General features: G+C 32.0%; 4 protein-coding genes across 6 annotated transcripts; 2 read left to right on the forward strand and 2 right to left on the reverse strand.

The window, feature by feature from the left end:
* Positions 1-4,534: 4,534 nt before the first annotated feature.
* On the reverse strand, positions 4,535-144,820 carry LOC126886299 (transcriptional regulator ATRX homolog). 2 transcript variants are annotated; one of them, XM_050653173.1, is made up of 20 exons: positions 144,493-144,820; positions 137,225-137,591; positions 133,017-134,742; positions 111,950-112,598; positions 107,801-108,069; positions 97,761-97,925; positions 83,087-83,177; positions 82,938-83,030; positions 76,192-76,437; positions 74,171-74,492; positions 64,858-65,125; positions 58,442-58,746; positions 46,955-47,113; positions 28,497-28,772; positions 25,590-25,834; positions 25,147-25,350; positions 24,563-24,758; positions 24,037-24,197; positions 19,605-19,771; positions 4,535-7,176 (listed from the first exon to the last, which is right to left on the reverse strand). In XM_050653173.1, exons 2-20 carry the CDS (start codon positions 137,568-137,570, stop codon positions 7,035-7,037), a joined length of 6,030 nt encoding a protein of 2,009 aa, XP_050509130.1. In that variant the 5' UTR covers positions 137,571-137,591; positions 144,493-144,820; the 3' UTR covers positions 4,535-7,034. The 2 variants fall into 2 exon arrangements, with proteins under 2 accessions (XP_050509130.1, XP_050509138.1); XM_050653181.1 differs by lacking the exon at positions 137,225-137,591 and having other exon boundaries at positions 144,493-144,659.
* A 6,070-nt stretch (positions 144,821-150,890) lies between these two features.
* On the forward strand, positions 150,891-177,765 carry LOC126886314 (AMMECR1-like protein). The gene is made up of 3 exons (XM_050653191.1): positions 150,891-151,181; positions 162,300-162,616; positions 163,020-177,765. Exons 1-3 carry the CDS (start codon positions 150,967-150,969, stop codon positions 163,184-163,186), a joined length of 699 nt encoding a protein of 232 aa, XP_050509148.1. The 5' UTR covers positions 150,891-150,966; the 3' UTR covers positions 163,187-177,765.
* Positions 177,766-181,722: 3,957 nt separating this feature from the next.
* Positions 181,723-202,412, forward strand: LOC126886324 (testicular acid phosphatase homolog). The gene is made up of 3 exons (XM_050653200.1): positions 181,723-181,890; positions 199,184-199,282; positions 201,406-202,412. The coding sequence occupies exons 1-3, from the start codon at positions 181,792-181,794 to the stop codon at positions 202,315-202,317; spliced, it is 1,110 nt and encodes a 369-aa protein (XP_050509157.1). The 5' UTR covers positions 181,723-181,791; the 3' UTR covers positions 202,318-202,412.
* A 10,151-nt stretch (positions 202,413-212,563) lies between these two features.
* LOC126886333 (uncharacterized) lies at positions 212,564-237,402 on the reverse strand. Of its 2 annotated transcripts, XM_050653214.1 has the most exons (4): positions 237,187-237,402; positions 219,792-220,606; positions 214,431-214,951; positions 212,564-213,203 (listed from the first exon to the last, which is right to left on the reverse strand). In XM_050653214.1, the coding sequence occupies exons 1-3, from the start codon at positions 237,315-237,317 to the stop codon at positions 214,452-214,454; spliced, it is 1,446 nt and encodes a 481-aa protein (XP_050509171.1). In that variant the 5' UTR covers positions 237,318-237,402; the 3' UTR covers positions 212,564-213,203; positions 214,431-214,451. The 2 variants fall into 2 exon arrangements, with proteins under 2 accessions (XP_050509171.1, XP_050509164.1); XM_050653207.1 differs by lacking the exon at positions 212,564-213,203 and having other exon boundaries at positions 214,395-214,951.
* Positions 237,403-242,809: the final 5,407 nt, after the last annotated feature.

A 242,809-nucleotide genomic window follows, 5' to 3' on the forward strand; every position in this document is an offset into this window, starting at 1 on the left:
TTCCTAACCTACGTTTGATTCGTTGATATTTAGAATGCGCGTTTTTTCTAGCCAATCAAATACTCTTATTACGAACATTTGACGAAAAGTTCGTCCATTTTGGCCATTTTTTAGAAGTGTCAAAGAGTCAAATGACGGTTATTATTCAGGTCAGTATTTTGTGTACCTGTCATTTTGAAATTCGAATTCGACTTCCCTTGTGTTTCACAACGTTTTTGTGCATTATTTTGTGTTTTGGTCTAGAATTTAGTTCGTTAAAAGTTAGTCATTGGCGTGAGGAGACTAGAGACATTCGAGATGTACCGAAGAGTGCTAAAAATCTCATGAGTAGATAGAATAGCCAACGTGGAGGTAATGAGACTTACGCATAGGGAACGAGAAGAACTAACAAATAAGAAGAAAACTGAGATATATGGGACATGTGATGAGAGATGTATATCTAATACTCCAGGTCATTATGCAAGAAAAAGATCCATAGTAAGGAGACGTAACTCGTGGCTGAAGAACCTTAGGAACTGGTTTGGATGTAATAACAATGAATTATTTAGAGCCGCGGTTTCAGAAATAAAGATCTCTCTGATGTTTGCCAACTTTTGAAGCGGAGACAGCACCTAGAGAAGAAGATAAAAACACAGTTTATGGATAGTTTTGTGTCATTTTTTAATGTTTCCATATTTATAAATTTAATTAACAATATTGTTTACTTTTTTAACTTTATTCCCCTTTATAAAAAGTACCTACATGTTAACAGATTTTGTGTAAAAATCAAATATACTAAATTACTAATTAGTTTAATTCCACCAGCTTCTCACCTATGGCTAAGTACGATTCTGGCATCTGTCAGATTCGTCAATAATTACATGAAATAAGTCTCGACACACCCAATACAGTATATGATGTCATAATTAATGACGCACTGAAAAATGATCATGAGAACAAGAATGCTTACAATCATAAAATGCATAAAAAAATAAAAACTTGCATCGGGTATCGAACCCGTGAATTTCGGGACGCTTTGATTCGTAATCGAAGCCTAGACTCACTCGTCCAATTCCACATTATTTGTCATGTGGAAAAATAGGGTAACTGAACGTTTTACTGTTCGACAGTTGTTTTGAATATAATTAAATTATGTAGTTTAAATTTTGTGAAAGAAAATATTAAAATATAACAAAACAGTAAGAAAACAATATATTAGATGAAGATTGGTAGAACTTTTGTTGGTAATCAAATTAAGTATGTAAATCAAAGCATTACATACCTACTAGATAAATAAATCTAAGCCGAAAAATCATAATTTAAAAATAAAAATCGGACCTAATTTGGGATTTCTCTCTAAAATCCCCATTCTTGAGAAAATAAATGTACAGTAGAGCGTCGATTATCCGAACGTCGATCAACCGAACGACCGCTTATTCGAACTATCGACTCCCGCGTCCCGCACTCGAATACCTAGCAAGCGTTAGTAATTGACGCTTAAAATATCTTCAATTTTCTTCAATATTGTATCCAAAAATAATTATGTTGTTGCAAAGACTGCACTTTTTTGTTTAGTTGCTAGTTGTCATTATCAAGATATAAATAAATATGTAGGTATATAAATATGGCTTTTATTCACTTGTGGATAAATATGTATGACTATAAATATGTATCAATATATTGTAGTTCGATTATCCGAACAAATCGGTTTTCCGAACACCTATGTCCCCCAATTAGTTCGGATAATCGACGCTCTACTGTATTTCAACCTAATCCAAATGTATAATTACAATATGATTATAATAAAAACTACTTGCCAAATTAGCATGAGTTTTCCTTGTCCAAAATAGTCCAAAAGTCCAAAAATATAGGTATATGAAAACTATTTAAAAAGGCAGTATAACTATTAACTAACTTTTGTTTGTTGTTTCTTTTCACACAAATTTTAAAACGCAACAACCATAAATAATCTAACTACAGCTGTGCCACAGCCGCCATATTGAATAATTTTTGACATGTCATTTGAACATCCAATCAGAACAAAGTTATAATGCGCATGCGCCGGGATAATAGGTTTTAACATATAAAAATTTACCCTCATATCGCCGGTAAAGAAGTATAACTTCAAAAATAGTACGCCACTGAGATATTTCAAATTAAAAATTATTTTTGTATTCCACGTTTAATTTATGATCCAAAAACCTTTCTTGTCTTTTTTTCATATGGTGCACCGTTTTTATGCAAAAAAATAAAACATCTTCGCGCGTATTTTTCATTTCGTAATACATTATCAAGAACTCTCCAATATAATAAAACCAAACTAGAAAAATAACGGAAAATATTTCTAAAAAGATTTTAACTATGTGCAAAGCTACAACAAATGTTGAAAATTACCTCCTTTAAAGGTGACAGAGTAATTTTATATTCACCATTGGCGCGCGTACGGGTAATGGCCCGAATTTTTTAAAGAAAAAAATAGTACGCCATTGAGATATGTCAAATTAAAAATCATTTTTGAATTGCTCTTTTAATTTACGACAAAAAATTGTTTTTGTCTTTTTTTCATGAGGCGCCGTTTTTATGTAAAAAAATAAAATATCTTAACGTTTACAAAGTATTTGAAATAAGTTTCTAGTATGTATATGGAATCTACCTCGAATAATTTGTAAGCGTTAAAATGTTTTATTTTTTTGTATAAAAACGGCGCCGCATATGAAAAAAAGACAAGAATTATTTTTTGTCGTAAATTGAACGAGGAATTAAAAAATTATTTAATTTGACGTTTCTCAGTGGCGTACTATTTTTTTTTCTTTAAAAAATTCAGACCATTACATTACATAGACATAGAGACAGTGAATATAAAATTATTCTGTCACCTATAAAGGAGGTAATTTTGAACATTTGTTGTAGCTTTGCACCTAGTTAAAATCTTTTTAGTAATATTTTCTGTTATTGTTCTACTTTGGTATTATTATATTGGAGAGTTCTTGATAATGTATTAAGAAATGAAAAATACGCTCGAAGATGTTTTACTTTTTCGCATAAAAACGGTGCACCATAGGAAAAAAACAAAAAAGGTTATTTTTCATAAATTAAACGTGAAATACAAAAATAATTTTTAATTTGAAATATCTCAGTGGCGTACCATTTTTTTCTTTAAAAAAATTCAGATCTTTACCCGTAGGCGCGCCAATGATGAATATAAAATTGTTATTATATGCTTGAAACCCACCAAATGTAATTTTCATATCTCAACCGGTCTTAGAGCAATAAAAAATTGGCAGTTTGAAATAAAACTTTCAACACCCTGTATCTCGGAAACAAAGCATATACGGATATACGTTTATAGAGCAAACTGCCATTATTTTTTCATGTAAAATTATCCCTTAAAGTTTTTCATACTTATTTACTAACACCCTGTATATCTTTTCCTACAACAAACACGTAATTTATAAAATTGCTGCCATTTAAATAAATTGTTTGTTTGTGTTAACGTTACCTCGGCAGATGTTTATTTGCCAGCTGTACGCCATAATGTTCTTGTTTTATGATGTGAAAATCTTGTATTTTCCCTTTTTCATTCGTGTCATTTTTTTCCGGGCTTTCAGTAATGTTTGTTTTATGATATAACTGATTTCGTCAATACCTAAACTGGGTAGTAACTTAAAATTGTTGGTATTTTAAAAGTTTCCGACACCTTTTTACCTTTCTGATGTTTATAAATCCATATTGCACTTTTTTTTAATTACTGTCATTCTTTCAACCAGAAGCAAAATAGGGAACTTGCATAAAATTTTAAATTCGAAAAAAATGTTATAAATCACAACAGAACATAATTTAAAACATGTATCAAAGATAAAAAAGTTGTTTTTGTGTTCCGTTTGGCCCCTAAAGACGATTCTAAATTCTAATTAAAGCAACTAGCCCAAAACGCGTAGTGACGTCATCAAACAAAATTGTATATAATTTTAAATTAGACATTATAAACGTCAGTAGAAAATACAGTTATGTGACGTCACAAGTGTTTTTGATCGTTTTAACTATTCATAGAAAACTTGTACTTTTACAAAATGGTTTTATTTTCCATAGTAAACCTTCGTTCCTTTCCTCCAAAAACTGTATCAAACTCCAATCTCAACAAACTGGTATATATTATTACAGTGACATACGATAAATGTCATATAAATATTTTTCCCTTTTTCTGTGATGATGAGCTGGCCAAATACCCAAGTACGTGGAGGCCAATAAACTAAAGAAGGAGAAGAATATACCTAAATATAACCATATAGCTAAACTATGTGACGTCACGGGTCGTTCGAAATATTTGACTATCCCAAAAGATTTTAAATTTGTATTTCTTCTAAGTTATTATGAGTTTTTGAAGCGTGAAATTTTGGAAATCTCATTTTTAAACAAAACTGAAAACATTATTATGTAATAAAAAAAATGTGCAAGTTCCCTATTAGTGGTTTTTTTTTCAAAATAGAATCTAAGTTACTTCCATAAGTTTTTCTACTCCAGCTCTTCGGTTAGTGAGAAAAAGAAATAATTTGCCTAGGCAATAAATATTTAATGTAATTTAGAAACATATATCAAGTAAAAATATATTTACAAACATAAATTGCAGGATGGGTTACCCATAAACGTAAATTCTAATAAAAGGGTCCAGATCAAATCGTACAAAAAACGGAAGTTTACATTAAAAACTATATTATATACAGATAAAATTGATGAATTTTTCTAAAGGTGTATTTCTTCTTATAGATGCCAACAGTTCTTAATCAATTTTGTTTCGACTTCGTTATTTTAATATACAGCGATGAATGCGCTAATAACCGGCAAAATAACGGAAAATACGGAAAACATAATACGTCATGAAATAGAAGGAGATGCGAAGAGGTGGGAAATTATCAATATAAACCTATAAATTTACATTATATTGATAGTTCCCACCTTTAGCCGTATCGGAGTCAAATTTTATAAAATTCTCCTGTGACAGTGGTAGCTGTCAAACTCCTCCGATACGTCTAAAGGTGGGAAACTCTTACTATAACGTAAATTTAACGTTTCCATTGATTATTTCATTCATAGAGATTCTGGCCAATAGAAAGCTACAGAAATAAAAATTACAGCGATAATTATTTTTGATAATTTCCTGTCGTCAACTATTTTACGTGAGATGCTGTAGCATTTTTATGCTACGGACCATTTAAAATTAATTACACTGATTTTCGATTAATTCAATTAAAATTAATAAATAAAATTAACAAGTACTATCCCTCCAGAAATTTCTTTTCGTGCCGCCAGTGATAAAATTAGAAAGTATTTTTATCATCAGAGGGCTTGCGTGCCGCGTTCGATTTCCGATATCGAGCGAAATACCGGCAGTTCTGGTCAGAAACTCATGAAGTGCGTATAGTGTGTGCAGCAAAATTTCTCTTTTTTTAAGCGGCGAAGATCTAGAATCCATCAAATATACGCTATTTAAATGGAATAAAAGCATCATAAATACTATTTATCCAAAAATCCAACGTTTAAATCAACAGTAACCAAAGATATACCAATTTAAGTGTTAAAACCACACCGTAATGGCGATGGCGACCAATTATTAACAACCGTAAGCTGCACACAGATTCTAGGTAAGCCTTCGATTATTATTTCTTATTGAAAACAGCCTAAATTCATAATTTATATCGTAACTTTGGGATCTAGTTCGCGAGGAACAGGAGAATTTCATGTAGTTTTTATGTAAAGCTTCCATTTTAAAATCATTTCTTGTCCATTTACTTATCAGTTTTTTTTGATGATTGAATAAAAAGATACCAATGATTTCGAAGTTTTATCGCGCAGATGCATGTGAACGCGCATGCTTCTTTAAATGCTTGGACTGACAACCACTCAGTTCGTCACAGATTTAGACATAACCTAATGTTTTGTTTGGGAGGAATCAGTAATGTTTTGTTTGGTCTGGTACGGAAAATCTGACCTGTTACGGTTACTCATGGAAACTTTTAAATATTCATTATGTTACTTTGTAGGCTTCGCCGGATCCCATAGTCCATCCATTAGTTTCGTCTCTTTTTATTTCACAACGTATTATGTTTCCATCTTGTTTATTTTTCCAATTATTAGCGCACTTATCACTGTAAATAATGTAGCTTAAAAATCAATACTAGTAAATTAATTAAATTAACTTCTTTAATTTAAGTAAAGTGATATTTTTTACTGACTTCACTAAATACACTCTCATAAGAACAATGGAGACATTAAACCCAAAAATAGGCCAATCTAGGCGAAAAAAGGCTAAGTTTTCTACAGAATATCACGAACTCAATAATTGTAAATCGGGTGAAATAAGTGAAACAATTATTAATAGTTTGTATTATAACACAGTTTAATAAAAAAATTGTGCATTTTAGCCCCACTGGCCCCTAATTACCTTTTTCCTATCATTATATGATATTTAAAACTGTTCAACAGGTTTAAACATTTTGTTTGCGCATCAATACAAACGTAACTTATTAATACCGCTTTCTTGTTGCTTACAAAACTGCTTACAAAAAATGTATAAAATTATTTATTAAAAAATTAAGACTATTACATAGAGCAATAAGTAGTGGTGATGAAATTATTAAAAGTTCAGTTGTATGTACCATATTACTAGGTAAGTCCCGGGCTTAACATATAGATGGCACCACTGAAGCTACTATGATTTCGGACGTGCTAACATTCAAATGTCATCTGTCAAAATTTGGGCTCAATGGAAATAAGTTTACAAGTAACCATGTTTCTAATGAATGACGCAACTTTTGCAATTTTAAAATGTTGTTTTTGCGTGTCTTGAGAGATAAAATATTGCGTTCCGATGGGAAAAATATAGTTTAAGCAAATTAATGGTTTAATAAATGTTTGTTACGGTCATACAGATCATTTACTGTTAACTTTGTTCACATAAAAGATCATAAAGAAGTATAGATCATAATTTCCGGTGGTTTCCATAAGAAACCTTTAGAAAAATCCATCTAATTTATATCACATTTAAATTACTCCACGTGTCAGTCATTCAACTCTATAACATCTTGTGGACGCCTCCTTTGGTTCGAAGAAGTGCTGGGTATGTTTATTGTTTGTTGGTATTGGTTGTTGCCCGCAAAGTAGTTCATTTGATTCATTGGGTTCATAGGGGCGCCGTAGAGACTAAAATAAAAAAACATCGATTAATTATAGTAAAATTACACTTGCGAGCAAAAAAATCGACTCAAAGGTAAAATAAGTTATATTTTTTGACTAGGTACGCTGTTGGGCAAGTGTCCATCCACATATTGGAACCGTGAAAGTTCGGCAAAGCGACAACTATTTCTACGCTCTGCAACTTTATTCGCACTTTTAATGATATTTGCCAATTATATTAGTCTTGGTTACTGGATAATTGTCAAGGCCATATTCCAAAAAAATAATAAGAAGAAAAAATAAGATTCAGGTTATAATAATAATAATAATAATAATAAAGACTTTTTATTCATTTGGTATGTAAAACAAATAAGCATATAGTTACAGCACATTGAAGAATATAGAACAAAAGCAAAAAAGTTAAACCCTATTGGGATAACATCTGGCGAAGTCTAGCTAAAGCTACTCCTACTTAACCAAATGTTAATCCCCGACGCTTCTAATTAATCTAAAAATAAACCTAGACTAACTAATTAAAAAGGAACCTAACTTACAAAAAAAGGTGGGGAAAAAAACTAAATATTAACCAAGTACTCAAAAAAAATATTTTTTTTTCAAACTCATCATTGGGAAAAAAATTCTTTCAAAACAGCCCAACCAAAAATATGTCCATGAAGCTCAATGCACAACACAATTGTTAAGCAATGTTATTGTTTATCAAAAAGATATAAACGAAATTTATACTTGAATTGATTAATTGAATATAGTTTAATATTATGAGGAATTGAATTATACAGCTTTACTGCGTTGTAGGTAAAACTCCTTTGGAACCAGGCTGATCTGTGTTGTGGCATTGTGAAAGTGTCTTTCAATCTCACGTCTCGCATATGGATTTCCTTTCTTCGGACGAGCTTTTGTTTAAGGATAGTGGAGGTGTTTGGCATCAGAAGTAACTTGTGAATAAAGTTACCCAGATGATATGTGCTTCTATTTTTCATATTAAGCCAACCGCATTCTTTTATTTTATGTGAAATGTGGTCATATTTTCTAATCCCGTAAATCAGTCTACAACAGGAGTTTTGCATTTTCTGTATCCTATTCTTCTCCGCCTCCAGTAGACATGGCATAAAAATAAAATCACCATAAGAGTAATGAGACAGGACAAGGCTCTCACAAAGAAGCTTTTTGTCTTTACTTAAAATGTGACGATTCATAAAAATGAGTTTCAATGATGAAAAAGCTTTTTTGTTAATGTTTTTGACATGTTCCTGAAATCTTAGATTTTCGTCAAATATAATTCCAAGGTTTCTAGCTGAGGCTGTGAATGGTAAACTAACATGATCGATTTTTATGCTTGAATTGTTTTTTACAAGTTGACGTTGGACTTCATTTGCGATACATAATAGTTTTGATTTGGTGGAATTAAGTTTTAAGTTGTGTTCGTCAGAGAGTTCTTTTATTATTTCAAGATCAGAATTAATTTTATCCAAAGCATTAAATAAATCTTCTTTATCGAAACTAAGGTACAATTGAGTGTCGTCAGCGTAAGCAACTATGCTGCAGTATTCGCGGGGTGCAAGTACTTGGAAGGGAAACGAGAAACGATCGTGCGCGAGTCGCGGAGAAATATTGAAACTATCTTAAATAATTCATATTGTCAATTGAAATTGTCAAATTGACGTATATTTCATACCGTCTGTCATTGAAGCAAAAGAATTATATATTGCTCCACAATATTGATATGATATGCAATTATTATATCAAGGTAAATTTAATTAATTGTATTTTAAGTGCAGTACTGCATTTTAATAACTAATTTTATTTACTACATACAATTGTTCACGTTTTCATAACATAACCTGAATCTTATTTTTTCTTCTTACTATTTTTTTGGACTATGGCCTTGACAATTATCCAATAACCAGGACTAATATAATTGGCCAATATAATTAAAATGCGAATAAAAGTACAGAGCGTAGAAATAGGGGTCGCTTTGCCGAACTTGCACGGTCCCAATTGTACAGAGTTAATAATATCAGTAGTGTAAATTAAAAACAATAATGGAGAAAGAATTGACCCTTGGGGTACACCTGAAAGAATATTTATTGGGGTAGATTGTTTGTTATCTACAGATATTTTTTGTGTTTTATTTAATAAAAAAGATTGTATTAGGTTTACAGACTCTGCCTCAAACCCATAGTATCGCAATTTTGAACATAACAACTCATGGTCTACGGTATCGAACGCTTTGGAGAAATCTAAAAGAACGAGCAGACTTATTTGACCTTTATCAGATGCTCTTAGGATCTCATCCATAACCGTTACCAAAGCAGTAGCTGTGCTATAGTTTTTCCGGAATCCACATTGTTTATCAGACAGTATTTTATTGTTTGTAAAGTAAAGATATATTTGATCATATAGAATCCTTTCCAATACCTTGGAAAGGGCTGGAAGTATACTTATAATTCGTAAATCAGAGAAAGTCTGAGGATTGTTGTTTTTGGCTAATGGTTTACCAATAGCCATTTTCCATAAATAGGGAAAATATGTTTTTTCTATACAAGAGTTTACTATATGGAGAATATAAATATCTATGAAGGGGCTACAAAGTTGAAGCATTTTCGCTGATATGTTATCTACTCCGCAAGAGTTTGTTGTTTTAATGGAATGCAATGCCAAGTTGATGCTATTCAGTGAGGAAAAAGCGAAATTTAGATTATTATTAAATTTGTTACTATTGTAAAATTGTACTTTATTTTTACCCTTATTAGAAACATTGGACAAATATTGTTCAAAATACTTATTAATAGCTTCGGGGTCAGCTAATTTAGGAGGAAGATCGTAGTTTTTATTAGTTCGAACATTTAAATTTTTTATTGCATTCCAAGTTTTATTTGAATTTTTTTCATAACATATATTTTCTAAGTAGGTCTCTTTGGCAGTTCTAGTTAAGTTTACAACTCTATTTCTTAGTAGTTTATAATTATCTCTATCTTCCTGATCCTTACTTTTTTTAAATTTTTGCAACGCCTTTGATCTCTGCTTCTGCAAAAGTCTAATATCATCCGTCAACCAAGGTGCTTTATTTTTTGTTACTCGACATCTTTTATAAGGGGCATGAACACCAAAAAGTTCAATTAATAGTGTGTTAAAGTATTCGATCTTTTTGTCAATATTTGATATTCTAAAAATGTTATTCCAGTTAAGTTCGATTAAATCATTATAAAATTGTTGATAATTAAGATTTTTGAAGCAGCGATATTCTATAAATTTAGGTGGTGGTTTATGTGATTTAAGATTAAGCGTTAGATACACAAGATTGTGATCAGAAATATTATCTGTAGGAAGAGTACCTTGGTTAACAACAACGTCCTGACAATTTACAAAAACAGGATCAATAAGTGTGCTCGTTGTCCTTGTTATGCGGGTGGGTTCATTAAGAATTTGCAGTAGACCATAAGACTCAAAACAGTTTAAAATAGGAGAGTTTAAATTGAAAAAATTTATGTTTAAATCTCCCAGAATAACGATTTGATCAAAGATAGGACAAATATATGAAAAAATATTATCAAAATCAGATATAAAAGAGTTAGAATTTGAGTTAGGCGGTCTATAGAACGCACCAACCACAATTTGTTTCATATTAAGTGAAATTTGAAGAAACAAGTACTCCAAAATTGGATTTATTTGAAAGCTGAAATTTATAACTTGCGTTTGTAATGTATTTCTTATGTAAGCACCTACACCACCCCCTCTAGTTTGCCTATCCGCTCTAAAAAAATTATAACCATCAATTTTTACAGTGTTACTATCGATGTTAGAAGAAAGCCAAGTTTCTGTTATTAGTACTACATCATAATCTTGACTACGAATTAAATTTGAAAGCTGATTGAAGCTTGGGAGTAATGACCTAATATTAATATGTGCAAATTTCATAATATAATTTTACTAATCAACTCAAGAATAACAAAAAGGAGAAATCATGATAAGCTAATGTTCTGTTCTGTTTTGTACATCTTGCTGCACGGAGAAACGTTAAGTAGGTAAAACTTTATTGTTGCAAGGTGTAAGAAACTCGATAAACATAAACTACAATCAACACTGCTGCGCAATTCAGCCACACAAAATACACAATTCGGATGGGCTTAGCTCCAAAAGAATTAAGAAGAACTAAAGAGTACTTGGTTTTAAGTGTGTTTACGTCTTAAAAGAATAAAAAAACTGCAATATAAAAAAGAAATATAAAACAACAGATCGATCGCACTGTCCCTTATAGCACAATTAGCGGTGTTCCAAAATAGTATATAATAATAAATAAACCCAACATAAGTAATACAGACCAATATAAATATACTAAAAACAGGCAATTATGTTACGAATTATTTTGCAGATCGAACAAATGAGTTTTAATAATGTAGTGATGCAAAAAAATGTTATTTATAAATATTCACGTACAGACCTTGATGGTATTATAATCCAAACTTATACTTTATGGCACATCACTCGCGTACACCAATTTACGCACACAAATATTTAGCCACCATTGTTGTTTATATTGTTTTAGTTGCGATAAACATCAAGTTCTGGAAATTTGCGAATTAGTTTTTTCGATCCGACAGAATCTGAAATATATACCAGTCCATTATACGACCATGCCGAATTTTTAAATAATTCCCTAGCACTTTTATAGATTTCTAAATTTTCTTTTGTGAGTAGCTCCGTAATTAACATTTTGGAACCTTTCAGGCGCCTTTTGTTTTGAAATACCATGTCTTTAGTGTGTCGTGACACAAACTGAACACATATTGGATCGTGTTTGTCCACCTGGGCGGTTTTTTTTGAGAATCGATAGCAGTAATTTAAATCAGATTTAGATAAATTTATATTTATATTTTTAAATACATTTAAAACTGTAGAATAAATATCTTTGGACTTATCTTTAGGCACTCCGTGAAGAACAAGGGAATTCAGGTTTTGTTTTCTTTCAGCTTCTGCCATGTAGTCTACAGTGGATGACAGTTTACTCTTGACCTCATTTAATTCTTTTACCAGGTTGTCCAAGGATGATTTCATGCTATCTTGGAATGCATTTAAGCGGGCTAAGAAATTATCGCTATTTTCTTGATCGGAGGTTTGTAAATTCTGAGGATCACTTTTGAATTGTACAAATTCTTGTCGTAATAGTTCAAGTCCGCCATTTAATTCTGATGACAGATTGTCAACACGAGCACTGAGATCTTTCATCGTCAAATTCTTGTTTGCCATACTCTTTACCAGTTTAACTGCAGTTACTCTTGCACTAGACACCAACTATAGCACTTAATATTACCACTTTTTTGATTAAAACGGGCTTTAACTTTGAAAAATAGTAGTTTTTTGAAACACCGAACAGAATGATGCCTACTCAGTATACAGCGCCATCTTCTTCTCTATGTTATGTTATTAAAACATAAACAATTGTATGCAGTAAATAAAATTAGTTATTAAAATGCAGTACTGCAAGCAAAACACAATTAATTAAATTTACCTTTATATAATAATTGCATATCATATCAATATTGTGGAGCAACATTAGATCTGAAATGTACGTCAATTCCCCCTTCGCGACCACTATTATTGAACACAAGCTCTGTTTTTCCTTATAAAGATATACCAGCCCAAACCATACACGAACCACCTACATAGCCTACTATTTATTTATTTATTGATTGCATGTAGTGAATAACCTATAATAATAAAAAAATAGCCTACTGTTTTGACACTGCAGCACTTGGCAAATAGTTCTCCGGGTCTTCGATAGACGCGTCGTCTTCTGTCATTGCTTTAACAGCACATTCGATTCTCATCAGAGAATAAAACTCTGCTCCACTGGCGAAGGTCCCAATTGACGTGTTCTCAGGAAAACTGAAGTCGAGTTCTGACGTGCGTTCAATGTAGGCCCTATGCTAGCTTGTCTGGGAGTCAAAGAAGCAGCCTTAAGTCTTCTCATAACTATCCACTGAGCTACGGTGACACCTCGAACATTCCTCAAGGATTGTTGAAGCTCAATTTTTGTCACGTGCCGATTTCGCAAGTCATTCAGGACAATGGATCGATCATCCCTCTCTGCCATTACAAGTCGCCGACCCGAACCTGGTCGTCAACTGTACCTTCTGGTATCGAGGGTAAGCCCTTGAGACTGCAGACTGCGTCATAAGGAGGCGACGGGCGACAGTCCTCTGACTATATCCTTCTCTGGGAGAACCCGATAGTCAAGGACCTTAAGACGGGAGTTAGAGATGGGTAACCATAAGCAAAAAACAGGAACGAATGGAGAACAATTGTAGAAGATGTTAACTCACTCAACCAATTGTAAAACCAAAATGTTAATACGGACTGATTCCCCGTGACAAACGAATCGGAAGAGAAAGTGATTGCCGTCCAAAGAGGACGGCAATCACTCCGCTAGGAGAGTAGATGCCATAATGATTTTATTCTGGGAATCAGGACAATTTGCTTGTCTTAACGGGGGTACACCTTTTGAAAAATACGGATAGATACTAAATCTGATTGAAAATCACTAAATTCTTTTCCAAATGGGGACGTTTCCCTCTTGACGAAATTTGCTATCGCTTTAAACTTTTGTGTATCCAATGTTCGGAATTTTGAAGAAAAATATAAATCAAATAAGGTTATATTTTATTAAATTGTATCAAACAAAACAATCTCAATTCCGTATTATAATTAATCTTAAGTAATTAAAAACAAACAAAACATTGAAGATACAGTCAATCCATCAGTTATTCATTTTATGAGTACGCCTTCTACCAACATAATTTTCATCGCTTCGATTATAGACAGATTTTAAGTTTTCACATTTATACAGATCTAACGGAACATACAGGCTATTAAATCTACAGTATTCTACAGATCTTTGGATTATCTCGCTCCCTTCTAATGTCATTTGTTCAACTTGGTATCTCTAGAATAATGAATTAGTAGCGTGAAAATAAGAAATATTAGGCAATTGTCACATACATGAGACATATGCACACATTATACAACCAATCTTCCAACTTTATCATTAAAGGAGATGGAGGTCCAATTCTGGATCAAATAAAAACAAAAACTGCCTCTTCCTTTCCTTTATCATTAATATTCATAATACCGTTGTTAACTTTTAAATTGGATATAGGAGTACACTCAATACATGACAACACTGCTGCCCCGTTTCTCATACCCGAGTTGCGCCAATTTATTCATAGACCAGTAAGGATCTGTGAAAAAACGTCTATTTTTGGATGTGAAAAGTGGCATTCGGATGTTTGCAGATAAAGTTAGGTGACACCTTCAGTAATAATAATTGACTTATGCTCCTTTTCAAAAATGCCCGGAACATAAATAAAAAAATTAAAATATTTAAAAATTTCGAAAAACGTCGATTTTTTTTCTGCTTTCTTTGCTTATAACTTTAAAACGATTCGTTTTGGAACAAAGTCGTAGAGAAATAAAATAAAGATAATTGAATTTTGTGTGATATAGGACTGGTCAAAAATGTCTTAACGTATTACCTTTTCTGCAATATAGCAATAAATACAAAATAAGGGGGCAAAATACGCCTGTTGTTATTCAATGTTTTTAACCACTTTAGTGGCACTTAGAACCTTAGTAATTCGCTTAGGAAATTATTTGTAACATACTTAAACCGTGTACCAAATTTCATTAAAATCGACCTAATAGATTTTGCATAATAAATTTGCAATCTAAATGTTTTTAAAAAAGTTCAATTTTTTTAAAATCTTTCTTAACAGAAAGTAGACCATTTAGAAGTTGTCGTAATTTTTTTACGTATAAAGAGGTGCTCTACCTATCTAATACACTTTACAGAATTAAAATCGGATTATTTAAGGGGCATCAGCAATGTTTTAAACTTATAAACAATTTTTATGTCAGCAGAATTGCTATTTTATTTTTTAATCAAAAGTTATTCGCATTCAAAAATTGCAATTTTTCGAATTTTTGAAAGTGCCACTGCGTTTATCTCGAAAACTGTGCATCATACGAAAAAACTTGTAAGAACATATTTTGCTTAGAATTACCCAAGAAAAACAAAAACATGTTTTATTTTGCGAAAAATCGATGTTATGTAGTTCCTCAAGTTCTTTGTTTATAACAATCTTATCGACATCCGGATCAACTGTTACCCAAAAAAATCGTGTTGTCCGGGTAAAAAAATACATAAAAATCTTGGGTAAGTCCATCTAAATAAAGGAGCCCGTAGCACCCCCTCCTGGCCACAGGACTAATTTGTTTATAAGCCAAAAAAATGTTTATAACTTTAAAACATTGCTGAGGATGCTTAAACAATCCGATTTCAATTCTGTAAAGTGCATTAGATAGGTGGAGTGCTTCTTTATATGTAAAAAAATTGACAAATCTTTGTATGTTCTAGTTTTTGTTGTGCAAGATTTTAAAAAATTTTAATTTTTTAAAAAAAGTTTAGATTGCAAAATTATTATTCAAAATCTAGTAAGTCAATTTTAATGAAATTTGGTGTACGGTTTTAGCACATTAGAAAAATTTTCTAAGCGAACTAGGAAGGTTCCAAGTGTAACCTAAGTGATGGAAAATCATTGAATAAGGACTGGCTTGTTTTGCCCCCTTATTTTATATTTATTGCTATTTTGCAGCAAGGGTGATAAATTAAGACATCTTTAACCAATCGCATCTGATAGAAAATTTAATTTTCTTTGTTTTATTCCTATACGACTTTGTTCCAAAATGAATCGTTTTAAGTTATAAGCAAAAAAAGTAGAAAAAAAAAAGAAATTTTTTGAAATTTTTCAATATTTTATTTTTTTATTAATGTTCCGGGCATATTTGAGTAGGAGCATAAATCAATTATTATTAACGAAGTTATCACCTAACTTTATCCGCAAAAATCTGAATGCCACCTCTTACATCCACCTAAAAACAGATCCTTACTGGTCTATCAGTCATTCGTCGATTTTACAGTGGCAACGTAACTCATCATAAGCAATGTTGCCGATTTTAGCGCATCCTTCAGTCACCTATCTCTAATCGAAAACTAAACGTATGGTATCAACATAACAATAACCCGTGACGACACAATGTGTGCTAATTTGAAGCCCAAACGATTCAAAAGAATAAACCATAGTAACTCTGAGGTTCACAATATCAATCAAATCCAGGACTATGTAAGTGAAATTTCAAAATGTATATATCCGCGCTGGGAGCCATCAAGTGTTATCATGTTTTAGCATGAACCGTCACCCATAGGTATTGCCGGTGTAGGGAACAACATTGTCTTGAAGAATATCCGTAATGTAAGGATCCGCTGTCAAATCCCCTCCGCGACCACCGCCGGTCACGAACACAAGCTCTGTATTTTCTCTATATAAAGTACCCCAAATAGGCCAGGGTAATAAGACAAAAATATACCCGGTTCGTGACACTTCAACAGCCAGGGTACTGAAGCGTTTTTTCGACAGGTAATACCTATAAGAACAAATTGTAACTATTTCCTGCGTAGGATCTGGCGGCCATTTTTATTTATAAACAATTTAGTGCCAAAAAACGGCCCTTTTCCATTTTTTTTTTCAAATTAATGGAAAACAGAAAGACTTATGGTTTTCTTAGTACAGACATCTTCAAGAGAGTGGAAAAAGCTTTAAAATTGCGTATTACAAAGTTTAATACACACATTTATTGTTAATATAATCGCGAAAAAAGGTCGAAATTTCAAAAAAATTAATTTCGCAATATTGTAAAAATAAGTACAGAGCTTTGAAATTTTTGTCAAATGAAGGTTCTTTGGTGCTTAATATCTGAGAAAAAATCCAAAGCGATTCACTCAATTGTTTAAATTTTATTCAAATTGTTTATCCCAGAGAGTTTTTTTTTGCAATAACGTAGGTCAGAAAAAAATAATGTTAGAACCATTCTACAGGTGTCAAATGAAAGAGCATGAACTAAACTTTCAAATTTTTTTAAAAAAGTGAATAAAAATGCATTTATTAGTAATAAATAATTACGCAAAAGTATCGTCAATTTTTCTTTTTTTGAATCCTTTAAACTTTTTGAATAACTTTTTCAAAAAAAATCTATTTTTTACCGTTTTTTAGGTGCATAACTACCAAGTAATGTTATTTATATGATAATTGATGAAAAATTGTAATAAATATATATAATTTGTTATAAAAAAAAAATAAAAAGTTTATATGGAAGAATTGAACATACTTTTGGGATTTTATTTATTACTAATAAATGCATTTTTTATTAACTTTTTTTAAACCAATTTGAAAGTTTAGTTCACGCTCTTTTATTTGACACCTGTAGAATGGTTCTAACATTATTTTTTTCTGTCTTATCTTATTGCAAAAAAGCTCTCTGGGATAAACAATTTGAATAAAATTTAAACAATTGAATGAATCGCTTTGAAATTTTTGTCACATATTAAGCACCAAAGAACCCCCATTTGACAAAAATTTCAAAGCTCTGTACTTATTTTTACAATAGTTATTGCGAAATTATTTTTTTTTAATTTCGACCTTTTTTAGCAATTGAATCGCTTATTTGAGAAACAAGATAAGTCCGAAAATGCAAATTTTCAGGAAGCTTAAAAAACTGTTTATTTCCCTTACTACAAAAACCATGACCTTTGTTGCTTGCAGTATTTCCCTAATTTATTACTTCTAAAAGTATTATACAATTTTTTTGTAAATATTTCAACTCAAAGTTGTTAAAATGTATTATTTATAAAATGGACTTATATTGTTTCTCAAATTTACGATATATTTTTATGTGTGTATAATATCGTATATATGACCAATACTTATCTTGTTTCTAAATAAAACGATGAGTTAAGGTGGTTGGATTGAATTTATATCGAAATGTCAAAAATGTCAAATTGTGACTTATCTTCTCAAATAAGTGATTCAATTATATTAACAATAAATGAGTGTTTGTACAAAGAGTGTTTTATTCTCTCGAAGATGTTTGTACAAAGAAAACCATAAGTCTTACTGTTTTTCCATTAATTTGCAAAAAAAGGAAAAAGACCGTTTTTTGACACTAAATTGTTTATAAATAAAAATGGCCGTCAGATCCTACGCAGCAAATAGTTACAATTTGTTCTTACAGGTATCACCTGTCGAAAAAACGCTTCAGTAGCCTGGCTGTTGAAGTGTCATGGAAAAAACCTTATTATCCTGGACTAAAAATATACACGAACGATATAAGAATATACACGAACCACCTCCATTGAGACTGCAGACTGCGTCATAAGGAGAGGACGGGCGACAGTCCTCTGACTATAACCTGTAATGATATGATGCCACAGCTGGCGATGGGCCGGTCGGCCGTATATGATCGAAGGAGTATCCGTGTTGGCGCATTCCCTCTACATACTTCACTAGACGAAACCGAAGGAGAAGTGGTAGCGAGAGCGTCTTTAAGACGAGGAGGAGAATCATAGGATAATAGCATCAGTTGTTCCTAACGTGTTGAATTAGTAATAGCTCTATGGCAGAGGTGCACCGGGTTGAGGTGGTGCTTTGCCTAGATAGGCGCCGCAGTCCTGACGTGGCGTTCCACCTGAACGGTTACCGCAGTAAGTGGTAGTAACGATGGACGAGTGACTGTGTGTCGCTGTTTAATGTTATCGCATTGAAGTGAAATACGATGGCTCCGAGTCTAAATGTGTAGATGGGTTGATTGCGTGTAGCGAGAGTGCTATTGTATATATTCTGTTGTGTATTGTATCGTTTTAATATTTCTATTATGTTCGGATGACAGTAATAATTATAATGTTATTTTCCCTTTGCAGAAGATAGAATTATATTTGATTTTGTTTATTTTGAACTATATATAAATATCTTAAATATATTTACTTTGTTTTTAACCTGTGTTTTACTGAGTCTGTCGTCCTGAAAGAGCTACCCGTTACAAACCCTCTCGTAATTATACAATTACCTGGGCCGCCGTCACTGGTGCAGTATCCATTTGTAAAATATGTATTCACTTACTCCACTTCGAAGTGCACATACAGATCAACGTTTGAAAAGTGATTAAGACGACCACTGGCAAACTCACAGAGGTATACATTGCGTAGAACATTCCCGCTACAATGTTTGCTGCATTCTCTAACCCACACACAAGTAGACAAAAGAACACGTTGCCAATTTGTACAAAACAATTATTTTTTGGAACATTATTTGTTTTAAATCAGAGAACACAACATGAAATTACTAAGCAAAATTACTACTTCATTGAATGAGTCATTTTTTTGCTCGCAAGTGTAGATGTAAAAAATTGCGAATTAGTATTTGCAAATGAGTACATCCGAATCTTCAAAAAAAGACCAACGTGTGTTATTAAAGTGAACTATTGCAAAAAACCTAACCTAATCTAACCTCAAAAATATGACGAAGTATGTATGTGGTATATTAACTTACCTTTGAAGTTGTTGCGGGTTAAGCTTCATGTTTCCTAATACTGCTTGTTGTTGCTTCTGGAAAAGATACTGCTGTTGATACAGCTTCATCATTTGTTGTTGGTACATAGATTCTTTCAATCTAGCTTGTTGCATCAAGTTGATTTCTTGAACAACACGCTGGTACATCTGGAAATCAAACAAACTTTTTAATAGATATTTCAAAAAAACTTTGGTCCTTTTTTTTTTTCAAAAAAGTCGTTAAATAATCTTAAAAGATGCTCCGAGACACTCTTTATTATGAAACATTTATACGAAGGCGGTTCGATAATTCGTGACTTTTTGAATTTCCCGCCTCAAATGGCAACACTGCTCCTGCCAACTCATTTAGTTTGTGTTTGGCAGCCGTTGAAAGCAGACTACCGAGTTTTGAGAAGAAAATGGAAAATGGGTTTATTGTGCTCATTAAGCACATTATTTTTGGAGGAAAAAAACCATCACTCAAACACAGTGGTATAATGGATTTCGATGTGGACGTCCATGGTGTTATGTAACAGAGACCTAAAATTGGCATTGAGGATTCGCCTACCTCGCTGCTACGTGTTCTCGGTCTTACTTTATTTATGGTGTCGAGTCCTGGACTGTGAATAAAATCGACCTAAAGCGCCTTTAGGCTTTCGAATTGTGGCGCTATAGAAGAATTTTAAAAGTTTCCTGGGTGGAGAAGATTCGAAACTCCACAATACTAGAACTATCAGCAGACTACTGAGATTAAAAAAAGCATCAAGCAGAGAAATCTGGAGTATTTCGGACATGTAATGAGAGGTCTCAAATATAGATTGCTGCAAAATATTAAGCAAGGAAACATAGCAGGTAAACGCAGTCCAGGACGAAGAAGAACCTCATGGTTAAAGAACTTGCGAGATTCGTATGGTGTTGATACAAGCATGCTATTTATGGTGGCAGTGAATAAAATTAAGATAGCTATGATGGTAACCAACGTTCTGAAAGGATATGGTACAAGAAGAAGATGTGGACGTACAAGCACATCGGAGATTGAAAGTGAGAGAGAAGCCATAGGAATCTCACATGGCTCAGTGGTTTCAATTTTGAATGATCACGTGGGCATGAGACAGCTTTCTGCAAGATTGGTGCCAAGTTAGTCCAGAGAAATAAGATTTTTCTCGTGACACATCCCCCTCCAGGCCGAAACCAAATTTTTTGAGTAGTATGGACATCTATATTATTAACCTATATGTTTCCTGCAGCCGATTTTGATGATATACATAGTTATAAACAAATGAAGATCAAAAAATGCTAAATTTTCGCTTTTTTCGTCTATTACCAAAAAGTTAAGTACTTTAAACAAATTTGAGAGTAAGAAACTCATAAATCGTATAAAAAACTTCAATATGGCGTTCGCTGAATATGTTTATCCTTATTGGTTGCTTAGAAAATTGCAAAATAAATCATAAATTTTGAGTTTTTAAAAATATTCATAACTTATGTAAAAATTAACTTAGAACCTTCTTATTACACGGAATGCTGATACTTCTTGTACTTAAATTATATTTTAAATTTCAAAGGAATTGGTCAAATAGTTTCAAAGTTATTTAATTTGTTTATCCCAAATTCATTTTCTTTGCAACCCTACAAGTCAGAAAATTATGAGGCTACAATCATACTTCGGACAGTTTATGAAAGAAGAACATTTATACTATTACCATTATTAAAAATAAATGACAAAAAATAATTTTAAACAGTGTAAAATTATTTTGAAAAAACATGTCGATTTTTTGCTTACTTATAAACAATTAGAATAACTTTTTAACCGTTACCTGTAGAAAAATTATTTTTTCATATTTAGAAAGACTGAATTTTTATACACATTTAGAAAGAAAAACAACTGTCCTAGGACAATTAGGGACAAAGTTAGCCCCCCCATTTATTTAATTCACCTGTTTTTGCAAAATAATTTTGCAATATTTATAATTATTTTTTGTAATTTTTTTTAATTAAATTAATACTGTAAATTTCCTTCTTCCATAAACTATCCAAAGCATTACTGTAGCTTCATTTTCTGACTTACAGTGTTACAAAAAAAATAAATTTGGGATAAACAAATTAAATAACTTTGAAACTATTTGACCAATTTCTTCGAAATTTAGGGTATGAACTAAGCACCATAAGTCTCAGCATTCCGTGTAATAAGAAGGTTCTAAGTTAATTTTTACATAAGTTATAAATATTTATAAAAACTCAAAATTTATGATTTATTTTGCAATTTTCTAAGCAACCATTAAGGATAGACATATTAAGCAAACGCCATATTGAAGTTTTTTATACCGTTTATGAGTTTCTTACTCTCAAATTTGTTTAAAATGCTTAACGATTTGGTAATAGACGAAAAAAGCGAAAATTTACCGTTTTTTGATCTTCATTTGTTTATAACTATGTATATCATCAAAATCGGCTGCAGGAAATATATAGGTTATTATTATAAATGTCCATATTACTCAAAAAATTTGGTTTCGGCCTGGAGGGGGTTGTGTCACCAACAGGCTATTTTTTTCCTTATTTCTCTGAACTAAGTTTGATCGCAATCGAAAACAAACGCAACCGTGTGACAATTTTGCAGGAATGTTTGGCATTGTTCAGCAACAATAAGGACGAGTTTCTGAGCTGTTTCGTAACCGTGGAAGAAACGTGGATCCACTACAACACATCGGAGACCAAACAGCAGTCAAAACTGGGTTTCTCGGGGTGAATCGGCGCCAACGAAGTCAAAAGGGGAAAACAATCAATGTACGGTACATTCCATGTCAAATCACTCAGGCAAAAAATTTTGGATCTCCGATTTGTCTGAAAATTGGTATATAGCTTCTGCGGGACGTAAAAATAAGATATTAAAGGTCAAAAAATCTTCTTCTTCTTTTTTTCTCAAAATGTTATTTTATGCGATTTTACAGTGATTTGGTGTTTATTTAAACAAATTTGCATTTTCTGTCGTAAAGTATCAATGAAAAACATAATATTTTAATAGAAAGGACTCAAAAATATCATTATATGGCATTATAACAAGTTGTTTTGAATCAAAACAAGTTTTTGATCAAATTTTATGTGTAAAAAACGTTAAAATACCGTTTTTTACATTTTCCTTCATTCCCAAAATACATCATTATCGATTTAGCTGAAAATTTGCCCACAGATAGCCAAAAGATAGGACTTTAAGTGGTTAGAAGGATCTGAATTATATTACAATACCAAAAAAGTTACATGCAGTAATATCAGACTCAAAAGTATATATTAGTGCAGTCCGGATAGCATTTGACTTTGAATGCCGAGCTGCCCAAAATTTTATTTTTCTGATCTTTAGGGGAGTCAATAGTAGCCTAAATTTAAAATCACGAATGAATTCCTCCGTTACGTTAGCCGCCATCTTGATTTTAAAGGAGAACTTGTTTTGCTCAATATCTCCGCCATTTTTAACTTTTCGATAAAAATGGTAGGAACTGAAATTGTTCCAAATAAATCGTATTTACGATTATTACAATTTCTTTTTAACAATTTTTGTCGTGAGGTCGATATTTTCGAGTTAATTGTACTTACAGTAGACGCCTATATTTTTGACTATAATATTGCATGTAACTTTTTTGGGTATTGTAATATAATTCAAATCCTTCTCACCACTTAAAGTCCTATATTTTGTTTATCTGTGGGCAAATTTTCAGCCAAATCGATTATGATGTATTTTGGGAATGGAGAAAAATGTAAAAAAGGTATTTTAACGTTTTCTACACTATAAAATTTGATCAAAAGCTTGTTTTGAATCAAAGTAACTTGTTATAATGCCAGATAATGACATTTTTGAGTCCATTCTATTAAAATATTATGTTTTCCATTGATACTTTACGATAGCAAAATGCAAATTTGTATAAATAAACACCAAATCACTGTAAAATCGCATAAAATAACATTTTGAGAAAAAAGAAGAAGATTTTTTGACCTTAAATATCTTATTTTTACGTCCCGCAGAAGCTATATACCAATTTTCAGACAAATCGGAGGTCCAAAATTTTTTTTGCTCCAAAATTGAGTGATTTGAAATGGAATGACCCGTACCAATTTATAGGGTCGATCTAATGAGCAATTAAAAAAAAAAGACCGCATTTGGGCAAGAAAAAAGTTCACTTCCACCAGGATCATGATAGGGTGCACACTGTATACATGTGCAGTTTCCATGTCAAAAATCTATGAATTAGGCTACGAATTGCTCCATCATCCACCCTATTATCCAGATTTAGCTCCGAGTGACTATTTCTTGTCCCCAAACTTAAAGAAATGGTTCGGCGGAAAGATATTTGACTCGAACGATGAAAAAATGCTTTTTTTTATATAAAAACCTGTGTTTCATTCAAAAATTCACGGACTTAAATACTAAAGGGAATACTCACCGACATATCCTGTTCTTCGATTTGAACTTGTAGCTGCTTGACAAGAGCAGGAATGATACCTTTAATCTGGTGCTCCGACCATGTGGGGTTGTCCCTTCGAACAATGTTCATCAACGCTGAATTGATAGCTTGCGCACTCATTCCTTGGATGCCGGCGACACCTTTGAATATAAGAAACAATTTCAGAATAAACAATCTCCGAATAAAAAAGAAGATCCAGTAATACAGAATTTGTTACTATGTACTAATTTCCAGGAATCTTTTTGTTTGTAAGCCACACAACTGTATTTTTTGTCGTTCTATTTTTACTAAATTTGTGTTACATGTTTTAAAAGTCATATTTACACACTCTCTCGGTTAGGTTAGGATAGTACTTGTCACTTACTATTTATAAAACTATTTCTAAAAAAAATCATGAAACAATGTTAACATTGCTTAGCGAGTCACGCTACTGCGCTCATTTGTGACGTTGCCAAGCAATAGAGAACGTCCTCGAAATCAATAAGTAAACAATTCGTGTACATACCTGGTATAGCTTGTCCAAGGTAGGTTGTAGCTGAAGTTTTTCTGAGCACTTTCTCGTTTTCGAATTCCTCCCAGGCGGCTTTTCTCTCCTCCTCATTAAGACCTTCGGCCTCTTTGTTCTCGAGAAGCGATTGATGCAAGTGATACTTGAATATGATGTTTTCGTATTTCTGTAGCATCTCACCCAGTAAGACATCCTAAAAAGAAGGGTAAATATTATTCTGAAACTATTTTCTTGTGGCTTTTCTGAATTTAAAACAAGCCTTAATTATGTTCCATGGAATAGAAGGAGAGGAACACCAGCATTACAATGGAGAGAAGGAATCAGAGGAATCATGAGAGATAGGGCTATAAGTGAGGAGGAATAAATGGTAATTTTATGAACGATTTTTTTCATTGGACGAATGGACTAACCCTGGGGCCTGTCTGGGTTCAAACAAAAAGTCCAAACTTAATTTGCTGCAATCATCAAAAAATTTACGGACAAATTCCGAACTGAAAACTAAGTTGCAACTAATAAGCATAAAGTTAAGATTTTTTAAACTAACACGGGCTTAAAACTAAAATAAAGTAGTTTATATTTACCTTTGGTACCATAGGTAGTGGTCTATCGGTCGGTTCCAAATCACCGTTGTACAATTCTTGCAAGTCATTCTGGTTGTAATGCCTGTCGATCTGTTGTTCGTCGATGACTCTCTTCGAGATGGCTTGTTTTGTCACTTGTCTTTCGTAGATCTTCATTTCCATGGCGCCGTATGTTACAAACCGATAAATGTAGGAGGGTTTAATCTGAAAATAGGTATATTTGATTTAAAAACATGGTCCCATTACCGATCCAGATTAAGTTGATCGCAGATCTCTTAAATTAGCGAAAATTTAAATATTATAACAGTATTCCCAGAAAATAAAAATCAAGTAGTGCAAAATCTGCTGAGCGAGGATTCCGTTGTATACTTGCGTAATACCAAAGCGAATATTTCGATCTGTAGGAATAATGTGTGATGCCTATTTAACATATAGATACTCACCTGTCCAAATCTATACACTCTATATATACTTTGCACATCGTGGGATGGATTCCATGAAACGTCGAATATTATTACCCGATTAGCTGACACCAAGTTAATACCGAGCCCGCCAGCTTTGGTGGAGATTAGAAAGAGACGAGCCCTGGTGTTTTCGGGATTGTTGAATGATTCGCACCAGTACGCCCTGTTATCACAACTGGAAGATCCATCTAACCTAAAATAGTCTAATCCTAAGGACCAGCTACCTGTACAAACAAAAAAAATATGTTAAAAAAACGGATGATGTTAGATCTAGACCAATTGATGATTTCCAATGTCCCTTAAAAGCAGCACTATAACAGGAACAGACCTTATAGACCCAGCAAATTACTCTGGGCTAATTAGCAAAATACAAGGAAAAGTTATTTACCAGCAATTTTTTTGCTGGAATCGAATCTTATGATTGTATATATTAATAATATAGGTATGCAAAGTCCGCAGATAGTGTGCTACTTTTTTATAAACAAACTGGCGCCCGAATATCGTGTTTTTTTTTCAATTTTTGTTCTATAATTCTAAAGATTTTAACTTTACACCAAAAACGTCCAAATAAAAATTCACCGTAATTAAATTCTGCATAGAGACGTGTTTTCCCGATTTACTTCGACGAAAATTTTCCCCGGAAATTGCGGGTTTTTTCAACAAAATCTTTAATTTTCAACTAAAATTTTAGATAAGTAATTGTTTATCAATAATTAAATAACTTGGTAACATCAAAGCTCTTTTCGTATAGATAATAATTCCAGAAGCTGATGGAAATTGAATGAACAGTTTAGCAACAATTGAATTGTTAATTAAAAATTTACGGTCGCTATAATAACCACAATAATTATGATACATAAGAATAACTATGATTTTTGTATAAAAAGACAAAGTACCTATCTAATGTACTTTACAGAATTAAAATTGGACTATTTAAGGCGCCCCAGGAATATTTTAAAATTATAAACAATTTTTTTGGCTTATAAACAATTAGAATATCTCGGGAAATATTCAATTAAATTAAATCATGAAAACGGTATTGGAAAAAAGCGGCAGGACGCTTCTTTTGAAAGAAAAAACGTTTAATTGTGATAAGCGGTTCCTGAGATACAACCGGTCAAAGTTGACCGGCATTTACGGCAAAGATATAAACAATAGGATCATAATTTTCGAACCGTCACCTTTTTAGTTTTGTCCTCTTTCTTCACATCAATTTTCATATCTTTAAAATAGTCATAACATATTATTATAATAAAACTATCGATATTATGAGTGAAAATTGCCAAAAATAGCAAAATTTCAATCAAAAATTAGGTTGGAGAAAATGTAATCTCAAAGTTCAAAATCGGTATACGTTAACAAAAATGCCTTTTCTCGGCTTCCCATGGAGCAATTTTCTTCATTCTTTTTTTGGTCCCAAGTAACTCGAGTAGAGCCATCTAACTAACGCATTATTAAATGTCAAACTTGCTTTTGTTTTGTTATAATAGACTTTATTTATTTATAAGAAAAGAAAACTACATATTTTTTCCAGTTGCAGACTTTTTTCAGGTAAACTTACTACAAGTGTACCTTTTACCGTTAAAAACACAAATATTCTCATTTGAAAGCTGTATAATTATTTAAACAGTTTTTATTTAAACAAATTAAAAATTTTTGTTATAATCAATAAATTAATTTATTATAACAAAACAAAAGCAAGTTTGACATTTAATAATGCGTTAGTTATATAGCTCTACTCGAGTTACTTGGGAACAAAAAAAGAATGAAGAAAATTGCCCCATGGAAAGCCGAGAACATGCATTTTTTTAACGTATACCGATTTTGAACTTTGAGATTACATGTTCTCCAACCTAATTTTTGATTGAAATTTTGCTATTTTTGGCAATTTTCACTAGTAATATCGATAGTTTTGTATTGTAATAATATATGCTATGAGTAATTTAAAGATATGAAAATTGGTCCGGAGAAAGAGAACAAAAATAAAAAGGTGATGGTTCGAAAATTATGATCCTAGTGTACGTATATCTTTGCCGTAAATGCCGGTCAACCAGTTGTATCTCAGGAACCACTCATCACAATTAAACGTTTTTTCTTTTAAAAGAATCGTCCTGTCGCTTTTTTCCAATACCATTTTTATGATTTAATTTAATTTAATATTTCACGAGATATTCTATCTGCGGCCGCTTAAATAGTTCAATTTCAATTCTGTAAAGTACATTAGATAGGTATAGTGTCTTTTTATACAAAAATCATAGTTCTTCTTATGTATCATAATTATTGTGGGTATTATAGCGACCGTAAATTGTTAATTAACAATTCAATTGTTGCTAAACTGTTCATTCAGTTTCCATGGGCTTCTGGAATTTTAATCTATACGAAAAGAGCTTTTATATTACCAAGTTATTTAATTATTGATGAACAATTACTTATCTAAAATTTTTGTTGAAAATTAAAGATTTTGTTGGAAAAACCCGCATTTTTCGGGGAAAATTTTCGTCGAAGTAAATCGGGAAAAACACGTCTCTATGCAGAATTTAATTACGGTGAATTTTTATTTGGGTGTTTTTGGTGTAAAGTTAAAAGGTGGAGTTATAGAGCAAAAATTGAAAAAACACCATTTTCGGGCGCCATTTTGTTTATAAAAAAAGTAGCACACTATCTACGGACTTTGCATACCTATATTATTAATATATACAATCATAAGATTCGATTCCAGCAATAAAATTGCTGGTAAATAACTTTTCCCTGTATTTTGCTAATTAGCCCAGAGTATTACAGGAAATTGGAAATCATCAATTGGTCTAGATTACTCTAGAGACTCTAGATCAAATAATTTTATCAAATATTTCATAGAAATTACTATAGGTGTGTGCAACCACTAACCTTTATATCCTCCTACTTTTTCCGTCTCGTTTTGTTCCGTAGCTTCGTCGACCTTAGCGAGGAAATATTCTATACAGTTCAACGCGTACAAAGATTGAGAAAACACTAACACTTTATCACCGATTTCCTCGCACTCTTTCAGAATTTCGAAAAGCAGCGTCAGTTTACCGCTATTTTTAATATTGTCCATTTCCTCTCCGTCACAGAACTCCTGGAACCACTCTTTCTTTTCTTCTATCACTTCTGGTTCGCTGTCTTCTTCGCCATTTTCTTTCTCTGAAATTAAACAATAATGAAAATTTGGTGTAAATAAATATACAAAATATACATATGTATATAATCCAGTCAATGAGTGCAAAAATGGGATGTTACCTCCAGATTTCTATGAAATTTTGGGAATACGCTCTACTTAGTGTATCCATTTAAGAAACCATTTTAAAGAAAATTCGAAAGACTATAAAATTAAATTGATCACATCAATTCTAAATCTTTAGTTTTTAAAAGAAAAAGAGATACAAACATATTTTGGCATAAGGTAGATTTTGTTTCTTAAACTATTCCATAATTGCAGTAAAATATCAAGTACATTGATACATTAGGACGGAATTGAGAGCCAAACGCCCTCATTGACTGCACTAATATTGTAACACTGCAACCTTATTGTATTATTCGTTATTTGAAGAAGGCTACTGCTGAGTTGTTTAATGACTTTTGTGACGATAATATGATTTTATCGTCTAGAGTACGCCAATGGATTAAATAAAACGTGTTTTTGTACAGTCTTGGACGATATAAAAGTCGGATCGAAAAGCCTATAGTCCAACCATTTTTAATTGAAGGCGACTCATCTACAAATTGAGCTGAGAACTATCGGCAACAATGTTAAATTTTAAAACTAAATTTATACCGGGGGCATTTTTATTGGGTATGCCTTGAAAATGTGCATAAGGGAAAAAGAAAGATGATTTCATAAAATTTGCCCCGGTAACAATATACCTCCGGTCTATGGGTCATATTTACGAGCGACTAAGTTGAACAAATTCCTTGAACACTGTGAATCATTGGTAACCTTATCAATACTTCGCTGGTCTATATATTTACGTCCAAGGAAGGGTGAGAATCCAAGAAATATTTTACTCGTCAACAGGTGTCCTTATCTGCATGGACGTATACGTGGGGTGTTTTTTTCTTGTGACATGGGATCAAGCCACAATTTAAGTTTTAAATCAAACGTATTTGACGTTTCAATTTCCAACTTGGAAATCACTATCAAAATACAAAACTTTAATAATTTAATCAAATTTTGTTTTTGATGCTTGGTAAAAAAATCTTCTCTAATAATTTAATTTTATCTCACTCATTAATACTGACAATTCAGACATAATATATTATATGTATGTACATTTTAAAGTAGATTTATTTAGTAAATCTTAATCTTCGATTCATTGTCTTCACTCTTGTTCGTATTCTCGTTTTTTCTTTCGTTTACTTGATTAAAAAAAAACTCCACAATGTTTTTATTTTTAATAGGCGTGTAAATTGGAAATACCGGGTGTCCACTTATATTTTCCCCCATTTTAACTGCCTATAACTTCTAAACGGCTCAAGATAAAAATATGCGGTTTTCGCTGAAATGTTTTATTTTAGTAAAAGTTTTGTCTGAATGGATTGAATTTTTTATATCGCTTTCAAATACGAAAACAAAAATGGCGGATTTTTGAAAAAAACGTTGTTGCCTTTTTTTAAATGGAACACCCAGTATATTTTTTTGCATATTGAAAGAAAGGTCATTCACCTATCCAGCGATATAAAGTCTTTCAAAATCGGTTGTCAAATCACTGAGTAATTAATTTTTAAAATGAGAGGTGCAACGTGGATATCACATACCTAAATACCATACTAAGCAAATTGATATTATGTTATGTGATTTCCACATTTGACAACCGATTTTAAAAAAATTTATATCTCTGGATAGGAAAATGACCATTTTTTCAAGTTACAAAAAAATATACTGAGTGTTTTACTAAAAAAAATCAACAAAGTTTTTTTTCAAAAATCCGCCATTTTTTATTTAAAATCGATATAAAAATGGTCATTTACCTAAAAACTTGAAAAAACGGTCATTTACCTATCCAGCGATATAAAAATTTTTAAAATCGGTTGTCAAATGACTGAGCAATTAATTTTTAAAATGAGAGATGCAATGTGGAAATCACATAACATAATATCAATTTGCTTAGTTATGTTATTTAGGTATGTGATATCCATGTTGCACCTCTCATTTTAAAAATTAATTACTCAGTGATTTGACAACCCATTTTAAAAAACTTTATATCGCTGGATAGGTAAATGACCTTTCTTTCAATTTACAAAAAAATATACTGGGTCTTCCATTAAAAAAAGTCAACACCGTTTTTTTCAAAAATCCGCCATTTTTGTTTTCGTATTTGAAAGCGATATAAACAATTCAATCCATTCAGACAAAACTTTTACTAAAATAATACATTTCAGCGAAAACCGCATATTTCTATCTTGAGCCGTTTAGAAGTTATAGGTAGTTAAAATGGGGGAAAATATAAGTGGACACCCGGTATTTTCTGATCTTTTTAAAACTTTGGAGCAAAAATTGCAGCGAGTTTGTTCTTAGTTAATTAAAATGAAACCAAACATTGCTTTTTGTTGGTGCCATTTGCCATTATTCTTTCACGTTTTAATATCTGCAAAATAATATTCACGCGGTTCCCAAAGATCAAGGATAGTAAATGAAACTCAATACTTATTATAAACACACATCATAATGATAATTTGAAGTGAAAACTGACCTTGAAATAATGTATAGATAGGTAAATACTCTCTATTAATAAAATTTTACTATATTTACTATTTTACTTCGAAAATAAGCCGCACTTTAAGTTGAAAATTCAATTTATTTGACGTTTTGACTTCCACTTCAGAAATCGTTATCAAAATACAAAATATTAATAGGTACGTATCACTTTCAGAAGTGGAAGTCGAAACGTCAAATGAATTGTTTTTTCAACTTATATTGTGGCTTATTTTCCAAGTAAAATAGTGTATAATCATTAATATAACTAATATTGGATACAGTATGGTGCAAATGATTGGAATAAATTCGTTCTTTCGTAAACCAGCGACATTCAAGATAAATCCTGAGACAGGCCGACTTTTATTTTTGAATTATGATTTATATCATACTAATGACGTCATCGATTTGAGCGTGATGACGTAATCGGCGAATTTTTTAAATGAGAATGGGAGTCGTGTACTAGTTCATTTGAAGGGTTATTTATTCAATTATCTATTCAGTAATATAAACATTGATATAATTACTCATACAGTGTGTCTAAGAAAAATTATTTTTAATAAATTAATCGACGCAAAAAGAAGAATGTGTGTAATTTGTTTAATTCAAAAAACATTCTAATGCTTTCAGAAAATAGAAAAAATGTTGTTTATTTCACAAATAAACATTGTTTTTCGCTTAAATTAAATAATGTTTAAACTGTCAAGGGGCAGATGGGTGGCAGCTCGAACATTAAAATTAAGCGAAAAGCAATGTTTATTTATCAAAAACCATTTTTTTTTTCTGTCTTCTGACAGCATTAGAATGTATTTTAAATTAAATAAATTTCATGCATTCTTCTTTTTTGAGCCAATTTAATTCAAAAAAAAATTTCTTGAACACCCTGTATAAATAATTATGTTAATGTTTATATTGCTGAATAGAGAATTGAATAACCTTTCAAGTAACTACCACACGACCCCTATTGTCATTTAAAAAAATGATCGATCATGTCATCACGCCCAAATGGATGACGTCACTAGTACGATATATGTCTCAAAAATCATAATTTAAAAGTAAAAATCGACCTGTTTCAGGACTTTTCCTTAAAGTCGGTGGCTTACGAAATAACGAATTTATTCCAAACATGCATCATACTGTACGTAATTGCATAAGATGCCACAAAGAAGTAGATTCAGAAGAATATTTACTTTATTTTGTTAGAAAACTAGAAAATACCTGTCAAAACATACATGATAATTTAATAATTACATAGATCTTAGATTTAACTTTTACGTAATTACTTACCTACCTTTTTATATAAATAATAAATAATTAAAATATTATTTTGGTACGCCACTGCAAAGCTGACAAGTGAACTATTGGTGATTCGTTTTAAGTGCGATGTTGCCAATGAAACACCTTCAATTAAAAATAGTTGAAGTATAGTTGATTATCATGATTCTTGGAGCGTCGATCGAAGAATAATAAACAACAGCGAGGTATAAGAGGTGAGTTTATGTAGGTAGTATTTCCCGACCATTTTCCGCTTTCGTTTTGGCGAGCTGAGCGAATCCGACAGTTTTCCTCTTACCTATCCTTATACGAGCGGTGATCGTATATCCCTAATATGTCTTTTCATCTGGCGAGCTGAGAGAGATTCCCTTTTTTACCTTTCCTTATACATTCATGTCGTATTAATAAAAGTAATTCCTATTTCACGCGATCGTCAAAATCATTCATTCATGTACAAAATATCGTCACATCGGCCCGAAAAGAAAGCTCGATGCGTAGATTATAAATATATTTGATTAACGAAATTAACGAGTAATTAAGGCTAACTATATTATCTTTTATATTTTTTGATTCCAAATAAAAATGTCTTAAAAAACGAACTCTTTTCTTCGACTGATTTAGTTACCTGGAGCAACAACGCAACGACCTCGTTACATTGGCGCTCGAGAATTTATTTTAACAGGGTTTAAGACATTTAAACAAATATATTATAAATATGGCGAAATCAGAAGGTACGTTAGGCTTAGAAATAGCGGATGAGACGGTAGGCTGGGTATATAAATTAAAGAAAGAGGAATTAAGCAATGTTATGGCAGAATTTAACTTAGATACGACAGGTAAATTAGACGATCTTCGATCAAGAATGGTCTTACACTTACGCTGTAACGAGGTCGTTGCGTTGTTGCTCCAAGTAACTAAATCAGTCGAAGAAAAGAGTTCGTTTTTTAAGACATTTTTATTTGGAATCAAAAAATATAAAAGATAAGATAATTAGCCTTATACTCCAGGGAAATAAGGTTTTTGTCGGGACACTTGAGCAGCCAGGTTGCAAATGGATTTTTTGGGTAGTATATACCTAATACATTATAAATACAAAAATGCCCGTCACAGTTCGGACGAGAAACTTAGTTATTAACAAATAAGTGTCAAAAATGGCAGTTTTTTCGTTTAAATCGCTGCAGATAAAAATAGGGTAATTATGTATATTATTTAGAGTAATCGTATTTTAGTATATGACCCAATGTTTAAAACGGCAGTTTTTTAATTTTGGTCCGATCATTTTTTGCTTCGGAAATTGCAATATATATATAGTGACTGTACACCCCGATATGGGGCTAAGTCGCGTAAGCTTTCTAGATCCTATTTCTTAGGGAGGATCAGTCCCTTTTGCTTATGTTATCTTCTCAACGATTTCTCTCCATTTTTTCCTATCTCTAGTTTTTCCCCGCCATTCTCTGACTCCTGCGTTTTTTAAGTCTTCTTCAACTTCTTGCAACCACTTTGATCTTGGTCTTCCTCTTTTCTTTCTTCCTCCTGGATTCCATTCTGTCATAGCATATGTCACTGCTTCATCTCCTGCCCGCCAGATGTGACCTAACCATCTAACTCTGCATTGCTTTATTTTGGTCACGATATCTTCTTTTAGTACTTTCTTAATCTCTGCATTTGTTCGGCTTCGATATTCATTTTGCTCTGTTCTGATTGGTCCCAGTATGGTTCTCATGATCTTTCTCTCCACTATTCTTAAGTTTTCTTCATTTTTTTTAGTCATCGTCATTGTTTCTGCTGCGTATAATAATATTGGTCTAATTATGGTGTTATACATTCTCATCTTGGTTTTAATAGACAGTATTTTGCTTTTAAGTAGTGTTTTATTTGCAAAATAAGCTTTATTCGCTGCCAATATTTTTTCTTTTATTTCTGGTATTCTTTCACCCGTTTTGCTTATTGTCACTCCTAGGTATTTGAAATGTTCTACATCTTCAAACTCTGAATTTCCTATTTTGGTTTTTCCTTTTATTGCTGGTTTCCCTAGTCTTAATATTTTCGTCTTTTCTTCATTTAATGTGAGTCCCATTGTCTCCCCTTTCTCTTTTATTTCTTCTAGCATTTCTTTCATTATGTTTCTATTTTTTGCAATAATAACAATGTCGTCTGCATATGCAATTATTTGTCCACCTCTTGTTCTTAGGTTTCCTTTGTTTATATTTCGTAGTACATATTCTAAAGCTAGATTAAACAGTGTCGTGGATAAGGCATCCCCTTGTTTCACTCCTTTATTTATAATGAATTCATCTGTCTCGCCTCTTTGCGTCTTTATGCTAATTTTGGTAGTTCTCATTGTCATATTTATTAATTTTCTGAGTTTATGTGGGATTTTTAATTTTTCCAGGGCAATCATTAGTTGTTTTCTCTTAATCGAATCAAATGCCTGTTTGAAATCGATGAATAGCATTTCTAATTGCAGTTTGTATTCATTTGCTTTTTCCATTATTTGTTTTATTGTGTGTATAGCATCTATTGTTGATCTTCCTTCTGTGAATCCACATTGGTACTGTCCCACTCTCTTCTTCGTGATCTTTGACAATCTTTTTCTTATTATCGAAGTCAATATTTTATATGTTGTGCTTATAGTCCTGTCGCCAGGGGGGGTACAACGGCCTCGTTAATTCAGATGGACTTACCCAAGTTTTTTTTATGTATTTTGACCCGTAGAACACGAATTTTTTGGGTAACAGTTGATCCGGATGTCGATAAGATTGTTATAGACCAAGAACTTGAGGAATCAAATAACAGCGATTTTTGGCAAAACAAAACAATATTTTGTATTTTTTGGGTCATTTTAAGCAAAAAATATTTCTACAAGTTTTTTAGTAGGATGCACAGTTTTCGAGATAAACGCGGTTGAACTTTCAAAAAATCGAAAAACTGCAATTTTTAAACCCGAATAACTTTTGATTAAAAAATAAAATAGCAATTCTGCTTAGCGCCTTTGAAACTTCAAGTCAAATTATGTCGGTTTTGATTATTTGCATTGCTAAAAATTTATTGTGTTATTGTTAAACAAAGCTACAAACAACTAGTGCGTGAGTGATGTTTCTATGATTTCTCATTTAAAATCGAACGAGTAGGTAGAATAGGTACTAGTGCAATCAAGACTATTTCTACGTTACATGCGTTAAAACGCATGTAAAAGCACGGGAAACCCTACGCGTTTATAGCTTTGTTAAACAATAAAAAAATAAATTTTTACCAATGCAAATAATCAAAACCGATATAATTTGACTTAAACTTTCAAATGCGGTAAGCAGACTTGCTATTTTATTTTTTAATCAAAAGTTATTCGGGTTCAAAAATTGCAATTTTTCGATTTTTTTAAAGTTCAACCGCGTTTATCTCGAAAACTGTGCATCCTACGAAAAAACTTGTAGAAATATTTTTTACTTAAAATGGCCCAAAAAATACAAAATATTGTTTTGTTTTGCCAAAAATCGCTGTTATTTGATTCCTCAAGTTCTTGGTCTATAACAATCTTATCGACATCCGGATCAACTGTTACCCAAAAAATTCGTGTTCTACGGGTCAAAATACATAAAAAAAACTTGAGTAAGTCCATCTGAATTAACGAGGCCGTTGTACCCCCCCTGGCGACAGGACTATTAGTAGTGTTATTCCTCTATAATTTTCACAAATTTGTTGGTCTCCCTTTTTATGTATTGTTATTACCTGCCCTATCTCCCAGTCCTCTGGCATCTTCTCTTCCTTCCATATATTTTTCAATAGTGATAGTATTTTTTCCTTCAGTTCCTTTCCTCCATATTTTATAAGTTCCATGTTAATTTCGTCTTTTCCTGGAGCTTTTCCATTTTTGCTCTTCTGTATTATTTCCTCGAGTTCATCTATTGTTGGCTCTTTTTGAGACTGCAATGTGTATTTCGTCTGCTTCTTCGTCCACCGTTTTTTCTTCTTCGTACATTTCTTCTCCAGTGTATTCCTCCGTCAAGAGTTCTCTGTAGTGATCTGCCCATACCTGCCTATATTCATTGTCTTCTACAATGACTATTCCCTCTTTATTTTTTACTCCGTTTGTTTTACCTTTGTATTTTTTGGTTTGTTCTTTAATATTTTTATAGAAATGTTTCGTGTTTCTATTTGTTCTTTCCTGTTCTATTTCTTGCATCTTTTCATCTGCCCATCTTCTTTTATTTTGTCTTATAATTTTCTTAGCGTCCTTTCTTAATTTTTCATAACTTTCTCTGTCTTCCTCTTTATCCGTTCTCAGCCATTTAATTCTTGCTTGCACCTTTTGTGCTGTTAGTTCTTTACATTCGTTGTTATACCATTCGTTTTTTGTTTTCTTCTGGTGTTTGCCTACCTGCTTTTTTGCAGCTTCTTCTATTGACTTTTTGATCATGTCCCATTCTGATTTGATGTCCTCTGCTTTATATTTCTCTCTTATTTGCACTGTTACTTCTTCTTCATATTTTTTTCTAATATCTGCATTCTGCAATTTATTGACATTCCATTTTTCCTGTTGATTTTTCTGTTTAGTTTGGATTTTAACTTTTTGTCTTATGGTGGCTGCGACCATATAGTGGTCTGAATCCGCACACGCACCTCTGAAAGTTCTCACGTCCTTCATTGAAGATTGTTTTCTTTTGTTTAATAGTATGTGATCAATTTGGCTATACGTTTTCTGATCAGGTGACCTCCATGTTACTTTATGCATTTTAGGGTGTTCAAATTTTGTTGAGCTTATTATCATGTTTGTTCTTGTTGCTAGGTTACATAGTCTTAGACCATTATCATTAGTGTTTTTGTGTACGGTGTGTTTTCCTGCAATTTGCTGTAAAAAATCTTCTTTTCCAATCTGGGCATTGAGGTCTCCTAGTATAATTATAACATCTTCTTTGGGTATTTTTTCCATCTCTTCTTCTATCTTATCATAAAAATTGTCTTTATCGTCTGTGTTGCTTGTTTCTGTAGGTGCGTATAGGTTTAATAGTGATATATTGAATGGTTTATTATTTATTCTTACATACGCAATTCTTTCACATATCGGTTTAAAGTTTATGACTTTTTCTCTTAGCTGTCCTAGAATCATGAATCCCACTCCTTTTTGTCCTTGCTTCTTTCCTCCTGAGTATAATAGTGTAAAGTCTTGTTTATCAATCTGTCCTTGTCCCTCCCACCGTATCTCTTGCAGTGCTGCAATATCTATTTTATACTTTGCTAGTTCTTTGCTTATTTCTAGCATTTTTCCTGGTGCCAACATCGTTCTTATATTCCATGTGCTTATTTTCAGTTCTTTATGTTTTTTATTTTTTTGTTTTCGTCTTGTATTTTTGTTTCCTTGTCTGCTCTTATTTATTTCTTTTTTGTGATACATCAATTTATCTGCACTCATTTCCTTTTTATTTGCCTCGTCCGTCGCCAAATAAGTATTGTCTTGTATTCTCTCATCAGTTGCTAGTTTTTTGAAACGTTTTGAAAAACCTCATCCAACTGATTCTTGTTCTTATTCCATTTCCTCTCCCGTCCATCTATTATCAATTTGTTGTGCTTAATTTGGACGCGTTTTCCTTTCTTTATTTCATCATTTGCTATTTTGACTATTTCTTTTTGTATTTGTAATTCCTCTTTCGTTAAATCATTGTTTATATATATTCTTTCTTCTTTTACTTCTTTAAGTTTTCTTTTATTTTCCATTACTTTTATTTTTTCCTCTTTGTTTGGCAATCTGACTAAACATGTTTTGTTTCCTAATTTCACAGCTTCTTCTATCTTTATATTAATATCTAGTTCTTTTTTCATAAAGTTCTCCATTGTTTCTTTTAGTAATCTTCTATCTCTCGTATCTATTGTCATTCCCTGTACTATAACATTATTTTCTTTTCTTGCTCTATCGAGTCTTTCAAGGCGCACTTTTACATCTTCCAGTTCCTTTTTCATATGTTCATTTTCTCTTCGCACTTCACCATTCTCTTGTCTTAATTCTTCTAATTCAACTCGGAGTTCCCTCATTTCTTCTCTGTATTGCCTTTGCTCCTCTTTAATTTCTTTTACGTGAATTTTCAGATCTTGTGTCTCTTTCGTTAAGTTTGCCATCATATTTAATATTTGGTCTAGTTTGTCTTCCTCTGTGTTCCTTTTATCTGGGGTTCTTGATACTTTTTTGCTTTTCGAAAAAGACTGCTCTTCATTTTCTCTATATCTTTTCCGATTATCGTCGGATGTGTAATCGTCGGGGTTCATTTTCTTACCGAAATTGCTCGCGATAAAATCACCCTCCCCACCTATCGCGCCGGAGGAAGATGATTTTCTCAAGCAATATGTTTCTCTTTCGAATGTGTTACCCCTAAATTGAATTAAATTAAATTAAATTATTTTACGTTATTTTGGAGCAGTTCGATTCAACAGTTCCCACCTTTAACTTTCAAAATTCCAGTTTCTGGAGCTTGTAATCAACGTTCTAATGATCTACTTTTTTGGCTTGATGTTGAATTAAATTGTATTTGTTGTTTTAAGTTTATGTATTGTATTTAATATTATTGTACTTACAGTCTGTTTCAAAAGTTTATTTCTATAACTTCACTTAACACTAATCGTCTTTGACACACTGTAACTAAAATCACTTTAGAAACTATTTCTTATTCGCCAAAAAATTGAATTTTTAGAGAGCCTGATTTTTCACGTGTTGATCTGCCCACACTAGAGATCGGAAATTGCAATATAAATCTAAAATTTCAAAAATAAAAAATGTGCTATAACTTTTGCGAAAATGGCCCTAAGACTTTCATATTGCAAGAAAAGTTGAGCCAAACATTCTACATAACGCACAAAAATTTTTAAGACGATTAGTCAATTAGTTTAAATTTTATTCAATTTGTTTATCGCAAAGAGCTTTTTTTCGCAATGTTATTGTTCAGAAAATAATAAAGACATAGCAATTCTGTGTAAACCAGATGCAAGAAGAATAGTTATATTTTCAATGTCTTGAAAAAAATCATTAAAAAATCGTTTTTATCACTCCGAAAAAAGTTTAGTAATATATAGTCATTTTTGGCTTATAAACAATTTGAATAGCTTTGTTAATATTGACTATAGAGTAAATTTACTCTAGGATTTTAAAAGCTGGCATTTTTACACGAATTTTCAGAAATAAACTTTTTACCTAGGTTAATTAGGCTCAAAGTTAGCCACCTTTATTATTTAATTCGCAGTTACTTCTATATACATCAAATTCTCCTTTAACAGTGTTAGTTACCATACTACTCCGAAACGGCTTGGCCGATTTTTATGAAATTTCACACGTATATCCTATAGGACGAAGAAGAGGTTCTAATCTATTTTTTATACCCATAAGTTATAAGGGGGTTGCCCCCTGACATTTTTTTTTATTTTTTCAAACAAAATTATCTATGTACCTTAATTTTATATGATGTAGAATTAAAAAAGACATAAAACCCTTAATTTTCACTCTTTTATCACCAACCCCTATTTGTTAACAGCCATCTATATATTTACATCTATAAAATTCTCCTGTCATAGTGTTACTCTCCATACTCCTCCGAGACCGCTTGACCGATTTTTATGAAATTATATATATTCGGTAGGTGTTAAAATCGGTCGTAATCTATTTCATATCTCTGAGTGATAAGAGGAGTTCCCCCCAACATTTGGTAATGTTAGGTGGGGATGTGTGTACATAACGCACTCTATAAGACTACGAGTACATACAAATTAAAAAAATTATGATCAAAATCCATCAACAAGCTCCGGCGATATTATTCGCAGTATATGTTTGCAGAATCCGTTTCATTTTTTCAGTGCACGGATTTTAATAATTCCCCTCCACCGGCCACGAATTAATTCCGTTCGGATGCCATTTTTAAGACTTTATTAACCACTGTGTTGAGGTTCAAAGTTTACTCAAACTTTTGCACATAAACTATATATCTTCAACTTCAAAATAGCTCTAGTTAGGTTGCTTAATTGTTTTAAACAAAGTAGCCGCCAATTAAATAAAAAAAGTGGCTAACTCTGAGCATAATTAACCTAGGCGAAAAGTTTTTCTTTGAAAATTCGTACAAAAATACCAGTTTTTCAAATTCCATTGTAGTTTTAGCCTACAGTCAATATTAACAAAGTTACAGTAATCCCTCTTCAACCGCGGGGGTTACGTTCCGAAGAGAAAGGTGCGGTTGGTGAAACCGTGGTTGGCGAGGGATCCACGATACAAAGAAGAATATGACATAATATATAATCTCAATTTGGATAGGTATATTAGTACAGAGAAAGAAATATGATGAAAGTATGTACATTACGTACAAAATATGTAATTGCATATCTGTGAAATAGTATTATCATATCAACAGGAATAAAGACGCTGAGATCGTCTACATTCGCCGGTATTTTAAACCTTCCAAACTATAAACTAATATTAGTAGTATTACTACTAAGAACAAGCGCCAGTGGCGTATCATGAGTAATTTAACGCGACTGGACAAATTATAAAAAATATATAAAAATAATAAAATATTCTCATTAAAGATTCAACGGATATCGCAACCGCGGATAAGTGAAACCGCGGTTGATGAGTCCGTGGATAACGAGGGATTACTGTATTCAAATTGTTTATAAGCCAAAAATCGCTCTATTTTAGTAAAATGTTTTCTGAGTGATAAAAATGACTTTTTAATGATTGTTTTAAATACTTTGAAAATATGACTATTCTACTTTCACGTAGTTTTCACAGAATTGCTATATCGTTATTATTTTCTGAACAATAATATTGCGAAGAAAAAGCTCTTTGCGATAAACAAATTGAATAAAATTTAAACTAATTGACTAATCGTTTTAAAAATTTTTGTGCATTGTGTGGACTGTTTGACTCAACTATTCTTGCAATATGAAAGTCTTAAATTCATTTTCGCAAAAGTTATAGCAAATTTTTTATTTTCGAAATTTTAGTTTTATTTTGTAATTTCCGAAGCAACAAATGATCGTACCAAAATTCAAAAAGCGCTATTTTAAACCTTGGCTCATCTACTAAAAGAAAAATATTATAAATAAGATATTTAAACACCCTATTTTTACCTGTAGCGATTTAAACGAAAAAACTCTCATTTTTGACCCTTATTTGTTAATAACTAAATTTCTCGTCCAAACTATGACGGGCATTTTTATATTTATAATGTATTAGGTATATAGTACCCAAAAAACCCATTTGCAGCCTGGCTGCTCAAGTGTCCCGAACATGGTATATTTTTGCCTTATTTCCCTGGTGTATTAATTACTCGTTAATTTCGTTAATAAAAATATTTATAATCTACGCATCGAGCTTTCGATGCATCGAGCATGTGACGATATTTTGTACATGAATGAATGCTTTTGACGATCGCGTGAAATAGGAATTGCTTTTATTAATACGACATAAATGTATAAGGATAGGGAAGAAAGGGAATCTCGTTCAGCTCTCCTAATCAAAAGACATATTAGGGATAGACGATCACCGCTCGTATAAGGATAGGTAAGAGGAAAACTGTCGGATTCGCTCAGCTCGCCAAAACGACAGCGGAAAATGGTCGGGAAATAGTACAGTGGAACCCCGATAAGTCGGCCCCCGATAACCCGGAAGTCCGGCTAACCCGGACCGATTTTCATCAGATAAACATTTTGATTTTCAATATTTTGTATTTTTCAATTTAATTGTGGCTTATTTCCAATCAAAATAGTTAATTATCAGACAATCCTTTCAACAATAAAAGTGTATGTAATATAATATTTGAGAGATAATGTGTCTAGACTCTCTGTGTCGTGTACTTATGTGTGTAATTTGAACACGAGATTAAAAATTACTCATAGTACACGCCGCAGAAACAACAGCCAGCTGTCTGCAGTATCTATTCCTTTTTATTTCAAACTGTCAGCATTGTTTAGGAAAGACTATTTAAAAAATTCTTTTATAAACAATGGTCTTTAGTATTGTGTGTCTTGTATTGTTTGGGTTTGGTTTTTTTTTAGAATTGTAATGAGTAGGTAATATGTACTGTGCATATTTATAAAAATATTTCATGTTATTTCAATTCTAACGGAGTTTATCTGTAAGTATACCGTATTTTATTAATTTTTACCATATTCTCCGGCTATCTCGGATTTTCGATAACCCGGATCGGTCGTGGTCCCGATTAATCCGAGTTATCGAGGTTCCACTGTACCTACAGTAGGAAAAATGAAAGAATACCCATGAACGAACATATAAAACACGCTCTATTTTCCTGTCACCGTGTCACACAAAAAATTGGCCAGCGCAAGTACATGTAATAATTATTTTTACATGTATTTGCACTGGACAATTTTCTTTGTGACACGGTGACAGGAAAATACAGCGTGTTTTATATGTTCGTTCATGGGTTTTCTTTCATTTTTCCGACTGTACATAAACTCACCTCTTATACCGCGCTGTTGTTTATTATTCTTCGATCAACGCTCCAAGAATACTAATCAACTAGGCTTTTCGATCCGACTTTTATATCGTCCAAGACGGTACAAAAACATGTTTTACTTAATCCATTGGCGTACTCTAGACTCTAGACGATAAAATTATATTATCGTCACACTTTGAATGAGCTTACACTTGAAGGAAACATGAACATACTTGCATTTAAGGGTTAACAATATTCTTCTTTAAATTTTAGGCGTGGATAGCTTCCATGACAATTTGCCGATATCGTTCTCGATCTTGTGCAGCATGAAATGATTGATCTGCTGATAAGTCAGTCCACTGACGAAGGTTTAGGATCCATGAATATTTCTTCCTACCAATTCCTCTTTATCCGTAGATCTTTCCGTTGAGTATTAACTGCAGCATCCTATATCTGCTACATCTCATTATAGTCTGGGCTGATCATCGGAGAATAGGCCATTTTTGGGAAAAGTTATTTACCAGCAATTTTATTGCTGGAATCGAAGCTTATGATTATATATATTAATAATATAGGTATGCAAAGTCCGCAGATAGTGTGCTACTTTTTTATTAACAAAATGGCGCCCCCAAATCGTGTTTTTTAAATTTTTGCTCCATAACTCCAAACATTTGAACTTTACACCAAAAACACCCTAATAAAAATTCACCGAAATTAAATTCTGCATAAAGACATGTTTTTTCCGATCTGCTCCGACGAAAATTTTCCTCGGAAAATGCGGGTTTTCCCAACAAAATCTTTAAATTTCAAATAAAGTTTTAGATAAGTAATTATCTACCAATAATTAAATAACTCGGTGACATAAAAGCTTTCTTGGTTTAGATTATAGCTCCAGAAGCCGGTGAAAATTAAACGAATATTTTAGCAACAATTCAATTGTTAATTAATAATTTACGGTCGCAATAATAACCAAAATAATTATGATACACTGATCAAACTTTGAAATCTTATAAAGATGAGATGCCTATTTAATATTTAGTCGACAAAATATAAATTTTCAATTTTTTTGAATAATTTTTAAATTATAAAAAAAAAGTTATAAACAAATTAACGTTTCTCAGAAAGTTTTTATTATATTCTAATTTTAAAAACTAGGTAAAATGCGTATTTCAAAGATCTTGAAAATGAATGCTTTAAAACTTTTTTTCAACTATTTGCAAAAAAGTTATGAAACAGCAAAGTTAACATACGATTCCTACGTTGTTTATAATGTTTTTTAATTCTTTCAAAGCGTAAGTTTAAAGTACAAGCTAATTACTTACAAAAAAATATCGATTATTAGTTTAATATTTATATTTTAATTAAAGATAATAAATATTTTTTGTTGTAATTTACACGCGCGAAAGTAGACTAATACAGTACCGTAGCTAAAATTTTCACTCGAGACGACGACCGTCGCGCGACGTGCACTAGTTAATAAATAAAATTATCTATTATAACCTGTCCACGGCTCTGTATCAAGCCTACTTTCGCGCTAAAAGTTACAAAAAAAAACATTTTTAATCTTTGATTAAAATATAACCATTGAACTAATGTTTGGTATTTTTTGAGAGTAATTAGATTGTACCATAAACTCACTTTTAATCTTTGAAACAATTAAAACAAATTTTAAACAACGAAGTAATCGTATGTTTACTTCGCTGTTTCATAACTTTTTTGCAAATGGTTGGAAACATTTTTTAAAGCATTCATTTTCAAGACCTTTGAAATACGCATATTAAGTATTTTTTAAAATTATAATAAAATAAACAATTTCTAAGAAATGTTAATTTGTTTATAACTATTTTTTTTAAACATTTAAAGATTATGCAAAAAAATGAAAAATTTATATTTTGTCGACAAAATATTAAACAGGCATCACATTTTTATAATCTTTCTAAGTTTGATCAATGTCTCATGATTATTTTGGTTGTTATTGCGACTGTAAATTGTTAATTAACAATTGAATTGTTGCTAAAATATTGGTTTAATTTTCACCGGCTTCTGCAGTTATAATCTATGCCAAGAAAGCTTTTATTTCACCAAGTTATTTAATTATTGATAAATAATTACTTGCCCAAAAAATTTATTTGAAAATTCGAGATTTTGTTGGGAAAACCCACATTTTCCGAGGAAAATTTTCGTAGGAGGAAATCGGGAAAAACATGAGGCATGTTTGTATGTAGAATTAAATTGGGGTAAATTTTTATTTGAGTGTTTTTGGTGTAAAGTTAAAATCTTCGGATTTATAGACCAATAATTGAAAAAACCCGATTTGGGGGCGCCATTTTGTTAATAAAAAAAGTAGCACACTATCTGCGAACTTTGCATACCGATATTATTAATCTATAGGATCATAATATTAGATTCCAGCAATAAAATTGCTGGTAAACTTTCTTTGTACTTTACTAATTAGACCAGCGTATTATAACTATTTTTTTTTTCAAAATTTAAAGATTATGCAAAAAAACGAAAAATTTATATTTTGTCGATAAAATATTAAATAAGCATCTCATATTTATAATCTTAATAAGTTTGATCAATGTATCATGATTATTTTGGTTATTATTGCGATCGTAAATTGTTAATTAACAATTGAGTTGTTGCTAAAATATTCGTTTAATTTTCACCGGCTTCTGGAATTACAATCTATACCAAGAAAGCTTTGATGTCACTAAGTTATTTAATTATTGATCAATAATTACTTACCTAAAACTTTATTTGAAAATTAGAGATTTTGTTGGGAAAACCCGCATTTTCCGAGGAAAATTTTCGTCGGAGCAAATCGGGAAAAACAAATTTCTATGTAGAATTTAATTGCGGTGAATTTTTATTTGGGTGTTTTTGTTGTAAAGTTAAAATCTTCGGAGTTATAGAGCAATAATTTAAAAAAATACCATTTGTCGGCGCCATTTTGTTTATAAAAAAAGTAGCACACTATCTGCGGACTTTGCATACCTATATTATTAATATATAGGATCTTATAATTCGATTACAGCAATAAAATTGCTGGTAAATAACTTTTCCATGAATTTTGCTAATTGGCCCAGAGTATTATAATATGCCCGAGATATTCAAGTTTTCTCTTTTTTATCATCTTGATTAAGTCAACTTCGCCTTGACCTACTCTGTTTAAGACTTCTCTGTTTGAAATGCGTTGAACCCAAGATATTCTGAGCATTCTATGATATGACTACATCTCGAAGGTTTCTAATTTGTTCATCATGTTAACCTTCATGATCCAGGTTTCACATCCATATAGTAATACAGGATATACATAACATTTTAGGAACTTGATTCTTAGTTTTAAATTCAGCTGAGAGTTGCTCAGAATAGATCTAAGTTTCATAAATGCTCCTCTTGCAATTTCTATACGAGTTTTAATTTCTTCATCCGGATTTAGTGTCTCGTTTATCCAACATAGGTATTTAAAATGGTTAACTTTTGTTATCGGTTCATTACTGACAATTAGTTGCATAGGGCCAACCGCGACGTCTTGATTGCTAAGCACAAATAACTTTGTCTTTGTTGTATTTATGTTAAGTCCATTATTGGAGCATTCTCTAGTGACTCCCCCGTTTCTTGTTAATAGTTTCTCCCCCGATTCGAACTCCACATTGCCCTTCCAAGGCTTCGTTAAAAATTATTTCTGAGTATATGTTAAACAAAGTTGGGGATAACAAACAACCCTGTTTGACACTTCTTTGAACGCAAATTGTGTCTGTCTCTTTACCATCTACCAGAATAGAAGCTTCTTGATTCCAATACAGATGTTGTAAAAGTCTCAGATCTTTAACACAATTACATCGCAATAATTTACCAAATATTCCTTTTGTCATTAACTTCTAATAGCCGGCATTAACTTTGAATCACCTTCTAGAGTATGTACTTACTTTGTGCTGCTCTGGCTCTAGTCAGTCTCGTCCTGGTAGGTCTCTTCTTTTCATTCCCACTTCCCGATCCGTCACTCTCATTACCGGATTCTGAACCAGATGAAGTACTTTTCGCACTGGAACTCTGGTCTCCGTCGTCGATGAAGTCTTTCAAAGAACCTAACAACAAGAAGAGAAAATAAGTTTGCGACATTACATTTTCTTGGAGTTTAAATTTCTATAACCTTTTTATATAAAAAAAAGCGTTACAGAGGTAGATATGTGCTTTCTATATGTCACAAACAACTACAATGTTGTAAAAATGTTTATTCGTACGTTATGGGGCCGGTTCCTATAAAATAATGATAATTTGGGAATAATTTATGAATCTACAATTGAAAAATGCTACACTTTTGTGAAATTTTTTTAAAGGGGTTTTAGTATTATATTATTAACAGATAATACTAATACACCTTAAAAATTATAAAAAGAAATTGTTAAGATATTTGACCGTTCCACTACTTTTGGGACACCCTGTATAATAAACGTATGAAGTTTGTAGACCCAGTAGAAACAGAGTTGTAGTTCAGGAAGAGTAGGTTCTTATTCGTCAAATTCCAAATCGAATATTTAAACATGGAATAATTAAAAAATTAAGCACTTTTGGAGAAAACTCTGTATCTTTTTTAAAGTGTTTAAAAAAAGCTTTATTTTTGTTTCTTTTTTAAGTTACTAGCATCAAAAGTAAGTAAGTTACGCTCAGAATAAAATGATTCCTTTTTTTTTTTGTAAAAAAAGATCGTAAAAATTAAAAAATTAAGCACTTTTGGAGAAAACTCTGTATGTTTTTGAAAGTGTTTAAAAAAAGCTTTATTTTTGTTTCTTTTTTAAGTTACTAGCATCAAAAGTAAGTAAGTTACGCTCAGAATAAAATGATTCCTTTTTTTTTTGTAAAAAAAGATCGTAAAAATTAAAAAATTAAGCACTTTTGGAGAAAACTCTGTATGTTTTTGAAAGTGTTTAAAAAAAGCTTTATTTTTGTTTCTTTTTTAAGTTACTAGCATCAAAAGTAAGTAAGTTACGCTCAGAATAAAATGGTTCCTTTTTTTTGTAAAAAAAGATCGTAAAATCACCCCCTAATTAGCGTCTAAAATTAAATTAATCGTCACCGCTTGATAAATTACTTTACTTATGTAGTGTTTATATTATATGATCTGTAAGTTTTAGAAAATTTTTAACAGCCATATTTTAACCTATTTTTGTCTTAAAAAAAAAAACAAAAAATATAAAATATTCAGAAAAGCAAAACCCCCTTTATAGTCTAAAAAATGCTTTTTTCAGAAGTTCAAAAAATTGTTTTTTTACTTTAAAACCAATTTTTTCAAAAATAGGCGCTTTGAATAGATGGAACTTACAGACCATATAAAAAACACACAAGTTAAGTAAATTTCGATAAATACACAAGTTAAGGCCGTTTCGATTCATTTAATTTCGGATGCTAATTAGGGGGTGATTTTTACGACTTTTGTACCAAAAATAAAAATAGGGGCCAAATTTATTTTGACCATGTCTTGCTTACTTCGATGCTAAAAACTTAAAAAAAAAATAAAGATAAACTTTTTTTTTAACACTAAAAAAGTTGTAGTTTTACCCGAAAAGTTCTTCATTTTTTGGTTATTTCACGTTAAAATATTCGATTTGGAATTTGAGAAATAAGGACCCACTTTTCATTACCTACTACTCTGTTTCTGCTGGATCTACAGACTTCATACGTATACCACTTTTTTACTTTTTCAGAAACTATAGGCATTTCTGCTACATATACCTTTTTTTCGATTAAATACTTACTTATTGAGTAATTTGCGAAAATCGTATTTACCCGAAAATAACTCGAAAAGTATTGACTTATTGAAAAAGCTCTATGGACCAAAAGTTGTTAGTATTAATCAGTTTATCCAATTCTGGACTTATCTTGAACGTATATTTTTTCACTCCCGAGAAGGAGTGATACTTAACCCCAGTGCAAAAGCACACAGCGGCACAATATCACTTCTTTCTTTGATATTTTAGCTATGTGTATACCAAATTTCATGCCAATCCAATGGATTCTTTAAAATTCGGAGGTTTTGCAATATTTTACCTTGAGTGAATGGGTTAGATCTGGAAAGAAATTCTGTATATCAACTTCAAATATTTTATTTCGCATTAGTTCTGAAAATTAATTTTTTTACAAATTGCAAAAAATAATTTACATATGAATTATCACTGCTAATTTTATTATGTATTTTCTATTTTGTTGTTTTTTTGTAGTGTATTAATAATTAAATAATTTTTAGGATACCTCTTCACTATTTTAAAACCTTTTTATACAGGGTGCGCCAAACCTCTGGTCTTCTTTGATTACGGCTAAACTATGAGATATACAAAAAAATGTTTATAACAAAACTAATGTGTATCAAAGAGGTCTATAATTTAAAATTATTTTCAGTTATACAGGATGAGTCAGAATGACGGTATGAACCAAAGTTGTATTTTTTTAAATGGAACACCCTGTATATTAAATCGTTTTTGAATATATTATTTAAAAATATAAAAAATCATTATAAGGTCTTATAGGCATAAAGTTAATAATTTTCGAAATATTTACATTTTTATTGAGAAAAATGGTAATATTTATAGGGTTGTGGATTATGTTTCCAAGGAAATAAAAATTTAGGTGATAGGTCAAAGTTTTTAAAATATAGTGTTATTTTTAAATAATTTAATATTTTTTACTTTTAGCCATAAAATATACAGTGTGATCACTATTTGCAAATACAAAATTTTCTCATTTTTTTTAAATGGGACACCCTGTATATTAGTTTTGCGTTTGGTAGTAAATATTACAACCTTTCTTTTGGTATAAGGTTGTATGTACCTAGCATGTTTCGTTTTGTAGATATTTTAAAAAGACTATAGATTTTACGTTTTTGCGGATTTTTTATTTAAAAATTTTTTTGCAAAAAAAATAATTATAATCTGGTTTTAGAAACATACACTAAAATATAAAATATGAAAATAAAAACGTAATTAAAGATTAAAATAAATCGTATGCTAGTACAATTCAATTGAATTTAATAACTTTAAATTATTTTACAAAAAATATTTTACCATATTAATGAATACATGAATTAGTTACTAAATTAAATAAACAACCAAATTTTAAATCAATCGTAGTAATTCTTCTATCGCAGCAACTTTCCTATACCAAATTAATTGTTAGTTATATTGTATTTACCAGTAAGGTCAGTTAATAACTTTTTAATTTGCCTACATCTTGAGAACGTATAAAGTATGCTTTGAAACAAATGAACGTTATGGAAGTATATTAAGAAGTAAATAGTATCTATGTACCTACTCGTGTCACAAAAGCTGGTAATAATTTCTAATGGTTTCGCCCAAAACAAATGTCATATCCAAAAATGTTTCGGTTAAAAAATTAAAATTTAAAATAAAAAAAATTGTTACAAAAATTTAAACTACAAAAGTATTCCCAGTTTTTGTGACACCAGTAAATACTATTTATATTAATAAATAATTTGGATGATACATTTAACCTTCATTTGTTTCAAAGCATACTTTATAATAATTTTTATATTCTCAAGATGTATGTAAGTAAATTTAAAAGGTAAATTAAATTTTAACTAAATACAATTTAACTAACAATTAATTTGGTACAGGAAAGTTGCTGTAGTAGAAAAATTACTACGGTTGATTTAAAATTTGGTTGTTTATTTAATTTAGTAATTAATTTATGCATTCATTAATATGGTAAAATATTTTTTGTAAAATAATTTAAAGTTATTAAATTCAATTGAATTGTACTAGCATACGATTTATTTTAATCTTTAATTACGTTTTTATCTTCATATTTTATATTTTAGTGTATGTTTCTAAAACCAGATTATAATTATTTTTTTTGCAAAAAAATTTTTAAATAAAAAATCCGCAAACACGTAAAATCTATAGTTTTTTTTTAATATCTACAAAACGAAACATGCTAGGTACATACAACCTTATACCAAAAGAAAGGTTGTAATATTTACTACAAAACGCAAAAGTAATATACAGGGTGTCCCATTTAAAAACAATGAGAAAATTTTGTATTTGCAAATAGTGATCACACTGTATATTTTATGGCTAAAAGTAAAAAATATTAAATTATTTAAAAATAACACTATATTTTAAAAACTTTGACCTACCACCCAAATTTTTATTTCCTTGGAAACATAATCCACAACCCTATAAATATTACCATTTTTCTCAATAAAAATGTAAATATTTCGAAAATTATTAACTTTACACCTATAAGACCTTATACAAATTTTTCATATTTTTAAATAATATATTCAAAAATGATTTAATATACAGGGTGTTCCATTTAAAAAAATAAAACTTTGGTTCATACCGTCGTTCTGACTCACCCTGTATAATTGAAAATAATTTTAAATTATAGACCTCTTTGATACACATTAGTTTTGTTATAAACATTTTTTTGTATATCTCATAGTTTAGCCGTAATCAAAGAAGACCAGAGGTTTGGCGCACCCTGTATACTTGGGTTGGTTGGTGTCACGGACTCCGCAAATTTTGTAATCCATTTTAAAAATAGTTCTAGGCTACCTAGACACCTGAAATTTTCAGGATATCTTAGAACTAGCTAACAATGCAATATTTTACTGCTATTATACAGGGTGATTAATAACTAGTGGGGTGAAGCTCCGTAGATCCGTTATAGTAACGTATAGCGATAAAACTTAATAACAAAAATTGTAGCGAACTTTGAGCTTCACATTACAAAATTAGTTAGAATGTTACAGGGTGTTCGATAACATAGTGGCAGACCAAACTTATGTTTTTTTTTAATAGAACACCCCGTATTTTATTTTCTATTTGAAATCTTCGTAACTTTTCGATTACAAAAATATAAAGGTTAGGTATGTTATACGGGGTATTTACAAATTTATAACCAATTTTATAAGAAAATCGTAACAAGTTTAACTACCTGTATAAATAAAAGCAAGCACAAGGTCAATGGTTTATTGACGTCATATTTTTTTATTTATTGCCAAAATTTTCGTAAATGGTTGTTTTGCTAATTTTCTTTATATTGAATACAGGGTGAGTCAAAACGCAAGTACATTATTTTCTCAGTAATTTTAAATAGAACTAGGGAAGCTCAGGATAGAAGCCAATGGAAAGAGATAGTTGCTCGTATTATAGGGAATCACTACACTCAGCAATGAGGAAACGACTGAGGAGGAGGAGGAGGAGGAGTATTTTATATCATTATCGAAAAGTACCATTACCATACTATAATATTTGTATAACATTCCCTAGGTGTAAATTTATTAGTTTTCGAGATATTTTCATTTTTCAGAGCAAAATTATTAACAATTACGGGTCTAAATCTTTCCAAATTTTAAGTAAGCCATGAGTGAATAATTGTCTAAAACTTACAATTTACGATTACTGATTATCAATCGGTAATCAAAGTTGGCTACAATGTTTGTTATTAACTTTTATTACTATCTATTACTTATAACGGATCTACAAAGCTTTACTGACCAATCACGCTGTATGTATAAATCGATTTTTGAAGTTATACTTCTTTACGGGCGTAATGACGGTGAAATTTTATATGGGAAAACCTAGCGACCGGGCGCATGCGCATTATAACTTTGTTCTGATTGGATGTTCAAATGACATGACAAAAATTATCCAATATGGCAGCTGTGGCACAGCTGTGGGACTGTGTTTGGTTATAATGTATGCTTGTTGCGTTTTAAAATTTGTAGGAAGAGAAACAACAAACAAAAAGTTAGTTAATGGTTATACTGCCTTTTTAAATAGTTTTCATATTATATTTTTGGACTTATTTACATAGAAGAGATGATTGTTGCATGCCAATGTGAAAGCTCATCAAACTGTGACTAGTATGAGTGCCGCAGATCTCGCTTATTCAAAGCTAAAGAATCTTTCACTGGTAAGTGTTTTATAAATAGTTGATCAAATTTTATTATGATATTTGAGCATAGCCACTTTGCACGACGCAAGTGATTGCGAAATTTATTAGTCGTTATACGGGCTCCGATACCTACCTTGAACCTACCAAAATACATAAGTAGTATGTAATACTTTTATTTACATAATTTGATTCTTCTTACTCTATGTTTTGTTGTATTTTTTCAATTCTAAATCATTTCAATTCAAAATCAAAATAATTTGATTTACATAAGTTAAAAATGTCAAAAGGTTAATCTGTTTAGTCAGACGATCTTCGCACGTAATGACAAGCTGTCTCTGTGGCGAAGTTTTAATGCGAGTGAAAACGCAAATACCAGCCGCGTGGTAAGTTGGTTCGAATCCCAATAGAAACTTTTATTTTTTTATTTTTATTTATACATTTTATGATTGTAAGTATATTTATTATATAATTTTATTTTCAGAAAATACGTATTTAGTTAAAACATTTTCCGACAATTAATGTTCAGAAATCATTTGTGGCATTTTTAATGTGTTTGTGTGTGTTTTATTTTTTTATTATTTTAATTTTTGGCACTGTTTTAATAAAAATGTTTGAGAAGTAGTAAGTATAAATTAATTTAGTATTTAAATAAAATATAAATAAAAAGTATATTAATTTCGTTTATAATCATATAATCATATAATAGAAGTATAACTTCTTACGTGCGTACAAAGTACACACACATTCTTTTTTTTTTTTTTTTTAATTTCATACTATTTTAAAAATGTGACTAATGCAATGATATTTTAAAGAACGTTAATAAATCGATATCTACAAATTGATGGTGCCTCAGTGGCATTAGACTGCAGATCGAGACGTCCCCAGTTGGAACCCGGCTGTTGCGTATCTTTTTTAAATTGTTTTAATAAATAATTAAAAGTTTATATACTTAAAATTATACATACCATTTTAAACAACCGTGGTATTATACGTAGTATTATAAAAAATACTATTTTATACAGCGTAATTTTTGGAATCATAATTATAAATAACAGTTAATACATCTAATAAAAATTCATATTTTATAAGTTAATTATTCTTTCCAAACATGTTGTGTCCTATATGTACAATAACAAAACCGTGATATTATAAAAAGTAATTTTTTATTAGAGTGTAATTTTTGGAATTTTAAGCATGTTATCGTTAAATCGTTTATCGTTAAATTATTTTATATTCTTTCCTATAAATAATAAAAAGGTTTTATTATAAAAAAGTTCTTTTTTATAAAAGTGTAATTATTTATTTATCAATTTTTAGCGTTGTATCTGAAGTAAAATCGGAACTCCAAAATAGAGATTACAAGCTCGTTAAAATTATTTGTGAAAATGCTGAATACTACCGTTATATCCTTGTCTATTACGCCAGCCAAGCAACTCAAATTTATTTTTCAATCTTGGCAAAAAGTTCAATAAATGTCGCCACCGTCCAGTCAGGTAGTACTCAGACTTGAGGGACAAAGAGGTGTAAGTGGGCGGAGTTTAACACTGAATTCGGTTTTACCTTAAGGTGAGGTATCTATGTGTAGGTAGTTATTAATCAATGCTTGAGGTTTAACGTCGCGTTATAAAGTGACAGTTGATATATCAGATAACTCAAGAACTGTCAAGAAATAACGCAAGTAGTTAAGTTAAATATGATACATCACACCAATTCGAGGATTATAACTTAACTACAGGATAACTTTACGTTAAAGATAACTTCGGTCATCCATCACAGGGCTGATTATCCCTAGATGTCCCACGACCCACCTTCTCCAACAAAAAACCCGAGAGCCGTTCGCATTGGAACGATTGTTTGCTTGCTCTTCCATTAAGCCCCCTAACGACCCTCAACCCCTTCTTTTGAGTAAGCATTCCAATTATTACACAACAAATGAGGCCTGAGAATCAAAACCGAGGAGACCAAAAAAACATTAAAAATGTAAATTTCCCAAAAAGTATCTTTCTTCTTCTTAAAGTTCCCTCTCCTATCGGAGGGTGAATATTATAATGGCTATGGTCACTTTGTTGGCTGTTGCTCGGAATAGTTGTAATGAACTACAGTTAAACCATTCTCTAAGGTTCCTCAGCCAGGAGATGCGTCTTCTTCCTTGCATAATAATTCTCAGCAACTCATATTTTTTTCCTCTGGTAATGTGACCCAAATATTTCAGTTTTCTAGTTTTTATAATGTTCATAATTTCTAACTCCTTATTTAAACGTCGTAGCACTTCAACATTGGTAATCCTTTGAACCCACTGAATTTTCAATATTCTTCTGTAACACATTTCGAACGCTTCTATTTTTCTTATGTGTTGTCTCTTCAATGTCCAAGCTTCCATTCCGTATAGTAATATAGAAAATATGTAGCATCTTAGAGCCCTCAATCTGAGATGCAACTGAAGGTCTTTATTTGTAAGCAGTGTCTTCATTTTTATAAATGCTTGCCTTGCAGTTTCAATTCGGATTTTAATTTCTTTGCTTTGGTCATTTTTGTCATCAACCCAGCTTCCCAGATATTTGTGTGTCTTTACTTTTTCTAGTTGGGTTTGCTATATCAGTAACCTTTCATTTCCCGGTATCCGGTTAAAAAGTATCCGGCATTTATTAATCAAAGTGGCATCAATAAGTGTCATAAAATGGCACACTAATTTGGTATACAGTCATTTTTCTGCATGCCCCTTACATCTTTAGAATTGATTCTAAACCTACATAAATATTGTTCATTTTCAACTGCTTTTAGGGGCAAATAATGCACTAAAAGTAGTAGTCCAGGGCGCATCTGTTTTGAGATGGACGTTGAGAGGTGACTCAAATTTTTTTGCAGAAATTGCTTGAAAATAAATCCAATAATAATATTTGAGTTATCCTCCCTCTCAAAAAGGTCCGGAACATTGTTTAAATAATCAAAATGGCAAAAAATGAAGGAAAAATTCGATTTTATTTTTCGTTTTTTGATTATAACTTTAAAAGTATTCATTTTCGAGAAAAGTTGTACTAACATAAAAGTTGCGTAATTAAATTTTCTACAATATAGAGTTGGTTAAAAATTTAAAAAATAGTCACCCTAGTTGCAAAATAGCAATAATTGCGAAAAAAACATACAAAATCAAGTATTGGCATTTTACCGTTTTTCAACCATTTATGCTACACTTAGGACCTTCATATTTCACCCAGAAAAACTTTATGATACATTAAAACAATACTGTAAATTTCATTAAGATCGGTGCAATAGATTTTGCAAAATAAATTTCGCAATCCAGCTTTCGCAAAAAAATTCATTTTTTCAAAATGTTACAGGACCGAAAATAAAGCAGATGGCAAGTTGAATTTTTTTTTGCTTATATAAAAGTGTACTGTACCTTTCATTTGCAATTTGCAAAATTAAAATAGATTAATTACCACGGCGTCAGGAAATTTTTTAAATAACATTAATTTTTGGTGCTACGCGCAGGACAGCGGTGTTCGATTCACACAAGTTGATTTCCACCAAGATTTGTTCCAATCTTTATCTAATATATTATTTTCTTACTCTATATTTTGTTGTATTTTAATATTTTAATTCCACAAAAATCAAACTAATTTTATTATTGTTTATGAAACAATTGCATATATTTAAAAATAATAAACTTTTATTCTCTAAGTTAAAATATATGAACAAAGAAAGTTTTTGCTAATAAGTGTTATTTCAAAGGATAGAGTATGTGTTTTTATTTTGCAATAAACAAATTTATTTATTTACATCGAAATGTAATAAAAATTAAAATGTATCAATCATTATCAAAGGTCATTGGAATGACCAATCAGAGCAAACTATCCGCTGTCCTGCGCGTAACACCAATAATTAATGTTTATTTCAAAAAATTCCAGACGCCGTGGTGTTAATCGATTTTAATTCTGCAAAAATGCAAACGAAAGGTACAGTACACTTTTATAAGCAAAAAAAATTCAACTTGCCATCTGCTTTATTTTCGGTCCTGTAACATTTTGAAAAAATGAATTTTTTTTGCGAAAGCTGGATTGCGAAATTTATTTTGCAAAATCTATTGAACCGATCTTAATGAAATTTACCGTATTATTTTACTGTATCATAAAGTGTTTCTGGGTGAAATATGAAGGTCCTAAGTGTAGTACAAATGGTTAATGTTGTTCTGAAGCTATTTTCTTGTGGCATTTTTACAATTTTAACTATTTAGAATGGGAAATAAGCCACAATATTATTAAAAAATGATTTTTATTAACGTTTCGACGCCCAAATCGGGTGCCGTTGTTTGTTGTCAAATCAAATGCCGTTGTCAAAATACAAAATACTATATAGTATTTTGTATTTTGACAACGGCACCCGATTTGGGCGTCGAAACGTTAATAAAAATCATTTTTTAATAATATTGTGGCTTATTTCCCATTCTAAATAGTTAAAACAAATGGTTAAAAAACGTAAAATGCGAATACTTGTATTTGTATGGTTTTTTCGCAATCATTGCTATCTTGTAACAAGGGTGACTATTTTTTAAATTTTTAACCAATTCTATATTGTAGGAAATTTGTATACGCAACTTTTATGTCAGTACAACTTTTCTCGGAAATGAATACTTTTAAAGTTATAATCAAAAAACGAAGAAAATAATCGAATTTTTCCTTAATTTTTTGACATTTTGATTATTTAAACAATGTTCCGGACCTTTTTGAGAGGGAGGATAACTCAAATATTATTATTTGATTTATTTTCAAGCAATTTCTGCAAAAAAATTTGAGTCACCTCTCAACGTCCAAATGTACTAATATTTTTACAGATGCGCCCTGGTCTATAGGTATTGAACCATTTTGATAGAAAAACATACAAGAAAAAGAAGTATTTTATTGTTCATAAAACTATGGACATAGCAGGGTTTGATTTTACGTTAACGTTTCAGTGGTATTTTGAAGAGGATTTGGAAGGTTTTGAGCCGAAACCTTATGCCTGTAGATTAATGGATACTTGAACTTTAAAATTGTATAAAAAAAGGGAAAACGAAAAATTTAGGATTTAGCAGGTTTTGATTCCTTATTAATACTTTTGAAAGAAAGATTTTAAGTAGAATAATGGGACCCATTTGTGACAATGGTATATGGAGAATACGGTTCAACCACGTGCTATACCAATATTACAGAGAACCCTCTATAACAAATTATGCAAAAATACAAAGATTGCGCTGGGCAGGTCACCTTATAAGAATGGATAACGACAGAACACCTTAGCGGAACTATGATGGGACGTCGGCCAGTAGGAAGGCCAAGGAAGAGGTGGATAGACGAAGCGAGAACCGATGCTAAAGAGATATTGAGGGTGGACAACTGGAGGAGAGCAGCCAGAGACAGAGATACTTGGAGGCGGATGCTAGGGGAGGCCAGGGCCTGACTTGGACTGTAGCGCCATAGGAGATAGAGAGGTTTTGATTCTGATGGGCTCAAATTTGTACTTACCTTCAGACTCTTCATCGTCCGTCAATTTCTCTTTCTTCTCGATGGACTTATCCAAGAGAACCCTCGGATGCGTGCATATCCTCTGCAATTGTTGAAAATCGTTGAATAAAAATGACGTTCGGTTCGATCCTTCGTTCTTGCGCGCGTATTTTTCCATGTAAGTTTTGTATATTTTAACCTGGACATCGGATAGCTTCAGGAAGATGACGTATTCGTGTTTTGGCGGTAAATACGGCTCTAGAACGGAATAATCTCGACGCTGGACGACGCCGTCCAGGAGTTTGTGAAGCACGTGAGATCTTTTCCTACAATAAAAACAATATTCAGAAACCAATCTTAAGGTACTGTTCTTACGATGTCAGTTGGACCAGTATTAAAAACAAAATTCGACACCGATTGTCGGCACCGTTTGTAAAACATAGGCGGCGCAATAGAAATTAATGAGTAAACTTTTATTTTTAAATTATGGTTCAATATTTGTTAAACAGTAATAATGTTGTTAATTGTTCACATTTCTTTATGAAATTGACACCAAAGATAATTAAAAATACATAATACAAATGAAATTTAACGTGCTTATTAATTTGAGAACTAAAGAAATAAGACTACACTTTGAATGTACACATAAAATACATGAAAACGAACAATTCGTCTTCCAGTCGAATTGTTTTAATTCATGACTAATGGAGAGATCACTTTTACTACTGTATAGTATTTTTACTACAAAAGCGATATTACCTAGGTCAGAATTTTTGACGTAAGAGAACTGTCAAAACATTAGAATGTGACTCTTCATTATATCCATATTTATAATAAACATGGCAATAATGAAAATTCACATTCTAATGTTTTGACAGTTCTCTTACGTCAAAAATTTTGACCTACGTAATATCGCTTTTGTAGTAAAAATACTATACATGGGACATATTTTTGACAAGTTGAAATATATCACTATCCGTGTGTTCAGAACTTGATTCGACACTTGTTGTGTTTATAACTACCACACCAATATTGGAAAAGAAGTGAAAGGCGCAATTTACACAACAGTTACCAGACCAATAATGACATAAATACGCGGCAGAAACACGACTTGATACAGAAAGGACAGAAAGAATGCTAGAAACAGCAGAGATGAAAATACTTTGAAAAATCGATGGGATATGGGAAGAGCTAGAAGTGCAGATATACGACAGATATGCAAGGTGGACAACATTAATAACTGGGTAAAAAGCAGAAGAGTATAATGGAACAACTACATGAGCCAAATGACAAAAAACAAAGTAGTAAGGACGGCGAGAGACGGTTCCCCAATAGGAAGACGATCAGTTAGGTCTGTATCCCGCGTATGAAAAAAAAAGTTGATTAATAGTAAGCTGAAAATTTGTTAATAGCTTAAACGGTGTCTAGTCGGATAAACTGTGATATATGAGAACACTGTAACAGTGGCAGTTTTAATTGTGGAACAGGTTAAAAATTTGGAACGGTCAGACTTAAACTCTCCGAACAGAGATTAAACTCTCATGCAAAAATCAGACTGCTATTTATCACCTGTCATAATTCCTGTCATTTGACATATTCTACATGTTCCACTCATTAAAACGCCCATTTGGTGATAAATAGTAGGCTGATTTTTGCATGAGAGTTTAATCTCTGTTCGGAGAGTTTAAGTCTGTTCTGTCGGACAAAATACATGTGCCGTTTTCGTGGTCTAGCCGTTCCAAATTTTTAACCTGTTCCAGTGTTCCCATATATCAAAGTTTCTCCAACTAGACACCCTTAAGCTATTAAAAAATTTTCAGCTTGCTATTAATCAACTTTTTTTTCATACGCGGGATCCAAAACTAAGTGGGAAGACCACGAAAACGATGGAATGACAACTTACTGGAGGCACATTGAAAAACAGACAGTCATGTCTACACAAGAAGAAGAAGAAGGAAAAGAAGAAGACATTAATATTGGTGACAAAGCAAGATAATATTTTTATTTTACTTGAACATGAGCTACACAATTTTTCTAAATGTCACTTTTGACTTGTAAGTATATATATTGTATTAAAACAGAAAATAGTGAAGAATTACAAAGAATGATGGAAGCACTAGATAGTGAATCGACAAAGATGGGACTGAACATCGCTTACAGTAAAACAAAAGCCATGACCAATCAACAAAGAGAACCAATAATTACAGTGGCACAAACAAGAATAAAGCAAGTAAAAGAAATATTCTAGGACAAATCACTAAATTAAATAAAAAAAATCAGACCGAAGAAATAAAAAAAAATAATAAGATTGGCCTGGACATCACTCGGAAAACTGTCTTTTATTCTAAAGAAAAAAAAAATACCCCCAATACCTAAAATCAAGAGTCTTCAATCACATACAAAGGAAAATATGGAAAAAATAAAAATATGAAACATGAAAAATTCCATTAATTACATTATCCAATCAGCGGACTGAGCAAATTGACATCATTAAATCTCGCATAATATATGGGACATCCTGTATAAACAATACAGTTATTAAAATTTAAAATTGATCATTAAAAGTATAATATAATACTTACAAATGCAATTTAATGTGCTTATTCATTTTTTAAGTACTAAAGAAATGAGACAAAAAATGTATTATAAAAATAAAATAATTGTAAGTTATGACGACGACACTGTTTATTTAGTGTTTACTAGCTGACCCGGCAGACTTCGTACTGCCTCAATAGATAAGAACAAACTTTTGAAAACAATAAACTTAAAATAAACAAAAGGAATTCGTAATTAATAAACAAAAAATTCTCGATGTGAATGAGTTTTTTTTATTATTTTTAATGAATTACACATAATGTTTGAAGTAATAAAGTTTAGTTAGAAAAAGTTTGCAGTGCAACAGTTGCAATCTTAAATTTGTTTTTCTTATAATGAATATAACAGCTTTATTTTACTTACATTCAAAAAAACCCTGTATTTATAATTGGGTTCGGGGTTGTCCAACTATATAGGTGTTGAAAAATAAAATAAAATTAAAATTAAATATCATTAAATAAAATGAAACAAAAGTCAATAAAAATAAATAAAACTGAATAAACTTAAATAAAAATAATAAATAAATTTAAAAAAATAATAAAATTAATAAAAAAATAAATAGAATCTAATAAAAATAATTAAAATAAAATAAAATGAAACAAAATTAATTAAAATTAAATAAAATTTTATAATTTGCTGCTTGTTCTTTTCGTTTGCTCAGAACTTTTCTTCTACTTGCCGTTCGTCAGAAAAGTTCGGTAGAGATATTTTTTGAAAGTTTCGAAAAATTAAGAAATTCATATTTTGCCCAAATTAAGTCCAAAAGTTAAACAGTTGCACTTTTCTTCGATGAAATTTGTTGCTCGTTCTTCTTCTGTCTTAATATTTCTAAGGCTTAAGATATTGTATTTTGGACACCGATTGAGCTAGAAAAAAAAATTAGTAAGGTTCTGTTCGGAATTCAGCAAGGAGTACACCGAATTAATTTCGTATTTTTCACGTCACTATTGTGAGGGTTATGACGTCACACGCAACCCCCTTATGACGTAGAGGTATAAAATATCGACATAAACCTACTCCCCGTCCGGTCGAACATAGCTGCCAAATTTCATAAAAATAGGTCAAGTCGTTTCGGAGGAGTATGGCAACAAACACTGTAAAAAGAGCATTTTATACATATAGCTGTAAAAATTTTGGTGGCTACTAAAATGACAATATAAAACCGTATAAACCTTCCCTGAACTTCCACAAATAATTCAACATCAAAATTAGCCAAATCGGTCCACACATTCTCGAGTTTTAGCGAGACTAACGCACAGCAATAGATTTTTATATATAAGATATTGCTTGCCGCCTTTGAAACATAAGAAGGTATTTTGACCAGATAACGATATTATTTGAGCCTAAGCACTTCCGAACAATTTGACCAATTACTCTTCAGTATTGCCCAATAAGAAACGTTAGAAAGTAATAAGCCACACCCGCGTCCATGTGGACTTATACAAGGAGTGATCAATTTTGAAGCAAGCAAATGTTTATATGGTTTATCTTTATTTCTATGCTCTTCGTAGAATTACTGACCGGACCCCAAAAATGCTTCTGGTCCAACTGACATCGTAAGAACAGTACTATAGTTTATTTTTTAACCAGGAGGAGTAAACTAAAAAGACAGATTCACACCCAAGAAAGTCACTAGAATAATAAGAAAATACATCTTCTTTTTTGGTTGATCAAGTCGGCCCTCAACGGTAATCCATAAATATTATATTAAATTAATACGTCGCTAAAGAGTTCCAAAACCAACTGCTTTTTATATAAAAGCAGACTAACAATCTAAAAATTAAAGGAATAACACAGAAAACACACAAATTGCCGATATAATTTAATTAACCTATGAAATGTCACTAGTGTCAAAATTTGATAACTGTCATTACTGTCAAAATTTTATAACAGTGGAGTAAACTTGCCTGCGGTTGGATCAATTACAAACAAGCAATACAGCGCGGTAAATTTGAATCACTCCTCTTGGTTAAAAAACAAACCATAGTACACTTTAAAAGACCAAAAATAAGCATTTTTTCAAGATTTTTTTTTCAGAACCTTTATTAAGAATGAACATAAAACTGTTTACATATTAACATCTACCTCTTGGAGAATACAAAAAATATATATTTTTTCATTTATGCACGTACACTAGTATGGTGGTACTCCACCCTCAGGATGTTGGTTGGGGTAGTTACCCCCTATGATAGAGGTTGATGAAGTAGACACTATTTGCCGAATACTTATTTATTTATAATACTCTAAATACCACAGTAACTAGTTGGTGCGTTTGGAAAGCTGACTGTCTAATAATGTATCTGAATCCCGAATGATAATTGATAATGGAATGATTCGCGATGTTATTTCGTAACTATAAATAAGATAGAAAGTGTTAATGTTTTTAATGCTGACTCGGCTTGGCCGTGAAATAAGAATAATATTGATTAGCTGACAAAGCGTTATTGAAACTAGTGCACTCGTGTTGAGCAATCGGTGTCACCTCATTATTTAACAACAAACGTGATGTTTATTTTGTAAGACATTTAAAAATTAAATGAATATGTGTTGCTCTTATTTTGGATGCTGATAATCCTGTACACTAGTATTGTAGAGGGCGCCAAACTCGAGGCCTCGAAAAAAAGTAGTACTGATGGCGGACAGTTAATCTCAGGATTGGGATCTCTGAAACAACAAAAATCGTACATTTGAAAAAGGAAGGTTTCTTACGTGACAATTTACCACCGTTAGCGAAAAATTCCGAAAAAAAAACGAGTTTACGAAAATTTGAAAAAATTTTGTGAAAAAGTCACCCGTTTTTCTTCAGTTTTTCATGGTTAAAAAACATTTATTTTTTATTTTTTGTTTAAATTGTGGTAAATTGTCACGTAAGAAACCTTCCTTTTTCAAATGCAGTACGATTTTTTTATTTCAGTTCAGATATCCCAACCCTGAGATTAACTGCCCGCCATCATTTTTCGAGGCATCGACATTTGCGCCCTCTACAATATTACTGTAAGTGCATAAATGAAAAAAGATGTGTTTTTGTACTCTCTAAGAGTTAGATATTAATATGTAAAACATTTTATGTTCATCTATAATAAAGGTTCTGAGAAAAAAATTCGTAAAAAAAATGATTATTTTTGGTCTTCTAAGTGTACTAGTACCTTAAGGGACAACAAAATGAACTTTCACAAAAGTTTATGGATCAAAATGATAATACTACAACATTGTATTTCCCCTTATACGCGGTTTTACTTTTACAGATTTTTTGATGTGTGTTTTTAGGTTTCTTAGAACTGTATGGTATTATAATATCACCCTGTACAAAAGATGTGTTATTCAAAGAAAAACATATATCATTCATCGTTCGCCCTTGACCAAGGCCGAGCGTGAGGTTGCGAGAGTTCATCATGTATATAAGTGAACGCCCGATGATACGGATCATCGTTATCGTTATAATTATTTATAGTAGTTAGTAATTGAGCAATGTGACGGTAGGTCGTTACTGTGATATGTAAACCCATTGTTATGGTTAATCGTAGACGGAGTTAAAAGTAAATAATATAATGTATTTGAACTAAGAAGAGAGTTTTAATTAATTACGACCTAGAAGGCAGTAACAACACATCTATTTAATACAACTGGAACTGACAACTTTCATTAGCAACAGGACTTGCTAATTTCAAAAATTCACTGTATCGCAAATGAAATTCTGGTTTTATGTCAACAAAAGATTGAGGTTACAGTTGTGTCGGAAGGTTTTATTGGTGACGCCCTCTAAGCGGCTATATGCAAAACTACAAGACAAACCTCGAATTGTTTATAAGTGATGTCATTAAATCTTAAAAAAATATACTAACCTCATAAGTTGAATGTCATGGTAGGTGGAATCCGTATACTGGCCGTTGGTGATTGGATTGACGAACCGATTCATATACTCCTTGTAGGTACCCAACAGATTCGGTTTAATGAATTGCACCATGCACCAATACTCCTTCAAGTTGTTCTGCAACGGAGTGCCGGTCAGGACTATCCTCTTGGACGTTTTGATTCTGTTCATGGCGATGCTCAAGTTAGTTTTTTCGTTTTTGAGTAAGTGACCCTCGTCGCAGATGACTAGATCGGGACCTAGAAAAAGGAAGTGAATGCAGTCGATTGTAATAACGGTTTAATTTAAATTTACATAAAAATTTATTTGGTGGTGGGGCGGCAATAGCCGCCGAAAGATGTTTTATGTAGAATGTTAAATTTATTTTAAGTTATCTAAATCATACTTATGAAAAATTAAATATTTAGTTACAATTCGTAAAAGTGAAGTAGGTACCTTAGTATTGGTTTTTGTGGAAATACAAATAACCTACAATTTATCAACTGAAACGTCGCAGCCGAACGTTCCTCTCTTGCCCTTAGCCCCTCTTGAAGCACCAATATCAGGTGCTACGGTAATTACAGGGTCTAATTTCTCCAGTAATGTTAAAGCACGAACCTTCTCCTCTTTTGTGAGTCTCTTTCGACCCATATTTGTCAGTTAAATTTAGAATTTGACGATCTCAAACTTTAAACGGTAAATGAAAAGAAGTTTAACACTAACTACCCACACAAAGCCAACTGTTTACAGTGCAAACGCGCAGAATACCCTAAATAAGCCAAGCGGTCCGTAAACTACAGATAATTGCCGTCGCAAGTACCCTACCCCCCTCCTCTTCCCTCCCCTCCAAGCGCAGACAGAACGCATGCAAATTGTCTTAAAATTTGGTAATTAATTTGGAAATGTAAAGATTTTTGCCGGCACTGTATTATATTATAGTTCTATGTCGTATTCATAAGCTATTTCTTGTATTGTTCTTAGTATGAATATTGTTGTGATCTTGATTATTGATATGAGATAATATTTTTATATGTCATTTAATTTAATCAATGCATTAATAATAATCTAATTAATTTACCAGATCACATATCAATATGTTTTCAATCTCAGGGCTTTTTATAAAATTAATTACTTACATACGTGGCTTCTAAGTATTTCTTAATGGTTCCTAATCGGGATAGGAAAGAAAAGAGTAAAATAATAACACATATGGGTTACAATTGTAATCAAAATATTGTTTATTTTATTTAAATGGCAATCACTGCTTAATATTTGCTATATCTTATTATTCTTAAACATAACATTTACACATGGGAATCTTATTTCCTTTTGATTTCCAATTGAAAGTTTTTATTAACATTTAACTATTATGATTTATCAGCAACAATTCTATTTAAGTTTGATGAAGCTTTTCTGATATTATTGATTATGTTTCTTCAATTTTAAATGTGGTATTTACTACGAAAAACCCATACATTCATGTCCAAACAAATGAGACTGACCTTTTTCTGGTGCACTGAGAATGTCTTCTCACAAGACCCGTTTCCTGCTATCCTTGGCTGCAATCAAAACCTCGTCCTGGCTTCCAGTAATGTTCTCCTCTGAAACTAGCTCGTATAGCTCTCGTTTCCTGCTTCTGTCGTGATGCTGTGTTCTACCTTTTTCGAAACTGCAATCAGCTACCGGGAACTCTTGGCTCAAGGAGGTTCTTTTACTCTCAACCTGGCCTATCTCTCGTTCTACGATAGATACTCCACACTCACGGAACTACACCGGCTTTCTCACTCTCCGTACACTACCGTCTACTACTCGACTTCACTTCTCGACAGCTCAAAACATTCTGATCTCTATTTGTCATTCATTCCCCTACTTTCTAAATATCCCTTCCAGATTCACAAATCAAACTTCCACCACCAACTCTCATTCGCAGTATTCCTCAAAACCAATTTTTAAACTTTCTAAATATGCTTAATGGATTTCAAAGAAAATAGTTAATTCCCCTTCTAAAATTACTTTCTACTATATACAAATTTTAATGACCTATTCTCTATTTCCACTTAGTCTTATTTAGCATCGGCTAATGACCGATCCTTCCGCGAACAAACGATAATGACCTATTAACGATTTCACTTGAGTCTTATTTAATCACTTCTTAAAATTAAATATAACAATTTGTTGTATACAGGTTGTTCTAAATTTATATGCCCGTGGTTGAGAAAATTGAAAATATTTTATATTAAATTGAATTTTGTCTATAATTATCAAATTTTAATTTTCATATCAAATAGAAATATAACAATATATTATCTGTAGTGGCTCAATTTGGTCTATCAAGTTTGATAATTACCAATTATATTTTCGAAGTACTCCAACAGTCTATCGTAGATTATACCAGAAAGAAGAATATTTCGTATATTACATTTAGCAATTTAATTGGCCTATACAGGGTGAGGCAAATAAAGGGCCTATTAGAAATATCTCGAGAACTAAAGGCAACAGAATCATGAAAATTGGAATGATCTTCATTGGAATTGGAATTGGTTTTGAAGGATGATCTATTAAATGAACATATTTTCATCTCTTTGCAACTTCCGGTTATACCGGAAGTTGCTTATAACTTCGTTTTTTTAAATGGGACACCCTGCATATTTTTACATTTTTGGATTCTCTTCGATGTCTTCTTTCTTAAAATATCAGGTTTTGTAATATTATACAGGGTATTTTAAAAGATAATTAAGTTTTTTTATTAATTTCGTAGCAAAATTAACACCCTGTAGAATTGTAGTAGTTTGACATCTAAAACTCTACTTACATTCAAATAATTTTTAATATACTCTACTATTGTAAAAAATCATTAGTATAGCTAAATTTTTAATTTTAGTATACAGGGTTGGTCGAAACTCGGAATGAGTATTTTCTGAGGTTTCTTAAATGGAACACCCTGTATTTTAGTATTGTAATGACATGATATTTTATGGTACTTTTTTATTTCTTAAGCATTCCCTATAAATACCTAACTGCTTTAATTTGTGCTTAATTGTTAATCGCACCAACAATCTTAACTACGTAGGTATTTTGATAGCTAAACCATTATTGGTAATATTAAGGGCCAGTCTGGATTAATATGTATTTATTTCTGAAAAATTATTTGGAATTGAGTATTTTTACGGCCAACCTAATAAAATTTTACGTATTTTTTGTTGCAATTAATGTTTAGCTTGAATCACCAATAACTCACAAATTAAAGCAGTTAGGGATAGGGAATGCTTAAGAAATAAAAAAGTACCATAAAATATCAATTCATTACAATACAAAAATAAAGGGTGTTCCATTTAAGAAAACTCAGAAAATACTCATTCCGAGTTTCGACCAACCCTGTATACTAAAATTAAAAATTTAGCTATACTAATGATTCTTAACAATAGTAGAGTATATTAGAAATCATTTGAATGTAAGTAGAGTTTTAGATGTCAAACTACTACAATTCTACAGGGTGTGAATGTTGCTACGAAATTAATAAAAAAACGTAATTATCTTTTAAAATACCCTGTATAATATTACAAAACCTCATATTTTAAAAAAGAAGACATTGAAGAGAATCCAAAAATGTAAAAATATACAGGGTGTCCCATTAAAAAAAACGAAGTTATAAGCAACTTCCGGTATAACCGGAAGTTGCAAAGAGATGAAAATATTTTCATTTAATAGATCATCCTTCAAAACCCCTTCATTCCAATTTTCATGATTCTGTTGCCTTTAGTTCTCGAGATATTTCTAATAGGCCAGTTATCTGCCTCACCCTATATAGGGGAGTGCATATAGATTTTCACTTCGGAAAAAATCAAACAGGATAGAACTTTTTGTAATTTCATTAAGGGCCGGTTGTTCGAACGCTAATCAACAATGATCATTATCAAATATTTAATTACTGTCACCAACTGTCAATGTCAACTTTGTTTGGGTTGCTGAAAACATAATTAATTATAATTATGAAATTACTTAATCAATTATGTTAATAATTGTTATGTTAATTGATTAACTAATCTCATAATTATAATCAATTATGTTTTCAGCAACCCAATAAAAGTTGACATTGACAGTTTTGGTGACAGTAATTAAATATTTGATAGTGATCATTGTTGATTAGCGTTCGAACAACCGGCCCTTAGAGATGTTTAATAAACAACATATCAAAAAGTTCTACTCGAGAAGTGGTGCTTCATTTTTTATTAAACAAATGACCTACGAAATTAGATGTTTTTTTAAATAACTCCGAAAATATAAATTTTAGAAAAAAAACTAACTTGACCATTGAAAAACTCAGAAAATTTTACAAAAAAAACCTTATATAAAGAATTTTCTAAAATTAAATCTGTATCTTCTATAATTTTTGAAGTTATACTTCTTTACCGGCGATAGAGGGTAAATTTTTATATGGGAAAACCTAGCGACCGGGCGCATGCGCATTATAACTTTGTTCTGATTGGATGTTCAAATGACATGTCAAAAATTATTCAATATGGCGGCTGTGGCACAGCTGTAGTTAGAGTATTTATGGTTGTTGCGTTTTAAAATTTGTGTGAAAAGAAACAACAAACAAAAGTTAGTTAATACTTAGTTATACTGCCTTTTTAAATAGTTTTCATATACCTATATTTTTGGACTTTTGGACTATTTTGGACAAGAAAAACTCATTCTAATTTGGTAAGTAGTTTTTATTATAATCATATTGTAATTATACATTTGGATTAGGTTGAAATACATACATTTATTTTCTCAAGAATGCGGATTTTAGAGAGAAATCCCAAATTAGGTTCGATTTTTATTTTTAAATTATGATTTTTTGGCGTAGATTTATTTATCTAGTAGATATGTAATGCTTTGATTTACATACTTAATTTGATTACCAACAAAAGTTCTACCAATCTTCATCTAATATATTGTTTTCTTACTGTTTTGTTATATTTTTATATTTTCTTCCACAAAAAACTACATAATTTAATTTTCAAAACAACTGTCAAACAGTAAAACGTTAAGTTACCGTATTTTTCCACATGATAAATAATGTGGGATTGGACGAGTGAGTCTACGCTTCGGTTACGAGTCAAAGCGGCACGAAATTTATTTTTTTATGCATGTTATGATTGTAAGTATATGTTATATAATTTTTTTTTCAGAAAATGCGTATTTAAAATTTTGGCCAACAATTATTATCGTTCAGAAATCATTTTTTCTTTGTGGCATTTTTCAATGTGTTTGTGTGCGTTTTATTCTTTTATTTTTTTAAATTTTTGGTATTGTCTTAAAAATCACATAATATGTAGTAGAAGTATAACTTCTTACGTGCGTACAAAGTACACACACATTCTTGTTTTATTTATAACGCCAAAGTCACTCTTCTCACAAACATTGGCGCACTGTAAACTAGCGTACGGCGAAGTGCACGGTTGAGTTATTTTAATGTAATTCTTTAACTAACGGGTCAAATGAAATTTTACAAATTGAATATGAAAGAAGAATAATTAAACTATCTTATGGTCATAATAGAAAGAAATAAAATGTATGGTCATAAGTACGCTGTGGGCGAAAAATGAGCCTTACATGAATTTTGTTTAAAAATGATTTAAAAATGTGTAACTAATACAATTTTTCTTATAAAACTCTCAAGTTTACACAACTTACCTTTCAAGCATCTTACTAAATGATGTTTCATTAAAAAAAATGTCAAAAATTTAACTCAAATGATATGACGTCTCAAAAAATGTAATTTTTGAAATCTCCGTAAGTTTTATAGAATTACCACCACTTTCAAGATGGTATTACTCAAGTTTGAACAGATCTATTACAGTTTTGTAAGTGCCTTTTTAAAGCTTAGAATATAATCTTTAAAATGCACTAAATTATTTTACTTCAGAAATAAAATAAACAATTTCTTTTTGATAAAATTAAGAAAGATAACAAAAATGTAATACAAAAACCGAAAATTACCAGCTAAAAAAATGTTTATAAAAGTGATCAAAACTTTTTTCTGTAAAACTTACCCAAAATACATTTAATCATAAGCTTCAACAATAATAAATGTTCAGCAAACAAATTTTTTTTAGCTCTTATACAGTATGTCTGCGTAACTTGAAATCTATTGATAAATTTTTTATTATCAGTTTTACGAAAAAAACTTATTCTTTATAAAATACTCTGCATCGTATATAATCTAAGATGCAATCAAATATCAAATTTAATTAATTTTATACGAGGTATGTCAAAAAATATGAATTTCACTCAAGAATAAAGTACCTTTACATTTCACAATATCGAAAATTGTTATTAAGAAAAGTTGTTTGGAATTAAAAATTTGTTTTAGTGTTCAATTACATCCTTCTAATTAAAATATTGTGAATAATAAAGGCACTTAACTCTTAAGAAAAATTTATATTTTTTAAATACCTCGTATAACATTAAAAAAGTTTGATATCTGATGATTATAAAAGTTTGATATCTTAGATTTTAGAGCAGGTAGAGCATTTTATGAAGAATAACTTTTTTCGTAAAAGTGATAATAAAATAAACTCCTGGACAAAATTAACGCACCACTACTATTTTTCTCAATAATATTTATTTATTGATAATTTACTGTACGATAAGTTGCCTATGGACCTTGTTTGACAGTGACAGTTGTTATGTAAGCTAATAATAGTCTTGTTTTAACAATAATTTGTATTAAACTTCGTTTTAGACCAAAAGTGAGTTAAACTTTTCATAAAAAGTGCCGATTAAAGCAAAGTGCTAGTGAGAAACAAGCTTTTTATTGCGATATTTTTCATCACATGCATGTTTGGAAGTTCATTTGCATAAAAATCAAATAAAAAAATGAACTGCCAAAGAAATTTGTCAATGGAGGAGGCAGTGCGAGCATCGACTCTCCTAGATTAAGGATATTCAATGTGATACGTTGCAGGTTTATTAGGAAGACATCATTCCAGCATCAGTCGCAAGGTGAGGCGATATAATGAAACAGGGTCGTACCATCGAAGACCAGGGCAAAGGCGAAAACGTTGTACTAATCAAATTGATGATCGTTTTTTGAGACAACGTGCTCTCACAGAGAGGAGAGTCACCAGCAATTTGCTAAAAACTGAACTAGCAGATGTTCGAAATGTCGCGATATCGTCTCGAACAGTTAGAAGACGTTAACATTAAGCAGAATTGAGCAACAGGAAACCGGCCAAAAAACCCTTGCTTACCAGAGAACACAGGGTTCAGAGGTTAAATTTTGCAAGATTGCATCAAAATTGGACCATCGATGATTTGAAACGAGTTCTTTTTTCCGATGAGACTAGAGTAAGCCTAAAAGCTCCAGAGGGTCGTGATCATGTCTGGCGAAGGCGAGGAGAAAGGTTTGCCAGCTGAAATATCTCTCCTAAAATACCTTTTAGTGGTGGCTCTGAAATGTTTTGGAGGGGAATTTGTTTTGAAGCTCGTACGGAGTTGGTCCCCATACGTACGAGGTATATGAATGCCCATTATTACTTAGACAACATTATTGTCGAACATGTAATGCCTTTTGCTCCGTTTCTTGGACCTAATTTTTTATTCATGCAAGACAACGCTCGTCCTCATGTGGCTCGACAGGTTATTGTCTACCTAAATGATGTTGATATTCCATTATTAGAGTGGCCACCTAACATTACGGACATGAATCCTATAGAGCATCTATGGGACTATCTAAAAAAAAAAGATTCGAAGTCGTAGACCCCTTATTGCCAATCACAACCAACTCATTGAGGCCGTTATTAAAGAATGGGAGCATATTCCGCAAGCTTTTGTTGAACATTTGATATCAAGCATGCCTTGACGCATAAATGCAGTCATAAGAAGTAGAGGAGGGCCTATACCGTATTAGTGTTGACCAAGATGCATTTTATTGTGTTACTTTACTGATTTTCTTCTTTTTGCAATTTGGAGTTATGCTAGCTTATTTACGCATTTCTGGCAGAAACAATTTTTTAAAGAAACAATAAGGCAAATTAAAGTCATGATAAAGTCATGTTGGACTTATCTGTAGGTGTTTATTATTATTTCAATGTAACTTAGTTTTATTTTGTGTTCATGTTGTAAATATTTAGATTAATTAAAGTGGTGCGTTAATTTTGTCCAGGAGTTTAGTTATCATAATTGTAATAAAATGATGATGAGTATCCGTAACTTGAGAAAATATTGAAAATTTTTTTTTTCGATTAGAATGAAGTAATTGTATATTTAAACATAGTTTTTAATTTCAAACAACTTTTCATAATATCATTTTTTGATATTCTGGAATATAAAGGTACTTTAGTCTTTAACGAAATTCATATTTTTGACGTAACTCGTATAAAATTGATAAAATTTGATATCTGAAGGTTGAGTTTTTAAATTTTTGACTATCCAGAGCAGCATTTTATGAAAAATAACTTTTTTTCGTAAAATTGATAATAAAAAAGGTTTCCATGTGGTTCCTAGCTAAGCAGACACACTGTGTAAGAGCTTCTGTATAAGAATTTTCAAATTGCAATGCCATATTCGGATTCAGCATAATCAAAAACAAAATAGAAACATATTTGATCAAAGTAAAATGATGAATTTAACGATATTTTTAAAATTAATTATACAAAACAATTATTATTGTTTAAACAATTAATAAACAATTAGCGGCCAAATCTGCGAGTAGAACTTTTTACTTTAACAAGTATATAAACTAACAAAAAAAGTTTTCGAAAAATATAAGCTTGTTTGAATTTTTCCGAAACAATACATGTCATGTTTTCGTTCTAATTGCACTCCCCTAATAATTTTTTTTGTTTCTCATTATATAAATAAAAATTTGTGTAATTTTTGAAAAAAGGCTAACTTCGTTCCAAAATTTAAATCAAATTGAAACTACGTGCCAGTAAAAGAGTTATTCAAATTAGTTTTTAGCTTAAAAATACTGTTCAATAATAATTAACTTTAAAATTGTCCAAAATAATTTTAGGTTATTTTCACGATTCTGTTTGATAGAACAATCCTTGTTTCATGTAAACATCGTGGAAACACCATTGCAGCAAATTGTTAATTTTCGATAATTTGAGATAAACAAATTAATGTAAATGTAACTAACGTAAGATCCGAAAGTCCGAGATTCAATTGTTTATAAATATCTTGAAAAAAGCGTGTCTGCAACATCTAACAAGAAACCCCTCTAGCCCGCGATAAGAAAGTTATGGTTCCAAAAAGTGAAAAGAGTTATGATTATTAACTTATTAACTATAAAACTACTACATTGTACTAACCTGGATCTACAAGTCCCTCTTGAAACTTCTCCCTCATCTTCTTACTGAGTTTTTTGTTGGCAGGATTACTCAACAGTCTGAAGAGATTGTATCCGATAATTAGAACACCTCCGTCTTGATGCCACGTTTCTATGGTGTACGCTCTTTCGTAGTTCTTTTTCGACGTTGCCAATTCGTACACTTCGACTGCCGAATTACTAGGCATCCACTTTTTGTATTCGGCCTTCCAGTTTAGGACGGTATTGATGGGAGCTACCACCATAACCTTATCGACCTTCGTCTTTTTGCTGTGGTTTAGAAGCGTATGTGTCAGTGATATAACCTAAAATGAGAAAACTAGAGATAACACTGGTTCAAATAGATTTCGTTTTCTGGTTTGTAATTATGAATACCATAGGCGGGTGGCTTTTCTAAGAAAAGGTCGATTTCACACCCACAAAAAAATATAATCCGACGAAAAACGAAAGGAGCCTAGGAATGCTTGAAGAAGAGAAGTTAGAGCTCGGTAAAATGAAGAATAACGAGCTCAGGAAGCGGAATCTTCGGAAAAAAGCGTTCTGAAGTTAGATTGAGAGACAGCCAAGAGAACTCGCGTCATAAAGGACACGATGATCATTGGAAGATGACGTTGAAAGGCAAGATCGAATAGACCAAAATTCAGTACTTTCATAGGCACGACAGTGTCAGGGAACTACAGAGGAAGCTGCCATTAGAAGGGAGGGTGACTTGGTGAGGCTTCGTCGACATCGAGGTCTGGAGACTGATGAAGAACTACACGCAAGGTTGTCACAAGAAGCCTTACTTCGCCAAGCTTGCCAACGTGTGCAAACTCATGAGGAAGCTACCAGTAAAAAGGACCGTAATGCTCAGTGGCAATGTTTCCATCGAGCTCAGATATAGGAGGGAGCCAGAAAAAATAAGAGGCAGTTAGGAAAAATTAAAGAGAGTTAGGAAAAATTAGGGGGAGTCACGAAAAATGAGATAGAAACAAGAAAAATTGGAGGGGATAAGAAAAAATTAGAGGGAGTCACGAAAAATTACAGGGAGTTAAGAAATATTAGGTCAGGAAAAATTAGAGGAAGTCATAAAAAATTAAAAAGAATCAGGAAAAATTAAAGTGAGTCAGAAAAAATGAGAGAGAATCACGAAAATTTCAAGCAAATAAGAAAAAATTAGAGGTGGCCAAGAACAATTAGATAAAGTCAGGAAAAACTAGAGGGAGTCAGGAAAATTATAGACGGTCCGGAAAATTAGGAGTCATGAAAAATAAAAAAATCAGGAAAAATTAAAGGGAGTCAGGAAAAATTAGAGAGTATCAAGAAAAATTGGAGGGAGAAACGAAACATAGCGAGGTCCAAAAAAAATTAGAGGCAGCCAGGAAGAATTAGAAGCAGTCAGGAAAATTAAAAAGTATCAGGAAAAAATAAAGGGAGTCAGAAAAAATGAGAGAGAATCAAGAAAAATTGGAGCCGATAAGAAAAAATTAAAGGAGTCAAAACAAATTACAGGAAGCCAGGAAAAACTAAAGGAAATCAGGAAAATTAGAGGCAATCTGGAAAAATTAGAAGGAGCCATGAAAAATAAAAAATCAGGAAAAATTAAAGGGATCAGAAAAAATGGGAGAGAATCAAGTAAATTTGAGGGAGAAAGTAAACATACAGTGGGCCAGGAAAAATTAGAGGAAGCCAGGAAAAATTAGAGAGAAAGTCAGGAAAAATTAGAGGGAGTCATGGAAAATTAAAAACAATCAAGAAAAATTAAAGGGTCAGAAAAAATGAGAAGGAATCAAGAAAAATTGGAGGAACTAAGGAAAAATTGGATCCTCGTAGCATGGTGACAGGCAAAAAGACTAAATAGTATTGAATAAAAATAGAACCAAGCATCTTAAATCTCGTTACGTTACTTTATTCTACCGTAATTCGAGTTTACCGAAACTCGATGAGAGTACAACTGTAAGTGGTTTGCATTAGTCAACGATAACAAAATCGCCCGATTTGATCAATTTTCCTTTATTTACTCACCTGCAAGGTTTTTCCCAAGCCCATACAATGAGCCAATATACAACCCGAACCAGTCGAGTTCTTTATTCTTTCGAGCGATTCGAAACAAGCGTCGTACATGAACTGGATGCCGGAGACTTGATGAGGTTTCAAGTTTTTCACGATCTTCTTGTGGACTTCCAGTACGGGCTCCTTCGTCTTCGGGTCGTAATCCAGGACGACTTCCTCGACCGTAGCATCTTTTTTCTCCTCGAAGATGCGATTGTACTGAAAAAATGCGATTGTTAAGATATGAAGATTGCGTTTAAAAACAAAAGATGTAGATCTTTGAAACACACTCAGTGATCAAAAGATCCAAGGTTAACGGTTTAACGACCACTCGTACGAAATCAAACAGATGAAATAGAGAATTTTGAAAAATCCCCTTACGAACAATTCACACATCCACCATTTCGGGCTGGGAAAAATTTTTTGAATAGAATCAAAGATCCAAACACCAGTTCTTAGAAATGTGTTTCGCCCTCTTCAACCTCTCTGGGCTCATCAGTAAAGATGAGAGGTTGAATATCTTTAGACACATTCCAATCAAAAAACAACATTCGAGACCTAGATATTTGTTAACAAACACATTTCTAAGAACTGCCCAGCCCGAAATGGTGGATGTGTGAATTGTTCGTAAGGGGATTTTTCCACATTCTCTATTTCATCTGTATGAAGATTGCGGATAACAAAAAATATAAAATAAGATAATTTCTAATGAAACAGTTAACAAAAACTGGCGAGAGACATTGATTACTGTCTATCTAAACTCAATTGAAAATTGAAGTCTCGAGCACATCGGTGATATCTCAGAAACTCGTAAGCGTACGAATTTATTTTGCTAGAATACTTAATTTGATGAATATAAGTTAACTTGTTGGGTTCATAAATGCTGTTGGTACTAGAGAGGCTTTGTTTTCAATACAAGTCCTATTCCAGAGATGCAGAGACGTCAATGTATATGCATGTCTGGTTGATTACGAGAAAGCGTTTGATCGAGTACAGCACGCCAAGATGATGCAAATACTAAAAGAAGCAGGAATTAACAATCAAGATCTGAAAATAATTAGAAACCTTTACTGGAATCAAACTGTAAACCTCCGAGTTGACGGTAATTTTTTTTACAAACTCAATACTTTTTGAGTTATTCGTGGTTGAAAATCGGCCATTTTCATTGAAACATAACACCTTTTCGAACGGTTTTTTGCGAATACTTTAAACAAAACTATATAAAACATTTTTGTAGCTTATAAAAAAAAATGACGAGATTCGTTTCTTCATAAACCTTCTAGTTATAATACCAAAAGAGATATGGTAGGTGAAAAGAGTTTGTTTTTTTGGTGCATGCTCAAATCTCGGTGTATTTAACTTGAAATAACAGAAAAACGGTCGATTTTAGGTGATAATGCTATCAATACCTTTTGTAGTGCTTGAAAAGACCTTTAAAATGAGCAATATAATATATCGATTACATTCAAACTAAGCGAGATAGGTTGCAAAAAAATTGATGACTAATGTATTTTGAGAAAAAAATGAGAAGTACCTACATTTAACCCCTTATCCACCAGAATTTAAATACATCGTTTTCCTTCTACAATACCTTTTATTGTAGTCTTATTTCTATGTTAAAAAAAGAATGTGTGTGTACTTTGTACGCGCGTAAGAAGTTATACTTCTATTATAATATAATTTCAACGAAATAAATATACCTACTTAACAGTTACAACATAAAAAATTAACAATAATTACCAAAAATGAACCAAAACTTAACAATGCCAAATATTAAAAAAAAAAAGAAAAAAGTATGAATCGTCCAGGATTTGAACCCGCAATCTCGCGATTTTTTGATCTCTGGTCCAATGCTCTACCAACAAGGCCATCAAGCCGCATGCTACTTACCATTCAGATATAAATAATTATACATCACGGTGACAAGTGAAATATAAAAATAGATGTTTTATTATTTTACGCCCAAGGAAGACAAATCCAAAGACACAAAATTATAATAAAAAACCTTTTAAACCACCTTTTTCAAATTGCGCAAGTTGTATTAATAATATTAATGTTAATAAATGAAATATAAATATTTTGACGTTTCACAATTTGACAATTCACTTTTAACTGCAGTGCGTTAAAAATTTTAAAGCACTAGTGCCTTAAAGTAGCATTTTTAACGCTCCTATGGAGTCCTAAAAATTGCATTTTTAACACGTTTGTAGAAAAATATATTTAAAAACACTAATATATTCTTTCCACACCTTTTCTGGACTGATACGTACATAAATTAAAACATTTTGAAGTATAACTTTAAAAATATAATATGAAAACTATTTAAAAAGGCAGTATAACTATTAACTAACCTTTGTTTGTTGTTTCTCTTCCCACAAATTTTAAAACGCAACAACCATACATAACCAAACCTTCAACGGTCCAAACCACAGCTGCGCTACAGCTGCCATATTGGATAATTCTTGACATGATGTCATTTGAACATCCAATCAGAACAAAGTTATAATGCGCATGCGCCCGGATCGTAGGTTTTAACATATAAAAATTCACCCTCATATCGCGCGTAAAGAAGTATAACTTCAAAAAGTTGGACGGGTTTAAAATGAATGGTTTTTGAAAATAATAAGAACAAATTATAGAGCACATTTTGAAATTTCCTTAAAATCTTCCTTTTTCTCCCATATAACTTGAAACTGTTGAAAACCCTACATTTTTGTATGGTCATTTTTTTTTCGTATATCTTATCATTTTTGAGTTACATGGAGAAAAAAGAAGATTTTTAAGAAAATTAAAAAATGCGCTCTATAATTTGATCTTTTTTTTTTAAAACCGTTCATTTTAAACCCGTCCAACTTTATGAACATAGAAATAATACTAAGTAGGTATAATAAAAGGTATTGTAAAAGGAAAATGATACATTTAAATTTTGGTGGATAAGGGGTTAAATGTACTTATTTTTTCTTAAAATACATTAGTCGTCAATTTTTTTTGCAGCTTATCTCGCTTAGTTTGAATGTAATCGATATTTAATATTGCTCATTTTAAAGGTCTTTTCAAGTACTACAAAAGGTATTGATAACATTATACACCTAAAATCGACCGTTTCTCTGTTATTTCAAGTTAAATACACCGATTTGAGCATGCATAAAAAACAAACTCTTTTCACCTACCACATCTCTTTTGATATTATAACTAGAAGATTTATGAAGAAACGAATCTCTTTATTGTTTTATAAGCTACAAAAATGTTTTATATAGTTTTTTTTTAGCTAGATGCATAGTTTTTAAGGTATTCGCAAAAAACCGTTCGAAAAGGTGTTATGTTTCAATGAAAATGGCCAATATTCAACCACGAATAACTCAAAAAGTATTGAGTTTAAAAAAAATATGGGGCAATTTTTGCTTAGAATTAGGTTCTCTAGTCACTTCCATGGTTATTTTAACCAAAAAAATTTTCACCCCTCAGAAGGGGTGGAAACCACCCCCAAGATAAAAGCGTCATAGTATATAGGGTAGACTTTGTTTCTTGAGCTATTCTCTACTTACTGTAAAAATATCAAGTAAAAAGACGTAGTAGGATGGAAGTCGGAGCCAAATATCCTCAATGACTGCACTAGTAGCAAAACAGATCTGTTATTAAATAATATACTTGAACCTCCTTGTAAAATTTGAATTTTCAATTGAGTTTGGATATACCTTACCTTTGTATTCAATGGTTTAAGGCCAAATGGCATTAGGTTTTCAACTAAATAACAAGCTACTAAAAAAACTTTAGGCAACTGTGAAAGTAGGCTACTTAACCCTATCTATATATATAAAAGAAAGTCAAGTTATGTTAGTTACACTGATAATAACTCGAGAACGGCTCATCAGATTGTTATGAAATTTTACAAGTGTATTCTACCGGACTGGGAATAGGCATAACTCTGAATTCATGCCCGTACGTCATAAAGGGGCTTGCCCCCCCTGATATATTTTTTTAATTTTTTGACAAACAGTTTTTTCTTAATTTTGTATGATGTAGAAGCAAAAGATACATACAATCCTAAATTTTCACTTTTTTATCTTCAACCGTTATTTTTTAATAGCCATTTAAATATTTTACATCTATATATATAAAAGAAAGTCGAGTTATGTTAGTTACACTGATAATAACTCGAGAACGGCTCATCAGATTGTTATGAAATTTTACAAGTGTATTCTACCGGACTGGGAATAGGCATAACTCTGAATTCATGCCCGTACGTCATAAAGGGGCTTGCCCCCCCTAATATATTTTTTTAATTTTTTGACAAACCGTTTTTTCTTAATTTTTTATGATGTAGAAGCAAAAGATACATACAATCCTAAATTTTCACTTTTTTATCTTCAACCGTTATTTTTTAATAGCCATTTAAATATTTTACATCTATATATATAAAAGAAAGTCGAGTTATGTTAGTTACACTGATAATAACTCGAGAACGGCTCATCAGATTGTTATGAAATTTTACAAGTGTATTCTACCGGACTGGGAATAGGCATAACTCTGAATTCATGCCCGTACGTCATAAAGGGGCTTGCCCCCCCTGATATATTTTTTTAATTTTTTGACAAACAGTTTTTTCTTAATTTTGTATGATGTAGAAGCAAAAGATACATACAATCCTAAATTTTCACTTTTTTATCTTCAACCGTTATTTTTTAATAGCCATTTAAATATTTTACATCTATATATATAAAAGAAAGTCGAGTTATGTTAGTTACACTTTGTTAGTTTGTTGCCATACTCCTCCGAAACGAATTGACCGATTTTCATGAAATTTGGCAGGTAGATTCCCTGCTGAATTCCGAACAAAACGCTGCTATTTTTTCTTCTCTAGCGCAGTCCGTTTCCGAAATAGCGAACCGTAAGCCGTGGCAAAATTCTGAGCACAGAAGAAGAACCAATGGGAAATTTCATAAAAGAAAACTGCAACAGATTAGCTTTTGGACTCAAATTGGATAAAATATGAATTTTTTAATTTTACGAATTTTTAAAAAATCTTGCTTTCGCGTGGGCAAACCATCCAGTTTATTTATGTTTAGTAGATGAACTAACGAAAAATATCATGTACACTATTGCATGTATTAAATGATTGATAATATTTTTTGTTATTGTGATAATTAATTAATATTTAGAATTTTAACCTTTAACTACCCGCACATCAAAATATAACATAACTACACGCGTGGCGTTCTTTATACGCCACAAGAAAATATACTTAAAAACAGCGGATTTGTTTTTTTTTTTGAAAAATTACACTTATTTGTTTGTTATAAACCTTACTCGGCGTCAGCGGATACTTGGAGTTCCTTCTCAGTAAGCAAATTGGGATATATAACTGGAATCTGATTCCATGATAAATAAAATTGCTAATAATATTTTTTTGAAACGATATTTTTTACCTGAGAAAAAGTATTGTTTATAAAGAAAAATATATTTGTGCCATAATGACTAAAAAACATTTGAAATATGTACTTATATTACTAATTGTATTACTATAATTGTGGCGTATGTTATCCACCACCGGAAACAACAAATAATAAATTGTAAATTACGATCTTCCTAGAATGCCGATTATAACGAAACTAAATCCAGTGTAAAGCACATTCCAGTGATAGGTTAGATAAATAAACAAAGACAAAAATTAAATTTTTAAATTCATTTGTAGTAGAATTCTTATATGTCGCGTACAAAAATACGCCAGCGCGTGTAGTTAAAGTTTAAGGTATGAATTAAAATAATAAAATTTATTTTACTTTAAAACCTAAACAGTTTTTCCATTCTCTTAGGCCAAAAATATTTAGCTACCTACTACATTCTCATATTTTGACGTTTATTTGTGTCAGTAGAAATGATTTGTAAATTTTGAGGTTAATGCCCCTTAATGCTAACAACCATATTGTCATCGAGAAAACTCAGTTGCCTCAGTTATCTCAATATAATACAATGTATGTATTTATGTATCTAAATCTATATATTGTATGTTCCCTATGTCCAGCTGAACGATTTACGTACTGTATACGTGGAATATCATATAATTTGTCATATTATGTATCTTTCTTATGTATTGTACCCTCGGAGATCGCTGGGAAAATTTAGACTCAAAATAACAAAATCCAGTTTGGCAACACTGTGTGAATGTTGATAGTATCATATCCCTTTTAAGATAAACAGATCTGTAATTTAGTCCAGACAAATTAATATATTTTTGGCCAGCAAAAATGAGATTTTTCAACCAAATACTGTCTCAAATATGATATGCAAAATAATTTTTAATTGTTTTCCACTCATTAAATCGTTATCGTCCAGTTATTGTCTTAATTATTTTAACTTTTAATAAGTGTCGACTAATTCTGAATGATTAATAAGTTGTTAAAACATTTTATCTGTAGCGGCTTCTGGAATGCCTTAAAACTATCGGATTTCATTCGACCATACTTACAAATTTTGCATAAAATATTTGGACATATAATTTTCTTTTTTATTCGAGGAAATTGCATTTCGATCAATTTTCATGTCTAGAAATTCATTTTCGAGCAGTTGATTTTGAGTAATTGATTTTTAGCCATTACGTTCAAGCAACTGATCTATAATCAAAATTATGACAGATTATCTAATTATGACACACTATCTAAGGTGCAACGAAGTTCACCGGGTCAGCTAGTTTAATATATAACTAAGCGATATTTTCTTACCTTTTTCTGTTTCTCGGCTATACGAGCCTTTCTATCTCTCTCGTCTGCTTCGGCCTGTTTTGTCGTCGCCGATAACGAGGCCTTGGTTAAAACCTGTAACAGAACAAACATGAGATTTCATCTAGCACATTCATCAAACAATAGTTTACCTGGCGAATTTTCCTCCTAGTAGATACTTCTTCATCGCTATCACTACTGCTGTTGCGAGCGTTCCTGATTCGCTTTCTGGCAGCCGATTTCCTAAAAAAATATTTATATGATATTTGAGAGAAGAATATTAAGCCCCACCTTAGATATAAGGGGCGAAAATCTTTATCGGTGCGATAAAAATTTGTTCTCCAAGGAAGGTTTAAAAGGTGAGAAAATGTGATAAGATTGTAAAGAAAATACTAAAAACAACAATGTTATTGTCATATACTATAATGATATGATGCCCACAGCTGGCGTTCCGCAGGTCAACCGTAGAGGATCGAAGGAGTATCCATGTTGGCGCATCCTCTCTACATATCACCAATAGGCGAAACCGAAGGAGAAATGGCATCGAAAGCGTATTTAAGACGAGCCAGGAGAATCAATAAATCAGTTCTTCTTGACGTATTGAATCAAGAAGAGCTGAATGGCAGAGATGCGACGGGTTGAGTTGGGGCTTTTCACCGGAACCGTTACCGCAGTGAGCGGTAGTGACGATAGATGGACGACTGTGTATCGCTGTTTGATGTTATCACATTAGATTGAAATACGACAGCTCCGAGTCAGAATGTGTAGATAGATTGATTCCGTGTAGCGTGATTGCTATTGAATATATTGTGTTGTGTATTGTATCATTTTAATATTACTATTATGTTTTGATGACAGTAATAAGTAAAATGTTATTTTTCCTTTGCAGAAGATAGAATTACATTTTATTTTATTTATTTTGAACTGTATATAAATATCCGAAATATATTTACTTTGTTTTTAACCTGTGTTTTACTGAGCTACCTGTCGTCCTGAAAACCTACCCGTCACAATACACACAGTTATATTAACTGTGTTCGCAGAGTGGTCATGAACTAGTCCCTGGCAACTCTCAACATCACCTAATACAGTGTGTCCACGATTGGGGTGCCCAAGAGGAGAAACTTTTTTATTTTTAATTTTAGCGAAAAATTTCATTCTTGATAAAAAGTTTTGCTTGTTCTAAAACCCCATAAAACGAAATAAAATTCAAGTTTTACAAATCGTGCTTAATTTTGTAGTCAATTTTATGTAAATCCCTATAAATTTTTGCAGTAAGTTCAAAATCCTAACAATAATATAGTGTTGCCAGGCCACAATGTAGCTTAGTAACTGTCAACTCCGATAAATAATTTGCTAATTGTCATTTTTTTTTCGACAATGTTAAGGGTTCAAAAAACAATTTATCTTGTGATCAATTTTATTGTAAAGATCATTGGATTAATAATTATTTAATTATTAAATAATTTGATGTTTCGAGGAGAACGACAAAGTCTGGTTTCATAATCCAAAGAAGCGAAAAGGTTGTTCTCCCAAGTCATTATTGTTACTTCGAACTTAGTGCAAATGTTTATAGGGATTTACATAAAATTGGCCACAAAATTAAGCATGATTTAAAAAACTTGAATTTTATTTCGTTTTATGGGGTTTTAGAACAAGCAAAACTTTTTATGAAGAATGACATTTTTCAGTAAAATTGAAAATAAAAAGTTTTTCCTCTTGGGCACCCCAACCGTGGACAGACTGTATAAATAATACCGTCAATAGATAAATATACAAGGTATATTAATAATTAATTCATTATTAGACCTTACGTTAGAAGTTGTCGGTGACTAGTCCCTGACCACTCTGCGAACGTACTTATTATACTCCTTTAGATTGACGTCACTAAATTTTCGGGTCTATTTACCTTTTTACGTTTCCCGTGAAATCCGTGCTTTTGGCACTTTGTTTGATCTAAATACGGTATTTAGAATTGATTCATCAATTGTTTATATATAACAAATTATTAAAATGTGTTGTATTAATGCCCAAACTTGAATTTTCAACTTTATCGCAGAGAAAATGTTGAAAATAGTTTTTATTATTGTAAGTAAACAATGTTTTTTAAAATTATTTTTAATTATAAACATTATTTCTGTATATCAATTTTCGATATTGTCAAAAATAGAGATATTCTTGAGAAAGGAGCACATTTTTACACACTTCCTATACAACTAATAAAATTTGATATCTGATAGGATGTTGTAAAGATCTTCTTACTAGACTGCTACAAATATTTCATAATCCAAAGTAGCCAAATCAATCCTTCTCGAGTTATAAAATAAAAAATATATAAAAAATATGAGTCCGAAAAAAAAATGGAGGATGGAAGGAGATGCGATAAAATAGGAGGATGTCACAAAAAAATGAGTACAAGTTTTGTTTTTAAACCAGGAGGAGTAAACTAAAAAGACAGATTCACACCCAAGAAAGTCACTAGAAAAATCAACAAATACATCTTCTTTTTTGGTTGATCACATCGGCCTTTGACGGTAATCCATACATATTAGATTATACAGGGTGAGTCATGAGGAACTGTACATACTCCTACCTCGTATAGAGGCCCCTATGGGGAATAACAAATGACCATTAAAAAGTGTCTGCTCCCATTGTTTAATAATATACAGGGCGAGTTTCGCATTTTGACAGAAATTTGTAATCGTCATAATTTTTGAACGGTCAGATCGATATGTCTCTTATTTTGGTCAATCGTTACACTATTGCCACCTAATCAACTGATTTATTCAAACTAGAAAAAAATCAGGTCCGGCTTTAAAAAAATTAGTTCGTTTGGGTCTTAGAAAAAATTTCACCCTGTATAAGCTTTTTGAAAACTATATTATGAATTTTACAAATTAGACAAATAGGCAATTAAAATAACATATTTATTTTTTTCCGCACACGATTGCTTAATTTTTTATAAAAAAATCAAATTTGATTATGAATTAAAAGTTTGGTAAAGTGAACCATAGATTTAACAAAATTAACTTTTATTACCAAAATTAATTTTTTTTGAACAAATATTTAATTTATGTTACCACCAATCAACTGATTTATTCAAACAAGAAAAAAATCAGGCCCGGATTTAAAAAATAAGTTCATTTTGGTCTTAGAAAAAACTTCACCCTGTATACGCTTTTTGAAAACTCTAATATGATTTTTACAAATTAGACAAATAGGCAATTAAAATGGCATATTATTTTTTTCCCCACACGATTACTTAATTTTTTATAAAAAAAAAATAACTTTTATTACAATAATGAATTTTTTTTAACAAATATTTAATTTATGTTATCACCCAATCAACTGATTTATTCAAACTAGAAAAAATCAAGCCCAGATTTAAAAAATTAGTTTGTTTGGGTCTTAGAAAAAATTTCACCTTGTATACGTTTTTTGAAAACTCTAATATGAATTTTACAAATAAGACAAATAGGCAATTAAAATGGCATATTTATTTTTTCCCCACACGATTACTTATTTTTTTATTAAAAAATCAAATTTGACTATGCATAAAAAGTTTGGCAAAGTTTTTGCATAGATTTAAAAACATTAACTTTTTTTACAAAAACAACGTTTTTCTTAAAATTAAAAGTTTTACCATTTTTTTTTCTATAACACGTCTAGATCTAAAACTTCCCATAACACTTCTTTTGGACTCTATAGTTTAACATAGACGTGATCAAATTGATAAATTTAAAATTTTTCCACCTAATTTTTGCGATTTACAAGTTTGCAACTTTTACAATAAGAAGACTGAAAGTCTACAACAACTTTCATAGTCTTCACAATGGTAAGAGGTATGTGCTGTAAATATTTCAGAAAAAAAATATTAAAATGGAACAGAGTTGTAGCGAGTTAAACCGTGAGTTCATTTTTTTTTTCATTTTTAGGTTAAAATTCCGATTTTGAACAATTTGATTTTTTAATAAAAAATTAATAGGCCTTGGGCCCGCATATACAAATATTATTTATGACCACACCGTTGAAACTTTTTGTACTTGTTATTTGGATGGAGTCGGACAAATTTTGAGCTTGGCGCATTATGGTAGTGGGGCGTTTGTCTGTCAAGCGGTGACGAAGTTGTCAATTTTATGCAAGAAAAAAATTTATTACCACATTGGTCATTCTATTTTAATCAATGGATTTTATCATATAAACAACGAAAACAATTTTGTCGGACAAAAATATTGGGGCATATGACGCGTCGGACACGCTAAATATGTCAAATTTATGAAAATAATAAATTTATTACCACATCGATAATTTTAACGGTATCTATCATAAAACCTTTTTACAATAATGTGGTAACCTTGTCGGACAATTTTCACGGGGCATATGCGCAGTCGGACGCGCCGAAGATGTCAATTTCCTGAAATTTTTTTATTTACAACCATTTTTCCGACAGCATTAGTAGGTTATAAGTAATTATATTCTTAATCAAAAAAACAAAGCGTCGGACAAAAATATTGGGGCAACTCGACAGTCGGACAAAAAATTTAATTTTTATTAGTAAAGTATACTTTCAAATTATGCTGGGTTCGTGCATCCCTTATCTTTACAACCATTTTTCCGACAAAAGTAGTAGGTTACAAGTAATTATATTCTTAAACAAAAAATGTAATTGTCTGACAAAAATGTTGGGGCAAACGAACAGAAAACTTAATTCTTTTAGGCTATCGACGAGGAGGTATTATCAAAATAAAAATTTAAAACAGTGTTTCTCGGTTACTTTTGAATCGATTTAGCTGAAAATTGGTACACACACTAAGTAAAGCATTTAAAAGGGTATGACGCAGATCGGAACCCAAAATTTTCTTAAAAAATTTTCCGACAAGAGGGAAAATTTTAGAAAAATTGTGATCTGATAATTTGTGTACATACTCCTTGAACAACGACAAACATCGTTCTGTATTTTTTTTCTCGAATTAAAAAAAAATTTTCAGCACATGTATCAGGTTATAAGTAGTTATATTTCAAATCAAAAAATCTAAGTGCCCGACATAAATAGTGGGGCACATCCAAAGTCGGACAAAAAATTTAATTTTTATTAATAAACTATACTTTTAAACTATTCTGGGTTCGTGCATCCCTTATCTTTACAACCATTTTTCCGACAAAAGTAGTAGGATACAAGTAATTATACTCTTAAACAAAAAATGTAATTGTCTGACAAAAATGTTGGGGCAAACGAACAGGAAACTTAATTCTTTTAGGCTAGGGACGAGGAGGTATTATCCAAAAATATTTTAAAACAGATTTTTTCGGTTATTTTTGAATCGATTTAGCTGAAAATTGGTACACACACTAAGTAAAACATTTAAAAGGGTATGACGTAGCGCTGTACCCAAAATTTTCCCAAAAAAATTTCGGACAAGAGGGAAAATTTTTGAAAAATTGTGATCTGATATTTGCTTACATACTCCTTGAACAACGACAAACATCGTTCTGTAGTTTTTTTTTCCAATTAAAAAAAATTTCTGACACAAGTATCAGGTTATAAGTAGTTATATTCTATATCAAAAAATCTAAGTGTCCGACAGAAATATTGGGTCAAATCCAAAGTCGGACAAAAAATTTAATTTTTATTAATAAACTGTCTTTTAAACCTTACTGGGTTCGTGCAACCCTTACCTTTAAAACCATTTTTCCGACAACATTAGTAGATCATAAGTAATTATATTCTTAATCAAAAAATCAAAGTGTCGGACAAAAATATTGGGGCAACTCGACAGTCGGACAAAAAATTTATTTTTATTAATAAAGCATACTTTCAAATTATGCTGGCTTCGTGCATCCCTTATCTTTACAACCATTTTTCCGACAAAAGTAGTAGGTTACAAGTAATTATATTCTTAAACAAAAAATATAATTGTCTGACAAAAATGTTGGGGCAAACGAACAAAAAACTTAATTCTTTTAGGCTATCGACGAGGAGGTATTATCAAAAAAAAAATTTAAAACAGTGTTTCTCGGTTACTTTTGAATCGATTTAGCTGAAAATTGGTACACACACTAAGTAAAGCATTTAAAAGGGTATGACGCAGATCGGAACCCAAAATTTTCTTAAAAAATTTTCCGACAAGAGGGAAAATTTTAGAAAAATTGTGATCTGATAATTTGTGTACATACTCCTTGAACAACGACAAACATCGTTCTGTATTTTTTTTCTCGAATTAAAAAAAAATTTTCAGCACATGTATCAGGTTATAAGTAGTTATATTTCAAATCAAAAAATCTAAGTGCCCGACATAAATAGTGGGGCACATCCAAAGTCGGACAAAAAATTTAATTTTTATTAATAAACTATACTTTTAAACTATTCTGGGTTCGTGCATCCCTTATCTTTACAACCATTTTTCCGACAAGAGCAGTAGTTTAAAAGTAATTATACTCTTAAACAAAAAATGTAATTCTCTGACAAAAATGTTGGGACAAACGAACAGGAAACTTAATTCTTTTAGGCTATGGACGAGGAGGTATTATCCAAAAATATTTTAACACAGATTTTTTCGGATATTTTTGAATCGATGTAGCTGAAAATTGGTACACACACTAAGTAAAACATTTAAAAGGGTATGACGTAGAGCTGTACCCAAAATTTTCCCAAAAAAATTTCGGACAAGAGGGAAAATTTTAGAAAAATTGTGATCTGATATTTGCGTACATACTCCTTGAACAACGACAAACATCGTTCTGTAGTTTTTTTTCTCGAAATAAAAAAAAATTTCCGACACAAGTATCAGGTTATAAGTAGTTATATTCCAAATCAAAAAATCTAAGTGTCCGACAAAAATATTGGGTCAAATCCAAAGTCGGACAAAAAATTTAATTTTTATTAATAAACTGTCTTTTAAACCTTTCTCGGTTCGTGCAACCCTTACCTTTAAAACCATTTTTCCGACAACATTAGTAGGTTATAAGTAATTATATTCTTAATCAAAAAATCAAAGTGTCGGACAAAAATATTGGGGCAATTCGACAGCCGGACAAAAAATTTATTTTTATTAGTAAAGTATACTTTCAAATTATGCTGGGTTCGTGCATCCCTTATCTTTACAACCATTTTTCCGACAAAAGTAGTAGGTTACAAGTAATTATATTCTTAAACAAGAAATATAATTGTCTGACAAAAATGTTGGGGCAAACGAACAGAAAACTTAATTCTTTTAGGCTATCGACGAGGAGGTATTATCAAAAAAAAAATTTTAAAACAGTTTTTCTCGGTTACTTTTGAATAGATTTAGCTGAAAATTGGTACACACACTTAGTAAAGCATTTAAAAGGGTATGGCGTAGATCGGAACCCAAAATTTTCTTAAAAAATTTTCCGACAAGAGGGAAAATTTTAGAAAAATTGTGATCTGATAATTTGTGTACATACTCCTTGAACAACGACAAACATCGTGCTGTAGTTTTTTTTCTAGAAATAAAAAAAAATTTCCGACACAAGTATCAGGTTATAAGTAGTTATATTCCAAATCAAAGAATCTAAGTGCCCGACAAAAATATTGGGTCAAATCCAAAGTAGGACAAAAAATTTAATTTTTATTAATAAACTGTCTTTTGAACCTTACTGGGTTCGTGCAACCCTTACCTTTAAAACCATTTTTCCGACAACATTAGTAGGTTATAAGTAATTATATTCTTAATCAAAAAATCAAAGTGTCGGACAAAAATATTGGGGCAACTCGACAGTCGGACAAAAAATTTATTTTTATTAGTAAAGTATACTTTCAAATTATGCTGGGTTCGTGCATCCCTTATCTTTACAACCATTTTTCCGACAAAAGTAGTAGGTTACAAGTAATTATATTCTTAAACAAAAAATATAATTGTCTGACAAAAATGTTGGGGCAAACGAACAGAAAACTTAATTCTTTTAGGCTATCGACGAGGAGGTATTATCAAAAAAAAATTTTTAAAACAGTGTTTCTCGGTTACTTTTGAATCGATTTAGCTGAAAATTGGTACACACACTTAGTAAAGCATTTAAAAGGGTATGACGTAGATCGGAACCCAAAATTTTCTTAAAAAATTTTCCGACAAGAGGGAAAATTTTAGAAAAATTGTGATCTGATAATTTGTGTACATACTCCTTGAACAACGACAAACATCGTTCTGTAGTTTTTTTTTCTCGAAATAAAAAAGAATTTCCGACACAAGTATCAGGTTATAAGTAGTTATATTCCAAATCAAAAAATCTAAGTGTCCGACAAAAATATTGGGTCAAATCCAAAGTAAGACAAAAAATTTAATTTTTATTAATAAACTGTCTTTTGAACTTTACTGGGTTCGTGCAACCCTTACCTTTAAAACCATTTTTCCGACAACATTAGTAGGTTATAAGTAATTATATTCTTAATCAAAAAATCAAAGTGTCGGACAAAAATATTGGGGCAACTCGACAGTCGGACAATAAATTTATTTTTATTAGTAAAGTATACTTTCAAATTATGCTGGGTTCGTGCATCCCTTATCTTTACAACCATTTTTCCGACAAAAGTAGTAGGTTACAAGTAATTATATTCTTAAACAAAAAATATAATTGTCTGACAAAAATGTTGGGGCAAACGAACAGAAAACTTAATTCTTTTAGGCTATCGACGAGGAGGTATTATCAAAAAAAAAATTTAATACAGTGTTTCTCGGTTACTTTTGAATCGATTTAGCTGAAAATTGGTACACACACTTAGTAAAGCATTTAAAAGGGTATGACGTAGATCGGAACCCAAAATTTTCTTAAAAAATTTTCCGACAAGAGGGAAAATTTTAGAAAAATTGTGATCTGATAATTTGTGTACATACTCCTTGAACAACGACAAACATCGTTCTGTAGTTTTTTTTCTCGAAATAAAAAAGAATTTCCGACACAAGTATCAGGTTATAAGTAGTTATATTCCAAATCAAAAAATCTAAGTGTCCGACAAAAATATTGGGTCAAATCCAAAGTAAGACAAAAAATTTAATTTTTATTAATAAACTGTCTTTTGAACTTTACTGGGTTCGTGCAACCCTTACCTTTAAAACCATTTTTCCGACAACATTACTCTGTCTGTTTTTCAATGTGCCTCCAGTAAGTTGTCATTCCACCTTTTTCGTGGTCTTCCCACTGATCGTCTTCCTATTGGGGAACCTTCTCTGACCGTCCTTACTACTCTATTTGTTGTCATTCGGCTTATGTGGTCGTTCCATTCTACTCTTCTGCTTTTCACCCCATAGGCGTAACCAGGGGGTGGTTTTGGGGGTTATAACCCCCCTTTTGGATGTACTTTGAGCTCTATACGCTTAACACAATTATTATTCCATACCCCCAGAGACCTTCAAGTAGACGTAACTCCCCCTAAGGATCATCCTGGTTACACCTCTGTTTCACCCAGTTATTAATGTTGTCCACCTTGCATCTCCTTCATATATCTGCACTTCTAGCTCTATCCCACAGCGTCTTACCATCGATTTTTCGCAATGTTTTCATCTCTGCTGTTTCTATAGCATTCTTTTTGTCCTTTCTGTATCAGGTTGTGTTTCTGCCGCGTATGTCATTATTGGTCTGATGACTCTTTTGTAAATTCTGCCTTTCACTTCTTTTCTGATGTTTTTATTTCTCTATATTGTTTCATTCAGGCAACCTGCGGCTCTGTTTGCTTTATTCACCTGATCTTCCACTTTTGTTTCGAGCTTTCCGTAGCTGCATAGTGTGATGCCTAGATATTTAAACTCCATGACTTGTTCTATTATTTGACCCTCCAGCTCTAATTTACACCTTATTAGATCTGCTGTTATAACCACGCATTTAGTCTTTTTTAGGGAAATTTACATGTTAAATTTTCTAGCGGTTATATTAAATTCGTGCAGCATACGTTGTAAATCATCTTCATTTTGAGAGATTAGTATTGCGTCGTCTGCATAGCAGATTATTTTAAGTGGTTTTTCTCCCATTTGGTATTCTTTTTTTGTTCTTACTTTTTTTATTATTTCGTCCATGATCAGGTTGAACAACAGAGGACTCAGGGAATCTCCCTGTCTTATCCCATTGTAATTTTGAAAATTGTATATACCATTCAAAAGTTACCGATCTCAGAAATTTTATTCAATTTCTATTTAAAAAGGGAAAAATGTTTTTTCTCAAAGTTCGCATCACCCCGTGGAATATTCTAGCATCTATAAAATACTAAAATTAATACCTAACTATAGCCTCATTCCTTCTCAACATTCAGTTTTTTCATTCATTCGTTTATGTTGGATAATAAAAAAGTTAAGGACTTTAATAACTAGCCATGTTTTTCATAGACAAAGTGTGTTTTTAAATGGCAAACTTTAAGGAGTAATTGTGCATGACAAAATAAAGTCAGTTTGCTTTACGAGAAAAACGTATGTCCACAAATGCATCGTTTCCGAGATAGGGGGTGTTGAAGTTTTTCTGACAAACTGACGATTTATTTATTGCTTTAAAACCAGTTGAGATATGCAAATGAAATTTGGTGGGTTTTAAGAGGTAGTTATTGCACATTTTTAACTACAGTTAAGAATTTAATATTCACCATTGGCGCGCATACGGGTAATATGAGCCGAAAAATACGTAATTTAATATGAAGTCAAAAATGTATAAAAATTAATTTTTTTTAATTTGTACCAAAACGCCCCATTATTTTTGTCCGACAAGTGATCCAATATGCATTACACATGTAAAAAAACAGTACAAAATAAAAATAACATCTGTGGTAATAAATAAAAAAATTTCAGGAGATTGACATTTTCGGCGGGTCCGACTGCGCATATGCCCCGTGAAAATTGTCCGACAAGGTTACCACATTATTGTAAAAAGGTTTTATGGTAGATACCGTTAAAATTATCCATGTGGTAATAAATTTATTATTTTCATAAATTTTAAGTTATTTTTCGGGTGTAACTTCAATGATATTATGCTAAAAATGATGGTGTATCGCATATTTAAAATGCGTTTATCTCGAAAACGGTTGAGTTTAGGAAGATGAAAGAAGTATACCTTTATTAAGTAAAACTAATAGGAAAATAAAAATTTTAATGTCAAAATTATACAGAGTGAGGGATAAAAAAAATTGAACGTAATAAATGAGTGCTGAAAGGCATATGTGGCGCCCTCTGGGCAATGCATAATTTTTGGTAAGGAATTTAGATTTCTCGACCCAAGAAACCTCCAAATATAAAATTTCATGTTGTTATCTCATACCTATCAGGAAATATTAAATAATAAATAAAAAAAAAGTTTAACTTTGACACCCTGTATCTCGGCTATTATAAACTTTGTACTAAGGTAAGTTAGCTTAAATCGGCCTATTTTAACCTCAGGAACCTGAGGTTAAGCTATGGCCCATTCTTTACCAAACACCCTGTATGCATAAAAATTACTTCTTCTTTTAATTGTACCAAAACGCCCCATTATTTTTGTCCGACAAGTGATCCAATATGCATTACACATGTAAAAGAACAGTACAAAATAAAAATGACATCTGTGGTAATAAATAAAAAATTTTCAGGAAATTGACATCTTCGGTGCGTCCGACTGCGCATATGCCCCGTGAAAATTGTCCGACAAGGTTACCACATTATTGTAAAAAGGTTTTATGATAGATACCGTTAAAAGTACCGATGTGGTAATAAATTTATTATTTTCATAAATTTGACATATTTAGCGTGTCCGACGCGTCATATGCCCCAATATTTTTGTCCGACAAAATTGTTTTCGTTGTTTATATGATAAAATCCATTGATTAAAATAGAATGACCAATGTGGTAATAAATTTTTTTCTTGCATAAAATTGACAACTTCGTCACCGCTTGACAGACAAACGCCCCACTACCATAATGCGCCAAGCTCAAAATTTGTCCGACTCCACCCAAATAACAAGTACAAAAAGTTTCAACGGTGTGGTCATAAATAATAATTGTATATGCGGGCCCAAGGCCTATAAGTAATCGTGTGGAAAAAAAAATAAATATGCCATTTTAATTGCCTATTTGTCTCATTTGTAAAATTCATATTAGAGTTTTCAAAAAGCGTATACATGGTGAAATTTTCTCTAAGACCAAAACGAACTAATTTTTTAAATCCGGACCTGATTTTTCTCTAGTTTGAATAAATCAGTTGTTTGGATGGTACCATAAATTACTTATTTGTGCAAAAAAAATTAATTTTTGTAATAAAAATTATTTTTTTTAAATCTATGGTTCACTTTACCAAACTTTTAGTTCATAGTGAAATTTGATTTTTTTATAAAAAATTAAGTAATCGTGTGTGGAAAAAAATAAATATACCATTTTAATTGCCTATTTGTCTAATTTGTAAAATTCATATTAGAGTTTTCAAAAAGCGTATACAGGGTGAAATCTTTTCTAAGACCAAAACGAACTAATTTTTTTTAAAGCCGGATCAGATTTTTTCTAATTTGAATAAATTAGTTGATTAGGTGGTAATAGTGTAACGATTGGCCAAAATAAGAGACACATCGATCTGACCGTTAAAAAATTATGACGAATACAAATTTCTGTCAAGATTAGATGTATCCGAGATGAAAATAATAAAATACTAGTTCACGAAAGGGAAGTCAAAAAGAGATGGAGAAAGTACTTTGACAGCTTATTAAATGAAGAATTTGACAGACAGCCTGTAGAGTCAACGGAGACAGTAGCAGCAATGGTCACCAAAATAACCAACGAGGAAGTGGCTCAAGCGCTTCAAAAAATAAAGAAAGGAAAAGCGGTAGGACCAGATGATATTCCTGGGGAAGTATGGAGAGCATTGGGAGAGACAGGAACAAGGTGGCTAGCAGGTCTATTTAATAGAATTATGGAAGTCGGACAAATGCCAGACGAATGGAGAAGCAGTATACTGGTACCTGTTTACAAAAACAAGGGAGATATACAACAATGTACAAACTACAGGGCTATAAAACTGCTTAGCCACACCATGAAAATATGGGAAGAGTAATTGACAGACGGATACGTGAAGAGACCGAAATATCCGAGAATCAATTTGGCTTTATGCAGGGTAGATCAACAACAGATGCAATTTTCATTATAAGGCAATTGATGGAAAAATACAGGAGTAAAGAAACAAACGCTCATATGGTATTCATTGATCTTGAGAAAGCATATGATAGAGTTCCTCGAGAGATTCTGTGGTGGGCACTCAATAAGAAAGGAGTCCCTGGTGAATATGTAAAGATTGTGAGGGATATGTATGAGGGAGTAACGACTAGTGTTAGGACAGGTGTGGGAGAGACTGATAAATTTCATGTGAAAGTAGGATTGCACCAAGGTTCTGTGCTTAGTCCGTATTTATTCTCATTAGTTGTGGACCAGATAACAACGAAACTACAGGGTAACACTCCATGGTGCTTAATGTATGCTGATGATGTCGTGTTAGTAGGAAATAGTGAAAGAGACCTAGAACAAAAACTGGAACAGTGGAGACAAGCTCTGGAGGAAAAAGGTTTAAAACTTAGTAGGACAAAAACAGAGTATTTGGAATGTTCATTTAAAGATGGAGCTACTACAAATAAAATGGTATCTTTGGATGGTGAAATGATTGTGAAAAGCAATAGTTTTAAGTACCTAGGATCGGTATTACAGAGTAATGGAGAAATAGATGGAGATGCATGCAGTAGAATTAGGGCTGGATGGATGAAGTGGAAAGAAGCGAGTGGTGTGTTGTGTGACAGAAAAATTCCAATGAAGCTGAAGGGAAAATTCTATAAAACAGCCATAAGACCGGCTATGATGTACGGAACTGAATGTTGGGCAGTGAAAAAGAAAGAGGAACAACGAATGCATGTGGCGGAAATGAGAATGCTTAGATGGATGAGTGGAGTGACAAAGAAGGATAAAATTAGAAATGAGTATATTAGGGGAAGTCTAGGTGTGGCACCAATTGATGCCAAAATGAGAGAGCATAGGTTAAGATGGTTTGGTCATGTTCAACGTCGAGACGTTAATCACCCAATACGAAGAATAGCTGAAGTGCAGATTCCTGGAAGGAGTAGGAGAGAAAGACCAAAGAAGACCTGGGGGGAGGCGATAAGGCAGGACATGTTGGTAAAGGGGATTAACATTGATATGACCCAAGACAGAATTGTGTGGAGAAATGCAATTAGGGAAGCCGACCCCGCATAGGGATAAGGCAAAGAGAATGATGATGACAAATTTCTGTCAAAATGCGAAACTCGCCCTGTATATTATTAAACAATGGGAGCAGACACTTTTTAATGGCCATTTGTTATTCCCCATAGGAGCCTCTATACGAGGTAGGAGTATGTACAGTTCCTCACTACCTCACCCTGTACTAATTCCTGTACTGTAGGAGTATGTACTGTTCCTCACCCTGTACTAATACGTCGTTAAACAGTTCTAAAAACAACTGTTTTCTTTATATAAAAGTAGACTAAAAATCTAGAAATTAAAGGAATAACGCAGAAAACACAAAAAATGCTGATATAACTTAATTAACCTATGAAATGCCACTAGTGTCAAAATTTCATAAATGTCATTAGTGTCAAATTTTCATAACAGTGGAGTAAACTTTCCTGCCGTTGGACCAATTACAAACAAGCGTTAAGGCGCGGTAAATTTGAATTGCTCCTCCTAGTTTAAAAACAGACCATAGTAAGGAATAAATGTGAAGAAGATTAATATGAAACGCAGTTTGGATTTAGAATTTAGAGATAGATTGGAAACCAGAAGCACTTTTTGCACTGCATGTTTTACAACAGAAATGTCCAATAATAGTGATCCAAAATCTACTACTTACGTTACGGTTTCCTCATCTGAAGCTTTTTTACTCTTGCTACTGCTCTCTGATTTATCTGATTTATCTGATTTATCCGATTCTTCAGAATCGCTGGCCTCGCGCTTTGCTTTTTTCTCGGTATCCGATTCGTCTGAATCGGAAAGGACGATTTTCACCTTCTTCTTTCTGTAATAAAAATATTACGCTATTAGAGATTTTGAAACAATTAGTTAACTTTTAACTACCCGCGCATCAAGTTATAACATAACTACACGCGTGGCGTACTTTGTACGCCACGAGAAAATACACTTAAAAACAGCGGATTTGTTTAATTTTTTTTTGAAAAAATACACTTAGTTGTTTGTTATAAATCTTATTCGGCATCAGTGAATACTTGGAGTTCCTTTTCAGTAAGCCAATTGGGATTTATAACTGGAATTATGGAATAACTGGATTCCATGATAAATAAAATTACTAATAAAAAATTTTTTTAAATGTGATTTTTTACAGGAGAAAAAGTATTGTTTACAAAGAAAAATACATTTTTTGCCATAATGACTAAAAAACAATTAAAATATGTACCGGGTGTCCCAATAAGAATGGCTCTCGGCCATATCTCAGGAACCGTTTATAGTAGAGCTTTGAAATAAAAAATTTTATAACAAAAGTTGCCTCAGGAAAAGCCTGGAAATTATTTTCATAATTGTGGGACCACCGCTAGAGGGCGTAATTGATTATCAAAAATTAAAAAATCTAAATTTTACAAAATTTTCCTAATGAAGGGGCACTGGAAATCCGATCGTCGTATTCTTCATAAAATTCTACGCATATTTGATTTGACAAGTTTAGGTCTATCTTTGGAAATAAGAGGTGGGGGTGAGTGGGAACCTTGTTATGAAAAACTGGCGGTGAGTCCGGTTCTGCTTAATCAAATTTTGCAAACTTGGTCTTGTTGAAGACAGATCTTTTTCGTCAATGTAAAAGTTATGATTTCGAACCAACTTACTGAGTAATATGCCAGCTAGAAGGTGTTATTTAATTTTTTCAGAAATCTAGTGTTCCTTGGAAAATATTAAATACAAACATGCATTTTTAATACCATATTACAAAATTAGACAAAATTAGCAACAGAATAACGAAAACCGCATGTTAATATCTTTTTTCTATCTCGAGATCTTACAAAACGTGTAAATTTAAAAACATAACTGTTACTGTCACCGGTAAACGAAATTCATTAAAAGTAGTGTGCTATGGAAACAACAAAGAAACATTTTCCAGCTGTCAACGTATATTAGGTCTTTTCAACGCTTCTCATTTGTTTCGAGCCTCGTTCATATCTCGTATATTAATATTATACACGGATTATACGGCATATGACAGAGGCTCGAAACAAATGAGAAGCGTTGAAAAGCCCTATTACAAAGAAATAAAAACAACTATTTAGTGATGACATAAACGTTCAAATTTTTGCCCATCACTTTCGTTGCAAACATTTACTCTTTCAAGAGTAGATTGAACAGCAGTCTCAATTTCTGCTCTCGATATGCTTTGAATAGCGTTTAGTATTCTCTGGATAATGTATTCTAGAGTAGTGTATGATGGGCAACAATTTGAATATTTAGGTCGTCACTAAGTAGTTCTTTTTGTTCTGTGTTATATTTAATTTTAATAGTATTGTTTCTCTTTATATTGTTGTTTTAATTAATTATATTTTTATACGTTGACATCAGGAAAATGTTATTTTGTTTTTTTCCACAGCACACTACTTTTCATTAACTTAGTTTACCGGTGATAGTAACAGTTATGTATAAAATTTACACGTTTCTCGAGATATCTTGAGATAGAAAAAAGGTATCGACATGCGGTTTTCGCTATTCTATTGCTAATTTAATCTAATTTTATAAAATATGATTAAAAATGCATACTTGTATTTAATATTTTCCAAAGAAAACTAGATTTCTGAAAAAAATTAAATAACGCCTCCCAGCTGGCTTATTACTTATTAGGATGGTTCAAAATTATCACGCTTACATTGAAGAAAAAGATCTGTCTTCAACAAGACCCAGTTTTCAAAATTTGATTTAGCAGAACCGGACTTACAGGCATTTTTTCATAACAAGGTTCCCACTCACCCCCACCTCTTATTTGCAAAGGTAGAGTTAAACTTGTTAAATCAAATATGCGCAGAATTTGATGAAGAATACAATAATCGGATTTCCAGTGCCCCTTCATTAGGAAAATTTTGTAAAATTTAGATTTTTTTATTTTTGATATTCAATTACGCCCTCTAGCGGTGGACCCACAATTATGAAAATAATTTCCAGGCTTTTCCTGAGGCAACTTTTGTTATAAAATTTTTTATTTCAAAGCTCTACTATAAACGGTTCCTGAGATATGGCCGAGAGCCATTCTTATTGGGACACCCGGTACTTATATTACGACTTATAGTAATATAATCCTGGGGTATATTGTCCACCACCGGAAACAATAAATAATAAAATGTAAATTACGATCTTTCCAGAACGCCGATTATAACGAAACTAAAACCAAATTGTAAAGCACATTCCAGTGATAGGTTAGAAAAATAAGCAAGGTTAAAAATTAAATTTTTAAATATATTTCCAGTACAGTTCTTATATCTGGCGTACAAAGTACGCCAGCGCGTGTAGTTAAAGGTTAAAGAGCAATATTCATGATCTGATTCTAAATCACTTGAAGGAAGTATTTGCGGACAACGTTTATAAAGCAAACTGTCATTATTTTTGCATGTAGAATTACCCCTTAAAGTTTGGCGCACTTATTTAGAAACACCCTGTATTTATGAAGAACATGGCTAGTTGTTAAACTACCTAACTTTTTTATTATTCAACATAAGCGAGTGAATCAAAAAACAGGATTTTAAGAAAATCTGAGGCTATAGTTGGGTTTTAATTTCAGTATTTTATAAATGCTCGAATATTCCGCAGGGAGTGGTGAACTTAAGAAAAAAACAGCTTGATTGGTACACCCGGTATACAGTGATAATTTACCTGTCTAGTAATCATCATTGTATTACAGCGATATTGTTAGAGAATAAGGATATAACATTAAAAAAATCAGTTAAATCGGACAACAGATTTAGGAAATTCGAGACATCAAAAGGCCTATTTTTAAGGTGGTGGGTTAATTTCTTGGAGTAGTGTAGTAGATCCTGGAGACCAGGATCCGGCATGGGAGGTATATCACAAGAAGACCACAGGGCCTTCCGGGTCGTCAACCAGCAAAATCCCTGTGAAGTAATAAATACCACTCTTAAAGAAAATAGAAAAACACCCAAGAGAGTATTAAAAATTGGTACATGGAATGTTAGGAGTATGTATGATCCAGGCAAAATGCATAATATAATACAAGAAATGCAAAGATTAAATGTCGACATTCTAGGCATTAGTGAGGCTAGGTGGCCAAATTCTGGCAGTTTTTCGACAACAAATGGCATAGCATATTACTCCGGAAACAGTAGTACTCAACACAGACACGGCGTAGCAGTTTTCGTATCTAAGTCTATGATGCAGTCGGCCATTAATTTTACTCCAGTATCAGATCGGCTCTTATTTCTCCAACTACAAACAAACACAAGTAAACTAAATATCATACAGATCTATGCACCTACTGCAGATAAATCCGAGGACGAAATTGAACAATTCTACGAAGAAATCAATCAATTATTAAAATCGACGAAACCACGAGACATCACGGTAATTCTAGGTATTTTAACTAATTGGTAAAGGAAAAAGTGGCAAACATGTACGAGAACACGGACTCGGTACAAGAAATGAACGAGGTGACAGACTGCTTCAATTCTGTCAGGAGAATAACATGATTGTATCTAATACATTCTTCAACTTACCAAAGAGAAGACTTTATACGTGGAAATAACCCCATGACAATGGCCAAAGAATAATTCGAAACCAGATTGATTTTTTACTGATAAACGAACGATACAGAAACTCCTTAAAATCCGTTCGCAGATGTCTATTTAGACCATAACCCTCTAATAGCGCAAATCAGTATTAAACTAAAAATATTGGAGCAGAAAAGAAGAGCAAACCAGATAGACGTCAGTCATTTATGTAACCTGGAGGTAAAGGAGGAACTGCAAAGATGTATTAATAATAATTTGAAAATACTTCATGAAAAAGAAACATCTCAGCCAACGAACAACATAGATAAAAAATGGCAAAACGTAAAAATGGCGATAACAAGACCTGCGAAGAAAATTCTGACTAAAGGAAAACCAAAAATAAATAAATTAGTGTATCCACCACCACAGAAAGAACCCAGTACCTTCTGCTCTCTCACATATACTGGCAAGATAGCAACAAAAATAGCCAGATACATAAAAAAGAAAGGAATGACACCAGCTTTCAGAACTAACAACAACTTAAGCAAATATATTAAGAACAATAAGAGCCGAAAGAGAAAGCAACTACAGAGTGGTGTGTACAAAATAACGTGTGGTGACTGTCCGAAAACGTACATCGGTCAAACTGGCAGAACTTTTGACAAACGGATAGCAGAACACAAAAGGGCATTCAACAATAGAAAAACAGACACTTCTACATACGCACTTCACCTTCTAGATCATAATCATTCTTTCAATGAAGAGTTTCAAATTCTGCATATTCAAAATAAAGGCCTTAAGCTATCTTTTTTAGAATCTATGGAAATTAATAAACTGAAAAATACAGATATAATTCTGAATGACCAACTCGAGACAAACAGCTCCCCACTCCTCAACCTCTTCAGTTGAAGACTTAAAAAGGCAAACACATTGTAAACTATATCACTTGAGAAAGGCACTCTGCCGAAACAGCTGTAGTCACTTAGTTATAATAAATTCTGTGGAAATATAGAAAACAAACGTTTTCAGTGTTTTATTATTAGACAAAAATAAAGCAAAGATTGATGACTGATAAAATCCTTCTTCTCATGGACAATCGGAGAATAATTAAAGGAAAAAACGAACAAAGGTATAAACAAATACAGAAAGAAATCAAAAAGAATGTGTGTGTACTTTGTACGCACGTAAGAAGTTATACTTCTATTATATGATTTAAACGAAATTAATATACTTTTTATTTATATTTTGTTTAAAGATTAAACTAATTTATACTTACTACTTCTCAAACATTTTTATTAGAACAGTGCCAAAAATTAAAATAATAAAAGAATAAAACACACACAAACACATTAAACAAGCCACAAATGATGTCTGAACATTAATTGTCGAAAATTTTTTTAACTAAATACGTATTTTCTGAAAATAAAATTATATAATAAATATACTTACAATCATAAAATGTATTAAAAAAAACAAAAAAGAAAGTTTCTATTGGGACTCGAACCAGCGCTGATAAGCGCGGTTGGTATTGGAATTCATGCGCCTTCAACGCTTAGCCATGGACACTATGTGTCATTATTTACGAAGATCGACTAACTAAACAGATTAAACTTGTGATATTTTGATATTTTGAAAATTGATCAAATTATTTTAATTTTGAATTGAAATGATTTAGAATTGAAAAAATACAACAAAACATAGAGTAAGAAAACAATATATTAGGTGAATATTGATAGAAATTTTGATGGTAATCAAATTATATAAATAAAAGTATTACATACTATGTATTTTGGCAGATCAAATAGGTAGGTTTATACCCATGATACATTAACAATTTTATTACGTACCTGTTGCTTTTAAAAACTATTTAAAAGTCACTACAATATTATAAACTTTTTTGTTTCTGTCCTCACAACAATAAAACTAATATATTATACATTTGTTTACCTTTACCTCCAAACCACAGCTGTCCTACAGCTGCCATATCGGATAATTTTTGACATGTCATTTGAACATCCAATCAGAACAAAGTTATAATGCGCATGCGCCGGGCTGATAGGTTTTAACATATAAAAATTCACCCTCTATCGCCGGTAAAGAAGTATAACTTCAAAAAGAAATCAGAATAGCAAAGGAAGATTTTTATAAAAGAAAATGTGAAGAAATATAGCAATTGCAGGCAAAACATGATATTTTTAATGTACATAAAAAAGTGAAAGAACTTGCAGGTACACAAAAACGTAAGCAGCCAAATACCCTGTATAATGTCAACGGAAACATAATAACAGAAATAGAAGAACAGTTGAAGAAATGGAAAAACTATGTTGGAGAACTCTTTGCAGATGATAGACAACAATCTGAACTAAGTAACATACAAGGAGATGAAGGTCCAGAAATAACGGAAGAGGAAGTAATATACGCGCTAAAAAGAATGAAAAACGGTAAAGCCCCAGGTCCAGATGAAATACCAACGGAAATCCTTAAACTGATAGAAGAAGACTCGATCCACATTTTAGTTGAACTTTTCAATAGTATTTATACATCAGGAAAAATACCACAAGAATGGCTTTTATCCACCTTTGTTATTATACCAAAAAAGATGAATGCCAAACAATGTAGTGATTACCATACAATCAGTTTGATGAGCCATGTACTGAAAATATTCCTGAAAATTATTCACACTAGAGTACACAGAAAACTGGAAATGGACATCAATGATACCCAGTTTGGATTCCGAAATGGACTCGGAACAAGATAGGCGTTGTTTGCACTGAACGTTATGTTTCAAAGATGTCTTGACATAAATCAAGATGTATTCATGTGTTTCATAGATTATAACAAGGCCTTTGATAAAGTGCGGCATGATCATCTAATCAGACTCCTGGCAGAAAAGAATTTAGATAAACGAGACATCCGACTAATAGCAAATATGTACTACAATCAGAAAGCAGTAGTGAGAGTAGAGAATAATACCACTGAAGAAATTGAAATAAAGCGAGGTGTGAGACAAGGGTGTATACTGTCACCAACCCTGTTTAATCTCTATTCCGAAGACGTAATGAATAGAACACTCTCTGAGCAATCCATAGGTATTAAAATAAATGGTGTTAGATTAAACAATCTGAGATTTGCCGACGACACCGTTCTGATCGCAGAAACACTTGAAGAGCTACAAACATTGGTGAATAAGATAGCAGACTGCAGCGAAGAATATGGACTATCTTTGAACATAAAGAAAACTATGGTAATATCGAAATCAACACAAAATGTCCAAAATTTATATTGACACAATGAAATTATCGATCGAGTTAGCAAATACAAATATTTAGACACTTTTATGAATGAAGACAACGATAGCTCAGCAGAAATGAAAATAAGAATAGAAAAAACCAGATCCATATTCACTAAATTGAAGAGAGTGTTCTGTGGAAGAGATTTGAGCCTTGAAATGAAACTTCGCCTGATGAGATGTTACGTACTTTCTGTGCTGCTCTACGGAATGGAGTCGTGGACGCTGAAAAAGATTGATACCAAAAAATTAGAGGCATTTGAACTGTGGATGTATCGCAGAATCTTGAGAATATCATGGACGGAGAGAGTCACAAAGGTCGAGGTCTTGAGAAGAATGAATAAAGAAAAGGAAGTCATATTTACGATCAAAAAACGAAAACTGCAATACTTAGGACACATTACAAGAGGCGAAAGATATGAACTGCTTCGAATAATTATGCAGGGGAAGATAGCAGGAAAAAGGTCCATAGGAAGAAGACGAAACTCCTGGCTAAAGAATCTACGGGAATGGTATAGCTGTAGCAACAGATTACCTAAGATTTTGTCAACTACGTACAGAATGCAAACGAGTCAGAGAAGTATGTTGGTCTCAGTATATATCTCATGTAAATAATGAGTTCAAAACTAATCCTAGGTACTTTTGGGAGTATGTGCGCGACCTAAAGTCTAATCACTCACTACCACACTCAATGCAGTATAATGAAGAGTTGGCAGAAAATGGCTAAGACATTGTGAACCTTTTTAAGGAATACTTTCAGACAGTCTACACTCCTGGAGACCAAAATAGTTCTGTGGATAATTTAGTTTTACCTGTAAATTGTTCACAAAATATTGACTTTGCAGACATTTCTATACAAGAAATTTATAATAAAATTTTGCTTTTACCTAGTAAAACTACATTAGGTCCTGATGGAATACCCAATATTTTACTTAAAAGGTGTATCTGTACTCTTACAAAACCATTGCATGTTTTATATAATTTGTCCCTAACAACATCTGTTTTTCCTGATTACTGGAAAAATAGTTATATTATGCCTATTTACAAGAACGGAGATAAAAGCAATGTTAAGAACTATAGAAGTGTTTGCATACAGTCATCTATTCCCAAACTTTTTGACAGCTTGGTTTGTGGTCAGTTAAGTTGGTTATGTCGAAATTTAATAAACAAGAATCAGCATGGGTTTTTTTCAGGTCGATCTACTATTACCAATTTAGTTTTATATCAGAATATATTAATAAATGCTATGGAAGACTTTAAACAAATTGATACAGTGTATACAGACTTTTCTAAAGCTTTTGATCGAGTTGACCATAGCATTTTCCTTAAGAGGCTCATCGATATTGGTTTTGGCATAACCACAGTCACCTGGGTCAAGAGTTTTCTGTCTGGCCACCAGCAGAAGGTTAAGGTTGGATCCTTTCTGTCAAACTCTATTGCAGTTACATCGGGCGTTCCTCAGGGCGGGCACTGCTCACCAATTTTCTTTGATCTGTTTGTGAATTCTATTTTCGACTGCTTTGAAAACAGCTGACGATTTTAAAATATCAAAGATAATTTCTAGTCCTTTAGACCAACACCTTCTGCAGGAAGACCTGGATAGATTGACACATTGGTGTACAGTAAACAAACTCAACCTAAATGTCTCAAAATGCTGTTACATTAGTTTTTTCAAAGGTAATAAGAAGATCAATACTTCATATAAAATAAATAATGAAGATCTGAAATATGTTTCAAAAGTTAAAGATTTAGGAGTGATTTTTGACGAAAGTTTGAGTTTTGTTGAACACATTAATTACGAACAGTTCAGTCTTCAAAAATGTTAGGACTTATTTTGAGACACTGTAGTAATTTTTCAGTTGACACTGTAAGAGGAGTTTATTGTTCTTTGGTACGATCTAAACTTAAATATGGCTCTATAGTATGGTCTCCATACCATGCAGTTCATAATATGACTGTTGAAAAAATTCAACACAAATTTTTGAGGTTCTGTGCATTTAAATTAGGTGAAACTATTGTAGATCACGATTATTCATTAATAGAAAACAGTTTAAAACTTAATACACTGGAAAATAGACGTAATCAAGTAGGATTAGTATTTTTGTATAATTTAATAAATGGAAATTTAGATTGCTGTGATCTATTACAGTGTATTAATGTTGATATACAAACTAGAAATCGAAGAGGTGACTTTATAACATTTTATATTCCTTTCCATCGCACAAGTTATGGCCAAAATTCACCTGTAGATCGTTACTGTAAACTTATAAATGACAAACACATTGAAATTTTTGATATATCTCTGAATATGTTTAAAAATAATTTAAATAGAGTATTTATTTAATTTTTTGTTAGTTCTAAGGTTACAAGTACCTACCTATTCTTATTCTAATATTTGATATCTAATTATAATGTTGTTAAAGTATTATTAGTACATATTTAGCTCGTAAACTTATTATTGTTAATTGTATAACTTTTAATGGGGTAATCCCGTCAATAAATAAATAAAAAAAAATAAAAAAACAACGAATTGTTTCGGTCAGCAGTTTCGAAAATACGTATAGCCCTGATGATCGCCAACCTTCGGAACGAAGATGTCACTTGAAGAAGAAGAAGTGTAGTTTATGGACAGACACAATGAGTTTTTTAACATTTTTTGTAAACATGTGGACGACGACCATGGACGTGTCAGATTTCATATGCATCTGTAGATGTAATGTGACATTTTTGACACCGATTTCTTATGGCAACTCGATATTTTAAAAATGTCGTCTATAGACGTTGTCTCACAATTACTTCAATGGAAATGAGACGTCCATACACGTTCTGTCCGTCAACGTGTTAAGGGGTAAAAATGTCTTTAATAAACCGTATATATGAGAAAAAACATACTTGCTTAGTTCCTTTTTCTTTTCTTTCTTCCTTGTAGCAAAATCGTCGTCAGAATCAGAGCTATCTAACGTTATCGTTTTCTTTTTTTTATCTTCAGTCTCGCTATCGGATGAATTAATTGTCACTTTCTGTACACTGGTATCTGCATCGGAATCATCGCTAGAAATTGTAGATATCTTTTTCGAGCTATCGTCTTCATCATCGGTCTTGTTTGATTTGTCGTTTTTGTCTTTAACTTTATCTTCATCTTCTGATTCTTTAGATGAATCCTAAAAGGGAAAGACATTAGTATTAGAAAATTGATATTTATTGTGTTGAGTTCTTGGGAGACTAATGAACGAAATATTAAGATATAGTGGAGAATATGGACTCTCTCTTAACATCAAAAAAACCAAATTTATGAAAATTAGCAAGAACAACAATACAAACAAAATATTAACGGTAGGCGGTCAGCAGATTGAGAGAGTAAAAAATATACCTGCTTGGGAACGATAATCACAGAAAATAATGATTATACTGCAGAAATAAAAGTGAGAATTGAAAAAGCACGTGCCAACTTCGTGAAAATGAAAAAGATTTTATGCAGCTAAGATTTGATGTTGGCAATTAGAATAAGACTAATTAAATGTTATGTAAACAGTGTGCTTTAGTATGGAGCTGAATCATGGACATTAAATCGAAATGCAATAAATTGACTTAACGCGTTTGCAATGTGGACATTTAGAAGAGTGTTAAGAATTTCATGGATAGAGTCACGAATATACAGGGTGAGTCACCAATAACGGGACGGAAGATTACAGCGAAATGGTAAAAGATTTGAAAAAAATTTAAATTGAATAGTTTGTCAGTTGATAAAAGCTACATTATAAAATTATTTTGAAATATACAGGCTGTCCCAATAAATGGCGGCGTGTCAAAGTTATTTTTTTTCTTATGGAACACCCTGTATTTTATTGCATTTTTTAATTGTTCGCAAAAAATAAGGTATAGTTTTATAAGACTTCCCTATACCTATGTACAGAGTGTTCTGAGTTATGTTGACTTTTCTTAATATGTAAAGTTTTAAAAGAAGGCTTATTCTCAAGTTATTTAAGAAATTATAAAAACATTATTTTTACATCTAAATAGTTGGATATTGGTTTAATGTATTCCATGATTAATTATTACACATTTGTCTACAGGGTGTTCAAAATTTACAGTTTCATTATTGGAGTATTCAATGTGTCATATGATGCTTATTTTAAATGGAACACCATGTATATTAATAAATAATTATACTAAACAAATTTACCTCTTTCGAATGGTATATGGATGTCCTATACGTAGGTGTCATAGTTTTTGCGTAATTTACAATTATTTAAATTCTTAATCTGTAAATCGACTTTAAAACAAAAGATGTAGTTAATTAATGTCATTGTATGACATTGTCAGTTTATGACAGTACGGTCTGGTAATTATCAAAACTATAAACATCCGCGTATGATATTCAAATCCTTTTTACTTAAAAATGGCTTTGGCTCAAATTTAATTGTTCCTTAAAATGAATAATCACGCTATCTATGAAAGAGTAGACATGCTACTTTGCATTGGGGAATATTTTTAAAATTGTCTCTTAGCTTCTAAAATTTACGCTTAAAAATATCTTGATAGAAGACACCCCAAAAAGGACGTTTTTGAGAGATTTCTCGATAGATTCCGTGCTACTGGTGATGTTGCATAGGTACGAAAAGTTAAATAAAAATAAACCATTTATTTTTGATGACGTTAACGAACTTGATGTCCTGCTTTCTGTTACGGAAAACCCAAATACTAGTACGTGAAAAATTTCAAGTCAATTGGAAATCAGTCAAACGAGTGTATGTAGAATACATAAGAAAAACCACTATCATCTATCATCCGTATAAAACTCAACTACACCAGCATTAGACAGAACAGGAACGTTTAACTTTTCGTTTATACACTTTAGAATTTGGAGAAGATCCTGATTTTTTTAAAGAATGTATTGTGTACAGACGAATCTACCTCCTTTTCATAATAATCGTCTAGTTAATAGACATAGCTTTCACTTTATTATGATGCAGTAAACAAACATTTTACTGTTGATCGACAACATCGATGAAGTGTTAATGTTTGGGGCAGTATTCTGAGCGAGTACATAATCGACCCATATTTCTTGACGAAAATCTGAATGGAGCAACATTTTTAAATTTCTTAAAACAAGTTTTTTGGATCCATCTTAAAATCTTCCACTTAGCGTGCGAACAAACATGTGGCTCCAATTGGACGACGAGTTCCTGCTTACTTTTGACGTGATGTTAAGAACAACCTCAACATAAAATTTAGAAATAAATGGATAGATAGATTCGGTCCATATATTTGGCCACCTAGGTCACCAGGATTGACCAAGATGAATTTTTTTAAATGGGGTTATATTAAAAATATTGTAAATACTACTCTTTCTTACCCTACTACATCAGATTATATTTTTATGAAATTAAGAATTTCGAACGCGCTTGCGTCTATAACACCAGCTATGTTAAATAACGTAAACAAATAATTTAAAATCGCTTGTTGTATAAACATTTTGAACATGTATTACATAACTGATAATTTTTTACTTATAGTAAGTTGTGGTTCATTTTGTATTATTTATGTATTTGTTTTATTAATATTTCTTTGTTTCGTTATGTATTTAGTTATTTTCAATAACGAAAAAGTTTATTTTACAAATCAGCAAATAAAAATATACCTACATATTTATTTACATCTACACTCTATAACAACTATGCCAAGATGATGGGTTTAAAAATCGAGAGTGACTATAAATATTTTTAAAATCGATGTACCGTTTAAAAAAATTGTAAATTACGCAAAACCTATGACTCCTAGTTATAGAACATCTCTATACCATTCGAAAGAGAAACCTGTGTTTAGTATAATCATTGATTAATATACATGGTTTTCTAATAAAATAACCATCATATTATGCTACATTGATGAATAATCCAATAATGAAACTGTAAATTTTGAACACCCTCTAAATAAATGTGTAATAATCAATCATGGAATGCATTAATTATAAGATAATTACCAGACCGTATTGTCATAAAGTGACAATGTCATACAATGACATTAATTAACTTCATCTTTTGTTTTAAAATCGATTTACAGATTAAGAATCTAAATAATCGTAAATTACGCAAAAACTATGAGACCTAGGTATAGGACATCCATATACTATTCGAAAGAGGTAAATTTGTTAAGTATAATTGTTTGTTAATATACATGGTGTTCTATTTAAAATAATCATCATATGAAACATTGAATACTTCAATAATGAAACTGTAAATTTTGAACACCCTGTAGACAAATGTGTAATAATTAATCATGGAATACGTTCAACCAATATCCAACAATTTAGATGTAAAAGTAATATTTTTATAATTTCTTAAATAACTTGAGAATAAGCCTTCTTTTAAAACTTTACATTTTAAGAAATGTCAACAAACAACTTTTTTGCGGACAATTAAAAAATGCAATAAAATACAGGGTATTCAATAAGAAAAAATATAACTTTGATACGCCGCCATTTATTGGGACACCCTGTATACTTCAAAATAATTTTAAAATGTAGCTTTTATCAACTTACAAACTATTAATTTAAAATTTTTTTCAAATCTTTTACCATTTTGCTGTAATCTTCCGTCCCGTTAGTGGTGACTCACCCTGTATAAGTGTTAAGGAGAATTGGCACAGAGAGGGAAACTGAAAACACAGTAAAAGAAAGGAAATTGCAATATCTCGGATATGTGACGAGCGGCGAACTATGTAACATCTTGAGGCTCATAATTCAAGGAAAAATAGAGGGTAGGAGAAGCGTACGAAGGAGACGCGTTTCCGGGTTGAAGAACCCGAGCGAATGGTTTGGTTGCAGCCCAAGGCAACTGTTCAGAGCAGCTGCCTCGAAGGCCAGAATAGCCACGATGATTGCCAACCTTCGTCGCAGAGATGGCACTTAAAAGAAGAAGCTGTGAGATAATAAGTTAGAAAAAAATATGGTGTACCAGGGAAAAATTGTATTTCTAATGCTGCAGCGAAATCAATCATTTATACGCTACAATATCTAAGTCTAACATATGATTTACTTACTGAGTTTTTAGTTTTCTTCTTTTTGTTGCCATTTTTAGAACTGGTTGAAGGTGAATCTGAGTCTGCATCTGACTGGGATTTCTTATCTCCGTCAACAGACTCTGCATCTGAATTATTGTTTGATCCTTTTTTCGTTTTTGTTTTCTTTTTAGATTCCTCCGCATCTTTTGCTTTTTTGTTTTTACTTCCTTTCTTCGTAGTTTTGTCGTCTTCAGGTTGACTTTTCTTATTTTTCTTTGTACTTACTTCTTCCTCGGAATCACTGATTACTACATTTTCATTATTTTCGCTGTCGTCTTCCTTTGTTTTAACACTTTTCTTCGAAGATTTATCTTCGCCAGATTCCACATCTTTGTCCTTTGTTTTTATGTCCTTGTTCGACGGATTTTCCTCTTCAGAATCTTTATCGTTCTTAACCCTTTTCCCAGATTTCTTACTATTCGATGTATCATCATTTAAATCGGCATCCACGTCTTTGGTTGTTTTTTTACTTCTGGTCGTTTTTGAAGAGTCGCCTTCATTATCAGAATCGTCTGATATTACAGTGGTTTTCGATTTTTTCTTTCTGGATTTCTCAGTATCGCTTGAGGAGTCGCCCGGGGATTTACGGCCTCTCTTCGATTTTCTCAACAACTTTAACTTTTCAACACTAAAACACAAATTAAAAACGATTAGTTTAACTGTTCCATGAACACATTAATCTGATAAAATAGGAATTTAATAGCACTTATACTAAATTTAAATTCCAGATGCAGTAGAAATAAACAAACCAAGACACGTTAAATGCTACTAGGAGCATTCCCAAATCATAATTTACAATGTATATGTTACAGTTCAAGTTGATTATCCAGTTTTGAGTTGACTATTCCTAGTTCGAGTCAACTCAAACGGCTGGTTTCAGTAAAAGTTGATTATAAATATAAAATGAAGATTTTTATTCAATATTTACTAATAAAATTAGGCTCTAACTAGAAAAAGTATAGGTACTCTTCCCAATGCCATTTAGTACGAGTACCCCAGCATGTGGGTGAAAAAACGTGATATAATTCAGGAATTTTTGAAACCTATCAGGTGTTGTAAAGGACGATGCCAGGAATAACTTCTACTAAAATGTAACCAAAAATATTGTGCGCCTTTTTTTTAATTGCGATTTTCATTTGTTAAATTTGCAATTTTAATTGATTTTTTATTTTGTAGCTTAGGATATTGATTTTAGAGAAAAACATTTTAATAGAAAGTTGTAGTAAATTAAAAAACCTACAATTTGAGCTATGGTAAGTTTAATTTCGTTAATTGGTTATTGCAAAACAGCCTGCGGAAGGTCCAAAATGGCCGTTTTTTACAATTGCATTATTTATTGTACAAATAATTTTTTTTTAATTTTTAAAGCTTTAAAATGAAGATCTTTCAATTCCAAACACAAAAAAAATTGTAAAGCCAGATTAACGAATTTGTTGCTTAGATATTATAAATTGTTTATCCCAATAGGTCAAATGTCGAAGGCTATAACTTTTTGAAAAAAAAATCGTAGAAAGTTGGTGAAACATCCAATCTCCTTCTAAAGAGTTATATTGTCATATTCTGATGTAAATAAAAGGGTAAAACATTTTTAAACCTCTAATTTTTGGATTTGAAAATAAGGGGGCAAATTTCGTTATAAACATTTAGAGCTGAAGCGGCCCTGTATATCCTATGAGTTTCTAACTTACAGATTATTGTTGCTAAAGACGAAACGAAGATTTATAAAAAAATTAAAATTTTCTACAACCAACTGAAGCCGAGATTTTTCTTTCTTAAATCATAGTGCCTTCATTTATAACAATTAAGAAATTATTTTACAGTAATTGACTAAAGAAAGATTGATATTATCTTAAAATAAAAATTATTATCAAATATAATTACATTTAATTATTAAAAATTATTTTTAAAATCGGTGCTTTTGCGAGCGGCCGAATTTTGCAAATCACCCGGCTCGCTTCAAATCCGCGCGCTCGGAAAATTTTTACGTAACTTGTATTACATTTTGACAGAAAACAATTTAATAATATTACCATTATAATATACAGTCTATTTACCACTGTATTTGTTTTTCTTGATAAACTTTTATATGTGAAATCCAAAACGAATAGCCGCTACAAGAAGAAAAATTTTTATATTGTATATTATAGTAAGAAGTAACATTATTATTATTATATTTATATAACAATGAAAAAATTTAAAATATATTTCATATATATGTATCATTTTTGTAATATTATTTCTTCCGAAATGAAATTTCACATATAAAAGATTATCAAGAAAAACAAATACAGTGGTAAATAGACTGTATACTATAATGGTAATATTGTTAAATTGTTTTCTGACAAAATTTAATACAAGTTACGTAAAAATTTTCCGAGCACGCGGATTTGAAGCGAGCCGGGCGATTTGCAAAATTCGGCCGCTCGCAATAGCACCGATTTTAAAAATAATTTTTAATAATTAAATGTAATTATATTTTATAATAATTTTTATTATAAGATAATATAAGTTTTTCTTTAGTCAGTGACTGTAAAATAATTTCTTAATTGTTATAAATAAAGGCACTACGATTTAAGAAAAAAAAAAACAATTGTCTCGGCTTCAGTGGGTTGTAGAAAATTTTTATTTTTTTATAAATCTTCGTTTTGTCTTCAGCAACAATAATCTTTAAGTTAGAAACTCATAGGATGTACAGGGCCACTTCAGCTCTAAATGTTTATAACGAAATTTGCCCCCTTATTTTCAAACCCAAAAATTATCTCGGCTTCAGTTGGTCGTAGAAATTTTTAATTTTTTTATAAATCTTCGTTTCATCTTCAATAACAATAATCTGAAGTTAGAAACTCATAGGATGTACAGGGCAGCTTCAGCTCTAAATGTTTATAACGAAATTGCCCCCTTATTTTCAAACCCACAAATTAGAGGTTTAAAAATGTTTTACGCATTTTTTTACATCAGAATATGAAAATATAACTCTTTAGAAGGAGATTAGATGATTCACCAACTCTATACGATTTTTTTTCAAAAAGTTATAGCCTTCGACATTTGACCTCTTGGGATAAACAATTTATAATATCTAAGCAACAAATAAGTTAATCTGTCTTTACGATTTTTTTTTATGTTTGGAATTGAAAGATCTTCATTTTTAAGCTTTAAAAAATAAAAAAAATTATTTGTACAATAAATAATGCAATTGTAAAAAACGGCCATTTTGGACCTTTCGCAGGCTGTTTTGCAATAACCAATTAACCAAATTAAACTTACCGTACCTCAAGTTGTAGGTTTTTTAATTTACTACAACTTTCTGTTAAAAAGTTTTTCTCTAAAATCAATATCCTAAGCTGCAAAATTAAAAATCATTAAAAATTGCAAATTTAACAAATGAAAATCGCAATTAAAAAAAAAAGCGCACAATATTTTTGGTTAAATTTTAGTAGAAGTTATTCCTGGCATCGTCCTTTACAACACCTGATAGGTTTCAAAAATTCCTGAATTATATCCTGAAATCGACCTATTTTTCACCCACAGCCTGGGGTAGAGTTGATTCACACAAACAACAGATTTTAGAAATTAAATGTTACTGGATATGATCAAATCGTGATAAGTAGTTGAAACGGTCAAAACAAAGAGACGCACACTCATCAAAAAAGCATGTGAGATTATATTCGTATAATCTACTTTTACTGAATCGATCCAGGAATAGTCAACTCAAACTAGTAAGAGTTGATTCTATTTTTCCCGCGATCTACTTTTACTAACAAGGGTTAGGAAGAGTCGACTTTAACTAGTAAAATTTAAATTCAATTTTTCAAATCAACTCTTACTGCTTGTTTTAGTTGGAGTTGACTCGAACTAGGAATAGTAAACTCTAACTGAGAATCAACTTGAACTGTAACATATAAATTGTAAATCCCAAATCATGATTTCCAAAGTTTATACATTGTAAATTATGATTCAGGAGTGCTCCTAGTAGCATTTAACGTGTCTTGGTTTGTTTATTTCTGTGCTGCATTTTGAATTTAAATTTAATATAGATGGAAAAGGTCTGATAGTTTTGATTGTTTGAACGACATCTTTGCTAAGTTCATTTTCAGTGTGAAAAACTATAAGCTAAGTTTTTCATGTTAGTATGTTATATTATTAAATGACAAAACAAACGTGACTATGGCTTATATATTTTTGATACAGTCCGTTGGATGTGAAGTGACAGAATATTTGAATAATGATTAACCGTTAAGAACCATTGCTCGCTGCGGCTCGAAACAGTTCCTGAGGTTTTCTTAAAACATGTTCTCAAATTTCGCAGCAGTGACATTGTCCTTCTACCGGGTCCCCGCTTACCTTTGACTTTACCTTGCAATATGGACTGCAGCAGGGAGTAACGGTGTTGATTTCTCATAAATGTCCCAGATACTGCAATTTTAAGCGTTTGATCGTAAACACAATATCCGGTCATTTCTTCCTAGAACTTCCTTGTTGGTGATCCTTGCTGTCCATGATATTCTCAGCATTCTTCTATAATGCCGCATTTCAAATGCTTCAAGTTTTTTAATAATGGTGTCTGTAAGCGTCCATGCCTCCGCTCCGTACAACAATACAGAGAAAACATATTATCTCAAATGTCTCATTTTTGTATCTAGGGATATGTGTGACTTTTGAAGACCGTTCTTGGCTTTCCTATGCGGCACTTTATTTCTTGTGCATTGCTCCAATGCTCATTTATAATAGTTCCCAGGTAACAATACTGTTTTAAGCACTCTATCTACGTTCCATTAATGTATAGATGAGCCCCGTTTATTTCTCCTTGCTGATAATCATTTTAACAAGTTACATTGAGTGAAAAAGAGGAGAAAATTTATTGTTTTTTTGTTTCAAATATATCATTCAGAACTTTTTCGGCCCTCGGTAATAATGTAATCTGCGTTTAAATTTTTCAAAAATATTTATTAGTTTTTTCCGAATACGAAAAAAATGAATCCATATAAAATGCGTTTGCATGAAATAGTTACACTAGCCACTAAATTAGTAAAAGCATTTCCGACTGATGACAGAACGAGAAAGAAAAGGCAACGTTAGTGGCTAATGTAAATATCAGACTAGGCGCCAAATAGAGGTCACCGTGTCCTTTTCAATTCTGATGGACAAACTCAACGGTTTCTTATGGATTTTTGGCTGCTGATTACGAATTTCGAGGGTGAATATCGATCCGAGTGGTCAAAAAATTGTTATAAACAATTTAATTGTTTATGAGGCTCTGGCTCATAACCTAAAAAAATAAAAAATAAATATTTCAAATAAAATCTTCTTCCTTAATAAAAAACGAAGAAAAAAACCTTTAATAAACTGAAATCCAACAATTAGAACTCAAGATATTGTAAAATTAGTGCACAATGCAAATTGCAAAATAAGTATTTTTCGAAGCTTTATCGATCGTAACTCGGCTTCTACGCAGCTAATCAGCCTTAGAAGGTCTCATTTTAAAGTTTAATTAATAGGCTTCCAAACAAAGTTTGTCTAATTACTTTATCTTCATTTGTTTTTAAGATAATATACCAGTTTGAAATTATAATTTTCTTAAAAAAAATTATACATAAATTTGTTTATAAGGTTTCAAGCAAATTTGAGCTATAAACATTTATACTTTAATTAACAACAATGATAAAAAACTCTGAACAATTTGAGCTTATAAAAATGTTCGTAAGTTTATTTTTGGTCAAGATATCGAAATTTTGGCTACGAATTTCGTCATTTTCTTGACTGTGAGCCGATCTTGCGCCTCATACCGCGCCATTAAAATATCGATATCTTGGCCAAAAATAAACTTACGAATATTTTCATAAGCTCAAATTGTTCCTTTTGAATTCTTCTATCATTATTGTTGATTAAAGTATAAATGTTTATAGCTCAAATTTGCTTGAAATCCTTATAAACAAATTAATGTAAAATTTTTTTAAGAAAATTATAACTTCAAACGTGTATAACTTTAAAACAAATATAAAGTAATTTAACAAACTTTTTTTGGAAGCCTATTAATTAATCTTCAAAATGAGACCTTCTAAGGCTCATTTGCATGCGTAGAAGCCGAGTTACGAGCGATAAAGCTTAAAAAAATACTTATTTGACAAATTTGCATTGTGTACTAATTTTACAATATCTTGAGTTCTAATTGTTGGATTTAAGTTTAGTAAACGTTTTTTCTTCGGTTTTTATTAAAGAACAAATTTTATTTGAAACATTTTTTTTATCTCTTTTAGTTTATGAGCCAGAGCCTTATAAACAATTAAATTGTTTATAACAATTTTTTGACCACTCGGATCGAAATCCACCATCGAAATTCGTCATCAGCAGCCAAAAATCCATAAGAAACCGTTGAGTTTGTCCATCAGAATTGAAAAGGACACGGTGACCCCTCTGGCGCCTAGACTATATATCAATTCACAAAACTTCAAGTTGCCTTTTCTTTCTCGTTCTGTCATCAATCGGAAATGCTTTTACACGTTTACTTCAGTTAACTTTTTCTTTTCTCAATATGAAGACATAATTATACTCAACAACCCCCGTGCTTCGTGGAAGGTCATATGATGCCTTAGGGTAGATCCTATCATTTGGATTTAACATTCTAATGTAAGACATTTAAACGGTTTTAACCGATGTATTTTTGGTGGCTTAGCATGTAAAGCTTGTAAATATAACCTATAAGTATAACCTACCTTTGTTTTTTATCTTAGTCAACATTTAAAAATGTTGAATTGTTGAACAGAAGATAAAAAAAGAACATTGATGATGCTCTCTTTAGAGCGAAAACGTTGTTGTATTTGTAGCCCTCTTTTAGGGTTTTTTAAAATAAATATATTATGTAGAAGATTTTTCTTCAAATTATTTTCATTAATTTGTAGTCTTTGAAAATTTATTACCATGGTTTATTCCATTCTGGAAAGGGTAAAATATTATGCTTATGTTGATTATGATTATTTCGATTTCTTTCAATGAGCAATGAGCGTGAGGGTCGATCGCAGCAGAGCCGGTAAGGGAAGCAGACGCTAGTTGAATGTTGAATATTACACACAAAAAAAGTTTGTTTCGTTGTTATCAAAGTGTCAAATTTACCTGGAGGGGGGCGGGATGGTTTGAAATCAACATTTTAAGCACATTTATGTGATTTTTTTAAAACTATGGATTATTTTTTGAAACTATGAAATAATAAATATATTTTTTTTATAAACTACAATTATTCAAATAATATTTAAAAAAATTCAAGGAAAAATATTTAAAAATATGCCAATCGTCTAACGGTGGCAAATTTTTATAGACACCTCAAAAACATGGATTTTGCTGTGGACATCGGAACTGGTCACTGGATTATGTGAAACAAAAAATTCAACAAGTTTTATTATCTAATTAGTCTCTCGATGTAACGTTATCGAGTTTTTTTATTTTTAATAATTTATGAGTTCTCAGTACCACTCGAAAGTAAAAAAAACTTATGTGTAATAAACGGGTGAATATCAATATATTTATTATTGCTAAACAAAAAATAAGCACAAAAACAAATACATATCGACGGCGTTACTTGCAGAATATCTAAAGAAAATATATGCAAAATTTCAGGAGGATCGGTCTAGTAGTTTAGTTTCAGGAGGATCTAGTAGATCAGTCTAGTAGTGAGTTATAATGTTCACCGGCTTTGAAAACAATTTTGAGAAAAACTCCTTTAAAGTTTTGACAACTTCGTCTTGTCTTATTTGTCTGTCATATCGTAAAGTGATGCACATCGGAATATGTTTTTGAATCGCGGAGTAATCTACAAAAGTAAAGGGGTACAGCTTTTGAACCTTTCTCACTAAGCTCAAGCGTGCTGGTACTTTTTGAAAAACGTGGACAGATGAGATATCCTGATCGAAAATCACTAAATTCTTTTCCAAATGACGGTGTTTCTCTGACGAAATTTGCTATTGTTTTAAACCTTTGTGTATCCAATGTTTGGAATTTTGAAGAAAAATATAAATCAAATAATGTTATATTTTATTAAATTGTATCAAACAAAACAGTCTCAATTCCGTATTATAATTAATCTTAAGTGACTAAAAACATAAACAAAACATTAAAGATACAGTCAATTCATAAGTTATTCATTTTATGAGTACGCCTTCTACCAACATAATTTTCATCGCTTCTATCATAGACAGCTTTTAAGTCTTCACATTTATACAGAGCTAACGGAACATACAGGCTATTTAATCTACAGTCTTCTACAGATCGTTGGATTATCTCGCTTCTTTTTAACTCAGTCACTTGTTCAACTTGGGAATCTCTAGAATAATGAATTAGTAGCGTGAAAATAAGAAATATTAGGCAATGATCACATACATGATACATACACACTTATTATATAACCAATCATCCAACTCTATCATTAATATTCATAATAACGTGTGTTTACTTTTAAATTAGATATAGGAGTACACTCATGGCAACACTGCTGCCCCGTTTCTCATACCCAAGTTGCGCCAATTTGTTCAGTCATTCGTCGATTTTACAGTGGCAATGTCATAAGTGGCAGTGGCATATCATAAGCAATGTTGCCGATTTTAGCGCTTTGTTCAGTCGCCTATCTCTAATCGAAAACTAAATGTATGGTATCAACATAACAATAACCCGTGACGACACAATTTGTGCTAATATGAAGCCAAAACGATTTAAAAGAATAAACCATGGTAATTTTTAATTAATCTGAGAGGACTACATAAGTGAAATTTCAAAATGTATATATTTATTATTATAATAATTATGTTAATATTGTTAATTGTAATTAACAATTAACAAGCGGAAGTTTTACTTCAATAAATTAAAAAAAAAAAGAATTTAAAGCACTCATGGTAGTGCCGACAGAAGTGAAAACTTCTTATAGTATATACGGGATGACGGTCGCTAATTCAATACTTTTTCACCATCTAAAAAGGCACAACGTTTCTACAGAAGTTTTCACTTCAAAAATTTATTTTATCGAAGTAATGACGGTCGCGGTTACGGTCGCTAATTCAATACTTCTTCCCCATCCAAAAAGTGAACAACGTCCCTAAAGAAGTTTTCATTTCAAAAATTTATTTCGCCGAAGCGATGACGGTCGCTAACTCAACACTTTTCCCCACCTAAATAGTGTATAACGTCCCTAAAAAAGTTTTCGCTTCAAAAATTTATTCGTCGAAGCAATGACTGTCGCTAATTTAATACTTTTACTCCATCTAAAAAGTGCACAACGTCCCTAAAGAAGTTTTCACTTCAAAACTTTATTTCGTTGAAGCAATGATCGCTAATTTAATACTTTTTTCCCATCGAAAAAGTGCAAAACGTCCCTAAGGAAGTTTTCACTTCAAAAATTTATTTTGCCGAAGCGATGACGGTCGCTAATTCAATACTTTTTCACTCATCTAAAAAAGGCACAACGTCCCTAAAGAAGTTTTCACTTCAATTTATTTTGTCGAAGCATTGACGGTAGCTAATTTAATACTTTTTCCCCATCTAAAAAGGGCACAACGTCCCTAAAGAAGTTTTCACTTCAAAAATTATTTCGTCGAAGCAATGACAGTCGCGATGACGGCCGCTAATTCGATACTTTTTCCTCATCTAAAAAGGGCACATCATCCGTAAAGAACTTTTCACTTCAAAAATTTATTTCGTCGAAGCAATGACGGTCCGGATGACTGACGATAATTCAATACTTTTTCCCCATCTAAAAAGGGCACAAAGTTTCTACAGAAGTTTTCACTTCAAAAATTTATTTCGCCGAAGCGATGACAGTCGCTAATTCAACACTTTTTCCCCATGTAAAAAGTGCACAACGTCCCTAAAGAAGTTTTTGCTAATTTAATACTTTTTCCCCATCAAAAAATTGCACAACGTCCTTAAAAAAGTGTTCACTTTAAAAATTTATTTCGTAGAAGCAATGACGGTCGGTACTTCAATTTATTTTTTCCCATCTAAAAAGTGCACAACGTCCCTAAAGAAGTTTCAATTCAATAATATTACTCTTATTATACGTATATTATAACAATATACGTACAAAATTTATTTCGTCGAAGCGATGACGGTCGCGAAATCAATCCTTTTTCCCCGTCTCAAAATAGATTTTACATCTATTTTAAATTTATATACTTCTACACAATTTATATACATACACATAATAAATAATGTACAAAATTTATTTCGCCGAAGAGATGACAGTCGCGATCACGGTCACGAAATAAATCCTTTTTCCTCCCTCCCAAAAATAGGTTTTACATTTATTTTAAATTTAAATATGTACTTCTATTACAATTTATGTATACATACACATAATATAGATACGTACAAAATTTATTTCGCCGAAGAGATGACGGTCGTGAAATAAATCCTTTTTCCCCATCCTAAAATAGGTTTTACATTTATTTTAAATTGAAATACCTCTACAAAATTTATATATACATACACATAATATATAGCATAAGCGATGACGGTCGCGAATTCAATGCTTTTCCCCCTATCCAAAAATCGCACAACGCCCCTAAAGAAGTTTTCACTTCAATAAAACTTTACTGGGACGAAGTTTTATGGTAACACCATCGTGATTTCTAAAATTTGCAAACCAACGAATGCTGGAGCAAAAAAGGCTGTGGGGATCTAAAAGTTACACATTATCTTATATATCTTATATATTTTATATATATCAAATTGACTTGCTACAATTCAAAATCTTTTTTTTTGTAAACGTAGTCAATAAATTTTTTAACCTTTGAATCTTTGTTGCATCTCACTTCTCGCCTGTCCAGTGCGGTAAAAGCCTTCCTCAGCCTTCTTTGTCCAGCATTCATTGGTTTGCAAATTTTAGAAAACAACGAAAATGTTACCAGAAAACTTCGTCCCAATAAAGTTTCATTTTTAATATTATTTTAATTTTGTTAAAGTAAAACTTTACATGTATATGTAGATATAAACATGTATTTGGTGGAAAAGACGTAGTATCTCTTATAAGAATAGGACGACTAAGATATGCAGGACATCTAGCAAGATCACAGCATAACAACCCTCCTAGAAGAATCCTTATGTCACAACCTGTGGGAAGTAGAAATAGGGGTAGGCCAAAACTTAGATGGAAAGATGGTGTAGATGAGGATGGGAGAAAAATAGGCGCAGCAAACTGGCAACGGTTGGCAATGGATAGGACTGACTGGCATAATAGACTTGGGAAGGTCGAGGCTCTTTCATAGGGTTGTAGCACCATTGATGATGATGATAAAGTAAAACTTTCGCTTGTTTTAAGCTGATGTATAGAAACCATAGAAAACAAGTTATGGCTGTATGTAAAGGTGGTACATGAGCCGTGGTACATTCGGTTATAAGTCAGATCATTTTCGTATTTTTTATTATTGCATTATTTTGAAGGAAGCCTTACACCTAAAGGTAGAAAGGCTTAGGACTAAGTAAGTAAGTAAGTATTTTGAAGGAAAGACTAAAATATTGGAGTTTAGGAATACAGTTGAACCCGCTTATTAGAATATCCCGGTTTCAGCAATAGAAATTTGAGGTCCGAAAACGTTTATCCTAGCAACCAATGATCGGTTATTAGAATATCCCGGTTATAGAAATACTTTTGCTTGACATGAAGGCTATTCCAATAAGCGGGTTCGACTGTATTTGCAATTTCATTTTATTTGGGCAATTATATTTTGCTTGCTAATGATAATTATTATTTAGCCAAGTTACGGCAGTATATAAAGGTGGTGCATGACCAGTTGTACAGTTACGAAAAGTCTTCAGAATGGGCAAACCCTGGCTTTTCAACCTTCGTTTATAAATAACAATATGACAATCGTGACGTTACACTTCGGCTGTCAGCCCTGTCAAAATCCCTTCGTATTTTTCTATATTTAAACTATGTATATGTATTACATGAGACATTTTCTACCATATAAAGTATTTATAGCAAATTTATATTAATGTATTGATACATTAGCACAAAATTCATAGTGAAATTTAAAATAATCTGTTTTTGTAAACCACACATAAAGCATACACATAAGATCGTCCCCCCGCGACATCAGAGTGTACCATGTGACGTATAATCATAGTTAACATTCCCAGCAGATACTGACTAAATTCTTTCTTGCGTTTGTAATGCACCATATCTTATTTTCTTGATTCGATATATTTTTCAAAGTTAAAAAATATGTTTCTGTAATTTTTCCAAATGGGCTGGCAATTGTTATTATGGGCCATTCCACGAATATACGTCTGTTCCAGACCATCGCGACAATGAATATTTTAGTGTGCAACATAAGAAGTAGGAAAGTAAATGGCTCTAAAAATTATTCCAATAAACAAGAATGTAATTTGCAATTTAGTTTCATACTTCTCATGTTGCACACTAAAATATTCGTTGGCACGATGGTCTGGAACAGACGTATATTCGTGGAATGGCCCATAACAAATAATAATTTATAAAAAAAAAACAATTTTACCAAATCACTTCGAAATGAATTTTTTAGGGGCATCTCATCGAAATAAACACTTTTTCTCTCTTGGTAATTTATCAAAAAATTCTTCTTTTTTTGGGTCTTTTTGCAATTTTTAGTTGAAAAAAGCCTTAACACTTCCAGCTCCAGGCCAATATCAGATATTTGTCTCATGTGGCCATTAATACAGTCATTAAAAAATTATTGAAATGTAAACATGATAGCCGTGTCGGCGGACTTAATGTTAATTAGTATTAAATAATTATTTCATTGTAAAACGAAACAAGAGCCGTCTTATATTTCAGTTCGTTCAGAGAACGCCATAAGTACTTTATTCGGTTTCGAACCTTGTTAGGAATCAGAATCTCATCAGAAAGTGTATTATACAGGGTGGGGCATTAGTGTGACAAAGTCCAATTACTCGTTTGTCGTAAGAGATACAAAAAAAGTTATTTAGGTGAAAGTTGGGGCACACATAGTACCATAATTTAAAAATATATTCAAATATACAGGGGCGTCCGTATTGACAGGGTGACACAAACTTATGTTTTTTTAAACGGAACACCCTGTATATTTTTACATTTTTGGATCCTCCTCAATGCAACCAAAATATAATTGCTAAAATAAAATGAAATTGCAAATATTCCTTAACTCCAATATTTTAGTAGTTCCTTCAAAATAATGCGATAATAAAAAATACAAAAATGATCTGACTTATAACCGAATGTACCACGGGTCATGTACCACCTTTACATACAGCCATAACTTGTTTTCTATGGTCTCTATACAGCAGTAGCGTTTTCAAATACGATTAAATATAAATAGTCTGGACAGATTATCGGAGAATAGGCCATTTTTGGGAAAAGTTATTTACCAGCAATTTTATTGCTGGAATCGAATCTTATGATTGTATACAGGGTGAGGCAGATAAAGGGCCTATTAGAAATATCTCGAGAACTCAAGGTAAGAAAATTATGAAAGTCAGAATACAGGGGTTTTGAGGTGTGAACTATTTAATGAAAATATTTTGGTCTCTTTGCTATTTCTGGTTATACCGGAAGTTGGTTGTAACTTCGTTTTTTTAAATGGGACACCCTGCATATTTTTACATTTTTGGATTCTCCTTGATTTCTTCTTTCTTAAAATATAAGATTTTGTAATATTATACAGGGTAGGTTAAAAGATAATTACGTTTTTTATTAATTTCATAGCAAAATTCACACCCTGTAAAATTGTAGTCGTTTGACATAATAAACCCTGTTTATGTTCAAATGATTTTTACTATAGTCTACTATGTTAAGAATTATTGGTATAGTTAAATTTTTCCTTTTTTGTATACAGGGTTGGTCGAAACTCAAAATGAGTATTTTCTGAGTTTTATTAAATGGAACACCCTGTAATTTAGTATTGTAATGAAATGTTATTTTAGGATACTTTTTAATTTCTTAAGCAATCCCTATACCTAACTGCTTCAGTTTGTGAGTTATCGGTGATTTAAGCCAAACATTAATTGCAACACAAAATACATTCTGACATTTTATTACGTTGACCGTAAAAATATTCAATCACAAATAATTTTTCGGAAATAAATACATACTAATCGAGACTGATACTTAAAATTGCCAATAATGGTTGAGCTATCAAAATATCTACGTAGTTAAGATTGTTGGTGCGATTAACAATTAAGCACAAATTAAAGCAGTTGGGTATAGGGAATGCTTAAGAAATTAAAAAGTACCATAAAATACCAGTTCATTACAATACTAAAATATAGTGTGTTCCATTTAAGAAAACTCAGAAAATACACATTCCGAGTTTCGACCCACCCTGTATACTAAAATTCAAATTTTAGCTATACTATTAATTGGTAACAATAGTAGACCATATTAAAAATCATTTAAACATATAAAGGGATTTTGATGTAAAACTACCACAATTCTACAGGGTGTGAATTTTGCTACGAAATTAATAAAAAAAAACGTAATTATCTTTTAATCTACCCTGTATAATATTACAAAACCTTATATTTTAAGAAATAAGAAATCGAGGAGAATCCCAAAACGTAAAAATATATAGGGTGTCCCATTTAAAAAAACAAAGTTACAATTAACTTCCGGTATAACCGGAAGTAGCAAAGACACCAAAATATTTTCATTAAATAGTTCACACCTCAAAACCCCTATATTCCAATTTTCATAATTTTCTTTACTTTAGTTCTCGAGATATTTCTAATAGGCCCTTTATCTGCCTCACCCTATATATTAATAATATAGGTATGCAAAGTCCGCAGATAGTGTGCTACTTTTTTTATAAACAAAATGGCGCCCGAAAATCGTGTTTTTTTCAATTTTTGCTCTATAACTTCAAATATTTTAACTTTACACCAAAAACAGCCAAATAAAAATTCACTGTAATTAAATTCTGCACAGAGACGTGTTTTTCCCGATTTACTTCGACGAAAATTTTCCCCGGAAAATGCGGGTTATTCTAACAAAATCTTTAATTTTCAACTAAAATTTTAGATAAGTAATTGTTTATCAATAATTAAATAACTTGGTAATATAAAAGCTCCGTTCGTATAGATTATAATTCCAGAAGCCGATGGAAATTGAATGAACAGTTTAGCAACAATTGAATTGTTAATTAAAAATTTACGGTCGCTATAATAACCACAATAATTATGATACATAAGAATAACTATGATTTTTATATAAAAAGACACTGTACCTATCTAATGTACTCGTACTTTACATAATTGAAATTGGACTATTTAAGCAGCCTCAGGAATATTTTAAAATTATAAACAATTGTTTGGCTTATAAACAAATAGAATATCTCGGTAAATATTAAATTAAATTAAATCATGAAAACGGCATTGGAAAAAAAGCGACAGGACGCTTCTTTTAATTGTGATGAGCGGTTCCTGAGATACGACCGGTCAAAGTATAAACAATAGAATCATAATTTTCAAACCATCACCTTTTAATTTCGGTCCTATTTTTCCACACCAATTTTCATATCTTTAAAACTTTCATAACAAATACTATTATAATAAAAACTATCGATATTACGAGTGAATGCCAAAAATAGCAAAATTCCAATCAAAAATTAGGTTGGAGAAAATGTAATCTCAAAGTTCAAAATCGGTATACGTTAAAAAAATGCATTTTCTCAGTTTTCCATGGAGCAATTTTCTTCATCCTTTTTTTTTTGTTCCCAAGTAACTCGAGTAGAGCCATCTAACTAACGCATTATTAAATGTCAAAGTTGCTTTTGTTTTGTTATAATAAATTAATTTATTTATTATAACAAAATTTTTTAAAAAATCATACAGAAGTAAAAACTTCGTTTGTACAATGGTATAAAAAAGTTTATTAAAAACCATTAAAGCCATCACCAACAGAGTTGGTCTGTGTCCATTGAACTGGCAAGAACCACAAGTTCTTATCGAGCAGGGAACCATGTTGCCCTTTGAGCACTCCTTCTTCTTCTTCTTCCTCTTTATAAGCAATTCTGCTTGTTCATTGGCGGATTGATACCTCTATGGAAGGTTGTCGCTCCATCTTTTGCGCGGTCGGCCGATACTTCTTCTGCCGATTGGTGATTTATCTCGTGCTATTTTGACCACACGTGTCTCCCCCATTCTGGTTATATGGTTGTTCCATTCTTTTTTTCTATTTAGTGTCCATTCGTTTATACACTGTACGTTACATTGTCTTCTAATATCTTCGTTCCTCTTTCGATCTCTCAGTGTATTTCCTGTAATTCTTCTCAGTACTCTCATCTCTGCCGTTTCCAGTAGTCTTTGTGTTGTGGCTGTATCGGGTCTTGTTTCTGATGCATATGTCATTATTGGTCTTACACTGGCTTTATAAATTCTTGACTTCATCTCAGTGTTAATATGTCGGTTTCGCCATATAGTGTTATTAAGGCATCCTGCCAATCTATTTGCTTTTTGTACTTGATTTCTCACTTCTTTGTCTAGGTCTCCGTAACTTGACAATGTAATTCCAAGGTATTTTACTTCCATTACTTGTTCAATACTGATACCATCAATTTCTATTTTGCATCTGATTGGTTCTTTACTGATTACTAAAGTTTTAGTTTTTTGAGATGAAATTGTCATATTGAATTCTTTTGCTCTTATGTTAAATCTGTGGACTAATCTTTGCAGACTATCTTCATCTTGGGCTATCAATATTGCGTCGTCTGCGTAGCAGAGTATTTTTACTTCTTTGTTTCCCATTCTATATCCTCTTCCTTTGTTGACGTTTTTGATGATTTCATCCATGATTAAATTGAAAAGCAGAGGACTCAATGAGTCTCCCTGTCTTATTCCGCTGCCTATATCTACAGGTTCTGTAAGTTGTCCATCTATTCTGACTTCCATCTTGTTATTTTGGTAGATGTTCTCAATAGTTTTTATGATATCTAGAGGGATTTCTCTATTATACAGAAGGTGGATTACATCCCTGAGTCTTACTCTGTCAAATGCTTTCTTTAAGTCAATCAGACATAGAAATGCTGGTCTATTATACTCTAGTGATTTCTCAGTAATTTGCTTTATGACGAATATTGCATCTGTACACGATCTTCCAGTACGAAAACCCTGTTGTTCATCTGCTAAACTTATCCTCTGATTCATTACGTCTTGTAAGATTTTAGTTGTAAGTTTTAGGGTAGTATTTAACAAGTTGATACCTCTGTAGTTCTCTGGCTGCTTTTTATCTCCTTTTTTGAATAGTAGGATTAGTTCGCTCGTTCTCCATTCTTCCGGTATTTTACCGTGTTTTATGATTTTGTTAATTAATGTTGTTAATTGTTCTGTCATTGCTGCTACACAATATTTCAGTAGTTCGTTTGGTATTCCATCCTTACCTGCAGCTTTTCTATTCTTCAGCTTTTCGAGTGTTTTGAGCACTCCTAACACATTTAATCTTTTAACATCGACTTGTAGTCGCTATAAATATCATGTAAACCATATTTCTCGATGTTACCAATTTCATAAGGTTGCTAGTTTCATGTACTAAGCAGAACGCACTGAAGATGATCTGATCTAGATCGAAAACGTTTTGCGAATCCTTTTGGATGACTTTTAATGGTTTTTAATAAACTTTTTTATACCATTATACAAACGAAGTTTTTTACTTCTGTATGATTTTCCCATTGATTTTGTGTTAAAAATTGTTAATTTTTTTATTAAAATAAAGACTTTTTAAATAATTATACAGAATTATAAATAATTATACAGTATGTCCCTGTAAGTTGTATCCATATGGAAAACTTTTTTATTATTAATTTTACGAAAAAAAGTCATTCTTCATAAAAAGCTCTGCATGGTCCAAAACCTAAGATTCAACTATCAGATATAAAATTTTATGAATATTATACGAGGTATGTCAAAAAGTTTGAATTTCACTCAAGAGTAAAGTAGCTTTATTTTTCACAATATTGAAAATTGCTATTATGAAAAGTTGTTTGGAATTAAAAACTACATTCTAATATGCAATTACATCCTTCTAATTGAAAAATGTTTTTTTGAAAAATTATGGATAACTAACATTATTTTCAGTTATTTCAATTCTGATAACTCTTATTATTAATTTTACGAAAAAAGTGATTCTTAATAAAAAGTTCTGCATGGTCTGAAACCTAAAATACAACCATCTTATGTCAAATTTTATCAATTTTATACAAGGTATGTCAAAAAATATGAATTTGGCTCAAGAGTAAAATACCTTTATTTTTCACTATATCGAAAATTGTTATTATGAAAAGTTATTAAGAATTAAAAACTGTGTTTCAGTATGTAATTACATCCTTCTTATTGAAATATTTTGAACTATAAAGGTACTTTACTTTTGATCTAAATTTATCTTTTTTGACACACCTTGTATAAAATTGACATAAGATGGTTGTATTTTAGGTTTTAGAGTATTTTAGACCATGCAGAACTTTTTATTATGAATCACTTTTTTCGTAAAATTAATAATAAAAGAGTTATTAGAATTAAAATTACTGAAAATAATGTTAGTTATCCATAACTTTTCAAAAATAATTTTTTTCAATTAGAAGGATGTAATTGCATATTAGAATATAGTTTTTAATTCCAAACAACTATTCATAATAGTAATTTTCAATATTGTGAAAAATAAAGCTACTCTTGAGTGAAATTCAAACTTTTTGACATACCCCGTATAATATTCATAAAATTTGATATCTGATGGTTGAATCTTAGGTTTTGGACCATGCAGAGCTTTTTATAAAGAATAACTTTTTTTCGTAAAATTAATAATAAAAAAGTTTTCCATATGGATACAACTTACAGGGACATACTGTATAATTATGTCAAATGAGAATATTTGTTTTTAACGTTAAAATGTACACTTGTAGTAAGTTTATCTAAAAAAGTCTACAAATTAATCTATTATAAAACAAAAGCAAGTTTGACATTTAATAATGCGTTAGTTAGATGGCTCTACTCGAGTTACTAAGGAACAAAAAAATAATGAAGAAAATTGCTCCATGGGAAGCCGAGAAAATGCATTTTTTTAACGTATACCGATTTTGACCGTTGAGATTACATTTTCTCCAACCTAATTTTGATTGGAATTTTGCTATTTTTGGCAATTTTCACTCGTAATATCGACAGTTTTTATTATAATAATATGTTATGAGTATTTTAAAGATATGAAAATTGGTGTGGAGAAAGAGGACCGAAATTAAAAGGTGATGGTTCGAAAATTATGATCCTATTGTTTATATCTTTGCCGTAAATGCCGGTCAACTTTGACCGGTTGTATATCAGGAACCACTAATCACAATTAAACGTTTTTTCTTTTAAAAGAAGCGCCCTGTCGCTTTTTTTTCAATACCATTTTTATGATTTAATTTAATTTAATATTTCCTGAGATATTCTATTTGTTTAAAAGCCAAAAAATTGTTTATCATTTTAAAATTCCCTCATCACAATTAAACGTTTTTTCTTTTAAAAGAAGCGTCCTGTCGCTTTTTTTCCAATACCATTTTTATGATTTAATTTAATTTAATATTTCCTGAGATATTCTATTTGTTTAAAAGCCAAAAAATTGTTTATAATTTTAAAATATTCCTGAGGCCACTTAAATAGTTCAATTTCAATTCTGTAAAGTACGTTAGATAGGTACAGTAGTGTCCTTTTATACAAAAATCATAGTTATTCTTATGTATCATAATTATTGTGGTTATTATTGGGACCGTGCAAGTTCGGCAAAGCGACACCTATTTCTACGCTCTGCAACTTTATTCGCACTTTTAATTATATTGGCCTATTATATTAGTCCTGGTTACTGGATAATTGTCAAGGCCATAGTTCAAAAAAATAATAAGAAGAAAAAATAAGATACAAGTTATGTTATCAAAACGTAAACAATTGTATGTAGAGAACTCTTGGCGGACCCCCGTATAACGGTACACCGCGAGAGAATGACGTAATAGAATATTCACGTCGATTCGAGAGTTCTGTAGCGCACGTAGGCGTGCGTTCAGACAATGGAGTGGCATAGAGATGGGCAGAAGGTATAGATATATCAAGATTGTCGCGGATATTTCTGGAATAACTGTATCGCATATATAAATAGGACATATTTGTAAATAGAGTTAGTTTTAAGCTAAAATTTGTAAAGTAAACTTGTATAAATAAATCAATAAAGTTGTAAATAAATACCCGAACGCTCGTTTTTGTTACAATATCATATCAATATTGTGGAGCAACATATAATTTTTCTTCTTCAATGACAGTAGATATGAAATGTACATCAATTTGACAATTTCAATTGACAATATGAATTATTTAAGAAAGTTGAAATATTTCTCCGCTATTCGCGCACGATCGTTTCTCAATTCCCTTCCAAGTACTTGCACACCGCGAATAGCGACCGTAAATTTTTAATTAACAATTCAATTGTTGCAAAACTTTTCATTCAATTTCCATCGGCGTCTGGAATTATAATCTACACGAAGAGAGCTTTTATATTACCCAGTTATTTAATTATTGATAAACAATTACTTATCTAAAATTTTAGTTGAAAATTAAAGATTTTGTTGGAAAAACTCGCATTTTCCGGGGAAAATTTTCGTCGAAGTAAATCGGGAAAAACACGTCTCTATGCAGAATTTAATACAGTGAATTTTTATTTGAGTGGTTTTGGTGTAGTTAAAAAGTTATAGAGCAAAAGTTATAGAGTTAAAGTTATAGAGCAAAAATTGAAAAAAACACGATTTGCGGGCGCCAGTTTGTTTATAAAAAAGTAGCACACTATATGCGGACTTTGCATACCTAAATTATTAATATATACAATCATAAGATTCGATTCCAGCAATAAAATTGCTGGTAAATAACTTTTCCTTGTATTTTCCAGTAGTCCAGAGTAAAAATGCACTATGTACCACATGTGGTACATGATGGCTGCTAAAATGAGCCGCCGTGCACATGTGGTACACGATGGTATGAACGTGTTAAGGGAACAAACATATTTTGGTTAGTAGCTCAATAATAAAAAATATTCTAACAATTCTACCTTAATACTGCAAAGCTCTCTTGGTTTTTGTTAAAGACCTCCTTCATCTTGTCACATCCATATAAAGGTAATGGAACATACACTTTGCTGTTCAGCTTCACATCATTAGATTTGCGTCTCGGTTGTACACCAGATCTTTTAGACGTTTTTGATTTTTCATGGTCAGAATCACTAGAAGAACCGTCTGACTTATCGGCTGCAGATTTTTTGTTCGTTGTCTTTGATGGTCTCTTGAATTTAGCTTTAAGACTCTCTCTCATTAAAACTTTGTTATTTTGCACGGATTTTAGTCTCTTTGATTTTCTACTAGTACTGTCTGATTCAGAATCTGAGATTTTAATTTCTGCTTCATTGTCAGCATCCACAGAAACTGTGCTGTTCTTATCTTTACGTTTAGTAGAGTTGGATTTTGATTTATTATCGACATTTTCACTTGATTTTTTAGAATTACTTCTAGTGTTTTTGGTATTTGTAACTTGTGGAACACTATTTTCCTCATCAGAACTACTTAGGACTATAATAGAACTGTCAAATGTCACCTTTTTTCGTATGTTGGGATCAATCAGTTTATTTAAATCTACCAATCGAATTCTTGGAGGTTCTGTCTTAACTTCCGCATCAGCAGCATCCACATTATCTTTTTCAGTTCTATCTTCCTTTTCAGCAGCATCACTTGTAAGCGGATCTTCCTTATTTTTCTTTTTCTTATCTTTTTCCATAGTTGTCTCTTCCACTGCTGTTGTTTCTTGAGTCTTTTCAGCAGCATCACTTGTAAGCGGATCTTCCTTATTTTTCTTTTTCTTATCTTTTTTCATAGTTGTCTCTTCCACTGCTGTTGTTTCTTGAGTCTTTTCAGCAGCATCACTTGTAAGAGGATCTTCCTTATTTTTGTTTTTCTTATCTTTTTCTATAGTTGTCTCTTGTACTGCTGTTTTTTCTTGAACCTTTTCAGCAGCACCACTTGTAAGAGAATCTTTCTTATCTTTTTTCATAGTTTTCTCTTCCACTGCTGTTGTTTCTCGAGTCTCCTCAGCAACATCGCTTGTAAGCGGACCTTCCTTATTTTTGTTTTTCTTATCTTTTTCTATAGTTGTCTCTTCCACTGCTGTTATTTCTGGAGTATTTTCAGCAGCATCACTTGTAAGAGGATCTTCGTTATTTTTGTTTTTCTTACCTTTCTTATCTTTTTTCATAGTTGTCTCTTGTACTGCTGTTTTTTCTTGAGTTGTCAGAGAATCTTCTTTATTTTTGTTATCTTTTTCCACTGTTGTCTCTTCTGCTGCTATTTCCTCTTGAGTTGACAGAGAATCGTCTCTGTTTTTATCTTTTTCCACTGTTGCCGCTTCTATTGCTGTTTCTTCTGGAGTTGGCAGAGGATCTTCTTTATTTTTGTTATCATTTTCCACTGTTGTCTCTTCAGCTGCTATTTCCTCTTGAGTTGTCAGAGAATCTTTTTCCACTGTGGCCTCTTCGGTTTCTGTTTCTTCTGGAGGTGTTGGAGGATCTTCTTTATCCTTGTTATCCTTTTCCACAGTTGTTTCCTCTACTGCTGTTTCCTCTTGTGAAGTATCAATTAGTTTATCATTTGTAGTATTATCACTTTTGTCAACCTCACTGTCTTGTGGGTTCTTTTTATTTTTGCGCCTCGTTTTAGCCATTGGTTCGTCTGTAGTTGTAGTTTCACCGTCCAAATTATCCACGGGCTCTGGTGTATCGTTGGTGGAAACTGAAACAACAAAAAAATATCACTTAACAATAAAAAATGAACATGATTGCTGCTCATTTTTAGGCAGGGTGTTTGGTAAAGAATGGGCCATAGCTTAACCTTAGATTCCTGACGTTAAAATAGGTCGATTTAAGCTGACTTACCTTAGTACGAAAATTGATAATAACCCAAATACAGGGTGTCAAAGTTAAACTTTTATTTTATTTATTCTTGAATATTTCCTTGTCCTAACAGACATGCGATAATAACACGAAATTTGGTAATCGGGTTTTTTTTGTGACAAGAAATCTAATTTCGCCACCAAAAATGATATATTACCCAGAGGGCGCCACATACGCCTTTCAACGCTCATTTAATAGGTTCAATTCTTTTATTACCCACTCTACATACTTTTGGAATCAAAATATTTCTTCTTTTAATATTTTTACTTAATAAAGGTATACTACATTAATCTTGCTAAACTCAACCGTTTTCGAGATAAACGCATTTTAAATCTGCGAGGCAACATAATTTTTTACATTATCATTGTACTTAGTTATAAAACCATAAAAATTTACAAAACTGTATCACAAATTTCTTCAAATGGAATTTGCGATGCAATGACATAAATATGAAAACTGGCACAATGAATATGGTTTTAAGTTTATTTTTCGGGTGTAACTACAATGATATTATGCTAAAAATTATGTTGTATCACAGATTTAAAATGCGTTTATCTCGAAAACGGTTGAGTTTAGCGAGATAAATGTAGTATACCTTTTTTAAGTAAAAATATTATAAGAATAAAAATTTTGATTCAGAAGGTATGTAGAGTGGGGGATAAAAAAAAATTGAATGTATTAAATGAGCGCTGAAAGACATCTGTGGCGCCCTCTGGGATATACATCATTTTTGGTGGCGAATTTATATTTCTCATTCCAAAAAACCACCGCTTACCAAATTTTGTGTTGTTATCCCATGCCTGTCAGGAAATATTCAAGAATAAATAAAATAAAAGTTTAACTTTGACACCCTGTATTTCAGTTATTATCAACTTTCGTACTAAGGTAAGTTAGCTTAAATCAACCTATTTTAAGCTCGGGAATCTAAGGTCATTCTTTACTAAACACCCTGTATATTAAATGAGTGTTTCCAATTTATACCAGTAAATTTGCAAAATACAGTGTAATATAAAATATAACTTACAAGCTAAATTTTGCTGAGAATTTCAATTTTGGGAGCAACAAAAAAATTGCAACTCCTACCCCCAGGCTTCCCAAATGAAGGTAATTCAAAGGTAACTCAAAAAAGTGCCAAATGTTTCCATGTTCCAGCCTATGCAGCATATGATGTTTGGAGCCACGAGAAACAGCTCTACGAGGTAATTAAGTTGCTTGTGGAGAAAAATGAAATTCTCCACAAAATCTCATGAAGAAACCAGTAAACAGTTGGAAGAGAAACGAAAGGTTCTATGATGTCAGGATAGTAAATCCCTAGGCAAACAAAAAGCATCAACAGATATCGTCAACGCACAGACGTCACGAACCCTGAAGATAGCGACGATTAAAACATCACATAACAATGAAAAAAAGCAGTAATACTGAAAATGAATTTGATGTTTCGTACCTAACAGACATTCCGTGAATGCATCACAGTCAGATCAGTTTGCTAACAGTTGTCACTTTGAAACCTAAACAAAACATTAAATGTAAAAAAAAATCTCCATTTCAAGTTTCAAGAAATCGAAAATCCAGAAAATATCTAGGAAGGTTGGAGGCTAGTACAACGTAAAAACTGGCCAAAAAACAACAATCGACCCAATCCAATTAAAGAAACAAGCATCAATACAGCAAAACAATCAGCAATATTTATATCTGGGTTTTCTCCAAAAACAGAGGTGCAACATATACTTGATTTTTTAAAATACAAAAAACCGGACAATGAGGTAATATGTGAGAAAATATAGATCAAAACAGACATACCAAAAGTTCCTTTAAACTTATGTTACCTGATACTAAAAAAGCAGATGTGGGACAAGATCTATGGCCACATGGTAATATCATTAACCTTTTTCTCAACCTACAGAGAGGCTCTCTCAGAATAAATCAGAGTGGGGTGGTGACCCCTCAAAATTGAGTGTCATTCACTTAAACACTCAATTAATTGGCACCAGTATCAACATATTAAATAGGATCTTAAAAGAATATGAACGTGGCCTTGCCTTTGCCTTACGAAGCATTGGAAAACTGAAGACCAACTTCAAAATTCCTTCTGTAAGTATTAAAAAAAGTCAATTTAATACAAAATAATATTTCAAGTTTTTTCACATCTTGTTCACTTTTTAACTGTAGGGCTAAAAAAAGGTAGATATAGTGTAAAGGTCATATAGACAATAGTGTAGTCATTTTCTTGAGTCCTACAATTGACATCATCAGCCAAATTCAGCTTGTTCATATGGTTTTTAGAGGATCAGACAACCATGGAAAATAAATAAAAAACTTACTTCCATTAGATGCATTTTGGTCATCTGCATTGTGGCTATCATCTAGTAAAATAGTTTTCTCAGTCCAATACTCCGATTCAACACTCGAATCTAATCCATTCGCAACATTGTTAGGCACTGATTTATCAGTCTGGGATTCTTCACTCTCTTTTTGTTTATTTTTGTAATAATCGTCAAATTTGTCTTTAGTTGCTTTTGAAAGACTAAATAGTTTCTCTATGACTTCCTTTGTTTCCTCATCGGATGAATTTTTATTTAAACATATTTCTTTATCAATATAATCAATGTAGTCTTTTACTTTAGCTATACCTTCTAAAACAGTATTAACTATCTCTTCATTAGACATGTTATCGCCAAAAAGAGCTACCTAAAATAACATACATTTTAGTTACTGTTCAGTAAACAATATAACTAGTACATCTATATGTTATCAAGTTGACTGCCTGCCTCTTTTTCCCTGTGATACCAAAGAGTCATTTGAGTACCATATATGCTACTCAGTCCAGAAGATAAACTCAAATATTGAAGGCCAAATTTGGTACTCAGTATAACTTGGAACTTAACTAACAAATAAAAATCGTCATGACCTCATGGGTCAACATGCTCTAGAAGAGCTGCAGCATAAATGGCAAGTTAACTGTGTACCACATTTGGTACTCGTGGCAGTAAACCTGTTATAGTTAAACCTCAAAGTTCCAGTGCTCCTAGATGTGACTAGTCAATCCTCAGATCTGGGGTCATACCTTCGAATTCAATCGAATTTTTTCATATAAATTTGATTGTAACTCAAATGACAAATTTCATACCACAATCTAAATGTATATTTTCGAATGTTCTTCAAAATTTATTTATTTATTTATTTATACTGCACATTTACAGCAATGATGCCAATTATAAACACACAGTTGGTCAATACAAATAAATAATAACATACAATTTATACAATACAATAAAATAAATACACTTTAAAACAATAAATAAGGGTATCACAGTTTATGTAATATAGTACTCTTTTTCATATTAGATAGGTCAAGGTCTTCACTCACGATAAAATCGTTAATTGCCATTAAGCAGTTTGCCATGGGGGAGTTTGCGTATTCTAGAGTTATTTTAAGTAAAGTGTGTCTACATCTAAGTCTTTGGTCTGGTACATTAAAATTTACAAATGAAATAATCGTATGAGAATCTATGATTTGATAAACTATATTAAATATGAAAATGATTTGGGCATTTCTACATCTTTCGCTCAATAACACAGTGTCAAAAAGCATTCTCTGCAAGTTATAGGAAACCTTAAGAGGATAAATCCCAAATTACTTCAGATATAAATACCTTAAAAATTTCTTCTGATCTCTTCTTCTTTCTCTCTATCATATCACGATGTGATATGGTAGAGGGACTCCATATGGTACAACAATATTTGAGTTTTGACCTCACATATGCATTAAAAAGCTTAATTGTAGTGTCAGAATAAAATTCTTTACTGGATCTTAGGATAAAGCATAACTGTCTATTGGGACCGTGCAAGTTCGGCAAAGCGACCCCTATTTCTACGCTATATACTAAAATTCGCACTTTTAATTATATTGGCCAATTATATTAGTCCTGGTTACTGGATAATTGTCAAGGCCATAGTCCAAAAAAATAATAAGAAGAAAAAATAAGATTCAGGTTATGTTATGAAAACGTCAACAATTGTATGTAGTAAATAAAATTAGTTATTAAAATGCAGTACTGCAAGCAAAATAAAATTAATTAAATGTACCTTTATATAATAATTGCATATCATACCAATATTGTGGAGCAATATATAATTTTTCTGCTTCATTGACAGAAGGTATGAAATATACCTCAATTTGACAATTTCAATTGACAATATGAATTATTTAAGATCGTTGCAATATTTCTCCGCGACTTGCGCAGGGTCGTTTCTCGTTTCCCCTTCCAAGTACTTGCACACCGCGAATAACAATCATTAGTTAGTTTGAGAATGTGCTCATTAAAGGAGAATGTGCTAGTGAATAACACCCCTAGATCTCTGATTTTTATTAGCCTTTCAAGTATTCCTTCGTTAACAAAATAATCTGTTCTTCTGATTTCTCGGTTTCTAGAAAAAGTCAATAGTTTACATTTTGATTTATTTAAGTTAAAATCATTATTTTTACAGAATGTGGATATACCTTGAATATCTTGTTGTAAATTAATACAGTCATGTTCGTTTTTTATTGTTATATGTATATGAAAAGAATTTGCACCAGTAACACTGCAAATTCAAACAACCAAAACTCAAATAAAAAGAGAGAGAAGAATAATTATTGACAATTTTACTTAACCTAATTTATGGTGATTTTGTCATCTAAAACAATTGTTTCTTGTAAATTAGCTGAAAGGGCATGAAATATGGTCGTTCAGTATCTGCCGTAAAAAAATAGAGCTGATCGAATTTATTAAGACGCATCTAATGTTAAAATATAAGTTCAGTGTAAAAATATTGTATAAAACGATTAAAAAATATCAGTTGAAATCTTACACGGGCTCAGTGATAACTGAAATGACAATAATTACTTTAATTCATATACGAGCATCGAAATTTGAATGGTTCAGACCCATTCAAGTCGTCGTATATGAAAAAATTTGTACACAAAGTAGTCAAAAACACAAGAAATTTTTTCTACTTTCATATGCAAAATATGCTTGAATGAATTCGAAAATGCAACCCCTGGCTAAGGACTGGATTTTTAGTGATAGGTTAACCTATTTAATTTTCGGTCAGTCAAATATTTATAGAAAATCAGTTTTTCAGTATTAGGTTAGTGGTTAAACCAGTTTAATTTACCCAAGATTTTAACTGACACTCACTAGATCAGTTAACTTACCTCCAAGTTTTGTGGTTATGTTTGCGCATAGGTGCAGTGAATGCATTAGATTAGAATCATATAATTTATACCTTGTTATTATTAAATTAAGTTATGAAAGAATTTTTCTGTCAAACCAATTATGTACCTCTCGAATCACACATACGCAAGTACAGAAGAAAAACAGTGGTTAGCTAGTCAAGATTTTTTAACCTGGTTTAAAGTTAAGTATTTTCGATGGGAAATAAGCCACAATTTTACTAAAAAAATGAATTTATTAACGTTTTGACGCCCAAGTCGGGTTCTAATGACACCCGACTTGGGCGTTGAAACGTTAATAAATTCATTTTTTTAGTAAAATTGTGGCTTATTTCCCATCGGAAATACTTAATTATAAAAATGCCACAAGGAAATAACTTCAGAACTGGTTTAAAGTACTGAAAAACGCTAGGAGAGTTAAAATTTAACCTAGGTTACCTACCCAAAATTTTAACTTCTTACTGAAAAACTGGGTCTTAGTCAAAGCCCAAATAAATGACATTATAAATGCCCATATAAATGACTTTAAAGATTTTTTGTTAGACCTAAGAGAAACTAATTTGTTCAGGCACATGTCTAAACTTAATTTTATGTAATTCCAGTTAAATTCCAATCTATTTTTCTTGTTTCATATGTATTTGCTTACTTTTTATTCTAGGCTTTAATAGTAAGATCTTATATTTGAACAAAGGATCCTGAGAGGAATATTCTGTAGCATCTGTGAAAATGGTGCTTGGAGGAGGAGGTACAAGTACGAGATATACCACAGATATAAACATATTTAGTGGTAAAGACGTAGTATCCCTTGTCAAAATAGGAAGACTAAGATATGCAGGACATCTAGCAAGATCACAGCAGAACAACCCTCCTAGAAGGATCCTTTGGGGGGAAATAGAGGTAGGCCAAAAGTCACATGGAAGGATTGTTAGGTTTGGGGGGAAATAGAGGTAGGCCAAAAGTCACATGGAAGGATGGTGTAGATGAAGATGGTAGAAAAATAGTTGCAGCAAACTGGCAACAGTTGGGAATGGATAGAACTGACTGGCGTAATACACTTGTGAAGGTTGAGGCTCTTTTATAGGGATATAGCACCACTGATGATGATGAATAGTAAGATCTATTCTAAGAATAGCAAGCCCAAAGGCTTTGGTCAAACTTAGTATAAACTATTGATACCGGGAGCACATTTACACATGCACAGCGGCACCAGGATGCTGAAATCTGATAGCCTTTAATACAGTAAGGTCTCGTTTTATGCAGTGGATACGTTCTACAGAAAAGCGCATATAAAAAAATAGCATAAAAAAAGACTTTATTTGAATTGAAAAAGTAGGGATACATTCCGTATTTTTCTAAAATCACATAAAATGGTAAACGTGTGTCCACCAAAAATTGTATGTCTCTGATGTTTTTTTTTTCTTCATTGGGTCAAATAAAATCTTAAAGAAGAAAGTAAAAATGCAGACTAACGATATTGAGATTGCAAAAACCTCTTTTAATGGAACATAAAACTTTATGACACTTATTAAATGTTTCAATCCAGAAATCAAAATGTTCTGTTTATTATACTGCAACTTGAAATCAGCGACATTTAAACTCTTAAATACTTAAACATTTAAATTTAATTTCAAAACAATTACGGGTTATACCTTTCAATGCAAAACTCAGATTGATGTAATAGGGCTTTTCTTTCACAGTGATTTGTTTCAAGCTTCTGTCATTTGTCATATAATCCATGTATATTAATATTATACACAGATTATACAATACAGTAGAACCCTGATTATCAGTGTGCGGATTATACGGGCTGTGGATTATCCGTGCTATGATTTTCTCTTACTCAAATTGCATTTTTGAGGTTTTATCAAAATATCGTCACTGTAAATCACTTGACGGAAACTCTATACACGGAGAGGGAGACTCGTAATGAAAGATTTATTTTTTCTGTTGTCTTTTTATAGTAGAGGTATATGTATTGATATACGTACATATGTATTACAATAAGAAATAAATGTTCGGATTATCCGTGCTTTTCAATTATCTGTGCCAACGTCCGGTCCCTAGGAGCACGGATAATCAGGGTTCTACTGTATATGACAGAAGCTCGAAACAAATGACAATTGATGAAAAGCCCTATAGCTACATACTACATCATGTAACAAGGGGAATACCCGAATTGTAAATTCTCAGATTACTGACATCTGGATGGGAATAGTTGATATTAATTATACTAGTTGTTAATAATAGAAATTTTTGTATGAAATACAAACCGCACAACTTCAAAATCGCATTCAAATAATCCGCATAAAAAGAGACCTTACTGTACACACTATTACGATACAAACATATTTTTATTAAATATTTTTAGCATTTCTCCCGGTGTAGCTTGACAGTTGAAGTTTCTATTTCGAAGTCAATAACTATTTCGGGATTTTTTTACTAGTCTCATAGTCATCAGAAAATTTTGTTTTTACTTCCACAGTATATTTACCTTCTTTTACAAGTTCCCTAACAGAGTCTTACATACTATGTCAATACTCTTTATTTATTTATTAACAGTTACAACCAGTGCTGTTTTTGTAACAATACGGTTCCGGTACGCAATGTTCCGTGGGGTCTGGGGAGTGTTCATAAGGGGGTCCACCCCCGGGAAAACTTTTTAAATTTAGCCTTAATAAAGGCGTTTTAAAGCTATTTGGGAGCAAGGAAAAAATTCAGGAATTTGTCTATAATTTTGTTGTTTTTTTTTTTTAATTTCTTGTCCCAAGAGGTACTGGTATGGCGTACCGGCGCATACAGTCACAAAAACAGCACTGGTTACAACCATTTACAAAAAAGAACATATACCAATTGTAATAGAGATACAAAAAATAAAAATTACATAGGTAACACCTCTAGAAGAATTGAAATTATCAGTAGTAATTGCACAAGAGCTCTAAAATTATTGAATTTTTCCCGAGTGACACTCTGACAGTTTTAATTTCACAAGCCGGAGGCGAGTGAAATTATGTCAAAGTGTCACGAGAGCAAAAATTCTATATTAATTTTAGAGATCGAGTGCAATTTGATGCGATTATTTCATGATTAAAACTGTTCAAAACCAAAATTTTATTGTAATTTATTTATGTAAGTACAAATTAGTAAAATTAAACACAGTTGTTACAAAAATTTGACGGATCAAAGTCATCACTTTTATAATTTTTAAAACATTAATTGTCATTACCGTCACTGAATGTATTTTTTCGTAGCAACGAAGGGCATCTGACGTAATATACTTGACGACAGGAAATTATCAAAAATTATCAGTTTGATTTAGATTTCTGCAGTTTTCTATTGGTCAGAATCTCCTATGAATGAAATAATCTACATAACACCTCTCTAGTAAGCTGTTAGTGTTCCTAAGCAATTTGACCAAGCCAATACCAGATCCAAGGAGTTCAGGACAATTTATTAAGTTTAACTACAAACAGAAAATCTAATATCTCTCTATGAGAAGATAAAGAACAGTAAGCAGTTAACAAAAGCATACATGTGTAAGAATAAGGAATGGAAACCTTGAAGGAACAATACATCAGGAACCTACACTGAACTCTCTAAAGTATTTCAGTATTAACCAAAGTGTAAGGTGACCAAACAACAGAACAGTACACTAGATGAGACCTTTAAAACAGACTTTATAGTTTCAGCATATTCCTTCTCCATTGTGATGTGTAAGTAACAACAAACACGTGCACTTCACATTGATAATATCTATACTACTAACACAACAGACAAAAAGACTCAGCCTCACGCAAGTACCATACAAATATCGCCCAATTTGCTTGCAGTCACCTTCATGTATGTAGCCTAATAGTGTGTAACAAAGGCTAACAAATTCCATCACTCTAGTGCCGCTGTATAGGTGCATGTGTAAATATGCATAGTGGGCAGAGTCATACAAATGACTTAAGTATGTCAGTAAGCACAACAACTGAGATAACTTATGAAATGATCAAATGGCAGAAGTGATATGGTCAAAAAGACTCAAAACTTGAATACCATTAACAAATGATGAAGAAAGACTAAACTGAAATGCCTACATGTATCTGACATACAACCATAAGCAGATAAAGAGTGCAACGCCACATTAAAAAAAACCCTATCTGAAACTCATGTGTAAAGTTAGAATATTTGCAGAAGACAGACGGAAATAAGGCGATTAGATCTAGTCCACTTAACACAAAACGAACATAAATTTATATCTGTTATAGTAATAAAGATTTCGAATCTTAACTGATTGCATTTTAGCTAATGTTTCAATTTGAAAACAATAGATCTTTACATATTTCCCGCCAAAGCTAAAATATACCTTGAATATATGCTACATATACGTACCTATATGTTTAAGATCAAAAGCATCCACATGTATTAAACTGGCACTTATATTTAATATTTACTCTGGAAAAAATTCATAAAAACACAAACTTATCCCCTATAAATCAACGCCATTTTGCCATTAGAACTTAGAACTAGAACTTTTTTTTACTGTCAGGCCAGGCGTGTCAATGTTATGTCAAATGTCAATATAATGTCAAAAGCCTAGGCAAACGTTTGCGATATGCGAGGACGGGGATTAGTATTTAACTAATTTCTAATATATCCGTTTTTAATTCTGCGACATAATATAATAATCTAATAATTTATACTATTATATACTTAAATATTTATACTATTTATAACACCAAAAAATTTCACAATCAACGATTGTAGAAATCTCTCGATGACATTTTGTTTTGAACACTATCAATCGAAATATCGATGGAAGTCCAGTGTTGCGGTATCTACAAATTTGTCGGTAGATATGTCTATTGTTAAACTTTTTTAAATTTATTAAATCATTTCCTTTTATTCATACATTAACGTCAAGGTTCATAAATAGACGCATTAACGCATAGACGCAAATAGGTTGCATTAACGTTACTTTATTCCACAGATCATCTACCTCCTCTACTAAGAGAGTTAAGTGATCTGTGCTTTATTCGCTCCCTAGTATCGCTAGAGTATATAACCAGAGAAAAGAACTTACGATATAGATTCATTTATTTATGTAGTTTTCCTCTTGCTGGTAACTTGTCTGTGATATCTTTTTTGCATTTTACTCTTTTCATTATTTCACAAATGTTCATTCTTACATTAAATTAAATTACTTACAAGGAGGTGTTGGTTGTGGCTAATAGCAGTATATATTTGACACACCGTACTTCAGATACTCCAGAGAGTCTTTTTACTATGAAACTTCACAGGTACACCTAGTAAATCGAAGCTTAATTACATATTACAGACAAAATTAAAATTGAAACAGACCAGTGAAGTAGTGGCTATAAGCTATAATACTTAACAAACACGTATACAATTAATACAATACGGTTTTTAATAAATAATTAACACTCCTCCTTTTGGCATTATAACCCTGGATGGGTATTTAGTATTTAACTATGTATTAACTGGCTAAACTCACTACTTACGTCTATACTCTGCCAAAACTGGCTGTCTATCTCCTTCCATGCAGGCATGCAGACCTCTCTTGTCACAGATCACTTAACTCTCTTAGGAGGTAGGTGATCTGTGTCTCTTATGCGTTGTACCCTTCTCCCAATCTTTGTTGTTTTTGCATCTTCTTCTTCATTAGTCGTTGCTGTTATAGTATCATCTGCATATGCAGTATGCAGTAATTTGTACTGTTTGGGTATTTATATATATGGCCAGTTACATGAGTTTTTCTGATGACTGCCCAAGAACTAAATATCTTAGGTTGAACAGCATTATTAATATAGTGCATCTCCCTGTCTCACTTCCACATTGATGTCAAATAGAGAGTCAGTCTTACTCTAACTGATTACAGAATTTTTATGAGGCTGATTTGTTAGGTACAAAGATTACGGATGTCTTCCAGAATAGGGAACTTGCATATATTTTTAAATGTTAAAATAATATTAAAAAATATAAGGTAAACGTGATCTTAAAACGCATGCATGCAAAAAAAAACAAATATTTTTAACTCATACGCTTATTAGGCGGCTTTGAAAATGCAATAAAATTCAAATTTCTTCAGAGACGCTTATAAACGGGTCTGGCGTCACGACCCAGGCTCTACCTGATATCGACAACAGAACCGCTAGGATATTTCGAAAATATGATTTACAAATTCATTCACATTCACTTAAAACTCCTATGTAAAAGTCGATTTATATAAAATAAAAGTTCAAAAGAAAAAAAAAGTTTGTTTTGGGGATTGTACTAATTCCATTTTCATCGTATTTAATTGGAAATTCCAAGGTATTATTTGTGTTCCTCTATAGCTCATAATCAGTTTATTTAGTTTTAAACTGAAATTGATCACATGTTAAGACAAATAAGTAAGTATAAGCATGTTTAAATTGTTTATAAAAATATGTTTTAGTTAGTCTTACTTTTATTACTAAAAGTTTTGTTTATTTTTAAGTTTTCTTCTTTCTTCTTTGTTTATGAATCTAAAATATTTAAAAATTATAGGTTTTAGTTTTGTTTGTTACAAAATATTACGACCAGAAATATATTCGGAATATTTACAATTATTATAAGGGACGAACGTTTTGGATTTAAAAAAAAAGTTGTGTTGTTACTGTTGTTAGAAAACCGAGACCGAGAGTCTAATCTATCAACCAAATATAACCAATGTTACAATGTACACCTGGTTCCAAAAAAAACTGATACGACTCTTGACGCGTATTTTGTAGAAAATTGAGCAGTGTATTTTGAAGGATAAATACTTAATATACTACATTCGCTCTCGCGAGATTTTTTTTGACACTGACATTAGTAATTTCTTTTTTGAAAAATTCAGTTGTCAGAAGTGACTGAAAATTACTACAAAACCAACGCACCTGCTCATATCCAATATTATTAATAGTAAACAGATATAAAAATAACATACACCTTACGCCAATCAATATTTATTTATTTAAACCATTATAATGTATTGATAGCAAATGAGAAAATTATTTATTGTACAAAATAAAAATATTTTGTAGAAATAAACTTCACAAAATTTTATGAGATTAGTAGACACTCCCACTATTTCTAAAAATTCTTCTTTTTTTAATGAAAGATTAAGTTGATTTGAGTTGATTTTAGCAGTTAATAGTGTGAGGTAGGAATTTTTGTGTTGTACGTTTCCTATTCCAAATGTCTTAAAAAAAATCTCGCGAGAGCGAATGTAGTATATTTACATACTGTCAATGTCACTGCCAAATCTTAAAATTTGTCAGATAGCTTATTCTGTTCCACGGTTATTAGACTTTATTATTAATCTTTATTATTAATACTTTCTCCGCAACTGAGGGTATCTTATCAACTGTATTGTTTTTAAACAATAGATGATAAAATAAAAATATTGACAGTTCAAAAATGTGAACATTATTGCATTGTGTGTGGCCTAAGTTTGGGCTGAAAACTGAAATGTATTACATTTTTACAAAATTTTGGAATATGTTTAATTACGTAGACCAATTTTAACAGTTGTTTTCAATACAGATTTCAATCATCTACAAATAGTTTCTTATGTCTTTTGATGTCAAATAATTAGGGAAACTGGAATTCAACAGTTTAGAATTTTACATTGAGTTGATGCAAAATTGTGACGCATGTCAAAATTCTCAATGTATTTTAATTGTATTCATTTTTTTTTCGAATCCTGAGAAAACTAATAAATACTTTTGAAAAATTTAAACTACGAATGAAAGACTACATTATTACCGAGGGCTGAAAGTCCCTGAAAACTTCTATAATATTTATTTTAATAAGTTACAGGGCTGAAAATAAAAAAAGTGTGATATTTAATTTCAAATATTTCATTCAATATAAACTGCTTGTTTATTCTAAGGGGCTTCCGCCCTCGGTAATAATGTAATCTTTCATCCTGCGTTTAAATTTTTCTAAAATATTTATTAGTTTTTTCATGGATCAGTTGTTTGTTGTTTGTTTATTTTATTATTTGTCTGTCATAATAAATATAATGTCAGATCAATCAAATACACTGCTCAACATGATCAAATCTTACTAAGAGTCGTATCAGTTTTTTTAGGAACCGGCTGTACAATGCACAAGTACCTATAGTTGCAAATGTTTCTATTTAAAAATATTGGTTTTTTTGCGTAGCAGATAGAGTTTAAAAATAATTAAAAATTTACTTATATTTTAATAGAATATGACGCAGGTCTTATTGACAGTTTGATTAGTATAGCACAAGACTTTTGGAATGTAAATATTTTCCCCCATGGATCTATGGCTCTGCTAATTATTAAAAATTAATGGAATAAAACTTTGATAAAATGAAGTTTTATCCATAAAATATTTTTTATTTCTTTATGTGAGAATGAAATTCAAATTTTAAACTAATAATATATATTTATATAAAACATCCTTTCTTTGTATAAGTACCTAATTTTTTAGTAGTATCTATGTACATACTTCCATAATTTAATGGCAATGGCATTGGTAATATAATTTGGCATTTGAGATAGGTTGTACAATAAAAATGTATTTCCGTAAGTATTACGTAAGTATTACGTAACGCGATTTTTGAAGATTTTTGACCCACCCTCCCCCTACGTATAACGCACTCTAATGTGCGTTTAACTATTGAGTAACGCAATTTTTGAAGCTTTTTGACCCCCACCTGCGTTACGTAATACTTGAACGGTCCCTAAACTATAAAGACAACATTAGAAATGAATGAAAATCTTTAAAATGTCAAAATATTGTCTTCACAGTGCACGTTTGCCACTAGCCCAACGAGAACAATGATAAACCTTATGGTTGGTGACGTCAGACACAAGCTTATTTTGAAGTTGTTCGAAACGGTTAATTTGGGCGCGCAACTATTATTAGGTTTGTTCTAGCCAGTGGCGGCTCGTGATTTTTACAATAGGGGAGGCTATACCTAACCATCCTAACTGTAAAATATCTAGACAAATTTGCACTAGCAAAAAAATGCGACAAAAAATGTAATTTAAGGCCCCATTTTTTGACCATTTTTATTTACATTTCATAATATCATCCTAATTCATAATTTCATGATATCATATCATTTTAAAAATAGTTAGTCTAATTGTAAAAGTTTAATACCAAAGTTTGTGTCGTTTATTTGTTCAATTCCATCTATTTGTAAATAGATACCTCGCATATCAAAATAAATACAGATTTGAAGTTTTGCAGTCCATACATAATGAAGCTTCAAATTTTTTAAGATACTCAACTAAATTTTTTTAATTCTAAACGCGGCCTACTGCGAATTCAAAAACACCAGAAATTACCGATATTTTGCTTTGAGTTAGAGATATCGGAAAAAGTTATTTGAGCAAGTTGTTCCAAATATTATTATAACCCCACATACCAAATTTCATAACAAAATTCGCACTTTTCGTTGCAGGACCCTAAAATTCGTTGTCCCGAGACGCACGCAACCACGCAACGGAGCCGATAAGCTATTCTGCCTCCCTTGGTATATCTCCGGGCAGCGTGTGATGGCACCGTAGATGCCATCATCTACGGTGGCATTTCATCGGGCTTTTCATCGATTGTCATTTGTTTCGAGCTTCTGTCATGTGTCACATAATATTAATATATCTACGTCATACGTCTTTGGTTTGTATCATTGGTTATATCAATAACGTATGACGTAGATATATTAATATTATGTGACACATGACAGAAGCTCGAAACAAATGACTGTGAATGAAAAGCCCTGTTGGTCAGTGAGAGAACATAATAATAATACAGTCACCAGTGCTATCCCCTCTACTCGCGCTGGTCCACCATTCGCTGATGGTTTCAAACCGTTTGAAACTGATGCTAGAACAAAGCTATTAGTTATTGTACGTAAACTATTAATTATTAAGACTTAATATTTTGAATATAATATTTTTAAACATAAATTAACAATTTTATGCAATAATATTTTTATGTGCAAGTTCCCTCTATTTTGTCTCTTTTATTCACACTAACAAAAGCTTGTTTAAAGTCTAAATTTACCTACATTAGTATACAGTTCTTCTATGTCGTACGTATTCATAAGCTTGTTTTTAGTATGTCTGTAGTGGCCAGTCGCGGATCTAGAAATTTGCCTTGGAAAGCAAAATTTGCCTTAGGGAGAACTTCCAATTTCCAATGAAACATCTACCAAAAGACATAAATAAGATAAACCCAAACCACTTAAAAGAATATATACGCATTAAGTTTCATTAATTTCCCTAACTAGGGTGTTTATTGGGTTGAATAGGTCTGTATATGTGGCGTAAAGTTTCATGTCAGCTAATATATTTTTATGTTTCAACCATTTTCTTTTCCTTTTTCAACCATTTTGGACCCTGTTTTCCCAGGAGGGAGGGAATTTCCCTATTTTCTCCCCGTAGTTCCGCCACTGTCAGGGGCAAGGGGCCCTATTTGATTTGGTCTGAATCCATATAGCATACCTAATTTAATTAAAACCAAACTATTTACATTTTATAACAATAATATTGTTATATTATTTTAGGAATATAAAAGTATTTTCCAAGCAGGGAATACACTTAGAGATAAAGCAAATCATGATTTTAAATACATATAACCAAAACATAAATTTAAGCATTTCTTATTCGATTTGAACAGTGATTTGAAGGTCATGTACTGAATTTATGTAGAAAACTGATTTTCCCCAAAATCTGCTGATTTTTCCTCACTGCAAAGCGGCAACACTGCCCATTATGACTGATCAGCCTGCAACCTTGGCAGCAGCACAGCTGGTGGAGTGTGGAGTGTTTACCTGTGTTGGTTGCTGGAAAGAAAAGTGCGATGGCTGCTGGTTGTTGTGGTACAAAGAAACAAAAACTGAACAATTCCGCCAGCATTCCGTCATGCAATGGATCGTCAGTCGTCCATAACGGAATCAGCAACGGCCTGGGAACCGTCGCTCTTCCAGAAATGTGTTTCTTTTGTTTCGATGTCCTCTACAGTCATTTATATAACCTCGCTCCTCCGAAGAACCCGTCATTTAGCAATGATGCATAGTAAGGCTGCATTATTTATTTGATCATTTATCACAGTAAGGATTTTTGCCTTTTGCAGACGAATTGCCATTAAATCAGGTTCAGGTATTGACCAAATAGGTCATTGAACCTTCCTCAATCACTTTCCTTTGTTTAAAGGGTGCAATGGTTGTTGCATTTTAGTGAAAAACTTCAATGTCATTCCCCAGATTTATTTTTGACAGTTGGGAATTGTTTGCAAGGAAAAATCTTTGTTGTTTTGTCTTGTTGTTTTTTTATTTATATCAAATTAATTTCATGTTTATAACATAGAGCTGAATAATTGTTTTTGCAAACAAAAAATCAATAAAAAAACCTATGCTGATATGAAATATGTATTATCTGTGTCTTAGCATTCATTTACTGTGTGGCCATTAATTTGCTTTTAAAGGTCATCTCATCTAATTATTTGCTTCAATTAAAGATATCTACTGAAACTTGTGCAGATCTAAGTTACATGTCTTTATTAATAAGTTTTTCTTTATTAATATTATAAATAAATTTTTATTTGAAATCACCTAAAATTAAATTATTTGAACAGGTTTTTCTCAAAACATCTACAGGCTAATTTTTTTCCTAGTTACAGACTTATTTAGCACCTTCTAATAGGTACAGCTGGTTCCTAAAAAAACTGATACAACTCTAAATCGTATTTTGTAGAAAATTGAGCACTGTATTTTGAAGAATAATTACTTATTATTTACATACTGTCACTGTCACTGCCAAATCTTAAAATTTGTCAGATATCGTATTCTGTTCAAACTCAAAAAATGGCTCCACATGCTAGCAAGCAACTAAAAGCAAGAATTGTAACGAAATTAGAAGATGGTTGGTCACTATCTGCCGTAAAGAACCATTTTAACGTAAGCAGAACAACAGTTTTTAATATTAATAAAAGATGGGGAGAACAAGAAACTCTCTAAAGAAAGCAAGGTTTTGGAAGACCAAAAATATCTACCGCTCATGAAGATAGTACGCTTTTGGAGAGATTAGAAGAGAATCGTTTTGAAGATGTGAAAACTGCAAGATTTCAAAATAATATCAAAATTTAGACCTTAATAATTATTACAGTTTATGAATTAACATAATACAGTAGAACCCCGCAAATCCGAACCCCGCAAATCCGAACTTTCGGCAAATCTGAACCAACGGAAAGTGAAATTTTTTTTTTAAAATTCAAAAAACAAATTTAAAAACATGTTTTATATGTGAGAAAATAATTATGTAACAGTATTAAACACTGCAACACTAATGGGTGAATAAAAGCGTTGAGTTAGACTAAACACAATCAATAAAGGAATGTGCATAATACACATTTCCCATGGTATACTATGAACGAAAACATTGAAAAAGATAAGAAACATGAGAAACATAGTGTAATCAATATCCAGATTACAAATTAAATGAATCATTTACATGGCCGAATTCCCGTGTCCCGTGACGAAACACTACTGGCGTTAGCGATTTAATATTTCAGTGATCTAAATATTTTTCAGCTTTAGAATATTGGAGGCATAAACGTGCGGATAAAGTTTCATAAAGGGATCGGTGGCAGTCCAAATCTTTTAAAAATCATCTTCGTTAGCTTCTTAGGCTAACTTTCGGATAATCCGAACTTTTCGGAATCCGAACAGGCTGTTCCCCCAATTAGTTCGGATTTGCGGGGTTCTACTGTATGTATACCCTATTCCACGAACATACGCCTGTTTTGGATTACTTCGACAACGAATATTTTAAGGTGCAAAATAAAAAGAACGAAAGTAAATTGCAAATTACATTGTTGTTTATTGGAATAATTATTAGCGCCATTTACTTTCGTACTTCTTATGTTGCACAGTAAAATATTCGTTGTCGAAGTAATCCAAAACAGGCGTATGTTCGTGGAATGGCCCATATGTAATCAGTTGTTTGTTGTGTGTTTGTTTATTTTATTATTTGTCTGTCATAATAAAAATATAATATAATGTCAAACCAATCAAATACACTGCTCAAAATGATCAAATCTTACTAAGAGTCGTATCAGTTTTTTAGGAACCAGCTGTACCTATTATATGAGGCCTACAGAAGCAAAACCTGCTAGATCCATGATTTGAAATTTTGTCAGGAGGCTAAAAAAACATTAAAAATGTAAATTTTCCAGAAAGTATCCAGCATTTCTCAATAATAATGTCATCAATAAATATCATAAAATAGCACATTAATTTGTCATTTTTCTGCATGCTTACATCTTCAGAAATTTGTACTTTTAGTTTGGATTTGCAGAACGAAAAATTTAGGATTTAGGAGGTTTTGATTCTAATGAGCTCATAATAATATTATCTTGAAATTTAATCATTCACATCATCATCATCCACATTCTCTTTGGATCAGCTTCCCTAATTGCATTTCTCCATAAGTCTGTATCTCGGGTCATATCCACATCAATCCCCTTCACCTGACATCAAGGTCCTGCCTAAATGCCTCCTCCCGATATCACCACTTCAATTTTTTCATAGTTACTTACTATTTTTCAGTAATACCTTTTAATACCTATTATATTAACTTGAAATTTAATCATTCATATTCGACCAAATAATCTTAGAATGAAGAATGTTGTGTATTTTAAAGATATCAAATAAAATGTTCAAAAATAGGCCTTGGGCCTACACTTAATCATTATTACCTCGCTCATGAGGCTTTGTCTATTCAGTTATGTCGAGTCAGACAAATTTTCTAAAGGAGCGTTCAAGTATTATGTAACGCGATTTTTGAAGATTTTTGACCCCCCCCTCCCCCTCTATGTAACACACTCTAATGGGTGTTTAACTATTGCGTAACACAATAAACTTTGTTGCATCGGACAACTGGAGTACCGTTAAAAATTTGTCAGACAATAGAACCAGTTATTTGTAAATATTTTTATCAAACAATCCTGCAAGAATCAGCTGTGAGGCTATAAATTTTTTGACTCTTTATGATGTGTGTGTCCTCCCAAACAACAAAGTTATGGAGGCCATGTGTCGTAGAAGCAAAAAAGTTAGGCACGACACTCTAAACGCAGGTCAAATCTAAACTTAATTGGTAGACCAAATTTATTTATTTTATTTAGCGTATGGCTTAAGTATATCACAGAATATAGTTAGATTTATGCATTATACAATGCATCACAAACAGATGTCCAATTTTTTTATATATTCGATTGACCCTTCGGTTGCCATTACAAAGTCTATAGGGTCGCCTGTGTATGCTCTGCGTGGGCAGTCCTGAACAATGTGACTGATCGTCTGTCTTGCAGCGCCGCAGTCACAAGAAGGCGAGGGGAGTTTACCCCATCTGTGGAGGGAGTCGGCGCATCTTCCACAGTTTGTTCGAATTCGATTTAGGGCTGCCCAAATCTTACGGGGACGTTCAAATTCGCCAGGTTTCCCTATGATGTCCGGTAGACTATGGTAATGCGGATCTGTCCTACTTTCCCAATCTTCTCTCCATCGGGTATTTAAGTCAAAGTTGGATTGCTGCAGCGCTTGAGCAGATTGTAGAGGGGGTAACCTGGATCGGAGACGGTTTCCAAGAATATCGGGGATGTCGTTGTGGACTAGAAGCTGGCGACTGTCCATTATTTTGTTATATTCTTTAACCAATGCATGTTCGCGGCGTAGGTTGGGTGGTGCTATATTACTAAGGGTAGGTAGCCACATTGTAGGGGTGGGCTTAATTGTGCCTGTTATCATACGCATAGTACGGTTTAGTTGGGTGTCGACCAGGTGGGTATGCCTGCTATTTAGCCACACTGGAGCACAGTATTCTGCCACCGGATATATCAGGCCAAGAGCAGAGGATCTTAATGTTGATGCTGTGGACCCCCATGTAGTGCCGCAGAGTTTCTGTATTATATTGTTGCGTGTTTTCAATTTTGCTGCTGTTTTCGTCAGGTGTTCTCTGAATGTGAGCGTTCTGTCTAGAGTAACCCCAAGGTATTTCGGGTATTTATTGTGTTTTAACAGCTTGTTATTAAAATACACTCGCAATTCTCTGTTTGCCAACTTGTTGTTTAGATGAAAAGCTGATACTTCAGTTTTTGTAGTACTTGGCTGTAGTCTCCATTTCTTAAGGTATTCGCTGAGGATGGATAAGTCATTCGTGAGAGTGATTTCTGTAGTTTCTAAAGATTGGTGGCTTGTTGCAAGGGTCCAGTCGTCAGCATATCCAAACTTCCGAGATTCGGTTTCAGGCATGTCAGCAATATAGAGGCTGAAAAGTAAAGGGGCAAGGACAGAACCCTGTGGAAGACCATTGTTAAGTTTCATCTGTCTACTCGTCTCCTTTCCCATTATAACCTGGAAGGCTCTGTTGGTCAGCATGTTGTCAATGAGGTTAATTATCTTTCTGCAGGGGATAATGCGGGCCAGTTTATATATTAATCCCTGTCTCCAAACAGTATCATATGCTGCTGTTAGATCTATAAATACTGTTGCTGTCTTTTGTTTCTTTTGAAAACTAGCTTCTATAAAAGTTGTTAATGACAGCACTTGGTCCGTACAGCTTCGATGAGGGCGGAAGCCAGCTTGTTCAATGGGGACATTTTCTAGTACCCTGTGACTAATTCTGTTGAGGAGAAGCTTTTCTAATAGTTTATATACCATGCTGAGTAGAGCTATGGGGCGGTAGTTTTCTGGCTTATCGTTTGATTTGCCCGGTTTCGGAATTGCAATTATCTTTGTTCGCTTAAGTGAGAAAGGAATGTTACCTGACTGAAGTATATCATTAAAGAACATTGCAAGCCACTGTTTCGTGTATGCACCACTGTGTATCAAGAACTCTGGATGGATACCATCAAACCCAGGTAGACCAAAGTAAAACAATGACACAAGAGAGGTGATCACACAAGAGAGGTCATAATAATGACAGCTTTTGAAAGAGCTCTTCAATGGAACTCTAGAAAGATAAATTCTTTCTATATTTTTATGATCAATCAAAGAGACTAACTAAAAAACGTACTGCAAATGTGAGTCATCTCCACAAAACTATATTTAAGAGACATTACTTAATGTCTGCCTCTATCATACACCAAAACTAATATGCCTCAAAACCTTGGTATTTGAGTATTATTTATACCTTATAGCCAGACAACTTATCACTAAATGTTAAGATAAACATTTTTAATAGGTGTTTCATGAAAGAAAGTGTGTCTGTGTTTATAATACAAAATTTGTAACATGGCTGGTACTTTTTAACTAGACTAAACACAGATGAAATTGGGCGATATATGGAAACTGAAAATATGGCATTGTTAGACACAGTAGAAACAGTCTATGAAATAGTACAGGCTATAGTGGTACAATAATGATCAAAGTTTATGTAATGTATGTAAGTACCTATAACTGTTTGTGTTTAATGCAGTAAATATCAAGAATGTTCATTTTGTTTCATAAATAATTAATATTTTATTTTATTTGTAATTAAGATTTGAATTTCACTTAATTTGTAAGCAATTACAGAGAGAGTTTTACACTGCATGTTAACATCAGTGAGGATGTTTGAGTTGGAATAAATTAATTTTTTCGAAAATGGGCAACTCTGGAGATAAATCCTGAAACAGGTCGATTTTTATTTTTAAATTGTAACGTTTTGGCATATATATCATACTAGTGACGTCATCACAATAGGGGTCGTGTGGTAGCTCATTCGAAAGGTTATTCAATGCTCTATTCATTAATATAAACATTAACATAATTATTTATGCCGTCCAAAGAAATTTTTTGAATTTAATTAATTGAGAAGAAAAGAAATGTATAACTATAATTCTAACAATAAAACACTGAAAACGTTTGTTTTCTATACTTCCACAAAATTTATTATAACTAAGTGACTACAGCTGTTTCGGCAGAGTGCCTTTCTCAAGTGATATAGTTTACAATGTGTTTGCCTTTTTAAGTATTCAACTGAAGAGGTTGAGGAGTGGGGAGCTGTTTGTCTCGAGTTGGTCATTCAGAATTATATCTGTATTTTTCAGTTTATTAATTTCCATAGATTCTAAAAAAGATAGCTTAAGGCCTTTATTTTGAATATGTAGAATTTGAAACTCTTTATTGAAAGAATGATTATGATCTAGAAGGTGAAGTGCGTATGTAGAAGTGTCTGTTTTTCTATTGTTGAATGCCCTTTTGTGTTCTGCTATCCGTTTGTCAAAAGTTCTGCCAGTTTGACCGATGTACGTTTTCGGACAGTCACCACAAGTTAGTTTGTACACACCACTCTGTAGTTGCTTTCTCTTTCGGCTTTTATTGTTCTTAATATATTTTCTTAAGTTGTTGTTAGTTCTGAAAGCTGGTGTTATTCCTTTCTTTTTTATGTATCTGGCTATTTTTGTTGTTATCTTGCCAGTATATGTGAGAGAGCAGAAGGTACTGGGTTCTTTCTGTGGTGGTGGATACACTAATTTCAGGGCTTTCTTATGGAGTTTTTGGTTTAAAATTTTGTTAACTCTTTGTTCGTTATAGCCGTTGTTTACTGCTATTTGTTTAATGATGTTTAGTTCTATCTCGAAGTTATTTTTTGTCATGGGAATTTCTGTCAGTCTATGTATCATGCTATGGTAGGCTGCTAATTTGTGTTGTGTAGGATGGGATGATGAATTGTGTATAGTTGTCTCAGTATGGGTAGGTTTATGATATACGGAGAACTCATGTTTGTTGTGTAGTCTGGAAATCGTTACATCTAGAAAGTTTATGGAGTTATTCTGTTCTGTTTCTATTGTAAACTCAATATTATTATGAAGTGAATTAATATATGATAGAAATTGGTCAAGTTGTCTGTTAGTTCCTGTAATGGTCGAATCCATCAATTATAAATATAATTTATTTAAGGGGCTATCCTAATGTAAAAATGCGAAATTCATATACTGTTTTTGGGAATTTCTAAAATAAAAAGTACTGTAGCAATCGTTATGAAAATTTGCATGAGCATTTATTATAAAAAGAAGTATTATGTAAAACAATTTTCATAAAAAAATATTGAAAATTAAACGATTTATGCGCGATCTACGGGCACTGTGAAAATAAAAACAGCTCCACTGCTGCAGTGATTGGGACTAATAGAGATCCTGAAACATAAAATTTCAAAGTGATTATTGAAATATAAGTTATTTTCTATACCATATTGTTTTTCACTTAAATTCAATATTAAAGCTGTCACCCACCTGCCTATTAGTTGAACATTTAATTTAAGCCAAAAGCAATGTTTATTTTTCAAATTAACATTTTTTTCTGTTTTTTAGGTATCACACGACCTCTATTCTCATTTAAAAAAATCATCGATTACGTCATCACGCCCAAATGGATGACATCACTAGTATGATATACAGGGTGCGCCAAACCTCTGGTCTTCTTTGATTACGGCTAAACTATGAGATATACAAAAAAATGTTTATAACAAAACTAATGTGTATCAAAGAGGTCTATAATTTAAAATTATTTTCAATTATACAGGGTGAGTCAGAACGACGGTATGAACCAAAGTTGTATTTTTTTAAATGGAACACCCTGTATATTAAATCATTTTTGAATATATTATTTAAAAATATGAAAAATTTGTATAAGGTCTTATAGGCCTAAAGTTAATAATTTTCGAAATATTTACATTTTTATTGAGAAAAATGGTAATATTTATAGGGTTGTGGATTATGTTTCCAAGGAAATAAAAATTTGGGCGATAGGTCAAAGTTTTTAAAATATAGTCTTATTTTTAAATAATTTAATATTTTTTACTTTTAGCCATAAAATATACAGTGTGATCACTATTTGCAAATACAAAATTTTCTCATTTTTTTAAAATGGGACACCCTGTATATTAGTTTTGCGTTTTGTAGTAAATATTACAACCTTTCTTTTGGTATAAGGTTGTATGTACCTAGCATGTTTCGTTTTGTAGATATTTTAAAAAAACTATAGATTTTACGTGTTTGCGGATTTTTGATTTAAAATTTTTTTTGCAAAAAAAATAATTATAATCTGGTTTTAGAAACATACACTAAAATATAAAATATGAAAATAAAAACGTAATTAAAGATTAAAATAAATCGTATGCTAGTACAACTCAATTGAATTTAATAACTTTAAATTATTTTACAAAAAATATTTTACCATATTAATGAATGCATAAATTAGTTACTAAATTAAATAAACAACCAAATTTTAAATCAACCGTAGTAATTTTTCTACTACAGCAACTTTCCTGTACCAAATTAATTGTTAGTTAAATTGTATTTAGTTAAACTTTTAATTTACCTTTTAAATTTAGTTACATACATCTTGAGAATATAAAAATTATTATAAAGTATGCTTTGAAACAAATGAATGTTAAATGTATCATCCAAATTATTTATTAATATAAATAGTATTTACTAGTGTCACAAAAACTGGTAATACTTTTATAGTTGAAATTTTTGTAACAATTTTTTATATTTTAAATTTTAATTTTTTAACCGAAAAATTTTTGGATATGACATTTGATTTGGGCGAAACCATTAGAAATTATTACCAGCTTTTGTGACACGAGTAGGTACATAGATACTATTTACTTCTTAATATACTTCCATAACGTTCATTTGTTTCAAAGCATACTTTATACGTTCTCAAGATGTAGGTAAATTAAAAAGTTATTAACTGATCTTACTCGTAAATACAATATAACTAACAATTAATTTTTTACGGGAAAGTTGCTGCGGTAGAAGAATTACTACGATTGATTTAAAATTTGGTTGTTTATTTAATTTAGTAACTAATTTATGTATTCATTAATAAGGTAAAATATTTTTTGTAAAATAATTTAAAGTTATTAAATTCAATTGAATTGTACTAGCATACGATTTATTTTAATCTTTAATTACGTTTTTATTTTCATATTTTATATTTTAGTGTATGTTTCTAAAACCAGATTATAATTATTTTTTTTGCAAAAAAATTTTTAAATAAAAAATCCGCAAAAACGTAAAATCTATAGTTTTTTAAAAATATCTACAAAACGAAACATGCTAGGTACATACAACCTTATACCAAAAGAAAGGTTGTAATATTTACTACCAAACGCAAAACTAATATACAGGGTGTCCCATTTAAAAAAAAATGAGAAAATTTTGTATTTGCAAATAGTGATAACACTGTATATTTTATGGCTAAAAGTAAAAAATATTAAATTATTTAAAAATAACACTATATTTTAAAAACTTTGACCTATCACCTAAATTTTTATTTCCTTGGAAACATAATCCACAACCCTATAAATATTACCATTTTTCTCAATAAAAATGTAAATATTTTGAAAATTATTAACTTTAGGCCTATAAGACCTTATACAAATTTTTCATATTTTTAAATAATATATTCAAAAATGATTTAATATACAGGGTGTTCCATTTAAAAAAATACAACTTTGGTTCATACCGTCGTTCTGACTCACCCTGTATAATTGAAAATAATTTTAAATTATAGACCTCTTTGATACACATTAGTTTTGTTATAAACATTTTTTTGTATATCTCATAGTTTAGCCGTAATCAAAGAAGACCAGAGGTTTGGCGCACCCTGTATATCATCATCATCAGTAGCTCGACAACCTTTTTTGGGTCCTGGCTTGTTCTAGGATTTTCCGCCATTCTGTTCTGTTCCTTGCTTTGTTCTTCCAGTGGGTAATCTCAAGTGTTTTCAGATCTTGTTCCACTTGTTCCACGTATCTAAGTTTGGGTCTTCCCTTTGACCTTCTCCCTACTGGTGTTTGCCTCATTATATGTTTTGGTGTTTCGGTCTTTTTGGTGATCCAGCGCAGACGTCCGATTTTTATGGATGTTATGACGTCGGGTTCATTGTATGCTGCGTATAGTTCAAAATTATATTTTCTGCGCCATACGTCATTTTCTTTCACTCCCTTATATTTGTGTTAGATTTTCTAACATAAAGCTAATTATCATTTCTACTTATATAAGAATCTTAATAAAATTCGTCGAATCAGTGATAATTTCAAACGAACACATCTGCCCTTTGTAGCTTCCAAAATTAACCAATTCCGAGAAAACATTTGCTTGTCCCGTGGCCTCCCATTTCAGTCGGCGATACAAGGACCCGTGCACTACGAAAACATTCGAGGTTAAGATATATCCGGTTCCCAGGGTTTGGATCGAAATTAAGAACAATTCTTTCAACTTGACAATGTGTGAAGCTGTCTTGCTGTCGGATTTATGTATCCTTAAACCAATAAAGGCCTTTGTCGTTACTGGACTAAATTAAATCTTCTGTTTATTTCTGAACGTAAATTAGACACGCATAGGACATTGATGAATGAGTTCCACTTCTTTTTGGGGACCCAAAGGAAAAAGGAATTCTTATGCCTAAGTCGTTTTTAGTCTCTCGTCTCTCAATCACTTATTCGTCAACTACCGAGCTAATCGGTCGCGTCTCTCGCTCAACTCTGAAAGTATTCACGTCTCGTATTTTCCTATCGCATTACACGGTTTTTCACGCGAATCTTCTCTCACTTGTTACTAATCACATGTTTCACTCTTAAATCGCGGTTCACTTTACTGTCAATTGCACATAGCAAATTTATGTATGTTTTTTTGTTGTAGTAAAAACAATAATAATTATTTTGTACGATACTTGTAAATATTAGTGTTTGTGTTAAATAAACTAATTATCTCACACGTATTTTAATCATTTCAACACCGATTTACACCTTGCTTCGACTCGACAAAGAATATCAGAGTCTAATTATATCAACCACTATAGAAGCTGGTTCCCCTCTTGTGTGAAGGACAGGAGATATTCACCAGGTCCTTTTACCACAGGTGAAGCGTCCTACACAATTTGTGTCTGAGGATTTTTCGTTCAAACGTACCTAATAAGTTCATAAGTATGATATAATATATGCCAAACATTATAATTTAAAAATAAAAATCTACCTGTTTCGGGATTTATCTTCAGAGTTGTCCATTCTCGAGAAAATGAATTTATTCCAACTCAAACATCCTCACTGTATATTTTTTTGTAATGGGGGTAATTCCCTATATTAATAAATAATAATAATCTTATAAATAACTAATATTTGAGTACTTACTAAATTACTTTTCAGTCCCTTGTTTGTTACCTGGAAAATCGGAAAAGACAAGAGACTTCGAGGCTGCATCGGTACTTTTAATGCCATGAATCTACAATCAGGACTCAGAGAATATGCCATAACAAGTGCTTTAAAGGACTCTAGGTTTAGCCCAATAACTCGCGACGAATTCCCCAAACTCAGTGTGTCAGTGTCGATTCTCAGACATTTCGAAGATGGTGACGATTACTTAGACTGGCAAGTCGGAGTTCACGGGATTCGGATAGAGTTCATTAACGAAAAAGGGAACAAGAGAACTGCTACTTACTTGCCAGAAGTAGCATCTGAACAAGGTAAGGTTATTTTTATAAATTAATCCAGAGATATATATTTCCTGCTTTCTAGCGTAATTTATTTAATAAATATTGGTTAAACGAGGGTCATTTGTAAAATAAGGTTCTCCTACAGTTCTTTATTTACATTCTTAGTGTTAGATAGATAGACAGATAGACAGTTATTGTTTTTAAAAACTATAGTTTTATAACAATGAGTTTAGTAAATACAGATTATAACAACTAGTCTAGTATAACACCCTAGATAGGGCGGTTTCGATTTCATGGACGTATATATCGGGTAGAATTTAAGAGTTGACATTTTTAATTTTCCTTTAAAAAGGAAAAAAAAATCTTTGTATATTAAATACAAACCAATTGTTTTTGCTTCATACTAAATTGTTACATTTTTGTTTGTTACTAGGTTGGGATCAGCTGCAAACCATAGACTCGTTACTTCGGAAGGGGGGCTACAAATCAGTGATATCAAGCGAAGTGCGCCGTACAATAAAACTTACTCGTTATCAAAGTGAAAAGATAGCAGTGACTTATCAGGAATATATGAACCATTGGAACAACCAGCGCTGCTAGCGGTTAGTGTGGGGGTGCCCCTTAGTACCACCCCCACATCTGCAACCTCCGCAATCTTCGTCGTACACCGCAGTGCCCACTTTCTTAATGGTGCAGCCCCCCCTTCCGATTCCGACCTACGGGCCCCCCGCCGTGGGGCCCCCTGCCCATGCTACACTGCCCATGTGGTGGGACAATTATCCGGGGACTTCTTATCAGCAGGATTTACCCGGACTGTCGCCGCCCGAATCTCAGTATAACGTTTATCATAATTTCTTTCGTAAGCCGAACTGACCAATCAGTTGTTAGATCTATCGATGAAGAGATCTCATCAAACAAAATCCTTCAAACGCTATCACCTATTCCCACTGATTAACTCGCTAAAGAGCTAAAGAATTTTGTACATACGAGGTAATGCCTTTTTGTGAGCTCAAAATACAAATTATATTTAAAATAAAAATTTAAAAATAACGTTAACTCTTACAGAGATGTAAGCTGGAAATGTTGAAATTAGAGGTAGGTAACATCTTTCTTCCGCGTAACAGTTTGTTTCTGAGATATTGTATTCAAAACGACCCAAATCAATTTAATACATCACTTAATATCTAACATACATCAGCTGTCATCAAGCACGAAATAATTCATTTAAATTAGAAATAATAGTCAAAATTTATCAAACATTTGGTTATTCTATTTGGTGCCAGTTCTTCCTGCCTTTTCTTTACTGTCGTCTCTCCATCTTTTTTGTGCTCTTCCTATGCCTCGTTTATGTGTTCTTGGTCGCCACTTTATTACCATTTCCAGACGGACCAGACTCAGTAAAACATAGGTTAAAAATAAAGTAAATATATTCAGGATATTTATACAGGGTGTAACAAAAATATGGGTCATAAATGTCCCAAATGGCCCAAAACATATTTTGGGACCAAAAATAGTTCGATTGAACCTAATTTACCTTAGTACAAATATGCACAGAAAAAAGTTGCAGCCCTTTGAAGTTACAAAATGAAAATCGATTTTTTCTAATATATCGAAAACTATTAGAGATTTTTTATTGAAAATGGGCATGTGGCATTTTTATGGCAGTATCATCTTTAAAAAAAATTATAGTAAAATTTGGACTCCCCATAAAAATTTTATGGGGGTTTTGTCCTTTTAAACCCCCCCAAACTTTTGTGTACGTTCCAGTTAAATTATTATTGTGGTACCATTAGTTAAGCACAATGTTTTTAAAACTTTTTCGGCTCTTAGTACTTTTTCGAAAAGTCAGTTTTTATCGAGATATTTTGAATATTTGTCAAATCCACCACATATTTGTATATGGTTAAGTACGATTATGGAGCCTAGGTGATAATATGAAAATTTATTTATGATTTACATTTTTAGGTATATTTTGAACCATATTAAAAAAGAAGCATTATCGAAAAACTACAAAGAGGCAAAAAAGTTTTGAAAACACTGTGTTTACCTAATGGTACCGCAGAAATAGTTTAATTGGAACGTACACAAACATTTGGAGGGTTTAAAAGAACAAATCCCCCATAAAATTTTGATGTAAACATATTCAAAAAGAAGTCGCAACTCGATAAAAACTGCCTTATCGAAAAAATACTAAGATGCAAAAAGTTTTAAAAATATTGAATTTAACTAATGGTACCACCATAATAATTTAATTGGAACGTACACAAAAGTTTGAGGGTATTAAAGGGAACAAAACCCCCATAAAATTTTTATGGGGTTCACAAATTACACTATAATTTTTCTTTAAGATGCTCCTGCCATAAGAATGCCACCTGTCCATTTTCAATAAAAAATCTCTAATAGTTTTCGATAGATTCGAATAAATCGATTTTCATTTTGTTACTTCAAAGGGCTGTAACTTTTTTTTATGTGCAAAGGACACCGCACACATCTTATGGAAAATATAATGTCACTCAAATTCAATAAAATGTATACGAATAGACTCGTTTTAAATGAACGGTCAATTCTTATCATTGCGCCAACTCTTAATTATGATTAATTACGGCGCAAATTGCAATTAAAGTTTATCGAAATCACATTTTTGGAGTCCATAAACGTGTCAGTTATAATCACTATTGCTCTGGGTGCTATTCAAAACAATCTAAACCCCGCTGGGCCTAAGCGGATTAGTGAAACTATTATAATAAGTTGCTTAATAGCCCGAGAAGATTTATGAAGTACCGATAATTTGGGTATTTTAAAATATTTTTTCTCTCTTATGTACCTACCCATTTGATTTCAGATTGATTTATATCAATTTCTGCTCTTATTATTAAAAATTAAGAGTTGGCGCAATGATAAGAATAAACCGTTAATTTGAAACGAATCTATTCATATAAATTTTATTGAATTTGAGCGACATTATATTTTCCATAAGATGTGTGCGGTGTCCTTTGTACTAAGGTAAGTTAGGTTCATTCGAACTATTTTTGGCCCCAGAATATGTGAATTACTTTATGACCTGTATTTTTGTTACACCCTGTATACAGTTCAAAATTAAAAATAACAAAATATAATGTAATTCTCTTTTCGTCCCGTTACGGAGAAAACTCGCTCGATGGGTGTCTGCAAAAAAAATAAAGTTATATTTATTATTATCAAAAGAAAATATCTCTACACTTCACTCCAGTGTAAGGCACAAACAATCAAAATACTAATAATTACACGGACATCCATATAACTCCGATCGGAGCTGCCGTAGCTGTTCACTCCAATGCTACACGGCGTCCGTTCTAATACGAGCGACGGATTTCTTTAATGCGGAGTTCCACCACTTAGGTTGGCCTGCCTGTTCACTACACTAGCTGCCAGGGAGTCCAGAGGTTGCCAGATGAAATTTCTGGATCTCTCTAGACGGGAGCTTCAAATTCCCCTAGAAATCCGTAGGTCAGTTCCCAAGCACAGAACAAAAAATTGTTTGCTATTCCGTGTGTGAGAACAAAAAAAGAAGCAATTGTTATTTGTCAGCTGTCAATTTAATATTATATGACGTCATTCTTCTTTTTCTTCTTTTTTGGGGCTATGTCATTGACAATTTACCCAGTTAAATCAGGAATAAGAAGTTGTCAGCTGTCAAATAACCTCTATCTTCTTCTTATTCATTTTTTGGACTGTCCTTGACAATTTACCCAGTGATGTACCTATGAAAGGAAGAAAACTGTATCGTTAAATCTGAATTCTACATCTTTAATCACTGTGTGCTAGGTGGCGCCAGCAAGAAATATAAAAATTATGCCAAACTTTAAAAATCCCTAGATTTCAAAGATAAATCAAGAAAAATCCCTTCACTGACGCTCGAAAAAGCCCTAGATTCGGGGAAAATCCCTAGACATGGCAAGCCTGCCGTTCGGTAGTCTCCTTAAGTACGCTCTCGGCCGCCCTGCCTCGAATGCTTCGGAGAAGTGGAAATGAGTGGGGTATCGGGTTACGCGGATGCCGGAGCGCCAACGGTTCTCTACTGCCGATGTCGTGCTGAAGGCACATCATTACTGCCTTTGACAGAAATGTCATGTGTGATAAAATTTCAGTTTCTCAATCTTTGAAACCTCTATTCAACATTACCAACTTACCAAGCTATATATGCCTTACGCATTCTTCTCCCACATTACCCAGTTTGTACCTGAATGTAGATATTGAGCTTTCCTATTTAACTATTTAAAATGAGAATCCACAAACAGGCATTACTTTTTTCCAGTCTATTAATAGTTTTGTTTGAAATTGATGACATGCAGGTTGTTATAGGTAAGTGAAAACGAAAAGTAACAATTTTGAGAAAATTATCTTTATGGATACATTTTACGCAATGCTGAAACTTTTGCTTTGCTTATATCTTGCAGCTGCTTGGAAATGAATTGACGGGTTTTGTTTTTTGAAATTTGGACCTAGCTATGTTACTCGAACAGTTTTTGATTGTTATATAATTATGTGGTTGTACAGCCGGTTCCTAAAAAAACTGATACGACTCTTAGTAAGATTTGATCATGTTGAGCAGTGTATTTGATTGATCTGACATTATATTTATTATGACAGACAAATAATAAAATAAACAAACAACAAACAACTGATTACATATTATGTTAATTCATAAATTGTACTAATTATTAAGGTCTAAATGTTTATATTATTTTGAATTCCTATATTTTATAAAGAGTATATAAATGATAGTTTTTACATCAAATAGATCACATAATTATTGTAAACGTGGATTATACAACACAACAAATTAATATTCAATTCAGCCCTGTAACTTATTAAAATAAATATTATAGAAGTTTTCAGGGACTTTCAGCCCTCGATAATAATGTAGTCTTTCATTTTGAGTTTAAATTTTTCAAAAATATTTATTAGTTTTCTCAGGATTCGAAAAAAAAATGAATACAATGAAAATACATTGAGAATTGTGACATGCGTCACAATTTTGCATTAACTCAATGTAAAATTCTAAACTGTTGAATTACAGCTTCCCTAATTATTTGACATCAAATGACATTAGACACTATTTGTAGAGGATTGAAATCTGTATTGAAAACAACTGTTAAAATTGGTCTACGTAATTAAACATATATTCCAAAATTTTGTAAAAATGTAATACATTTCAGTTTTCAGCCCAAACTTAGGCCACACACAATGCAATATGTTCACAACTGTCAATATTTTTATTTTATCATCTATTGTTTAAAAACAATACAGTTGATAAGATACCCTCAGTTGCGGAGAAAGTATTAATAATAAAGATTAATAATAAAGTCTAACAACCGTGGAACAGAATAATCTATCTGACAAATTTTAAGATTTGGCAGTGACATTGACAGTATGTAAATATTAAGTATTTATCCTTCAAAATACACTGCTCAATTTTCTACAAAATACGCTTCAAGAGTCGTATCAGTTTTTTTTGGAACCAGGTGTACATTTCAATTTTTTAATCACTTCGAATGTTTAAGAGCCATATACTGATAATACTTATAAGTATTAACTAAAAGTGAATACTAACAAATTTTATATCTATATCTTTTTTATCATTTAATATTAGACTTATTCGCGGTTCCATGCCCCGAACGTTGAACGTACTCAGAGGGAGAACGCCTGCGCATTAGCTGTTCAGAGGGAAAAATTCGACCTTCTCGAATTCCCAATTTTGTAATGCGCAGGCGTTCTCCCTCTGAGGATGTGCTCCACGAATAGACCAATTTTTTTCTTTATACCAACTCATTTTCAAACATAAAAATACCTGTATTATCATTGGTCGTCCAGACAATAAGAACGTTTTGGCATAAAACATTAAAAAAACAAAACACATACATTTTTTTATTAACCCCACTTTTATTACAATCTATCTATACAACCTCAACCTAAATGTTTAGGTAGATAATAGACAATAAGTAATAGGACTCATAATTGTAGTGTTACTACATGCAGGGAGGCGTCCTTCTTGAAATTATTGTCGGAGTATAGTGCCAGCAAAGAATATATACTCTCCTAGAAGAAGAGTTTGAATGGAACAGATGGTCACGTTTATTTGTCCCTTGAAAATACCGTAGTCGTTGTCAGGCCACAGGCACCTACTCAGTAGGAACACAAGATCCTATGCTGAAACGTTACAGGGCAGTACCTTTCTATTAACGTCTATATTCTTTGGTGTCAGCTTTTCAGAAACCTTGGAAACCACTGGAAGAAAACTGTGTCAGAAATTGGAAACCTTTCTCTGGGAGTTGCTGAAGAGTTTTTCCAGTAATAAGGTCGTATCCTGGAGCCTTTTTGCATCGTTGCTATGTGTTATTGATGCGAAAGGTAGAGATTACTGTTGCGCATGAAGTCGCAGTAGTCGAATCGTTTTTTTATTTTCTAGACGACCAAAAGTGTATTTTGAATTTAATTTACGACGTATATGGCTGATCCAATATTTGTTCATCGATTGGTCGTAATTTTTGTTATGTTATATTGTAGAAGTGGTAGATTTTGTTGACAATTTTCTATACTTGCCTATTACCACAAGAACCAGCACCAAAGGTTTTACATTCGGTAAAATTCTACAGAAAAATACATCACAAAAAAAAAAAAGAACAAAAGAGTCATGGGTTGAGTAACCTATGAAATCTAAACCTTTGGTTGGATTGTCAATGACATTTTGAATTGCAAATAAATCAAATAATATTTAATTGAATAGAAAAATCCAAAACTAAAATTTTCTTACCAAATTTACCCAGTGTAAAATCTTAAGAGCGTTTTTAATGTTATATAAGTATCTCACGATTGTAGTCATCAGTTAAGCAATGATAAAACAGGCTGTGCTTTTTGAATGAGCTGATAGTCAGCTCACTGAAGCTATGAGCAAGATAGACACAACAAATCATTGACCAAAAAGAGAAGACAAAATGCTTGAAGTTATACAATCATTAACATTAGTAATGCGTTATGCTGACATTTTTGTAATGAAGTTAGCTCCAGATCTACTCTGAATAAAGTGTTCTTATTACCATTTCAATTAAATTATAAGGTTGTACGAGAGAAAACAGACGCTTATTAGTTATAGAGCGAAAATCAACTAATAATTAACAATAATTATCTTGCATAAATATTGTAAGACTGTTCTAACCTCAAATCAATGACAGCATGACATTAGACTGAAGTGACGTATATACCATTCCAGGGTGACGTCATTTAAAAGCCGCTGAGGGACAAACATCATTTGTAAACAAAGTACATTTAATGCAGAAAACCATTGTTTAATTTAAGAATATCGTTAAAATGCAAGCGTTTTCAGTTTTAAAGTGTTTCAGGATAGGTGAAAGAAATAAAGTGAATTTTTTAGAACACTTGTCACACTTAAAGAACGAGGAGAGTTGTGGGTTAAGAATACCAATTTTCTAATTATACCGGTTTTTACAGCCCCTTTGAAAATGTCATAATATCCAATATTTGACATTTTTGCGGTTAAAACCCACAGTTTCTTAATAATAAAACGAGAAAAAAGCAAAAAGTACACTGAAAACACAAGGTTTGCCCCTCAGTGACGCTGTCAAAGTCACGTGACCTGGCATGGTCTATACTTTATATAACTTATAAACTTTTTTTGACAGTTCAAAAAGCATAGCCAACTTTATGTCTCGAAAAAATAATTGGAATTTGCGGATGTGATTTGTAAAAGGCGGAACTGCTAAAGTGCTTTTTCGTTGAAACCAATGAAAAAGCGGTTCGGAGTTGTGTTTGTGCATTATATTTGTCTTAAGCGGGTGTTTTTTACGATATAATATAATAGTTTTATACTTTCTAATTTTCAAATTGTTATATTAAAAATGTAATTTGTAGGATTTGGTTCTATGTTAAAATGAGCCTTTTGTTTTTGTAAAATTAGTGTTCACTGGAAAGGTTTTCGTTTATTTAAATCGTTTTTAAGTTAAGATACAAAATATTTAAATACACATAAAAAATGTCTAAGGAACTCAAAAAGTTTTTTCAACAAAAATTTTGTTTTTGTTTATAAATTCGCAAAGTATGTTTGTTCGTTTGTTCGTGCTTCGCCGTCCCTGCAAAAGCTGGAGCAGATCTACCGATGGATTCTTATGTAGTTTTGTCTCCTGAAACCAAATCTGAAAACTGCATTTCGATATTTTGATATCTCAAACCATTTTCGAGATAACCGACCTCAAAGTCAACTTGCATCTCGGTCTTTTAGTAATTTTAGATAGCGAGATAATTCTACAATGGAGACACTGCTAAAAACGCATTACACCTAATCTACGTAAAAATGCAAATGAACATTTCATATTATTTCAAACTATCGCCTGATTTCGGCTGACATTCGGCTATAAACGCTTGTGATCAAGACCGTAAATTGCTGTCCCGAGATACAAATATAGGGCATTAAAACATGCTGTCAAAATTAAATCAATATGGCGGCTGGGAGGGAAACATAATTGTTATTCTGTTAGTTCTTAATGCGTTTTAAATCAATTTAGTTACGTTATTTTGTAATTTTGTTTTGTATAAGGATTAATTTAATATTTTCACTGGAATAATTAATTTAAAAAGAATAAAAGAATATGCCTCATTTCCGTTGTGTATTAAAGTGTGAAATGCGAAGTAATAAAGCGTGATAAAGTTTAATTTTATCGGTTACCATCAGTGCTAAAATTTAAGCATAAAACTGAACTAAATAAGTTATCATCTGAGAGACAAAAACAATGGTTAAATGCTATAAAATGTCCTATAAAAATGCTAAATAACTAAAAATGTCCATGTTACTTACGCTTGATAAACTGTCTGCACTGTAGGTTAACCTTGAGGGAAAATGAATCTATATTATTTATTTTACCTACTAGCAACATCAGATTCTGCTATAGATTCTGTATTGTGTACCAACAACTTTCGAATACATTCACTGATGTTTATTTATTCACTGCTAAGTCGTTTAAGTACTTCTACAACTAAAAACTACACAAAATCAACAACAAAATGTTCGGAAAATACAACTAAAAAACTATTAAAGGTAAAAAACATAAGAAACACAATGTGGTACAAATATAAATAAATACAATGCCTCCCAGCAGTGTCATAAACGTCAAAGTCTTGGAATGCCATATTGAAAAATATGGAATAACAGTGGTGTTCCTTAGACATTTTTGATGAGTTACATTTTGATGATGATATATCACCACTACATTACCAGTTCGTCTGGCTATAGGCTATTGATTATATCGCCTGGTGAGAACAATAGTGACGAAACTTTAAAATGAACATTTAGAGATAATCGTATTTGAAGTTTTGATGAAACTGCTAAACAGTATAACTGACTTACAGGTAATCATTTTGCAAAATTTTTCTAATAATGTGCTTTCTAGATATGTAAACCAATTAGTAGAAGTAATTTTATTTGAAGAAAAGATGGATATTATATTTATTTTTGATTTTTTTTCTGCGTTACGCCATTATTGCATTATCGAAGATGTTTAATTTGATGTTTCGCCACTATACTTTAATACTAATACTACAACAGTTTAGTTTCTGTTTTAAATAATTAAAAAAATTACTTTTAAAAATAAATTAAACGCATCAAATAAAATATTTTATTGTACACACCAGTTATGCGCAAAATGAAACTAAATTACAATAGAAAAATAACAAAATAAGATCTTAAGTAATAATTATGAAAACGATAAACATGATAAAAGATAAAAAGTAAGCAAAAGAACTATGAATAGTAAAATTAAATTCATCATTTTACTCACGTATGTTTCGTATTTCAAACTACTAAAGAAATGATTGTGAGTAGAAGGAATTGATTTATTTTGTAAGACTTCTTTTTAGAAATGAATATTGGTTCTAGATAGTGTGGAATTAAACAATACTGATCCAAAGTGGATAGACGCTTTCTTGATTTGCTATTTCTAAGTACCTAAGAACGATTGAAACTGAGTTTCTCTGTAAGAAGTTTTATAAAAAAAACACAAAAGCAAAAATGACCACACAGACAAAAGTGCTCATTCGCCACTATTGCACATTGTACTACTATCTTTAATAAAATATCTAATATTTCAAATACATGTAGGCACGGCGTAATTACAGATTCGCCAGTATTGATATAAAGTTTGGTGTGCTTTCGTCGTTAATGCATCAAAATATTTGACAAATTCACAATACCATAAAGACTTGTAGGCGCCCTCTAGTAATAAGGAAATTAAATAATTGTTAGCCGATATTGCACATAAAAGTGGGCATATTTAGATGTCGATTGATGGACTTAACTCAAAAACGTTAATTTTCGAGTTTCGCCACTATTGTTCTCACTAGGCGATATTCAAAATAAGATAACTAAAAGGAACTACAACGTTAACGGGGTTTTATTATTTCATATGGTCAATGGACATCTATATATGAAAAAACCGCGGAGTGCTACCATTTAAAGGGGTGCGTTTTTGAGAAATGGGTGAATTAGTCCCTGGGCACAGGTTACATTAGGGTGAGTTCTATGCACTTTTGGTACAAACATATCTACATAAAAATTGTTCCTGGTTAAATTTTCTATCTAAATATCACTTTTTAAAGTCAATGATACTTTTTTTTACAAAAATATATTCAAAAGAAAAAGCACAAAGAAACCCAAAAGAAAGAAATTTTGTTTTTTGTCCCGTAACTTTTGTCCACGAGGATATAGGTATAGACATTACTTAACAGAAAAAAAACTTACATATTTTCTTTTTAAAATAATGTTTGGTAGAGGTAATTCGGATTTACAGTTTTCGAAATATGATTTTTCAAATTTCTCCACTCACAGCAATTTTGGGCAATTTTCCTTGTTATTTCGCAAATATTGTTAAAATGGTCTACTGTATAACGTTGTACGACTTTTTTAAAGAGATTATGGTTTAAAGTTTTTATACTTTTAACGATTTCTTATAATATAATATAAAAATAAAATAATATTATTATTATATATTATATTATATATTATATAATATTACATTATACATAGTATATAATATAATATTATATTATATATTATATAATACCTAATATAAAAAAATATTATTTTTTACATTTTTTACGATTATTTTTGAAATTTCTCATTATAACTTTTTTGCTTTTACATTTAGGTATATAATATATTATATAATAAAAAAAGCTTATTTTGTTTACTTTAAAATAGTGTATTACAAAAATACTAGGATTATTTTTGAATAAGATATTATTTTTCAAAATGTAATAAGTACCTGCAACGATTTTTGATTTTAGGATTATTTTTTAAATTTCTCATTATAACTTTTTTTTCTTGTACATGAATATACTATATATTGCTTAATAACGAGGGCTTACTTTCTGTTCTTTAAAATGGTATATCATCTATATTTAAATAATGTAAACCGAGTGATTCTTTGATATTTTTTTACCTGTATTATTTAAAATTATTTTTTTTACAAAAATTACATAAACATTAGTCTTAGAAAACATCATTTTAGTTAAAATTATTTAAACGTTGACATTTAAAAAATTTTCAAAATCAAAGTCCATCTGTTCGTTAGCATTAGCTTCAATATCTTCCTCTGACACCTCAGTTATCTTAGAGTTCCCACGATTATTTAGTACCCTTGCACATGCACCCTTGGCAGAATATTGAACAACTACTTCCTATCTTCCTACAACCGCAGTTTGTTGTACATCCTTTGGTACATTTACATGCTATTTTTTCAAGCAAAGCTTATGGTGCAGGAGCTTTGACAGTAAATATTGGAATTAATCCATATTTTGAAGTTTTCCCGGTCGAGTCAAGTGGATCCAAAGTATTACCTATAAAAAATAAGATTCAATCATAACACACAATCACATAAAAAAGTTATAATGAGAAATTTAAAAATAATCATAATCCTAAAATCAAAAATCGTTGCAAGTATATACTTATTACATTTCGAGAAAGCATATCTTATTCAAAAATAATCCTAGAATTTTTATAATACAGTCGAACCCGCTTATTGGAATAGCCGCCGTGCCAAGGAAAAGTATTCCTATAACAAGGATGTTCTAATAACCGATCATATAAGCCTAGCAAAAAACGTTTTGGGACCTCAAATTTCTATTCCTTAAACCTGGATATTCCTTTAACCGGTATTCTAATAAGCGGGTTCGACTGTACACCATTTTAAAGTAAACAGAATAAGCTTTCTTTTTTATTATATAATAAATACCTAAATGTAGAAAAAAAAAAGTTATAATCGGAAATTTAAAAAATAATCGTAAAAAATATAAAAACTCGTTAAAAGTATAAAATATTGAAAAAGATAACCTCTTTAAAAGAAGTCGTACAACATTATACAGTAGAACATTTTAAAGGTAATTGATTTCTACCCCTCTTACATGTACCATTGCATATGCCTAAAGTTACGTAGAAAAAGTTACAGAACAATATTTGCGAAATAACAAGGAAAATTGCCCAAAATTGCTGTGAGTGGCGAATTTTGAAAAATCATATTTTGAAAACTGTAAATCCTAATGGCCTTTACCAAACATCATTTTAAAGAGAAAATATGTAAGTTTTTTTTCTGTGAAGCAATGTCTATACCTATATCCCCGTGGACAAAAGTTATGGGACAAAAAACAAAATTTCTTTCTTTTGGGTTTCTTTGTGCTTTTTCTTTTGAATATATTTTTGTAAAAAAAGTATCTTTGACTTTCAAAAGTTATATTTAGATAGTAAATTTAACCAGGAACAATTTTTATGTTGACGTGTTTGTACCAAAAGTGCATAGAACTCACCCTAATGTAACCTGTGCCCAGGGACTAATTCACCCATTTCTCAAAAACGCACCCCTTTAAATGGTAGCACTCCGCGGTTTTTTCATATATAGAGATTCATTGACCATATGAAATAATAAAACCCCGTTAACGTTGTAGTTCCTTTGTATAGTACATAATCAATAGCCTACTAGTACCTAGCCACCGAACTATGGCCGCCACGATGGCTGGAATTGCAACCATGTATTTGTTTCAAAATAATTGACTTGAAAATATATTTATACCGACCTAAAACTTTTCTAGTAATAACTTCATACTCAATTTTATTTTTGTTGAATTTTGAATCAAATCCTTTAAAGTACCAATATAGTTTTGCATTTGACGGCAAGAATTTGATGGATTCATTGACCGAGTAATTGAAAAAATATGAAATAAAAATGATAAAATTGTTGAAAAGTATGTAGATTCTTGTAGAAATACTGCAGAGAACCGAAAATAAGTTCTTGTTAAAATTATCTACGTGCATCGGAGTGACAAATAGAAAAAGAGGCTAAGTTGTTGCTAAAAGCCAACAGAGCATTTCGTCGGCCTAATATGAAAAATGCGTAAGTCCAAAATATTCAATTTTAGACTTTTGATGACATCTCTTAGCATTATCCTAAAGCTATGTATGGCTCTGTTTTCTTCTAATATGTGCATAAGTCCATTAGTGTTGAAAACCATATGAAATCTGCACAAGTCCCGTAAGTCCGCTCTTGTTAGTGGCCAAACCGTTCAAACGTATCGGTGCTTTTCTAATGTTTATACAATAAAAAGTCTTTTACTAAAAACGTGAATTTAAATTGTTTAGGGACTTGCGCAATTTTCACATTATATTTAGTTGTATACAAGTGGACTTACGTACGGTTAGTTTTTTGTCTCTCCTGTAAAATCAGGTATTTTGGACTTAAGCATTTTTCACATTATGCCGACGATTTGTTGTGTTGTGCTGTACTATACTTCGCTTAATGGTGCTTATTATTTTCGGTTCTTTGCAGAACTAGATCATAAAATATTAAAAATGAGCTCACTGTGTACACACCAAATGTGTTCAAAAGAACTACATACCAAAAAAAGGTGAAAGCTTACTTGGTGATATAACTACAGGGTAACATATTGATTAGTTTGTATAGTGTGTCTCAAAAAATCGACGTTAAATAACATGTTTATTTGATTCAGACTTTCTTTACTTCTTTCTTTCTCCCCTTCCTTTTACCCTATTCAGAGTGTCGGATTTGGGCTCGCTACTTAAGTTTCCATTCACCCATTCATTTCTATTTCCTGTCATTATTTTCAATTCCTCGAGTGATTTTTCTTTAACTTTTCTCGCCTCTACTACTTGCTGTATCCATTTTTTCTTGGTCTGCCTCTTTTTTCTTTTATGATGTTCTTTGCTTCGTGGAATTTTCTTGTAATTCTGTTGGGTTGCATCCTCATCAAATGCCCATACCAGTTATTTATCTCTGCTCGTTTATTCATTATTGGTTATTCATTCTCCTAATAGTCTCGTTGCTTAGTCTATCCCATTTTGTCTATTTTTCGAGAATTGTCCAGTTTTCACTTGCATAGAGCACAGTCGGTATCACTATTGTGTTTTGGGTCTAACGCATAGTATAACTTGTTTTATTTCTTTCCTCTATTTGTTATTTCCCGGTATTTCTCTTTATTTCAGTATCTTCCTTATCTGATTTGCCGTTGATGATCATTATCTTACCTTTTTCTCGGTTATTTCCATTTTTAGTTCTTTTATTTGCTCTACCCATATATCCATTACTTTCTGCATATTCTTCTCAGAATCTGCTATTAGTACTATCTGTCGTCCGAGGACATAAGGATTCTATTTTTACCGCTGCAATCTATGGTATCCTATTATTGTCTCTAGTTGGTTGGTTCTTACTTTAGTGATTCTTATTAATTCGTTCTCAAGCATTCCCCTACAATTTGTCTTTCTATCGTGTCAAATGCTGCTCTTAGGTCTATGAATGCTAATACCAGCCCCCCCCCCATTTCTTAATTTTAACTTTATTTGATTTGTATTTGCTACTTATTTTTTTGCATAGTTCAGAGAAATTGTTATTCAGGAAGACAGTATGTTAGTTTTGAGGCACACTATGTAAAGCGTTGAAGCTTTTTGGTTTGAGAATACCCTGTAATATACTTCCAAAATATGAAGTTTTAGGCTTAGGATTCAAAGAATTCATTACTTAGAATAACGGACTTTTTGGTAACATTGATTTTTGTAGAAATTAACGAGATATTTGTAAGAATTTTTTATACGTTGGATAAGAAATATTAAATTCTTACAACAAATATAATTGAAGTTTTTTTTTTATGGAGTACCTTAACATTAGAAAATGCCCTAGTGTGGTGAAACATTTTCAGAGGAGCGATTTGAGCAGAAAGAGATAGTGGGAATCGCCTTGATACAAGCGGTATATGATACAATAAACCACAGACCCTTGCTAACTAGGATCTATAACACTGCTTGACTATGACCTGGTAAATATCATTAGATCACTGTTGTGTAGTAGACGCTTCTACGTTGTGCTAAAAGGAAAGAGCAAATGGAGAATCCAAAAATGGCCTACCTCAAGGAAGCGTTCTGGTGCCGTCCTTATTTAACATCTACACCAACCAATGAAACAAATTTTTAAAACGTTTTTTTATATTCACCTGCAAAATATTTGATACAATTTGTTACAATTACAATTTGTTACAAATTAGGTAGTTATTTTGATAAATGGGAAAATACAAAAAAATATCGTTATCACTCTATGATATTGATATAGATCAGTGGTTCCCAACCTTTTATGTCTGGCGACCCACCTTCTGATGTTTTTTCATATTCGCCACCCATCCCTCACCCATGATGGCTACTAGCATACGCTACTCAGCTACTGTAAGAGCCACGCCGCAACACACCTGAAATATATCCGCGACCCACTAGTGGGTCGCGACATACGGGTTTCTCCCTATGCGAGGTCGGATTCCCTAATTGCATTTCTCCACACAATTCTATCTTGGGTCATATCAATGTTAATCCCCTTTACCAACATGTCCTGCCTTATCGTCTCCCCCAGGTCTTCCTTGGTCTTCCTCTCCTACTCCTTTCAGGAATCTGCACTTCAGCTATTCTTCGTATTGGGTGATTAACGTCTCGACTCTGAACATGACCAAACCACCTTAACCTATGCTCTCTCATTTTGGCATCAATTGGTGCCACACCTAGACTTCGCCTAATATACTCATTTCTAATTTGATTCTTCTCTGTCACTCCATTCATCCATCTAAGCATTCTCATTTCCGCCACATGCATTCGTTGTTCCTCTTTCTTTTTCACTGCCCAACATTCAGTTCCGTACATCATAGACGGTCTTATGGCTGTTCTATAGAATTTTCCCTTCAGCTTCATTAGAATTTTTCTGTCACACAACACACCACTCGCTTCTTTCCATTTCATCCATCTAGCTTTAATTCTACTGCATGCATCTCCCCATTACTCTGTAATACCGATCCTAGGTACTTAAAACTATTGCTTTTCACAATCATTTCACCATCCAAAGATACCATTTTATTTGTAGTAACTCCATTTTAAATGAACATTCCAAATAATCTGTTTTTGACCTACTAAGTTTTAAACCTTTTTCCTTCAGAGCTTGTCTCCACTGTTCCAGTTTTTCTTCTAAGTCTCTTTCACTATTTCGTATTAACACTACATCATCAGCATACATTAGGCACCATGGAATGCTACCCTGTAGTTTCGCTGTTATCTGGTCCAAAACTAATGAGAATAAATAAGGACTAAGCACTGAGCCTTGGTGCAATCCTACTTTCACCTGAGATTTATCAGTCTCTCCCACACCTGTCCTAACACTAGTCGTTACTCCCTCATACATATCTCTCACAATATTTACATATTCGCCAGGGTCTCCTTTATTATTGAGTGCCCACCACAGAATCTCCCGAGGAACTCTATCATATGCTTTTTCAAGATCAATGAATACCATATGAGCGTTGGTCTCTTTATTCCTGTATTTTTCCATCAGTTGCCTGACAATGAAAATTGCATCTGTTGTTGATCTGCCCTGCATAAAGCCAAAATTATTATTGGATATTTCGGTTTCTTCACGTATCCGTCTATCAATTACTCTCTCCCATATCTTCATGGTGTGGCTAAGTAGTTTTATAGCCCTGTAGTTTGTACATTGTTGTATGTCTCCCTTGTTTTTGTAGACAGGTACTGATATACTGCTTCTCCATTCGTCTGGCATTTTTCCAACTTCCATAATTCTATTAAATAGAATTGCTAGCCAACTTATTCCTGTCTCTCCCAATGCACTCCATACTTCCCCAGGAATGTCATCTGGTCCGACTGCTTTTCCTTTCTTTATTTTTTGAAGCGCTTGAGCCACTTCCTCGTTTGTTATTCTGGTAACCATTGCTGTTACTGTCTCCGTTAACTCCACAGGCTGTCTTGTCTATCAAATTCTTCATTTAATAAACTGTCAAAATACTTTCTCCATCTCTTTTTGACATCCTTTTCGTGAATTAGTATTTTATTATTTTCATCTCGGATACATCTACTCTGATTAAATCTCTTTCTTTCTTTGCTCTCTGTTTGGCTATTTTATGTATCTTTGCTTCGCCTTCCCAGTATCAAGTTGATCGTATAGGTTTGAATACGCTTCTGCTTTAGCTTTTGCTACTGTTACTTTCGCTTCCTTTTTGGCGCCTATACAGGGTGTCCCGGAAAATAGTGCGTTCCTTTAAGGTATGGATAGAATACACAATTTAGAACAAAAAAGTCCTATACCATTTTTTTCTAAAGTTACCCGTTTCCAAAAAAAAGATTACATTGGTTTCCATATACCTGAATTTTAATCTTCAGAAAATGAAATAATCTGGCAACATGTTACGCACTGGTGAATAAGAACTCGTTTGTGTCTTACAGTATTTAAAATATTCCAACCTAATACTTACTATTTTTGTTTACTATAATTTTTTTTAAAATGTAGTTGAAATATGGCATAATTTTAAACGAATTATACTTACATATTTTAAGATGAAAACACATATTTTAACTGAACCACCACTTTTGCGAACACTTGAATTCATAGAGGAACATGCACTCACACTCATACGACGAGAAATTCCAGCAAAACATTTTGAAAGAATTTTAGTAGATATTATGCCTCTCCATTTATTGATCTGCCATAAATAAACAACATAATATCATAATATTACTCATGAACACACGACTCAAAAACATTTTCGGCGTTGACACTAAACAGGATTCTTCCAAATTATCTGTTTACTAAACATGGGACTATTTACGTTGAGATTCTTGTACTTCACAGAGTTGCCAGATTTGAATTTGCGTTCCAAAATGTTTTATAGTTTTTTGGTCAAACGGTTGAATTTAGAAAAAAATGTTATAAGAGTTTTTTGTTCTACATGGTGCCTTCTACCTATACCTTTAAGGAACGCACTATTTTCCGGGACACCCTGTATAGTTTTGAAGATCTATGCCCGATCTGGTTTCTTGCCACTTTTTATATACTTTTCCCTTGTACTTCATTTGACCACCATCAAGTCTCTTTATCCTCAAACTTCTTTCCTGACGTTTCCCAAGTATTTCAATAGTCGTCTCTCGACAGGACAGGACTACACCTACAAACCACAATAAGAAAATAATAGGATAGAGATGAATTTGCAGAAGATATCGCCAACCTCGTTTTAAGACGGCACCTAAAGAAGAAGAAGAAGCTTCAACTGAAGTTGTCAGACCACCTTTTTCTCGGGTATCCTACTGCCTTCTTCCTATTGACGATTTCTCTCTTACTCTTCGTATTATTCTGTTTTCTGTGATTCTACATGTTGATTCCATTCTATGTATTCTTTCCCAATGTTGATTTCCCCAATTCCACATCTCACTCTTATTTTGCTACTTCTTACTATATCTCTTTTGCTCTTAGTCAGTTTTTTTTGTTAGACTTTCATTTCTGCTGTATCTGATGATCTTTGTGTTTTGACTGTACATATTGTACGAAAACTTCTGTAGGTATATTTATATTCTCCGGTTTTAATTTCATAATTTGTAGTTTGTTTTATTAGAACTTGATTAATTAATATCGTTAAATGCACAATTTAGCAACTTAAATCAAACGATCTCACTTTCACCTTTATTTCGACACAACCCTGTATGTTGTAATTGACTCATTTAAATTTTATTAATTCTCGACCTTAGACCACAAAGCAAAATGATAAGGTGGAAGAGGACTGGTTTAAATTAGGATTTGAAGGTAATCAGTCATTTTCATAGTGATAATATCAGCGGCGAAATGAGGGAAATAGTGGTATTGTTGTTGTTAGTTTTGTTTCAGCTGTGCTTAGGAAAACCGGTGGAAAATAACGGTGATGAGCTTGTTGGAGTAGCTGTGGTGAGTACTGGTTGTCCTACATGGTTTATTAATATTTTAATTTACTATTTTATTTGGGAGTAAGCCACAATTTAAGTTTGAAATTAAATTTATTTGACATTTCGATTTCCACTTCGGAGACAAAAGGTGGTCTTTAAAAAACTGCAATTGGTAATCCATATTCTAACGTTTTTAAAACAGTGCAAATCTACCTATACAAAAAAAATTTAAAGAAAAAGAAATTTTTATAATATCAAATAAAAAGTAGCTGTGGCCTACTTTGTTCCTATTTGATAAGAACAACCCAAATACGAATTATTCGTAGATATTAGATTAAAAAATAATAATAATATTATTATTTTTTAATCTAATATCCACGAATAATTCGTATTATTATTATTATTATTTTTTAATCTAATATCTACGAATAATTCGTATTTGGGTTGTTCTTATCAAATAGGAACAAAGTAGGCCACAGCTACTTTTTATTTGATATTATAAAAATTTCTTTTTCTTTAAATTTTTTTTGTATCGGTAGATTTGCACTGTTTTAAAAAGGTTAGAGGAAAGTAACGAAATAATAATATGGAATAGTGTCCTAATATGGAATTCCTTGATTTCTCCGAAATTATAAGTTGGAAGCGCACTACAAGACCATCCTCTATTTCAGTCGCTCTCTTTATTATCGTATTCACACCTCTGTGTCAGATGCGCGAACGATACGTGTCTGGCAGGCGCGTTTTCTTTTATCGTCTCGCAGAAAATTTCAAAGGTAAATATATTTAACGAGTATTATTGGTTATTATGAAGGAATACAGACTTGTTGTTATGCTATTGAGTATATCGATAGTACCTTTATTTTAATATTTTATGACTTCTGTAATTAAAACATTACGGCTTGAAAAAATGTTGATACTAGTTTGAACTAATGCACAAATCCAAATATGGACAGTCGTTGGTGCCTAATTATGGAATAGTGGATTAAGTGCATAATGTGTGGGCCGTGGGCTGATTATAATTGTGCTGGTCCAGAGTTTCATACATGGATCTGTGATGACTGCAAGTGAATTAAGCTAGGTACTTCTTTCATTTTTCACAATTTTCTTATTTAAATTTATTTGATCTCAGATGTCTATGTCTATTTTTAATATTGATATGTTGGTTTATGCCTATATTCCATATATGAGTACCTATTCCATATTTGGTTACTTATTTGGGATTTTGTTTTTTTGTTCGGTTTTTATTGTTAATTAAGTTATTTAATAGAAGGCTTTTAATTACTACATAAAAATGTATGACTCATTTGTCATAACATTAAACTGTTTTAATTTCTATAAAAGTATATTTTTATATCCCCAAAACAAAATGGTATTCCATAATTGGCGACTTTCGTCTACAGGGTGATTGATTAGTAGGGTAAAGCTCAATAGCTCCGCTATAGTAATAGATAGCAATAAAAGTTAATAACAAAAATTTTAGCCACCTTTGAGCTTCACATTACAAAATTAGTTAGAATGTTACGGGGTGTTCGATAACACAGTGGCAGACCAAACTTATGTTTTTTTTTTAATGGAACACCCTATATTTTATTTTAAATTCGAAATCCTGTTAACTTCTCCATCACAAAAATATAAAGGTTTGTTATGTTATACAGGGTATTTACAAAGTTATAACCAATTTTATATGAAAATCGTAACAAGTTCAACTCCCTGTATAAATAAAAATAAGCAAAACAACAATGGTTTATTAATGTCATATTTTTTAACGTATTGTCAAAATTTTCAAGATTGGTCGATATTGCTAATTTTCTTTATATCAAATACAGGGTGAGTCAAAACTCAAGTACATTATTTTCTCAGTAATTTTTAATGGAACACCCTGTATTTTATATCACTATTGAACAGTACCATTACCGTATTTTAATTTTTAGATAACATTCCCTATGTCTAAATTTATTAGTTTTCGAGATATTTTCGTTTTTCAATGGACCAGTAGCGTGGCCACCCAAATCACCAGAATTTAATAAACTGGACTGATTTTTTTGGGGTTACGTTAATAATGAAGTTTATAAAATACCTTCAACAACAAGGGATGAGATGAAAAATAGAATACAAAGTGTATTTCGATGCGTTAATTTACAAATGCTCCATAGAGTAAGTAGCTCATTCAATGATCGTTTTTAGGCGTACATAAATGTGTTAGGAGATAATTTTGAACACCTTATGTAATTAAATATTAAAAATATTTTATTAAAAGTATCTTCTAATTTTTTCAAACATGTTTTTTTTGCAAAATGTATTACTGATAAATTATGTTTCGTTTTTTATTTGTTACATTGTTACATTTACATACAAAAGTAGTGTTTAATTGTCTTCACAAAATATTGTATTTTGTGTTTGTGTATTTTTTTGTAAAGTTTATTACTAATTTTCTTTGTTTATTTGTTGCATTTACATAAAAAGATAGTTTTTAATTGTTTCAAAAATGTTGCATGTAGTGGTTGTGTTTTTGTTTGTAAAATGTATTACTAATAAATTATTTTTATTTCTTTATTTACTACAGTGTTACATTGATTACCGGATTGATAATCGGTAATCTTCAATTGTCAATTCAGTCATGGCTTACTTAAAATTTAGATAAATTAAAACACCTAAAATAATTTGCTCTAAAAAATGAAAATATCTCGAAAACTAATAAATTTGGGCATAGGGAATGTTATATAAAAATTTAAAGTACGTTAATGTTACTTTTCAATAATGATATAAAATACAGGGTGTTCCATTTAACATTACTGAGAAAATAATGTACTTGCGTTTTGACTCACCCTGTATTTGATATAAAGAAAATTAGCAATATCAATAATTCTTAAAAATTTTGACAATAAATAAAAAAATATGGCATTAATAAACCATTGCTGTTGTGCTTATTTTTATTTATACAGGGAGTGGAACTTGTTACGATTTTCATACAAAATTGGTGATAACTATGTAAATACCCTGTATAACATTACAAACCTTTATATTTTTGTGATGGAGAAGTTAACAGGATTTCGAATATAAAATAAAATATAGGGTGTTCCATTTAAAAAAACATAAGTTAGGTCTGTCACTGTGTTATCGAACACCCTGTAACATTCTAACTAATTTTGTAATATGAAGCTCAACGGTGGCTAAAATTTTTGTTTTTAACTTTTATTGCTATCTATTACTATAGCGGAGCTATTGAGCTTCACCCTACTAATCAATCACCCTGTATAATTCATATATTTTTTAAAAGCTTATTTTTTTGCGTTTTTATCTTGTCCACTGAACGTGAGTTATCACGTCCGTGGACAGTCACCTCTGTAGTGAATGGTATTGAAAGTCTGTTTTTAAACAAGATATTAGAAATAACAAAACGAATTGTCGATAAACGATTTGTTTTTATGTTGTATTATCTGTCATAGATGTAAAATTAATTTCATTGGATCAGCTATTAATTTATATATGTAGGTTTAAAGCTTGTCACAAAATATTTGCCTTGTCCGTACACCTTCTTCTTTTTCTTTAAGTACTGTGCCCAAATTTTAGGCGTGGATAGCTTCCATGACAATTTGCCTGTATCATTCTCGATCTTGTGCAGCATGAAATGATTGATCTGCTGATAAGCCAGTCCATTGACGAAGGTTTCGGAGCCATGAATATTTCTTTCGACCAATTCCTCTTTTTCCGTCGATCTTTCCATCGAGTATTAACTGCAGTATCCTGTATCTGTATTCTTAATAAATTTTAAAGTTCGCGCACATATTAAATTACCACAAATGTTTCCCAGATGGCGAGGCAAGTATAAAACCAAACTTAGAGTATGGAAATTTTTTTACCCTCTCCCAAAATTTTCCATGCTCTAAGAAACCAAACAAATTGTTAAACGCATCAGTGAAGTTATTTCAACAGGCATTTTGCGTATAAAGAGTGATTTGTTTGGTGAAATTTGTTTCGTCAAGACCTTTTGTCACATCTGTGGACCCTTAAAAAAGTAAGTGTAATTTTAGATTTGGATTTTAGGACCAAACTGCAACTAAAATATACAAAGCTGATTATATTCCACAGTCAAAACATTTTCTACTCTCAAAAATGTGATGTGTAGATTGTTAGTAACGTATTTTTCGTCACGTCGGTGGATTATTGTTTTCCACGGACGTTGCAAAATATCTATTACAAGTAACATTATATTTTATTTTAAAACTACTTAGCTTGGCCTCTAGCATTTCTTTGACAAGTGGCTATATCTCAATCCAGTTTAAAAAAAAACCATATTTATTGAATCTTAATTATTATAAAACTTCTGCCCATTTATTAAGAATGATCCATTTATGCAAGATTATGGATGTAAAAATAAGTAAAAAATATTTCATTTATATTTAGTTGTGAATATTGACGTAAGATGATAAAAGATAAGAGATCTAAAAAAATATGAGTGCGTATACGCGTGTCAACTCCTTAGGGGAAAATGGATAAGAAGCAAGCCCCCCGTCTTTGACAGTAATGAATAAAAAAGGTCTCCCACACTAAAAAATTATTTTATTTTTATAAACATTATTTAAACTAAAAACTAGAAGAGGTATGTGTTCATTAGACTGAAAAATTGTCTATTAATTATATATATTTTTTTGTGCAGTGAAACAACTCGACGTGAGTTTAGTAAACACCTTCGATTGTTTGAATATTTAATAATATATTATGTGTGTTATCTATCCACTTATTTAAATATATTCAACAACATTTAAAGTGGCATACCTACATAAATATATTATTGTCACGAATTGTATTGTAGTATTAGATAATTTTAAAATATGCACATATAAATGGCCGAAATAATAGAAAAAAATATGTACTATCTATTTTAGAATTACAATTTAGAATAAGGGTAAAAGACCTATTCATTAATGAAAATGTTTAAAAATCCGTATCATTATTGTTTCTAGTTTTGACAAAAACTAACATACTACTACTGCAGTTAATAGAGTTTTTAATAGAGAAGTACTGAAACTTTACTGATTAATTACAGCCATTACTATACAAAAGCTTCCCTTCCTATATCCTACGCAAAATCAGTTGCAATATCAGTGCCAACATAAAGCGTAAGCGTAAGGGAAATGATCCTGGATCAGTCTATTATTAGATACTAGAATCTAAATCTCTCCGTTCCGATGGTGAAAAAAATTCATTACTATGGTGAATGTTCTCAGAGAGTGTCGAAGAGTGTGCATACCTAGGTCACACGATCAAACTAGGCAAATCAAACAGAATTAAACCGCAGAAATAACTAGAGCTTCACGATATTCGATAAAAATATCAATATTGTATTGATATCGTATCGAAAACCAATACGATACCGATACAATACATACTCTGAAATCAATACAATACTCTTGTATTGTCGATATACTTGCCTCGATGTTATTGAAAATATCGATATCGAGAAAAAAAAATAAAATGCTACAGCTGATTGATTATATTTTGTGGAATAGGTATTTAGATCATAATTATTTACATAAAAGTATTAAGTGATCTGCAACCCAAGCATCAGCTGTTATAATATTTTACACTCTAGTATAGTACCTGAACTTGAAACTCTTGAGAGTGAGTAAATGACTGTTATGATTACATGGTTTATCAAGTGTTTATCAAGTTTATTCAACAAAAGTACTGAATTGCGATTTATTCCGAATCTCCGGGGACTTCCCTATCTTTTTAAAAGTAGGTTTTAAACAATACAGAATTAGTTAGTTTTAGTCGACTTTCAAAGAAGCATTCAGCCATATTCAATTTTTATAAGAATCTATAAGTTATAAGAAATCTATTTATGTTCAAATTATTTTTCATATATAGTCTATTGCTAAAAATTATTAATATAGCTAAATGTTTTAATTTTAGTATACAGGATTGGTTGAAACTGAATGAGTATTTCTTGAGTTTTCTCAAATGGAGCACCTTGTATTTTCGCATTGTAATGAAATGGTATTTTATGGTAGTTCATTATTTCCTATTTATATTTATGATGCTTCATTATTTCCTATTTCTATTTATGATACTTCATTATTTTTGAGTTATTATTGCCCAACATTAATTGCTACAACAATTACATGAAATTTTATTTAAGCTAAGGTTGCTAAAATGGTTGAAAAATCAATTACTACAATCATAAATTATATTTACGCCATAATGCTTAAATCTGCATTTTTTTTTCATTTAAAAAGGGTGGATTTCACCCCTAAAATGCAAGAAGCGCAGGTTGGAACCTTATCATTTTTGTTTCCTGAGACATCCTCTAACTACTCACCAATTTTCATGAGAATCAATGGAGGTTCAACGAAATCTGAGGTCAGAATCTTTGATGACTGCACTTTCAGAAATATAAAAAATAATTTTAAAGCAAGGGTGGATTCCACCCCTAAAATGCAAAGAGCGCAAATCGGAACTATGTCACCTTTGTTCCTTAAGGTATCCTCTAACCACTTACCAATTTTCAAAAAAATCTATTGAGGTTCAACGAAATCAGAGGTAATAGCTCAAATCCACCTTCAGTGGGCGCAATATGCATATTTTAAGAGCTTTGTTTAATAAAGATAGTGATAAATGAATAAAGAATAAAATCAATGGAAAAATCCCAATAGTTGGCTGTATACCATAGTTTAAAAACCTATACAGAAGTAAAAACTTCAAATTGTATTTTGGTATAAAATAGTTTATTTAAAACTTCTAAAAGTCATCCACATGGATTGCAAAACGTTTTCGTTCTGAACAGAACATCTTCAGTGCCTGGAATGAAGTATTTCCACGTTAGATTAAGGCAAAAAGGTTAAAATTGTGACTGTTAATGAGAAAATTATGTGGAGAATACTTACATTCCGCAAAGTAGTTGTAACTAGCACACCAATGAAGGTGGTAACTTCAAAATATATGGCTTACATTATACTTTATGATAAAATATTATGACTACAAGTCGATGTTACTAGATTAAAATATGTATGTGCCTAAAGAGCAACATGCTTCCCTGCTCGAAAAAACTAGGTACTTGCCATTTGAATTAGCACAGACCAACTGATGTAAAATGAAAAGGAATGACAAAGAGTGACATGACAAGACAAGGTAAAGTCAATTTTTGGTTACGAACTTCAAAAAGTGTAGTTTTAATTTTTGGATTTTAATAAAATGTAAAGGTAGGTAATAGCTGATTGAAAATATAATTAAAAATGTTTAAAAAATAAGTTGAGAATCTATTGTAAAGTCTAAATAGCAACTCTCTAATCCAGAAAAAACCAACAAACCTAAAGTTTTTTCTGGATTAGAGAGTTGCTATTTAGACTTTACAATAGATTCTCAACTTATTTTTTAAACATTTTTAATTATATTTTCAATCAGCTATTACCTACCTTTACATTTTATTAAAATCCAAAAATTAAAACTACACTTTTTGAAGTTCGTAACCAAAAATTGACTTTACCTTGTCTTGTCATGTCACTCTTTGTCATTCCTTTTCATTTTACATCAGTTGGTCTGTGCTAATTCAAATGGCAAGTACCTAGTTTTTTCGAGCAGGGAAGCATGTTGCTCTTTAGGCACATACATATTTTAATCTAGTAACATCGACTTGTAGTCATAATATTTTATCATAAGGTATAATGTAAGCCATATATTTTGAAGTTACCACCTTCATTGGTGTGCTAGTTACAACTACTTTGCGGAATGTAAGTATTCTCCACATAATTTTCTCATTAACAGTCACAATTTTAACCTTTTTGCCTTAATCTAACGTGGAAATACTTCATTCCAGGCACTGAAGATGTTCTGTTCAGAACGAAAACGTTTTGCAATCCATGTGGATGACTTTTAGAAGTTTTAAATAAACTATTTTATACCAAAATACAATTTGAAGTTTTTACTTCTGTATAGGTGAATAAAGAATAGTTTTTTTTATTAATTTAATGTCTTTTTAATTATGTCAAGGATTATTATATTTAATATTCCTTTTTATGTCGTATCGAAATCAATAGCAATACGATATTTTTATAAGAAAGTATTGCCGATATCGATACTCGATACGATACTTCATTGGCGTAACCAATACAATTCTCAATACTTAAAAAGTATCGATATTGTATCGTATCGTTAAGCTCTAGAAATAACTAGAAGGATCCGAATGACTTGGACAGCAGTAGACGATCAAACTAGGCAAATCAAACAGAATAAAGAAAAGCATTGTTGAAAAACAAAAAGATACCAATAAATCTAAAGAAAAGGGTAGTAAACAGTTGTATTCTACCAGTCATGACCTATAGAATGGAGATGATGAGACTTACAGAGGTATCAGCCAATAGATCAGGGCCGGATTTACCACTACTCCGACTAGGCACTGGCCTAGAGCGCCAAATTTGTTGGGGCACGGAACAGGCAAATTTTGTTCGGTGCATCACAAAACCGGCAACCAACTTCTACATCATCAAAGCAGCACTATTCATCAGATTAAAAAGACAGTTATTTAACTAATAAGCTATTTTCTCGTAAACTTAAAAATGGAGAAATAATAAATAGAAATTGGATGTCATTTTCTAAGAGAAAAGGCTCTGTGTTTTGTGTCCGTGCATATTTTTCAGTTGCTCTGCTAACGCAAATACATTTACAACCGGTTTTAATGATTGAAAAAAGGCTTCACAAAGAGTGGTTGACCACGAAAATTCTCCTTGTCATAAGTCACACCAGAAAGCGTTAAAATTGAGGTCAAATAAAGGGACAGGCAAAGTTCAAGTCTTGCTGATCAGTTAAATAAGGAAACTAAAAACTAGAGGAATGTTCTTAAGCGTGTTGTTGCCGCTGTAAAATTTCTATCCACAAAATAGACCAGGGCGGATCTGTAAAAATATTAGTACATTTGGACGTTGAGAGGTGACTCAAATTTTTTTGCAGAAATTGCTTGAAAATAAATCAAATAATAATATTTGAGTTATCCTCCCTCTCAAAAAGGTCCGGAACATTGTTTAAATAAACAAAATGTCAAAAAATTAAGGAAAAATTCGATTTTTTTCTTGGTTTTTTGATTATAACTTTAAAAGTATTCATTTCCGAGAAAAGTTGTACTGACATAAAAGTTACGTAATTAAATTTCCTATAATATAGAATTAGTTAAAAATTTAAGAAATACTCACAATTGTTGCAAAATAGCAATAATTTTGAAAAAAACATACAAAAACAAGTATTCGCATTTTACGTTTTTCAACCATTTATGCTACACTTAGGACCTTCATATTTCACCTTGAACAATTTTATGATACAGTAAAACAATACTGTAAATTTCATTAAGATCGGTTCAATAGATTTTGCAAAATAAATTTTGCAATCCAGCTTTCGTAAAAAAAATTCATTTTTTCAAAATGTTACAGGACTGAAAATAAAGCAGATAGCAAGTTGAAAATTTTTTTGCACATAGAAGTGTACTGTACCATTCATTTGCAATTTTGCAAAATTAAAATCGCTTAACACCACGGCGTCAGGAATTTTTTTAAATAAGCATTAATTATTGGTGCTACGCGCAGGACAGCGGATAGGTTGCTCTGATTGGGCATTTCAGTGACCTTTTATAATGATTGATACATTTTAATTTTTATGACATTTTGATATAAATAAATAAATTTGTTTATTGCAAAATAAAAACACATACTCTATCCTTTGAAATAACACTTTTATTAGCAAAAACTTTCTTTGTTCATATATTTTAACTTAAATAATAAAAGTTTATTATTTTTAAACATATTCAATTGTTTAAACAATATTTCACAAACAATAATAAAATTAGTTTGATTTTTGTGGAATTAAAATATTAAAATACAACAAAATATAGAGTAAGAAAGTAATATATTAGATAAAGATTAGAAGAAATTTTGGTGGAAATCAACCTGTGTGAATCGAACACAGCTGTCCTGCGCGTAGCACCAAAATTATTGTTTATTTCAAAAATTTTCTGACGCCGTGGTAATTAATCGATTTTAATTTTGAAAATAGAAAATGAAAGGTAGAGTACATTTCTATAAGCAAAAAAAAATTCAACTTGCTATCTGCTTTACTTTCAGTCCTGTAACATTTTGAAAAAATGAATTTTTTTTGCGAAAGCTGTATTGCAAAATTTATTTTGCAAAATCTATTGAACCGATCTTAATGAAATTTACAGTATTGTTTTACTGTATCATAAAGTTTTTCAGGGAGAAATATGAAGCTCCTAAGTGTAGCATAAATGGTTGAAAAACGTAAAATGCGAATACTTGTTTTTGTATGGTTTTTTCGCAATTATTGCTATTTTGCAACTAGGGTTACTATTTTTTAAATTTTTAACCAATTCTATATTGTAGTAAATTGAATTACGCAACTTTTATGCCAGTACAACTTTTCTCGGAAATGAATACTTTTAAAGTTACAATCAAAAAACAAAGAAAAAAATCGAATTTTTCCTTCAATTTTTGACATTTTGATTATTTAAACAATGTTCCGGACCTTTTTGAGAGGGAGGATAACTCAAATATTATTATTTGAATTATTTTCAATCAATTTCTGCAAAAAAATTTGAGTCACCTCTCAACGTCCATCTCAAAACAGATCCGCCCTGGACTAAAAGGATTAGCTTTTCGTGGTAGCCATGAATATTTAGGACTGTTTGAGAAGGAATCTTTTTAGGTTTAATACAATTTTTATTCGAATTTGACTCCTGTTTTGCAGAGCAATTGAAAGTATATGGTGATGGAGGTTCAGGTACAACTTCAATCATTTCCTAGTCAACATATGAAGAAATTATCCTTCTTATAGCTGAAAATGTTCGAAGATGAATTAAATGAAGCTAAGGAAGCAAAATATTTTGGAATTATGGTAGACTCCACTCCAGATATATCTCATATTGACCAATTAACGTTGGTACTAAGGAATATAACTAGAGATGGCATACCCGTAGAACGCTTTTTGTGTTTTTACCTAACGTCGGACACAAAGCTGAAGAGATTGTAAATGCTATTATCGATGTTTGTGATAAATTCGATTTGGATATCACAAAATGTCGTGGTTAGTCATATGACAATGCCAGTAATATGGTAGGGACTCAGGTGTTCAAACCAGAATCCAAAAACTATATCCTTAGGCTGAGTATGTCCCACGTGCCGTTCATTCTTTAAATCTGTAGGATCTGTGGCCGTTAGTTCATATGTGGTTGCTGTTTCTTTTTTTGGTCTACTTCAAGAACTGTATAATTTTTTCACAAGTTCAACCCATCGATGGGAGCTTTATTTGAACCAAAATGCTCTGTGGTACTTCAAAGCCTACCTAAAACACCTTGGTTAGCAAGAAACGATGCTTGTAGAGCTCTGAAAGAAAATTGGCCGGTAATTACAGAATCTTTGAAACTAATGGAGAATGACAGGAACGAAAAACCTTCATGCCGTAGTGATGCATCTGCTCTAAGATTAAACCTTGAATCACTAAAGACAGTATTTTGGTCTAAAGACGACATCAAAGCAAAAGTGGGTAGAAACTGGCACCAAATAGCAAAAAACAGAGAAGAATGGAGAACTTATGGGGAGCCCTTTGTCCAGGAGTGGATGCAAACAGGCTGACGAGGAAGAAGAAGTTCATCCTTGACGTCAGAGATTGTTTTATTACGTCAATAATTTTTAATCACTAACTTAGGAATTTAGAAATATTATAGACTAAGAGCCGCTATAGGTGAAATTTCTTAATCATTTTAGGCACGACGGGACCCTATAACTTAAATAGTAGAACCTAAAAGAAAACGTTTGAGCACTGTGCCGTCACTTTTCAGTGGCACATGCGTCTACAGTGGCGCATCAAACTTTCCACTTATGGACGGGATACATAAATTAAAAAATACCCTCCCTCATTACCAGAATTTAATTTTTTTCATTTTTTTAAGTTCTATGTGATTAAGACATAAGATTCATCGTAATTTTAACCCACCACCCCCTTCTCCCTGCCCCCACCATCAAAAACTTTATTTTTCGATTTTATTTTTTTTTTGGTGGGATGCACTCAATTTTAAAATTTCAAAAAATTCACACGCATAGTTAAGGCTTTTATAAAACACGTCTATTTTTATAGACCTGTAGGTTGAGTGTACATAACCTCAAAAAAATTAAAAAAATTTTTTTTTTGGAAAAAAGTATATAACTTTTTTTTGTGGACAGCTGCAGATCTAATTTTTTCTTAGTCTTGTGTATTTTATCAAACACTATATTTCTAATTTTTTTCAGATTTTTCTGTAACGATGGTCACCTTCAAAAATCCAAAAAACTGTTTTTTAAGGGGGTTTTGGGGGGTTTGAACGTGTTTTTCTGATTTTTAAATATTCTAAAGAACTCAGTTACTTCAAGTTATTATTATTATTATTATTATTATTATACAATAATATCGAGCCAATGCAAAGCTTATGTGGCTCAAAATACAAAATAATTGTAGGTCTTAAACTAAATAATATAACATAAAACAAATTCTTACAAAATAAATACAATTCATAATATTCACAAAATAAATATTCTTACAAAATAAATAAATATTCAAAAGTATTGGCTTTTACAAAAGTTCTTACAACAATAGCAAATTTAAAAAAAAAAGATACAAAAATTAGAAAGTATACATAAAGATTACAAATTTTTTTTTCATAAAGAGAAAACATAAAATATATCCTTTACATTTTATAACAACTATTTTCATAAAAAATGTTAACATATGAATATCGGGATTAGAAGATGAAAATGACAAAACATCAGCAAACTTAGCATGTAAAGAAGCAATATTAGTATAAACAAATATTTATTGTTGTCAACTTTATTCGTTTTTTGCGGTGGGTTGTTGGTTAGTACTAACAATGGTTGGAACCTTATTAATATACTTTATTGTTAGATCCTTATCAAGTATTTTTCGTTTTTCCAGTTCCTCTCGCACTTTATGCAAATAGTTAATCTGATATTTGGTTAAATCATCCTTTAAAACAACTCTAGAAAATTGGGTACCTAGCAACCTCCTCTTATTTCGTAACATAAACAAAGGACTATCATTATCGAAAAATTTAACCTTTACTGGCCTAGGCTTATTGCTAAATTTTCCAATTCTAAAAACGGACGCAAATGAAGGATTTCGCGGTTTTATTGTATCTATAATCGTGGAAACTGTGGATACATCCTCCGCCTCCTTATCATCACCTTCTGGTTCTGGTAGATTATACAAAATTAGGTTAAACGATTTCTGATGACGAGCAATTTATTCCTGAACACAGTCCTCGAACTCCATCGGACTAGTTTTTGAAGATTGTTCCAAGACCCCAAGACGCTCCTCAATCGATGCAAATCTGTCAGACAACTTAGAAATTAAATGAGTCAATTTATTGAACTTATCTTCGAATGTACAGCAAGTGTTACAGACGATTCTTAATAACTTTGATTTTGCCCTAGTTATTCTTATAACCTCTTCCTGTGCAATATCTAGGCATTGAATATGAATCGGTAAATTGCACGACATACAATTAAACGCATTCTTATTGTCAACAATCGACAACTTACAATTTGGACATTTGTTCACCTTTATTGGGATTCTGAAACTTGACTGGCCTAATACTTGATTACTGGTAATGACTTCTAAAATTCTGGTTCTATAAGCTACAGGTACAAGTACGACTATAGCAGACAATTATTGTTTTTATAATAATAGGTATCACTCGATACTTATATGTACAGTCGTAAATAATTGAAAAACCACAATAAAATATACTTTGGATGAACTCACCCCTTTACTGTAATATGCGTTTGTTATCACGTATTACGTTTGAATACTTTGATACTAATTTTAATTGAAAAAAACCACTCTTTTTACGTGAATTATACACAGCGATATAAATACGTGTAATTGCTTTAACGACCTTTTAACGATTATGATTATGATATGATACATATAACCTATAAAAACAACATTGATTTGATATATGATGAAGTCTATAAAATAGGGAAAATCCCCCAAAACCCCCCAAAAAACAGTTTTTCCGATTTTTTAAGGTGGGGAGCCTTACGGAAAAATCTGAAAAAAATTAAAAATATAGTGTTTGATAAAACACACAAGATTAAGAAAAATTAGACCTGCAGCTATTCCTCAAAAAAAGTTATACGCTTTTTTGGAAAAAAAAATTTCTTTTAATTTTTTGAGGTTATGTACACTCTACCTATGGGTCTATAAAAAATAGGCATGTTTTATAAAAGCCTCAGCTATGCTATGTGAATTTTTTGAAATTTTAAAATTGATTGCATCCCACCAAAAAAAAAAAAACGAAAAATGAATTTTTTTATGGCGGGGGCAGGAAGAAGGGGGTGGTGGGTTAAAATTACGCTGAATCCTATGTGTTAATCACATAGAACTTAAAAAAATAAAAAAAAATTTAATTCTGTTAGTAAGTTCTGTTAACTTTTAATTTATTTATCCCGTCCATAAATAAGTGGAAAGTTTGATGCGCCACTGTCGACGCATGTGCCACTGAAAAGTGACGGCACAGTGTTCAAACGTTTTCTTTTAGGTTCTACTATTTAAGTTATAGGGTCCCATCGTGCCTAAAATGATTAAGAAATTTCACCTATAACGGCTCTTAGTCTATTACGTTTATATTTTATTTCAGACAATAATTTGTGTTTTATTGCGGAAATAATTTTTAATCACCAAATCACGAATTTTTGAATTTTATATGTTTTATGATTGTATAAAAAATATTTATTACGTTTTGTGATTATTCATAATTTAAAATACTGTTTATCGAGCATTACTATCACAACTGGATGGTGTTCTGCTATAATAATCTAAGCTACATATCTATTGTTCAGAGTAAATGAGCATAATGTATCTACCTACTTTAAAAAAATCACTGATAAAAAATAAGGCCACATTTGTATACTACAATAAATACAGGCTACCTTAAAAAACGTGCAAAAGCAAAATAAATACATAACATAACATAACATAACATAATCGATAATCCTCGTATAACGTAAGGTGTCGAGGTATCTTCTTTACTCGTTATTATCTGCGAACTTACGCCATTTTTTTCGGTCCCTAGCTAATTCTTTGACTTCCTACCACGATTTTCCTCTATTCTACAATATTTCTATCACACTGGTATTCCACGTTTTCCTTGGTCGGCCTCTCCTGTTTTTCCCTATCGGCCTCGCTTCCCATGTCATTTTAACCTGTCTGCCGTCGTTCATTCTAAATAAGTGCCCAGTCCATTTTAATTTCTTGTCATGAATTTTTTACTTTAATGATTTTACTTTTAATTCTCTTCTAATATCTTCGCTACGTCTTTTATCGGTCCTCCTAGCTTCCACGACTTTTCTTAAATAACTCATTTCCTCGGCTTGCAATCTCTTTTCTTGTTTGTCGTTCCATACCAAATTCTCTGCTCCATATGTAGTGATAGGTACGTAAATTGTTTTAAATATTATCATTTTGGTTTTCCTTGTTATTTCTTTTTTATTTAAGAAGTTTATATACATCGAATGATATGTTCTTGTGGCTGCTGTTATCCTATTTCCAATTTCGTCTTCTTGTGTCCCCTTCTTATTTAAAATTATTCGAAAGTTTTTAAATGTATCTACCTGTTCTATTTTTTTGCCTTGGATTTCAATATTTAGGTTAACATCTTTTTTGGATATTGCCATTATTTTTGTTTTTTCCATATTAATTATTAGATTGTAATTTTTTAATTCTGCCTCCCAGATTCTTATGTTCTCCTCCAGAGCCCTTTCAGTTCTTGCCACAATAACAATACCATCTGCAAATACACAGGCTTCGATTTTTATTTGTTGTAGGTTTCTGTCTCCTATGGTATATTTTTTTGTTTTTGGCCAGCACTTTTTAATTACTTCGTCTATTACACAGATAAACAGTAGGGGGCTCAATACCCCTCCTTGTCTGACTCCGTCGTTATTCGTAAATTTGCTGGAATTGCCTGTTCTTACCTGATTTATGGTATTGCAATACAAACGCTGGATTGTGGTTATCAGTTCCATATCCACTTCCTTATTTGTCAAGCTTTGCCATATTCCCTCTCTGCTCACCATGTCAAAAGCTTTTTTCATATCTAGGAATCCCAAATATACCGTTTCATCTTTTAGTATGGCTTTTTCGATGATCTGCTGTAGAGTGAAGATAAGGTCCTGGAAACTATGTGCTGGCCTAAACCCACTTTGAATATCTGCTAATCTAGGCTCGACTAGATACAGGAGCTTCCGTTCTAGGATAATTTCGTAGACTTTTAATGTTGAACAGAGCAACGATATGCCTCTGTAATTTCCACATTCTCTCGAATCTCCTGTTTTGTGTATAGGCAATATTATAGCCGTGTTCCAGTCACTCGGTATTTTTTTAGTTTTCCATGTTAGGTTTAACAGTTCATAAAGTTCCTTTTTGCCAATTCTCCCAGATATTTCCACAACTCGGCATCTAATCCATCTATATCTTCAACTTTGCCTATTTTTAGTTGGGTTAAGGCATCTTCCACTTCATACATTTGTATTTTATTGTATCCAATTATATCTATTGTTCTTCTGTGGTTGTATTGTTTAACTTTGCTGTTTTGCTGTCTGCTGTTGTCTTGTCTTTGCTTAAAAGATCCATAAAATATTCTTTCCATCTTTCTATAATGTGGTCTTTTTCAGTTATTATATTCCCATTCCGATCTTTAACCTGCTGCAGCTTCATTTGTGGTTCTTTTATCATATTTTTTAGGACTCGGTAAAATAATTTATTATTATGGGTTCTATTTTCTTCCATACGTTTCCCAAAAACATTTTATTGTTTAAATAATTGTTTAAATATTTTATTATTTTGCAAAATAAAAAACATTTTATTGTGAAAAGTGAGATGCTCTTAGATCTCCCTCAGCCTTCTTAGCTCCAGTAATTCATTGGTTTGCATATTTTAGAAACCACGAAAATGTTGCAGAAAATTGGTCTCAATAGAGTTTTGTTCTGAATATTATTTAATTATTTTATTAGCAAAACTTTCATGTTATTTCGTTGTGAATCGATACTGGCAGCCCGAATCTTAGTGTGTTCAGAGATAATCAAATATGCACTCTCTGATGATAACCTAATAAGGTTTGAAACCGGTTCAAGTGCTTATGGTGCTCTCTGAATAAACTAAAATATAAGACGGCTCTTGCTTCGTTTTACAACGAAGTAATTATATATTTAATTATTAGATACTTTATTGTTTGCTCAATTTATCTTACATTTTATTTTTTTTAGTGTTATAGACATGGAGATCGAGCACCTGTATCGTCTTTCCCTAATGATCCCTATATTGACGCTAAGTATTGGCCAGACGGCATCGGAGAATTGGTGAATGTAAGTACATATATTTATGTTTTGATGCTGTTATCTTTTAAAATGATAAATATTATCAATTAATTTATGCATGATCGATCATGTACAAATTAGTATTTTTGTATAATTAAATATGGTAACACCTGGCAATTGTACTGAAATAATTATATATTTAATCATACTATTAAAATTAAACAATAAATAGAAATAGTAATAAATAATGCATCCGAGTTCGAACAAATGGTCCAAGCTGGAACAGCAGAACTACGAATGACGAAGTATTGGAAATAATGAACAAATATCCTCATATGGTCAACACAATCAAAATTAGAAAGACGTCATAATATCTCGGCCACATACTGTGCCATAGTGAATTTGAGCAGCTCCAGGTAATATTACAAGGCAAAATCGAAGGTAAAAGGGGTATAGGAAGAAATAAAAAATCATTGCTCCAAAACATCAGAGATCGTACCCACACAACAGGGAATGATCTAATTCATCAAGCCCAGAACAGAGAGAAATTTGTTTATATATTGATCTCCAACCTCAATAGAGAATTCACTTAGGAGGAGGAGGTTCAAACAAATAAAGACTAACATACTTCTCAGGAATTCATTTCTCTCCCATACATCTCCATAGTTCTTTTTTAGGAACTGTGTCGTACGCCTTCTTACGATCTACACATATCAAATGTAGTCCCCTTGACCTTGGCGATTAACATGGTAAAACTGTCTATACAGTAGAACCTCGATTATCCGTCAGGGCACCGGACCAAGGGTATGACGGATAATCGAAAAGACGGTTAACAGAACATTTAAAAAAATTAAAAATTCATAGTACAACTCTCAAACTTCATTTGTATGGTTTGTTTGAGATATAAGAGTGATTTGTGCTCGTACAATCGAATCAATTTAAAAATCTTTGTTTCACTGTTGATTCACATTTTGCGACTGCTGAATTTCTTAATCGGCATAAGACCATGCAATCTACTTTATTGGCTTCTTCTTGTTAAGAATACCACTCGATGAATTATTGCATATGCGACGCAGCTTCTCTAGATTATTTACGCAAATCTTTGTCAGTTACAATAAGTTCATCAACACATTCAGTCAAATTCCAAGTCTGTGTCAGCTTCTGAATCTGTTTGGTCCGCCTTTGTTGCCATTTCAACGATTTCTTTATCTGTCAGCAGTGGATAGCTGTTTGTGTCATCACAAATCAAATTGATTTTTTTTTTATTTTTTTACATTAAAATTTTTGCTTATGCAGTCAATACGACTTCTGTCTGTACCCTGACGGTTAACAGAGGTGACGGTTAATGGAGAGACGGATAATCGAGGTTCCACTGTATCTCGAGCTATTATTCTAAATAGTTGCTCTGGATTCTTTATTTCTATCCACTCTCTAATATTCCTCAACCAAGAGGCCTGTTTTTCTACCAATTCCTCTGCGTCCTTCGATTTTACCCATCATAATAAGTTAAAGAATATTATATCGGTTCCCTCTTACTTCGTGTCCAAAATAGGTCGTATTTCTACATTTAATGTTATTAGGTAGCTCGCGAGCAGCATTTGCTCTCGTGGGGACTGCTACATTTGTCAGCATAGCTGTCCATAGTATTTTTAGTGTACATCTGTGCAGCCACATTTCAAAAGCCTCCAAACGATTAATGATGGATATTTTTAATGTCCATGCTTTGACACCATATAAGAGGACTGACCAAATGTAACATTTAATCATGTGCTCTTGAAGTTGAAATTGTAATTTATCATTACAGAAGAATGACCTCATTTTTAAAAAAGTTGTGTGGGCTATTTCGATTCTACATTTTATCTCTTTATCTGGATCTAGTTTTTCAGTAATATGGCAACCAAGTTGTTTAAAATTGGATAGGTCTTTGAATTATATGACCATCAACATATTATAACCGTGAATTTGGATGTATAAAACGGCTAAACACCATGTATTTTGTTTTTGAACAGTTTATGTTTAGGCGAAACTCTCTTCCCACTGTATCAATGGCATTTAAAAGGCATTGTAATCCATTCATGTCATCATTTAATCCCTTTATAGGAAATTTTAATAAATTATATATCTCTTATAAAGGATTTTACTTAAATTTTTTGTATTTTTTATTGTTACAGAAAGGAAAAGTGCATCAATTTCAATTGGGTCAATGGCTTCGACGTCGTTACAAGAACTTCCTGTCTACTCGGTATTACCCTACAGAGCTATATGTTCGCTCTACAGACGTAGATAGAACCCTCAATTCTGCAGCATCCAACTTAGCTGGGTTGTATTATCCCGATGGAAGCCCATATCCTGTTGAATGGCCTCAAGAGTTACCTTGGAACCCGGTACCTATCCATACAGTAGAATACAAAAAAGATGCTGTGCTCGCTATGAAAAAAGAATGTAAGAATTTTGAGAAGCTGTACCAGGAGACCCTAGACTCTGAGTACTTTAAGAATGTAATGAAGAACCACACAGAGCTCAAAGAATTTGTCGAAAGTAAAACTGGTTGGAACGTTACTTTGGACCTATTTCGAAATCTTTGGACTGTATTGTATATCTACAACGAAACAAATTCTTCCTATGTTCCAGATTGGGCCAATGAAATAGACCAAGAAGAGCTAGCTCAATTGGCAGGACTTTCTTTCAGTACCGAAACGTTCACGACCAAACTGCAACGCTTTAAAGTTGGACCTTTTTTTGATTATCTTAACAACTATTTTGACGGGATTTTGAATGGTACGAATCCTAAATTTCTGATGCTCTCTGCGCACGATGGTACTATTGCGTCCATTTTGAATACCTTCGGAGATTATAATTACAAACCCCCTCAGTTTTGTTCGACGATTATTTGGGAGTTGTATAGGACTTCTGCAGGAGAACCATACTTGAATATATATTTTAAGGACGGTTTTAAGACTGAATCTGTTGTAGAACTAAAGATCGGAAATTGTATAAGTGCTTGTAGATTAGATTTTTACAAAAAAGTGTTCAGAAATATAACCGTTGATGAAGACAGTTGGAAACATGAGTGTAAATCTTGATTATCAACAATTTTAATTTGTTACTTAATCATTGTACATATTTCAAATTCAAATAAAAATTTCTAAATGAATAAATTTTCTGAAAAAAAATCAAATACTTCTTTCTTTTTGTGTGTTTTTTCTTCCTCTACATTCTCTGTTCACGTACACTCTCAACAAATGAGTGGATGACATAGGAAATCCCAGACCTTATGGAATTTCGACGGAAACATAAAAATAGAAATATTAACAAATCCCATGAAATCAACAAATTCGTAAAAAGAAAAATTAAGCAAGCCAGAGAATCTTGGGTCCAGAAGAACTCATGTAAAGAAATAGAAGACCTAAAAAATACTATAGTTTCAACCTCCAAAAGAAACTTAAATATACCTCCGAAATTAGAAAACTAAAAAATGCTCACGTTCACGTATTAGTGGTCTTTTCACGACGCTTCTCGAGAAAATGCTACACTTACTTACACATATTACCTGTGCCAACCTGTTAGACAGAGATCACGGTATACTGAAATAAGAAGTCAGGAAAGCAATACAGCAATCCAAACATAATAAAGCACCTGTACCAGACCAAATCTCTGCTGAGCTATATAAACTTTTGGACGAGGAAAACATTACTAGTAATCATTGTCTTTAACATAATTTACAAAGAAGAAAAATACCAGATGATTGGATGGAGTCATTGCCGGATTTAGGATACTTGCGGCCCTAGGCCAAATTACCCCGAGCGGCCCCCGACAATTTCACGATTATGTAATTAAAGCATAAAGCACATTTCATATTAATACATAACGTTTATTTTAATTTTACCTTTTAAAATTGGTACAACAAACATTGTTCACTGATTTCTTCATTGGAGATTGACGATAAGTTGTTTAAAAATCCAAATTCTTCTTTAAGCCTGAAATAAACTTCGGACCTTTTATTCAGTTCTGAATAAATCCTGTCAATTACAACCTTTTAATGTATTAATCTTTAAGCCTTTTTTGCCATTAAAGTGGGGTTCAGTGGATTCATCTTCTTTGTCTTCGCCAGGCAGAACTTGTATTTTCGGTCTTCTTTTTATTTCAAGAATATAGGTTTCATTTTTGAGACCACTCTTTTCCTCTTTTTTTATAGGAATCAAAGTTGTCTCTCAGACTCAACACTTTCCTTTAGGGATTTGTATATGTTGCAAGTCACATTCAATCTGTAGCAGTCTTTTGTAATGTTTTGCTACTCTTGTCAAAACGTTGTAAAACATCGTAGGTACCACATGTTTAGTAGAATAGCATTCTCTAATTTGAAAAATTGTTTACTGATTCCATTAGCTTCAGCTCGGCTCACATTTGTTTCCCCTGTATCGGCTGATATTCTTTTAATTGCATCGTAGTAGCTCCAGTAGTACTAAAATAGCTTTTACAGCATGCCATTTTACATCCCATCTTGTAACGTGTACTCTTTTTGGAAGGAGTTTCTTTTCGTTATTGCTATTTTTGACAATGTTTTCCAACATGGCCCATCTTGAAGTAGATGCCCTCATGAAAACGTAAAATTCTTGAATAAACGTTCATTTTTTATTTATTAATAAATTTTAATAATAATAATTGCACATAAGTATTAATAAGCGGTAATATTTATTTTTGATATGAACTTTGGTTATTTTAATTAGATTGTACCTATTGTATACAAATAAGTACTCTGGGCTAATTAGCAAAATACAAGGAAAAGTTATTTACCAGCAATTTTATTGCTGGAATCGAATCTTATTATTGTATGTATTAATAATATAGGTATGCAAAGTCCGCAGATAGTGTGCTACTTTTTTTATAAACAAAATGGCGCCCGAGAATCGTCTTTTTTTCAATTTTTGCTCTATAACTCCAAAGATTTCAACTTTACACCAAAAACACCCAAATAAAAATTCACCGCAATTAAATTCTGCATAGAGACGTGTTTTTCCCGATTCACTTCGACGAAAACTCTCCCCGGAAAAAGCGGGTTTTTCCAACAAAATCTTTAATTTTCAACTAAAATTTAAGATAAGTAATTGTCAATCGATAATTAAATAACTTGGTAATGTAAAAGCCCTTTTCGTAAAGATTATAATTCCAGAAGCCGATGGAAATTGAATGAACAGTTTAGCAACAATTGAATTGTAAATTAAAAATTTACGGTCGCTATAATAACGACAATAATTTGATGCATAAGAATAACTATGATTTTTTCATAAAAAGACACTATACCTATCTAATGTACTTTACAGAATTTAAATTGGACTATTTAAGCGGCCTCAGGAATATTTTAAAATTATAAACAATTTATTGGCTTATAAACAAATAAAATATCTCGGGAAATATTAAACTAAATTAAATTATGAAAACGGTATTCGAAAAACAGTAGCAGGACGCTTCTTTTAAAAGAAAAAACTTTTAATTACGACGAGTGGTTTCTGAGATACAACCAAAGATATGAACAATAGGATCATAATTTTTAAACCATCACCTTTTTATTTTTGTCCTCTTTCTCTACACCAATTTTCATATCTTTAAAATACTCATAACATATATTACTATAATAAAAACTATCGATAATACGTGTGAAAATTGCCAAAAATAGCAAAATTCCAATCAAAAATTAGGTTGGAGAAAATGTAACAACTCAAAGTTCAAAATCGGTATACGTTAAAAAATGCATTTTCTCGGCTTCCCATGGAGCAATTTCCTTCATTCTTTTTTTGTTCCCTAATAACTCGAGTAGAGCCATCAAACTAACGTATTATTAAATGTAAAACTTGCTTTTGTTTTGTTATAATAGATTAATTTCTTTATAAGAACAGAAAACTACATATTTTTTCCAGTTGTAGGCTTTTTTTAGATAAACTTACTAAACGTGTACCTTTTAAAGTTAAAAACATAAATATTCTCATTTGAAAGCTGTATAATTATTTAAACAATTTTTATTTAAACAAATTAAAATATTGTGTTATAATAAATAAATTAATTTATTATAACAAAACAAAAGCAAGTTTGACATTTAATAATGCGTTAGTTCGATGGCTCTACTCGAGTTACTTGGGAACCAAAAAGAATGAAGGAAATTGCTCCATAGGAAGCCGAGAAAATGCATTTTTTTAACGTATACCGATTTTTAACTTTGAGGGTTACATTTTCTCCAACCTAATTTTTGATTGGAATTTTGCTATTTTTGCCAATTTTCACACGTATTATCGATAGTTTTTATTATAATAATATATGTTATGAGTATTTTAAGGATATGAAAATTGGTGTGGAGAAAGAGGACAAAAATAAAAAGGTGATGATTTGAAAATTATGATCCTTTTGTTTATATCTTTGCCGTAAATTCCGGTCAACTTTGACCGATTGTATCTCAGGAACCACTCATCACCATTAAACGTTTTTTCTTTTAGAAGAAGCGCCCTGCCGCTGTTTTTCGAATACCGTTTTCACAATTTAATTTAGTTTAGTATTTCCCGAGATATTTTATTTGTTTATAAGCCAAAAAATTGTTTATAATTTTAAAATATTCCTGAGGCCGCTTAAATAGTCTAATTTCAATTCTGTAAACTACATTAGATAGGTATAGTGTCTTTTTATGAAAAAATCATAGTTACTCTTATGCATCATCATTATTGTCGTTATTAAAGTGACCGTAAATTTTTAATTAACAATTCAATTGTTGCTAAACTGTTTATTTAATTTCCATCGGCTTTTGGAATTATAATCTTTACGAAAAGGGCTTTTACATTACCAAGTTATTTACTTATTGATTAACAATTACTTATCTAAAATTTTAGTTGAAAATTAAAGATTTTGTTGGAAAATCCCGTTTTTTCCGGGGAAAGTTTTCGTCGAAGTGAATCGGGAAAAACACGTCTCTATGCAGAATTTAATTGCGGTGAATTTTTATTTGAGTGTTTTTGGTGTAAAGTTAAAATCTTTGGAGTTATAGAGCAAAAATTGAAAAAAACACGACTTTCGGGCGCCATTTTGTTTATAAAAAAAGTAGCACACTATCTGCGGACTTTGCATACCTATATTATTAATATATACAATCACAAGATTCGATTCCAGCAATAAAATTGCTGGTAAATAACTTTTCCCAAAAATGGCCTATTCTCCGATAATCAGCCCAGACTAAAAAGTAATGTACTCGATTTACAGTAGAGGTAATCATTAATTAATTTTGGAAAATAAAAATTAAATTTTTTTACCAAAAAAGTTTTTTTTTACAAACAGCTGCGGCCCCCTTTTGCTTGCGGCCCTAGGCCGCGACTTAGTCAGCCTAGTGGTAAATCCGGCACTGGATGGAGTCACTGTTTGTAGCATTACCAAAGAAGAGCAGCGATTCTGTTGAATGGCCTCAAGATTTATTTTGGAATCCACTACCTAACCAGACAGTATCATACTCAGACGAGCTCGCTATGAAAAAGCATTGTAAGAATTTTGAGAAGCTATATATAGAAACCTTAGACTCTGAGTACTTTAAGGATGTAATGAAGAACCATACAGAGCTCAAAGAATTTGTTGAAAGCAAAACTGGTTGGAATGTCACTTTGGACCTATTTCGGATTATTTGGACTGTATTGTATATCTACAACGAAACAAATTCTTCCTATGTTCCAGATTGGGCCAATGAAATAGACCAAGAAGAGCTAGCTCAATTGGCAGGACTTTCGTTCAGTACCGAAACGTACACGACCAAACTGCAACGCTTCAAGTTGGACCTTTTTTTTTGATTATCTTAATGATTTTTTCGACGGCATCTTGAATGGTACAGATACTAAATTTTTAATGCTTTTGGCATACGATGATACCATCGCTTCCATTTTGAATACCTTCGGAGATTACGATTACAAACCTCCTCAGTTTTGTTCTTAGATTATTTGGGAGCTATACAGGTCTTCTGCTGGAAAACATACTTGAATATAATATTTTAGGGACGGTTTTAAGTTTGAGTCTGTTATACAGTGCGTCCATAAAGTAACGCATAAATTCATCATTTCGTAAACCAACGACTTTAAGGAAAAATCCCGAAACAGGTCGATTCTTATTTTTAAATTTCGATTTTTTGGCATAATATATCCTATTAGTGACGTCATCCATTTGGGTGTGATGACGTAATCGATGATTTTTTTAAATGAGAATAGGGGTCATGTGATAGCTCATTTAAAAGAGTATTAAATTCTCTATTCACTAATATAAACATTAACATAATTATTTATACAAGGTGTTCAAAAAAGCATTTTTTTAAATTAAAATAATTAACACAAAAAGAAGAATCTATGTAATTTATTTAATTCAGAATACGTTTTACTGTTGCCAGAAAACAGGAAAAAAATATTTAATTGGCAAATAAATAGTGTTTTTCGCTTAAATTCAATGTTAAAGCTGCCACCCACTAGCCTCTTGGCAACTTGAACATTTCGTTTAAGCGAAAATCAATGTTTATTTGTCAAATAAATTTTTTTTCTGTTTTCTGACAGTAGGAAAATGTATTTTGAATTAAATAAATTACATACATTCTTCTTTTTGTCTCAATTATTTTAATTAAAAAAATGTTTTTTCAACACCCTGTGTAAATAATTGTTAATGTTTATATTAGTGAATAGAGAATTGAATTCCCTTTCAAATAAGCTATCACATGACCCCTATTATCATTTAAACAAATCATCGATTACGTCATCACACTCAGATGGATGACGTCACTAGTATAATATATATGCCAAAAAATCGGAATTGAAAAATAAAAATCGACCTGTTCCGGGATTTTTCCTTAAAGTCGTCGGTTTACGAAATAATTAATTTAAGCGTTACTTTATGGACGCACTGTAGAATTAAATTCGGAAATTGTAAAAGTGCTTGTAGATTAGATTTCTACAAAAAGCTATTCAGAAATATAACCGTTGATATGATAAGATAGTTGAGAAAATAAGTGTCACGCAGATAAGATATCTTGATTATCAACAATTTTCATTTATTATTCAATTATTGTATATTTATATTTTAACTTAAAAAAAATTCTAAGTGTATATTTTTTGAAAAAAAATAGGTTTACAGGCAATAGGTTTATAGCAATATCAAAAATAGGTTTATAGCCATAGGTTTTCCTTATTTATATTTTTTATTCTTCTCCACGCTCTCTTCTGTCCTTACCTTTTTCTTTGTAGTTTTTAATTTGCTTCTCTTTTATATTATCTGTAATTGTCTCTACCTTGTTTCCTCATGCAATGTCCTTTATCTGTTTTCCGTTTTTCATTCTACGTCATCTATCTCAATCATTGTAATTTTCATGTTCTTACAATTTTATATATTTTAAATTCTTTGAGTCGATCTTACAGTTTGTTATTTGTCTTTCTCTCCCATCCTTCTTCTGATAAGTGCCCTATATGTGCAGCATTTTTCATTCCAACCTTGCCAGCTTATTTTGAGGGGTATTATTCATGCCCTCATGATTTAGTGGCGCACAAAACAGTTGGTTTCAAAAATATACAAAACCCTGTTTTGTATATTTTTTCCTTAGATTAACTAGACACAAAGTTAGATCTTAATATATTATCTAAAGGTCCTGCGTATTCATTTCCGTTGGTTCTCCTTTCCTCAATTTCACAATCTTCAATTGCACTGTTCTCTTGTAAGTAAGTAAGTAAGTAATGTATGCTTTATTGTCATAAAATTGTTATTCTGTAGTTCCATATATTAGCTCTTTTGTTGATTTTTTTGTAAACCGTATTCCTTTGCTGTTTTATTTGGCTTCTTAGCAATTTGTTTCAGTTTCTTTTTGCATTTTCCCATCTTCTTTCCGTTGAAACCACAACGTAAATATCAAGAAAGAAATGCGACGTAAATAATTAGGTATACTACAGAGCCCTAAAGACCTCCTCTAATGCATCTCGGGAAGAAAAAATCTGGTAACAAAGATTTGACAAAAAATGATTACCCCGACAGATATGAACTCCCAAAATTAATTATGCAGTGAAAGATTCAAGGAAGGCGCAGCATAGGTAGACGAAGAATGTCCTGGCTGAGAAACCAAATAGAATGGTTTGGAGGCAGTTGTCAGGAACGTTGGAGATGTATCATATACAAATTATTATAAACAGTATATTCTACGCAACACACAATACAAAACATACTTAGAATACATACACGCGGTATTACATAAACGCATAATACGCAAATAAATAATATCTACAAAAACACCCCTATGGTGATGAATCAAATAATTCACGAAGTAAGAAAACGACATGGATACCACATGGGAGCGCATAAAATTACGATATTATGCTATGCCGATGATGCAGTACTAATTGCTGATAATGAGGATGACCTACAAAGGCAGCTCCACACTTTCAATATCACAGCAAATAAACTTAATATGAGAATATCAGTAGAAAAAACTAAATGTATAGTGATAAGTAAAGAGCCGCGTAGATGCAAGTTAGAAATAGACGGCAAAATTGTAGGACAAGTAATGAAATTTAATTACCTAGTACTAGAAATCACTATTAATATGTTTTGTAATATGTTACTTTTTACACCTCTATAGACTGGGAATTGGGATTTGAATAAACTTAGTAATATAATTTAACAATTTATAGTGACAGGAACATAAGAACAGACACCACAACACAAACAACAAAAGCCGCAAGAGTAAGTGGTTGCCCATAGAAAGAGAAACCATATGGAGAATCAAATATCTGACCACGGAAAGCAAAATAAAAGTAGATAAAAGGCATTATATTTAATTTCGATTCAGAGATCATTACCATCTTTCTATAGACCATTTCGAACTCTTTTGTTCTCATCAGGAAAGCAACTGTAATGATGCTCTAGAGCAGGGGTGAGCAAAGTGCGGCCCTTGGGCCATATGCGGCCCTTTATACATTTTTTTGCGGCCCGCGGAAAAAAGTGAATTATTTTCATTCAAGATTTTTTTAATTAGTGCTAATATTAATAAATAAATATAGATAATGCAGCTATTAATTAACAATTTCGCAGCGGGTGATTTTTCCGCAAATTTTCAACATAACGCGGGCAATTATTTGGGTTTCCGGCAGAGTTTTGGCGGCTCTCTGAATGAAATCCACGAAATTTCAACAAATGGAAACGATATTTTTGAAGTAGTCTGGAACTGTTTGGAAAACTTTAAATTAACGCTGTAACCTAGTAAGTGTAACAACTGACGGAGCACCAAATTTAAGAGGGACAAATATTGTAATGTTGAGAAAACTTAAAGATTACGTCCATGAATAATTTTCAGAACATCAGTTATTATTTTTCACTGCTTAATCCATGAGCAGGTATTGTGCAAAACGTTTTGCAAGTAGTCAACGCCAACGTCATTTCAATTATAACTAATATTGTTAATTATTCGTTCAATAGGATTAAATTATTCTGCATATTTTTATATTATTTAATTCTTTCAACGAAAACAAAAAATAATGAAGGGAATCTAAGATTTTTCAATTGCATAGAAAATTGTCTTGCAATTGCAAGACGCGTGTTGCATATTACGTATGATGCTTGTTTTGCATCTATTTAAGCACTGAATTTCCCTTCAAATATTTAAGTAACTAATAGCAATGTGAAAATAGAATTCACTATTTTATTTGGGAATATGCCATAATTTAAGTTTGAAATCAAATTTATTTGACGTTTCCATTTCCACTTCGGAAATCGTTATCAAAATACAAAACATTAATAAATTAAACTAATTAAATAAATGCTTAATTTATTAATGTTTTGTATTTTGATAACGATTTCCTAAGTGGAAATCGAAACGTGAAATAAATTTAATTTCAAACTTAAATTGCGGTTTATTCCCAAATAAAATAGTAAATTACATAATATGTCACAAGGAAATAGCTTCAGAACAATATTAGGGAAAAAAGAAATAGGTTCAGAGATAAAATAAAAATAAATATATAGATACACATATATTTGAGGGAAATACCATGCTTAATTAAGTGCGAATGCTATTTAGGGGGAGGGGTGCGGTTTGAACAATTTTTTTGTTTGAAATTTTTGATTTTTTTTATTATTTTAAATGAAAACATAAATAAATAAATAAACTTCGAGAATGCTCTCTAAAATTTTCAGCTTGACCGGAGTAAAATTACCGGAAGTAAATCATGTTTAATATCCCTACCTTCGACTCTCTTTGCAGTAGCTTGATCGTAGTGAGAAACGTTCAACAGCTGTTCCCGTCTCTTTTGTAAATTACTCTACGATTCAAAAACATATTCCGGCGTGCATCACTTTACGATTTGACAGACAAAAAGCAAATTGAAATAAAAGTTGTCAAACCAAACGCGTTTTTCTCAAAACTGCCTTTTTCAAAGGCGTTGGACATTGTAACTGAAATACTACCCACTTCACAGATCCACCTGAAATTTTTCATAGATTTCCTTTGGACATTTCGTGAGGTAATTCTATCGAGATATGTTTTGGTTAACAACAAAAATATGTTGATTTTCACCCTTTTTACAAAAATTTTCTTATTTTGACTGGTATTTTGAGTGATATCAAAAACTCAAAAATCGTTAAAACTAAAAAACTCAACAGCATTACCTCGAGAAACTCATAAGCTAATAAAATATTTTTGAATTTTTTGTTTCATATGATCATTGACGAGTTTTACTGCAAAATCCAATTTTTCTTGGAGCTGCCTGTAAAAATTTGCCACCGTTGGCTTATTTTTCAATATTTGGTCTTGAATTTTTTTTGAATCTTTGAATTGTACTGAATATGTTTATTTAATTTTACCATGCACCCCCTACCCACCCGTAAACAAAATTAGTAAAAAGTTAAAAATTCGAACATGTTAAGGTAACGAATATTGCGGCCCTCGGTAATAGACTAAAAATATTTTGTGGCCCTTACTAAAAAAAGTTTGCCCAGCCCTGCTCTAGAGCATCATCACAGTTGCTTTCCTGATGAGAAAAAAAGAGTTCGAAATGGTCCATAGAAAGATGGTAATGATCTCTGAATCGAAATTAAATATAATGCCTTTTATCTACCCACGGTTTTACTCACGTATCAAGTACTAAGAAGCAGATTTGTTGATCTTTACCTCGGTGAATTGATATGTTGTGGAGTGCAAATATGTAGACTCCCCATGTCTATACATTCATCACCCTTTTCCTTACAATTTTTAGAAGGATGGGAATAGGTATAAGAGAGAATCTGTTTCTGAACTAAGAAATCCAAAGATTTTATTGTTTTTAAACATTTATTTGTTTGAAAATGGAGTCTTTTGGGTTTCGACATTTTGTTTTCAAAATAAAAGTATACAAGACAACAGTAAGACCTATTCTAACATACAAATCAACAAGAAGAAGAAAAACAACCCCAAAAATGTGAGAATTTGATATCCCAGGTTACAAACACCACCCTTAGATTTTTCAACTAACAGCATGGCTATAGCCTATATCTATTCCATAGACGATCTGACAATTGTACAAAAAACTATATCTCCAGATCCTAAAATCAGGTATTTACTATGATTTGTACTGCCTATTTTCTTTTTTATTCTGCTTCCATGATAATATTCGCTATAGTGACTTCATTGACAGCAGCTCTAAATAGTGATCATGTTCTTCTTCTACCAGAACTACGTTGACCATGGATCTTCCCCTGATTTATCAGATGCAGAAGTTCATATTTTTCAGGTTGTCTCGTAATGTGACGAAGTAGACCAGTTTATGTCTCTTGATTATTATATTGACCAGTTGTGTTGTTTCATTTAGAAGTCTAAGGACCTCTTCATTTCTAACTCTGTCGACTCTGGAGCTTATTCCTAGTAGTTGTCTGCATACCCACATGTCAAAGGCTTCCAAGCGTTTAAGTACAAGCTCACTTAGAGCCCACGTTTCCACTTCATACAGTTGTACTGGAAAGGTATAGTAGTATATCATTCTAACGTGAAGAATGTACAATCCGACAAGCGAGAGCTGGCGGGTAACCTTGCGTGAAAATACACAACGAGAAATACACAATACGAGAAGGTCACCCGCCAGCTCTCGCTTGTCGGATTGTACACCAGGCAACCAAGTGACGTCAAGAACGTCGAGGAAACGTCAGTTTTTTGGTTGAATATATATACGTGTTTGAAGATTACGTCGTATAAACGTCTTTTGTAGGTGATTTTAAACACGTAACATTAATGACGTTAAAATACGCCTAAAAACACGTTTTCATTTCAGGCAACCTGACGTCTGACAAAATTGGGAGGAGCTTATGAATGACAGTTATGACTCCAAACAATCAAAACAATTTTCTTAAGAAGTGTTTCATTTCATTTATTGTTTAGGTGCTTTGTGTGGTAAATAAGACATTTAGTTGAAGAAACGTGTTAATTAAGAGATTTTCATTATTTTTCTAAAGTGAGTAAGTTTAATACAATAATTCTTCTTGAAAACTGTTTGAGGTTATATTTTTTGGATTTTAATTAAATTAACAATAAATTATTTATTAATTAGTTTATATGTTGTTTCAATTTTGACACAGTAAGTATATTATATAAAAAGTGAAAATTCTATACCTATAGGTATATTGCTTTGATGGTATTGTAATTCTATACATTTTAGAGAGTCTACCAATTTGGTTTTACTTTTAATCTATGGGCTAAATTTAAAACGGTTAAATGAAAAATTGCAATACCAACAATGCCCATACGAATAATTATTTTGTATCTTTAAAACCATAAAATGGCATAAAAACTACGTTTTTGATATCACGTATTTAAAAGGTGATAAAAATGACGTCAATTATGGTTGGACATATTCACGTGACTTTAGACGTCGAAAAAACGTGATAAACTGACGTGGTTTGGTGATAATTATGACGTTTTTTCAACGTTTTGAAAACGTTATTTGGTTGCCTGGGAATTCATAATAGACTTCATAAAAAATAGTATAATGATATTGATAATTTTACTCCTAGAAGAATTTTTACTGGCGCTGGCAAAGTTTTTGTACACCATTTTTTTGTGTAAAGCTTATTTGTGTTTTTCTTTTATTTACTTATATGGTTAAAAGGGTATGCGATATGCGATGTAAAAAAATATAAAGTTTTTGAAAAATTTGCTGTGTATTAAAAACCAGAATAAATTACTAACCTATTAACAATACTCTATAAACTAAAAAGCAATCACATCTCTCTTTTTCCTCTTCCTACCGTTCATCACCATTGGCACGAACATAGCCATAGTAGCAGGGATCAGTCCAGCCCCCACTCCTGCTAACACTGAGCTGCTGTCACTGTTCGTACTCCTCGCAATCGGTTGGCTTATAGTCCCCAGTACTTCCACCTTCTTCTTGTTCTTCTTTCTTAAGTTCGCCGGCCTTTTCCTCTTAACCTTCTGTTTTTGTACTTTCTGTATTTTTTTATGTAGGTTCTGTAGTTTCTGCAATCGCTGCAGCTTCTGTTGTGATTCCTCCACAGGTTCAAAACTGGACTCGACCTGCAGTAAACCTCCGTGCGAGGTTGTCATGTTGATGTTTGAATCTTTGCGAGGTGGAAGAACAGTGAGTTGGACAGATATGTGGTCGTTAATTTGCGGTGTTATTTTTAGGGCTCTTTGTTTCTTTGGGTACTTGTAGCCTTTGCTTGTTGACAGGAGTACCCAATTTCCATTCCCTGTTAAACAAAAAAGTTAATAATTTAAAACAAATTCAAATTGTTACAACAAATGTTGTTACAAACAAATGTCAAAACAAATAAATGTAGTATGTTTATTCAAAAACAGCTGCACAAGAAGAAGACATCAACAGGTTCTATGGTCGTCTAGAAGAAACTGTTCGCGCTAATCCGAATCGTGAACTCGTCATAATTTTAGGAGATTTAAACGCCAAGGTGGGGTCATCTAATGAAAATATTGAAGAAGTGCTGGGCAAAAATGGACTGGGACAAAGAAATGAGAATGGCGACCATCTAGTGGAGTTCTGTGTAGAACAACATCTTACAATTACAAACACGTTATATCAACATCATCCACGGAGATTATACACATGGCGCAGCCCAGATGGACGAACAAGGAATCAAATAGACTACATCCTAATAAGATCAAGATGGAAGTCGTCGTCCATCAACTGTAAAACATATCCTGGCGAAGACTGTGAAAGCGATCATCAACTCCTGGTATTGAACGTTCGACTTCGTTTTAAAATCCCCAAAAGAAGACCCCAGAGAAAAGTCATGTCTCTAAATCCATCAAAAATCAATGACTTCCAACAAAACCTAGAAGATGCTCTTTCTTTAGACCAAGTAGGTAGTGACCCTGAGAGCACCTGGATCTATCTCAAAGATAAGGTAATCGAGGCTGCAAAAGACTGTGAGGCAGCGTTTCCACTGGCCGTAAGCCATGGATACGTGGACTGTGATTCAACGCAGAAAATAACATAAAAATAGATACGGAACAAACGATGAATACAGAGTGTTATCGAGAGAAATTAGAAAACAGTCCCGCAAAGATAAAGCTGAGTACATCTCTCAAATATGCAGAGAGATAGAGGAACATGGCTGTCGAAATGAACCGAGGGACTTATTCCAGAAGATCAAACTCCTTACCAGAGAATTTAAACCTCAAACGTGGTCTGTAATAGCTAAGAAAGGTAATTTAAAGACCGATACTGATGAAATATTGGAAACATGGCGAAACTACTGTGGCGAGGTATAAATAAAAATACCATATCTGTACATCATATCTGTTCACCATATCTGTACAGATAATCATAACTTTATATTACCATAAATTTAATTTCATTTACTACATTACCGTTACACTTGACTTTAATTCTGAACTAGTTATTAATGATTTTATTGTTTGACACTTTTAATATTAAAATTTTAGCAAATTTTACCTAATTACTATTGTTCAATTTAATTTCAATATCTCCAACAAGTCAAATAAAATATTTTCACAATCACACCACAACTATAGGGCTTTTCATCGATTGTCATTTGTTTCGAGCTTCCGTCATATGTTGTATAATCTGTGTATAATATTAATATACCCGGATTATACAACATATGACAGAAGCTCGAAACAAATGACTGTGAATGAAAAGTCCTATTACACAACTGACCAATCTTGTTCAGAAAAATTGCACAACCAATCTTACATATATAAGTTCTTGAACATCCAGAACAACATCTAATAATCCCAACTAAATAAAAATATACACTATTAATTAAAAATATAAAAATAACATCACTTTATATATAACTAACAATTTTTTTGGTTTCACGGTTTAATGTCGTGTTTCCTTACTAATCCCCTCAAGATCCTACCAATATTTTTTTAATATATAATATGTATATTACATTCAAATCTGTCCCTCTACCAACTCTCCCTTTAGCATAGTACAGAGAAAAAGTATGATATTGAATACTACTATATTCTTCCCTTATACCGGAAAGTAAGTGTATATCTTATACTTGACATACTTTTGTTGCCACTGCATGTGAATGCGTGCATGTATGTGAGTGTGAGGGTTATACACCATATTTACGTACATGTGAGTATTTATATGTATGCACAAATATATATACTTTAATATTGGCTTGATCATTACCCTTTGATTTAAACCAGACCACTTAACTAACTCTGGTTTTTTGTTATTTGTAGCATTTAATTTTACTTTTACCGTGACCTGAAGATGCTGTGAATATTGTAGACAGCGAAACCGGTCGTCAGTTGTAAAATAAATTGTTTGGTAGAACGTCTCTCTTTTTTCTTTACTACAATAGTATGGACTCACACATGCAACCCATTCATTATTTACAATAAAGTGTCTTTAATATGGGTGCTGGGTCATGAAGGCGTGCATGGGAACGAACAAGCAGATATGTTAGCGAAAAAAGGCTCGAGAGAAACTTTTGAAGGCCCAGAACCTTTCTGTGGCATCACTAAAGATGCTATGAAAAACGAGGTTCAGAAATGGCTGATAAAGAATCATCAAAATAAATGGAGAACCACTCAAGGGCAAATCCAGACTAAAAAAATAATCAAGAATATTGATAAAAACTCTCGAACAGTTTAATGAACCTCAATAAACGAGAGATCAAAACGGTCACTGAAATGGTGACTGGACATTGCCGTTTAAGAAATCACCTATAAAAACTAGGTAAGGTGAATGAACCATAGTGCGGAAAGTGCTAAATGGAAGAAGAAACTGCCATCCACATACTATGCCATTGCAGTGTGCTAGGTGATGTAAGGCAGGACTTCACTGGTCAAATGAGGTTTGAACCAGAAGAGATCCTATAACTACCAATAAGAAAACTGTTGGCCTTCGTTGAGGCCACAGGACTTATTAAAGTTTAACGAGAAGAACAGGGTTTGGTACAAAGGTCTTATTACCAAGTGCCAGAGACTAACGAGTCTCGCCTGAGTTAAGAAGAAGGAGAAGAAGGGAACATTGAACGCATTGGAGAAATAATGTATGTGAAGAAGAGTCTAAATGACGAAATAAAAAACCAAAATTACTCTGGTATGGACATATTTGAAAGATGGACGAGGCAAGAAAACCGCTGAGAAATTGGAAATAGATAACAAATAGAATGAGAAAAAGATGACGTTCTAATCTAGATTCTAACAGAATGGACAAAAGTAGCAATGGAAAAAAGAAACCCCACTAAAGAAGATATATTCTGACAAGAAGAAATGTCGATTGAAATGTGGTAAATGGCAAACACAATATGTTGGGTAAAGCCACAGATAAGTAAGTAATATTAACGTTAATGACAACAAGCTAAATCACCTCAGATGCCTCAGATTCGCTGACGACATTGTGATTATAGCGAGCACATTCGAGAAACTGCAAATTATGATGAAGGAATTCGCAGGCAGGTCCCAACACGTCTGCCTAAAAATGAGGCTATATGGGAAAAACAAAAATATGTAATGACAAACACAGATGACCCCATCCGTATATGGCAGTGAGATAAAAAGTCCAGGAATATATCTTCTTCTTCTTCAGGTGCCGTGTCCGTATTCAGACGTTGGCTGTCATCATGTTTACAAGTTTCTGAAACCTCTCTCTATCGGCTGCTGCGAGAAATAATTCTTCTACCGTGGAACCACACCATTGTCTAATATTACGTAACCATGAAAGTTTCTTTCGACCAATCCATCTCTTTCCCTCCACTTTTCCTTATATTATAAGGCAAAGTAGATGATATTTAGGCCCTCTAATTATATGACCGAAGTATTCTGCTTTTCTCCTCTTTATGATGTTTATGAGTAGACGTTCTAAATTCATCATTTAGAGAACATTTTTATTGGAAGTGTGCGAAACCCACGATATCTTTAGGATTCGTCGATAGCACCACAATTCGAATGCTTCTAATTTATTTAGCATTGTGGTTTTTAACGTCCATGTCTCACAACCATATAATAACATAGACCACACGTAACATTGTAGGGCCTTCTTGCGACTATTCATCGACAGGCTTCGGTTACATAAAACTGGTTTCCAGGTCATAATAGCCTTACGTGATATTTCAATCCTGGTTATTATCTCTTCATCACAATCGCAATTTATATTTAACCAACTACCAAGGTATTTAAAATGGTTTACTCGTTCTATCTCCTCTCCATCAAGAGAAAGCACGCCTTGATCTACGTTTATCTTTCCAACTGCCATCCACTTTGTCTTTGAAATATTGATTTTTAGGCCTCTCCGATAACTTGCTTCACTGACTAGATTTACTAATGTCTGGAGATCTTCTATATTTTCTGCAAGAATGGCTGTATCGTCAGCATATCTGATATTGTTTATTACTTATCCACCCAGTCTTACTCCCTCTTGTCTGTCGTCCAAAGCCTCCCTAAAGATTTCTTCAGAGTACAGATTAAAGAGACTGGGTGACAAAACACAACCCTGTCGCACACCGCAGGAATATATCTACCTAGGCTAAATCCTGAAACTTGACAAAGAGAACCAAAGTGCGGAAATTACTAGGAGAGCAAGACTAGCATGGTCAGGATTTGGCAAACTTGGATGGATACTTAAGAACCGCAAAATACCTCAATACTTAAGGAGCAACGTGTTCAACCAGTGCATCCTTCCTATCATGACATATGGATGTCAAACCTGGTCCTTAACCAAGGCAAATATGAATAAACTAACCACAACAGAAAGAGCAATGTTAGGTATACGACGGTCAGATAAAAAGAGGAACCACTGGGTAAGATCAAAAACAAAAGTCGTGGACGTAACAACAAAAGTTGCCAGAATTAAATGAAGCTTCGCAGGCTACACTGCTAGACAAAAAAACCAATGTTGAAATGCAACAATACAACACTGGATACCTTACCAGAGTAAACGATCGAGAAGAAGACCAGGTTGTTTAGGATAGAGACCAATGGAAGGAGTTGCGAGAGGCCTATGGCCAAACGTGGACGATAGAAGGCTAAGAAGAAGAAGAAATTAATAGCTTTCATTATATTTCCTGCAAAATATTTTGAGCTTACCTGTAAAAGGATGATCTTCAGGATACATCTCCGTTCCTTGTCTCCTAGTTAAGTCCGCAGCATGTTTCGGAAAATTCGGAGATACATTATCAGTAATAATACCTTGATCTTTATTTATTATTAAGCTTTGGCTATTTAGCTTCTGTGGCATAAAGTTTATGCTAAGGCTATCTGCTAACGTAAGCTCAGTTGTAGGTTTCTTCATAGCAGGTTTGTTAAGTCTATTTTTAAACCTGTTAAATATATTGATCTCTTCAGGAAATGCTGGATAGTGACTGGTCGTCAAAGAGTTTGGGTATTTATAGTAATTTTGTGGGGTACTAGCCATGATGGGATAGTCTGAGTAGTTTTCCCAAGGAACCTCATCCTCTTGAGAGGTATAGACATGCTCAGTAGGTTTTGGTAGTATATTTTTCCATCTAGACACTTGGGATACTGACCATGGAACGGGCTCTAAAGAAACCCATCCATCCTTATCGTCAAAGGGATTTTTCTGCTTCTCAGGTTTTTTCAAATTATATCTCTTTTTATTGCCCTTACCTTCTTGAATATCTACTGTAGACTGTACATTATTCTTTTTTGTTACATTGTGGAACTTTTCTTTTCGGATTTTTTCTGCATAATTGTCCAAAAATTGCTTTAAAGCTGATGTTGAGAACTGATCGTCTTTGTCTTCGTAATCGAGTGTAGAAAGCGTGTGAACATTTGGTGGAGAGGCCGTAGTATAATGGTCTAAATAGGGATGCAGTTTTTTATGTCCCCAGGATGAATCGCCTTCAGTGATTGTCACTGGCTCTAGCTCTGGAATTTCTAAGCTGAAATTTAAACAAAATAAAACAGTTGGATATTTTTTGACATAAACTAAAATAAATAAAAATAAACTCTATTAACTTCTTCTTCTTCCTTTAGTTTCTTGGCCTCCACCTCTTAGGTACTTGGCCAGTTCTCGTATTTAGACTGCAATTTGAAAGGAATCCTCTTTTCAAAGGGTCTGGATTCTGGATTTTTCCATATTCCCTTCGTTAATCGTTAAATACATTATAATATGATTGTCAAATAACTATTTTATATTTTAATTTGAAATATTGTTAAAAATTGATTGATCTTTCTTAAGGTTTGGTCATTAATATTAAATAGGAGATTTTGTATTGAAATGGGGGTTGGACTTCCTATATTAACAAGTTCATGATACAGGTCAAATTAATATGTTTTGTTAATTGGGCATTCAAGTAATATATGAGTTATACTTCCTATTTGTCCGCATTCACAAAATGGAGTATCACTGCAATTCATTTTAAACAAATGGTCTGGTGTGAGGCAATGACCCGTTCGCATCCTAGTAAGAGATGTCAAGTGCTTTCGATCCACAAATGTCAATTTGTGGAACCAATGGTTTGTAGAAAAATTACTTTAACATTGTTGATACCATTTCCCTTTAGTTTTAAACTGTTTTGTCCATTGAACTTTAAACTCATTTACAATTTTTTGTTTAATAAAAGGTAAAAAGTCAAATTTATCTATTTTAATGTCTGCAGGAACATTTAAAGTCTTGCCTATATTTGCCAATTTATCCGCTTCTGTATTCCCCTTTACTCCAGTATGACCTGGAATCCAAGCTAAGATTATATTAAATCCTGCTTCCATTGACTCAATAATGAGTCTTTTAGTTAGGTTTACAATATGTGTTTGTCCCCCAGGTGGTGTTATGTAGTTTTTGGATAGCACTTTTAGCATCTGAAAAAACTATTGCTTCTTTTATATTTCTCTCAATACAAACAGATACAGCCTTGTTAATTGCAATAATTTCTGCAGTGCATACTTGAGTGTGCTCGTGTAATCTGGATGCATAGTTATAATTGATTGAAGGTATGTGTACCCCAAAACCTACTGACCTTGACTCGGGATTTAAAGAACCATCTGTAAATACCCATGTACAATTTCCATATGTAGTTGAAAATTCGTTAAGAAATTCCTGATGACTATACGTTTCAATTTTTTTGTGTATTGAGAAAGTTGTCTGAATTATTGTTCCCGTGAGATGTGAGATACTTCAGTTCGATCTGGAAGCAGGATTTAATATTCTCTTTATATAGATTAGTGAGATATTTGTCAAAATTATTTTTGATTTCAATTAGATATGGTGGCTCATGTGATTTCCAAAATCCTATTTTATAATTTACTTTGGTTCCCAACTCTGACAGGATGTCGTTCAGTGGATTTCTCAGGTCAGCTAGGGTTTTCAGATAGAATTTAGCGCAAAGTATTTTTCTTCTTGCATCTAATGAAATTTCTCCACTTTCTGCTAACAAAGCATTAGTGGGGATAGATCTCATACAGCCCGTGATGATTCGTAAAGCTTTAAACTGGATTTTATCTAATATTACACAAACTTACTACAGGGTTTTAATATTGCACATGAATAATCCAAATGGGGTCTTACGATTCCTTTATAAATTAATGAGAGTGTATGGGGGTTTGCTCCCCACCAGGTTCCACATATTGCCCTCATTATATTCAAACCTTTTTGAGCTTGTGTTTCAATACGTTTAACGTTTTCAATCCAGTTTAGACGATTATTGAATATTGTCCCTAAATATTTAATTGAGTCTCTAATAGGAATTATCTCTCCCTCTATTGTTAACGGAATATTATTGGTGATGTTATTCTTTTTGTTAAAGATTACTGCAGAGGATTTACCATGGGACAAGGGTAGTTTATTTTTTGTTAACCATTAATAAACTCTATTAACCAAACTTTCAGTTGAATGCGTTTATTTTGACAGTAAAAAAATAATAATACGCTCCTACAATAAAAATGCGAAGAAATATAGTGACTAACAAACCATCAGCTTAATGAGCCATTAGAAATATCTCTTTGAATTTTACACTCAACAATGTATCAATAAATAGAAGAACAACTTAGTGACACACAGTTTTGGTTCCGCAATATTCTTGGAACCAGAGAAGCAGTTATTAGTAATCAGTGTACAGAGATGGAGAGATGTTAGCCATCAACCGAACTACTCAAACTAATGGATAACGAATCAATAGCAATAAATACAAAGATATTCAAAAACATATACAACTCTGGAGAAATACCAATAGAATGGCTGAAGTCTGAGTTTATTGCCCTTCCAAAAAAACCAGGAACCAAAAAATTCGAAGAATACCGTACGATAAGCCAATTATTTAGTAGAGTCATCTGCTAAATTTTTTTCCACCTACCTCTACCGAAAGTATACTTTTACGGACCTGATTGTAGGGAGCAAAGTTGTACTTTTCCTCCCTAGGGAGGAAAAGGAAAAGTGACGTCATGGTATTTCATTCATGAAATATACCTTATTGACGCCCTGTACAATATCTATTTTCTATTACGTAAGTATCTATACATTTTAACGTTTATTTATAAAACACCCTGTATTTTGCAGAATGATAAAAAACAATAAATTGTTATTTTGTCTAACAATAATCACTTGAGAAAGGCACTCCGCCGAAACAGCTGTAGTCACTTAGATATAATAAAGTTTGTGGAAGTATAGAAAACAAACGTTTTCAGTGTTTTATTGTTAGATAAAATGAACTTCCATCAAGTAACGGTCGAATCCATCAATTAATTGTTATTTTGATTTAACAATGTTTATATTAATAATTTGACTTATATTTGACAGTTGACAGTTATATTGTACCTACTTGTTAGTTTTAGTTTTAATAAATTTTGTTGGTTTACTGCCCTCCGCTACGCGACGGGCAGTAAACTTCATTCTCGGGAGGAAAAGTAGCACTTTCCTCCCTTGTTATACAAATAGATATTGTATAAGATAATCTATAAGACAATTTATAAGCTATGTGAAAGTCAAATTTCTCCCAACTAAGCTTTATTTTTAAACCAAGAGGAGTAAACTTAAAAGACATATTCACACCCAAGAAAGTCACTAGAAATATCACCAAATACATCTTCTTTTCTTGTTGATCATATCGGCCTTTGACGGTAATCCATAAATATTATATTATACTAATACGTCGCTAAGGAGTTCTAAAAACAACTCTTTTTTATACAGTGCACTGGAATAAGTGTTACCCCTCCCTATTAACTTATATATTTTTAGCACATAAGCAAAACTCTCGGACAGGTCGATTTTTAAAATCATCATAGTATATTATAGCATCAATGTCTCTTACTTCATGCATTCCCTCTTCAGGTGACAGGCATAACTTTTTTTTAATAGCAAAGTAGATCTTGTGACACCTCATTTAAAAGCTCGTGAAATGCTTATTACAAAAATGTATAATAATTTAATACTTTTTAAGAGCGTAAGCGCAAAATATCCGTTCTAATGCTTTTTAAGTGCAATCATTTTTTCCGAATCCTGAGAAAGCTAATAAGTATTTTTGAAAAATTGAAACGCAGAATAAAAGACTACAGTATTATCGAGGGTCAAATGTCCCTGAGGGGGCTTACAGGGGTAAAAAAAAAAGAAAAAAATTAGTGCGATCTTTAATTTCAAATAGCTCATTCTAAAGAAACTTTTTGGTTATTCTAAGGGATTTTAATATTTAATACAGTCTCTCATTCTGCGTTTAAATTTTTCAAAAATATTGATTAGTTTTCTCAGGATTTGAAAAAAATGAATGCATTTAAAAATAATTTGACCAAAATTTTGCGCCTATGCTGTCAAAAAGGTTTAAAGTATTATACATTTTTGTATTCTGTATATCAAAAGTTTTTAAATGAGGTGTCATATGGTGTACTTTCCCATTTAAAAAAAATCAAATTTATGCCTATCACCTGAAGAGGGATCGCGTAAAGTTCGAAACGTTGCTGCTATAATATACTATGATTATTTTAAAATTCGACCTGTCCGAGCGTTTTGCTTGTGTGCTAAAAATAAATAATACGTAATTATAAAAATGCCACAAGGAAATAGCTTCAGAACAACATTAAAAATAAATAAGTTAATAGGGAGGGGTAACCTTTATTCCAACGCACTGTATAAAAACTGACTTAATATCTAAAAATTAAAGGAATAACACAGAAAATACAAAAAATCATAGATATATAATACTCTAGATTGCGCCTTACGACCTTAAAATGGGTGACGGTTGCGACAGAGATAAATGAGCCTATTTGGTCGGTAGTCTCTTTCTAATTCAAGGGGAGTATCGACGACGTCACTATCCTACTCTGTCGTCGAGTATTTTAGATGGTTTGACAGTTCGAGCGGATGGCGACGAGAACTGGTCGTTTGTCTTCGGACGTGGATAATCCTGGTTCGAATCCCGTACCAATCTTTACTTTTTTTATTTTTTATTTAATCAATATTGCGTTTATTAGATATTATTACATCTCTAAAGTAAATCTATGCAAAGAAATATATAACAAATAAGAAAAACTGTGTAGGTACCTATAGATTTTAAAAAAATATAAAAGCCAATGTTATTTTTTTAATAAGTTAATTGTAGAATAGTATAAAGTAATTGTTAAAAATATTCGTAAAAAATTACCAATAATTAATATCAACATAATGTACCATCGATTTATTAATTGAATCGGTCATTTCAAAAACAACATGAGTCACATATTCCTAATTTTACAGAAGAGCAAAGAAAACTAACTATATATTCGAAAGATGGATGAAATGGATGACATCAAAATTCAGAGTTATATTGTAGTTTTGTTCCTAATGTTCCTATAATGTTTTTACTGGACTGTTGTCGTTTTTTGCACACAACGTTTATTTTAAAGGAGTCTATTCCTCTCAAAAAGTTAGTTTCTGAAAATTGTGGACTTTGCTGTTTTTGAAATGACCGATTCAATTATAAGTAATTAGACATTATTTTTATTTATGAAACTCTTGTTACAATTTTTTAAAAAAGTAGAAGCAAAACAAACATTCACATCATTCGAATAAGGACGAATTTATATTAATAACGAATGACTTTTATACTATGCAGTTCACAAATTATGTATTCCAATATTAACTTACTATACATACATTTATTATCTGCTAGATTTACTTAGGTCCATTTTTCAGGTGTAAAAATATCTAATAAACGCAATATTGATTAAATAAAAATAAAAAAAGTATAGTTGGTATGGGATTCGAACCACGATTATCCACGTCCGAAGACCAAAGACTATTTCCCGTCACCACCCGCTCCAACTGTCAACACATATTACTCGATAAAGTGGGATATTCACGTCGTCGATATTCCCCTTAAATTAAAAAGAGACTACCGACCAAATAGGCTCATTTATCTCTGTCGCAACCGTCACCCATTTTAAGATCGCAGGGCGCAATCTAGAGTATTATATATCTATGCAAAAAATCGATGATAACGAATGTTAACCTATAAAATGTTAAGTGTCAAAATTTTATAAATGGCATTAGTGTCAAAATTTGATAACAGTGGAGTAAACTTGCCTGAGGTTGGACCAATTACAAATAAGCTTTACTTCTTCTTCTTATGGTGCCTATCAGTTACGGATGTTGCAAGCTTTACAGCGCGGGAAATTTGAATTACTCCTCTTGGCTTAAAAACATACTATAGTTCGGTTTCATAAATGCTGTTGGTACCAGAGAAGCTGTGTTCTCAATACAAGTTTTATTTCAAATAAACAGAGACGTCGATTGTGACGTTTACGTATGGTTGGTTGATTGGAAGAAAGCGTTTGATCAAGTACAGCACAACAAGAATTAACAACCAACATTTGAAAATAATTATAAACCTTTATTATTGGAATCAGACTGCAAACCTCAGAGTTGACGGTGAATACATCGAATATATGAAAATCATGCAGGGAGTGAAACAAGACTGTATTTTGTCGCCCTCTAATCTTCAACCTCTACTGTGAAAGAATATTTACAAAGCTTTGTACGAAACTGAAACAGGAATTTTACTAAACGGATACCGGCTAAATACGTTCAGGCAAGTTTAGGTATGAAGTTACAGATGACACCATAGTGTTTGCGAACAACCTAGAAGACCTACACGTCTTTATGAACAAAATCACGTGTTACAGTCAACAGTATGGACTCAATATAAATGTAGATATGACAAAACTAATAATCATTAGTAAGAAAAAGATATCAGAAAGTCAACTCTATATGGATCAAACCTTTGTACCTGTACTTGTAGTGCCGCACTACAACTACCTCGGCACCATAATAAATTAAGAATGGACCAAGAAACAAGAGATAAGAGCGCGCATCGGAAAAGCTAGATCCACCTTCAACAGGATGAGGGCCTTCTTCTAGAGCGACATCCTAGCGACTTCTTAGTATAAAAGTGAGCATGCTGCGATGTTACGTCCTCTGTGTCCTTTTTTATGGTGTTCAATCGTGGACCTTGAACGAAGATATGTGCAGAAAATTGGAAGCATTTGAGATGTGGCTATATCGGAAAATACTTAAAATCCCGTTGACTGACTAGGTCACAAATGAGGAGGTCCTCAGAAGAATGAAGAAGAACAGAGGGTACTGACCACCGTCAAATCTCGAGAGTTAGAATATTTCGTACACATTATGCGAAATGAATCCAGATATGCTCTCCTACAAGCCATCCTGTAAGGAAAAATGTTTGGAAAGCGAGGTCCAGGAAGAAGAAGAACATCCTGGTTAAAGAACCTCAGAACCTGGTTCAACACAACATCTGTGCAGCTTTTCCGCGTTGCTGCAGATAAGATAAAGATTGCCATGATGATCGCCAACGTTCGTCACGGATAGGTACGTCAAGAAGAAGAAGGGTATATATTAAACAACAAAGGGGACAGAATGCATCCTTATCTTACTACTCTCTCTGTGGAGAAGGCAGTTTGGTTTTAGTAGTCCAAAGATGTTCAAAAAGATACCTAGATGGGGATTCCTTTCACTGACTGACTATATAATGAATGAAAATTTTTGTAGATATAAAATATTTGATAATTATATGTCTGCAAAAAAATATCTATCTATAAATGAGGTTCCTACAGCCTCTACCGCTTCTCGTATTTCTACCGCCATCGTTTTCTGTCCATCCATTCGTCTTTTTTGATGGCTCTATCTCTCATTATGTTTCATGTTATTCGATCATGTTATTATTGACTCTAGACATCACTCAGACGTAATAAACGTATGCAGCAGACGAGGGGCAAATGCAGACTCAGATCACTACCTAGTGGAAAATAAAATAAGAGCCAGAATCTCAAACATTAAAAAAGAAAATGGATCCAAAACTGAAAAATATGAAATAAAAAACTTAGCAGACAACAGCAAAAGGGCCAAATACAAAGAATATATAAAAGGAAGGCTAGAAAACAGACAAAAGCACGAGGATATAAACAGAGAATGGGAAGCGTATAAAAACATCATACAAGGCGCTGCCAAAGAGACCTTGGGTCTACAAAAAAAGTTCAAACCAACTGAAGGGAAGTGGTTCGATGAAGAGTGTCGTAACATAACAGAGAGAAAAAATAATGCATATCAACGACTACAACAACGACATAGAACAAGACTGGCAGAGGAGGAATATAGAATGCTAAGGAGGGAAGAGAAGAAAATACACCGCAGAAAGAAAAGAGAACATAGAAAAAGAACTCCAAGAAATTGAAGAATTAAATAAATCAACAGAAACCAGAAAATTCTACCAAAAACTTAACAAAAGCAGAAAAGAATTTAAACCAAGAATAATGATGTGCAGAGACAAAGAAGGAAATATAGTAACTCAACAGAGTGAAATACTGCAAAGATGGACTGAATTCTTCAAAGAGAAGTTTGAACAAAACGAAGATCCACTATACGATGAAATTATACTGGATCAAATGGATACCAGAGAAACAACTTCAGTAGCTGAAATGCAAGAAGCAGTTACCAGACTGAAAAACAACAAGTCACCTGGATTGGACAACATTAGCGCAGAATTAATAAAAGAAGGCGGAGACTCCCTATTGAAGGCGATACACGAACTTATAGTGAACATATGGAATAATAAACAACTACCACAAGACTGGAATACCGGAGTAATCATTCCACTACATAAACAAGGAGATCAGCTTCAATGTAACAACTACCGGGCAATAACGCTACTGACTATGGCATATAAAATACTGTCAAATATTGTGTCTGAGCGATTGAGACCATATGCGGAACAAATAGTTGGGGGATATCAATGTGGTTTCTACAGGCAGGAGTCCACAATAGATCAAATCTTCGTTTTGAGACAAATCTTGGAAAAGACTAGTGCATTTAATATAGAAACACATCATCTCTTCATTGACTTTGAGAGTGCCTATGATAGTATCCATCGGGAATTTCTGATCAACGCCCTGAAAGAGTTTAATATTCCAACTCATCTCATTGATATAGTAAAAGACACACTTAAAGTACAAAGCAGTGTTCGAATTCAAAACGCACTAACAGATACAATCCATGTTAGAACGGGCCTACGACAGGGAGATGCCCTATCCTGTATTCTATTCAACATCACATTAGAGAAAATAATTAGAGAGTCAAAAGTCAACACCAGAGGAACAATAATAACAAAAAGTGTACAAATATTGGCATTTGCAGATGATGTTGATATCATAGCTAGAAGCAAAAGAGAAATGATAGAAGCATTTAATGCTATAGAAAGAGCGGCACAAAACAGTGGTCTAAATATTAATGAAATAAAAACCAAATACATGAAGGCCAGCAAATCGACAGGCCAAAGAAACCTACAGAATCTGACAATAGGAGACTATAACATCGAAAGCGTAATTTTTTTTACATATCTAGGTTCACTAGTTACCGCAGATAACAATGTCAGCGAAGAAGTTAAGAGAAGAATACATATTGCTAATAAAACATATAATGGACTCATTAAACATCTAAGATCTAACAACATCACGAGAAAAACCAAATGCAAAATATACAAAACCCTGATAAAACCGGTCCTTATATATGGATCAGAGACATGGACACTGACGAAAAGCGATGAGAACTTATTAGGTACGTTTGAACGAAAAATCCTTAGACACATATATAAGGGGGTGAAAGAAAATGACGTATGACGCAGAAGATATAATTTTGAACTATACGCAGCATACAACGAACCCGACGTCATAACATCCATAAAGATCGGACGTCTGCGCTGGATGGGCCATGTTGAACGAATGTTGGAGACCAAAACACCAAAACACATATTGAAGCAAACACCAGTAGGGAGAAAGTCAAAGGGAAGACCCAAACTTAGATACATGGAACAAGTGGAACAAGATCTGAAAACACTTGAGATTACCCACTGGAAGAACAAAGCAAGGAACAGAACAGAATGGCGGAAAATCCTAGAACAAGCCAGGACCCAAAAAGGGTTATCGAGCTACTGATGATGATGATGATCTCTCATTATGTGCCGTACATTTCTTCCCAGGCAACTGAATGCCTTCCCCTTCTTCTTCTTTGTTGTGGTATGTAATTTAAAGCTTTCTTTGGCCATCTATATTCATTCAATCGTTTTACGTGACCATACCACACTATACTCAATTTACAATCAAGATGCAGTAGAAATAAACAAACTAAGACACGTTAAATGCTGCTAGGAGCAAGCCCGAGTCATAATTTACAATGTATATACATTGTAAATACCAAATCACGATTTTCAAAGTTTATACATTGTAAATTATGATTCGAGGGTGCTCCTAGTAGGATTTAACGTGTTTTGGTTTATTTATTTCTACTGCATCTTGATTGTAAATTTAGTATGGTTGTCTCGTTTCAATTCTCTCTATATTTATATAGATAGAATATATATCTATAATTATATGTAATCACCAAAACATTTCCATAAACTGTGTAATTAATTCAATGATGCATGTCCGTCAAATTCTATTAATACGCATAATATAATTTAAAAATGAAAACAAAATCACAAATGCGTAAAATTTGAACTGAAGCATCCACAAAAAACTCAAAAGCTGACACACTTGCAGGGAAACCACTTTCGTTTGATTTCAACGGTTTTTTTTTTAATTATAATCACTCTCTGATTCATGGTTGGTATGACGAATTGTTAGTTTGTGTCGGAACCGGAACTCATGGATTACTGGTAATGACAGTGAAAAGATATAATCTAATTATATACACCGCTCGATGAAAACCTTTGTCTTCGCAATTTTTATTCAGTAGTGTATTATTTATAAATTATTATATATTAATAAAGTCCTGGAAGATGCTAGATAAAATAAATAGATAGGGAAAAGAAAAGGTGAATTTTAAAGGCAAAAAATACCATGATGTAGATTCATGTGACGAATGTTGTAAAGGCATGGTATCAAAAGTGCCGCTGGGTCAATGAGATTACGGTACTCACAAGATAATAGATATGTAATTGCGGAATTTTCCCATCAAACAAGCATTATTTGTTAAATATTTGTTTTAATACGTGTATTAAGGTCAAAGGGGTGTGTTTTAGAGTTCTAATGCTTCTAATTTTTCTCTTTTTTTATCGCATTTCTTATTTTGTGTTCAGATATATCTGCAACTGATGTTTTCCTGTCACTTTTTCGAAGTTGGTGGAGTATATAGATATCTTTTGGCTTGTAATAAGTCTGAGCAATATTTTATCCACTTGTCTATTTGTATTCGTTTTCTCTTTCATGAGTATTCCATCTGAAGTTCCTTTTCCATGCCTCTCTTGCTTTTGAGCTTCTCATCAAGTAGGTACCTAGGATCGGTATTATAGAGTAATGGAGAAATAGATGGAGATGCATGCAGTAGAATTAGGGCTGGATGGATGAAGTGGAAAGAAGCGAGTGGTGTGTTGTGTGGCAGAAAAATTCCAATGAAGCTGAAGGAAAAATTCTATAAAACACCCATAAGACCGGCTATGATATACGGAACTGAATGTTTTGCAGTGAAAAAGAAAGAGAAACAACGAATGCATGTGGCGGAAATGAGAATGCTTAGATGGATGAGTGGAGTGACAAAGAAGGATAAAATTAGAAATGAGTATATTAGGGGAAGTCTAGGTGTGGCACCAGTTGATGCCAAAATGAGAGAGCATAGGTTAAGATGGTTTGGTCATGATCAACGTCGAGACGTTAATCACCCAGTACGAAGAATAGCTGAAGTGCAGATTCCTGGAAGGATTAGGAGAGAAAGACCAAAGATGACCTGGTGGGAGACGATAAGACAGGGCATGTTGGTAAAGGGGATTAACATTGATATGACCCAAGATAGACTTGTGGGTGGAAATGCAATTAGGGAAGCCGACCCCGCATAGGGATAAGGCAAAGAGAATGATGATGATATAGATAGCTTAATGGGAAGCTCAAAAGCAAGGAAGCTAAGGTAAACATTAACCCTTAAGTACTAACATCTTAAATCAATGACGTAAACACTAACTAACCGCCTGAGAGACGGGTTTAACATTTTACTGGTTATTTTTTTTTGTTAAATATTTTAATGCAAAAAATATTTCAGTGACTTACTGAAAGTATTACTTATCTAAAAAACACAGTAATTAATCTAGTTTTTCTGTTATTTATTAAAATATAAAACATTATCACAAGAATGGAAGGATTTTTTGTGTGACTTTTTATTCCTGAAAAAAGTGTGATAAAAATGAAACAAATTAAAGAATCTTGATAAAAATTTATAATCGGGTTAAACAAAGAATAATAAACACGAAAATAAAAAGTTTTAAAAAAATGTTAAAACAAAAAAAAACTGACAGGCACTAAAATTTGTACAGTTTAGCAATGGTAGTCAGTGGCAACATTTTCATCACAAAATGGTCTCCACGTCGCTTATGTCGTCTTCTACCTCATCAGGTCATTTCAAAAGAGTGTCCTCTTAGTCTTTATCCCCTTATTTGAACTTTTTGGCGAACTGGGGCACATTATGTTTAATGACGAATTGGGCACAAACACTAACACCCCGTCTATTAGACGGAAATCACACTTTGAATCTAAATCTCTTTCGAATAACAACCTCCAGCAAATTGACGAATTCAATACTACTAAAGAACAACCCAACTTAAAAAGTCATAAACGGGTGACCTTCAAAATTTTCTAGGAAGGGAAATATCCCACTGTCCAGTGGCGGCTCGTGGACTTGGAGACAGGGTCGGCAAGGTTTTTTTGTCTCCTCATATAGGTATACCATCAAACTAAAAGGCTTAAATCATCATAGGAGATTTTGTTGTTTTTTTGTTTTTTTATTTGATGTACTTGACACCATTTCATGGTGTTTCGACAATACGTGTTGATTCTTTTGAGACAAGATAAATTCCGTTTATTTGAGACAGAAATTGGTGGTAGTGGTGATAATAAAATTGATGAACAGTTTGTTATAATGAATTGCAGTACTTACTACATAGAATTATACATACATATTTTGTAACTTATCCCACTTTTTGAAAATATTTCGTATTCTATTTTTTGAATAAATAATGTGAGTTGACTGATTTTGAACAATAATGAATATCTTGGGCAAACTCTGTCTTAAAAATATTTAAAAGAATATTAAAAGAGTAATTATTTAATAAAGTTCTCAAACCGATTGCTTCACGGATCGAGGTATCGCCAATTTCAAAATCGTCGCCTTTGATAATAAAATCAAAAACTTCCAAAAGCTGTTCACGAAAATCTGCTACAGATACTAAAACTACCAGAGATAATCTGCTTAGATAAAACTAATCGAGATTTAAAATTTCATCGCGTCTGACAAACTGTTCGCTTTTTTTCGAAACAAATTTGTTCTAAAGCAGTAATCCGTTTAGGTGAGTTAAACTGGCAAGAAAAGACGATATTCTTTGTTTTTTTTACACGTACCATGCAAAACTAAATTCATTAAATGCGCATAATAGTGAGTAAATAAAGCTTGTGATGCAATATGTAGTTTTAACTTTTGACTGGAGACCATTCAATTCACCACACATCACAGCAACGCCGTCATAAGATTGCCCCAGTTTGCCCTACCAATTTATTTTTGATATCAAAAAATTTTAATCTGTTGTTTAAAACACCAAAAATATATTCTGCCTTATTGCTTTTACTCACGTCTCTAAACTAAAACCTAAAAACCTCTCATAAATATTACCACGTAACGCGTATCGAACAACAATAATAATTGATAATTGTGAATGACATGATAATCAGAAGTTTCATCTACTTCCAGCGAAAAGCAAATGGTTTTCTAAATCTCAGATTCAATAACGTTATTTAAAATGTAACTATTTGATTAGGTATATGTATTAGTTCATTCTGTATTACGAATACACTTCGAATCAGAAAGTTAATATTTCTAAAACAATTTCATTATTTTCTCTATAATTACTTTGATTTTTAACAAATGCTTCGATCCATCATGTCTACTAAACGATAATTCCTGACAACTTAAAAAAATTACAATATCAATTAAACGACGTAAAACGGCGTGATTATTTTTGACAATTTCTGCCGATGCGATCTGGCGATGCCAAATGAAACACCGACCGACAGATTTAAATATGCCGTACCTGCCTACGGAGAGAATGTATGTTCGCTTGCTCATCGACTTGTTATTTCGTTGAGTTTTACGCGTAAATCGTCAAGCTACGGATTGCTACGGATGAGTTAGGTACGGCTAGCCGAAAAGTCAGATGAATGGCTCGGATCATTCATTTTTTGAGAAGTCTGTTATGCGCAGGGATCACTTAACGCTCGGATTGATCAAATTCTTTTAAAATCCATGAATAAAATTTAGTCTGTATTATCTGACAGATTTTTTTTACTTCACAGATACAAATATTAAAAAATCTATCTATATAAATGTGTGGGTCGGCACTGCCGACCCTGCCGACCCTGACCGGCCGCCACTGCCACTGTCAACAAGAGATGCCGTATGAGAGACGGTGTGTTAGTACTTAAGGGTTAAGGAACTTTAGACAGAATACTCATTAAAGAGTAAGGACAGAACCAAATATTAAACAAGAAAAAAATATCTAAATGTATTTGTGGACATGCGAAAGGTCTATCATAGTGTCCCAGTTTATAACCTGTGATAAGAACTGAAAAACCATGGAGTAGATAACACCTACATAAATGCCGTAAAATTAGCTTACGAAGACAAGTATAATTAGAGTCTAACAAAACTACCTAGAACCGTTTAAGATCGATAAAAAACTGGGAAAAGGATGCTGCCTGATGTGGACAGATGGGAGTGGTTTATAACTATACTATATCCATATACTTTTGTTTGCCAATTAGTCCATTCTTTCACGGTTTTTGCTCTAAATTTTAAAGAACCGCTTGGATTGACATGAAATTTGGCATACGTATAGCTTACATGTCAAAGAAAAAAAGTGATATTGTGCCGATGTGTGCTTTTTCCCTGGGGGTGACTTTCACCCCCTCTTGGGGGTGAAAAAATATATGTCCTAAATAAGTCTGGAAATGGGTAAACTGACTGATTTTAAGTAACTTTTGTTCTATAGAGCTTTTTCGCCAAGTCAACACTTTTCGAGTTATTTGCGAGTGAATATGTTAATTTTTCAACAAAATAACCACATTTTTAGACGGTTTTTCGCAAATAACTCAAAAAGTAAGTATTTTGTCGAAAAAAACGTTCTTAGCAAAAACATGACCTATAAAAAAGTAAAAAAATGGTGTACAACGTTAGGTCTCTGGATCTCGTAGAACCAGAGTTATAGCCAATGAAAAATTAAGCACTTTTTGGGAAAAACCCATTATAACTTTTTTAAAGTGTTTAAAAATAGCTTTATTTTTGTTTTTACAAAAAGTTTCTAGCATTAAACTTAAGCAAGTTACGCTCAAAATAAAGTTGGTCCCTTTTGTTTTTGTAAAAAAAATCGAGACGACCACCCCCTAATTAGCAACTTAAATGAAATTAATCGTTACCGCTCCACAAATTATTTTACTTATGTTGTGTTTATATGATCTGTAAGTTTAATCGATTTCAAGTGTTTATTTTTGAAAAAATTTGGTTTCAAATAAAATTTTTAAAAATTTAAATTTTGAAAAATATGTTTTTTTTCAAAATAACTTGAAAATTGTTAGAGATACCAAAAATCTCGAAAAACAAAAAAAATTAAATTTGCTTTTTTGAATATCATGTATTTTTTTGTTTTTCTGTTAGACAAAAATTGATTGAGATTTGGTATTTCAAAATTTGCATACATTCGTGATCAGTGACTCGTTCAACCCCTTTTAACTACAGCCCTTTCAATAATAAGGACTTTGAACCGATGAAACTTACAGATCATATAAAGAATATATACACGAGTCAAGAAATTTGTGAAGTCGTAACGATTAAGTTCATTTAAGATACTAATTAGGGGGAGATTTTCTCGATTTTTTTACCAAAACCAAAAGGGACTAACTTTATTTGAGCGTAACTTGTTTAATTTTGATGCTAGAATTTTTTTTTATAAAACAAAAATGAAGCTTTTTTTAAATACTTTAAATAAGTTGTAATGAGTTTTCCCCGAAATGTGCTTCATTTTTGGTTATTTCACGTTAAATTATTCCATTTGGAATTTGACGAATATGAACCTATATTTCATTATCTATAACTCTGCTTCTACTAAGTGTAGAGACGTGATATATACACTATTTTTTAAAATTTTTTACACGCTATATTTTTGCTAAGAATGTTTTTTCGACAAAATACTTGCTATTTGAGTTATTTGCGAAAAACCGTCTAAAAACGTGGTTATTTTGTTGAAAAAATGAACATATTCACTGCCAAATAACTCGAAAAGTATTGACTTAGTGAAAAAACTCTATAGAACAAAAGTTACTTAAAATTAGCCAGTTTATCCATTTCCTGACTTTCTTTGGACGAATATTTTTTCACCCCCAAGAGGGGGTGAAAACCACCCCCAGGGCAAAAGCACATATCGGCACAATATCACTTTTTTTCTTTGACTTGTTAGCTATGTGTATGCCAAATTTCATGTCAATCCAAGCGGTTCTTTAAAATTTAGAGGTTTTGCAATATTTTACCGTTAAAGAACGGACTAAATGATCAATTAATTTTAGCAAAAACTAAAGAGGATATCGTCTACATGACAAAGAAGCCAAAAGAAGAATTTGGATATAATAAAAAATAAAATAAAATAAAAAAAGGACATACAATAATTCAACAATTACAATCAATTAATCAATTATAATAATATGGAGTGACGATATTACAAGCACAACTACACCCCAAATATTTAAGACGATAGTGGAAAGCTGTGTACTGTATGACCTCATATGGACAGAGTCTTTGTACTAAAAAAATATAAATGGTTAGAAACACCGAAAAAGAGAATGCAAAATGTCATTGAAAATTACTCAAAAAAACTCATTTAATCACCATTGCTTTCTTGAAACGCTAGATTTCTAAAATATTGTCTCCCACTCAGGACTTTTATGAATTAAAAAATATCTTTACCTGCTTCTTTCCAAATTGGGATACAGCCCTTTCCTGGCGACAATTTCAGCTGCAACGCCGACCAGCAACTGCAACAACTGCAACTGCACAGCGAAGAAAACTGCAGATGTCAAGCATCGAAAGAAAAACATTTTACAAGAACAATTCCTCAACCCTGACTGAATATTCACGGCTAAGCTTCGCGTATAATAAAGATACGATAAAGTTTCCGCCACAATAAATTCAGATCTAGTCCGTGCTCCTTCCATTAATTGTTTTGGATATGTCATAATTCTGTGCATAATCAGGACCGGGCCGACATGCTAATGACTGCATTTCGAACTTTTTTTCTTGAGAAAGTAATAATAATAATAAAAAGGAGTTTATTTTATTTTACATTTACATTTTTTTACATATGCATGAATATGTTGGATAACATAATTAAAGAAGTTTATCTTTAAGTTAATTATAATATTACAATAATCAAAAATAAAAGTCTGTCTTATATCACAACCAAAAGTTATATAGCATTTACAAAGTAAAAAAGAATATGAAATTATTAATTATTTTAAATAAATATTACTTATGGAAAATTTTATTAGTAACATTGTCCTAATATTTATATATTTTTTACAATTCATACAAGTCACATTAATGCTTTTTCAAAATAAACAAAAAATCCCATTTATGTCCCGTAGGATGCGCATGGGGTATTTTTTGTTCAACAGATTATATTGTAATGGTTTCTACAATATGTATATTATTAATATTTTTTTTACCAAACTCTATTAATTAAAAAAAAGAAAAACGAAGGAATTGCCTAAATTAAAAAAAAACAAACAAGTGTTTTTACTGATTACTTTATTTTATATTAAAAAGAGCAAAAGGAGAAAACTTAAAATATATATTAAAAATGGTTTTCGATCAAAATTGATGGTTTTGGAGTTATAAGCAATTTAAAATTTGAAAAACGCGAAAATGGCCATTTTCAAGGTTTAATAACTCGTTTAATAGTTATTTATGGTATAAGTGTTAAAAGTACAATTTTAAGGCACGCATGTGAAAGTTTGCAGAATGAGCAAAGCGAATTCTCCAATTCACATGAGTACCTTAAAAATGTACTTTTTAACACGTATATCATACAATAATTTTTCTATAGACGTCTTATATATCATCAATTATAATTTATTCATTCTCAATTACAGGACAATATCTACAAAAACTTTTATTTGAACTTGACTGACATTCCATTTTTATATTTTTCTTGACATTACATCAAAACTGCCTATACTGTCAATACGTAAATCATAACAACTATAGAATAATAACATCTACTTTTATTGTTGTATATTCTAACAAATTTTAAGAGTTTTTTTTCTACAAACGCGTTAAAAATGCAATAATACAGTTTAATTAATGTTAATAAATTAAATATAAATATTTTTACGTTTCACAATTTGACAGTTCACTTTTAACTGCAGTGCCTTAAAAATTTTAAAGCACTAGTGCTTTAAAGTAGCATTTTTAACGCTCATATGGAATGCTAAAAATTACATTTTTAACACGGTTGTAGAAAAAAAATTATTATTATGAACGTCAGAAAGTGACTAAATCAAAGTTTAAAGCCCCCCTTACACGATCCTGAAGAAATTTGTGTCATTTATTTATTACTAAGCTGTTATTTTTAATTATTAACAATAAGCCGTAAGATCGTATTGACGCGGCTGTAAATGTGAGTGCGAGTAAGATACCCCATTGGACTTCCGGAATAGCTTCTCTCTCGCACTCACCATAGACGGCCGCCTGATACGTGCAGGTGCTCATTATTATTACTCAAAAATAACAGCTTAGTAATAAAATAATGACAAGAATTTCTTCAGGATCTTGTAGGGGGGGCTTTAAACTTTGATTTAGTCACTTTCTGACTTTCGTAGTAATAACTTTCAACCAATTTATTAATCCTTAAAAATCGCCTTTTTTCGTTTTTTTCAATTTTAAATTGTTTATAACTCGAAAACGACCAATTTTAGAGAAACATTACAAGAGACCTTTTTTATCCAAAATGGTCCAAAAAATAAAACAAAAATTTGTACGAACCAAAAATATTGATTTTTGCAATTAAAAAATTTTTTAAAAAAAATCTGGACCACTTTTTACGTGGGCGACTTCTTGAAGCTTATTCTAGGATGTCTCATGAATGTGATTATGCAAAAAAATCTCATGGGAATATTTTTTCTAACGAACCCGCCGTTTTCGGCTTGTCTATATAAGTCTATAAAATATGTAAAAATTTGAATTACAATTGAATAATTTTATTACGCAAGAAAAAAAATATATTAAAACCGTAAAAATAAACCGTAAAGTAAACCATATAAAATGATATATCTGAATACAGTGGAACCTCGATTATCCGTCAGGGCACCGGACCAAGGGTATGACGGATAATCGAATAGACGGTTAACAGAACATTAGAAAAAAATTAAAAATTCATAGTACAACTCTCAAATTTTGTTTGTATGTTGGTTCGCTAAACTCAGACACAACTGGCTAGTGATTTTAGTAGGTAATTTTTTTGTTTTTGGCCAATTTTATCAAAATTGGCAAAATTACTAATTATTTAGTACATAATTATTAACTATTAAGTAATTATTTTTTTTGCCAATTTTACCAAATTGGCAAAATTACTTACTAAAATTACTAGCCAGTTGTGTCTGAGTTAAGCGAACGGCCATATGTTTTGTTTAAAAATATAAAAGATATTTGTGTTTGTACAGTCAAATCAATTTGGATAAAATCTAATGGTAATAATCTTTATTTGTTTTACTGTTGCTTCAGATTTTGCAACGGCTGAACTTCTTAATCGGCGTAAGATCATACAATCTACTTTATTGGCTTCTTCATCTCGAGTACTTACTCGAGAATACCACTCGATGAATTGTTGCATTTGTGATGCAGCATGCAGCTTTTCTAGTTTCTTTACGTAAATTCCAAGTTTGTGTCAGCTTCTCAATCTGTTTCATCCGCCTCTGTTGCCATTTCATCGATCACCTGTTAGCAATCGATAGCCGTTTGCCATTTTATAACAAATTAACGATTCGTTTGACTTATCGCAATGCTCAAACAAAATGAATTGATGACTCAATTTTTGCTTATGTCGGCAATACAACTTATGTACGGACCCTGACGGTTAATGGAGAGACGGATAATCGAGGTTCTACTGTACATACTTTCTTCTTCTTGATGTGCTCATCCGTGAAAAATATTGGCTACAGGCTAGATTATCATGTCAATTTTTATCTTATCTGCAGCAGGACAGAAAAGCTTCACAAATGTTGTGTTGAACCAGGTTTCGAGGTTCTTAAACCAGGATATTCTTCTTATTCCTGGACCTCGGTTTCCAAATATTTTTCCTTACAGCGTGGCTTGTAGGAGGACATATATGGATTCATTTGGCATAATGTGTCAGTATCTTTTGATTTTTATTCATTGCTTCCAATTTTTTGCACATGTCTTCGTTCAAGGTCCACGATTCAACACCATAAAAAAGGACAGAGAAGATTTAACACCGCATCATTCTTGCTTTTATACCAAGAGAGAGGTTGTGGCTCTTGAAGAATTACCTCTTGCAAGGTAAGGTTAAGTTTTCAATCCTAATAGCGACATTATTAATATTGAAAAATATTAAAAATATTACAAAAAGATTTTTAAATTGAAAACTTATTGGTCCTCCAAGGACAACTGCAAGGCTTCTACAATATGCAAGCCAAATGGATGCTGCAGTGAAGACAAAAGGGAAGGAATTCTACACTATGCAATTCACAACCCCCGTCTGCAGCTTGGTAAAGTTCCAACGGAAAATGGACCTAGTTACTCTATAGGAGTAATACTAATATAAAAATAAAAATGTATACCATTTTTATTCAGTTGCAATACGAAGGATAAACAATCTTATTTTTCACTTAGAATACGGAGGGCAGTCCAACACTCTGATTCGACGATTTTCGACTCTTATTGAGGTCTCATCGGAGAGACTGAGAGACATCGACCTTTCAGTTAACGTAGTATTCACTAAATGTCACAAAAACACCGAATATCCTAATGCATAACAAGAATATTCCTAAAAATGATACTGTAAAATATCTTGGATTACTCCTTGACAAGGGGCTAACATGGAGAACACACATCTGCACGAAGAGGAAGCAATTAGGAATAAAATACAAAAAAACACTACTGGTTACTCGGCCGAATATCCAGCTTATCTCTATCCAACAAAATATTAGTGTATAAAGCAATCATCCGGCCCATCTGGACATACGGGATTGAACTGTGGGGAACTGCTGTAGACAGCAACCTAGCAATACTGGAGCGGTTTCAATCCAAGGATTTTCGTGCTATCACAAATGCACCGTGGTTCATTACAAATGCAGACATTTACAGCGACTTGAAGATCGAGACAGTGAAGCAGATGATCATCAAATGCAGTGATAAATATTTCAAAGGACTGGAAAAGCACCCCAACGAATTAGCAGTGAATTTATTGGACAACTCTACACAACTAAATAGACTGAAAATTAGAACTCCTCTTGACTTGCCATTTAGAACATAAGTGTCTTAAAGTATTTTAAGGTTTTAAGTGAAAGTAAGTGATTTAGTGTAGTTATTAGTAACAAACCTACTAGGAGTTGATAGTCATTGGAATAAAACTCCTCTCACATTTGTTCGTTCAACAAAAATGCTTAGTGTTACTTTTTTTTGTGATGTAACAGATTGTATTTAAAAACAAATAAAAAAAAATAGCGAAATTAATAATATTGAAAAATATTAAAAATATTACTAAAAGATTTTTAAATTGAAAACTTATTGGTCCATTTCCCTGGTGACACCTCCAAGGCTTCTACAATATGCAAGCCAAATGGATGCTGCAGTGAAGACAAAAGGGAAGGAATTTTACACTATGCAATTCACAACCCCCGTCTGCAGCTTGGTGAAGTTGCAACGGACAATGGACCTAGTTACTCTATAGGAGTAATACTAATATAAAAATAAAAATGTATACCATTTTTATTCAGTTGCAATGCGAAGGCAAAAAAATCTTATTTTTCACTTAGAATATGGAGCACAGTCCAGCACTCTGAATCGACGATTTTCGACTCTTATTGGAGTCTCATCGGAGAGACGTAGGTCTGCTGCTCCATAATCTAAGTGACCAACACCGAGAGTTTATCCCCCACACCGCAACTAACGTGAATGGATTAGGTGACTAGCGTCATCTGGCAATTGAAAGGTAAGGTAAAGTTTTCAATCCTAATAGCGACATTAATAATATTGAAAAATAGTCAAAAAAAAAGCTAAAACTATTTTTTTTCAAAAATAAGCACTTTGAATCGATGAAACTTACAGATCATATAAACACAACATAAGAAAAGTAACTTGTGAAGCGGTAATGATTAATTTCATTTGAGTTGCTAATTGGGGGGTGATCTTCTTGATTTTTTTTGCCAAAACAAAAGGGACCAACTTTATTTTGAGCGTAACTTGGTTACATTTGATGCTAAAAATTTTTTTTTATAGAAACATACATAAAGCTTTTTTTAAACACTTTAAAAAAGTTGTAATGTGTTTTTCCCAAGAATGCTTCATTATT

The sequence above is a fragment of the Diabrotica virgifera genome, chromosome 1 (assembly GCF_917563875.1).
Source record: "Diabrotica virgifera virgifera chromosome 1, PGI_DIABVI_V3a".
Lineage (NCBI taxonomy): Eukaryota > Metazoa > Arthropoda > Insecta > Coleoptera > Chrysomelidae > Diabrotica > Diabrotica virgifera.

Excerpts from the sequence above, each read along its gene's own strand:
- LOC126886299 (XM_050653173.1), bottom strand. The coding sequence starts at position 137,570 with ATGTCTAATGAAGAGATAGTTAATACTGTTTTAGAAGGTATAGCTAAA. Across the intron at positions 58,747-64,857 it reads CATGACATTCAACTTATGAG|GAAAAGATCTCACGTGCTTC; the intron begins GTTAGTATATTT and ends TTTTTATTGTAG. Across the intron at positions 25,835-28,496 it reads AAAAGTAGGAGGATATAAAG|GTAGCTGGTCCTTAGGATTA; the intron begins GTTAGTGGTTGC and ends TTGTTTGTACAG.
- LOC126886314 (XM_050653191.1), top strand. The coding sequence starts at position 150,967 with ATGGCTGCTGGTTGTTGTGGTACAAAGAAACAAAAACTGAACAATTCC. Across the intron at positions 151,182-162,299 it reads TCATTTAGCAATGATGCATA|TCCCTTGTTTGTTACCTGGA; the intron begins GTAAGGCTGCAT and ends ATTACTTTTCAG. Across the intron at positions 162,617-163,019 it reads AGAAGTAGCATCTGAACAAG|GTTGGGATCAGCTGCAAACC; the intron begins GTAAGGTTATTT and ends GTTTGTTACTAG.
- LOC126886324 (XM_050653200.1), top strand. The coding sequence starts at position 181,792 with ATGAGGGAAATAGTGGTATTGTTGTTGTTAGTTTTGTTTCAGCTGTGC. Across the intron at positions 181,891-199,183 it reads AGCTTGTTGGAGTAGCTGTG|TGTTATAGACATGGAGATCG; the intron begins GTGAGTACTGGT and ends TATTTTTTTTAG. Across the intron at positions 199,283-201,405 it reads GCATCGGAGAATTGGTGAAT|AAAGGAAAAGTGCATCAATT; the intron begins GTAAGTACATAT and ends TTATTGTTACAG.
- LOC126886333 (XM_050653214.1), bottom strand. The coding sequence starts at position 237,317 with ATGTTTTTCTTTCGATGCTTGACATCTGCAGTTTTCTTCGCTGTGCAG. Across the intron at positions 220,607-237,186 it reads CCCAATTTGGAAAGAAGCAG|CTTAGAAATTCCAGAGCTAG; the intron begins GTAAAGATATTT and ends TTTAAATTTCAG. Across the intron at positions 214,952-219,791 it reads TGAAGATCATCCTTTTACAG|GGAATGGAAATTGGGTACTC; the intron begins GTAAGCTCAAAA and ends TTTGTTTAACAG.